Below are 253,168 nucleotides of genomic sequence, written 5' to 3' on the forward strand. Positions count from 1 at the left end.
CAATATACGTTATAAGATCATATAAACGGAGTATAAGAGATTATAATAATTACATTACATTATATTTATTATTATTGTGCTCCATTCCAAAAGGAGTACTACAGAGAAAATACAAGAAAATAAGTAAATACGAAAGGAAACAAAACAATACGTATTTTGCTTTGAAAGAAAAAACTAAATAGAAGAGGGTTTAGAAATTAAAACTTATAAAAAGTTTCTTCCATATTGTTTTATTATAATTGTGGTAACGTTCAAACAGTAACTTCAGATGAGTTTATCATGCTACAAATCCATATAAAAGAAATAGAAGCGCCTATAAAAATATAATTGGCTCAATTGGGAACCAAACATATTTTCTTCTAAAAACTACAAACCAATTCTCAAATGAAGATTGACGTAATTTTTCTTCTCTTTATCTGGAGCTATGTTTCTTTATGTGATCCAACGGGACCATATAATAATAAACATAAAACTTTGTTATTTTGATGTTATTTGATGATGTAAACAAATCAGTCATTCACTTTTCACGTGAAAAATATTTGAAATTAAATATGAGGATTTTACTCTTTTCTAACAAAGAAAAATATTGTATATTGTGTTATAAATAAGCACGTATATATCATAAATATGATTCGTCATTAGTAAGATTAATTCAGAATTAATTTAGCCTTCGAAATTTTCAAACACGTAATATCAGAAGCGATATTCGATCGAGTTGTTTGGCTATAAATCCGCAATACACTATTCTACAATTAAGAAAGAAATCATTCTTCTCTAAAGTTTTAATGGTTTTCTAGTATTGACATAAATCGTGCATGTAGTGTTGCTTTCAAAATTCATACATAGAGAGTTCAAGGTATTTAGAACCCAAAAATTCTACTAAGAATATTGAATTAAAACCGGATTGTGATAAGGTCATTGGATGTTGTTTAAGTTATTTCTTTATAAAAGATAAAATTACAAACATCCTTTAGAACTTTTAAATAGTTTCAGAATAAGAATTTCTTTGTAATGGATTGTTTCGAGCTGGAAAAGGGTCAATAAAATTATAAAACAATTTTTTCAACACTAATGATGATAAAAACTGTTTTAAAACGAAAAAATTTTAATTTCTAAATTCTCAAAAATAAAGGTCAAGCAACCAGTTGCTTAAGTTTCCCGGCCACATTTGATTGGCGCCATCTGTTATCATATTTATTATAAAAACTTTTTATATTTTTAACTATTATAAAATGGCAAAAAAGCTTAATTTTGACGGTAGGGATGGGTTTTATAAGAAATTGTAAATGCTAATAACGAGTAAATGCGTCATTAAGTCCGACCCTACTGAGATAGCACAGACCTCCTTTATCTCTCCTCGAACTTTACTCAGCAAAATTTAATAACATCGATCCCCTAATAAACAAACTTCCCCGCAAAATTTCAAGAAATTTTTGACAAAAAGCACAGGAGTTATTAAGTTTCAAAGAGGGCGAACAAAATCGTGCCTCCCACACAGACTAACACCAATACATACAGAAAAAATCCCAAATTTTTTTTGAATTTCTCGACGTTTCAAGGCACCCTAACTCCAAAAATGTAAATTTTTGGGGGGTCATAACAGCCAAAAAAGTAATTAAATGCAAAAATTTTATGAAAAATATTATATTATGTACTGTTATTAGATAGTGGTAATATAGGTCGTACTTTCAATCTAATTTTTGGTCATGCTATATTATATTCTATATTACATTATATGCTATGTATTATGCTATATTCTGATCATGCTATATACTAGATACTCAGGGCCAGATTTATATAAGGGCATTTGGGGCCGGTGCCCAGGGCTCCCACGAAATAGGGGCCCCACAAAACTATGTTTAAACATTTTTTTTTTTTTCTATTACCGCGACAGCCTAGTGTGGCCTAATCATGAGGGTCACAGGCAGAAAAAACCAAACCCGGGAAAAACGTATGAAACATCGGAAAATTTCGGGAAAAATTTTATATAGGTATTTTTCAATTAAATTAAAATAATTAGTTTTACACAAAATAAAATATATGTATGTTTACAATAACCTTATTTTTAAATGAAATTTACAACTTCCTAGTTGAAATCTAGTTGAAAGTACAATATTTTGTGTAAATTTTCTAAATCATCAAATTTTGCCTACTCTTAAAGGTACCCCACCGTATTTGTGCCTACGGAATTCTGATTGTTAAATCTGACCCTATATATACTATATATAGTTATCCACTAATATTAGGAAATGTTCTTGTGAAAGTTAACCCAACACAAATGGATTTATTTTTGAAAATCTTACAATATAATATATATTTTGTTCATTATTGGCAAACAGCTTTTATTTTAATAATGTATATAGATTTACTTATTGCTAAATGAAATAACCTACTTTACAGGCTACTGTTTCTTTTGTTTATTATTTACTATCCACATATTTAATTCCAATCCTTTGTAAACATTTTTAGACATTTAATTTACATGTAAACAAATAAGAAATAATAAAATTTTAATTAAACTGCGTATAAAATTATTTTCAAATCTAAAAATCGAATATAACTTTTACCTTTGAATTAATATTGTCTGAAGTATATACTGTATCAAGATTTCTAAATGTAATGTACACTTTACCAAATCACATTTGAAATCGCATCCAGTGTTTCTTTTTTTTGGCTTATTATTTTTTAAGAATTATTGATAAAAGAAGAAATGCAATACCATAATTTGAATAAGTATTAACAGTAATTACTTTTAAATTTTTTCTCGTATTTTAATTGGAACTTTGTTGTAATAAATTTTTAGTAGTTATTGGCAAAATTTCTAGAATTTCTAATCTATTAGAATTTTTTCCTTCTATTTAGCAACACGTTTACACGTTACCAAAGAAAACTGGATAATTATCAACAATGTATTTATTAAAATTATTTAAAAATAAACAATTGTAAAAAATAAAACAAAAACTAGTTTATTATGTATGTCTGTCGTAATTAAATACACGTAACTACACTTGCATAATATATTAAAATATCTAGGAATAGAATTACAAAATTAATATGTTTTGTAAGAAAACAATCAACTATTCCCATTTGTGTTTTATTATAAATTTATCTATTTTGATAATAAATTATTTGAAACCTTGAATGATTATAACTATTTGTATTCTACTATGAACATCTTTGAATATGCTGATTACATGGGTGTCCGCAGAAATTTTCCCAAAGCTTGAAGACAAATAATTATGTCAGTACATTTTTATTTAATTTTTTAGGTTTTTTTCACAAGTGTATTATAAAATACAATATTGCATCAATAAAAAAAGACAGACGAAGCGTTTGATGGTCGAGGATGCAAGTTTACCTGTCTCAATCACTTTAGAATTATAATTTCTGGAATATTTTACTCGATTCCAGGGAGGAGCAAGCGGGGGGTACTTTCCCCCATCTGAGGACGCCCACGATTGATTACAAAAATAATATAAGATAATTATTTGCTAAAAATGTAAACAGTAAAGCCTATTTAGCTTAATAATCAGGTTCGGATTTCTTTAATAATTCTATGAATTTCTTGACTATAATAGTTGATAAGGCGTTTTATAAAATAAGATACAAACCATTGAGTAGCTTGTGTTGAATTCTCTAATGTGCTCATAGTCTTAAATCATAAACTTCAAATATAACATTTCTTAAATACAAGAAAGATGGCATTTCTATGACACACAAATTATAAACTTCGATTTAATAGAATATATTAATAGTTGACCACATAATTAGAAAAGTATAAGAAAATTCAACAAAAATGCTATGATGTAAAATCAATTTTTACAATGGTTTTTGAAAGTAAAAAAGTCCTGGAGTAATTTGCTCTATAATCGTTACGGTTTGAGAGAACGAATATAAAAAGATTTACGAGTTACATTTACTTGTTAGACGAGTAAAAGGGGTGTGTGTGTGTGTGTGTGTGTGTGTGTGTGTAAAACTGTGATTCCGTGAGTTAAAAGATTGTACGGTACACGAATAAAAATACTGTTAAAGATATTTATAAACAATGTGACATGAAAATAATGAATGCGATCGATCAGGAGAAGGATGCCAAGAGGCTTGGGAGTAACATTGCTATTCTCGGTATGGGGAAGTTGACAGACTTTATTGAGCAAAAGATAAGATTTGTTAAGCGCAAATTGAATTTTGTCTAAATTAGAGCCTGAAGTTATAGCCCATAACGGAAGACCGTAATCGACGAAAAACTAAATGTTGGCAAAAAAAAAAAAAAAAAAAAAAACAATAAGTATAGAGCTTTCAAGTATGAAATTGAATTGCAACTGCGCCAAAGATTCATCTACTGATTGAGAGATTTTTAAACAGATGATGAATGTGTCTGTTAAAATTGAGTTATGAATCAAATATGATGTCTAAATCATTAAATATATATAAATACCTGTAATGATTACTAATTAATTACTAATGATAAATCACTAATTACATAAAAGAAATAAAAATGTTTATTAAAATTTATAACCCACTAATAATCTTTTAATTCCATATTTACAGTGTTTTCTCTTATAAAGCTGTGTTTAAGCAGAGAAATAGCACCAAGCTGAATGATATGTATATAGATATTTCAGTGTTATATTAAATACTAAAACTAGTAAATTTCTTACTTGTGCATACCGACGTGAAATCTCGTGGTTTAAACGTTGATCGGACGGTAATCTTTGCTATGATTTTGTATTGGTCTGCAGCACCTCTACACCTGATAATGGAGTCATAAATAAATACAGTAAATGTGAACACTATGAAGCACTGTAAACATGAAAATGAAACGATTTTCAAAAAAAAAATGTGTTTATTACTGTTTAAATACATTAACTTTTTCGATATTAGGCGCGCATTACATTCTCAAACTAACTTCTTTTTGGGTATTTACACGTCGAAAATCGGACGCGCATTAGAATGGAGAAAACATGGTATTAAAATAGTTAATTAGTTTTTCGCGGATATAAAATTGTATAATATTAAAGAATATTAATTTCTAGTTTAAAATATGTGGATTAAGATTACAGATATGTCATTATAAGCTTGTGTCAAGTAGTGCTTTAAATATCATGAAAAATTATCAATAAAATTATTTTTTTATATGGACATATACAAAACAACTTACATCATGTAATAAAAACTATTTTTACATTTATAAGATATAAATAGAAAATATATTAAACATAACAAAAATCATTTCAACAATTTAAAAACAACTCGAATACAGGAAATTCGTTTCATAATATGAAAGAATTGATGGGATTAAAATGTTATTGATAAGTTTGTAAATAATTTTTGTCGTTATTAATTCTCATAGAGGTGTGAATTATTCTATTCCAGTAACAGAATTATAAGAACTTTATATATTTGTTGTGTTTAATACATACTTTACGTTATTGTTCCAATGAAGTATAGTGTATTGACAGAAGAAAATCATAACAGAGATAATACGATTATCTTACCTTAATAACCTTACGCTATTTTCCACATAGACTAAATAATAGAATGACTACCGTTTTATTTCATTATAGTAAAACGAAGGCATTTCATAAACTTATAGCGTATTTCGTATACATTAATAAAATACAACTTATCAAGTTATATATTATGCACAGTCCAGATATAAATTAACAAAATGAAAACTTCGTATTAATTAAAACTAAAAATTTAAATAATTTTATTCTAAATAATCGAAAATTTGAAATTTCTGTTTCTAACAAAAAGATAAAATCTATATAGAAAAATAAAAGGAGAAATAAAGTGAAAGCAGTAAGTGATTATTAGAAAAAAGAATAAGAAAAAAATAAAATGTTTAAACGTGAAGAAAAAATTAAGAAAGATAAACTCTTGCAACATATAAACATTATAAAGTAAAATGATAAATAGTCATCAGATAACCTTAGAATTCCACTTAACTCATATCTTTTAATATCTTATTAAAATCATATAAATTAATATTTATGTTAATTTTCCCTTTATTAATACCTTATTATGAATAATCTTGTAATAAAATATAAAAAAAATTTAATTTACTTCCTTCCAAATATTTTAATTGCTGAAAATTCCAATGCTAAAATTTCAATGTCAACTCATTTTGTTGATTTATCTTCATTTGTAATGCAGACAGGTTAATCACATACGTAGACTATAAAGACTTTTCATTAGTAAAACTTATAAATACAGAAAACAAAATAATAATTATATTTTAAAATAAATTCTATTAATTGTAGATTTATATAAAATATAAATAATCATAATAAAATCGATGTTTAAACACGATAAACGAAACATTTATTGATAAGTTTAAGGATCTAAAGTGATTATCACGTCGTAGAACGAATTAAAAATCAAATTGAAATCTTTTCAATAAACCAAATTATATTAAGAAATGTGTAAATTTAACAATCTGTAATTATTATAATGTTCAAAATATTAATAATCAACATATAAGGATCATATGAAATGTATAAAACACTTTGCGTGGAAATAAATTGTATATTTATCTCTTAATAAAACACTGATACAATAATTTACAATTACCGCTATCAATCATTCCAAATATTACATAATGCATCCAATCCCGACACATGAACATGTGACGTCACACATAGAGTGACGTTCCATACCCTTGCATCAAGATGTTTAAATTACTTATGGCGCTACACATCGCAATAACGTGAGGTGAATGGAGTAGAAATGATTACGTGCAACGAACATCATTGAAGGTAAGAGAAATTCTATTAAAAAATACTTAGCAAGTCACACATATAAATTTTCAGAGTCTAGTTGAAAGAAAATTTTTCCTCAATTAAATTATTATAAATTGATTTTTCGCGTCGTAAAACCCGAATTTACTACTCGAAAATATTCTAAATTATTTTAGTTTTAAGTAAAAAATAATTAGTATTTACTTCTAATAATAATTAAGCGCAAATTAGAGTACTTCATCTTGTTTCCGTTATTAAACTTGTAAGCAATTTTGTTATAGCGAACAGCTTTCGATATGGTCAGTATGCTGCTGATGTGTCAACATCATGTGATATCGTAGACTTTGACCCTAATTTTTTAGAAAAAAAGAGGAAAACGAGGAGGGGGAAAATGTTAGCGATGACACTACGCTAGGCGCCAATTCAAGAGTTTCGAGTCTTATGTTGTTTCAACTACGTTTACTAGATTCGTTTGCTATTTTTGTAACCCAAGTATTCGGTAATCTACCACTTAAGATTCTCCCCCTAATGGGGGTTGCTAAATAAATTTATAAGCTTTTAAGGTATTAAAAACAACAACCTGATATCGTTAATCTGGTGTGAATATTCATCTTGAGTTAAATTATTTTTATTTTATAATTTTCCTGTTTATTTTCGCTTCTTTTTATAAGCGTAGACCTTGTCTGTAAGAGGGAAGTTTATCTCTTTTTATTTTATTTGCATAGTTTAGATTAAATAATTATATGTTTATGTTTATATCGGTTTAATATTTGCTTTATTTAAGGTTTTAAAATTAGTTTTATTTCTCCCGTTTTTTATATATATACGAAGATTAGTTTAATTTTTATACCGTTGTCAACACTTTTAGAGAATTTTTATGTTCCTATTTTACAACATGTAAATATAGAAACTAATGAACTACTGTGTTAACTTCTACAGTTTCCATGATAAACACGAGGATAAATTGGAGAAATTTCCAAAGCCTTTTGAAAAATCTTCAGCTGGTCCTTGCGGCGTGTCATATCCAATGGTGAACGGTGTTCTAAACTTAGTTATAATTTATAAATACTTTGTGTTTGTTTTCTAAAAATATTGACCCTTTTTTCCCTAAATTTCTACTCATTCAGAATCCATGTAAGTAATGACTTTCATTACCTACGCTTTTATTTACGTTTTACTCTATTTGTACCTCAATAATATTCAATTCTTTAATTCCTTGCTATGTATATATATAAATTTTATATATAAATATTAAATTAATATGAACAGAAAACTTAAATCAAAGAAAATTTTCAGGAATTCATAAAAGTTTACATTACAAGTAAATTATTTTATTAATAAAATTTGCATACCTGTAAAACACAATTAAAGATACTTAAAAACAGGATTACACTCTGTCTATAATTCTAAACATTGTGATTTTTTATTTATTATTAATATGTTATTGTTTATTTTAAATCTTAGACTCGAAATAAAACGGTATTTTTAAAAATCATCCCGAAATGGCCTCAAGACAAATAGAGATTTTTTTTTTTTTTTTACTTTTTGGAACATCCATCATATGTTTTCACTAATAATATCCGATGTATTTTTTTATATTCTTAAATATTTAACATATTTAGTGATATTTTTTGCTATAACTGAATTGAAATTTAATAAATGTAATATAAATATTTGAAAGATTTTCGTATTTCGAGTTTAATAACGTAATTTTTCATAGAAATTTTATTTGTCTGACGGAGATATTAATTGAAAAACTCACATTTCAGGTAAAATTAAATAAATTTTATATTTTCTACGAAATATTATTCGATTTTTAAGCGAAAACATAAATTTATACATAAGATTTGACGTTGTTCCGTGCGCAAAAAAAGAAAATATTTGATATTAAAACATACGGTATATTTTAATAAATCTTATAGAAATAAGTCTGTGTACTAGCAGTTAATAACAAACAATCTAATATGATATATTTTCTTTTTATATATTCAGCCAAAAATATGAATTTTATATATTAATTTATTTATAATTCAGATATGATATGTATTTTTGAAAGTAAGAAGTTTTCTAACATAGCTTTACGTTTTAACTTTAAAAACTAACTCTGACAATCAAACAAGTTTTTCAAAAGAATTTAGCGGCCGCGCATTAATTTATTTATCAAGAATATACGGCGACATTTTATTTTCAGGTAGTTCTAAGGAAATAAAAAAGAATGAAAAATTTATTAAAATGTTTATCGTCTATGTCAATATTAATGCTTGATTAAGAGCCAAAGTAGCTTAGAGCCAAGACAAAGTATTGATCACAGAGCCGAAAATAGCCTGTTTTTATCCACTTTAAATAAAAAAGGCTCAGACAAGACTTAAAAAAAATTGCGTCGTTAGACAAAATAAGTGATTATCTAATTGTGAAGATGACAACTTCCAAAATAAGATGAAGAATAGCTTAAAACTTTTATATACATTCAACAGTTTATTAAACTATCTCATATTTAAATACCAAATTACATCTTAAAGGCAAACACATGTGCAGTTAGAACTGTTGATCAATACAGTTTAGTTTTTTTTAAGCCCCAGATTTTCCAATGAACGTGTGATTTATCTATATCATAAATAAAATCTGAAGGTAATTGGGTGAATCACTGCCCAACTATCTTTAAAGATATACGAATAGTCAGACGGACCTCGAGATCGCATAACCCAATAAGGAAGTGTCGATTCTAAAAAATTCATTAGAAGTAATTTTATTGGGTTTTGCGACATAATATTGGTGTTAAAAACATTATGGAAATTCAATACGAATAATAATATTCGTACTGGTTATAGTTATGGTCAGCAACTGAAGCTTCGTTGACAGAAGAAGTTACAAAAACCTGATTTGTTTTCATTGAGTGAGTGACAAAAGTCAAATCGGGTCATCGACATGCGATAGCCATCGACTAAAGGTTAACATGGTGAATTTGATTAACAAAATATACATAAAATTTGCCAGAGAAGTTATCTCTAAGAGGATTTTTATTAAAAATTGCTACCGATAAATAATCAGAGCAAATATGAACTATTATTGTTTAAATATAGCTATCAGGTGACAACAAATACTAAATTATTGTTAAGTTAAACAGTTAAGAGCTGATAAATATTTAAGCTTTCAAACATTTATGAAAAATGAATGTAAAAATAATATTATCTTAATTTTTTTTTTCATAGTAATAAGGACAAGAATTATGTTTAAGTAAGACCGAGAGAGACGGATCATAAAATAAAATGTATTTACGATTAACAGATGAAAGTAAAAATATTCCTCAATTAATTTCATTAGAAAAGTTTAATACTAAACAAATAATTTATGTTAAAGGTAACTGAACTGCTTATATAAATAAAAGAAAATTAAATTATAGGTTGAATAAACATTCGAAATTGAGATAAAATATTAATTTATTATAAATAAACAATTAATTGTAGAATAATTGTTACAAAATCAGGAAGATAATCATACATTCTAACAACAGACTAGATAAGAAACAACACTGAAGAAAGGACGAATAATAAGTAATCCATCAATGGGTTATATTTGTTTGGATAAATATTTAGACATTCAAATGTACACGTGCAGAGTTGTATGGCAACCTTCAGTTCATTTAGTGAAGACAAAACTCGGAATTTAATCTCCGTTTTTAAATGGTCAAATAAATCATTCAGTGAGAAAATAAATCAAATGTAAAACTGATAATTTTTTTCTTTGTATATGTACAGTAGAGTACAGTACGCTTTCTTATTTTTCTACTTTGTCTTCTAATTGGTAACATTTAAGTACCACTTTTAGTTAAATCTTTGAAGTTTCATCAGATTGAAATCATGACAAATATTACATTGTCGCCTTATCATGTGCGTAATATGATTTATGATTTTTTTACGATTACCCAGTAGATCCCAAGGATGAATAAATCTACAAAATCCGACACAAAAAAGTAATGTCTGATTAAACAGTTTCTTTATTATCAATCGAAAAATGTTTATCTCGTTAATAAGGTTAATTCATAATTATTAAAGATAATAAAATGTATCTATATTATTTTGTAGGTGTAATATAGTATTCTGAGACTTTTTAATAATCAAATTATTCATTTAAAATTGTAATGAGGCTTTTTAGCGGCGACGCAACTGTCTCTGAAGGCGCCACGCTATATCACCATAAATAACGAAGTTAACTTATGTGTTTACACTTGTACAAATATGGCAGACATAAGAGAAAGATAATTTCAGGCAGTTGATGTTTTTCTTTATCATTTCACCAAAAAATCGGTTAAGGATTCAAGGCGGTCAAGGTTTCCTTATAAATTAGCTGACATACGTGTGGGAGATTCCTTCAAACAAAATCGTTTATATATTTTTAATTTATCGGAAGAAGTACTTATATAAAGACAGTTCCATTGAAACTTTAATTCTATTGAAGTAAATCCTTGATAAGCTTAGAATTTATTTCGTGGACTCTGAGCGAAAGAAGTTTCGTCTGGTTCTCGTCTATTATGCACGTATAGAGTCTAACTAAAAATCTAAGAGGAAAATGTTTTCTTATGTACTAATGATAATTCAGAAACTTAAACGTGTGATAAATGGATGTAGTAATTAATTTTGAAAAAGGAAACTTAATGATGTCAATGTTGGCATAAATCGGTTTCCTATCAGCTGATTTGGTGCCAGCAATGAGTTTAGCAGCTGATTTGATACCACTTGGAAAAATTGGCAGAATATTTTTGGGCAGCAAGCCCAATTTTACGACATATACAAATGAAGCCTTCTTCCATTTTTGTACTATACGAGTGGATATGTATGTGAATTTCATATTGTAAATATAAATATAACCTTTATTACAAATTTAAAGCAGTGTATAAATTATAAACATGTTTTTCAGCTTGCATCACTTTCAATTCAGTTGATCATATTAAGATGATAAACGAAATTGGTGAAGCATAGTGAAAGTGAAATTTTATTTTAACTATTCATTAAAAAATAATTTCAATTATTAACGTTAATAAAGGGGAGAAATATATTGAAATTTTTTCATACTTATTAGAAGCGTACAGTCTTCAAACTACCTGTACGTGAATTTTTAAACGTTCTTGTAAAGAGTTTGTATCTGCATTAATTAATATGAATAAACAACAAACTTTATACAAAACCTTAAACTATTACTAATATAAATATGTCCTTTGTTTTAACTATACAAAGAAAATTGTTTAGAAAATATTGCCAAGTATATTTGACAAGTATGTAAATCATATTAGAAGGCCAATATCAAAACAAAGATAGACTTTTTAGCAATTATTTTCTTATTATCTATCTAAATTTTCTAGTTAATTAGTTTATGTTAGTAGTCCTGTTTATTATTACTGCCACCATAAAAACTTCGGTGTAATTATTATTACATTATATTGTATTTAAACAAAATATAATAATAATTCATGATAATTAATGATAACGCGTCGTGACGTTTTCAAACGTTAAGGGATTTAAGAAATTACTTCGCTTTCGCAACAGGAAAATGTCTTTGAATTCTAGAGATTAAACTTATTTAGGAAAATATTACTATTTTAAGATTTTATGAAATCCTATTCATTTACATTTTATAACTAGCACTTGGATATAAATAGAATTATATGTATATTGATTCGTAATTTGTTTATCTTTAAAAATGAATAATCATCAAAATCCGTATCGGTGGCTTAATGTTTTTGGAAGAGTATCAATGGAAAAAGGAACAAAATTAAAAGAAAACCACGTACAAAAACTTAATAAGACCTTCTAACAAAGAAGTCATACAAATATTTATTGGTAAAGTGTGTTAATTTTTCTCTCATATTACAAAGCAGTAAATTGAAATGTTTCAAAGTTAAGAGCTGTGTGGTTTCCAGTTTCAATTTTTACAATTAGATTTTTATTGAATTTACGCTTTAACCATTGCTTAATCTCAGTAGATATTTACCATAAAGATAAAAATCACTTGAGTAAAGATAGATGAAGTGTTCGACAAACACCCATTTTGTTGACTCAGATATAAGACCTATCTCGAAGATATTGATGTCAGCATTAAACACAGAAAACTCATTTTTTAATGAACGGTTAATTAAAACTTATAAAATTAGTGTTAGAATAACTTAGTATTAACTATTAAGTATAACTATGAGTTATTACAGTTTCAAATTTTTTTAATTTAAAGTATGTATTTTTATATATTAATTATTATTTAAACATTTAAACTTATCTCGTCTACTAGTACTTTATCAATTAACAGGATTATAAGAAACCTTTCTTTATTTCATTCAGGTGATTTAAATAAACAATATTATTTCTGATCTGTAAGACCTAATTGCTGCATCCATAAATCCAGTATAATAAGTCCTGTTAATTGATAAAGTACTAGTAGACGAGATAAGTTTAAATTAAGTTAAGGACACAAAGGCATATTAATTATTATTTAAACAATTTTCAATGTAGAATTTTTATACCTATCACCAAGAAATTAATATGCACATGGTTGTTGTCGTTCTTTCTTTGACAAGTCTCATATCGAGTAAGTGTCTTAATTAATTTATAAAAGAAAAATTATAAATTCGAGTGGTTTAATCGCCAAATAATCTCTAATAGCTCATTGCATACAAAGAAGTGATCTTTGTCAAGATGGGTATTTTCCCTGTAGCGATTCTGATGTTTGTGTTCCAAGAGAAAGTATCTGTGATGGAAAAGAAGACTGTGAAAATGGTTCTGATGAAACCGATTGCAGTAAGTTAAAATAAAAATTAATGTTAGAATTCCTTAAATTTTTAAATAATTAAATTCTTAACATTATTATGTTCCATGTTAAATATGAATTTATTTCTAATTTAAAAGAAGTATATTTATTATAAAATAAAGTTTTATATTATTGTTATTTTAAAGCATGCTATTAACATGATATCAAACAATTTTAATAGTATATTTGGTATATGCTTAATTTAGACTAAGGTCATCTTTGGTAGTTTAAGCAGTGCGCACCACCTAAATTAAGCTCTCTAAAGCAGCGTACCAAAGTTTAAAACTGATAATTCTTCGTGTGTTACTTTATACAAAAATTTAATATAAAAATATTATAATTCGTTAAAATTAAACTATTAAACACACATAAATATCTAATGAGCTAGTCTATGAAAATATTTTTTCGCACATTAGTCACACTTACATAGAGACCTACTAAATACACAAAAATTCTGTAAAATATGTTATGTATACACATAAAACTATAAAAAGAGAAACGAGCGAATAAATTCCTTTAAATATCTTTAGTGTTTACAGAAAAGAAAAACTTCTCTACCAATAATAGATTTAAAGTGACATGTTGGTAATAGGAAACTTGCCATCATATAATTGTTTTTTTCACACCCTCTCATCATCCATTAGGGAAAAGGACCATTTTTATTGCTTAAATCTAAAACCTCTTAAATATATATATAATTATTTCATACATTTAACCGAATTTTATTTATAATTTCATACAGCAGATGAAAATAAAAGAGAATATTTCAATAATTTCTTCAGAAAAAGACCCGATGAAGATCGACATACAAAAATTAAAACCTGTGGTAAATATTTACATTAATTAAAATTAGAAATAATTTTGATGATTTAAAAGTTATTATAAAACATTCTTTAAATTTCTTTATTGTTTTATTAAAGATATGATAATCCGACCAAGTGAATGTCAATGTTCTGAAAAAAGTTTATTTTGCAACTTAAAGAATTTGCATGCTGTGCCTTTAAATCTCTCAGAAGATTTGCAAATGTTGTATGTATTCCATTTCTATTTTATTAATCTTTAAATTAAACTGAAAATTTTGTTATTAAGTTTGTAATAATGTCAAAAATTTGAATATGCAAGAAATTAAGTCATAGTTTTAACTTAAAAATTATTTTTTAATTGTTAAAACATGGATAATTACTCATGTATTCTTTGAACTTTTATTTGTATCTTAAGTTTTGTTTTAATGTTAAATATATTTTCAAGAAAAAATTATTCGTATAGGAAGTAATAACATGTGATTTAAGTACATTTCCGGTCAAGGACTAAAAGTTCGAGTTAGCCAATACTTAAAAAATCTATCTTGACAAGCAATCTAAAGAGTCGAAATATGTTCTTTCCAAATGCTGGAAAAACAAAGTTAACTTATACAAAATTTGAAATACGACTTTAAATAAACAGACTTCAATCAAATGGGATAGTTATTGATATTTTCTTCTTATAAATTTTATAATATTTTAGCCTGGAAGATTTGGATAATGAATTATTATTTTTTTGGATTAAGATTTATATAGAAATTAATCCCGAACAAAAATATTAGTCTACATATTAATATTTATATTTATAAATATAAGTGTTAATTGGAAATGGAAATGGACTTTAACCACTTAATTCCATCCTATAAATCCAAGGTTAAGATTACTTTGGAGTACTTCAAATAAATTATTTAAAAATTATTATAACAAACCCAACTCCTACGGGAAACTATTATAAAACATGAAAAGATAAGAAAAACAACTGGTAAGTTTCAAAGAATCCATTCATTAAGAAATGTTTATATTAAAGACGTTTGGTATATTTACAGGGATCTTGCTGGAAATAAATTGGACTCAATAGACGGAGACCATTTTCCACAATTACCACAACTTCACACATTGTATGTAAATTTATAAAATTATTGTATGTTAACTCTTTAAATAATTTTATAACTTTTAACTGTTTCCTTCCTATGGACAATAACAGTGATACCATGCTTTTAAGAAGAATAAATACACAAGAAAATAAAATAAGAATTAAAATATTTTATATTTAAAAAATGCATATTAAAATTAGACGTTTTCAATCACTAGAATTAAAGAAATTGTTATCTAAGTATTCATCCTTACAATTATTAAAGCATTTTAAAATGTCACAATGAAAAAGGATTAAATATATTCTACTGTTTTAATATAAATTAAGCGAATTATTCAGTAAATTTTAATATTTAATGACAAAATTATAATATTAAAAATACTAATAATTCGATGAATAAATAAATTAATTAATGAAATTCAAAGAAAAGCTTTATGTTACTAAATATTTATTTAATCATCAATATTCTAAATTACATTATTTTATAAAATACTGTTTTTAAAATATCAATCATACTTCCTGTTATAGATTATTAAGCAAATCAGAAATCACTCAATTAAGTGAAGGTGCTTTTAAGAATTTAACTGCATTAGAAAAACTGTAAGTAGAATTTCTTTAAAATCCTTATCTGTTAATGAAAAAAGTATTTTCTGGAGGAGATTTGAAAATCTAGAAATGTACGAAATACGGCATTTTCTTAAATTACAGATATTTGATTGGTAACAATCTGGAAAGCATCCAAAACAACGTGTTTATTACTAATAGAAGATTAAACTATCTGTAAGTACCGAAATTTTGCTTTTACGTTAACGCCTTATTAAAATTAATCAAAGGGTGACAACAAGAATTATGATATACGAAATGTAAATAATTTCAGTCCCTTATATTTTTAGAAAATTTGGGATGTTTCTATTTCCAGCGACCTGTCTCACAATCCATTAGTTTTGCTGAATTCGTTCTCTTTCCAAGGTCTGGAAGCTCTCGCTGAATTGTAAGTTTGAAATAAAATATTGTTTATTAAACAAAATTAATTTATTATTTTTGATGATAATATCATAAAATATATGAACTGTCGACGAAAATTATCGAAATTCTTAAACGGAAACGAGTCGTATAACAATTACTTGGATTATGATTTCAACAACTTAAAATATTTTTCTTATTTAGCAAATTACTCATATTAAGTCTAACTCTACTTATTTTTCCAATGCAAGTAAATAAAAAGCTTTTATGTGAATGTCAAAGTAAGCATTTTAATGCATTATTAAAATTGCAAAGGTCTTAAAATTTAATCAAATTTTACATTCTATTGAAAGCGATAAGGTAATAATTTTTTAAGGATATTTTCGCTTTTCAAAATAATAATAATAAAACGCAAGTTTTATAGATCCTACATCGTAATTATGAAATATAATCCGCATATAAAATCTTATAAATCATCTTGTGAATATCGAAGAAGTATTATTAACCGTTTAGTTTTATCTCCTGCAAAATAGCGATGACAAGAACAAAAAAGAATATTTTCTGAATTATTTCTTTTAGAAATTTAAGACACTGTCTTCTAGAAACGTTACCGGATGGAGTTTTCGATCCTTTAATACGACTGGAACGCTTGTAAGTCTTTTAAAATATATTTTATAAATGAAAAAAATTATTATATAATTTTGGTAATAATAAATTTATTTTTAAAAATATAAACAAACTTTTTTTATGTGTTTTCATGTTTATACAGATGGCTGAATCATAACAAATTTGCAAAGTTTCCATCTTTCGCTTTGAGAAATTTACATGAATTAAACACACTGTAAGATTCTTTTTAAAGAATTTATTAATATTTTATTTGATTTCTATCGATTATTAAAAACAGGTTAATTCAAATATTTAATATCAGATTTAAATTATATTTTAAGCTTTAAAAACATTAATATACTTTTAAAAAAATCACCTTTACTAATTGGTCTTGTAAAGATAAAAACAACTATTCATACTTAATAATTTATTATTAATTGTTTTTGTCCATCTGTAAAATTCAAAAAATAAATTATAATAAAAAAATTTAAATGTGATTTTATATAGAATTTATAACTAAATAAACGTTTTACAGATCACTCTCTAAGAATCAATTATATAGTATAGAAAAGAAAATCTTTCAAAATAATGGACGTTTGAAGCTTCTGTAAGTTTTATTTATGAATTTATATAATTAATTACATCTAATTACTGAAAATCTTAAAATATTTCTTATCATAACAGATCATTAGATGGAAACGAATTGAATTATCTAGACGAAAACAGTTTTGGTACTATTCCATCACTTAAAAAACTGTAAGTAGCGTAAATTAATTTTAATTATTGGATATGTTTTAATATTTTAATTATTTTGGTAATTATAATAATATAATTTTTAAAAATTTTTAGAGAACTGAGAAATAATCGCATTAAAACTATAGCATCTTCTACATTCAATGGCTTATCATCATTAATATCTCTGTAAGTTGTTAACAGATTTTCATTATTACGAGTATAATTGAAATTTGCGTTGTAATATTTAAAAAAAAAAATTTTATTCATTTTAGTGATTTAAGTGAAAATCCCTTTGAAGAATTATCACCGAGTATTTTTGAAAATTTAACTTGTTTAGAATACATGTAAGTTATATTTTTCTTAATATTCATACGAATAAAGATATCTGTTATGATTAAACAATAATAATAAACAAACCGATTTTTCGAAGCTGTTTTTACTTGATTGGACGTTTAAAAATAATATTATGACTTATATGATAATTAAAATTGAGAAGGAAGTTCTTATTATATTTAAGTATAAGTTTCAATGAATAAATTCCAGCTTAATTGAATATCGATTTTCATAACGAATTTCAAAAATGTTTTATATAAAGAAGTTATGCAGAATATTTACCTAAAAATATGAAGAAATATTTAAAAGCGAAATCATTTATAATTTTTCAATTATTAAATAAAGATAATTATTATACGGTAAATTATTTTATATTTAAATATAATAATAATATAATTTTAATGATATTTTCTGTATGCCAGACTATTTTAATAATTAAAAGTTTGTGGAATATTGTTCTTTAGACTTAAAAGTTATTGTTAACTTTTAAATACTTAATATTTGTTCACGTGTAGTATAAATAATCAATTATCACAGCGAATAAAATCCAGCTTAGTTTGTTTTCGTTTGTTATTTTTGAGCGAAAGCAATTTGTCAACATATATTTTTTTTCTTTTCTTAGAATAAAATCACGAGTGCTAAATTCTAAGGAGACGAAGAAAGATTGATAAGACTATTGATTAAATTTATATAACATTTACGGTTTGTTATCTTTATCAATTGTAAAATGAGAAGCAAAAACTTAAAACAATTCGACTCAATGGCTATTTTATTTTTACTTTCGAATAAAATAATTTTTTGTTTTATGACAAAGAATAATGAACTTCGTTACAGCAAGAAAAAAATATCTTTAATAAAAAGTTGGCTTGACGTAGTCATCGTAAAGAAACTTAGCCATAGAATTCTGAATAAACGGAAGTTAATTCAGAAGAATTCTATGATTCATTTCTTAGCTGTATAAAGTCTAATTCTAGTTTAATTTTTCAAATTCGTCTTCTCTTTGAAGCTCTTAACGAATTTTAAACTAAAATATTATTTGTTTATATAGAAATAATTTATTATTTCTGATGAAAAACGAATAAAATATGTGAATTGCTAACTAAAATCCGTTAAGAAATACTTAAACGGATATGATCAATTCTTTCAAAATTCGTATTTGTCTGTTTGTCCGTACATTTTTGTACATAATTTCTCGGTAATTGCAATAATTAGAATATTAAAATTTTCCGAAGTTATGACTTTATAATCTATTTGTGAAATGACATACTATCTAAGCTATGTACTGTACTTTCATACTAAAAATATTAATTTCGTAGAAATTATGAGTTGAACCGATGAATCAGTTACTTTAAATGAAATTTTATTTATCTAAAATTCGTCATCAATTAGTTGCAAAACAATCTAATTATTAAATGTTTAAAAAACAATAAAAAAAATTTAGAATGTTATTCTATAAAGCAGCAAATTAAAAATAATTGAAACTACTAATTTATAATAATTATTGATTAAAACTTTTGAATTACGTGTAGATAAATAATCACAATCAGAAAGAGTAAGTCGAACTAAAAATTAATACAGTAGTTATAAATAAAATATACAGAAAATATTACAGGAGAGTTAAGTCTGGATTTCTTCTTTTACCGCATAACTTAAAAATTTTCCCAGAAATTTAATCGTTATAAAAATAAATTACAGAATCATTACTGTTGATAGCACTGGCAACAGAAGGCCGTTATCAGAATTAACATTTTAGATAAAAATGCTAAGGAGAGGTATATTTATATCTTCCTGATTTTTAATTCGATTTTTATACTTTAAATATGTAATTTTACTTATATTAAAGCATTTATTTCGGCATCTTTTGATAACTTTTAAATGCCAACTATTGATAGTTTTTGTATTATAAAAAAATTGATTTAATGCAAGCGTCGTCATTTGGCAGTGAGCAATGATTTATGTAACCAAATGTGATCGAAGAATTTAGGATGGGTGATTCTAATCGTATCGCATTACAATATACACTCATCTGGATGCAAACAAGAGTAAATATATAATATAAAAGTTTAAGTTTTTCATATGTCAAATTAAAAATTTATTAAAATTCTTAAATTTAAAATTTTTAAATATTGCTGTTGTAAATTCTACTAATAAACAAAAATTGAGATGTTTTCTTTCGAATAATGTCACTGATTATATTTTAAAATATATTAAATTATTGATAGATTAATTGTTGACGTTTTGCAGATCGATAAAACTCTTATTATCTGTTGAATCCGGATTCAAGGATTTCGTATGATCAAGGTTATTAGTTAAGGCAGCCATTTTTTATTTGTTCAAAATTTCATATAAATTTTTTTTTTATAAATTTCTTAAAAATCATTAACTATACTCCATTTTTTTAGCTTTAGTTATTGATTTAATGCTGCGATATTTATAACAATTATGCATTCAGTAAATATGATAAATATAAATTAAGTTATTAGAATTCAATGCTTAATGTTTTTTACTTTAGATCCTACTTAATACACATAAATTATTGACTTATGTGTAAACTTCAAACGACTACGAGACATGAGATACTCGAACTAGATCCAGTCACAAACGTGTAGCTTCACCCCTCTCCGAAAGCCATAAAGTTATATGGAAAAAAAAATCAATAAAATAAATTTAAAAAGATTTTTAATCTTATGCCAAAATTTAATTTATGTTTTTCTTTTTGCTTAAAACACTAAATTTGAGGATCTGTGTTTGGGGATTAGGTCAAATGGCTTTTGTTGGCCGCCCTATTTGAGTCTTATGTTTAGTGTAAAATATTAATTTCGGAAAAAAGTTCGAAAAATAAAATATATTTCGACGAGAATTGTATCTCATTACAAGTAGTTATACTGAGATATCCAGAACTAAATCAATTTTTTTTTTTTTAAATATGAAAAAATTTAATATCGCACAAGTGCAAATTTTACTTTAAAGTAGTTAAATGAATCTTTTCACTAAGGAAATATAAAACTATTTCTCTCAGTTTAATGCAAATTATTATTATTTAATATATAATGTTTCCAAATTATGAGTCCATTACCAAAAGAAGCGTACTATCAATAGGTTGATTCCATAACCAATAAAATAACGAATCGTGCTAAAGTTATGAGTGGAGTAATCTATAAACAAATAATTAAACATAGAACTTATTCAATTTCATCTAGACCTTTGTGATTTGTCTTGAGAAATTTAGGTCGAAATGTCGTTCCGCATCTCTTAACCATAATAGCCTCCCAACTGTGAACCAGGAACACTACTAATGAATAAATTAAGACTGAATATGTAGTTCATGTACACCGATAGCATGCGGTATAAAAACAACCGTAACCAAAGATTTAAAAACATTCGTCGTTATATAATTATATAGTTACTAAATTTTAAATGTAAATAAAAATTTTCAAAAATTGACTATATAAAGTACTGTTTTAGTATAACTACATATCGAACTTTAGAATTTATATTAATATACTAAGGTTGAGATATAATCTGATGAAAAAAAATCGTTAATCTCTGTTGGGAACTTGCTCAAGAGTTCACAAGTAAATTTCTAATTACATCCTTAATATTTAAAAAAAAATATATTGTCTCTCTAATATGGTTGCTTACTTGCTTTCAAATTATAATCATAAGCAATCACAAAGTTGCTGTCTGTTTTATGCACTATTTGGCATTATTTAAAATATATTCCTTCTTCAAACCTTACGATTTCGATTCTTCTTAACCTGTAAAAAAATCCTCCCCAAAAGAATGTAACTAAAAGTGATGCGAAATCTAGTTTTTACATCTTACATACGATATAATTTAAAAAATATAATTACAATATTTTAAATTTTCGGTCTTTTTCTCTAAATTTTAGTTGCAAGAGTAAAATTTCTACTAGCTTTAAACGTAAATGATTCAATTATTTTGAATGATAAATTCGACACGCGAAGTTTATAAGAATGCATCTATTCAGAAAGACTGATTTTCTGGAGTAGTCTACTACAAAACAGAATTACTGTGGAATATCCGGATACGAACCCGATGTAAATTCCTAAAATTTGTCATAGGCCTATGGGTTGAGGCGTTGATTCTTTAACTCTAATCCATGCTGATAGACTCATGCTGATAGATCCGCTCGTAATTAGCGTAAATGGCATAAACGTACTGATTAATATTGATTAGTGAACATGAAGCAATCAGTTCTTTATTTTTTCTGCTTCAAATTTTAATTTTTACTCACCCTGAAACTAAATATATATATATTACATTTTCATAAAGGAATTAAATTTTAAAAAATAACAACTTTTTCCTTACATTTAAAATTTTAAATGCTAGATATAACTGCTTAAAATATTACATTGAATATTCGAGCCAACTTGTTTATACACATTATAAAGCATAATCAGATTCAAATTACTAAAATTTGACTATAAGTTTTCACATAAAATTTACGAGGTATATTATGATTTTTAACTTCTTTTCTGTATTGGATCGAATAATTTATTTTCTAACGCTTAAATTTTTACTATAGTTATTTATTTACATTTATTAATATTTCATATGATATAAAAAGTTTGATATAAAGAGATTTTATAATATTATGCATTAGTTCGGTGTGACATTACACGCAGTCATCAGAAGTCAGTAAGAGTGATTACATAAAAATATATAATAACAGATGTTTCTAAATTAATTAATTAACTGGCATCTGAAAAAGTTAAACTATTAATAATAAGTATTAATTAATTACCGATTTATTTTTTAATTAAAATAATTCTTTCGAAATGTAATAGCTTCATCATATATTTTTTTATCAATGGTGTTTCAACATTAAGTATTTTCTTATCAATATATACAGACCAAAATTTTTGATCTACGAGCACTTCAACTTATTTATCTTTAAATAGATAAAAAGAATGTAAAGTGAAAAATACTATATTTAACGAAAATTTTTCAAGAAATAATTCTTTCCATTAAATTCTTCATAAAAATAATGAATTTGATTAGAGGTAAAGAAACTGCGACCTTCTACGGCTTCCAGTGCAGCCTGACAAAATGTAAAATAGTTTAACACAGAAACAAGTTTATGGTCATCTGTTTTTCTTCACATTTCAGATAAATTAACTTAAATATATTTTATTACTTTTTAAAATAAAAATATCTAATTATTATTATTATTATTATTATATATATATATATATATATATATATAATGTGTGTGTATATTGTTCTTATTTACTGAATATATAAAGTTATGCAACCTTCAATACACGTGGCCTTATCTGGTACTTCTGAAATGGGATGTGGCCTTCCGATTAAAAAGGTTTCCCACCTCTGATCTCGACGAAGTAATATTTTGTAACAACGTAGGCATACTGTACACCACTGTATACTAAATTTAACTAGGCAAGCAATACAAAATTTTTAAGTTACTCGCATCTAAAATTTACTAAATATAATTTTGATAAAATAACAATTAAAAAAATGTATTTACTCTTAAGTATAATGGCTTATTTATAACTGAAATATTATAACTGTTCAAGCGTCAAGTTAAGCAAAGCGATAACAATTTTCGAAAGAATCAATTTACAGTTTTTTTTTTAACATTCACTTCCCTTATGCTTTTTTTTAAATTATTTGTATAGGCTTTTCTTGGCATCAAGGACGACTGCAGGAAATATTTTCGAAAAATCTTGTTAAATTTTCAGTCGATGTAAAGATTTAATTCAAGAATAATAAAGAAATTTGATATGTGCATCTAAAGAAGCGTAATTTCAAAATATAAAATAACATATAAAAAATTTATCTATCGTAATAATTAATGGGTTTTAATATAGGTTTAATATCATGTTCCTATTAATATTTAAGTTTATCGAAATATCAGAAACATGAATGCTTTATAGATATAAACGAATTATGACTTTACATTATTATAACATTTAGATATATGAAATTTTATTATATAGTTATTATTTTAACTTTTTACAACTCAAATTTACCTGACAATAAGAAAAAATATAAAAATTAAATTAACTTCTCTATTTTATGTCTTAATAATATTTATCTAAAACAAATGAATTAAACGAACTTATTCATTGAAAGATTTTTAATGGATAAAAAATTTGAAAGTAAATTGTTAGATTTAGTTATATTTATAAATAGTCAACAGAAAGTGTTTATTCTTAGTTTATCTTTAAAATTTTTTTTATAAACTTTTATACAATTTCGATCCTAATTTGAACAGTTTCATTTTTATAATAAAAAAAAAGCTTATTAAACGCATCTGCTGATGTAAATTTTTCATACATATATTTTAAAAATCCAGCAACGAGTTGCTCAACTTTTCCGGCAACATTTGATAGCGCCATCTGTTATTGTATTTTATTTTTAAACAATTTTTAAATTCTTTACTATTATAAAATGACAAAAAGCTTAATTTTGTTGGGATGGGTTTTATAAAAAAAAAAAAAAAAAAAAAAATTGTAAATGCCAATAACGAGTAAAATTGTAATTAAGTCCGACCATACTGGAGATACACATAACCATCATTATCTCCCCATTCCTCGACCTTTTACTACCAAAATTTAAAGGAAAAGTTACTTAAACCCTGTTACAATGTGCGTATATATTGCAACTAAAACAAACTATATTTTTAATTTTAAATTATTGTAGATCGTGGCTTTTATAAACAGAATAGTCATTTTACTTGTTTCGAAATTATGACTTCTTTCTTGTAATTATTTAAATGTTTTTTTTTTTTTTCTTAGTTTCGAAGATATTTCATTTCGTAACTCAGTTAAAAATTTTAACTTTTAAAAGTTTAACTTAAAATTATTTTTTCGCCTATATTCAGATCTCTCCACATTTTCATAATCCAAAAGACAAAGATAAAAAGGATTTAAATATTATTTTATATATCTCTTATTTCGAAGTGATGTGTTAAGAGAGATGAATTATATCTGAAGTAACAATATTTAATAAACTTATTAATTTCTGTTTACAGATACGTTTAATTTCACTAAAAGTATCTGCTTTTTCTGTATTATCTTAATGCAAGTTGCTTTTGTCATATTATATAATTCCGGATATTTTAAAAGATTTACTTGTATTGTTTTTATTCTTTTCAAACGTTTGGATTCAGTTGTTTGGCAACACAGAGCCAGGTCGTATAATTATAGACGCTATCACAAACAAATGAATAAATAAATAAATAAAGTACGTTTCGTAAGATCATTAAAAAATCCCTCACAGAAGACGTAACAATTACTAATTTTCAAGTGGATAATAATTAAAAATGAATGTTTCATTGTTTGGCAATTTGGCTGATAAAATTTTAATTTGAATTGCGTTTAAATTAATATAGAATAATTTTTACGCATTAAAAATGAATTCTTCTTTTTACTATTTACCTGCTTCTTTCGAATCAATTCATTGAATTCTTTCAATAAAAAAAATAAAGTTACATTCAATTATACTTTTTTTCCCTATATTCTACCATGTTTTATCTTTACATAGGATATTGTTTACGGTTAAAAATCTGAAAATATTTAAATTTATACCACTGTCTTTATTATTATTCTATTTTGTTTTTTTAATAACTTAGGTTTAAAGAAAAATTTTCTTGGAGAATTTTAATAAGTGTTTTTTTCAGTTGTATTTCAATTTTGTTTTTTAATTCAATGAATTGCATTCACTAAATCAAGATTTTAGATTAAGTTTTATTAATTGACTAATTAAATTTTTTAGAATAAATATTAAATATTTATATTTATAGGATTAATAAGTTTATATAACAATCTCATAAAGTAGGAGAAACAAAATTCAGTAAAAATGATAAATTAAGTAGCCTAATAAACAATATTTTGATTAAATATTAAAAAACGAAACGAAATGTTTAAAAAGGAATTAATGGAAATATATTTGAAATCAATAAATAAATCGGTGAAGGAATAAAAATGAAATTACTTTTGTCTATTTTTATTTCTCTAATTAATCATTGTTTTATTTATAGCTATAACTTAGTGTTTTTTGAATTCCTCATTATCCAAATTCCTGCTACAACGAATGATATTCTTTATTACCATCCGCTATCAGGATCGAATGATCCTGGTATTGCAAATTTATTTGAAGCGTCACGTTTTTGTTTCTTTTATTGAAATTGTCTGTGTTCTAAGTTTAGTGATTTTTATCATAAAATTTCATTACAATCTTACGAGCTTATTCTCAAAAATTCTGTAAAATAAGTTAGGTTTACTGTAGGTAGTTTCATTTTTTATAGAAATCAAGCTAATTATTATTATTTTTTTCCAGCTATTTTCAAGATTTTCAATTATGCTCCTATGCGCCTAAAGTACGAATATGCCATCCAAGAAGTGACGGAATAAGTAGTCTTGAACATTTACTTGATAAAGTTATTCTGAGATTTTCGGTGTGGACTATGGCATCGGTAGCATGCATCGGAAATTTCTTTGTGCTGATGAGTCGGGTTCTTTTGAAAGAGCCCAACGAAATCCATTCGTTTTTTATCAAGAATTTATCGCTGGCTGACTTATTAATGAGTATCTACTTATTTATCATTGCAAGTCAGGATGTTATCTTCAGAGGAAAATATATGCTATATCAACCTCAATGGAAAAAAAGTTGGTTGTGTCGATTTTCTGGTTTTCTTAGCACTTTAAGTAGTGAAGCTTCAGTTTTAGTGCTTGCAGTAATCACTCTCGATCGATATGTATCTATATGTTATCCCCTTTCCGTACAAAGAAGAAACTGGACAATAGCTCTGCTTTATATGGTTTTAGTATGGTCTACAGCAGTTCTATTAGCAGCTATACCACTTTCTGAAGTTGCATATTTCGGTGAAAATTTCTATAGTAATAATGGCATGTGCCTACCAATTAATATTCATCGTCCGTATGCCGATGGTTGGGAATATTCCACATTTATATTTTGTGGAATTAACATGATTGCGTTCATAATAATTGTGTATGCTTATATTAGCATGTTCTTCAGCATTTCTCGCTCAAAAAGCGGACTTCGATCGACTCAACAACAACAAGATAGAGCGATTGTGAAAAGATTTGCTTTCATCATAGGAACAGACTTTATTTGTTGGGTTCCTATAATAATCATTAAATTGATTTCATTTACAGGTAAGATTTATTTATTCTATTTTATTTTTAAAGCAAAAATTTAATTTAATGTAATTGGTTTAGAGAAACTATAATATCAGCTGATTAATAATAATAATAATAATAATAATAACAACCTACGCTTTTCATTAATATATGAATAATCGTTACCTTTACAAATTTAACTACATTTAGTTTTTGGCTAAACTATAATCTGTTTTAGAGTCAATTTATAGGCCAATAATTAAGACAACTTTTTTTGTAAAAAGAATTATTTACTAACTTGTATAAATATATTTTTAAGAAAAATGTAAAAAATAAAAATTATTTTGCATAAGAAACATTCTGAATTTTACTATAAATTTTCTATTTCTAGATTGATATTACTCTAAAATCTAAGTTTAAACGACAGCAAAAACATTTTTATTGTATAGACTTTTCATACAAACAATTAAGAAATCATTTTTTAAAAAATAATTATTAAGAAACAGATAATACAGTTGAGATCTTTCATATTCCACGTTTCAAATATAGTAAAATTTATGTTTACAAGAGAATGAAATGTGAAATAAATTTTAATAAATATATATACTTAACGTATTTGAATTATTATTACAAAGATACAGATAGTCTATACCAGGGATCTTCAATCTTCTACAACCTTTGGAACTCTTCTAGTTTATAATATTCTTCAAGGAACCCTACATTTAGATAACAATTTAAGAGTGTTTTCAAACTTTGGTTATATACTCAAGTTCCATTTAAACATTCTTTTATATATCACGAAAAACCGTAGGGATAGACTACCCCCGGAAAAAATGTAGTTGCAGACCATTCTTTGAGAAACACTGAACAATGGTTTTGGGTGGATCTTCAGAGTGTGAGGTAAAAAGTAACTCAGGGGAAATCATCATTTATATTTATTATATAAAAAATTAAAAATAAATTTTTTTAAAAATATTTCATTAAATATAAAAAAATATAAATAAAATATATTATTCTTAGATTTGACCTTCGACCAAACTAAATACTACCCATTTTAAGCAATTGCTAGGCAAATTGTAACTGGGTTTGGAAAGTGAAAAAAACGAAATAAAACTTTACTATATAGGAAACATGTAAATACATTTAAAAAATTATTACACGCAAACACAAGAATAAAATAATACAAAAAATACAAAGTAACACAAATTTGCTTAACCGCGGAGAAAGGCAAGTATGACATGAAGGAAACCTTAAAAACTTTTGCGAAAACCAAGGGTTGCGCGAAACCCAGGTTGAAGAACCTTGATCTATACTAATGTGGTTCACTTATCATACGATATTATGTTTCTTATACTGATCTGTAAAGACGAGGCTAATAATTAAGACGATTTTTTAAAAGAATTATTCAGCAATTTGTATACCGTAAATATATTTTGAAAAAAATATTATATGACAGAAATTCGGGATAGGATAGGAGCTTGAAAGTCGTAAAACGCAAAGATTTTTACGTTGGGCACGGAGCCGTCAAGAGAGGAAAACTGAGGATTTTTTATCGAGTCCGGAGAAAACTTAGTAGAAAGCTCGCGGTCTACGAAATGCTCATCCTAAATTTTTCTGGTTCCTATGCATAGTACCATACGTGTATGTTTAATTCAATTTTAGAATTAGTAGTTTATAAATAAACTATAAAATCTAAGAAAATTAAAAACATGCAATTTTTCTTAAATATTCAAAAATACAGATAGTCTATATGTTGTAAAATAAGTTCGTAGGAATTTACTGAAGTTGTTTAGTCACATTCTCGAGTTTTAGTTAATATAAGACTTAATTTTTATTTAAATTTTAAAATTTTAATTAAAATTTAAAAGATTAATGAAAGTAAATATCCCCTTTATAAAAAATACCCTTCTCTCTTTATAACATAATTTTCTTATGAATAATGTTTAAGTTGTACAGTACATCTAATCTTTCAGCTTGTTAACATTCTGCGAGATCACACTTTTTTAATGTGCAATTTCAAAATGACAGATTAGTTACTTCAATCAATAAAGAAAAAGAACGTAATGTAATAAACTAAGACAAAAGATCTGTTTGTAACCGATATTATTTATCGTTAGATTTCGTTAGTTTTTAGCGCCAGAATGAATGTTTTTGATCAAAAAGTTTAAAGGATTCTATAGCGTTGAAATAATTGTTATATATATATATATATAAAATTACTAAAATATGAAGTTTTATAATTATTATATTATGATGATTAAATAGATTTTTATTTTAAAAAAGCATGGTTTAATTGTTCTTGAAAATTTAGCAACATTTCAGTTATTGTCTGTGTTGCTAAGATAGTTTTTTGTATTGCGTAATTATAAGTATATATTTAATGTAAATGGAGATCTAAATTACATAAAACTGTTCTGCCAACTTGATTCCATTCTTTGAGGTTAGAGCATTAGTTAATACAAAAATTTAACTTGATCAGAATAATTCTTTTAAAATTATAAATATGTTCAATGTAGAAAATTTAACTTAAATTCCTAATTTTAGAAATAAGATAAAAAACTGCAAAACTTTAATTATATAATAAACTAAAAAATGTTTATATGAAAATTTTTCAACTCATCATTTGCTGAGAAAATCAAAAAGGTCTCATTTATACCCGCATTAGTTATGGAATGATAGATGTAAACATTTTATTTGAGTTAGATTTGCATTAAAATTTAGATCAACTTTATGCTTATCGTAAATCTAGTACTTTTAAGTAGTTGCGATTTTGAAGATAAATTTAACTGTAAAATAAGTCGACTAAAATTAACAGAAATATGAAAAAATACATATATTGTATGAATCAATATGCTTAGGTCTATAGAAAAGAACTTTTTCGTCTAGCAATTACTCTACCCGTAAACTGTATTAAATCAAAGACAGTGTTAAACTTGCTAAATATATCTTGCACAATACCTTATACTGCAATTTACGTAGTTCATAAATTTCAAAAAGCTATATTTTATTATAAAATATATTTGAATTCGATTACAAAATTTTTATTTAATTCAGTACTTATTCATCAAAACATGCCAGCAAATATTTTAATTCTTACTTTTAAAAATTATTACTAATTTAATTTGTAATATTAATATTTAACGTTACATATTTTGCAGTATAACTATCAAATCTATATATATAATCGAGACGAGTTGATAATAATAATAATAATCAGCGCAGAGCCCAAACGGTTAGGAGTTGAAAGTTGAAATTTGGTACACAGTTAAGGTACGTCACGAGAACGCACACTAAGAAGGGATTTTTCGAAATTCCTTCCCACGGGGGAGAGGGACAGGATTAAGTCTTAACACTTCCATCAACAATGGAAGTTTTACGTAACAATGGAAGTGTTAAGAGAAAGCGACGTACAAGATTTACGGGCGATGGAAAAAAAAAAAAGATAAAAGAAAAAGAGTAATATGTTGGAACACATTCGATTTTCAAATTTAAACAGATTAGTTCGGTTTTTCTCGACCTTTCTTGTTTAGAACATTCGATGAAAATCGAAGGATATAATTAGAACACGTCGTGAAGATCGAACTATATTAGAACATTCGATTTTCAAATTCGACCTTTCTTTAGAAAAACTTAGTTCGCTGATGAAATTCTCTCTTTTTTGTGACTATAATGTAATAATCTTAATCTTCGCTATCGTTACTTTTGCCCGAGCAACGCCGGGCCTACCTGCTAGTATTTCATAAAATCAAATGGTCTAATTTAAATAGTTTTACTGAAGTACCAGAATTCGAATTCAACGTGGAACCATCGCTTATTATCATTTAATATTGTCAGACCTGTTGACAAGAAAGTCTAGTCGTTAATACTCTTATGAGAAATTAAATCATGGTTATAAATCTACAGGAATATTCAAATTATACTTGTTCAGCAGCCTGAAAATCGAAAGAGTAACTAAAGATTTGTATGATAGAAAACAATACGTCAATATTGTTTACAAATGGGTATGGAAATTAATCATTTTCATTCCACTATTTCTTACACAGAATATCCTATAAAGACAGACAATACATTTACTCACGCGGAAACTTTTTAAAAATTCAACATATTACTTTTAAAATTGAAAAAATGTGTTTTAAATTTATGAAATATGTATGAAAGTAATTAAAATTGATATAAGTATACTATATGTAATATTTTGTTTTAACAAGTTAATAATTAAATTTTATAATCAATTTGTTAAATTAAACTGTTAAATAAATAAATTTTGTTTAAGTTATAAAATAAAAATGTTAATAATTCAAATTTTTAATTAAAAATGTTAAATAATTGAATACTAAAACGATAAAATTAATTTCTTTATTTATTAATGGTATTTATGCATTACCTATCGTTTCAGATGTTCCAATTCCTACAGATCTTTATGCATGGATAGCAGTTTTCTTTTTGCCTGTTAATTCTGCATTGAATCCGATTCTTTATACGTTAACAACAAAATTGTTCAGGCAAAGAATGGCTAAAATGGTTCGAGGATACCGTCCATCAAGCGAATTATCTGGAATTTCCTTATCTTCATTTTTCCATCACAGAAGTTCTAAAAAAACATATATTACTACGATGTCCGATGTAAGGATATTTTATATAAATTTATATTCGAACAATGCTGATTACAATTAACGAATTACAATTCTAATATTGATAATTACAGAACGATCAAAGTTTTACAAGTAAATCATCTCAGTTAAGCAGGAAAACGAGTCCAAAAACTGGAGTCAATGGTATTCCATCTCCTCAAGCAGTTTAATTATTTCAATAGTAAAATAAATTACGCACAATGTACAAAAGATTTAAGGAAAAAGAAAGAGAAAAATCTAAATTTTTATGATAGAAAAGTAGCGATTAGAAAGTTCAAAATTATTATTTTTTAAAATTGTTAATATATAAGAAAAAAAAGGAAAACTGTAAATTTTGAATATAGTTATGTAAATAAAAAATAAAATAATATAATATATTAAAAATATTTATTTTATGTATCTAGATTTTTAAGATAATTCTTATAATAATATCTAGTTTTTAAGATAATTCTTATAATAATAATTTTAAAAATGTCAATATAGTAAATAACAAAGAAGAGCTAAATTTATTTAAGTATATAATTTCAAATTTGTCAGTAAATTCCTGCTTTATATAATTTATGTTTTGAAAAGTCTTTTCTGAGGAAATTAGATTTCAGAATCATTAAAAAAGCTTGCAATTTCATAAATACATATAGGCCTATACGTACGTATATCCTGTATATGATAAATGAACCCAGATCACTCAGAAAATGAATAAATATGAAACTTTTTAAAAGCGTAGGCACTACAGATTAGTGACAGCAAACTTTATTCTGAAGGTGGGTCAAAATTGAATTCGAAATTTAATAATTCCAAATCGTGGGTCAAATATTTCATTTGAGTAAAAAAAAATGACAGAAATGTTTACAAATTTTACTTTATGTGATTTAATCTGTATCAGAAAAATAACAATAAACTCTATATAAGTGGAAAAAATAATAATTTGATTATAACGGAAACAAATATTTCGTTTAGTGGGAAATCTGCTTGTTGTTTATTTAATGTTTTTTTTAATCTGTAGTTCATAATTAGTGGCCTTTAAGATTTTTCACGACAGCTCTCTTTCACACTACATATGCAAAGTTTTATAATATATCAAATATATTTTTTATATTTATAAAAATCTAATACTTTATAAGTAATCATTGCGGGCACCTTAAAATCATTACGCGGATCACATCGTTGCTATAGACTCATGCATTGAAAATCATTGGACTTGGACCGGAGCCAGAGTTGCAATTTTTTGCTGTTGCAGGATCCTGAAGCGTTTCGTCCATAGAGTGAAAAGTAAAAGAAAAAACTAATCAATCTATTCTTACGCATGAATCGAGACTTTAAAATTTTTATTTGTATTAAAGTTAAAATTTCTAATAGAATTTCAATAATTTTATACGAAGTGCATAAAAGTTAAACCCTCAAATATAATTGAAATTTTTATGAAGAAAAAATAAATAAAACAGGACAAAGTTTAGCATAATACAATTTATTTAAACATATTTATGTATTGAGGAATGAAAATATTTATTTGCAAAAACCACAAGTATGTTCATCTGCCTCTGCTCCTGAACATTCTACGTAAGCTCAAATCAGTGCACTGTACTGATGACTACGTTCCATCCAAAACATGCAGACAACATCATTTTTAGTGTGATAACCTTATTAAAGTACTCTTTGATTCCGGAAATACTGTTTTTTTTCCGTATTCCATCTTTTCTCTCTTAGTTTCTATGGCTTTAGTCATGGATTCAGAGGCCACGCTAGTTTCTTATTATTTCTTCTTTTATCATCCATCATTATATTCAATCTAAACACAGAACCCAATTAATTGAACTCAAAATAATGTTCAAAAAGTAGGGATCCTACTTTGGAACGCGTGCATGTACGACTTAAGAAAAGGGGTTGTTTGGAACTACGTACTGTGGCATTGTCAATTACTGTGTCAGGAACGATTAACAAAGCACCTAATCGTTTAATTTTATTTTATTACATGTTAGTCATGAGGAACGAACTCTTACCTGTTTAGAAACCAAGTAATGATGCCACAATGTCGATCAGATGTCGAAGTGATGATGCCACTTTTCACAGACTAGAAACCAGAACTGAATAGTAACGATTCCTCAGGTTGATGACAGAATTGTGAAGTATATGTTCCACTTAACGTCTGCAACACTTCTGTCGCGAAATAAGCCGGGAGTCTTACTTAAGAATAGGGGTCGACTTTGGTGCTTTTCTTCTATATAGGCTAAGTATTGTACTTGATCCATTTAATATCTTCTGTCAAATGCTTTGTCATAAATTATAAAACGGAAATTATTGGATAATCAGTCTTTCTTTAGAAAATATTTTTTCAAACCAGCAAAAATATTTTAATCTCAAGTACATTTTATTTGTTTAGTATGTATTATACGATTATAATTTAGATAAGGATCCTTAAAGTAAATATAAGTTACTGAGGTTTTTCTTTAGTTTTTAACTCATCGTGTCGCGCGACTGAGAGCATTTTCTCCGTACAGTACATGTATTCGATCAGGTCCACTATGGAGATAATCGGATGATGATGGACGGAGCCCACCTATCCTAGTCAGACCGCGCATAAAAGATTTCTCAGATGTCTGATCCGGATTGGACCTGTGTATATATATATATATATATATATGGGATATATACAGTGTACTGTACATATAATATCCTAGAATTAATAAAATTATGATGTTATACAACAGATCAATATTTTGTTCATTCTTGCATAATATGTTAACTATCGTTCGAGTATCCGAGAATGAGGCTGAAATCATGTATTATCATATGGCCAAAAGATGTATTTCTACCGTTTTACATGAATAAATAAACAAAAGTTTAAAATGTCTTTAATAATATATTTCTGTTTTACTTTTAAGATAAATAATATATATATATATATATACATATATATTTAAAACGGATTTAAAAAACGGATAATGATTTTAAAAACTGTACGTTAATTGAAAATTAGCTGAAACTGTAGGCAGAATCAAGATTAATTCTCATTACGACAGAATCCCACGACGGTTTACTGACAAGAGAATTGAATGTGCCATTTCCATTACAACAATACAGGAGTGGGCAAGCAAGAGTTCTGCAATAATGCATTGTTGAATGTTTGTTTTACTGTTTTACTGTGAGTCTTATGGGAAGAATGGACAACTTGCTGGTGTACGTTAGACCTATTTGTAGATTTTATTGTTATTATCGTTCACTTTTATGATATTTTTTAGATTTAGATCTTTTTACATAGAATTTTTTTTAAATAAAACGATCATTTCTTATTAATTCTATTAGCATTTTCTAATCGAAAGAAGATTCTTAAACGTAGCTGCATCGAAAGCCATCTACGTTGAATTTGTTGTTCGACGATGTCAACGTAAATGATGTTTTTGCATTGATTAATACTCACTTTTTCTGACCGTCATCGCGTTTACAGTTTAGCTGGATTCGACCCGTAAACACTTTCCTTTTCCGTCTGTCTGATGTCACACTGGAAATACGTTACGGTTCTGCCACGTAACGCGCGGATTCCGTCGTAGTGAGAATCAGCCTTCAGAACAGAAGCCGGAGCTATAAGATTCATCATGAATAGAGCTGGAGCTATCCAAACACCTGTTGAAAATGTTAGAAATAAAATTTTAATAATTTTCATTAACGTTTTTGAGTCTACGTCTAAAGAAACGAGTTAATATGAAACTTCTTTAAAATGATATACTATAAAAAATTACTATCCTTACTCCAACATAAATATATTGCAGTATTTAGAATAAATCATTTTTTCAACTATGTTTTAATTAAATAAGTCTATCAGGTTATAAACATTAAGTAACTATTACCCAATACGAAGAATATTAAATATAATGAGTGAAAACGAAATATTTTATTAATGAAACTAAAATTAATTATTAAAATTCAGATGTATATATTACATAATTCTGATTTTACAACAGTTTAATTAAGAGAATTTTGAAATTGACTTGTTAGGTAGATAGAGCTAGAATTCAATGAATTCAATCAAATTTTATTAGTTAATGTGCATTAATAGCACTATTACAGACATTTATTTAGGCTTCAATTACAATATATACATATAATTTGACATTACACGTCTAATCATTATTGTAAAATTTATTTTGTATCCCTTAGATATTCAGATGATATTGATCTATATATAAAATCCTCAAATCATCATCTATTTTGAATGTTTCTGTTCACGAACTATCTCTATACTAAATGATTATAGCCAGTCTAGCATCTGTTTCCACTCCCACTTGACTGTCCACTCATTTTTAATATTTTATTCTGTTTTATTCGTTTTTATTCTTCTCTCATTTAAGCAGTCAGAATCTAGCTTCATCCAATTTTCATTTTACCAGTTTCATTACACACATAAGTATCCAAACTATCTTAAATTCGCCTTGTCAACTCGTCTTGTCATCTATGATCGGCATTTCTGTAAAAAAAATAGTGAAGATTTCTCCTCTCTCTTTGTCTTTATCTATTCACCCCAACAATTCCTCTTAAGACATTCTCATGTGACATTCTAAACGTTGTATCTACTATACTTCCCAATTCTTCCATTGCTATATGTCAAAACATAACAAAAAGACAATTTTAGAGAAAGTTTTGTTGTATCACTTACTAAAAGACAAATTTTTGCAGGTGGAATTAAATAATATATCAATTTTATTAGATTTTAAACACAGCGTTATAATAATTCTATTTCTTGTGTTAAATTGAGCTATTAAAGTCTAATCTTCCTTTACATGAATCATGCTTTTGAATTTGTTGAGAAAAATAATTTATGACGTACGTTAGAACTTATTTTATTACGTTTTTTATTATAGCTTAATAATTGGATTATAAAAGAGAACAGTATTATATTTACATCATTTTTCAAAAACTAATATAAATAGTACTTAGCTAAATAAGTTTATTACACTGAATACTAATAATACTGAATAATTTAATTTAATTTATATACCGTAAATAAGGAATGGAACGATACAAAAAAAAATTAAGCTGGAACTTCAAGCTGAATTTAAATCATAATTGAACTTATTAGAGCCATCAATTTTTGCTAGAATCAGTTCTAACAATATTTGCAAATTTTAAATATTTGGCTCAAACCGTGGAACTAGAGATGAAGCCAAATTTTAAAAAATTTAGTTTTAGCTCCAATTTATTTTTAGTTCTTCTTTCGGGAGAAATAGATCAAAATTACACTTTCAGAAAAGATAAAATGAATCTTTCTCCCAAACAAAATGATTTATTCTTCTATCTAAATTTACAAGTTAATTGCTATGATAAACACAAATCCGACATTTCTTGAAAATGCAAATTATTATATATTATATATTTAACAAATATAATCTAAAATAAAAATAAACATTATATATAATATACAATATATATACATTTGCACAAATCAAATTTAAAAGTTATTTAATATTCAAAACATCTGCCAACGAATTTCGTTTTACAAAGAAATAAGAAATATGTTTAAAATAAATAAATGAATTTCTCATGTCAGAGTTTTATAAAAAAACAAATAAAAAATAATAAATGTTTAGTATTATTTTTATTACTATTTTAACTAAATAAATAAAAGTAAAAGCAGTGTAATTATATTAGGATGTTTTTTTCAAGATATTAAAATTAAAATATACATTATGAATTAAATGCTTCAGTAAAATTAAAAGTTACATTCAATAGTTAAAATATATATATTATTAGGGTACTTTCGACATCTCTAACATTCAATGAGTCATCAGTAAACACTACAGTTTACTAATGAAGCATTAAATGTTATAGATGGCGAAAGCACACTAATACATTTTATTTTATTATTGCACCATCGATTTTATCGAGTATTGCTTAAACATTACTTATTTATTTCGATGTGTTTTCATATTTTCCTATATGTCAGATATAAAATCCGATGTAGAAGAAAATATGAATCTATAAAATCTAATTGTAACGCTTCAAATTTAAATTTCTATATTTGTATATAAATTTTTTTTCTTATTTAGTATTAAAATATATTCCTTTCAAAACTGAAAATTTATTTTATTAAAATCTGCAAAACATTTATAATCTATTTGTTAAATTTAAAATTTTGGTAAATTTATATTTAAAAAATTACTTACCGTATTTACCTTAACTTTTAATATTTAAAAATTTCAATATCAATTGTTGAAAACGATAAGAGACGTATGTTTACTTAAAGTGGAAAAATGCTACTATTTTTTAATTCTTATACAAATAATTCCGACTTAAATGTTAACATAGATAAGATTTAAAAACGAACTCTTAATATTATTATAAAAATGCAAACAAAAAACAAAACTATCGAAATTTTGATTAACCTAACTCCCTCGATATATAGAGGCAGAGGTATTGATCAATTTATTTAAATATAATATCTTTAATGCATATCCATAAAATATCTTATTAATTCTAATTTAATTTTCAATAAATAATAAAAACTATAATTATAAACTATTAAATTTCAATATCTTTAACAATAACTGTCAACAATGTTAATTTACTGAATTTTGAATTTATTTTCACGGTTCTTTAATATAGAATTAACAACATACAAGTGTAATCAGAGATAAATATAAAGTGTAGTTTTCACTGCAGTGAATAGAAGGTTTACAGAGAAAACAGAATTAGTTACAATAGAAAAGAAGTCAAATGACTATTAAAAATGGATGACTCGTTAACTAGTGACTTTAACTAAAGGTGTATATATTATATACACATTTAGTTAAAATCACTAATTATATATATATTTCTTTATAGTAGTAAACTTATATAATCAATTAAGATGCAAATGATGACAGAAATTTGATGCAGATTGTAATTTGAAAATAAATATAGAAATTTTGAAATAGAAAATTATTAGAATTTTTTTTAAAAAGACTAATAAATAATATCTATAACTTTCTGAGGCAACGTTTATCTATCATGTCATTATCTCAAGAATTTATTCGTCGCAAAGAAAAAAAAAAAAAAATTGCTATTGACATCATAATGTGAAAATACATATCATATATTCCAAAATATGAAATTAGATGTCATATGTATATAAATAAATTTTTATATGTTGTATTTATATTCTAGATTTACGTTTTTTTTAGAATTTCGAAACAAAACAACAGACATTAATAAAGGGGAATATTTAAGCAATTAAAATTTTACTTTGTTCAATATTTCATAAAAAATTAAGTAAAAAATATTTTATTATATCTTTCGGAGCTTGCAAATATACGATTTCAGTTTCATTACGAAATTATTAGAAAAAAATAAAACTTTCGTACCAACATCTCAATCAACTTTTTAATTTTAACTGTTTAATAAACTCATCGAAAAAATATTAAATACTATGCAGTCACAAAGTGATTTAATAATCAATAAATGGCTTTTTTTCTCATTTAACAAAGCTGAGAGTCGTCTCAAAAAGGCTACAAATTAAGTTGATTTTTAATTGATGAACACTTTAGTATTAATGTTCAGCACTTGTGAAACATTTCTTTGAAAGGATCATTTCATCACAATGTTTATAAATATATACACAAAACAGAGATAAAGTAAAATTTTCAAAAGTTTGTTCTGGAATGTAGTGTTCACCAACAATTAAGATGTAAATAGCAAAACACAATAATAATTTACGTTTAAATAAAGTATAAGTAAAATACTAAGAATTAATTATTCAAATATTTCTTTATAAATTAAATTTAAATTACAATATAGAACTTTTTGTACAATTAAATGTTATTGAGGCATCTAGTAAGCTTTTAAGATTTGACCTTGTTCCTGTTTAATTTATTTTTTACTTTTGAGACCCTTGAAATAATCAAATGGAAGACTGCCATATATATTTTTTTTCGTATTTTAACCACAATTCAAAACCTTTTTTTTAAGTCTAAAGTGACATAGCTCTTTAGCAATCTGTCTCTTTAGGAGACTGCTGGCATTTGATTGATGTCCTTCTCGGCTAACGGAGTTTTCAGCATATATTTTCTACACTTTGGCAAAATTTCAAATATTGAACGACAGTTTGGAAATTTAAGTTGCATTCTATCTATTAAAATACCTCGATTCGAAATTTCAGCGTGTCGTTTATTATATTCGGAAGTTTGCGTGACATTTATAACTTCGTTTTAAACAAGTAGGAGTTGAATTACATAAAAAAGTAGTAATTTATGGTTCCTGAATATAATTTACTGGTTAATCTTTCGTTTAAAAAGTTCGGAGGTCGCAGAAATTATATTTCCTCTGGTGAATGTATATTGTGCTGAAAGAAACGACAGAAATAAAATCTTAGTTACATAAAGTTACCGACTAAATAATTGAATGGAAGGACACTTAATTAGTAGTTAACTCAATTTGTTATTTTTATAAAATATTCTTTGATTTCTTTGACGTAAAACTTCTTTTAAATTTCGCCGAAAGACAGAGAGATTTTTTGTTCTTAATTTATTATTTTTAATACGACAAGAAAAACTTTTATAACTATTACATAATCTCCAAAAATTCCCAATTAAAATATCTGAATGGGAACTTAGTTTCTATTAAATGCTATATTCAATTGCAAACGTTTAATTTTAAATTAAATTCAACGTAAAAATTTAATTGTTGAGCATAATATCTCAAAATATTTTAATTGATATATTTTAATCAGTGCAAGTTTAAAAACATGCTAAACTTTTTTCAAAATGTTTATTTTTTTATTTTTAAAAATTCAAAATTCTCATATACAAATTTTAAAATACAATTATCACTATAAAATTTATGTTTTATAGAAACAGTTAATATGAATGACAAAAATGAACAAATGTTGCTAATTTCCACTTAAAATTATTTAAAAAATAATAAAAGTTAAGTTTAATATTAATAATAATAACATAATAAGATTTTTTAATTTCTATTCCATATGATATTGTTCTGTTAATATTTTAAATTTGGGTTTATTTTCTACGGAATTTATTAATAAAAGTTTCTTCTCTATTCGAGGTAAAATACAGTTTTTGTAACCTCATTTTTTTATTCAGAATGATAATATTGATAACATTTAGATATTATCTTGCGCTCACTACAATACGTGCGTATAAAAATTAATTCGACTTTGCATTATAATAAAAATATTCCCAGATTATTTAGATAGAATTATATTTTTTCTGTTTAATCCTGAAAAAATTCCAATCCAGAATACTCGTCGATATATTCCCAAAATCTTTCAGAGTTTAGAAATACAGCATATCTGATGTTTACAAGTTGTCATCACTAATTTACAAATTCTGATAAAATCGTATCTAATCTCTATTAAAGTATTTAAATTTACGTAAAAAATTATTTCTTATTGAATACTAAAAAACAAAACACAATAGATGTTAATACACGTTCCTAAATCATTGTAGCTAATATAATGCAATTTGTTGTATGAAAGTTTTCATGTTGAAAGTAATTTTGACAAAATGTAACCAGAAAATTATATATTTTTAAAACTATTTTTTAAATCTTTTATTTCCGTAATTATAACACGAGCAAATAAATCTATGAATATAATCTTATAAAAAAAAATTAATATATGACAAATTTTCACTACTTTATTCAAGAAATAAAGTTATAGTCAAGTACTTAAAGAGAATCGAGAACAACGTTATGGTTGTATCACAAAAATTGGGTCAGTACCTCCTCTGTCCCCAATGATGATATTCATAACCATCTGGAGGAAGTTATAATTGGAAAAAGATAAAACACAAGATTATATAACTGTCCGATATTAATTTTATGCAATTAATTTCTATGCGAATGAGATGTAATGTAATAAAATGATAACATATGCAAAATTATCTAAACAAAAAGAAGTTCATATTAAATTTGATATAATTAATTCTTTACCTGTTCGAGAGATTATATATATATATATAATGTTATCCTCTAAGATAGTGAAAATCTTCTGTGGTGTAGTTGTCTGAAATTAAATTTTTAGGACCTTTCATTAGTTTTTAAATATTAAATTACTAAAAATTTCTAGGAAATATTAAAGAAGCCCATAAAAACTTTTAACATCGATTTTCTTTTCTTAAGTATGTTTAATCGTTTAATCAAATTACTCAGTAAAAAATAGTTGTTTAAATATTTTTAGAACAACCTTCTTCATTAACTTAGCTTCTATTTTAAAATACTGGAAAATTTTGAAAGCTATTAACAGATTCTATAATTCTTATCAATTATGGCTAATAATAAATATATGATGTAATTTTAAAAATTAATTAAAGTAATTTAAATATGTTCTACTTTCATTGTACAAAAAGTAAAATCAATTTAACAATAAAAATAAAATATAGTGTAATATTAATCAAGATATGTGTATTAATTATTATAATTTAACTTCGGAATTATAAATTCTGATCCATATCCTTTTTCAACGTTAATAACTTTTGAGTATTTTAATGTACAGTACAAATCTCGGTTTCTTTCAGACAAATAAACAAAAAGTCTTTCAATATTAATAACAAAATAAATTGAGAATTATTAAATATTGAAATAATTTATCTGCGAAAAGATTTTAGTTAAATAACTTTTTCATTCTATCTATGTAGTTAGTTAAATAACAAGTTTAACTATATAGATACTTAGTTAAACTAATATATATGAAACAATTCCTGTCTGTCCCCTATACACTTTTTAATATTTTGTGGACAAAATTTTTCACAGTTTCTTTCTAAAACTCTGCTAACATGAAAACTGAGTATTCCACTTCTTCCTCTGATTTCATTCTTTTGGCACTTTATGATAATTTTAAAAACACTTTAAATAATAAATTAATAATTAAATCCAAATAAAGTTTAAGGCATCGTTATATAAGTAAGCGTTGCGTAACAATTAATGAAAGTGTCACATGGTCTATAAATCATATTCTTATTGATGATTTCAAAGGATGTAGGGCCATCTGAATTTGAGAGCATCGCCGAAATAACGCTGATTCAAATTGGCCTATAATAACCAAAATTTTAACATGATTTTAAATGTTTTTCCATATTACTTTTTCCCGAGAAATGCCTGATATATCTGTTAGTATTATATAGTTTTCAAATGATATGATTTAGAAAATCTACAATTAAAAAAAAAAATTGTTGCTTTATATGTACTGTAAAATTAAATTATATTTAGATGAAAAAGTTATCTACCATAGATTAGTTAATAGAGAAAAAATTGTTGGCTATATTTCAATAATTCATTGTATAATATATTCGAATTTTATCTATTGAATAATCTATCTGGCAGAATTATTTCAAAAATGCTTATATTAAACTCAATCCTTTGATTTAACAGTTGATATATTTATATGAAAATTTGAGTTTTCAGTACCATTAGTGCTCAAAATGAAAAAACTTATTCAGTTTGTAAAATTTACATTAAAATGATACTACAATGAAATTCTTAAATTTAATTTTTAAAAATATTTCAAGTTTTTACACAATAAATTTAAAAGAAAGTTGAAATACCAGTTTATTACTTTAATAAAACTAATGTCAATAATATCGAAAATATTTTTAAATGAGTAAAATCAAATATAAATTTAGAAAAAATTAACATTTAAAGAAATCTCAGATTAATAGACTACAATAAAAATTTTATGTAATTTAATATAATTTGATATATAATTATAAATATTTAAAATTATTATTATAAATAAAATAATAATTTGATTAATAGAATAGAATTTTACAAAAGCCATCTTTGTCTTATATAATTCCAATAATTCATTAAATTTGCTTCAATCTGATTTATTTTTGAACTTATGAAAAATTAAATAAATAAAGTATTTCATAAAACAACTTTCTTGTTTTTATTTCTATAACATAACGATAAAAAGATTAAATTAGTTTGGTATTTATTTGTATTAATGTACTACTGTACTACTCAATAATTAGAGAACACACAGTTTATGAAAATTTAGAACTAAACAGATGGCTTATAAAGGACAAAACTTGTGATCTGATATTAAAATTTGGTATCACTAATAGATGTCAGCGAATAACATTCAGTTCTAATTTTAAGTTTTATCTAAAAATTATAGCAATAATATATTATTTCAATTAAATAAATATATTAATATATTTGAATTTTTGCTTGTGAATAGCGAGATTCACTAAATAAATCCGTAGAAGAATTTGTGTTGCATAAAAATGGCAAAGCATATTGTTTTAAAGAAATAGCAAACATTACGCAAATTCACTTTACTCTAGATTTTATTTATAAAGTTTGTTCTAATAATACTCCCACTGAAAAAGATTTCTTCCAATTCCACGCCGTAAACGGTTATAACAATAACCAAAATGAAAAGAGACTGGGTCAATGACGTCACAGACCCCCGAAGCTAATCGTTCTACTTTTTTCAGAAAACCAGTTAGTAAAAGTTGCAGAGATGGATACGCAACGAGACGAAGATAAAGTTAATAAAGCCCAAAGTGGTAAAAGATATTTTCGTTCTAAATCTGTAGCTTCCAATGATCCCCAAAGTCCATATTATACAAATCCTGGAAAATCTACGGGGATACGAGTGAGATCTCCTAGTGTTGCGTGTGTGCCTTACTATGATGAAGAATGTCGTCTTAAGCATCAGGGCAGTTTGGCAGTGGACGAAACTAAGACATCTACTATCAAACAGCATTATTATCCTGAAGGTGGCTGGGGTTGGGTGGTGTGTGTTTGTGCAGTACTTATACACATGTTATCAACTGGTCTTCATTCCGCTTTTGGATTTTTCTTATTAGAAATACTAAAGAAGTTTAAAAAAGACAGTGATGTGGTTCAAGCAGGTATTGTTTAAAGATTTAAATTTATTCTGTACAAATATCTATAGAATATTCATATTGTGATTTGTTTTTAGTATGTGTGGGTGCTCTTTCGACCACTGTAACGTTATTCCTATCACCCGTAGTTGTAGCATTTTGTAGAAGAAAGAGTACAAGATTAATAGCACTCTTTGGTGGAATAATAACTGCTCTAGGTTGCTTGTTTACATCATTTGCCACTCAATTCCATCAGATGTATGTTAGTTATGGAGTTATTATAGGTTGTGGTGTCAGCTTTTCAAGAACTACTTCAACCGTGATTGTTTGCGAATATTTCAAAAAGAAAAGAGGACTTGTGGAGATATTCATCTGCACATCGACTGGCATAGGATCTATAATTATGCCCGTCTTATTAACGCAATGCATCAGGTGATAATTATCAAATAATCTTTAGCATATTTTGAAGTAGTTTCAATTAATGTGTTCTAAAATTTAATTTATATTTCAGAAAAATTGGTTGGAGATTAGGATTTCAAGTAGTTACTTGTATCTTTGTCATTACTATCCTGCTCTCGGTATTTTATAGACCAGCAGCTCTCTATCATCCACAAAGAAGAGCAATTCTTCATATTAAATGTCTGCAAAAGCGTTCTAAGCAGAAAGAGAAAATGTCAACATTAACAAAACCAAAGCCAAAATATTTCGATTTTAAAGTTTTAAAGTCTCGAACTGTACAAATAATAATAATCAGCAGTGGATTAACAGCAATGGGAATATCATCACCTTATTTACTATTAGTAAATACGTAGATTTTAATATTTTATTAGCCCTATAATTTTTATGATTTATGTTTGCCTCATTAATCGTGAGCGGAATATATTAAATGTTTTATAATACTTGCCTTAAGTGAATGGTTATAGTAAACTTGAATAATAAACTTATCAACGTTGTAAATCTAGGTCAAGTAAAGCTTACAAAATTATAGTTCAAAATTTATATGTTTTAATAAAAATTAATCTATTTTCTTTTGTCTAGATTTACGAAGGAGATAAAGAAGGAATCGATAAACATTCGCTACTTATGCTACAGATATTTCTTGGTTCTGCTTGTGCGGTGGGTAGTGGAGCATTTGGATGGATCGTCGTTCGTAACAGCTTACAATGTCTTATCGCTAAACAATATCTTTGTCAAGCAGCAATGTTTATGTCAAGTGCTACTATATTAGCATTAATCATGTTTCATGAATATCGGAGTTATATAATGTTTGCGTGGATATATGGAATATTTTATGGTGGTTATCATTACTCGTTAAAATTATTCACTTTAGAGAAAGTTCGAGCTAGAAATTTTCTAAGAGCGTGGAGTTATGTGGAATGGTTTCAAGCTATACCTAATTTGATCGGTATGATATTAACAGGTAATATATTAGTCTATAATTCTATAATTTCCAGTCATATTTTATAATTTGATAAATTAAAGTGTTTATAAATAATCTACAATTTTGACAATTCTTTTGGAGAAAGTTTATTTATAGAAATACTTTCAAAATTCGTAAATTTACAAATTGTTTCAGGTCCATAACTAGATAAAGAAATAGCACTGTATTTATAAAATTGTAATGAAATTTACAGATGTATTGTAAATTTATACCCTACATCTAATACACGAATTTTTCACCAAAATATATACCAATATATCACCAAACAATTTTTCTCTAAAGAATAATCTCTAGAGAAAAATTGTTTGGTGATATATCCTAGCTTATTTATAATTTATTGCAATAGTTTATTTAACTATAGATTATATTGAATAATTCCATCTAATCTCTCTTCCATATTACCATTTTTCACCTAATTTTATCTAATCGTTTCTATCATATAATATTTATGTTCATGTTTAAATCTAATAAAATAACAATATTAATATGATAAATATATCCAAAATCAAAAGTGACAGACCATCCAATGATTGGACCAATCAAGCAGTTTTATAGAAATCATTAAAGCTCGTAATTCTTAAATAAGTTTTCGTATTGTTGATTCGATATCTAAAATCTAGAATCATGATTATCCATGATTATCAACGGCTCGTGGAAGTCATACATATTCACTATTCTTAATTCTAACATGTAAATATATTTTTAAAAAATTGTTATTTTTCGAAAATCATATGCTTTTATTAAGTATGATAAAAATATTTAAAAACTGAAACTGTGCTATGAAGATAAATATTTATATTAACTAATCCAGAAAGAACCTTATTTCCATGTCTAACATATTGATTTATTTAAATAGGTTATCTGAATCATAAATACGGCAATAAATCCGGTTTTTACATATCATCTGTTTTCACAATGTTAGGAAGTTTAGCAATGTTTGGTATTAACTTTCATCGTAAAAGAACCCAAAAGAAAAAGGACAATGCTAAGAGAAAAATATCAGAAATGAGTGTGTATAGAGAGAGAGTAGATGCTATAAAACGTCCGGAACTGACTTGTATATCTGAAGAAGCTATAGCAGATTTTGACGAGTTTTTAGACGACTGCATCACCAGTTGCAATAAAGAAGAAAAATTTCTCATGTTGAGTGAATTCGAAAATAATTTAAGCAAAACTCAAGCGTTAATACAGCCTACGAGGCCTATTAGAAAAATGGCAGTTGTAACTCCACCTAACTTCAATCAGTGTTCTAATTGTCGAAACTTGATTATAGACGATACAATTCCCGAAAAAACTCTATGTAAAGAAGAAATTATCCAGTTATCTGGATTGTTATAACTGTAAAAAATAAAATAAAATAAACTTTTTTACGGAATGTATTTTACTAGTTTATTTCATTTACAACCTGCTAATTTTTACATATATTTTCAGATATAAAGTTGAAAATATTTAATTTTAACTGTTAATAACTATTAGCAATAACACCTATAAAACAAATTTATCTTCTTAAACTTATACATGATATTGTTAAGTTTGGACTCGATATTGAAAAACTAGATGCAATATCATAGAAACTAAATGGTTTCAAAAGAATAATTTTAAATATATTACCCTTATGCAAATCCATATTATGAGTCATTATAATAGTACGTAACAGATTCGTAACGTACTTCTGCCAAATATTTATTTGAAAAAATGTAAAGAATAGAAAATTCAAAAGAAAATTTCAAAAACAGTGCATTTTTATATACGCTACTAGGAAACGAATTTAATCAGTTTCTCTATATTAACAATTCTTTAAAATTTCACTGTAAGATTGGTACTAAAACACATGCAACTTTAGGTAATAACATTCATCCATTTTAATAGACTTAAGTAAAAACGGATTATATTAATGTTTATATAAGATCTACATCATGATAAATTTGATATATTTAAAATACTTTAAATACTCTGAAAGTATTTTATATTCAAAGCAATTACTCGAACTTTACTTATTCTCCGTTTGCTAAATATAGTTTGTATTTTATATATATATAATACAAACTATATTCAGCCAATATTATGAGAAAATAATATAACTATACTAAAACCACACTAAAAAAAGCTATAAAACTGTTTATGATTCGTGAGAGTAATCATACATCACATTACAAAACTTAATATCATTTTTTTAGATAAAATAACTGTAGATGTTCTAGAAGCCCAATTTTTTTTTCTGTTTTAGAACCGAAACCCGAAGCCTGCTATCTATACTAAATAATACTTATAATCTTAAAAAACCTGCCTAAAAACCTATTTAATATAAATTACTTTAAAAATTTTTTAAATTTGAAAATTATTTTAAAAAATTCTATTAAAATATTATTGTTAATGATATAGATTTGTCAAAATTAGTTTATTGGTGGAAAGTTGATATTTAAAATCTGATGTATTAAAAATTCGAAAAAGTAAAATTTGATTAATTATAAAAAATAAATATTCCAATTATCATGAGAAAAATATTGTTAGACGAAAACTACAGTTTTTGAGATTTATAAGAAGTTCTGTTCGTTTACACTAACACAATTAGAAAACAATTCTTATAAATTAATTCACAGATAATTAATTACATTAACCATTTGCATATTTCCTTTAATATGTGACTATTTTACAATATTTTAATAGTTTCAAAATAATAATAAAAAGATTAAACTAGAAAAAAGATTAGAAAAGAAATAATGTACAAGTAAAGCAATTTTCCATTAACAAATTCTTTTAGCAGGAATATTAAAAAAATACTAAAAATGAATTTCCTTTTTCGTATTAAATTCTTATTTTTCCTTTTAAATTTAAATAAATTGAAATTTTAAAAAAGATTTTTTCCCCTCTTTTTAATTTATTCCTAAATCGTCAAAATAAATGTAATTTGCTATAACCCTTTAGTTGTATATTGCTATCCGGTTTTTAAATAATTAAAAATAGAATTAGAAAAATTAAACTGTCGTAAATTAGGAAGTAATTAGCCTAGTTAATTTTCTACTTCCACTTAGCGTATTACATCAATAATTGGAGTTTAGACCACTTAACAAATTTTTGTATCAAATTAACTCAATCGAAAATAAATGCCACAATCAAAATAAAATGGATAATTTTAATATAAATCAACAGAATAGAATGACAATATTTAATATTTATTAACTGAAAATTATCAGAAGAGTCAAATATCGTAGAGTACATTTGCCTCAGTTTGTGTCCCAGATCAAAGTTTATAGGATATCAAATAGCGTGACTTTTACAAAATAGTAATAAGAACTTTAATCACTAATTACTTTGATACATATCTATTAGAGTGATTTAAAATAAAGGATATGATAATTTTGAATAGCTAATTATATTAATAAACAGATAACCCTGAAAATGTAAATCATGATATATAAACCGCATGACCATCAAAAATATAAAAAATAAATGAACACTTAGGCAGAAAAATCTAGTTGTCACTAGATGGAACTGAATCTACATACTTCTAGACCTAAAGACCTTTTTCTAACGAGTATGTTTTCCTCCTATTTTTCTAGCTAGATATATGAACTATATTTTAAGAATTACATTTTAATTATTATTGGCATTCAAAGATTAAGTTATATTTATTATATAATGCATTATGTAAACAATATATATATATATATATATATTATATTAAATATAAATGCAAGTTATATTTTACTCAATCCTTAGTCTATCATGCAGATGTTCAGTAAAACTATTTCAAATAATTAAAAATTTTATCTCTGGATTTTATGTGATCAGGCAGGCCTACACTTCAGAAAAAGATCTTTAAAAGAACAAAAAACGTACTCAGTAAAACGTAAAAAATCAGTAATAAACACCTTATTTATTGCTAAGGAGTACAATAACAACAAAACGAACGTTTTCGGTTTATTCAATAAACCATCATATCTTTAAAAGTACGAATACTTAAAAAAATCTGCAAAAGTTTACAAATATTAAATTTTTCTGATGATTTAAGATTCTTTGCATTTCATTCATATAGAAAATTAATTTATACTGCATTTCTGTTTTAGTAATGCACAATTAAAAAGTTTCAGTTTTAGTTCAATATACGAAATGTTCTTTCTTACATTGAAGTAACTTTATACAATTACATAAAATATAATATCAATTGTTTAAAAACATTCTCGCCTATCTATATTACTAGATGACTTATAGTTCATTTCATTTCGAATACATCATTATTCAAATTTGAAATAGATGAACACATACAGGATCTATTTCGAATTTCTATACGATTTTCTGAATCACTTGATCAGTCCTCGACTTAATTATGATTTATTTGTAAGACAACTGAATAAAATACTTCGTTTTATTGAAAAAAATTATCTGAATTTTTAATTGATTCAATGTGGAAATTATATTAAAATAGAAAGTTATGATAATAGTAAGGTACGTTTACGTACAGTACTGTATACTCAAATATTAATACGGAACGTCAAACATTGTTATTTTTTGTTACCATTATCAATTATTCCATAATAAAAATTTTGGTTTTGCCAATTTAATTATTAGGACTATCAGTAAATAAGTGAATTTTTGCTTAATTCTGTGAATGATGCATAACTTTGATATTTTAATGCTTAGTCTTATCATATGATTGAATGATAGTCATACAGTTCTGGAAATAAAAACAGTTAAACTTAAAAATTAACATTGAATACGTTAAATTAAATTAATGTTGAAAATTAAATGAAAATATAAATCATTATGTGTCTCTATCCACAGATATTAACAGAGGATTAGGGAAAATGTGTGGTCCCGGATTACATCCGAATTAATTGATAATCACTGTCTGGGTCCTGTTTTCTGATTAATATTTTGGGTTTTACTGACTATTTTATCTGACTATTATATCAGAAAAAAATTATATTCAAACTACTTTTTTATTTAATAATGATCATTAAGCCATTAATGAAGTAAAGAAAAACTGTTTATTGTGCTATTATAACAGAGGTTAAGCTGTTATAAAATTGAAATCTGTTTTAAGCAAAAAGTGAATCCAGTTATACTTTAAAAACCTTTCGTCAATAGAACAAGCGGAATATCCGTTAAAATTGATATAAAATATAAGAATAAACAAACTAAATCTACTCCGACATTTCAAACCTTAGGATTCTGCATCGATTATTTTACACTAGAACCAGTTTTAATTCCAATTATGGATTTCAAAACTATATTTAGATTATCAGATTTGCATATGCTCTTTCAACTAAAGAATTTTTTTTTAAACAAACTTTTTGATTTAATCTGCGGAGACCTAATTCTAAATTTATCCTTTAGAGACTAAAGAATAAGTGAAACATTACTAAATATTTTAAGATTCGGACTCAACATAATTAGAATTCTGCTGTCCGCATGCAACAAAATTGATCACAATGACAATTTATTTAGAAATAAATGGTTTCGAAAGGTGAAATTATTGTAAACCTGTATAGAACAGAGTGTTTCGTTTTTTACACGTATCAATTAAAATATTTTTTAATTCAGAATCACAAAAAAATTTAGTCCACTGGCAAACACTGGTACCATTTTTTAAAAATCCAGTATACCTATGTGAAGGCATTGATTAACATTACTGTATCACTAATAACAGAAGTTATTAGCAAAATACGTATAGGAAAAATATCTGTCACTAGGTTTAAATTTAAGTATTACTGCCATCTGTTGAGAAAATATTCATCAATTTTTGAATTCTAATTTTTATTTAAATTAAAATTTGTTTACAATTTGATATTAAAATTAAATTTTAAAGCTTAAGTTGCATTTGAAGATTAAATTTAATTCTACATTTTAAAAATAAAAATAAACAAAATAGTTAATATTTTAAATAAAACTTAAGTTTCTGTCTTTATAAATTGTTGCATTTACTATTTAAATATTATTTATGTATTATATTTAGTATATTAATAATTAATTTTACAAAATTAAAATTTTAGAGAACTTGTAAAATTGATTATAGATCAATATATAATTTTAACATATACATTCATACCAATGCATATTGTTTATATTAAAATGAAATTAAAACAAAGTTTTACTGTAATTTCAATAAATAATACATTTGAAACATTTAATCAAAACTCTGATCATATAAAATAATTTTAAAGAATAAAAACTGATGTTTGAAATTATAGGAAATGACCTGAATAAAAATGCCAATTGGAAGAGAAAAAATATGTTTTCTGTAATTTTCGATTTCTGAAATTATATTAATATAATATTAGTATTAATTAATATTATAATGATATAATATATTGTGAATATACATACAATTATATCTCATTTTAAACAAGATTCAATTTTTCATTTATTGTATTTTAAAAATGAGATATGTATATTATTACAATACATTATGAATATACATACTGAATATACATAACATATATACTGAATATTATTTATTATAATACATTTTGAATATTAACTTAAAATTTAACATTGTTAGTTACAGAAAATAATTCCTAAAGTGAAAACTGTTCAAAATGAGAATTTTATATCAAATATATTATAAAGCTAATTACTGTATGTTTGCATACAGTAATTGTACAATTAAAACTTTTTTAAAAATTAAATAAGTATTTTGATTTAGATATTTAATTCTTTCAAAAATAACTGTTCTCAAATTAATTATTTTGCACCAATAATTTCATCTGTAAATTCTCTTCATATAAATAAGAATTGCTATTTATGACTTATAACAGATTTTAAATAAATCAGCTCTTTTTCAGATAATAATACATATTTAATTAAAAGTTACGATTATTTAGAAAACGATTTTATGTATTCTAATAAATAATGTGCATTAAAGAAAATAAAATTATCGTTCTTTATCCAAATAAAAAAGCATAAGACGTAAACATAAAAAATTATCTGTAAATTATTTTCAAATTGCCATTAACAAAAATCTTTCAACATAAACAACTTATGTTGAATGTTTATTAATGGTGAGAATAAACTATTAATTATATAAAACATCAAAAATAACAAAAACTTATGTAACTCATGAATTGAAAACACATTATTAAATTTCATTACTTCGTAATGTAAATGTGATTTATTATCATGATTTACTTGATCTTTATTTTACTTAAAAATGGTTTTTAAAAACTGATTTTAAAATAAGCAATGAAAGATATTTAAAAATTGGGGGAAAAGCACAGAGTATCCCATATTATTTTTGTACAAAGGAGTGGATATACATTTTAAGCTATTTACCCTTCTTCAGTCCTTTTTTATACAATTACAAATTCTTCGTAATAAATTACATTAAACTTAACGTTTATTTATATTACACATGTTCAAAACCTAGAGAAAAAAATTAAGATTACCTGAAACAATATTTACTTGTGACTTATGGACAAATAGTTTAGATTTAAAAATATTTTTTATGAGAAATTGATTCAATTAAATCTTATTTTAATAAATTTTTAATTATTTATATTTTTAAATTAATTAGCCTAATTTTGATCATCTTTAAAATAAAAAGGAGAAACATAAATAATAATTCTTCTTATATTGCCTGTGAATTTTTATAAACAATTAATTATAAATATTTATGCATTTGTATAGGTATGTTTTAACCAATAATTTTTACTGTTTTATTTGAATTTATCTTATTATTAAAAAATATTTAAATGTATATTAGTAAAATAAGTTTTAAAAATGTATAAATATCTTGACTTGATATTAATATTAGAATATTCTGAATGAAGATTTCAATATAAATTCAGGTTAGGTCTTGAATAAATCAATTATTTTCTTAAGATCAATAGCTAAAAAATTAAATTATTAATTATTTGTCCTTCTTGAAACTAAATAACTATTTATCACCATTATTGCAGTATTTTTAAAAACTCTAATGGCTCATTAAAAAGTTTCGAAAATTATAGATTAATGATAATCTATATGTTTCACATTTATATCATTTCTACTTTAAAATTTTACAGTTTTTTTCACAAAATGATAATGTGAATTGTTTTTAATTTTATGTAAATTAGAACAGAGTCGGCAACCTATATCACACATATCAGATTTGGTATGTGGCATGATTTACAATAGCACGTAAATTTTTTTTACTCTTTATAATCTATTTTTTTTAGAAGGGAAAAGTTATATTTCTTAAATTTCACATCTATTGCTAAAATCGAGAAGGCAATCTTCGTGCAATCACGCTTATCAACAGCTAGAATTTTGCGAAATTGTAAGTGAAATAAATTACAATAAATGGTATCACAACTCATTTAAGTATAAAAACTACCACAAAAGGATGAATAGGTAACGCTATAAAAAATGAGTCAGTATGCAATATATGACTTTGGGTAAAATAATTTATATTCCATTTCAAAAATTCTGCCAAATCATAAATTAGATATGAAATTTCAAAATCAAAGCATGCTATGGGCCTTAAGTGATATATTTTTAAAACATTATCTGTTATTAAATAATGTAATCTGTTAACAATAAATGTAATTATTAATTTGTTAGTTTGTTTAATTAATAATTTCATTTATTTATAGTCCATCTTATTGACATTTTTCATTGCAGCACAATAGTTTGTAACGATCTCTAATCATTATCAATCCACAACTACTATATGCAGTTTATAAACTTGTATCGTATCTATAACTGTGTTAAGAAATTATTGCACTGTAATTTGAAAAAAATTGTAGACCTATAAATTCTAACTGTCGTCCGTCCGTCTGTCTGTCTTTCCTTAATCTCAAGAACAGAGTTAGATAGATGAACTCCGAGACCAGGAGTGGAAAGGTTATGGACAGTAGGCCCGATTAACTATACAAAAACATCCGATGCAAACCGAGAGTCACTTTATTTTAATTTAAAAATTTTCTCCTAAAAGGAGTTATATAGATGACCAGCACGACTCTGTTGCTAACAGTAAAGTATGATGTACAGGGGCAAGACCCTACTAATTTGAGATGTAGAGCATATATTTTAAATTAAATAAATTAAAATATGATTAAAAATTGCAGCCCGGCATTGTAAAGTTGTTACAATAATTTTTGCTCGTTATTATTATTATTATTTTGTTTTTTATTGTACAGTATTAACAAATTCACAGTGCCATTCTTTTGGATCAAATAAATTTTCTGTAGATTTTGAAGAAATTAAGGCTTTTCTTAGAAATAAGTATCCACAGACAACTTGTTTTAACGTAGGAAGAATATTTACTTATTTAAAAAATAATTTTTTTGTATTTTTTATTTGTTTTTATTTAAATTTCATCAATTCAATGTTACATGTAAATTTTAATTTTTAATATTAAATGAACTGCAGACCTATTATTCACCGAAAGTCATCTTACTATAGTACAGGGGTAGGCAAGCAAGAGTTCAGTGGAAGCCGAAATGTAGGTTTTGCAAAGTGCATGGAAGCCGCAGTTCTGTATTGTCGTGACGGATAGTATGGCAAGGCACACGGTTTTATTATATAATATAAATATAATATAAAACAAATGTTGAATTTTTTAATAAACATATTTTCACAGAATTATAAAAATAAAATTGTAAAAATAATAATAAAAAACAGAAATTAACACTTTCAGCAAGAGCGCGCATTTGCCCATGTCTGCTATAGTATTTCCTAAAATAAGATTTGAGCCGAAGTGCTGGATTTTCAATGTGTATCACTCCGCTGATGTAACTAAGCAAAGATGCTTCGGCGGCAGTAAGTAATAAAACAGAACAGAGTAAAAATTTCAAAACACACGTCATATGACTTGCCATTTTTTATTTTTTATAAACTCCTATTTTCTGCAAAAATGACGGAAATTTCAGTAGATCATAACAGTTTAAACATAGATTAATATATGTTCTATACATATATTTACATTAATGAATGTTTAAACTGTTATACAACATAATAGGCCTATGTATATACAGTGGTGATATTCGAAATAGTTAACAAAGGGTTCGCTAGCAGAAAATTTTTCCCTGACAATCACCGACAAACGAAATGGAAGTTTTGGCTAGAAATAAATACAATACCTTTTCTTGTGATATATCTAATAATCAGTGGCGTATTTGGAACGTAACGAGCCCTGGACGAAGACCAGGTAACAATAGTATATTAGTGCTGTCGACCTTTTTTTTTTTTTAGGCAGAAATTTTTTACCCCGAATGGCACTGCTGATAATAGACAGATGTCATCATCTCTCGAGATACATTATGCTTTTTATTTCGCTGTCCATAGCCCGACACGTGTTCCACAGCCATCTTGTATTATCTCGCGCGCGTGAGATTGTAGGATCTCTTTTATGACTGGATCTAGTTTCAAGAACTCTCTTGAATCGATCGCGATTAAACCTCGTTTCGGTCGAGATTGAAACGGTCGAGAGAGATCGCACCAAGACATAGTCCCCGACCTTGCTCACAATCTAGATTGAAATGCTCGGTGCGAACGGGGTATAAGGCTCTAGTTTAGTAGTATTACAGAGTATAATACGTATATTTTAATATATTAAAAAAAAAAACGAAACCACTGAGAAATGTTCCGTGTGTTTAACAAGGTTCGGAAAACTGAAAATTTTAAAAACGGGTTCGGGCGAACCTGTGCGAACCTGCTGAATATCACGACTGTGTATATATCTATTATGTTGTATGTTTTAATGAACATGAAACTATTTTTCTTCGCATATGTAGACTAATGAATATCAGCTCTATTGTTATTGGGAAAGACTATAATATTAATAATATTCAACTTTTTATAGATATTTTTTTTTTAAAAAAATGCCTATATTCTGTCTCAACTAAGCTGATAGTGACGCCAACACTAATGTATAACAGCAGTTGTATCTTTAGCCTATTGTGTAATTATTTTTAGATTTAACAGTTTTAAAACAGAGTATTATCACGTTGTTAATAATTACATAGGCTAATGTAAGAACTCCTGTAAATGAATTTTATTATGAAACTATATTGTGTGCAAGTATATTTGAATTCTTCCGTAATTCACTTTTCATCAACGACATATAACTACTAGACCACGAATCAGATAAAAGTTAACGTAGAAACTAGCGCCGCCGTCTGAAGCTAAAAGAAACTATGCACCGCCATGACAATCTAAGGAAAAAGGGCATATGTTGTGGACAGATTGTTATTTGCCGAAATGGTAACTATTTCTGACGTAATTGCAATTTATTTAGACTCGAGCGTGTGGGGATCGTCACAGGAATATAACAGGAATGCCACCGAGTTAACGTTAAGTTAACTGTACAGCAAGGTATAAAAAAAGGATCCGGTATCAGGTTTCACCAGTAAGTTAGATATAGGCCTAGATATAGTTGCTCTGATACTATATCGTCGGTTGGCGATTAAAATCTCGTAACTCCTTCTGAAGAAATATTTCTGGAAAAACATTAAACTTACTTCAGAAGTTCGTTATTACTCTACGTTGATTACGTTTTTGTTTTTGTATTAAACTAGATTTGACTGAGGACCTACGAGAGTTTTACAGATCACGGGAACATGTTTTGTTATCCACTAATGCTGTAATTCAAATTGAGTAAATATTGGAGTTACATGGAAACTAAACAATAGTAGTGTTCTTTGCAGTCGGCACTTTGAACCTAACTGTTTCTAAACACAGAATAGATACACCTATTTGCATGAAACGTCGATTCCTACAAAGTTTGATTTTCTTCAGCATCTACAGAAACAGCCAGTAGTGCCACGAAGACTATTAAAGCCAATAACTTTGGCTAACATAGATGATCATACCCAACGAATTAATGATACCTATGATGAGCGGAGTGGGCAGCAGCAAAATGAAGCTCAAATGCCTGATCAACCACATCAGATAATCAGGCTCGTGGCGTTTCTGTAAGACAAATGTACACCAAACGTGTTCATTTTAAAGGTCAATAAATTACGTTTATTGATGTGTTACTGCATTTGAAAATATTTATGGGGCTGTCCATAAATTATGCTCACATTTTTCTTGAAATTTTTACTCTTCCTCACCATCAACTTTAGCAACTTGATCGTTTCCTTTGAGTTTGCCTAAAACAGCTTTATTACCATCTTCGGTAACATTAGAACCATCGATTTTAACAACTTGATCATTTCCTAAGAGCTTGTCTCAGTTTTTCCAAGTTTCCGTAACTCCTTCCTCTCTTCGGACGTATACTGTACAACAAAACTCGACTCTCCTTAAACCTTATTTTACGAATGATAGATAACATAAGTAAAAACGAAACGTACAAGAGATTTTGAAATAAATATAATAAAATGCATAAAACTGTATAAATTTTAATGAAATATACTAACGTCCACTGAAACTCAACCCCTCCCCTCCCCCTTGTCCGATTTTTGTACAACTTGGCTTAAACTCCTCCTCACTCTCTTCCAGTGTGGGCGTCATTTATGAACAGTCCCTAAGAACGGTTGTATATTATCCAATGCAGACACTCCTCCGTTTACAAAAACACTCGAGGAACCAATCCTGTTCGTAAGTCGAAGAGCGTCTGGTATACGTTTTTTGTATTCCTTAATTTGGCGAAGTCTTCAGCCGATATAAATAATAACTTAACTACTGGTATTTACTATTAACGATTAGTTTAATATTTTTCAGAATTTTTTGACTGTTTCATTTATTTGTTAAGTTGGAAAATTTGTAATAAAAGTAACGTTCTCCCTGTGGTGCGCTAGCGGAACAGGGACGACTCTGATCCCCGAAAGGGGAAATGATGACCATTAAATGAAAAAAAAAAAAATGTTTCATTTATTATTTATCATCTCTGCAAATTACAGTCATGAGAATGGTGTATTTTTGTGATAAACAGTCGTATCTGTATTAGGTATTTCCTGCAGGTATTCAAGGATGGCGGCCCAGTTCGAGGTCTAGTAGTTATATGTCGTTCTTTTCACGGTTGTTTGGACGATATGACGTCATGGTGGTGGTCACAGGGACGTCATATCTTCTACGTCTCTACGTCACTATCAACGTTATCGAGACAATATAATTTCTTCAAAATTTAGGGGAATTTATATGATCCAAGATCAACGGGATTAAGAATTAAAAAAAATTGCCACAATAGATATTGTATAAATTTATAAATTACAAATAAGGTATGCCGAGTGACAGCGATCATGATCAAACACAATATCAAGTCGCAATAAAATATCATTATGACGAAATTTAAATAAACGTAATCTTATATTCTAGTATACGTGTAGTAATTTTAAGCAATTAATTATATTTTTTCGTAAATTACTTATAGGTGAACACTGTATTTGACACGAAAAACATTTTTTTTTTTATTCCAGTAACAATCGTCTGAATTGATTATGCAGATATTCAGTTCAAATGATAATTTATCTTGTAATTACATAAATTAAAACTACACCAGATATTGATGATAAAAATTTTTAAAGCAACAAAAAAATATTTTAAGTTTTAAAAACAAACAAATTTGAATGTAAAAATCAAATTTTAAGAGTTAATATTCTGGTCGCTGTTGTTACTTGTTAGTTATAAAAATAAAAAAATAATAATAAAAACCAGGTTGCTGACCTTTGTTCTAATCTACACATAATTTAAAATAATTTTATTCATGAGATAAAGCTTATCTCATGATTATATTAATTTTATTTAAAAAAAATCTTAAAAGCTAACTTAAATATTGTTAAATAAAAACTTTATCAACACGAAATCTGTCAGATATATTAAACACGTGTTATTTCCATAACGTGTTATTATAAAAACTGTACAGTGTAAATCGAAATTGAACCATAAGTTAAAACAATTTTAATAATTTTCTTGCTGCCCAATTATTAAAATGTAAAAAAAAAAAATAAGCTTTAGGTCATTTCAAAAATCTTCACAAGAGGAAAAATAATGGAACGATTAATTGGACGAAGTGATTAAAATTAATTACTGCCTTATTTGTTACGCAAAATTAACAAAACATTGCAAGCCGATAGAGATTCTTATGTTTTAAGTCGTTCTACAAAAATAATTTTTAAAAATTGTACTTTATGACATTAGTTTTCTACATCGTTTGTTTGTTTGCACTCCCTGCTTGCGGAACCCTTGTTTACAATTTAACTAAAGTAAAAATATATTTATTATATTATTTTTAATTCATGAAACAAAATTATGCTAATTGGTGATAAACACGAAATATATTTTATTTAAATAACAATTAAATTTGTTTAACATATATGATTCAGAAATTTAGAAATCATGTTATGAAGAATTAAAACTATAATTTTCTCATTATTTTCAACATTACTTCAAATTTCATTCAAAATATTCGATTTTGATAATCGAATAACACTTTCAACTTTCAATTTTTCTGACAGTTTAGTGGTTTAAAGCATTAGTAAATTCTTATCTTCCACATTTTGTTCTTTTAAATGATTTTTTAAATCGAAAATAATGTCTTCTTTTTCTCGAAGAGACAAAAATATAGGAAGTTATTATCTTCCACCATTTTGCTCAAAAATTTCTTCAACTACTTATGGTAAGAAATGGTTCCATGATGATCAAATGGATCATGTACCTAAAACTGGATGCTATAATTATACACGGGTAAGTTGTGTGTCTTAAAAATCTTAAGCGAAAGATTTAAAATAATATTAAGATTTGATCATTCCTGTTGTCGATAATATATATATTATAAAGAATTTACAACCGGTATCAAATAGAGAAAATTTATTTATATATTTCAGACGTCCCCGATTTTCGAGGACTGTCCCGGTTTTGCCGGTTTTTAATATTTGATTTTAGAATCGATTTTTAAATAGAGCAATTTTATGAACACTGATATAATAGTACCAATTTATAGGTCAATAAATAAGTAAATTTTAAAAAAATCACCAAAGTTTAATCCGTTTTAGGGTATACTATAGATTACTCCCTATGGAATTTCGTGTGTTTGGGTATATATCTGAACTCAGGGGACCGAGACGAGTTCAACGATACTCTACTTTTGGAAACATATAATATATAATCAAATATATAATCAAAGTCCTGAAATTCCATAGGGAGTAATCTATAGTACACCCCAGTTTTAGACTCCATTTTCACTCATTCTGAAATTAATGTGTCCTTAGTTGGGTTGTAAATGTTACGGTCAGTCTACCTAAGATTCTTTATTATGCAGAATTGTATAATAAAGAAATTTTGGTTATTCGAGGTTTAGTATAAATTAGTATAGCTCCTAAAAAACGTGGAGTATGTTTGACATTTTTATAACTTACAGCAATAGTAAAGATATAAAGTTTAATATAGGGTGTCCCAAAAGTTTCCATACATACTGGTACAAAGGTGAAATGTAACTTTATTCTCAAAACATTAAAATGCCACCAATAAGATTTGTGTCAGTGGATTGACGGAGTAAGGCAACAGAACACATGGGTAATCTGCCAATGGGGTAACTTCTAGCAGGACATCCTATGTAGAAACTGGATTCTGTTTGGTGTTAGCCACATGAAGAAAACCCAGTGTCAAACAATTCCATTGCTTTCCTTTAGATTAGTCTTTTATATTAATTTCTTATTGCTTTTATTATAGTATTTAACACTATATTATTATAGTATTACTAAGTAACACTATATTATTATTATAGTATTTAATTTACTATATTATTATTATAGTATTTATTTAGTTACTATTACTTAGTAACACTATATTATTATTATAGTATTTAACACTATATTAATTCTCTATAAAATGTGTTTTTGGTATGTATTTTGGAGTATCTAGAACGAATTAATTGGATTTACATTGATTCATACGGAAATAATTGCCTCGGTTTTCGTCGGTTTCGGATTTCTCCGATTGTTTTCCTCGGTTTTCGTTCGATAATCCGTACGAAAACAATTCGGCGAAATCCGAAACTGACGAAAACCGAGGGCAATTATTTCCATATGAATCAATTGTAAATCCAATTAATTTCGTTCTAGATACTCCAAAATACATACCAAAAACACATTTTATAGAGAATTAATATAGTGTTCAATACTAAAAGCAATAAGAAATTAATATAAAAGACTAATCTAAAGGAAAGCAATGGAATTGTTTGGCTAGATGCGCTCGGTAATGTCTTGTTTTGTAGAAGCTAATTGGACAATCTGAGCCTATATCGCCCGTGGTAAAGTGTGACGTAATTGTCATGGTAATAGTAGTTGTATGCGTTTATGATGGTCGTATCGTGGGGAATAATGCCTTCCGGGAGGTCCGTTTAAAGGTAACTGGCCCCTATTCAGGCGTTACAGACGTGGGGGAACCCGGAAAACTCCACGTGACCAGCCCGTCCTGGCGAATCTCGAACCCAAGACCGAACACCCAGTGTTCCGGGAACGGAAGCGTTGGCCAATGGTGGGCTGTCACGGGCTAGCACTCACGCAACGAGAAATGACGCCATATTGAGCCGGAAAATGCGTGAGTCGCCCTTTGTTTTTGCAAAATTAGCAGCGAGGTCACGGGCACGCCGACGAAATCCGAGACAAATTTTACGCGAAAAAAATCGACGATAACCGAAACCCACGATAACCGAGGTATTACTGCATCTATTAGTACAATTCATATACATGTGTCTATATGTACAGTACTGTACATATATGCATATGTATACGTATACATGTATATGTCATACAGTTCATGTGTCTGTACGTATGTACAATTCGTATACATTGTTTTTGACTAATGTTTTGAATAAGAAATTCGTAATTATAAATATGTATTGCAATACATAAATGCATTATTAATTAATAATCAAAGAAATTAACTGAAAACATAAAATATTAAAGTAAAAGTTTATTCGGTTGGCTGCCAGATGTTAAATTTCGGTTACTTTTAGATATATTTATTAGTAACTATTAAGCACATTCACTATGAAACATGACTTTTTTGATTCAAAATGGCGGATTATTTATGCTCTATTATATAAAATTTTCCTTGTTTATTATACTATATTCATCTCTGGTAGGATTTATTTTTAAAAACATCTTACCTTATATTAAAACAATCAGTTTGTTTAATTATCTTGAGTTTCTCTTCCTTAAAAAGAGGAAGCCTTTTGAATAAACCGTTTTTTAAAAATAAGGAAAATAGGAAGCAGACGATCTGAATTAATCTTTCCATATTTGCCAGATTCCTCTGTTTTGTGTCTTGCTATTTTTGGCTAATTGCTCCATAAGTATTTTACTTTTACCATTTTAAATTGATTTTATTACATTAAAATTACTTTAAAATATTTTTATAAATTTTAAAAAATAATTCAGCTTTAATTTTTTATAACGACATACAACTTTGCTAATCAAACAAACAGCCGGATTCTTATTGGGCTACATTATGGCGAATTAATTTGTTAGAAGTATTTAATTTTTTAATCTAATATTTAAAAAAATATTCCGACGATTGCTCTGTAAACAATACGTATTTTATAAAAAAAATTAGAACATATAAATTTATTTTACTTTAAATTATAATAACTTATTATTTATCACGTAGGAAACTCCATACAGTAACAAAAGGATATTTGTTGATAACTGGGAAGAAGAATTGAGCGATGTCAGAAACCGCGAATATTGGAAAAAAAAGAATAAGTAATGTATGCTATTGAACGTTTTTATAAAATATCTATAATATTACGGTTTATATTTTATTTAATTTATTTTTTATAATTGATACAGAACGAATATTGTTACTTAACTACTTACGGTTGTAGTTATAACCGGTATGGAGTTATTATCCCTCCTAAATTTAATGGTAAATTCTATCAAAAACTTAATAGATTAGTTTAATAAATTAGGATAATTTTGCTATTTTTATATAATAAAATTATTATTATTTTAATTTTTAGATAAAGAACCCCGCTGCTTACCGTGTCATCAACCTGAGCTGGATCCTTATTACATGAAATCCCCCAAATTTTATCAAAGTATAACTCAAACATCGTATAGCAATCCTCATCCGAAAAAAATACAAAAGTATCTTATTCCAGAAATCCAAAAAACTAAAGAAGCAGCAACTCAGACTTATTCTCAAGAAGAAAGTATTCAAGAATTTCATAATTTTTAATTATTATTTTAATATTAAAAGATCGCGCAACCATTTTGTTACGTTATTAAATAATGCCAGATGTTTTGAGTTACCATAAAAACCATTATTTAAAATTTACATTTTGCCTAAGGGAAAATCATATCCATGTCTAGACTTTTTAATTCTGAGTCCTACTTTTACAGATTTGTTGATAACTAGATTGTTATATTAATTTTTAAATGAAAAAATTAATTTTTTTTTTTGCTCTGTTTAACTTGTTTTTAATTAATATATTTCACAGAAAAAAAACACTTAAACGTTTAAATAAAGTGATGTATCAATTAAACGATACTTCCTGATTAATTATTTAAATTATTTATTTAAAATTCTAAAACTTATATATATATATATAATATATATATCAACTAAAAAATTTAGATTTCAATATATATTAAGTAATAATTATTTTAAAATGTAAGTTTTTCTGAGAATATGATTATGTAAGTTTTAAATATTTCTTCCTGGATTTTATATATATATAATATATATAATATATATATATATAATATTTATTATTTTTTGTTTTATTAAATTTAACACAACATGAACGTTGAACGCTACTTAAAGTCTATTTTTAATCACATGTTTAAAAATAATAATCAAGTTATTCATTTTAATAACAACGTAGATTCATTTTTAAATAAATAATTTATTTAAAAATTATGTATATTCACTATATTATTTTAATAATTTAATGCTTTAAATCTAAATTACCTCATTTAAGTTCACTTAACTTGAAGGTTAAGGATCTTAATATAAGATGAAATAAAAATTTTAAGTAATATTTGTTGTGTTTTTTACAAATATTTAATGTAAATAATTTTGAAATTTCTTTAAAAATTTCATAAAAGTATATGAAATTGTGACAAATTTCTGAAGTGTTCACATGACATGAAGATATCAACCAATCAATGAGCGTTTTTCAAAACCAACAACCTGTTATTGGGTTCTTATAGTGACAGGTAGAAGCAGGTCGCAAATAAATAGATTGTACAATAATCTGACATCCTTAAGATTTCTTTAGAATTTTCGGTACAAGATGGGAAAGCATATAAACTATCTGCTTGGTTTCTTTACTTTTATCTTCATCTTTACATGGATTAATGCCGAATCGCCCACTGCTATACCATGTAAGTTTAATTTTCTGTGTAAGATATAAGAAATTGTAATTAAGAAAAACATTTTCTATTATATATTCTAATAGTATAATGTAATTTTCGTTGTAAATTATACGGAGAAATCAGTTTTATTTCTAAATTTAACCGACCCAAAAACCTAGAAACACATCGGTCATTTCCCTCGGGGATTGTCAAGTACACTTAGTAAAGGAAAAGTTTTAGTGATGTTTTTAATTTATAAATAAGTTTATATCCTAATATAGATTGCAAAATCCGGACTTTTTACATAATTTTGAAGCTCTTCAATTATAATATTAGAGTATATAGGCTATATTACCTTGCGTAATCGTTTAGCATAAGTCACAATACAGGAATTTTTTATTATTATTATTATTCTATATTATGTTTAAACTAGATTTATAATTTTTCGACAATGATTATAGACTATATTTTTAAGGAAAATCACGTAATCATCAACGTGTTTTGCAATCAAATGCAGCCTACAAACTCTGGGTGAAATGCCTTTAAAAAGTGTCACTGTGGCAAAGTAACTAAAAGTAGGTCTTTGACACGTTATTAGATAAAAAGATGTATCATGCTGAGAATTTTTGAATTGTTAATTGAAAGTACTTCAAAAAATGATCTACTTTGTAATTTAATTGCAATTAACGAGGAAATCTTTTATTCTCACTGTCATTTTCCTTTAAGGATTATTAACCTCACTGAAAAGTGAAAGAACAATATAATATAATATCAATTTTTCCTTTTTATTTTTTAAATAAATCAAATAAATCTAAGGAAACTTTTTCTTAAGAAAGGAAACATTGTTAGGAGAAATTATTTGAAAAATCAGATACCTTATAACCCAATTTTCCTTAAGAGAAACTGTTTTTTCATATTTTCTTTTTTTCTAAAAAAAATCTGATTTTTGAGGTTAATGACAAAATTTCTTATTGATGGTATCTAATGTATTTTATTATTATAGGTCGTGGTTCGTCACAAAGTGCACGGAATGTCACAATTGATGTTTCTGGATGTACAAATACAACTAGATGCCCTTTGATCAGAGGATCTTCTCATATAGTGACTGTTAGCTTCAGTAAGTTAAAAATAACAATGTAAATAAGTTTATTAGTCTTGCTTATTTATGTAACTATATCTTTAATTAAAATTAAAACTTATTTATTTATATTTACACATTTCGTTTTCTCAGTTCCTACGAAGAATTCTTCATCGAATGTTAACAGGAGGATTTATGGCGTTTTTCATGGTTTACCAATTCCTTATGGAAGAAGTGAAAAAATATGTGAGAATGCTAGAGACGAATTTAACTCAACGTGTAAAGAAACCAAAGGATTAATTGCAGATCGAAAATATACTTACAATTCAGTCTTTCCAGTCCAGCCGTTTTTTCCTTCGGTATGTTTTATGTAACTTCAAATGCTTTTGTCTATTTAAAAAAATGAACAATTAAACAATTCAGGCGATAAAATAACCAGTTTATAATAAAATTTTTCTAGTTAAATGATCGAAATAGGTGTAAACTTACCTTATTTTTAGCTGTTTAGTAGTTTATAACAAGCTTTAAATTAAGATATATCAGTAATGTTGAATAATGTTGACGCTGTAATTTAAACACAAATAATTACATTTAATTTATATTTAAGTACAGTAAACATTTTAATTTATTTGATTTTGTTTTAAAATATAGTTAGCGCTTAACGTCAGATATCAATTTACCGATGGAAAAAACCCAATAGTGTGTGTGGAGTTACCAGTGCAGATAGTGTAAGTATTATTTATTATTATAATTATTTTATTCTTGCAATAAATTTTCTCAGAAATAATTTTTTTAAAAATTCATTTTTATTTATAGATCTCGTCATTGATACTGTAATATATCATTTTTATGAATGGTTTCTCTTTTTTTTTTTTGATGGAGTTCCTTTCAGAAACAGCTAGTCTTTACTTTAACATCAACCAAATAATTCGTCCATAAAAAAAAATTGTAAACCATCATTTATTTTTCTTTCCTGTTTTTTCATTTGTACGAAAGTATTTCATTAATTACAAAACTAATTTTTTAACTTTTGTAATAAAAAAAATCATGTAATATTCACTTTTTAGCTAGAATTTTATATACGATTTGTAATTTTTATGTTTTAATAAATGTCAGTTTATCAATTTTTCTGAATAGTAAATTCTTTGTCTATTTAAATTATATGCTTTTTTTATTATTAAATCGAATAAAATCTCTTAATTTTTGATTATTTCTTGCATATTTAAGGATATAAAAACATATGTAAATAAGAAAATAGAAGAGAGCTAAAACAAAATTCATTCCTTCATAAATGTCAAGATTATAGTTTCAAATAACAGAACAGAAGTGTATTTTTTTACTTTTATTTTTTAATTTTGAATCGTCTGATCCCGAGCAAGACATCATTTGAGAGGCCTGAAGAAAGGGACTTCAAAATTATGACCTAAGATTTATCAAAGTATGCCTGAGGAATATCGCATACTTGTTAAATTTATATAGTTAAAATCTGGACTAAAGTCTTAGATTACATCCTTAAAAATTGCATGTGAATTATTGATTATATTAAATTATTAAATAACATAAATAGATACATCTAAACATATATATTATAATAAATATCTGGGTTAATGTTACTCTAATTTTCTATTAATGATCTATTATATTATCATTAGAATTTCAAAACAAAAGTAACAAGCCATTAAGTATCTTCTAACTTATTTTCCTATAATCGTTCTAGTAGTATCTGATATATCATTAATTTAGTAAATAAAAATCATCATTTTAAAGATATTTTTAAAATAGAAACCTAACTGTCTTGATTTTTTTCTGTCTCAATTTATTTATTTCTACATTTATTAATATAACTTAGTACTTCCGCTTGAGCTAAATATTATAAATTTTGCAAAGAAATAACTCTTAATACCAAATTAACAGGATAAACCTAAAAGTTCAATATGATATACATTATATTTTTAAAATATTATTTATTTTTTCAGTTGATACATTAAGAACTAGAAAATTAATAAAATCGAACGATAAATATATTTGATACTGTGCCCAATTTATATGGGCTTATGCCATTCTTTCTGATTATTTAAATTTTTAATGTAAAATGTTAATTAAATATTAAAAAATAATATCAGCAGATATGGTAACCAGACCCAGAGCCGTACATACAATTCTCGGTTTCAAAGCGCTAATCTCTTGAGGACACTCTTTAAAAATAGTCAGAAAAAATATTAATAATTAAATTAAAGGAAAAAAAACAGTTTTTTACTGTTGTGTTGTAATAATACGAAATATGAGGAATAATACTAAACTAAACTATGACTTCTGTGTGGCAGTAACCCATGATTCACCAGCCATAAGTCTTTGGCCCTTAATCTGGGGATCTAATCGGTAAAGCACAAAACATTTAATATTTTTCATTAGAAATAATAATATAATTTTCTTATTTGTCGTCACAGAAATATAGAAACTTGCATAGAATAGGATAAAAGAAAATATTAGGCCTGGCCCTGTCTTCCGATTTTGCCGCAGTTTAATATTTTCTTGCTTCAAATAAGTAAGGAGACTATTATTATTATTTTCTTCCTTGCACTGGAATCCCAACTCTCTGCATAATTCTGAAATTTATTATTGTAATTTTTATTTAATTTTTATGTAAAAATTATGTAAAAATTAACTTTACTGGAGGTTCTTATATGTGCGAATTCCCAGAACTGCACCTCATGTGCTTGTGCTAACTAGCTTCTGCCCAGACTCAGTAAGAGGAACCATTTGATTAAGCTCAAAAAACAAACCGGCTCTAAAATCTAGTCTTTTAAGTACAAAAAATAAAAAAATAATAATAGTCTGAAAATAATATAAATTAAAATTTATTGTGATAAATGAAGAATTTTTATTTTTATTGGTATTTTTCAAATTTTATTCATATATTTTTGGTCACGTAATAAAGTGGATCGCATATATGTGATTAGCCTAGGCTACATCTCACATTTCTTAGCTCCCGATGAGAGCTATTTACTTCTTAATATTTTAATTGTCAAATTTTGTACGAAATGCTTGAAGTCTGCAGATAAATTTCAATGCCAGTCGATAATTTAATTTTTGACATAGACTAATAGATACATAACCAAAATGCATTCTCGCATTAAAAGATAATTTAATTACAACGTAATTATTCCTAATTATTATTCAAATATAAAAGAATTAATTTAATTAATTAAAAAATTGTAGGCCTATATATTAGAAAATAAATTTAAGGGTTTAATTCTTTTTCTAATGAATCATAATTATAAATATTATTTTTTTAATTAAAGAAATCGGTTATTTCCTTTAAAAATTTAAATAAACTCTGCATATTAAGTTTAATTGACTTGTTTCAAAACTTCATTTTTAATTAAGTAGTCAAGTGCCGTAACTAGCCATTCCTGTGCCCTGTGCAAGAATTTGCATTTAGGCCCCTTAACTAATTAGGTTTGGAAAATTAATAAAACAAATAGATGCATTTTGGGCCCCCCTTCCAAGTGGGCCCTGTGCGGGTGCACCTGTTGCACCTGCCTAGTTACGTCACTGAAGTAGTCTAATTTTTTATTGGGTTGAAATAATTTCAGATTTTGATTATGCATATATTTTTACCAACATTATCTTAAGAGTCCTTTCCGTCGTTATTTTCATTGTTCATACGTTGATTATAGCCTTATAGGACTATTATCAAATAAGAATAGTCTTATTCTCTGTAAAAGTCCTACAACTAAAGCTAAAGGTCTTCAGTTCTTCAGTTTCAAAAATGTTAAGAATGTTATGCTCAACATTCTTAACATCTTCGAAAACATCCGAAAAACGAACGAAGATCTCAGAGTTGTCATGCACATTAAGAGTAAACAGGAACTTAATAAAATGAATAAAGTTAAGAAGCATAGAGATATTTTATCCCAGGTCTAAATTCCTTCATGCCTGCATGAAGGGATCTTTACGCTTGGGTTTCTTTACAATAAAACACTATAACGATACATTTTTAAACTAATTAGTTTCGGCTATTGCCTTATGTGTTGCAAATTTATTTTTAAGCGGAGTAGTGATTAGCTGAACTGCTGTAGTAGCGAAAACTGAACTGAGACTGAATCATATAGTTTATTAATTTCCGTATCAATTTCTGTTGTTAAGCCTAGACTTCAGGACTACACCATAAAAGTCGCCATCAACCGCTCGCAACTATCGATTCTATAATAACTGATTTATATAAACAGATCGAATTAAAAATAAAATGTTATTTGTACACAAATCAATCAGTCCCTAAACCAGGAAAAAAATCGTTCTTGACAATAAATTATATTATCTGAAAGTTCGAATCAACTTTTTGCACATTTTTATATTGATAATTTCTGAAATAGATTTGCAATTAATATATATACTGTATATACTATATATTAATTAATTAAGAACCTTCTGAACTAAATCAAATTGTATAAAATTCGTTGAAAAATTAAAACTGTCGTATAGTTAAAAGAAACCATTGTGCTTCTCAAATCTGAAGATGATTTTCCTGATATTTTCGTAATCTTTCTAGATAACGCCGAAATAACTAGATTTATGATTTAAGAAGATATCTCCTTATTTAAAAATATTCATTGCCTATGAAAAATTCCATAGATTTTAGTTCATTAAAAAATGTTTAAATCCATAGAAAACTTTTTCAATTCTCGAATGCAATCCTCCAAGTAGAAGTTGCCACAAAGACGAAGAAAAATGTTTTAATTTTACAAATCAGTCGAACTCGTGGCAACAAATTGGAAAAGCATTTTTAATATTTTAACAAAATGAGAACATTGTCGTAAATAGCGCTTATTTTTATACTGTAAATAGCCTTATACAGTGATTTTTGTTGTATAGAAAATCGAAACACACAAAGAAATAAAAGTTGAAAAATAATTCAATAAAAAAAAAATAATTATCTATGAATTCTGTTAAAAAAAATATATGCTACATTTTAAATTATTTCATTCTGAACGAAAATTTTCTCCATTATAAAATATGGTACTATTAATATTTTATATCAAACAACTAGATATTAAAATAATTAATTGTCATATATAAATTGAATTTCATTCATTTTTACTAAGATATAATTTATATAAAATTTAAGTTTGTTTAGAAATGTCATGATCATTGTACAAATTATAGGCTACCTATTATGACGACGTGCATATTTCCCATTCAAGGCCAATTTAAGCAAGTTTAATATAAATTGAATGAAATATTCTAACAAATTTACAAATTTGTTTTTCCTTTTCATATTATTTTTATCTTTCCAAATAATTTATAATTTCCTTATGAGAAATGTATCAGTTTTTCCAAGTTATTGAACTTATAGACAGCAGTGTCTTAGTAGTAGTGGGAGTTGATAAATTCTAAATATAACTGTTTGTATAATGAATCTTAAATACCATTGAACCAACTGTACAGGAACTGTCCATGTGCAGTTAGTTCAGTTAGTTCAGTTAGATATTATATCAAACAGAAATCTAAAAGCAATTGGCTAAAATTACATTATTTATTACTATTTTTTTTTTATAATTCTAATTTCGAAGTTAATAATATAAAACAATTATTTAAAAATTGTACTGTTTATATACCAATTTCAGTTCATTTTAAACAAAAATTCAACACGATAAGAGTTTTCCTGCTTAAAATTAACTGAAGAAAGAGAATTTTTAAGAAATAATTTGAGAATAGAATAAAAAATTTAATTTTAGAATAAATATTCTTTTTTAACGCTATTTGATATATTTTTTAAATAATAAATCAGATTTATATCACAGAAAAGTTTTTCATTCAAGTTTCCTAGAAATTATATATTAAATTATGCATTCACTTATGATGTTAAATTGCAGAAATTTACTTTTTACATTTAAATTGAATTAATAATTTCTCATTAAATTTAACAAAATATTAAATAATAAAATATTTTTTAAACCGTTGAATTTTATTTTATATTTTATATAATATATAAAATATATTTATAAATATTAATTTAATGGGAATAAATTACTATACTGATATTCAAAAGTATCATTAGTAAATTATATATCTGTCAATAAAGGAATGTAAATAATAGCCATCAGTTCCAGATTAAATTAAATCATTTGAAATTGTTCCACTTTTAAACCTCATAGTCATTGTTTTAAATCATTTAAAATTATTTTAAACTGTTTAAAATCAACTATCTATTCTTATAATTAATTTAAAAAATTTTATACATTATTATTTATATACTGAATTATATACAGAGAACAATTATGTATCTAGAAAAATAGAAATTTGTGCGTACTATTAATACAAAATGAATTGCAAATAATCCAACAAGGTGATGCATCGACAAATTCTCATGCAAATAATCCGAAAAAAATGGACAATAAGTCAGATTTTTTTTTGTTTCTACACTATTAATAAGTACAAACAATGAATATTCTATACTATTATAAATATGTCCTAATTTTGACAGGACAATCTCGATTTTTTGAGTCCATATCCTGCTTTTTCAAGTATTGTAATTGACTAAGTGGCTAAACGTCCTGATTTTATAAATGCGAATTATGTAATTAAAGATTAAAAAACGTATTAAGAAAGAAGGATTATCAAGTTCTTAAATTCTAAAATTGCTTGATAATATCTGTCATTTCTCTTATGATTCATTGATGTTTAATTCGATGAATAATATAGTACTTATGCGTTTGATTTCAGGAAAACACAGCATCAAATTAGTTGAAAGCGGAATAAACTGAGGAAAAATTGACAGGGAACTTCCAAATAGGAAAATGTTATCTAATTTAATAATAGAATCATAATTCATATACGTGCACTTATGAATCTGTTTGAAAGAAATCCCATTACGATGACTTATAACACCGGAACACACGTCTTGCCATATAGTGCCTTAGATTGTACGACATATCGTATAAATATATGCCGATCTATTTAATAGATAATTCGTTTGTAAAATTTAATTGTTAGATGAAATCCACATAACGATATCACTATTTCCGTAAAGTCTAATTAAAGAAATTGCTGTATAGACCTATACCAAATTCTTCAAATTTATTGACATAATAATTACTCCATATGATGTGATCTTAGACCGCTAAGTGAAATTTGAAGTACAGATTAACATATTGTGTTACATTAAAATTTTTTAATATGATTCTTCGTTAAATGAAGCTGAATTTATTATCGTACGTGCAACGTATACATATACTGTATACGTAGTAAGCGAGTAAAGATGCCACGTTAGGCCTTAGTTTTGAAAAGACCTCATTTTTTCAATGACTACTGTTTATCGATTTGAATGGATATAGATATTTATTTATATTAATGTGAGTATGTATTTATTAATTTGTTTACGAATATTATTTCAATTTCAATGTAATTATTAAATAAAAACATATTTAAGAAAAATTAGCAATTTATTACGCATAATAAATACCGGTATGTTTGTACTAATTGTAATCCTATATTAATAAATATAATAAATTAAATAACGTATTTTTATCGTCAAAATTCTCATGGAAAGAAGGATTCATTTTCATTTTTCCACTTTACGCCCGAAAATAGATAAGGCGCTGATCACGTGTTTTCAATTTTTCGCGACACAGCCTAATTTCGATATATTGGATGTTGTGAGAGAGGAATCACCCAGCACCGAGGCCTGAAAAGCTCGTTGTATCGAATCTTTGATAAAATATATCATCGAATCTTTTTGATGAAATATGCCATATTTCATCAAAAAGATTCTATGGCATATTTCTCTGCAAGTTCATGAAGCTATTGAAATCTCAAAGTTATTTCTTGGATCATCTGTCTAGCGAATAAAACATTTATCTTCTCAAATCATTTTTGTTTTGCAGTTTAGTTTATTATTATCTAGTGATCCTTCACAAACCATTTATTTATTTTTTTTCTGTTTTGATACTGGCGCTCCGTGACTATTCATAGATCCATAAATTCCTTTGCATAGATTACTACTTTTTTCACTAGCTTGTTCTTGTTTTCATCTAGAAATACATGCTTTAAAGCACTGGGTTTTATAACATGTTGCATGTTCAATCTTTTGGTTTAGTGGTAAACATGTGCCTCCTTAATTTCAAGAAGAACGAATCTCACAGGATAAGAAAACACAGATGGAAAACAATTGCGACGCATCAAGCAGCACGCCAGATATCTGATCTAATATCTGTATTTTCTTCTTCGCCAACTAATTGCTCTAAAACAAGAATTTTGAGAATTGTCTTTTACTTCATCACATCTTTTTCTCTCTTTACATTCTACCGAGTTTCTTACAATGAGCTTGACATTTCGACCAGTCATCAGATCGTCAGAAAGTCTCAACGACGGATTGATGAAGAAAACCACGTGGCAATCATTCCAGTTTCAAAAAGGTAACAAAATTCACAGCAACAGAAGTTGCATGTACACCTATCAAATTCAGCATGTGATTTGTAAAAGCGATAAATTCTGATTTTCGGTTAATTTCCTTGATACTGTACATCTCTAAACGTTATTACAGCACTATATGCTGTCTTTGTAAAGGACAAGCATATAGTGTTGTAATAACGTTGTAAAGTTGTAAATTGTAAAAGACAAGCATATAGTCCTTTACAAGGACTATATGCTTGTCTTTTACAAGGACTATATGCTTGTCCTTTACAATTTATAAACTATATTTAACTATTTATTTGTAAAAGACTATATTTAAAATTAAATTTAAACTATTTATTTGTAAAGGACTATATTTAAAATTGTAAAGGACAAGCATATAGTCCTTGTAAAAGACTATATGCTTGTCCTTTACAATTTTAAATATCAGTTCTGTCATTTTCTATTTTTATAAATATACTTAGGCCTATCTACATATTATTTAATGTGGGATACAGTGGCGTAGCGTGGGTGTCAGCCGCCCGGGGCGGAGGAAAATTTCGCCGCTCCCTTATTTAGGTATCTCAATTCAAAAGACTAAAATATACAGTAATTCTAAAGAACTTTTCGGCAAAGAACAATCATCATTATTGTGTATTGTATAGGTGTATTGTGTATTGTGTATTTATTGTGAAATTCTGCCGCCCCCTAAAAGTGCCGCCCGGGGCGGGCCACCCCTGCCGCCCCACTACGCTACACCACTGGTGGGATATTCTCAGGAAGAAAGGAGTTGATGGGAATTATATAAATTTAGACAAATTCAGCAATATTAGTCGGCTTAATCGGTTATTTATTTAACCACCAAGAAACAGGAAGAATGTTAGAAAAGAAGGATAAAAGAACACGATGAGTCAATCAGACTAAAAAATGTGTTTACTGCAACTACAATAACTGTAAAATTAATAAAAACGACATCAAAATCCTATTTAGGGAAAACGATATATACACTGGACGACAAAAAAAAAAAAAAATAACGCACCATGAAGGACTTGTTGGATTTGAATAAAAATTGGTATGTTGCATCATCATAGCTATATATGTAAATGATTAGCTTTTGGGATCAGGTTCTTGTGTTGTATCGCCACCAGAAGGTAGAAAAGTGCTTCCTCTGTCTGGTATAAAGGTGTACGCTGTGACGACTTGTGCATATGTCCTGCGCTTGTGTTGATGGTTGTGACTTCGTTGAGTGACAGACATGCCTCTATGACACATTCGACGGCCTTACACTCAGTTAAGTGAGTTTGAGAGAGGTCGCATCATTGGATTGAGAGAAGGAGAATGGTCATATCGCCGGATTGGCTGCCATCTGAACCGTTCTGATGGAATTGTTAGGATGTGTTATGAGCAGTGGGTATGTAGGGGAACGCATGAACGGCAAACAGGCTCCGGACGCTATCGACAGACCACCAGGCGGGAAGATCATCTCATTGTACGTCAAGCACGGATAGCGCCTACAGCTTCGTCGTCTACCATTCATGCAGCAGTGGCACCTGCGTTACGAAACCGTGTATCCAGCCGCACCATTTCCAGGCGCTTAGTAGAAGGCGGATTGGTCTCCCGACGCCCGGTATGTGTTCTACCATTCACAGCCACTCACCAACGCCTCCGTCTGCAGTGGTGTCTTGCACGACAATCATGAACAGCTACTGACTGGCAGCGTATTGTCTTCAGCGACGAATCCCACTTTTGTTTGGGGGCTCACGATGGCTGTGTGAGGGTATGGTGGCCCGCTGGTCAAGGCTTCAATCCAGCCTATACTGTGGAGCGGCACACGGGCCAAACCCCTGGTGTTATGGTGTGGGGAGCCGTAACATATGACAGTAGGACACCTCTAGTTGTCATGCGTACTACCCTCACAGCCCAACGATATGTGCAATACATCCTCCGGCCACATGTGTTGCCCCTCATGGCAGGGCTTCCGACAGGCATATTCCAGCAGAATAATGCCCAGCCACACACTGCAGCGGTCTCCCAAGCATGCCTACATAACATTACCACACTTCCTTGGCCTGCATGGTCTCCAGATTTATCGTTAATTGAACATGTGTGGGACTACCTGAGACGCCAGCTGCGACAGCCGCGGGATCTGACCAGTGGCGTAGCGTGAATGTCAGCCGCCCGGGGCGGAAGAAAATTTCGCCGCCCCTTATTTAGGTACAGTAGAGCATCGATTATCCGACTCAATTGGGGACTGGGGTTGGTCGGATAACAAAAAACGGATAACCGAAAAGTATGAAAAAATACATTATTAGTATATCCCATATAATTAGTATATTAGTACAAATATAATTAAATATAATTTAACTCTTTCCGCCCTGTGGGCACTAAGAGGGCCTCTTTTAGTAAGCCCATTATGGGTTCGGCCAGGCCCACAATGGGGCGACCGGGTGGTGAGGGACGGGGGCCGACATATCCGAACGGACCACCCCCGAAAAATTCCTGGGGATTATTCGCCCCGTTCGGATTAGATCCCGGGTCCCCCAGAGCGGTAGGCTGCCACCTTGACCGCTCGGCCATCCGGCCGTCCGTATATTAGTACAGTGATGCCTCATATAACGTACTTAATCCGTTCCAGGTGCACGTCCGTTAAGTGAAACGTCCGTTTACGAAACGCATTTTCCCGTAGAAATACATGTTAAAACATCTAACTCGTTCCACAGCATAAAAAAATGAACATGGGGTGCGTTCTTTTATTCCTCCGCGTAACTCTGCGCGAGCGACATCCGTTTAAAAATTCCTGCGGAACGCGTTCCTAAATTCCGATGGGAGTGCGCGCCGTCGAATGGCAAAAACGGCCGCTTGTAGCAGTAGTTTACGGTGGAAAGCAATATGGCGTCCTCCATGGCTAAGATAGTTTCGTTTCCGGGTCCATTATGTGATTTTATAAATGAGAATTTAGAAATTGTGAAAGCGCGAGTTAGCGCACGCGGTGATGTAAGCGTCTTTACGAATTTTTTTTCGAGGCTATTTTGAATGCTTTTTCAACAAATAATTCATTTTATGGTTACATTTTACAATTGGGACCCTTCTTTTGCCTTTTAAAGCTCATATTTTAGAATTATAGATTCCTCCATAACAATACTATCGATAGCGCGGACGCCGCCATCTTTCTTTCACCGTCGTTCCTAAATGCCTACAAACAGCAGCGCACTCCCGTAGTAGCGGAGACGCAGAGCGACCGGTATTAAAGAACGCACCCATGGAGCAGTCACCAATTTGCCGGAAAGTCCGTTGTTCGCAGCCAGTCCGTTGCTCGAGTCACGTAACGGCCAAACAGAAAGTCCGTTGTTCGCAGCGTCCGTTATTCGAGGCGTACGTTATACGAGGCACCACTGTATATCGCTGTTAACCTACTTCGCGTTGAATTTTCATCGATGTTAAGCCCAACAATTTTTTTTTTAAATACTGTACTAATCGTCGCTATTGTGTCGTTAAAAATTATTTCTTTATTTTGCACAAAATAAATACTGTACTGTACTGTATATTGAAAAATATACAGTAAAACAAAAAATATATATTCGGGTTACATATTTTACATAAAGTAGACCTATACATTAGAAAAAGAAGTCCAAAATTTTCTTTTGCTTCACAGCTGACACTCCCTTTCATGGTTCAGTCAATGTTGCCAACTAAAACACGCAAAAATTTAACAAAAATAATATTATTGTAGCCAAGACATAGTCAAATATTGTAGCGCCACATCACTAGCGGACATTTGAATTTGCCGACTAGAACGCGGTCGGTTAACCGATGTGACGGTTGATCGGGTGTCGGATAATCGATGCTCTACTGTATTTCAATTTAAAACACTAAAATATACAGTAATTCTAAAGAATTTTTCAACAAGAACAATCATCATTATTGTGTATTGTACAGGTTCAAATTTTTACAAGATATTATTATTTACCGTGAAATTTTGCCGCCCCTTAAAAGTGCCGCCCGGAGCGGGCCGCCCCTGCCGCCCCCACTACGCTACCCACTGGATCTGACGCATCTTGAGTCTCAGTTGCATCATGCGTGGACAGATATGTCACAGAACATTATATGGAACCTTTATGCCTCCATGCCGAGGCGTATCACAGCTTATATCCGCACTAGAGCGGCCCAATGGGATATTAGTGCCTGCACTGTATTGAACATTATTGCACAATAAAGTATGATTTTGTTTTATGGTTGCAATCATATACCTGTCTAGCTATGACAATGTCACATACCAATTTATATTCAAATCCAACAAGTCCTTCCTGGTGCGTTATTTTTTTTTGTCGTCCAGTGTATTTAAGAAGATTTAAAGAACACATAGCAATTAAAAATGATAACAACTTAATTAATTTAAATAGCGGGATGAATGTTGATGATGTGTGGAATGACGTCATACAAAAAGATAAAAAGATGTTACGCGATGCGGGATGATTGTTTCGCGTAGAATTTTAGAGTGGTTTTTAGATGGTTGTGAATACTTGGCGTGGTCTTTGTTGTAGACAGTGCCTATTATAAAATATTTGTGTAAACATTGTAAGTCTTTTATTTATATTTAATTTTTTTTTAATTTTTAATTGCAAATTTACAATAAAATTTATACTCTGTAGACTGAGGAGGGATCGACGAAAAAGTATGAAAATTCCGAAAAAGCCGAAATGCATTTAAATAAAACATATGGAAATTAAAATTGCTTCTGGGTAATTCTTGAACTCTTGTGAACAGTTGTTTAGAATAACAATTGTTATTTATTATTCCACAAACCCCTTTTAGATGGCTAGATAAATAACATATAAATTTAATTATAGAAATGTTTAGAAATGCCAAAATAAGTGTTAGGACGGGACAGTGTTACAAATTTATAGATATATAATTTACTGTATTTGCAAAACTTTATGGGTTTTAAAAAAATAAAGGCATTTGTAGCATGTTATTAAATAAGCGCTTAAATGGGTATGATAGTCAATAAGGGGGACACGACCTTATCATTGTCGGAAATTTCCAACAATAAGCAGTGTTTTCGTGGAAAAATAAAATTGTATCTTACATCTTGTAACCGTCTAACTTACTATTCTGACCGAAAAACAAAAAAAAAAAAAACTTGTTGCAGTATGCCAAAAGTGCCGTTTCAGACGAACCGTCCTCTCCATCCCTCTAACTTCGTTATTTCATGAATAGTTATGTCTGAAGAATATGAACAGTTACCAATAGATCCACTAATGGAAATACAGAAAAATCTTACAAAATTAATGAAGAAATATAAACAGGAAATTTCAAGTCACCGGGTAAAAAATATACTAGACTTTAATAATATACGATACCCAAAGTTAGGGGAACTTGCTTAATTCGTATTTGCGCCTAATTCGTACTTCGCTTATATCTCGACTCCGGTAATAGCTATTAGTGCCTTTAGTGACAAAAAAAGTAAATAACAGTCAGCCATATTACCATCTGACAGACAACACGCTGTTACGCTGCTTCCGACAAAAATATTGAAAAGGTAAGTTTTTTCAACTTTTTCTGTAATATTTTTGCACATTTCGTAAGAACGTTCTTCAAATTGGATCGTGTATAAGTTTTTTAACTATCTGTGACATATTAATGCGTATTTTTGTGATTTCACCTGATGTGATGATATATGAGTATTTGTTGTCAAATTTCTTGGAGGCAAATGTAAAACTTGTTCGACTCTTGCGCCTATTTCGTACTCCAGGCAAGTTCTTAAAACGTACTGGTTCGATTTAGGAAAACCATTTTAGATGGAATGTCACAATAAGCTATTATCGATTCGTAAACTGTTATTTTTTTACTAAGTTACTGATTTCAAAAATAACCGCAAAAGTATGATCAAATGCACACGATGTGAGATATGGGTATATGAACTTTGCGCAGGAACCAATAAAAAGCAACGGATTACAACTGCGATGACTGCCAAGAATTGGCGAAGACCATCAGCCGAATCTACACACGTATTAATACATTATTGATTAAGATTTTGATTCTTAAGATGCAAACCAATGATAGAATCTCAAAGTACGATTTAAGATGAATGGTTCTAAATCGTACTTTTTTAGTGTTTTTTTAAATTGTTTATTTCTCAGAAGTTTATAAGATTTATGCTAAATTTGATTATGGTAGTAATAAAATATTTCTCAAATAAAAGTTACTTAAAATGAAAAATAATTTTTGTTTATTAATTTCGATAATATGATGGTTTTTCCTTAAGGGGTACGAATTAGGCAAGTTTACCCTAAATTTAAGAATTAAGAGCCATAAACCAGGTAATATATGTCGACCATTGGTGGATTTTAGAAAAACAGTTTTATATAATCTTGAATGTTATTTGAATACTTATTTGCAGAAAATTGATAAATCACCCTACAGTATAAAAAATACAGACGAATTAATTAATGGATTACTAAAAGGTAAAATTAAAGTCATTGCCTCATGAGTCTTGATGTTAAATCCATGTATCCGTCTATAACATTAGAAATGATAAAAGAAACTATAAATAAATGTAATATACCTGAGTATATATTAAGTTTTATTGAATTTATATTTAAAAATAATTATTTTAAAATTCACACAGATTTTTATCGTCAAAAAAATGGAATTTCTAAGGGATCGGTCGTTGGACCAAAACTGGCTGATATCTGCATGAGACCAATTGATGAAAACATATCACAAGCTCCAGGTAAAGAGTATTACGCACGTTATGTAGATGACATATTAATTATATATAACTCACGAATAACTACATCCCAAGATATTGAAGGTTATGCAAACAGCTTGAATAATAATTTAAAGTTCACCAGTGAAGAACAACAAAATCGACGGCCGGATGGCCGAGCGGTAAAGGTGGCAGCCTACCGCTCTGGGAGACCCGGGATCGAATCCGAACGGGTCGAATAATCCCCAGGAATTTTTCGGGGATGGTCCGTTCGGATATGTCGGGCCCCGTCCCTCACCACCCGGTCGCCCCATTGTGGGCCTGGCCGAACCCATAATGGGCCTACTAAAAAGAGGCCCTCTTAGTGCCCACAGGGCGGAAAGAATAAAAAAAAAAAAAAAAAGAACAACAAAATCAGGAACTAAATTACTTGGATGTTACCAGGGCCGGATTTACCAATCCAGGGGCCCTGGGCACAAATTCGGTGGGGTCCCCCCTTTAAGAGTAGGCAAATTTGATGATTTAGAAAATTTACACAAAATACTGTACTTTCAATTAGATTTGAACTAGGAAGTTGTAAATTTCATTTAAAAATAAGGTTATTGTAAACATACATATATTTTATTGTGTAAAACTAATTATTTTAATTCAACTGAAAAATACCTATGTGAAATTTTTTCCCGAAATTTTCCGATGTTTCATAGGTTTTTTCCCGGGTTTGGTTTTCTCTGCCTGTTGCCCTCATGATTAGGCCACACTAGGCTGTCGCGGTAATAGAAAAAAATTATGTTTAAACATAATTTTTTTTAGTTTTGTGGGCCCCTATTTTGTGGGGGCCCTGGGCACAGGCCCCAAATGCCCTTATGTAAATCCGGCCCTGGATGTTACCATAAAAAGAAAGGAAACTCGATTGCTGTTTCGTAAGTATGAAAAATTGTGTAATACGAAAAAGACAGTTAACTATAAATCATATTGTCCCGCAGAAACAAAGAAAAATGTCTTTATTATGGATCTTAGAAAAATAGTGAACAGAACATCTTTACAAGAAGACATAGACAAAGAAACAAAACAGCTTTTTAAAAAATATTTATTGAATGATTATCCAAAGAATTTATTATGTAAGTGGTATAATTGTTTTATAAATTACAGATATAATGTTAAAAATCATATAGGTAGTACTCTATATGTTGAATTTCCGTATGTAAATAAACTTTATGAAAGATATAAATCGATTTTTAAACAGTACTCTATATGTATCGTGGCAAAACAAAAGAACAAATTGTTAAATGTGGTTAATGTTATAAACAAAGATGATACAAATATGTTAAACAAACTTGATGTTGCAGGTGTAATTTATAAATTGTCTTGTACTTGTCCACAAACAGAGTCTTACGTTGGAGAAACCGGAAGGAAGCTGGAGAAACGCTTGAAAGAGCACGAGGCTGCAATACGATTAAAAAGAGAAGAGTCACCGTGGTATCTACATTGTAAAAATAATCACTGTAAAATAGACAAGAATAATGTAAAAATACTTTATAAAGAAGAAAATTGTTTAAAAAGAAGAATAATAGAACATTTCTGTATAATAGAATATGTAAATCTGATAAATCAAAATGACGGTATGCAAATAGATGCATGCTGGGAAAAAGTTACCCGGTATAAAAGGAACGGGAGTTGCCGAGGTTCAATTACCACTGATGAGGCTTTTGCGAAATGCATTTGGGATGTTAATAAATAAGAAGTTTCTTGAAGTATAGCACCTTTCGTTGTTTATTTGTTTGCACGCTAGTTAATTCACTCTAAATCGGATATAAGAGAGTAGTTTTTTACTTGAATTTTAACCTAAAGGTTTTTTGAAAATTCGTTAGAGTTTTAGAGAGATTTTTAGAGTTTTAAATTAAAAAGAATTCGTTACTTCAGTCTACGCTGTAGTAATTTATCGCGATTTTAAAAAACTAATTTATATTTAATTTCGTTACAAAATAACTTTTTATGTAATTTTAAGAGATCCAATTCTTTTCATTTTTGAACATTTCAGCATTTACTACACATAGGACGCGTTTGGAAATTCGGTAACACCGCGGTAGTGGTGACTGAGGTCATCGGTCATAGCTGGTTATTCGGGCGATTAGAACATTATTAACACGCTGGTTATTTTGTAGTGTTCAACATGACAGAAAGTCGAGAGGAGGCGATATCATTAATTCTATCATTTCTCTCGAATATCTATTCAGAATCATGTGACGATGAAGATTCGACGAGTTCACGAAAAGATAAAAATGAACTTGCAGAATTTTTTTGACAAGTATCAAAGAAAAATTTATCTTCGTTTAGTTCATGCTTCGAAATTATTGATTCCTCGAGTATTTGCTTGCCATTTTCCATGTTGTCTTGCCACATCTGAAATTTAGGACGACATGGCTTTCTGATTCTTTGTGTCGCGGAAACAAAATTTTTTAAATCACGGCTACATTCGTCACACGATACAATGTGTTTTCCATCTTCCAATTCAGTAAAACCGCTATAACCGCTTTGTTACTGTGGTTACTTCGTTAAGTACAGCAGAACAACCTGTGACGTTAAGCGGCCGGATGCCGAGCGGTCAAAGTTAGTAGCCTGCCTCCCTGGGGACCCGGGATCGAATCCGGACGGGTCGAAAAATCCCCAGGAATTTTTTCGGAGGGTGGTTGTATCCGGATATGTCGGTCCCCGTCCCTCACCACCCGGCCGCCCCATTGTGGTCCTGGCCGAATTCATAATGAGGCTTGCTATAAGAGGCCCTCTTAGTGCCCACAGGGCGGAAAGAGTTACAAAAAAAAGAACAAAAACCTGTGACGTTTAAAAAACCACGATTTTTTAAACGCGGTTGGTTTTTTTTTTTTTTTTAACTCTTTCCGCCCTGTGGGCACTAAGAGGGCCTCTTTTAGTAGGCCCATTATGGGTTCGGCCAGGCCCACAATGGGGCGACCGGGTGGTGAGGGACGGGGCCCGACATATCCGAACGGACCACCCCCCGAAAAATTCCTGGGGATTATTCGACCCGTCCGGATTCGATCCCGGGTCCCCCAGAGCGGTAGGCTGCCACCTTTACCGCTCGGCCATCCGGCCGTCATCGCGGTTGGTTATTCAGGTTACATTTTCTAAACGCTCCGGTAATTGTCAGCAGTTATCGGTGACACCATTTAGAATTTCCAAACGCGCCCATAATAATATAACATAATTTAATCCAATTTTGAAAATTAATCCGTTTAAAATTCACGAATTAATATCAGCAGATAACAAGATAGCCTATAGAAAAAAAATGTCGCGCAGTTCGAAATATCTTTAATATTTTAAGTTCAGTTTTGACAGATTTTAAAAACCGTATAGACATAAACAAATCAGATGAAATAAATATTTTCCTCAATAAATAAATTTGAGAACGTTTTTTTTTATAATTTTGTAGTATCTGGCAACAGTTTAACTCAAATAGCGGGCGCCATCTGGCCTTTACTTTTTAAACGGAACTGTTGTTTTCTTAGTATTGGATATTAGTGATTATTGTTTATACTAAGTATTTGAATACTTACTTTTCTGGATATTTTATGTAATGGAGAACAAAAAGGAATATCTTAAAAAGTATTTAAATGAAGAACCGAAAAAGAAAAAGAAGAAAATTAAAGTAAAGAAGCCGGCTGTGGTCAATCCGAGGTTTGTATCGTTTAAATTGTATCGTTTAGAAAGTTCAATATAATTTTTATACCATTATTATTATAGAAAATGAATGTAATAAATATATCGTGGAGTACAGAACCATAAGCGGCTAACTGTAAATTTTGCAGTTTTTCAATGGAGTATTTCTATTATATTCCACAGGTTTTATTTGGGACCATAAGCAGATAAGTTTCAGTCACAAAAAAGGCTCAACTCGAGCTCTGAGCGAGATAGTTAGGACTTTAACAGAGCTGTAGACCATATCTGTAGGAGAAAAAAGTCATAGGAACCGTACCTCTACGTGTGACCCTTTGCAAGGTATAGCCTTTCAGAATTGGCCTACTTTTGAGGTGTGATCAGGAGTTATGCTGTGTGTGCCACTAAGAATGTCATCTAACTATCTAGCCCATGTGACTATGCTGGCTTTGAGTAGCCCATTTGACTGTTTGTGGAGTAGAACTGGTTTGAGGTAAAAACGGTTTTCGGTCAGAAGTTAATGCATTTATTTGTGATAGGCACTGGTCAAATAGCAAACGTGATGTCTGCAACAAGATTGTGACCAGAATTGCCACCATTAGAGTTTAACAGTTGGAAGCAAATATGTTGAGAAGGGTTGCAAGTTGGACTTTTCTTTATTCTTTATTGATAAATGTAATTAGAATGACTATTGCATATTTGACAGATAGCTGACCTTTATGCTTGGCTATCTGTTAAACATGCAATAGGCTTAGTGGAGTGGGCAGCATAATTCCCAATTGCATCCAGAAGAAAGCTACTTTCAGGGGGCTAAATCTTACAAAGGGTTGCATGTAGAAGTATGGTTCCTTTGAGTTTTTTGCTCCTAAGGGCATGGTTTACAACCCTGTTAAGGTCCCAGGTTAAGATTGGTTCAATCTTACCAAATATCCAATAAAAAGTATTACAAATTCTCAAAAAAGTTACTATTGGTCAATTGTTTACATATGTGTATGTATAAAAGTTATTTCAGTTCTAACAAAATAAATATCTTTGTGTCTAAAACTGTCTTTCAGTGTTAAAACACATTTTAATTGACACAACATATAAAAGCAAACATTTTTGATTGTGCATTACCATCTTTCTCAGGAAAATTAGTCAAACCTTGGTTTTTGAACTTAATTTGTTCCTAAAAGTTGTTCGTAAACCGATTTTGTTCTCAAACCAAAATAAATTTTCCCATAAGGAACAATATAAAATGGATTAATTTCTTTCCGATCTCCAAAACAAAGCCTTAAAAAAATAAGGCTTACTTTTTTTAGCTGTATTTCACGCATAAAAATGTCTACACATGCAATATAATATAATATTATGTTTCAATCAATTTGATTTTAATTTTAATTAATTTTGATTTTATTTTTAATTATAGTTTTGACGTAAAGGCCAGTTTTAATTATTATTTAATTATTTAATTATTTAATTATTATTTTTACTTTTAATTAGCTGGCTACCTAGTATTAATAAATATTAATATTATAATACATAAACAGTAAGACTCCACTTAACACTGCCTCGTGTAATGCTGATTTGATATAATGTGGTTTGCTCGAAGCCTAAAACAGCTCAAAATTTACACTGATTCAAATTACCATGGCATTTCATCGATTCATATATAATACAATTATTTATGAACACAAACCAATCAGAAAATGGTGGCAATTTATCGTAGCGCTGAACTTCCCTTAAATCTATGTTTGTTTTGTGCAATTTTGGAAAAAATATAACATCATGGATGCCATAGGCAATATTTTTGTCACTTGGCAAGAACTAACTGATAAATGCATGTGTGTAGAAGTTATAGCTGAAAATATCCAAGAATTCTCAACGAGAAGAGCCTATTGATACAGCAGGATTAGGAGATGCAGACGAGCAGGATATTGAGGAGTTACTGCATGTTTTTGGTGAGAGCCTTACCAATGATGACCTTCAAGAACTGGCAGAACAAGGAATTCATATAGAACTGGAAATAAGTGATTCTGAAAATGAAGAACCCAGAGAATTTCCCTACAGATTTCCCTAACAAAAGTTTGGTAACGATAACTGAAATGATTGATCAAATTGTAGCGAATGATCCAGATTTTGAAAGGAGTGCAAAAGCAAAATGAGGCATTTTGGATGCGATCTTCTGCTACTGACATTTGCTTAAGGCAGTGATTCTCAACCTTCTTACCTCCTCGACCCCAAATAGTAAATATAAATAAAGTTAATATTTTGTGACCCCCCCTCCCCAAGGAGCTAAAAACTCAGTTGATGGAGTATCCTGGAGGATAAAAATGATTTCTCGAAGAGATGGGTACTGAATCCGTTTAGTGAAAATGTTGTTGCCGCTGCTAAGTTATCTGTTGGGATTCATGATCAGCTCATTGAAATGCTACAATTGCAATTTACATCTGAAGATTTAAATACGTTTTGGCTTGCTCATCAACATGAATATGGAAATTTAGTCACAGAAGCATTGAAAATATTAATCCTTTTTGCCATGTCTTATCTCTGTGAAAAGGGTTTTTCGTCTATGGTTGCGCTAAAAACTAAATACAGGAATCGTTTTTTATCACTCGAAAACAATTTGCTTTTGTGGTTTCTAACGTAGATCCACGTATGGAGAAAATTTTAAATGAAAAACAAATGCAACCATCACATTAATTTCTTTTCTTTACATGTGTATTTATTGTAAGTAAAATGTTTATAAGTTTATAATAAATGATTTTTTCTCATAAAATGATTTTATTATTGTTTTGTGACCCTCCCCCCCTTCCTTTAATATCACCGCAACCCCCAGGTTGAGAAATGCTGCTCTAATCTGTGGCCAGTTGCTAGTAGCTTGTTTGACAACTGGGGGCAAATATAGGTGTTCAAAATTTTGCTTGTAAACTGAATTATTCATAAACACGGGCATTAGTAACCCGAGGTTTGACTATTCTCAGGTTTGTAACCTGAGGAATGTTGAAGATTAGAATATCGAACAAGAAGTTAAAGAAGAAAACATAATTTAAAATGTTTTAATGTAGATAAATTTATTAATATTATCAATTAAAACATGCCAAGACAGAATTCATACTTTAAATATTAAAATTCACAGAAGCAATCACAAAACCTTGTGTCTTCTTTTAACGTCCTTTTCGCACTCGGGAAACAACTGTCTTTACGGCGGAGTCGACCTTCTTTTGTAGGCTACTCTTCCGCCTCAATATGTAAAACACGGTTAAAAATATCCCCAAGGCTTTCGGCACAATCATTAAATTTAATTTACAAAAAATATATAATTATAATTAAAATTATAATTAAAACATGCCAGGACAGAATTCATACTTTAAATATTAAAATTCACAGAAGCAATCACAAAACCTTGTGCTCTTTGTAATTCTTTTGAACCGTGTTTTACATATTGAGGCGGAAGAGTAGCCTACAAAAGAAGGTCGACTCCGCCGTAAAGACAGTTGTTTCCTGAGTGCGAAAAGGACGTTAAAAGAAGACACAAGGTTTTGTGATTGCTTCTGTGAATTTTAATATTTAAAGATATAATTTAAAATGTTTTAATGTAGATAAATTTTTAATATTTTGCAATTCTATAACAGACTGAATGCAAAAGAACACAAATTGATATAAAGCAAGTTTTTAAAATCAGAATAAATTTCTTTAAAAATAAATTAAAACTATAAATTAGAAATTGTTGTGTCAACAACATTAAAAACCAGCCACTGAGGAAGCAAACCATTAGGTGCCAGCCTGGGTAAATGGTGAGGGTTGGTGTCAGGAAAAGTATTTGCCTGTAAAATTTATATCCCAAAAACAAATGGAATAGTGGATAATAGCAATGCTAGGACTTACCCTGCAGGCAATATTCGGTCATATCACCAAAAGCTGTGGAAATGAGCTTGGACTACCAAATTGGATAAAGAAGTTAGTCCAACAAAAGGAAAAGAGGATGTTTAAAGTAAGAATAGGAACATTAAACAGTAGGTTAATAATTGGAAAGAGCAGAGAAATATAGGACTTGTGCAATGAAGAAGGGTGAGGATCATATGCTTGCAAAAAACAAGGTGGAAAGGAGGTGAAGCAAGAGAGCTGGGTGATGACTATAGACTGTTCTCTAGTGAAATGGATGAGAGGAGGAATAGAATTGGTACTGTGGTTGACAAGGTAGACATAGTGTTTGTGAAGTAACTAGAAGTGACAGGATTATGAACAGCAAGCTAGAGATAGGAAGAAGTTTAGTCACAATAGTATGTGTTTATGCACTGAAATAGGATGCAGAGAAGAAAAGAATAACTTCTGGACTGGATTGGATAAAGTGGTAATGGAAATACTGGAGAGCAAGAGTTTGATCATGGAGGTGAAATGGACAAGTGAAAAGTTGTAAAAGAGGGAAAAGAAGAGTGTATGGAGTATAGGCAAGAGAAATGGAGATAGGATAGTAGAATGCATAGTAGCATTTGACCTGGCAATAGTCAGTACTCACTTCAAAAAAAAAAAAAAATAGGTGAAAATTAGCTTATAACATACAAGAGTAGAGACAGGATAAGTCAGCTTGACTATTTGATATGTTGCAGGAAATATTTTAAGAAAATGATGAATAGCAAGTGCAGCTGTACAACACAATAAATGAAGAAAGTTTTAGCTGTACAACACAGATTGGTAGTAGTTGATTGTGTGATAAAAACTGACAAAATCTAAAGATATCCAAAGTAGAAAGGACAAAGGATAAAGTGATGGAGATTGAAAGAGGGAGACCTGAGGTTGGAGATTAGAATAAAATGCTTAGAGGAATAAAGCTACTAGAAGATGTGCATGAATAGTGGGAGTTTAATAGTTGCATTATAAGGAAAGTTGGAAAAGAGGTGCTGGGGAAAGCATCAAGAAAAGGGCTGCCTTACGGAAAGGAGACATGATGATGAAATGAGGTGTAAATGCAATAAAAAAAAAAGAAAGCAAAGAAAAAATGGGAAAGGACATATAACACAGAAGATAAAGAAGCATATAAGCAAGCAAAAAGGCAAAAAGTGCTGTGGCAACGACAAAGGTAGTAGAAAAGAACTAGGAAGGACTATTAGGAACTAGAAAGAAAAAATGAAGATAAGACAGTTAATGAGAATTTCAAAAATGAGAGACAAGGCAACAAAGGATTTCATATTGGTAAAAGATGGGAAAGGAGAAATGTTACAAGATCAAAAGATAAAGGAAAGATGAAAAACTTAGGGAACTACTCAATGGATGGAGAGTCAAATGAAGGAGTGGTAGGAGATATAAGCAAGAAGGAAGGGCACAGAAAAATGAAGACTGGGAAAGCAGTATGAGCTGATCAAATCTCAGTAGAAGTATTGAGATATTTAGGCAAAGAGATGCTGGTATTGTATGGGATTTTATGAAAAAGCTATGGCAGCAGGAGAGAATACTGGATGAATGGAGGAAAAGTATTCTTGTGCTAATTTTTAAAGGAAAAGTAGATGAACAGGAATGTGGGAATTACAGAGGAATTAAATTGAAGTTGTACTCAATGGTTTTAGAAGTTACATAGCACAATATGAACTGTGACATGATTTTCAATGCTTATTCTGTTCATTTTTTAAACTCATTGATAATGTACACAATATATACTGTAGTATGTGTATAAATGGTTATGTAGTAATATGGTATGTAATATAAAAAGAAAACCAAAATAGATTGATGATTTCTCAGTGAATGCATATTTTTTTTGAAAAAATTTCCTTATTTTTTATTTTAAAAAAGAAAAGTTTTTGATTTCATTAGAGATCTTTTTAGATTGTGCCATCTTATATTCAGGGTTCCCTCTCACCTGGGAAGTCAGGGATTTTCATTAGTGTTCAGAAAAAGTCATGGAATGTTAGAGAATTTGTTAAAAATTGTCAAAAAGTTAGGAAAAATCAGGGAATTTGCTTTCTTAATTTTGATTGTGTAACAAAAAGCTTTCTGATTTTTCTTCTGATTTATTAATATTTTATAAAGTTTAGGATATTTATTAATAAATATATACTTTTGTACATGGATTATATAGAATTTGTTCATGAATAATAAAAATTGTTTTTTTTCAAAACCATTTAGCTTTATGGTTATGGATTAATAACAGAATTTTAATAATTTAACAATTATAAGAAAAATATTAATACTCTGTTGGCATTACTATTTTTTACTTGAAATAATAATAAAATTGAATAATTTCCATATTCTAGATAATGAATGATGAATTCTTTCAGTACCCAGAATTTTTATGCATCTTTAAATAACAGAGATGCAGATTCATTATTTTTAATGTAGAAATTTTTATTTAAGTGCTAATTTGCATTTAGTTGTTTGTTTATTTTTTAATATTGTGCATTTTAAAACATGCCTAGAAAAAGGAAATCTTCAATTTTTTATTTTTTAAGAAAACAAAATAATTTTTCAGGTAACATAATATTTTTAATTATATACATTGAAATTTAGTAATGTTGTTATATATTTAAAATAATCATTTAAATATTTCAATTGCTTCATATAAAATTTTAAAAATCTGTTGATAGGATTAAAATTATTGATGATGATATTAATGTAAAATCATTGGCCCATGATTCAGAAGAGGAAGAAATTGGAGAAGAAGCACCTCAGATTGTAGCAATTATTGATGAAACAAGAAAAGCAAGATGGAAAACATTGGGAGATTCTACAGGTAATTAATTATTTTTACTATACTTTTATATTTAATCTTAACATTATTTCATAAAATTTTTTTTATTTCAGAGAATTGTGTGTGAAGAATTTATTAAGAATCATGATATTTTTAAAAGCAAAAATCCTGTGTAAATATTTTCATTTTAAATATTTGGCAAGATGTATGAAGATAAACTCTCTCTGTATATGGAGAATTATCAACAACTTTAATATTAAAGTCCAAAGCAGCTTTATCTAAGTATCTTATTTACTGATAATTTACTCAATGAATTATTTTGTTTCAAATAATTCATTGATATATTTTTGCTTTTACCAGTGTTCTTATTTACTTAAGTAGTTTGAATCAGTATGTATGAATTATAAAGATGCAACATTTATATAAAGTTACAGTGGGGTAGCTAAAATGAACATAATTGGTTCTAGAATCTCATTTATTTTAGCATACATTGAAATATATGTATTTAGGTCTAATCCATTTCAAGTCCATGGCTTAGAGCAAAGTTACCATCTAATGTAACCATTTAAACAAGAAAAATATATTACAAAATCCAAGTGTAAAAATAATGTAAAATTAATTTAACTTTTACACACTATACATGTGATTTCCATCTGTTCCATGATATTACAATGTGAACTGCTTAATCTAGAGATTCCCTTCATAACCATTTATTCCGTGTTTCTTAAAATTGTATTGATTTAGCTGTACCATATTCAGCACTCGTGTCTCCTACACTTCTTCCACTTTCTTCACTTGCAATTTATTTCTTTCTTAATGTCCTAAGTTAATTAGTTTTCTCATTTTATTTTGCTGGCTCATTGTTAAAATTATATAGCTGAATAATTTTAAAAATATAATATATTTTGAGACAATGAAGTGTTGATACCAGACACTAGAGTTTTTCACATTCACTTTATTTTCTTATGTACTTTACAGCATATATGCAAATTACTTAATGTGGAAGTACAGTTTGTACTTCTGGTTTGCAGGGTGCTAAACTTGTGTTAAGCAATATATGGCTGCTGTCCAATGTTATGTGAAATATTTAGAGTTGATCATAAAGTAAGTAGATTTATTTTTTGTTGGCAACACTGCATATAAAAAAGCTGCGGTGCATGTTGAACCATAATCGGAGTGCAACGCTTCATTACAGGTTTTGGTTTGAGCCACAGGTGATCAAACTGACAACATAGACTTCTCCAGATGTACCCAGTGAGCCATAATACAGTTTTTGGCAGCAGAAGGTGAAAAACTAGCCACCATTTTTCAGAGAATGAAAGAGGTTTATGAAGCAGACAGCTTTTCATGAGCCACAATTTTCAACTGGTGTAGGAAGTTTGCAGGTGGCCATCAGTCGATGAAGGATAACCCTTGCTCCAGTCTGCCTTCAGCAGTGACTGGGAATTTTGGAATTGTTTAAATGGTTGATGATCTCATTGAACAGAATTGACTCATACAGCCCCAACCTCAGCCTCTGTGATTGTAATGTTTTTTATCCATTAAAGAGAGGTTTGAAGGGGCACCAGTTTCAGACAGATGATGAGGTGAAGAATGCAGTGGAGAACTGGCTGTCATAGCAGCTCACCAGCTTCTTCAAATGCAGCATTAACTGCCTGGTGGAAAGATGGGACAAATGCCTTAACAACTGTGGCACTTACTTTGATTAAAGTTGATTTTGTCAACCTGCAGTTTTTGTTGTTTACTCATTTTATGATCTACTGTAATATTGTAGGTACTGTATCCAAGGTAGAAAATGAAACTCTGCAAGTAGTTATTTAGATAAAAATTATATAGAGTTTTAGGAATTTTTAACTGGTTTACAGTACACAGTGGTGTTTTGGTTTTATGTACAGTAACAATACAATAAAAATCATTGTGGAGAATGTGTATCAACCAACAGATGAGGGAAACCAACCTGAAATGCATATTGACACTTGGAACAATTAGTTTAAAGACTATAAAGTACATAAGAAAATAAAGTGGATGTGAAAAAGTTTAGTGTCAACACTTCATAGTGTCTTAAAATATAATATAAAGGAGGGCACGGTTTCAACACAAAGAATTAAAAAATATATTTTTATGGGTAAAGACACAAATAAACAGATATTTCAACTTTACAAACTATAATAAAGACAGTGACTAATACTGTAATGAAAGTGGGAAAATCTTGACATGGTATGAACATGTGCATGCTATGTCAGCCACATTTATTGTAACATTTTGATTTTTTAGATAAAAAATGCTCATTTATTCCAACATAGCCTACTGTATAAGAATTTGTTCAAGAACATTTTTCAAAGGAATTAAATAGTTTAAATTTACTAATTGAGAAAATATATGAAAAGGATTTATTGATTTTATTATGTCAAACGGCAAAGTTTTGTAAATACAAGTAATAAATCTGCTATAATTATAAGATTGAAAATGCACAAGAATGCTAGATAGATATAGTATAATGTGAAAATAATTACAGGACTAAATAATTTCAACATGTTACATATTTTGAATGGGATATTTTTAATGGGAATTATTGTACATTATCATAGGTTAAATCTTTACTATTGCATTATTTGCATTATATTTTAGTTGAATTCAAATAAAAGAAAACTAATTTTTAAAGGATTTAGAATTTTGTTTTAGTATTGAAAATTACTAAAATTCCCATAACTCAAATCTGAAAACATTAAAAATTGTTGCTGAAAAAAAGCTGTAAAATTTTGATAATTGCTCCTTGTCCATAATTATTTATAAATTATGGACAAGAAGCTTTTGTCCACTTTGGATATTTTTGAATTTTGCTTGAATTTATTTAATTGTATAGTTTAGTTGTAATAGTTTATAACATTATAAACTATTACAATTAAACTACACAACTAAATAAATTCAAGCAAAATTCAAAAATTTGAATTAAACTTTATCTGATTATATTTTTTAAATATTTGAACAGCACAATGAAATTTTTTATTCCATTGTGCAGCAATGAGGTTTCATGCATTTCTTGTAAAAAAGAATAATTTTCTGAGATTTCAGTTATATGATTAGAATTGGTATTTAGATGTTTAAACAATAAATCAATAACAACAAATCAAATAACAATAAATCTGAAATTATATCCAATAAGATAGTTGAATTTAAATGTTATAATATAATATAGTATGTTACTTAGCCAAATGATCATCTTAAATACTTGGGCTATAAATCTGCTATTTTTAATAATTAATACTAAGTAATTTGCTACTAGATGTAGATGTTAGGTACCATTTCTTTTTTATCTAAATGAATAATTATAATTTAAATAATTTATTAAATAATTTAGAATCATCTAGAAGAAAAGAACTGGCCCTGGTTGGGCTTGAACCTGCAACCTCTGCTTGCCAATTGTGCCACCTGGAACCCAAGCAGGCCTTTGCTAAACCATGGCATAGGAGTCATCCCAGCTAGTGCTGTGATGATTCCTATGCCCATGGTTTAAATACATTTCTACACAATGGCACTCAGCTAGCTAATGTTTTACCCAATGAGGTGTATATGTATACACACACACACACACACACACACACACACCTTACTGGGTAAAAGTTGTTTCCAGCTGGCACTGTGATTAATTAAATGCATAAAGTTATATCTAAATTTAAATACATCCGGAAGTGAAGGCTTGCTCAAGTTCCAGTGGTGCAACTAGCAAGTGCATGCATGGCAAGTGGAGATTGTGGGTTCAAGCCCCACCCAGGTCTAGTTCTTTTCTTCCAGATGATTCTAAATTATTTAATAAATTATTTAAATTATAATTATTAATTTAGATAAAATATGGTACCTAATGTCTTATAGTATGTTACTGTAATGTAATATACATTATATTTCATTTCAAAATTTTTATTTGTAAATTTTCATTTTCATAAATATTTCATTATTAATATTATTTATTTTAATGTAGAAAATGTGCCACGTAAACGATTAGATTCAGATAGTGACTTATCTCCTCCAAGACCTACAGAAATTCAACAAAATTCTGAAAATTTGCAAAGAAAACAAAGATTTGATACAGATAGTGACCAGAGCCCGCCTCGTCCAAATCAAAACAAAACGAAAACAAACTATTCAGATGATGATTTATCACCTTTAAGGAGTAAAAGTAAGTTAAAAATAAGAACAAACTTCTTTGCAATATTTAATATAATTAGAATTGGTTTTTATTAACCCTGCGTGAGTCTCTAGGAATCGTTCTCTTACTTAGGTCGCGTGGGTCTGTCAGACCCGTCATTTTTATTTTGAAATTAATAAATTTTTTCTATCGCGTAGAAGAACTACAATTTTTCCGTTAAATTCTACGCTTTGTTTTCTATCTAGTAGTATAAATTACTTCTGTATTGACGAAATTGTCTTTTCAATATTTATTTTTACGTAATTTGATGAAAAAAAAAAACAAAATAATAAACGTATCAAATTTCAACTCGCTGTAAGTTATCTAACGTTTCACCGATAATCATCGGGTTTGTTTGCAAATGGGGAAGAAAGATCACTTATTCATGTGAAGTCAGTAGAAATTCAGTACTACTGCTAAAAATTTTTTTAATAGACCTCGCGTTACCCCCTACTGTGAGAGTCAATAAACATTAATTTTTTTATGGCTCTATTAAAAAATGCTTTTTTCTGGGTTTTAAATCGACTAATTGACAACTGTTTTATTTTGTTTTACTCATCAGAATGTCATCTTTAAGATTTAACAGATAGTTTTGTTAGATTTTTAAACATTAATTTTATTTTTAATTTTTAATGTGATATAGTCGTGTGTCGTGGCTTAACTCGATCACCTAATACAAAAATTGGCATCGGTCAAAATATTATTCAATCCATCAAAGTTCTTTGTTGATAGTTTAGATATAAATGTTTTCTCTGCACGAAATGAATCAATCGAAAAAATAATGAGAGGACCATCAAAAATTCGGCAATTTATGACATGTTGTCGATTCTGTAATTTGTTTTTTTTATAATATAAAATATTCACATAATAAAACTTTAAAAAAGCATCCATATCAATATCTGAATGTTATCAAAATGCAATGATCAAAAATTTTATAATTTTCACAATTTGTATTAGCATAATTTAGTTTTGAGTTTTTTTGTCGCGCTTTGTGTATCGCGCGACAAAACAGTCACTACGCGATCAAACGCAGTGATTTCATTCATAATTACTTGTTATGTAGATCGGGCTAATTTTTTAGGTTTGTTTCGTTGTGCCGCGATGGAAAATGAATAAATAATAAAAGCAGATTATAATTAAAAGTTTTTTTATCAGATTAATCTGGATTATTAGATTATAAAATAATTATAGCTATGCGATATGATTGTCGCGTAGTTGTAATTATTTTCCTTATATCTAATTCCTTAATATTTACTCATCTGAACACTGTCAAACATTTAATTAGCAATTTATAGATCATAACACGATTAAAACAAAACAATTTATAGCGATTGTGTAAATTCGATTACCAAGATCATTTCCGAGGGGCAGGATATTTCCCGGAATTTTATAGCTAGAATGTTTTCACAAGTTTCTGATTACTTAGTAAAAGTGAAAAAAGCCAACTTGCATCGCCTAATATACGAGGAATAATCATAAATTAATTATAAAAGTGATAAATAAAAATTATATGATAAAAATAAAAAATAATTAAAATAATTAAAAAGTAATTAGACATTACCTTTAAAAACAATATTATAACAAAAAAAACAAAAATATAAATATACAAATAAATAACGATATGATAGGATTTAATAAACACCGCGCGACAACTTAAACGCAATAAAGTTATTGCGACACTCGCTATCGGCAACGGCGACAAATTAAACGGTCTTTTTTTACCCCCATCATGAGTCGCATGGGTCTGACAGACCCAAAGTATTTTTTTTCTCAAAAATGAGCGTTGCTATTCAAAAAAATTTAACAGCATGTTAATCGGGTTAGAAAGTTAGAAGAATATTAATTTTTTCAGATTTTTTGGAAAATATTCAATATTAAAAAATTTTAACTAAAGTTCGCGCCGGGTCTGTCAGACCCGTTCGACTCACGTAGGGTTAAATTAAAAGGTATAATTTTATATAGGAAGGAATTCTGAAACAGAGAGTGATCAGTCTCTTCCAAGAAGTCGTTCAAGTAAAAAGCATTCAAATAAGTCACGAAAGAAACAGTTTGAAAGATCAGATTCAGACAGTGATCTGTCTCTTTCGAGAAATCGGTCAAGTAAAAAGCATTCAGAGAAGTCACGAAGAAAACAGTACGAAAAATCAGATTCAGACCATGATGTGTCTCTTATAAGAAATCGTTCGAGTAAAAAGCATTCAGAAAAATCACGAAAGAAACAGTTTGAAAGATCAGATTCAGACAGTGATCTGTCTCTTCCAAGAAGTCGTTCAAGTAAAAAGCACTCAGAGAAGTTACAGAAGAGACAGTCTGAAAGATCAGATTCAGACATCAGTAGTTCTCAGAAAAGACATAAAAAGAAACACAAAAAACATTCCAGAAAAAGTTCATCACCAGAAGTAGCATATAGTAAGTTGTTTGAATTTAATTTTTTAAAAGATTTTACAAGCTTAAAAAATTTTTAATGATATTATTTTTTTAAATATTTTATCTAATTTTTCAAATTCAACAAATATTACTTTATTAAGTTTCACTATTAAAATAAATTCATAGGTTAAGGAAATTTTAATGTTGATATAATTTACAGTATTCTTATTTAACTGAATTTCTTCAAAGTTTAAGAAAAATAGAATGCAATTGGTATTTTTTAAAAATAAAATTTATTTTCTTCACCTGATAAGGAAAGCATACAGTTCAAACAGCGCACATAATTTTGACAGAGATATGTTTTTACAGATTGTAAAGTCACGAGTAACATTCTAAGAGAATAGAATTTTATAGAACAAATAGAAATTTTAATAACCTAAGTTAGTTAGAAAAGCATGTATACTTAGTTAAGAAATTAGATATTGGCAGTAATATTTTGAAAAATACTTAGAGAGATGGATGGATAGATGGAAGTAACAGATAAGATTAACAGCATATTTAATAGTTCAGTAATTGATGTAGAATTGTTTAAAAAAGATGGAGTCAATGATGCTTCTGAGTAGTTGCTTAAAAAAAATTCAAAAGTGTTATCTCTATCTCAAAATATTCTTTTCTGAGATAGAGAACATACCTTAATATGGTTGTATAAGGTGAGTAGCATCTAGTTGTCCATATTGGATGTAACGAAATCGAGTCTACAGACAAAACGCAAGTTGTAAAAAGAATATATGCTCATCTCTGGGAGACAAGAGAATCCTCAAGAGAAAAGTTGTCCAAGATTGCATTTGGAGAGATGCGATAATCTTTTGATGTAAACAAATGATTAGCCAATGAGTGACTAGCTTGTGACATAGACATTGTCTCTCGAAGATGAGAGACAATTCCAGAGAAGAGAGGTTTCAAGGTCGCATGTCACATAATAAAAAACACATTTGCTTTGCCCCTTTGCCATTTTTGTGGTAGCTTTTGCTTGCTTAGCTTGCATGTGGTCTGTTGTTTGATGCCTTTTTTAGTTTAAACATACAAAAATACTGCAGTTCTATTATCATGGATAAAGTTACAAAAGATTTTTTTTTGGTGGGCTATTCTAGTAGTCTAACAGGACAAGATGTAGCTCTATATGAAGAGAAAATTTTGTTATGCCAAGACGATCATACGAAGCCAGTTTATCAGACTTCGTTGTAGATCAAGAGTTGTGTTTGAAAGTAGAATTTGGTGACATTTCTTTTTCTAATTAATAAATACAGTGAATCATTCATAATATACAGTAATAATAATAATAATAATAATAATAATGTGGTGAAGTTATAAACACATTTTTTCAAAAACAGCTGTGTAGACTCTTCATCGCTGTTAAACTTTGGTCTACAAAAAAATAGACTTTGATTTCAAGAACAAATAGTAGTCACTTGAGACCAAGTCAGAACTGTCCAGTGGTTGAAGTTTGATGGAACTTCTCTTTTATGGTATCCTGGAATTTTACCATCAGGTTGGCATAGTATTTGACATTCATTGTAGAATTTCTCTCTCTGAAGTTGCTCAATAAAATACCATTATTTTAGAAATCATTGCCAAAACCTTCTTTGTTGACTGCAACGTTTTGTCTTCTTTGGGGAGATTCCCATGTACAGCACAATTCTGTTGATTCATTTTTGGACAGAGGATCATCAGTCTCATCCCCAATGACGATGGACTGCAGAACTACTACGATGTTCTCTTCTCAGAGTTCCAAAAACTGTTGAATGCAGTTAGCCCGCTATTGCTTCTGAATTGTTGAAAGAATTTTAGGCAGCCAGTGTGCACTGACCTTGTTTATTAAAAAATGTTTAAGAAGAATTTGAAGAACTGTTGTTTTTGAAAGTTCAAATATCACAGAAATTTCTTTCATCTTCAGACTTTGATCATCTTTGGCAAGTGCAATGTTTCATTCACTGTAGCTGGCATCTACTGTGTGAGTCACCATGAGAGATTCTCTTCCAAGTTTAAAAAGTTTTGTCTGTTGTTTTATCATCAGATACGAAGAAGTATCACTGTACACAGGAAATGAGTCAGCTAGTAAACAATTCTTTAATTATGAATAATAATAAATGCTATTTATTTATGTTTAGTCTGAATTTACATATTTATTAAAATTTTTCAGCATATAAAAATAAAATTTACAATAGTTATATTAATGTTCAATATTAAGACATTAGCAAGAAATAAATGTGTCATTTTAGTAAATAAAAAATTAATTAGACTTTAAGTTGTAACCATAATAAAGGATATAAACTGTTTTCTTTTATAATAGTGAAAATATTGTCTAATAAATATATTTTTGAACATGTTTAATAATAAGGTTGCTCCAGATCTCTGAGAGATTAAGGTATATTTGATTGAGTAATTTACAACATAAGCATTAAACCAGGTTTATCATGGGATGATGTAATTTAATTTAACAATATTTTCTTCATATTTTCCTATTTAAATAATAATAATTTATGTAATGTTTTAATTTTATCTTTTAAGGAAAAGGAAAAGGTAATGAAAAAATAGACAATGAAAAAATGGATAAGAAACTGAAAAATGTAAGTTTTAAATGTTTGTAATTTGTGCTAATTAGATAGAGCAATTATTTCATTAGTTAAGCATTATTTCAAAATAAATGCTTTGAATTTATTAGAATTTAACAACAATTAAACAAAAATTAATAGGCTAGAATATAATGAAAATTTGGTTTAAGGTTATTCATTATTATTTGATTAATAAATCAAACTTTTGAGAAACATAAAATTTAAAATGCCACTTACAAAATTTGATTTGTTCATCTTTTTACTAATTGAAAACTCTATTTCTAAATATCAAAATTTTGGGGGGCATGTCTTGATTGCTGAGTGACTTTTTTCTGCACTTTAACGACATGCAAGAAATTTGTGAACTTGTAATTTTTAATTATCCTAAATTGTAAAAAAGTGAATAGAACTTAATATAACTTATTGTCCTTTGGAGAAAAATCTAATTCTGTCTAAAATGCAACATTCACTGGTAAAGCGTGGAAGACCACCACCAAACTGCACTAAACTGGGCATCAGAAAAGACCAATCAATTACAACTAATAACAAACTCATAACAGATTTTAATTTGCATGTGGATAAAGGCTCACAGGAGTCATCCTTAGCTGTTACTGATCCTCATATGGACATAGTATCACAGTCCACAGAAATTCCCAGATGAGTCAAACATATTATGGTCTATTTCACTAACCAACCCAAGCAATTCATCAGACACTTAAATAACAGTTTTATCGAACAGAATCTCAGATTTAATAAATATCTCCAATGAAAGACTATCTAATCAAATGATTTCCATAAAAGATGGTCTTGATCTGATTCATAATAGCATTTGTGAAACTAAAGAACAGTATCAAAAAATGGAAGGACGAATCAATAGTCTGAAACAACAAATTGATGACTTAAAAATGGAAAAAGGACAATGCAATTCAAAATAGATGCTTTAGTTCATCATAATATAATATTGCACAACTATCCTACTTCAAAAATCATCTCAAAACTAGAAATTTATAATTTTATAAAATTAATACTGGACTTACAATTTGTGTCACAGGAAGACATTTTAGATATAATTCAATTAACCCAGTTATGAGATTAACACTTAAAAATAATTAGATCTGGGATCAAGTTATTACTACCTTTATAAAAAAGAAACAACAAAATTTGCTTGAAGATTGGCAGAACATGCAGATTTTATCAGACCTTACAAAGGCTTTAAGAGAAAGACGAAAACATTCATCCCCAACATATAATGAAATAAAAAACAAAATGAACAAATAAAACTACTTAATGAGTTTTTCTTAATAGGCTGAGATAGACTAACATATAGTATTGGCACAGGAAAATTAGTTTATGTGGATAACTTTTTACCATTTTCTTTGCCAATGAAATTGACAAGCTGATGTATAACAAACCAAAAAAAATCTCATGAAGAAAAAGTTACTATAAAGAACCAATTGCTTTCTATAATGAACTGGAATAGCCAAGGTTTAAAAATAAAATATTATTGTTTAATTCCCTTTAACTAAAATTCAAATCAGACATTATTGGCATAACTGAAACATGAATAACCTCCCTTTGAATTGTTCTACAAATCAAATTTCTTTAAAGTTTTATAATAGAAATAGTACCAGCACATTAACCATTAGGCTCAGGTCATCCAAGTGGCAGTCTATGTATTGTAATAAAAAAGCATCTTTGTAAAATACTTTAAATCAAAGAAATGGATAACTTCATATTATTACTAATTTCAATGAATAAACCCATACTTGATAACGTAAACAATAATTTTATGATAGTGATTGTTGCTTATATTCCTCCTGATTGCTTAGAAAAATTAAAAAAAATTTTCAAAATAATATGGTAACATATTACACCATATACCCTCCTATTGGGGGACTTCAATTCACAAATTGCTGATATGATGGACTCCTGGTATAGTGGTCCTAATATCTTAATTCAAACTATCTGACAATCAAAAGACAAACATGTCAATAGACTGGGCGTAAACTTAATAGAGATAATAATTTACCATAAAATGTATATCCTAAATGGATGTATGAAGTATGAAGTCTGATTATCCTGCTGAATATACCTGTATAGAACAATGGAAAATCCACAATTGACTTTACCATATGTTCAGAATTTCTGTTGGACCATTGTATGGAATTTATTACAACAATCTTTGATGCATCTGATCACTTTCCTATGGTGGCAAAACTCTTATTGTTTTTGTAGAAAAAAATAAATAAACTGTATAACAAATACCAAAGGATAAAACTTCAATATTTCAAGATACTCAGCTGAAGTTGAAAAATGATTCAATAATATTCCGGAAGTAACTGATTCTAATAGTGAAGAAATTTACAAACTCATGGTACACACAATGAATGACTATATACAAATAGAAAGTGATGTAATTAAGACTAAAAATAGATTTTTAAAATCTTGGTATAACTTTGACTGTTACAATATGAAAGTGGTATAGCAACACAATTTAAAACTATTTAAGAAAGATTCAAATAATTTAAACTTTACTAAATAGAGGAAGACTAAACAGATCTACAATAACTTGCTCAAATCTAAAGAAAAATACTATGAAAATTTAGAATCAACTTTAATTAATAATAGCAAGGCTAGTAAATTGTTTTGGTCTACAATATGAAAATTCTGCTTCAACAGAAATCTCAGTGATAATCTCCCAGTAATAAATTTAGACACATGGAAAAATTTTTATCAGCACTTTCCAGATATTCAATCAATCCTGTCACTTATATCTAGTACTGCCACCTGCAATGAACACTTTTACTCAAAATTTATAATCAAAGAATTAGAAGATTCTATGAACAGGGCTTAAAGTAACTCAACCCTGGGCAGTGACCATGCCCAAAATTTTTCTTCTGTCCATTCCTTCTCCTAAGGGAGGTTGGCAGCCAGCAAATACCACTGTTCTCTTTTGTGACTTTTATGAATAATTTTTTCTGTATCCAGTGTCGTCCATTCCTTGAGGTCATTCATCCAACCCTGTCTTCTTCCCCTTGATCTTTTCCCATCAATTTTGCCTTCTAATGTGAGTTTGGAGATTTCATATTTTTCCCCCTCAATATGTATCCACAGTATGCTAGTTTTCTCTTCTTACTTATATTTATTAATTCTCTTTTTGTATCTGCTATCTGTAAAACTGTTTCGTTAGTGGTCCACTTGATCTTCATCGTTCTTCTGATTGCCCACATCTCAAAGGCCTCAATTTTCTTCTCCATATTTTTCCATAGTGTCTTGCATCCATAAAGCAAAATGGGCCAAATGTAGCATTTTAGCATTTTTGTCTTAATTGAAGCTTCAGTTTCTTTTCACGCAGAATGTTTTTCAACTGGTTAAACTTGTCTTTAGCCTGTCAAATTCTGCTTCTAATTTCCTTTGTTAAATTATTGTTTGAATAAAATCTTTTTCTTAAGTAGCAGAAGCTATCTTACTTGTTCTAGGTTCTCCTCTTTGTATTTCAGCTTTATTGTGTGCCTATCTTTACTTATGCACATTGTCTTAGTCTTCTTTGTATTTATTGTGAGTCCCATTTCTAAATTCTTAAAATTACTGAATCTATAATGTACACTCATTGGCCAATGAATAGTAACACTGCAGTTCAATATTTTATTGGTCTACCTTTCGCTCAGGTTACATCATTTACTCGATTTGGATAGATTCTACAAGGTACAGAAGTGCCAATGCACACCAGGAATTCACTAGACTTTTCTTTAGTTCACATAGATTAGATGAAAGTGGACTTTGCTGGCAGATCTGTCATTCTAACATGTCCCATACATTCTTGATGGGGGTTAAGATCTGGGCTTCTGGTGGCCAGTGTGGGTGACAAGAGTCGTCTTCATGCTCACTGAACCACTGCTGAACAATTCTTTCATGATGGACTCTTGTGTTGTCATCAAAGAAAGAGCTGTCACATGCAGGAAAAAAATGCAACATTGCAGGATTAACTTGATCAGCAACAATGTTCAGGTACTCATTGTTTGTCACCCGACCTTTCAGGAATATCAGCAGACCAGTTCTGTCCAACAGAACATGCCCCATACCATAACACCCCCACCAGAACCTTGAGTTGTGTTAACCATTCTGGATTTCTTTGGTATATTGTGTTTTCCAAATCAATGCACTCATTTAAAATAACGGCGTGGTCTAATGATCCGTTCAAATATAAGATGGCAGCGTTTAAAGCGCTTATTAAAAGGGCGTACGTATATTGCACAGATGTACGAGATCAAATTAAGGAGATTGACAGAATTAAAAAAGTGGCAAAGCAGTTAGGTTATAAAGTGAACGTAATAGAAGGATTGCTTAAGAGTTACAAACAGCATAGACACAGAGGATTTAATAGAGAGGATCGGATCAGCAAGTTCACGTACGACAAAAAAATGGAAGGAGTGATAGAAGAGTTATGTAGATATAAAGGCACAAAAATGATTTATAAAAGAGCACCAAGCATATACAGATTACTTAGAAATGATAAGGACGCAATGAGAATGCAGGATAAGGCGGGAGTTTATAAGATTCCATTTGAGAATGAGCAATTAGCGTTAACAAAAGAATATATTGGAGTAACTAGACGTAATTTGGCAACACGTATAAAAGAATACAAATATGATGTAAAAAAAGGGCACAATAACACCATTTTGGCCATCATGGGACAAGAGGAAGGAGCGAACGTAAAATGGGATGAAGCGAGAATAGTAAAGGCAGTCCATTCCCCGATGATTGCGTTAGGGATGGAAAAAGTAGAAATATATAAGAGTAAGGTGGAAAACAAATGTTTAAATGCAAAAGGCGCAAATAATCTTCCAACAGCATGGAAATACGTAATAGAAAAAGAAATGGGATTAAAAAACCTGTAGAAAGGACAGGGCAGCTTTAACTAGTTTAATCTACTTTTGATACAATATTTATTTATTTATTTATTTATTTTATGTTTGTTAATTGGTAATGTTTTTAATGTGTTTGTAGTTGGTTTAATCTGTTATTATTTAAACCGTTTAAATTTTTGAAAATTCGAAACGTTTTAATATCGCGAGCATTCGAAGGCTATATATTCGAATGTGAAAATGGAATAAATGTTTTTCCTGAGGATGACCTATAAAAAATTAGGTTGAAAACGTTTGAAAATAAAGATATCAGTAAGCTCAGCAAGTAATTAGGTGTTTGTGTATTATTGTTGGTAATTCTGCTGAGGAAGTAAGGATTGTTTCTAATTCATTGGCCAGTGAGTATATAATGTAGTCTCATACCCAGACTCATGGAACTTTGTCTTACTTACTAAGCTTGTCACCCTTTTTATGTATCAATCTCCAAACAACTACAGACTATGCTACAAACAGTAAAGGAAGTTAATTTTTTGGGTGTCACATTCAATTGGAATATCACTTTTAAAGCACATATTTCCAAGTTAAATAGTAAGGTGAAGCAAACTATTCATAATCTGTTGTTCTTATGCTCAACTTTAAAAACATTGAATCTGTACATACACATGAAACTATATAATTCAATAATTAATCCAATTATTTATTATGCAAGCCCAGTTTGGGAACTGGACTATTTATATAAATTAGTAAGTAATAAATTTACTAATTTATAATAAAATAAAAATAATAAATTTGCCATGAAATCAATTGTATCTGGTTTTTTTTTTTTTTCTGAAATGTATAATTGAATTTTATTATTGGCTAAAATTCAGCAGTAACAACAATATAATCTTTTTACACCAGGAAACAATCAAACAAAGTAAAAAGACGAAAACCAAACAGCTTTGGAAACCAAGTTTAATAAAATTTTGAATTCATTTGGAGAGTCAGATTTGTTGTTTAAAAACAAAATACAAGATTGAAAATATGGCTACACACTGTTGTTAGATCTGCAATTTTACAATCCATAAATAAAGACCAAGACAATCTAAGTCAAAGTAACTTATTATCCTTGGTACTTAAATATATTAAATACACCATCATCATAACCATATATAACTAAATCAGTAAACATTAATGTGAAAAGATTAATAGCCCAACTATGACTCAATAAATATTCACTATTTATTGGTAACTCATATATTAATTTTTAAAACACTGAATGCTTTTGGTGTAAATCTAAGAATTTTTCAATGCTTCACTTGTTGCAGAATTGCAAAGGACTTGCAAGTCATGATATTTTGCAAATATTTCATTGTAGCTCATCTCTCAATTTTAGAAATATTTTAAACAACCTTAACAAAAAAGATCTTTATAAATTGTATAATTACTTTATTAAAATTATGGAAATGCAAAGAAATTTAAGATAATAAAACCCAATGTGTAATAACATTGTATGAAATGTAGTAGTTCCTGTAAGGATACTTTAGTTAAAACTGTATTTATTGTATATGTTTAGGGTGGGTCTATACGATTTTTACTGTAAAAATAATTGTACAAGTTAGAACAATTTTTTGTAAATTATTTAAAACTTTTGTGAATTTCTCGTCTAATTTATGTATTATATTACCCTCTGCAACAGGGAATTATTCCTTTTTGCTAATAAAGATTTGATTGATTGATTGATTGATTGAATATCAAAAGTTTGCAGTTGTTTTTAGTCTGCTAAATTAGAACTGATTAATCGATATGTGGAATGTCTTGAAGATTTGTATTTTCTTGCATAAGAACATAGCAGAAATTAATATTAAAATACAGTAAAACCTGCATAAACCAGAATATCATGGCACTGATTTATTATTTTTTCATTTTGGTAGGTTTCTGTTTTGAATAAGTTTTAGTACTTGTTTATTTTTAATCTTTAAACTATTCAGATAAATGACACAAAATTACATTCCATTTTTATAATAAAATGTAAAAAAATAAATAAATTGCAAGGTTCCAATCTTCCAACATCAAAAATACTGCTTTATGTTTATTTCTTCGTTTGATTCCAAATGAATTTTTGTATATTACAAGAAATACAAATGATCAGATACAAATTCAACATTATAAAGTATATTTTATAATTACATAAAATATAACCACAATAGAAATTTATAATAGAGTTAGTTAAAAAACGCCAATATTTAATAATTTGAAGCACTGAATCAGTGCACTTTAGATAAATAATGATCTCATTTTTTTTTTATTTGCCACTGGCCACTGACCACTGAGTAAACAAGAGTTTTTACATTCAAAAAGATGTTTTATTATCCATTGTTTTAGCTGTTTTTATTTTTGGCTGAAGTGCATTTTGTAAAAAAGTTAAAACAATGGATAATGGAACATCTGCATGAAAAAATTCTTGTTTACTCAGTGGTCAGTGGCAAATAAGAAAAAAATGAGAACATTATTTATCATCTCAACTGCACTAATTCAGTGATTCAAATAGATAATATTTTTAATTTATCAAATTATTCATAATGATACTAATTATATTAGTAGTAATAGTAATATTTAAATAATCAAAATGAATTATTCTACTATGTTTAGGATATTCAGAAAACATCTAAAAAGGAATTAAAACAAATATCAAACATAGAATTAGAAGCAGTTCAGAAAGAAGCAGAGAATGAAGAGGATAATGGAAAAGATGTTGCTAAAACAAAGTAATATTTTTATTAACAATTCAAATAATTGATAGAATTTTGATAATGTTTAAATCTGTATGAAATGACTAGTTTTAAGACTGAGCAAAATGAGTTAGGTTATATATTGTAATAAAAAATTTATCTCAAGAAAAAGTTTCAGTATGACATCAAAGAGTAAAAGTACCAATTTTTTCTGATGGTTGCTGTGTTGGGTTTTTAGTGTTGATTCTATGGGGGTGTGCAGAATGTTTTTCCAACTATCCCAATCTTACATAGTTGAGGTTCCTGACTGACAAGAATGCCAGATGTTTGGGTCTCTGATTTGAATGAAAGTTGGTGAACATGCAACTCTAAACATGAACAATGTCTTACTCAAATGATAGGACCCACTTCTCAAGCATTTTCAAAAAAAAGAGGGTCCTCTGAAAATTGAGTGTTTAGCTTTGGAAGTTGTGTTTCTTGCAACGGCCATAGCCAAGTTGATAAGATGATAGACACTGGTGCTACACAATGTAGGTTTAACCCTTTGCAATTTTAGTTTGCTTTCCTTTAACAAAATTATTGTTATTTTATCATATCATTATTATTAGAATTATTATTTCTTAAGTTCAAATCTTATAAAACAAGAGATTAAAAAAGGTGACATTATTTCTTTTGTTGTCTTTGAAACCATGTTTGATGAATTTGTTGGACTATGAACTTAAAGCCAAGTGTTTACTTTAAAACTCAATCTTATTTCCATCTCCATTTAGTTGATATTTTCTGGATGGAGTTTGCCGTTTGTCATCTGGATGGAGATGGAAATAAAGCCAAGTGTTTACTTTAAAACTCAATCTTGAGTTTGTAGTCCAACATTATTTCTTGTTTAGCAAAAACAAAGTCTCTGTAGGTTTAACTGTTGAAAATGAATATGAAGAAATAAAAATTTTATTTAATGACATACACAACATACAAGAGTTAAATGACATAAAAGACAGACATCAGCTCATTTGAATGAAAACTATTCATCCCAAACTTTTACATCTTTTTCCATTAAAGCATGTTCTTGTTTTTTTGCTTGAGCAGTTTTTTAATAAACAAGTTATATTCCTTATACACTTGCACTTTGTGCAAATTCAAATTTAATGTCATACAAGTATGTTTTACATGAATATATATCTGCATACCACACTGGGATAACGATAAAATAAGACACTACAACCAATAAATATGTGAAATACTGATGTACTGGAAATGGTGTACATTGGGTCTACTAAACATTCAATGTGTGTCAGAATACGTGAGTGTAAATTAGATATACTACATAGTAGTAGTACCACGGCACTCTCCAGACCCTGATATTACAGCAGACTTTCCTAGAGCCCAAATCATCATTACTACCCTACACACAGAACACCTTGAGGTTAGAGGCTGTCTAGATTTTTAAGGCTTAATGCAAGTCCATGTGCATTAATTTTAGGGAAGAGATGTGTGTGGCATACTTTACTTGACAGCGATATTTAGTGTTTGATCTTATTTAAAGATGTCACAGGGAAAGCGTGCGCATAAATTCCCATTATTCGAACTCTTCATCTTACTGTTTGATTTTATGTTCAAATTTTATATTCTTGAATGATTTTGAAGATCCATCTTATTTAGAATTAAGAAAACCCGAGGAAGAACCCAGAAGAGGTTATGAAAACATTTGCTATTTATTGCTTAGCCATACTTCGCACCAGTTATTTATTGCTTAACCATACTCTACAACCAATTATTGGTTGTAGAGAGTCTTAATTTATCGTCTTACATGAAATTGCTGAATTTTGTGCTCTTTTAAATGAATTATATTGCAGCTTAGTAAAATTTATATTAGCTCAGAAATGAGCTATTCACAATGTGCATTTTTCCAAATATTACTGTTTTCAAATTAGTCTGCAACTAAGGAATCTAGACCAATCAATATCACATTACAAAAAAAATATCATTTAGGTAGGTCCTGCCATCATTTTTTCAATTTCATCACTGTGGCACCAATGATTTTTTTTTTAAATGATAGGGTAGAGAAAAAATCATTGTAAATAAGGTAAATGTTTTAAAAATTTTCTGGTTTTTTTATTAAGCAAATAAACACTTATAACTTTGCGACCATTAAATGAGAGAGTTTCAATAAATATTCATTGTGTAAAGCTTTTCAAGGTAGCCAGAGTGGCATACATTGTAACCAATCATTGGTTGCTGTGCTTCAATACCCAATGTAGAAGATGTAATCAATAAATTATTTAGGTAAATATAAAATATAACACATGGCCGACGGTAATACATTGTATAAGTATATAAAAACAACGTTTAACAAATTACTTTGCTTTTCGTTTATTCTTCCGTCGTTCGCTACCAGTTGACCAGTCGTCTTCTGGAGCTATCGCCACTTTCCGTAAAAATTACAATTTAGGTAAATATAAAATATAACACATGGCCGACGGTAATACATTGTATAAGTATATAAAAAAACAACGTTTAACAAATTACTTTGCTTTTCGTTTATTTCGTCAATAAATTATATTTTTACAAAAAATGAAAAGTGCAAGTGGATAGATGTTGCATTCCAGTGATAGTCTAGCCATTAGTGTGTTTGCATATCAGATGTTATCTTAGTGGTTTGTGTGTGGTGGCAGAGAGACAGGAAGAAGAGAGACCATCTTTAGTGCCAGTGTTGCACTCCAAAATGTTGGACCTACAGGTGCAATATGTTGCAATGAACTTTTTTGTGAGGAAAATGGTCAGAAAAGGCCACAAACTGCTGAAGGCATCCACAAAAATGGCAGTTCAAGTCATCATTTCTTTAATACAATGTGTCATGTCACAAGACACTGACTGTGAACCAGTATTTGGCTGAACACAATGTCCTATAAAGCTAGTGGAACTGAGTTGAGGGCCACCTGTATGCAGGCAAAGAAAACTGCTTTGGGAAAACACATTTGTCTTTGGGTTGGATACATAGTGAAATGCAGTGCTTGTTTTCTTCTTGTGATAATGAACCACAGCTTTCTGCCACACAAAACTTTAAAAAAATAACTGTTGTGTGGTCGATTGTAGTGTTATCTATATTACTGTGTTGCCAGGTACAAAGTTAACCATGTGCAATAGTATTTTTTTTTAAATTGATATTAATATCGATAATACGACATATGTGTAGAATCAATACATTAAGGCAAAATGATCTACAGTCACTTCTCAAGTTATGACCACCTTGACTTATGACCATTTGCACTTACGATGAAAAAATTTCATAAAAAAATATTTTAAAATGTATCAATTTTTTATAGTTTTCATCATATATCATACATATATATCTTGCATGCTTCTGGTGATTGATTGTGTCATCTTTAGTTTTGTTCTGCAGTTAGTTACCCTTCACGTGTGCTTGTGTAAGATGGCTAACTGTTTTGTTGTTAAGTACAGTCATTTCTCGACTTACGACCATTTCGACTTACATCTGAAGTTGCGAAACTGAACCTCGTCATAAGTCATTAAGTGACTGTATTGACTAATGCAGGCATTACTTTGACTGTAAACTGCTGAATGTATGTACATATTATATATTATATAAATATATACTTATAAATAATATATAAATTTATCAGGTCAGTCCATAAGTCCTTGCGCATTTTTATGACCTTGAGAAAAATCTTGTTTTGCTGTTAAAAATGTCAGTCTGATGTGATAATTTTTACACCGAAGTGTTAAATTGGATCTCATTCCTATAATACTGTTCAGAATTGTGAACGTTTCAGTTGTTTATTTTCGTTAAAATGGAAGTAACCGACGAATATAAAAGACACGTTTTATACTTTTTATTTGGTGAGAATGCTACAAATGCAGCCAAAAAAATAAATACTGTACATAATCAAATCGTAATTAGTTCAAGGACTGCGCAGAAGTGGTTTGAAAGATTTAGAAACAACGATTTTAGTGTGGAGGATAAGGCTCGTACGGGAAGATCCGTCGACTTCGACGACAATGCTCTCTCTGCACTAGTCTGCACTGAAAAAAGGCTATTTCTGAATATTTTGATTCAAAACTGAAATCATTTTACGAAGACGGGATTAAAAAGCTACCATCGAGATGGCAAAAAATTGTACAAAATAATGGTGAATACATTATAGATTGAAATAAAATTTAATTAAAATCTTTTGCTGCTTTTTTTGTAGATAAAAATACGCACGAACTTATGGACTGACCTGATATAATTTATCAAATTTCTATTTATTAAATATATATAGTGTTACATGTAACATACAAAATTCATACAGGATAAATTCATATATTGCAAGAATGCTATTATTTCTCAACAACAATCAAATGAACAAAATGTTGAAACAAAAGTAATGAATATGAAGTACTAAACTTTAAAATTATCACATTGAAAAATCACTTGTAAGATCATCATCATCAGAATCTTCCTCACTAGAATGTTTTTGTATGGTTGAAGCAGATGATGGTTTCCAAGTGTAACATTTTATCATCATTGCTTTTAAATAGCTCCTTTGCTAATAACAGTGCTTCACTGGAATCAGTAAGAACTCGATTTTGTAGTTTAGTTTTTATTAACTTTAATTTAAAAAAAATACATTCAACTGCTGCACTTGAATGAGGAAGCAATAAAAACATCTATTTACTGCCAAAGTAAAGTAAAATAATATAGAAATATAGAATAAAAATGAATGTTTTTGAAAGGTACTAAATTGAAAGTGTGAGATCCCGGGGAGGTAAGAAGGTGTCGTACCACTTTTTCCGGCTACTCACTTGTCCAGGATGGCTGTTACGTCGACGGCGCGTTACGCGTGACGCGAGTGGAGGAGAGGAAGAATGGGGTCGATGATAAGGCGAAGCCGACAGTCAAGAAAGACACCATTTTATAACAAAACAAGATTTATTAAAAGCGAAACGAACAAAACTACAATTTTACCCTCGTATACAAAAAGGGGTCCGGAGAGAGAGAGTTTACAATTATTTTTCATACCTCTTAACAAGTCCGTAATAGACGAATATTCTCTCAGAAATGACGATGATTTTCGGGATGACGGAGAATCAGTTAATGGGACGATGGCACGTAGAACCTTAGAATTCGTAGACTGGACAATGGCACTTAAAACTTAAGAAACTTAGAAACTTTCAGGTTCGGTCGACGACGCAGTGCACTTCGTAATGGAGAGACGATCGGAGAGCTCTTTAGGGGGAGAAGGAAGTGTCTTTTATGAGTTTTTTTGATGGGAAAACCTGTCACGTGATCGATAACGGATCGCAATTTGGGCCATAGGTGTTCCCGGGCTTTAAATAAACGACTAGTTCGGACGCTAACTATAAACCATTGTGCAAGATGATCTACCTGCTCCGAAGGAATAACGGCTTGTTGACAGTTAGGGGACGATCGTTGCCAGTCAAGGGTCAACAATTTCCCGGGTATGGAATGTTGTTGATTAAGTCGTTTATAACTGGAGTGAAATAATTCAGAAATTTTTAGTTCTTAATTTCTAGATTTCACAAAAGGAAAGATATTAGGATTTCATGAATAGTACTAGGAAAATGGTATTGGATATCTTGGTACTGGAACAGATAAAAAAGTACTAGATTAATACAAAAGTACTAGGTGGAACAACACTGGTGCTGCCTTTGTAGCCCGATTCTGTTACCTGGCATCACCCCTCGATCTAGTTTCACCGTTCTTTCCACTAGCTCTATTGGTCGAACATCCTCTGCATTTACCATGCTTGACTTCCTCTTATTTGTTCTTTTTTTCTCGAATTGAAAACTGTGTTGAAGGAAAAAGGTTTCAAAGACATTGGAAGTCATAGAAAAAAATGTGATAAGAACTATAAAAGCCAATTTCAAAATCCAAGTTCCAGAACTATTTCTGGCAGCTCTAGCCCCATTAATCAAACCCCTCGCTTAATGGAGGATTTGATTATTGCACAAAATTAATTGCGGCAATCCATTTATATATGTGGCAGAAGTTTTAATTAATGGCTTTACCAGTGCTGTCTTTACTTCATATAATCGTGTTAATCACATATGGTATCTTTGATATACACAAGACCATTGAGGGATTAATTAACCATGTTAATCAAGGGATACCTGTGTATTGAAGATCTATCTTAAGTGGCAATAAGTGTTTTCATTTAGTTTTTAAAAAAATACTTCTTGAAACTATGGAACACACCTTGTATATAAAAAGGATGTCATGAAACATTTTAGGGTCCAGCTCAATAGCCACCATTAAAGATAAAACTTTGAAACTGCTAAAACTTGATAGAGCATTTCAATGAATATGTGATTGATTTTTCAGAAAGTTACAATTGTAAGTTAGAAGTTAAGAAGCATTTTTCTGTTGGATAGAAGTTTGTTAAATTGTTTTGCTTTTGCTCTCTAAAATAATTTATTTTGTTTGGAACCAAGTAAAAATTTTATTTGCATTTAATGTTCTATCACTCTATATGTTACTGTTAATTAAACGTTAAAGGAAAATTGCTAATTATAAACTGTTGTAAATTTTGTGTCATAATTATTGTATTTCATTGTTAACAAATACATTTTGTTAAATTTTGAACTTTAACTGTCTAAAATTAGATATAGTGCTGAGATTTGTGATCTTATCTCATCATAAAATTATGTTTGGACCAAGTTTTTAACATGATTGCATAAGTTTGAGTAAAGGACACTAAACTGTCACAAAAATTTTTAAAAGAATTTGATTTGTTCAATAAATATGCAAATATCTCTAGCACTACTGAAGAGAATCAACATCTGAGGAATGACATTTGATTTAGCTTCTTGCACATCTTTTGAGACCAATCTCATCAACAGTGGTTTGGACAGTGATAGTGACATTTTGCCTTTTTTTTTTTAAATGCATGTTACATGTAAATTAAGGAGTTATGTTACACGCAAGTAAGTTTTTATCACTAGAGTTGTGTAGATGTTGGAAAGGTGATTCTAACAAAAGGTACTAGAAGTCAACAAACCCTAGAAGTGAAAGTTTGACTTCTAGGGTTTGAATAATTTGGATTGGAAATTTTTGTTAGTGTGCTAAGTAAAGATTAATCATATTAAGGTGCAATGTTACTGTACTACCCTTGATAATTTTTAAAGAAATGAACAATTTTTGAACCATTATTTTTATTATAGCATTGATGAAGATAATGCAGAACCAGAGGTTAAAGGAACAGCTCTTGCACGGTACAAAGACGATCCTGAACTTGAAGATCATCTGAAAAGCATATTAAGGGAAGGTGATCCAATGTTGGCCTACATCAGGAAAAAACAATTAAAGAATCAAGATGAAACTACTGGTATGATTCATATTATTTAATCAATGAATGCTTAGTTTTCTGTTATGTTAACATGGTAACTGCCACCATTGAAAAAATGTTCATGTTCTCTGGGCCATTCTCTTTGTTCTATAGAATTATGTTCTTTTCGTTTCAGAAAATTCAAATTTGCTTATTGAGTTGATTTTTTTTTTGTTTTTAAATATGTTTGCTAATTTTGAAAGTTATATTCAAGGTACACTATACATGCCTCAAGACTTAGATGAATGAATTTATATGTACAGGCAATATACATATATACATTGCATAAACATAAAAAAATTAAAAAATCATATGCTAAAAACAGTGATGTAACGAACATAACTGGCACCCAGGGCATGACACTTTATTGGCGCCCCCCTCCAGAAATACATATAGTAATATAATATATAGAATTTACTCATAATAAGAATATAATACAAATAATAATAGAATGTAGTACCTACTTTAAAATATCTATAATATATTACGAATAGTTACTATTACCTTCATGCCCCCCCCTCATTACGCTACTGGCTAAAAATAAACTTTGGTTTGCTAGGCTAAAGAAAAGTTAAAGTATATTAAACTCCCAATTATCTGGGTATGCATGGAAAACACGGATAATTTGAAATGTCCCTCTAAACTATTAACACGTTGACTGCTACGTGACTTTTCGGGATTCTGTTGTAAAACGCCAACTTAATTTAATTATATTATATTATTAAAAACTCTAATCAGAGTACATAGTAATAATCAAAAAGCATATAGAATGTGTTTTTCTTAAAATAAAGGTATTACGAATTATCTCATAGTTGGCTTATGTAACAGAAAGCTCTTCGCTAAAGCCAAACTACGAGTTAATTAGTGCACAGACATGATTCGTCCTGTCACTTTGCTACAGCCAATCAGAGATGTGCGTCTAAATTCATTAGTAATAAATCGGATATAGAGGTGAGCACATCACATTTACGTCTTTTTTGAGTGTTATTTTTTATTTATTTTTGTAATCAAATTATAAATATCCCAATATGGATAAGAAAAGACCACTGACTAAAAAACAACTTGATTACTACACTAATCTAAGTGATTCAAAATCCGACAACATTTTTGGTGAGGATGGTAACGACAGTAGCGATTATGTACCATCTGAGGATTCAAGTGAGGACAGTGATAATGACGTCGTCTCCGAACCCGAAGATGAGACTATTCCCGAACCTGAAGGCAATGACGATGCGTCTCAAGAAACCACATCAAATCCAAACGATAATTTGTGGACAGAAACTCAACAAAATCCTGAACTATTTATTTTCCAAGAAAATGTTGGTTTGAAATTGGATACAACAAATCTTACAGTGCAAATGCTGGTAGACTTATTTTTTTCGGAAGAATTTCTTGCATTACTGGTTGAACAAACCAATTTGTATGCTGCACAAGAAATTGCAAAACAAAGAAATAAAAAAATCTAAAAGGGGTATCACAGTGGAAAGACGTCAGCACTGCAGAAATGAAAGTTTTTATTGGACTTGTATTACAAATGGGCCCTTGTTCTTTTCTTTCAATAGAACATTACTGGAGCACAAACAAATTGTATAATATAATGTTTTGGCTACCACATATGAGTCGAAATAAATTCCAATTGTTACTGCGTTATTTTCATTTAGTTGATAGCTCAATACCATCTTCTGACAGATTATATAAGGTAAGACCTATACTAACTCATTTCAATAATATTATGCACCAAAACTATGTGCCTGATAAAAATATGTGTATCGATGAATCAATGATGTTGTGGCATGGAAGATTGCATTTTTGCCAGTACATAAAAAATAAAAAACACAAATACAGTGTCAAACTGTATGAACTATGTGAATCCGATGGTATTGTTATGAAAATATCAATTTACAGCGGAAAATCTGAAGGAATTGACAGTAATTTAGGCCACACTACTGATGTCTTACACTTACTTGAAGACTATCTTGATAAGGGATATACCGTATACATGGATAATTTTTATAATTCTGTTGCTCTTGGAAATTACTGACTACACGAAAAACTTGTGTGTGTTGAACTCTGCGAAATAACAGAAAGGGGAATCCCAGAGATGTGGTAAATCGAAAACTGAAAAAGGGGGAGATTATTTGGCAACGAAATGGTCCTGTTACTGTATGTAAATGGAAAGACAAACGAGAAGTCCTTACCATTTCAAACATGCACGTTGTTGAAATGGTAGAGGTGTTCAATCGCAATGGAAAATGTTCGATGAAACCGAATATAATTCGAGATTATAATCATGGAATGTCTGGCATTGACCGATCAGATCAAATGCTATCGTACTACACAGCTCTAAGAAAGACTATTAGATGGCCCAAAAAGGTTGCATTACATATTATAGAAATATATATACATAATGCGCACAAACTGTTTCAAAAAGCAACTTCTTCTAAAATAAAACTTATAAAGTTTAGAGAAGCATTCGTCAAAGCATTGATTGGAGAAGAGATTCAACCAGTTTCAAAAAAAAATTAGATTGCAAGAGCTTCACTATTTACAGAGTATCCCACCTACTCAGAAAAAACAACATCCGACAAAGCCATGTCGAATTTGTACCAAAGCTAAAAAACGCCAAGAAACACGTTATTTCTGTCCAATCTGTCCAGAGAACCAGCCCTTTGCATAGAAGATTGTTTTAAAAATTATCACAAACAATAAAAATATCATTTTGCTTTCGATTTTGAATAAACTTTTTATGATTATATTTTTCTGTTCATTTATTAATAAATGTTCTGTTCATGTAAGCCAAACTTGATTTTTTGTTCTTGCCCCTGAAGCTATCTATTCATATTTACACTGATATACTACGAATTATGTCGTAGCTGCACAAATATGGCAAGGAAACAAACTACGATATAACTTGTAGGTGGCGTCCTAGGCAGGAACGGTAACTACAAGTCATCTCGTAGTTGGCAGTCAACATGTTAAGCTGAAATGCATATTTAGTCAATAAACATAAAATGTAGATTTCTTCTGTTTTCAAAAATGTCATGTGGAAATTTAAATTTTACATTTCTATGTATAATTGTTACATATTTTAAAATTATTGTTTTAATTTTAGGGCTAGTGGGATATATTTTTTGAAATTACTGTTTATAGCTTAAACTTTGCCTACTGCAAAATAGTATTCCACGGCTAATGACTTACCTCACTTCTGTCCTTTAGAATTGACAGTTGAGGGATGAAAGAAAAGCCGGACATTGCTTATGATACATTGTGATTTTACAGTAATTCTAATATTTTGACAATGCAGATAGAAATCTGCACATGGATAATCAGAAGTTTTGTGTACTATACATTTATAGAAATGTTTTGAGGTAATATTGGTAGTCCACAGAGTATATTGTGTAATCAGTTGTTAAGGCACATACCTTATATCTTGAAGCACCAGAGGAAACTTCTGTTGAATCATACGTGGTACCTTGTGGTGGTTAATGTGTTAAACATATTTCTTAAAAAAATGTTACATAAACTAATATATTCTGAAAGTAGTTTTTATTAAAATAATGTGTAGTTAATGATATTGGATGTTTAATGAACCAGACATATTTATAAAAATTTCGTAAATGCCTATTTAAAATTATGCATGAAGACCAAAAAATATTATTATTATATTGATAAATTTAATAGGAATGAAAAAAATTTCTTTTGACATTATTGTCTTAAGTACATTTACAACAGTAACAATAATCATTTCGAATTAATATATACAGCAAATTCTTAATTCATTATTGAATTATTAATCATTTTTCTTTGTACTGTAAATAACTTCAATAATGACAGAATGAAAAAGTTTTATATTATTTAATAACAAGTTTTTTAATACAATAACAACTTTTAAAATAGAATTATTTTATTTTTTTAATTGTATAAAATCATGTGTTAGTTTTTACAATTATTTATATAATTCTATTTGGATTCTTTTTATGGTACAGGATTATATTTTTTTACAGTTTCCATTACATAAGAAAACCGCTATTTGGTATGGATTATTTCATATCGATATATGAATGTTTTCATTATTCATTCCTGCTTCGTTAACTATGAACTAATGCAATTTCAGCCAAAATTTAGACAAAGTCATGTAGTTTGATAATTCATTTGGGATATTTGCCGTATTTTAGTAATTTGGATAGGAACATATTGAAAGTTGTGCATATTTACAATATTTGTAATATGTTACCAGTACTTAACTTATCCTGAGTATTGTTCATCTTGCAGTCTTATTCACAATTGAGGATTTATTTATTTATTAATTAAAAAAGAGTAGAGAGATTATCTGTTTAGAAACTGACTTTACCTCTATGGAAATAGTAGTTGCGAAGTGGAAGTAAGAAGAGGAAGAGATAGTGCTTAGGGAGGGAAAGTAGATAGGGAAAGATTGAAGATGAGTATGGGAACCATGGGAGCCTGCTTTGCCTAATTAATAAATGTAAAAAGAAACATTGAAAATACAGTATACAATGGTAAAAACTATGTATAGTTGTACAGTAGTAGTGACACTGCAGTACATGAATAAATGTAGGGTATTACCCACAGATGAAACACACTAAAGGTACAATACTGATAAGTGATTACATAAAATTGAACAGGTACAGAATAGCTTATATGATAGTATTACAAATTCATCGCATGCTGCAAAGCATTGCAGTGGATATGTACAAGAGAGGACAAAAGATAACAAAATACCAATTAAAGTATAGACAAAATATGATCATGGTAATATGTACAATAAAAACTTGAACCAGTAACAAATTACAGACAGCAACCAAAGCCAATATAAATACACAATTGATAGGGAAACAGTTGTGCCATATGTAGCCCAATTACATGCAGCTGCACTGTTGGTTATGTCGTATTCATATCTTGCTGGCTGGTACCGATCATTGCTTCAGTTTTTTCATTTTGTGAATGAAGTCTGTGAGTTTACTCAATAAGTGTTTATTTTTAATTAAGTCAACAGGGTTGGGGGGTCAGTTTAGCCTAGCCCAAAGACATTCTTGGAAAAGTTTGTTGTGTTGGTCTTCAAATTTGTTGCAGGTGAACATGAAGTGCATGGCATCATCTTCACTTTCCCTGTCTAAGTCACACTTGTCTTCGATTTCTTTGCTGAAATGGTGTTAATAAGAAGCAAAGTTTCCGTGCCCAGTGAGGCACTGGGTAACCTTGGTGTCCAGACTGAAGTACTTAATACTTTTAAGATAACTAATAGAAGGAATGAAGCTATGGCAGAGTCTCCCAGTATCTGCTTCATCCCACTACTTTTGCTACTGTTCAGTAGCTATTTGATTAAGTTGTTGTTTTAATGTGGAGAGCCTTGCAGAGAGCCTTGAATAAGTATGATTTGAAAGCAATTTACAAGCCAACATGGCAAGTTTGTCAGATAACTCATTGCCCTTATGAGCTGGGATCCAGTTGAACTGTAGATTAAAGCTTTTACATAGTCTTAATCACTTCTGCAGCTAGGATGAGGGGTTCCTTTGGCGATTTAGAATGTTAAGAGCAACCTTACTGTCTGTGAATATACTAATGTTTCCTTTGTAGTAGTTACTGTTGCTTTGGATATGATGAAGAGCTCTGTGAATGGCCCATAGTTCAGCCTGTACCACCATACAGTGGGCCACCAATCTGAGGTGGGCTTGGTAGGTTTTCTGTTCTCTCCTGTTTTATATAACAACCCTGATTCTGTACTGATGTCACTCTTGGAGGCATTGGTGTAAGCAAACCAGTTTAAATATGTGTTAGAAGTTGCACTAAAGTCAGTGTTTCCCTTGTAATTATTTATTTTTGATGGGTGGTGTTGAAATTCGTTGTTCATTAAGTTTCTGTCCATTCCAAAGGTCTTGATTTTGTTGATCAGTTCCTGACAGCCTTCAGGAAGGCCATTGATGGTGATTGAATTCTTAATATTTTTGTCTGTCCAGTTGCTGAAGTCTCTTTTGATTAGGGACCAGCACCAAGCCATATTCTTGCCAGGGATGTGAACAGAGTCATTTTTGCCATCACAAAGAGTGCATTTGTTGCTGCTGTTACAAATTTTGATAGCAAAACTCCTCTGGAGTGAGAGGAGTTAAGTGCATTGTGCCAAACCAGTATTGCATACAGGATGGCTGGTTCAATTGCTGCCTTGTAAATAAGATGGTAATTTTTGGGGTTTATACCCCACTGCTTACCAGTGATCCATGTTAAAATGTTACTCTTTTCTTTAATGTTCTTTTGGAGCATATCCACATGATGATACCAGTTTAGACACTCGTCGAAGAGTAATCCTAAATATTTCAGTTCCTGGTCCATCTTTATTTTGTTATTATTGATGAAAATGCCTGGCGTGTGCTGAAGATGACTTCATTTATTTTTCCTAGTGAGCACCAGTGCTCTGCATTTCTCGTAATTAATAGGAAGTTTGTAGATCCTGCTCCACTTGCTGATTTAGTTTAGAGTGTCATTTGTAATATCTGTCAAATGGTTGCAGTTTTTATGGATGACCAAAAGCAGGAGGTCATCTGCATATACTTGTATCCTTATATCTTCATTGCATGGGAAGGAGTATAGTTAGTCGTCAAAAGCCAGGTTCCAAAGGCCCGGCCCACAGCGGGATTCTTGTGGGCATCCCCTGCTTATTGGCCTGCTGTCTGTAAGGTCACAACTGAGGATTAAGAGTTAGAGGATCACTTTACTTTTAAAACATGATTACTTATTTTTACTCTAAATTGGTGGTTCTCAACCTTTCTGAAACCATGGAACACCATATGCTTTATTACAAGGATATGGAGTTTTATTAGAAGAATCATTAGCATCAATATATTTGAAACTCGATAGGCAATTCCATGTTTACTATTCTCATGAAAAAATGAAGCAATAAACTAATTAACTCTATTGTATTGAATAAAATAGAACAGCGTTCGATTCTTTTCGCATTCCATGATCAACGAACCTGACGAAGACTGCTGTCTGTGAGGTCACAACTGAGGATTAAGAGTTAAGGATCACTTTACTTTTAAAACATGATTACTTATTTTTACTCTAAATTGGTGGTTCTCAACCTTTCTGAAACCATGGAACACCATATGCTTTATTACAAGGATATGGAGTTTTATTAGAAGAATCATTAGCATCAATATATTTGAAACTCGATAGGCAATTCCATGTTTACTATTCTCATGAAAAAATGAAGCAATAAACTAATTAACTCTATTGTATTGAATAAAATAGAACAATGAAAGTGTCTATGAATAAAGTAATATGTTGTATATTAGAATAAATTTTGCATAAAACATTAAAAAAATTTTTCATGGAACACCAGAGGCAAGTCTGTAGAACACCAGTTAAGAATCACTGCTGTAGATCCTTGACTATGAATATGGATAAAATTGATTTGTTTAATAAATTAAAAGTAACAAAAAAAAATTTGTATTTCATAATTTCTGTATAAATAATCTATATTAGTGGGTTTAATCCTATACTAAAATATCAGTTGTAAAATGATAATTTAACTTACAAAAGACTATATCATAAATAAATCAACAAATTATAATTTCATAAGCTGCATGTATTATTATTTATGGCTCCTTATGTGTAATTTTGAGGTCTGTTCAATGATACTGGAACTAATGTTTTCAATATTTAATCAGTATAGTTTCATCTTAGCATTATTCCAAAAAAATTAAATTGAATGCTATTTTAAATTAGATTTAAAATCCTATAAAGGTTTTTTAATTGAAAAATATTAAAAATGAAGATCTTATCTATATTTTAAAATTACATTCTAGATATATGCCTATCCTTGCTGAGGGTTGGTCAGACCAACAATGAGAATGACTGGGTGGTGAGGAAGGAATCTTTCTCAAAAAATTCTTGGAGTTTTTTACTGCCTAGATTTGATTCAGAGTCTTCCGGAGTGCCTTAACCACCTTGGCCATTTGGTTGTCTGAGAATATATGTTAAAAAAGACTATGGCTGTAATGGAATGAGTAACATCAAAAAGCAATGGAAACTTAACAGATGTAAACAGAATTCTAACTTTCAAAATATATGAATTATGTAATTAGTAATATATTCATGTAGTTTTATATTCTTGTTTGAAGATCATTCTATATTTAATTATTACATTTTAAATTTTATTAAACAATTAATAAAACTAATATTGAACACATCTACTTATAATAATAAATTAAGACTAAATTTATGAATTTAACTAATTGATTATTTGGTGCAATACTATGAACAGATTATATTAGAAGTCTGATATACTTTTAAATTTTTTCATATTTTCATGGTAATTTTCAAAATATTTACAATTGCATGTATAGAGATCAGTTTCCTTTGTAAAATTTAACAAAATCAAAAAATACATTTTAAAAATTTGAAAGAATTGCTTGGTAAAATGATGATTATTTTATTTGTTTTTCAGAAAATGTTCAAGCTTATAAAGGTCCACCCGCACCACCTAACAGATTCAATATTAATCCCGGTCACAGATGGGATGGCGTAGATCGATCAAACGGTTTCGAGAAGAAATATTTCGATAATATTGCACAGAGAAAGGCTTTCGAAGAACTTGCCTATAAATGGAGTGTTGAAGATATGTAAAATTTAAAAAAAATAATAATAATAAAAGAAATTTCTTCATAATATAAAAGAAAGATTTGATGTAAATTTGTACAAAGCAAAACATTTTGTATCATCATCTGTGTCATCAGTTGAAAATGTTCATTTCTTTTCTTTTAAAGTTCTTTGCCATTTGTATGACAAAGATTTGAACATCATAAAATAAAAGCACTGTTTTATGTAAACAAATGTACATTGAATTGTGCAATGTATATATCTAACAGCATTTTTGAAAGATATATATTTTAATAAAATGTTTTAAATTTTATAATTGTGAATTTTATCACAATGTCACCACCTCATGCACAAATTCTAATAAATGAGATCATCCAACAGATAAGCATGTAAACAATTACTCACTATTGTCTTATGTGTTAAGGGAAAATAATTTAGATGTGTAATTTATAAACTTTTCTAATTTGTATATAGTTTTTGCATAATGTAAAAATATTTCTTCATATAGGCCTATATTTTTTTTTACTTTACAACAAATACACTTCAAAACAAAATTAAAACTAGTTTAATAAATTTTCATTTCTTGTAAATATTTTAATCAATTATTGTTTTCGAATCTCTCTTAAAAATGAAATCGTGATTAATTTTTAAAATTTTACAGGCCAATTCAAATAATATTTCGATCATTTACAACAACTTTCCATAAATATACTTTTAAAATTTAAGACAGATCATTTTATATATAAAAATTAACTATGAAATGTTTCAATTATATAAACATTATAAGTTACTCTTAAAATTACTGTGCCGCTGGAAAACATAACAATCAAATTTTATAGGGAAATTTGATTGTTATCTGAATAACACAATGTTTAAAGATGCAAGAACTATAAATTTTAATTATGAAAAACAGACATTAAATAAATTTATATAATCTTTACTATATTTTGTGGATAAAACCATTCAGAAAGTTAAACCAAAAATTATCATTTGTAAGACATGACAAAGGATATTTTGGAAACACTAAATTAAGACAATTTTCAGGTAACCATTAATGTCGACATCATTGAAAAAAAATCAAATTATATTGCAGATAAATTAAATATTGCCCGATAAAGCTTTGTATTAAAAGATAATAGCAATTTCCACTTTATTGCACTATGGCTAAATTAAAATTTGGATATACTGAAGACAAAACTTAAATAATTTATATGGCTACACAAAAATGGGAAATTTGTAATGTTTTCCAGTCAAAAATTTACAAATCATTAGATGCTTTATAATAATTTACTCAGAAATTAGTAATAATATAAACTTATTTACAAATAAAGCAATAATAGTTTTCTTTCTAAAGTGAAAATTGCTTAAAGCAACCTACAGCAGCTTTATCAGGCAACAAATAAGCATATTAACAAAAAAATTGGAAGCATTCTCTAACTTCATTCACAAACTATTTTATTTATCTATTATTTTATATTCAATATGAAAACTATTTAAAAATATTTGGAAGAGAACAAATATATATATTTTTTCTTTTATATTTTCATATTCTACATCAGTTCCATTTGATTTTTACATATTTAGAATATAAATCTAATAATTTAAAATAGGTTTATCTATCAATGTGCCATTCAATATAAAATTTTAACATAAAAAATTTACAACTACCGTATTTACTCGCATGTATGACGAAGTGTGACTTTAAATATCAAAATAAAGAAAATTAGATTTATTAATACAGTTCTAATTTTATTTTGTTTAATCACAAGTAGAATATCAAATGAATGCAAATGCACACATTGTCCCACAAAAATTACTGGCATTTTAAACTTTAAGAAAAAATCTTGTAAAATCGACAACATAATTTGTTCACGTAAAGCTGGACTATCGAGAACTTTTTTTTTGCCAATTCTTAACAGTCGATTACACTTATGAGTTTCTCTGAATTCTGATTTCCGAATAATCATTGTTTTCATGTAGGAATGAATTAAAACTTATATTGTGCTCTCCCGTGATTTTGGAATTTCAATCTGAAATTCTATTCAAAAGCTTTGCTTTTCCTATTGCTATTCACCTTTACTCCTGACAATATACAATAACAATTCAATTGGCCCAGATAAAATACTCATGCTTTTAAATACAAGAGGGTAAGCATCCGATAAAAAATGCAAATAATCTTTCCTTCGCGCATACAGGACAACCTAGGAATTTGAGGCTGTGATAAATGAATAAAAACCTCGTCTTATATGAGAGTAAATACGGTAATTTGGAATACGTGCAAGTTTTAATTATCATCGCCGTCATCTCTCTCTTTGCATACATCTTTTCGAATTGTTTGCCGGTGTAAATTTTCAAAGCATATATTCACAATATTACTATAACAATATCAATTAATAGACATTTTAAAAAGATTAAATTTTTCAAAAAATGCATTAATTGAGTTAGAAGAACGTGCATACGTTTATGCAAATAACTTTGCATAAGCCTTTTTTTCTTTGGCTTTATAAGCTTGTATTTCACCTTTAACTGCAGTAATTTCTGCAATAATAGCTTTATTGTTAGGAGTCAACCGTAGCGCTTCGTGCAGATCCGCCAGACTTCGTTCGTAATCCCTCCTGCCGTGATACGCCTGACCGCGTCGAAAGAGGGCTTTGGAACTCTGCGATTCTATGTCTAGGGCCTCGTTGCAATCTTCGATGGCCGCATCGTACCGTTTTAGTTTAATTTTACAGGCCGCACTATTCAGTATACACGGTAACACTATCGAAGACAATTTTTTCTCTTCTTCCTTTTTCAAATCGTTAACTTCGTGTAATCTGTTGAGATACCTGAGCGCCTTTTTATATTTCAAATTGGCGACAACAAAATCTTCCTTATTGAAGTATATATTACCAGAAGATTTGATGGCATTGGCGATCTGCACAATGGCGTCCAGCTGCGTGAAGTCCAGGTCGGAATCGTCTGGAAAAGGAGGATACACGTCTTCGGTGCCGTCGCACTCGCACAGGCCGAAATCCGAGACGCCGGGAGCGAACTGGCCGCAGTCTTCTATCATGCAATGCTCTGTCGGAGTGTCGTTCTGGCCCGTGCCGACCTGTTCCAGCGCCTTGACCACGCTCATCCCTTTATAGACGCAACCGAAGATGACGTGCTTTCCATCCAGATGGGGAGTCGGAACGGTCGTGATGAAAAACTGAGAACCATTAGTATTGGGTCCAGCATTAGCCATGCTTAAAAGTCCCGGCTTATCATGCTTTAGTTGGAAGTTTTCATCTTCGAATTTCTCACCATAGATACTTTCTCCACCAGTTCCATCGCCATTGGTAAAATCTCCTCCTTGTATCATAAACTGCCTGATTATTCTATGAAAGCGGCAACCTTTATAATGAAGTGGTTTTCCTTTGCTTCCAGTTCCTTTTTCTCCCGTGCACAAAGCTCTGAAGTTCTCTGCTGTTTTTGGTACTATATCGGTGAATAATTCGAAAACAATTCTTCCGATCTTCTCTTCTCCGATTTTAATGTCGAAGTAAACTTTAGGATGAGCATTGCATTCACTAGAAGTGGTTTCCATTTCGGTTTTAAAACTGAAAAAAACCAGAAACGAAGCTTTAACAGCTCAATGCACTAATCAAAATGAAATCCGTTAAGTGTTGCCGGACTGAGAGATCAAACTAAAAATTTTTTCACTTTAAATTAATTTGTCGATATTTTAAAATTAAATATCATTATAATTTAAGTATTAATTTTAAAAATATTTTATTTATAATCGAATTCTTCATAAAGCGAATTAATAATTAGGCTTTTTAACAATCCCGTTATGGATTCGACCAAGTTACAATGAAGTAGCCAGGTGAGGAACCATAGGCGTAGCTAGGGTGGGGCGGTGGGGGCAGTCCGCCCTGGGTGTCATCCGTGTAGGGGTGACACCCGGTAGGCCTGTACCTAAAAAAAAAAAAAAAGAAAGAAAAAAAAAAAGAGGGTTAACGGCTCGCCTCCCATGACAGTTTCTTCGCTACGAGGAGACGCCACGAGGGCTCGCACCAGCTAAAAATCTTACTATGATTTATTCTATAAATCTAAACTTATACGTCGCAACATCGCATATTCAATATAGCGTTCAAGTTGCTCGAGTGCGAAGATATTACAATTCAACAGTGCTTTATAAAAGAGTTAAAAAGGGGCGCGGCCGGATGACCGAGCGGTCAAGGTTAGCAGCCTGCCGCCCTGGGGGACCCGAGATCGAATCCGGACGGGTCGAAAAATCCCCAGGAATTTTTCGGGGGGTGGTTCGTCCGGATATGTCGGTCCCCGTCCCTCACCACCCGGCCGCCCCATTGTGGGCCTGGCCGAACCCATAATGGGCTTGCTATAAGAGACCCTCTTAGTGCCCACTGGGCGGAAAGAGTTACAAAAAAAAAAGAGTTAAAAAGGGTGTCACCACGATATCCGCACCGGGTGTCACCCATGCTAGCTACGCCACTGTGAGGAACACACTCGATCAGACTACGAAGCTAAGTTTTAAGGGTTTTTTTTATCCGTTCGGATTCGATCCCGTGTTTCTCAGAGCGGTAGGTTACTGTCTTCGCCGCTCTGCCATCCGGCCGTCTAATAATTAGGATATCGTGCAACTTTGTCGTATCGCGATAGAATTGAGGCGGAGCCGGAAAGAAAGAAGCGATCCTTGCACTTGTTAGGCACAGAAGAGGGTATCCTGAGATTTGATCGAAAGTTAACAACAAAGTCGAGTGTATGCGACCATTATTTTAATGGCAGGCACATTTGAAAACATTTAAGCACACAATACACGGTAATGTTGAGATTCCTCGTGGGAAGTGGGATTTAACATTTGATCTATTTCCACTAAATTTCATAATGTGCCTTACTTATGTAAAAAGTTACCTACTAAAAACTTCATTATCAAAACGAGAAATAGTAATCAAATCTAAATCATTACAACACAAGCCAGTTAAATTACCACATATTGATACAAAAGGTAAACTTTCCCATGACATTTATAAAACAGAATTTATATAGTCGATTAATTTTGTTTCTTTTTTAGTAACTGAATCATCACATGGAAATACATGCGGAATGCAATTAATTTCTTGTCTGGACAGATGCGAGAGCAGTTCATCAGCAGGAAATTCTCAAACTACAACCTCTAATGAGTATGTTTATCGAGAAGTATATTATTTGAGGCATAAAACACAGAAAAAGAACGAAAAAATTAATTCCTAATAGCGCTCCTGTTACTCTAATATGAGCTATTGCTTTTAGGAGTAATAGGAAAAACCTATACCAGAGTCGTTTTATCCTAAATATCAAGACCCTGTCCATACTGTTTTAAGCCTGAAGAAAGGCAAGCAGATATGCGGTTGCCGAACTGTGAACAAAGTCAGGACGGAAGAGAGGTGTAGATTCGTATGTGGGTGTGAAGAATACCGAGACAGACTCGACAGTTAAAAAATATTCGTCCGAATTTATTGATATTATTGATTATTATTCCCCGGTTTTTCAAAATTTTATCAGTTCTACGAACATCAGAGTCAAGGTTCAATGCCCAGTTCCAACACGTGTTCGATTCTTCCTCCAGACTTATCTCGTTTATTATCATCGCGACAAGTTTTACTCAACAAATTCCTTTCTATAATAAACGTTCTTAAGCTCGTTTAGTGAATGATTTGGAACATGTGGTGAGCCTCACATTGCTACCATTCACTAGCTCCGTGTTTCTCAACCCAAAACTCATCGCGGACCGGAAAATATCTGCTTTTTTTACGCGGATCGGTGACGATATTATTTTTAATTTAAAAAATTCTCTGTTGTAAAAAAAACTGCAAACTACATTGAGCAATAAATATTTCTTATTTATTTACCAGTACATTAGTATACAAATCAATGTGATCGCTGCTTTTCTTTTTTGCTAGTAAGATCATTCAAATCATAGATTTAAGGTGGTGACTGCAAGGCGTAAGGCGGAACTAACACAAACGATTTCGTTGTTTCAATTTTATCATTGCCATTGCTGAAAACATTGATTCACATAAGTACGTTGTTGAAAAAGGTAGTAACATCCTAACTGCTTTTTCATGTAAAACTGGATATTCAGTTTTAACTTTAATCCAAAACTATGTTATGGGCATTGATTTAAGCAATGTTTTTAATCCCAAGACTGAACTTAATTCGATTAGTTTTTTTCTGTTCAAAGTCGTTCAATCTATTAGTTTGCTGATCAACAAACGGATTAATAATCCACGTATTTCCTATTCGTCGATCTTCTTCAGGTGGATAATGTTCGTTGAATGCACAAAAAAGTGCTTGCAGATGTTCACAGACCATATGATTTATGTATTTTATATCCAGATCTCCTGAATTGATAAAATCTGATAAAGAATGGAACATATAGTTGTTTTCTTGTATTCCTTTATTGAACAGTATTAACTTCTTTTTAAAGGCATCAATTTTATTGTATAAGTTAAAAACAGTACTATTATTTCCCCGAAGGCTTAAATTTAATTCATTAATAAGGAAAAATATATCTGATAAGTATGACAGTTTTGCAATCCAATTATTGTCGCAGATAAATTTGGATAATTCAGAGTTTTTTGATATAGAAAAGATTGAACTTCCTCTCTTAATTCAAACAAGCATTTCAAAACTCTACTTTGTGATAACCACCGCACTTCTGCATGAAGTAACAAATGTTCATGCTCGGATTCCATTTTTTTACATAAAATTGAAAACAATCTCGAATTCAATGCGTTACACCTAATGTTTACAATTCTTACACACTGGGAAAGTACGTCATTTAGTTGGGTAAACATTTTTTCTGCTGCCAAATGCTCCCGATGTACAAAACAGTGAGTAAATATCATCCCATCTGTGGCTACTGCTTTTATTTTTGTTATAATTTCAGAATGTTTACCTGTCATACATGCTGCTCCATCGGTACATACACCAACACAATTTTTCCAGAAAAGGAAATTATTTTCGATGTAGTTATTAACAGCTTTGTATATTTCAGTACAAATTGTATGACTTTCTAATTTCAGGCAACAAAGTAATTTTTTTACATTCGTTGACTTCATAATCAACGTAACGGATATAGCATAAAAGAACGACATTATTTGACACATCAGTTGATTCGTCCCTTTGAATTGCAAACAATATTCTTTTAATATTTTAATTAGTTGACATCAGCCGATAAATCGGAAATTCTGCGTTGAATTTTGTCATTAGTTAGAAAAAAAGTTTTTATTTTATCACCAGCTACAGGGTTTAGCAATTCTGAACACACATCGATTGAGCATGGCTTTACTAAATCCTCGGTAATTAAGACCTTTTGCATTTTGCAACTCGTAAAGCTACTAAATATGAACCTTTCACAATTGATTTTTCAACAGAAAAGCATTTTTTAAAAGAAGATATTTGTTGTTTTAATTCGACTTTTTCGTTCAAAAAAACTTATTGGCATGTTTTCCAGTTGTGGATGTTTAGATTTTAAATGACGTAAATGTTTAGCATTCATTTGACAGAACGTCTTTACAAACAACACACTGTGGTTTTTGCACATTTTCTACAGAATCTGGCAAAATTTTAAATAATTCACATTATAGTAATTTCGTTGCACACTTTCGTTTTGTTGTCAGGTGAACGTGTTTCTTGATTGTTAATATTACTTTTGCTAGTACTAGCATCTGCACTTGATTTTTTAAAAAATTCAATCAGAGTTTTTGGCACTTTCTTCTAACTCATTATTATTCAAGGGCGGAAAAAATGGCATTTTGACAATTATTGTTATTGATATTTTAATTAAATTTTACCGTTTAGATGTAGCAGATAACAATACAAATACACGTTCAGTATCAGAGAAAAACAAAGCAAGAATGCATACGTATACGAAGTTCACTGAAACGCATTCAAAGCGTCAGTGATAATATTCTGTGTGAACCACACAGAATAACACCACTGACCAACGCCGGATTAAGCCTCTAGCGGGCCCTAGACAAAATTTAAATTGGGGCCCCATTTAAATAAGTTGCTTCTAAACAAATTTTATATAATGTGACATTAGCGTAGCTAGCATGGGTGACACCCGGTACGGATATCGTGGTGTCACCCCAAGTCACACCGTAGCGTCACCCTTTTTAACTCTTTTATAAAACAGAATTGAATTGTAATATCTTCGCACTCGAGCAACTTGAACGCTACATCGAATATGCGATGTCGCGACGTATAAGTTTAGATTTAGAAAATAAATCATAACCATACATCAGTACTACGACGAGAGGCGGCCCTAGGAATATTTCTAGATGGTGCGAGAGATCTCGTGGCGCACGGGTGGCTTTGACCTTTTTTTTTTTATTAGATAATGGCTAGTCGAGCGGAGCTTAGTAGGAATTGTTAAATACAGCCTTTTCTGTCCTATCTAATTTCTTAAATAATTTTTAACTCGTTTTGAAACAGAGAAATCTTCTGCACTGAAGCGGGGCCCCTCCGAACTACGGGCCCTAGACATTTGTCTACTTTGCCTATTCGATAATCCGGCCCTGCCACTGACACTTAAAAATTCAGCGCTTATCAATACGTAATATGAAAATTATAAGTAAACATGTGTTGGTGCGGCTTCTATTGAATTAAAAATTTATCTAAATATATATAACTCATTCTTTTTCAACATAGATATCTACTAGAACTGGATAAGCACCAATCTATCCCTGTATCATACCAATCACACACACACGTGCAGTTTTCCTTTCTCCCGACTTATTTAAATATATATTTTTAAGGGGCCGTCCATAAATTACGTAAGGGCGATTTCGGCCATTCTAGACCCACCCACCCTGTGTAAGAACAGTAATATTTTCTTTGATTTTCTTCCCCATCTTACGTAATATTTAGGCACGATTTTATAGAAAGACTTTAACAAAAAAATTCTTTTTACGAAACCCTAAAAACCTTAGGTCCAAAATATATAATTATTAATTAGTTAATTAATATGTACTATTATTTATAAAAGGCTATGTGAACAAATTTAAAAATATATAAATTTAATAAAAATTCGAATAAACAATTTATTTTAAGAACTTTATTTTTTAATTATTAACAATCTTTTTAGTATTATTATCATTAATCAACGTCATAATATTCATTTTTATATTAATTTTAATTTTCACAAAAGAACGCAAAAAACTTTGACAGATCGACTAGCTAGTGTACGTGTAAACAGAAACCTCACACGAAATAAAACAAGAGAGACTAGAGAGAAACCACATTCCGTTTCCATACTGATTACATCTTAGCTAAGGCCAAGAAAATAAACTACATGCTGATAAATTGTGCTAGGTGCACCCGAGGACTAAATCGTAAAGTTTGTAAAACTCTATATAATAGGGCAATACAGCCAATGCTGCTTTACGCGGCCTCTAGCTGGGTCACGTAACTAGTAAAAATTCAGTAGCAGTAATTACTCTCTTCAAAGACAGTTTGAATAAGAATTTTCAAAGAACTGTTTCTACTAATGTTTCTCTGATTCTAGCAGAGTCTAGAGAGATGACGACCAATACGCTACGCCACTGCCCATCACGCATCACGAGTCGTATCTCGCGCAGCAGACTACCGATCAAGTGAAGCTCTAGACCAGGGTTGTCTAACCTCTTTTCCTATTGGACCGAATTAGAAATTTACGTATATTCAGTGGGCCGAAAAGGTATCTTATATAAATATATATTTTTTAAAAAGTTCTAAATGCGAATATCAAATTTTAATAACAAATATACGTATACAATTAGAAAAAATACTGTATTATTTACTGACAGTAAAAAAAAATTATACTCACACTAAATAAAAATAAACACACTAAAAATAAAAAATTTTTAGTTAAAAAACAAGTAAAAATTATACTCTTTCCATTTCCAAATTCAATGCGATTTTTTACGTCGCATTCTTTTTATAATATTGTCAATATCTGTTTTTATAATAATTATAAAAATGTTAGTTAAATGCGAATCTCTCAACCTATTTCTTTCAGCAGTTTTGATGTTTTTCATGCACGAAAAGAATTGTTCACAAAAGTATGTACTACCCCACATGTGTGAGGCTCTGGATAGGTCCGAACCTCACTGAAATTTGCGTTAAAATAATTTCTTTTTAGAAAAAGATTATTTTTTTTAGAGGAAAAAAAATAGAAGGTAGAAATAGTGTTTCTTAAAGAAAACGACGCGAACTTTTAAACAATAGAACAATGGGGAAACGTAGATCGTCTATCTCCGAGTGGGAATCGAATTAAACTTCGATTTTGACCTCTCCCGCGCCCCCGAAAGGTTTCGAATTGTCACCAGGTGACGAGAAGAGACCAATCGGAAAGCGGAATCGAAGGAAAACAGATAAAACCTGTGAATTCAAGGACGCGAGGGCTTCTTCTCCCGAAAGTTCCAAGTGACGGATCTATTGTTGTGTGTGTGTCTGGTGCCCATCTTCGTCTCCGTCTCCCGACCTCGGATCGACATCTTTCCATCAACGGAAGTCGACCGCATCATCCTGGAGTCGCGGAGTCGTCGAGGGAACTGGCCATTCGCGACCAGGGACACTCCTTCAAAATGAGACTATATTCGAAAGGAGAGGAAGACCCAGAGGCTGCTGCCGACCTAGAACTTCCAAGATCGCGGAAATCTTGTAAGCTTCTTTCGTGTCAAATAAACGGTTTCTTGTAACCGTAGAGTCTGTCTCAGTACCGATCGCCCACATACGACCCTTCGCGACCGCTCGACCCTCTTGAAAAGAATTGTTCACAAAAGTATGTACTACCCCACATGTATAACAGTCTTCTGGCACCAGTAGAATAATTTTTACAACATACTTTACCAAAATAAATGAAAATGTACGTAAAAAATGTAGAGTGCAGCGAGCCACAAAAATATTAAGTGAGCCGCAGTGCGGCCCGCAGGCTGCGGGTTGGATATCCCTGGTCTAGGCAGACGTCTTAGAGTGGTTCGTTAATATCAGTCGCTTCGCCTTTACGAGTGTGCAATTGTAGGCGTTTCGGAAAGACGTGGAAAGACAGGAAAAGAAAACCCTATCCGTAGTATCGTAACGGCGGGATCTGATTTCAAAATATGCATGTTTTGAGACAAATTTTAGAAGAGGGGTTCCAATTGTAAAACTCAACCGCCAAATGAACTGTCTCGCTGACAGAGCATTCAATGTAGCCAAGAAAATATTAGAATGGTGGCTAGCATTGGAAAAATGATACTTACCTATGTTACATAATAATAAACATGCGCTTTCACAACTTGTAAACTTTTATTCCTCAAACGGTATAACGACAATACGCGAGCCGTGGAAAGCGCTATGTTGCTTTCCACCGTAAACAACCCGATTTTACCTGTGACAGCGCACACTACAGCCGAAATATAAGAAGATATTTCGCAGGGATATTAAAACTGATTTCGCAAGTTCCCAGTTCACCGGCAACAATTAAAACACGCAGCTGTCGCTGCAGTCGAACATTTAACACTTCGCAGGCGATTTGAAGAATAGGAAAAGCTACCATACGAGACGCCCCTGTGGCCTAATGGATAAGGCATCGGTCTCCTAAACCGGCGATTGCGGGTTCGAGTCCCGCCAGGGGTACGATTTTTGCAATTGGCACCAACTGAAATTTTACACCCTCTGGTGGTTGTTATTTCTCATTCCGAAGCTGAAATGCCGACAGAATTTTAGTTGTTCGCTCCCGCACAGGGCGTTATCTAATCTTCGGGCTGGTTTCGTTTGCAATGCGCAACGCAATAAAGCACGGACAGAACGGAACACGCTGTAACGCGTTCTCGGGCGTCACTTTCGCATCGGTTTCACGTGCGCGGAAACAAACTTCCACCTGTTCTTTCTTCTTAGTTGATCGTACGTGCCTACCTGAACACAGGTGTGTCAATAATACGTAATTTCGTTTCAAATATTTAATATTCTCTTCAGGCATTTTTAAGCGATGTATCTCGGGGTGCTGTCAGTTCCTTCACGCCTTGAAATCTTCGGATTTATGTCGCGAGTCGAACGAATGCTTTCATGAAAACAATCATAGCTCGCAAAAGTACAACTGCTCGTTACAGCTTTTCTTCAAATAGCATACGAAATGGAGAACTGTCGCCGTAACTGTAGCCTTCGATCTCGACGTCTGCAATGAGAAAAATGAAATAAAATGATGTATGAAATCTCGCCAAGCGGGTTTGTCCAACCTCGTGTTCTCCAAACAAGAGTTTCGTCGAATCGTGAAGTTGGAAATTAATTCTCATAAGTTTTGACGCCGAACGTGAAAAAAAAATCGCGTCCGTCGAGGCGGATTTGAACCACCGACCTATGGATAACTATGCCACTACAGTCCACCGCTCTACCAGCTGAGCTATCGACGGAACGAATATAACGCCTCCGAATTTACGTCAAGTGCTTTGTTTCTGCCAACTCGTTTCTTCCACAATGTTGTTGCAGATTAGGGCTTGCAGTTCAGCGATTTTTCTGCTTACAGAACTAACCGGCGCGATTTCAGCTGGTTCGTAGCGGATACGCTGGCATTCATCCAGTAAGGTAGAAAGCCATATCACTATAGTCAAGCCCGAGTCGAAATCAAGTTTTCAGTGTTCGGGAGACGAAATACTTACCCTGTGAGATAGTTATTGTTTATTCCGTGTTATTGACAATGCCATCACTCAATCACTCGCCACACTACCTCAGCCAATATTCCGAGTGCAACTGTTGTTGCCAAGCGTTGAGTGGTTGGCGAAAATGCATGAATCGAAAGATAGGGGTACACTTTCGGACCAGGTGGCCGAGCGGTTAAGGCGATGGACTGCTAATCCATTGGGTTGTACCCGCGTGGGTTCGAATTCCACCCTCGTCGTGAGTGTGTCTTTTAGCCGCTGTATTTTAGCATGCGTTTAGTTCGGCCGTGTTAAACGCACGCGAAGAAATCGTACTGTAATTTTCCTATTCTTACTTCATAACCTTTTTCAAATTCGATCGCGAATATTTTCGCATTTGTTAACAATGACACAGGTTGAACATTTATTAATTTGTAATTGCAAATTTACACAATATTACAAAACAAACTATAATGAAAAAGAAAGTATATCATTAAACTCAAAGCTACTCAATAAAAGTTTCTCAACTCTTTTTGGATGCAATGCACATCGTTTCCTTGTAATAATATTTCCAACTTTTGCAAAAAGACGTTCTCCAGGTACTGAGGTTGCTGGAATACGTAAACATGTAACAGCCAGTTTCGCAAGGTGATAATTGAAATGGGCAAACGTTGACTGCCATATAACAAGAGGATCAACATTGTGTGGCCGTGCGCCTTATTTTGTATATTTTTGTATATATTACTCTTAGTATTTAGTCCATTTTCTTTCTCTTCGTTAGTTCTTTTGTCCATCTTTTTCTAGAAACTTCTGTCTTCCCTAACCCTTCCCTGTTCAAATGGGGGTGACCTAATTAGAATACAAAGAAGAGGTGGTAGCCTGGGGGATAAGTGGAGGAGGAGAGGTCACTTTTTGACTGAGACGTCGAAGGGACAGGACGTATTGTGAAGACCTCCAGGTTGTTCTAGCATCAACTGGAGGACAAAGGACGGTAAGCCTAAGCCAACGTTCGTGAGAAATCCGAAGTATATTCTGATATAGGAACTTCGAAAAACTTTATTGGGAGGATTGGAGAGACGTCCAAAATCAACAACACTGAAAATTATCAATCTAGTATTCGCAACCATCACCCCAAGATCGTCGACACTTTGGGTACCCATTCTTTTCTATCATACTTCCAACTATCCTATTGTCTATCTTTTCTTCCCTATCTTTTTTAGTCATATAAGTAGTTTTAAGTAATTAGTCTTAGTCCTTATATTTTGTAACGCGCTGAATATTCTTTTGTCGCGAGGTCGCATAACGATCCTATCCGAGCATCTGCCGGAATTATATGTGGAAAGGGTTATTATTGTAAAAACGAGGAGTGTCGGAAGTGTAAAGGAATCCTGCAAAGTAAATAAACACGGGTGACGAGAACATAATTTTGTGTTATATTCCATTGTGAATCACTCACCACGTGCATATCCTACAATTGTGTGGTATAGTTGAAGTTTCTAAGTAAGTTTTAAATGTAGTACAAAAACGTTCTTTAGACTTTATGGGATCTCTGATTTCCCTATGTAGACCATAGACTATTCTCATCTGCGCTTTTAATGGTTTCACTTAAGTTTTCCACACGAATCTACTTCATATTTAATCTGTCGGGATAGATGAAAAAATTGATGAAAGATTGACGAAAGAAATTGCATTTGCAACACATATTTTGCTTTAGAAATCTGCATTTTTAAATCTGGAATCTAACACTGTAGAGACACTGTTTAACATATTTTTTTTTCTATGCTACAAAATCGTTTGTCGATATTATAAAAACAGGCTTTTTTAGATTTTTTTCAATTTTTGTGATGGGGTTTGTTGCCTCCAAAGCTTTTGCAATGAAGCTAACAACACGAATAATTTTACTAACTGTTGTGTACTTCTTTACTTATCAGTTCAACGATTGCCAAGTAATATGGCTTCAAAACTTTAAAGCACTCTTCTAAGATTTGCATCTCACTTTTAACAAGCATATCGGCAGCATCTTTTAGTTTCTGTAACACAATGGCAACTACATTTTTAATTTTCAAAAATCGATCCAGCATATCATATACTGAGTTCCATCTGGTGAGACCACTGATTTTCTGTTTCAAAAGCCTGTTTCAATAATATCGACAAACGATTTTGTAGCATAGAAAAGAATATGTTATACAGTGTTTCTACAGTGTTAGATCCCAGATTTAAGAATGCAGATTTCTAAAGCAAAATAGGTTCTGCAAATGCAATTTCTTTCATCAATAACTGTCTATTCCGGCAAATTAAATATGAAGTAGACTCGTGTGGAAAACTTAAGTGAAACCATTAAAAGCGCAGATGAGAATTGTCTATGGTCCAGTGGCGTGCCGTGACATTTGATAATAGGGAAGCTGTGTTTCTGTAAGAAGCCGACTTCCTAGGGGCAATCAGTTAATTGCGCGTTAGTGATAGTCTAGGGTCCATTCGTATGTGCGTGGTAGCGGAAGAGACGTATCTGACAAAAACCGACAAAAAAGAAACATAAAATAAACATATATTATGTACAAAATAGTTTGTTTTAGGACAATCAGCCGTTCGGACATCCTGGGCGTCGATGTGGTTCTTTGATGGTCGATCGAAGGTGGCCCCGGGACAGTGGCGTTGACAAGTCTGTAGGGCACGAAGAGACTTCCTCTGTTGGCATCGGGGACACGGTCTAAGTTCGACGTGGCACGGGTTACAGGTTGGCACAATAGACGAGAAACTGTTTTTTTTTTCTTTGCGCGCGTTGATACACGCGTTTTGGTTATTCGGAACGTTAACCGAATGCCAGGTGTCCTTGATTGTCGGAGATTATATCAATCTCAGTTCTTTCTTTCATCCATTTTGATTGGTCGTTCTCCCTCAATCACGCTTCCCGAGTGGTTGATCCCTGGTTACTAAACGTAACGAGACTCTTACCCGGAGCGCCAGAAAAGTCAAAATCGAAGACGAATTCGATCTTCCACCGATCATAGGACGATTTCCTTCCGCGATTTATGGTTTCTGCCTGGCAGTTTGATATAAACAATGGGTGTCCGACTACAAACGACTTTTACCTATGTTTTCTTAAACTAATAAATTTTTCTTTAAATTAACCGGTTTTTTTTTCGAGTCTTTCGTGACGGGTCAGACCTGTCCGGTACATGACATTTCCATAAAAGTTTTAAACAAATACTGGAAATGACAAAAATAAACAATTTATGTATTTTAGTTTTAAAATACCAATAATACATACATAATACAAATTGATATGATAGAAACAATGATAGAAAAACTTGTTTTTTTTTAATTTTTTATAAACTAACTCTGTTCGGCGATTTTTTCCGCAAAGTCGTTAATTACTTTATCATAGAAGTCGCTGGTCGTCGACTCCATTAATGTATTTAAAAGCTCTTTTTCTATGGAAAGCAACGCTAGCGATTACAATTTTTCCTCCCATCGAGTGTTCCTGGCCAATGTATGAATTTGCTTCGTGGTCGAAAAATTGCGCTCAGCAGATCCACCGGTAGATGGTACCGTAAATATTAATGATATTAAATCATATAATTATTTTAGTACGTCTTTGTTCGGATCGACATTAATTATAATATGTTTTATGTTTAAGAGTTACTTGTCGATATAGTCCGGACACGAATATAAATATTGCGATTCACTATGTAATTTAGATAAATCAAAAAAATTCCTATATAATTTACTTACTTTAAAGAATTAAAACACGCTTGGAAAAATTGTTTTTCATAATATTAAAATTATTAACATCTAAAAGTGATAAAAATTCTTAAGATTTTGTCTGAAAATCTGTCAATATAATTACAGTATAATTAAAAGAAAAGTATAATCAAATATAACTTTGCAAAAAAACGTACATAAGAATAACATTGAATACTCTTTACTTTTTAAATCTTAAACAATTCACTTAGTCAGTAGGTCCCTACCCAGTGGCTAAGGGATAGAATCGTTGGAAGCGTTACAAGTGTGTAGCTTCCACCAGCTAAACCGGGTGAGGTTGGTGCTCTGTGAAGCGCATGCGCCAATGCCCTCTGGCTGCTTTACACCATTCAGTTATTCTCGCCGTGGAAGCTTCTCGTAAGCGCTTCCATTCCGCTCTGATATTCGAATATACAATAGCAATCTTATCGTTTTTTTCACATGTAGTACAGAAATTTGTAATAAGATACATAATGCAGTTATAATAAAATATTAATTTTAATTAATTCAAAGTACGTTAAAATATGAAAATTTATATTTTAGAAACTATTGATACAACGGAAAGTCATTGGAAGGTGGAAGCGGCGCTTCCACCGCTTCCAATGACGGCACGCCACTCCTATGGTCACATAGGGAAATCAGAGATCCCATAAAGTCTAAAGAACGTTTTTGTACTACATTTAAAACTTACTTAGAAACTTCAACTATACCACACAATTGTAGGATATGCACGTGGTGAGTGATTCACAATGGAATATAACACAAAATTATGTTCTCGTCACCCGTGTTTATTTACTTTGCAGGATTCCTTTACACTTCCGACACTCCTCGTTTTTACAATAATAACCCTTTCCACATATAATTCCGGCAGATGCTCGGATAGGATCGTTATGCGACCTCGCGACAAAAGAATATTCAGCGCGTTACAAAATATAAGGACTAAGACTAATTACTTAAAACTACTTATATGACTAAAAAAGATAGGGAAGAAAAGATAGACAATAGGATAGTTGGAAGTATGATAGAAAAGAATGGGTACCCAAAGTGTCGACGATCTTGGGGTGATGGTTGCGAATACTAGATTGATAATTTTCAGTGTTGTTGATTTTGGACGTCTCTCCAATCCTCCCAATAAAGTTTTTCGAAGTTCCTATATCAGAATATACTTCGGATTTCTCACGAACGTTGGCTTAGGCTTACCGTCCTTTGTCCTCCAGTTGATGCTAGAACAACCTGGAGGTCTTCACAATACGTCCTGTCCCTTCGACGTCTCAGTCAAAAAGTGACCTCTCCTCCTCCACTTATCCCCCAGGCTACCACCTCTTCTTTGTATTCTAATTAGGTCACCCCCATTTGAACAGGGAAGGGTTAGGGAAGACAGAAGTTTCTAGAAAAAGATGGACAAAAGAACTAACGAAGAGAAAGAAAATGGACTAAATACTAAGAGTAATATATACAAAAATATACAAAATAAGGCGCACGGCCACACAATGTTGATCCTCTTGTTATATGGCAGTCAACGTTTGCCCATTTCAATTATCACCTTGCGAAACTGGCTGTTACATGTTTACGTATTCCAGCAACCTCAGTACCTGGAGAACGTCTTTTTGCAAAAGTTGGAAATATTATTACAAGGAAACGATGTGCATTGCATCCAAAAAGAGTTGAGAAACTTTTATTGAGTAGCTTTGAGTTTAATGATATACTTTCTTTTTCATTATAGTTTGTTTTGTAATATTGTGTAAATTTGCAATTACAAATTAATAAATGTTCAACCTGTGTCATTGTTAACAAATGCGAAAATATTCGCGATCGAATTTGAAAAAGGTTATGAAGTAAGAATAGGAAAATTACAGTACGATTTCTTCGCGTGCGTTTAACACGGCCGAACTAAACGCATGCTAAAATACAGCGGCTAAAAGACACACTCACGACGAGGGTGGAATTCGAACCCACGCGGGTACAACCCAATGGATTAGCAGTCCATCGCCTTAACCGCTCGGCCACCTGGTCCGAAAGTGTACCCCTATCTTTCGATTCATGCATTTTCGCCAACCACTCAACGCTTGGCAACAACAGTTGCACTCGGAATATTGGCTGAGGTAGTGTGGCGAGTGATTGAGTGATGGCATTGTCAATAACACGGAATAAACAATAACTATCTCACAGGGTAAGTATTTCGTCTCCCGAACACTGAAAACTTGATTTCGACTCGGGCTTGACTATAGTGATATGGCTTTCTACCTTACTGGATGAATGCCAGCGTATCCGCTACGAACCAGCTGAAATCGCGCCGGTTAGTTCTGTAAGCAGAAAAATCGCTGAACTGCAAGCCCTAATCTGCAACAACATTGTGGAAGAAACGAGTTGGCAGAAACAAAGCACTTGACGTAAATTCGGAGGCGTTATATTCGTTCCGTCGATAGCTCAGCTGGTAGAGCGGTGGACTGTAGTGGCATAGTTATCCATAGGTCGGTGGTTCAAATCCGCCTCGACGGACGCGATTTTTTTTTCACGTTCGGCGTCAAAACTTATGAGAATTAATTTCCAACTTCACGATTCGACGAAACTCTTGTTTGGAGAACACGAGGTTGGACAAACCCGCTTGGCGAGATTTCATACATCATTTTATTTCATTTTTCTCATTGCAGACGTCGAGATCGAAGGCTACAGTTACGGCGACAGTTCTCCATTTCGTATGCTATTTGAAGAAAAGCTGTAACGAGCAGTTGTACTTTTGCGAGCTATGATTGTTTTCATGAAAGCATTCGTTCGACTCGCGACATAAATCCGAAGATTTCAAGGCGTGAAGGAACTGACAGCACCCCGAGATACATCGCTTAAAAATGCCTGAAGAGAATATTAAATATTTGAAACGAAATTACGTATTATTGACACACCTGTGTTCAGGTAGGCACGTACGATCAACTAAGAAGAAAGAACAGGTGGAAGTTTGTTTCCGCGCACGTGAAACCGATGCGAAAGTGACGCCCGAGAACGCGTTACAGCGTGTTCCGTTCTGTCCGTGCTTTATTGCGTTGCGCATTGCAAACGAAACCAGCCCGAAGATTAGATAACGCCCTGTGCGGGAGCGAACAACTAAAATTCTGTCGGCATTTCAGCTTCGGAATGAGAAATAACAACCACCAGAGGGTGTAAAATTTCAGTTGGTGCCAATTGCAAAAATCGTACCCCTGGCGGGACTCGAACCCGCAATCGCCGGTTTAGGAGACCGATGCCTTATCCATTAGGCCACAGGGGCGTCTCGTATGGTAGCTTTTCCTATTCTTCAAATCGCCTGCGAAGTGTTAAATGTTCGACTGCAGCGACAGCTGCGTGTTTTAATTGTTGCCGGTGAACTGGGAACTTGCGAAATCAGTTTTAATATCCCTGCGAAATATCTTCTTATATTTCGGCTGTAGTGTGCGCTGTCACAGGTAAAATCGGGTTGTTTACGGTGGAAAGCAACATAGCGCTTTCCACGGCTCGCGTATTGTCGTTATACCGTTTGAGGAATAAAAGTTTACAAGTTGTGAAAGCGCATGTTTATTATTATGTAACATAGGTAAGTATCATTTTTCCAATGCTAGCCACCATTCTAATATTTTCTTGGCTACATTGAATGCTCTGTCAGCGAGACAGTTCATTTGGCGGTTGAGTTTTACAATTGGAACCCCTCTTCTAAAATTTGTCTCAAAACATGCATATTTTGAAATCAGATCCCGCCGTTACGATACTACGGATAGGGTTTTCTTTTCCTGTCTTTCCACGTCTTTCCGAAACGCCTACAATTGCACACTCGTAAAGGCGAAGCGACTGATATTAACGAACCACTCTAAGACGTCTGCCTAGACCAGGGATATCCAACCCGCAGCCTGCGGGCCGCACTGCGGCTCACTTAATATTTTTGTGGCTCGCTGCACTCTACATTTTTTACGTACATTTTCATTTATTTTGGTAAAGTATGTTGTAAAAATTATTCTACTGGTGCCAGAAGACTGTTATACATGTGGGGTAGTACATACTTTTGTGAACAATTCTTTTCAAGAGGGTCGAGCGGTCGCGAAGGGTCGTATGTGGGCGATCGGTACTGAGACAGACTCTACGGTTACAAGAAACCGTTTATTTGACACGAAAGAAGCTTACAAGATTTCCGCGATCTTGGAAGTTCTAGGTCGGCAGCAGCCTCTGGGTCTTCCTCTCCTTTCGAATATAGTCTCATTTTGAAGGAGTGTCCCTGGTCGCGAATGGCCAGTTCCCTCGACGACTCCGCGACTCCAGGACGATGCGGTCGACTTCCGTTGATGGAAAGATGTCGATCCGAGGTCGGGAGACGGAGACGAAGATGGGCACCAGACACACACACAACAATAGATCCGTCACTTGGAACTTTCGGGAGAAGAAGCCCTCGCGTCCTTGAATTCACAGGTTTTATCTGTTTTCCTTCGATTCCGCTTTCCGATTGGTCTCTTCTCGTCACCTGGTGACAATTCGAAACCTTTCGGGGGCGCGGGAGAGGTCAAAATCGAAGTTTAATTCGATTCCCACTCGGAGATAGACGATCTACGTTTCCCCATTGTTCTATTGTTTAAAAGTTCGCGTCGTTTTCTTTAAGAAACACTATTTCTACCTTCTATTTTTTTTCCTCTAAAAAAAATAATCTTTTTCTAAAAAGAAATTATTTTAACGCAAATTTCAGTGAGGTTCGGACCTATCCAGAGCCTCACACATGTGGGGTAGTACATACTTTTGTGAACAATTCTTTTCGTGCATGAAAAACATCAAAACTGCTGAAAGAAATAGGTTGAGAGATTCGCATTTAACTAACATTTTTATAATTATTATAAAAACAGATATTGACAATATTATAAAAAGAATGCGACGTAAAAAATCGCATTGAATTTGGAAATGGAAAGAGTATAATTTTTACTTGTTTTTTAACTAAAAATTTTTTATTTTTAGTGTGTTTATTTTTATTTAGTGTGAGTATAATTTTTTTTTACTGTCAGTAAATAATACAGTATTTTTTCTAATTGTATACGTATATTTGTTATTAAAATTTGATATTCGCATTTAGAACTTTTTAAAAAATATATATTTATATAAGATACCTTTTCGGCCCACTGAATATACGTAAATTTCTAATTCGGTCCAATAGGAAAAGAGGTTAGACAACCCTGGTCTAGAGCTTCACTTGATCGGTAGTCTGCTGCGCGAGATTCGACTCGTGATGCGTGATGGGCAGTGGCGTAGCGTATTGGGGGCGGCAGGGGAGGCCCGCTCCGGGCGGCACTTCTAGGGGGCGGCATTTTTTTACAATAAATAATAATAATATCTTGTAAAAATTTGAATTATTTCATTTCATCTTTTTGTCGCACTTACGATTCGGACCGACTGAAGTGAGCACGGAATTTTTCATTACTTATTTTGTGACGTAAATGGAGAATCTCCCTTCTTTCAATGAATGTATAATAATGACATCTTGCTCATTGTAGCGACTGACAACACCGTCTGTACTGACTTGTAGGGATTCCCTGTATTTTATTTAAGGGGGCGAAATTTTCCTCCGCTCCGGGTGGCTGACACCCACGCTACGCCACTGTAACGTTGCATTACACGACTAAAAAACATACATTTGAAATAGTTACAAAAAGTTGACAATTTCCTATGGGATGAGAGGAAGGAGTCTGAAAAATGCTTTCCAATAAGTTCAAGATTCCTCAAATGCATTGATAATAGTTTTGTCAACTTGGTGTTTTACCGTTCGCATTAGCACATGTTTTTAATGCCTAAAACATAAAAGTAGTAAATAGTTGTTTAAAAATTTTTAACTTAAGCCGATCCAATCTGGAGCAGGGTCAGTAGCTCGCATTCAGGATCTGCCTCAGACAAGATCCCGGTTCGATATTTTTCGCTATGCTCACTCCCTCTAGAAAAACCGAACCTCCCGAGCGAAAGACAAAATTGCTATGCTTCAGCCAACACTAGGCCTGCACGACACTAGTGCACGTGAATAATCCCCAGCAATTTTTCGAGTGTAGTCTGTCCAGATATGTCCGACCCCCGTCCCTCGCCACCCAGCCTCCTCATTGTTGGCCTGGCCGAACTCATAATGCGTTTGCTAAAAGTGGCCTTCAGGGCGGAAAGAGTTTTAAAAAAACATAGAAACATTGTTATAGGTAGTGTTAACATATTTTCGGAAAATTCCTAAAATATATTAAAAATTGCTAAATTCCTTTTCTGCTAATTTCCCAATTAAGCGAAAAGTTATCCCAATTAACCGTATACATTATATAATAGTTTATTAGTTTGGTTTCTGTTCTTTGAGATTTGACCCAAAAAAGCGGCTGCCCCAAATAACCAGTGGCCCAATTAAACGGAATCGACCGTACTTTAGTATAAAAATTAAATCAAAAGGTCCGCAGTGTTCCAGAAGCTTCTTGTTATTAGAGCTATGCAATTGAAAAACTAGGTAACGTGATGCCATCTAGTGGGGATGAGGGAAGTAAATTTGTTCCTTTTTCTTAGAACTCAGATAAGTTTTCTGTAATTCAACCGAAATTCACTAAACTCTGGGAAAATATCAAGCAACTGTGTGGTTTTATATTCTAAAAAAGCAGCACACAGAAATGTGGAAATGCTTTTTTGTTATTAACCGTCAAAGAAGAGAAAGTAGACACTAGTTTTATAAATATATATTTTCTTCGAGTTAATTATATTTTTCAAAATGTAATTTATACATACGTCAGGGTTTCACTGATTATCTTGACACCAAAATCACGAAAATCTAACGTAAATATATATATATATATATTTTTTTTTAAACTCGGGGAAAAGTGAAAACGTTACCCCAGTAGCATAAGCTACGCCCAGGCAATTATTTACGTATACATTATGAGTATAGAGGTTGCAAAAATGTCATCACATGCTGCATTTTGTGATACTGAAGACAGTAAGCATGCTGCATAAAACCACCGTGAATCGTTGTTAATAAAAATAAAGACAATTTCTACACTTCTTATCCGTGAACAGAACATATTTATTTAATTGACTAGATTCGAATAAACAGCTCCTAACGAAACTTGTGCAAAGAAAAAGACAGATTACTGCTGTAGCTATCATTAACAAAAGGAGACATTAATAACAAATATCAATCAAAAGGGAAAATGTGTGTGGCCATAACATATGCTGGCACTAATAGGTATTTGGGCCTTTCAATGTCCTTGATCACTTCGCGGCGCTTTTGTACCACCGAAAAGACGATGCAATCACTCCCGTGTAAAACACAATTTTACCGATAGTTGATGCAACTTTATCAGATTATTGCGCAATTTTATCAGATTTTCCAAAAATGTTAAGATGATGCATATTTTTTTTGCACATTTCTGTAATTTGCATATTTCTGTTTCAAGTTATGATTGTTCAGTTTTTACAAATAAACTGGATAAGCTTTCTAATGGCACAATTCTTTTCATTTAAAACGAATTATTCCATTGGTTTTCTTATCAGGCAATATTAAAACAGCATTACCAAGCAACGCACCCAATGTAGTACGAAATGAGCAATTATAAACGAAGTAATCGTTCTTGCAGGCAAGTGACAAGAGGACTTTAAACGTTTAAGTTCGAAACATTTTATAAACCTCAAATATTACAGTTTGAATTATTAGTTTTAATATTCACGTAATGATGCATATGAACTAAGTTAGTACAATCGTATTACAATCTTTACGAGAATAAATAAAATTATTCTATTGGACTGGCCATAAATTTCATAACGCAAATATTGGCGAGTGAATTTGAAGGTAATCGTTACCACTCAAGGGATGTTAAGGTAGGACTTGTTATATACATAGGAATTAAGCTACCACTAATTTTTCGCTAAATGGAACAACTTCTCAGATTTGGCTATAATTTTGTCTGTTTGATGCACCAGAATACGAACAAGACCGTAAAATCCATTTAATTTAAAACAATTACATTTGTACTTTTATAATAACAAAACAAATTAATAATTAAAATTTGAAATTTAAATTTAGATTCAATTATTTGTATATTATATATGTATTTAATGAAGCAATATAACGTTCAGTACCCAGTTCCGCATGTTATTCTTCAGTAGGCTACAGTTAAGTAGATTGATCAAAATTAGCCATTTTTTTACTTTGGAAGCGGGTATGGGCAACAGAATACAAAGCGTTACAAGAGATGATATTTTGAAAACTACAGTATAAAAATGGCTTTACGTATTTTACGATTCTTTTTGAAATGTTGTCGCGATAGAGCAAGTGGCTTGTTCCTCCCTAATGCCCACAACGTAAATGGGCAAAACACTAAAAACTAAATAAATAAGTTAACAGTCTACAAACAATATGTTTTATTAATGTTTGATCTGTTTTAAAAGTAAATAACAGCTTCAAAATAAAAATTCTGACTGTTTTGTTCTTTGTTCTTGTCGCTTGCAGTTTTATTGGCTTCTTCGGAAAGAACAAAATAATGACTGTTCTTTATCACTCGTATTTCGTTTTCTGGATTAATATGATTTTTTAAAATCCGAGCAGTAAATTGATATAACTTATTATTGTATATATAGATACAGAACGAGCATTTTGCACGTCCTTCGGAATCACAAAAAAACATTTGATTACATGAGTATCCAGCAGAAACATTAACTACATCCGCAACAACTGGAATAGTTCTGTCTCTGACATGTCTTATTGGAAGAATAATTTCAGTAACGAAGCAATCGTGTTTTGTAATTATTTCACACATAAATCGGGTATTACTAGTAACAAGAAGGTCTTCATCAGTTTTCATAGAACTTCGATTCATATAACGAAACAAGTTTTTGTAATGTGTATTTCTTCTCTCTTTTCTACTTCTGCAAATAAAAGCAGGGAGATTAGATGTAGATGTGGATGACGATGATTTTCTTATTTCTTTAATTTCTTCCTCTGGTTAATACTTTTTTCAGAAGTGGCAAAACATAACGTTGAAAGCATTCCGGTCGTATTGCTAGAAATCTGATTTTCGGTAGATATGGTTCCATAATTGTTCGTAGATTGGTTGATTCGTTTACTTTCGTCTCAGCCCAATAATAAACAGTACGGAACACGTCTGCTTCATTTATCCATTTATATATGGGACGAGATACGAGAGTGCTTATTGTACGTTCATTACAGTTCCTACAGTTTGATTTTTTAAAGACTTCGTCACATTCTTCGTCGAACCATTTCCAACATTCGTATCTAATGTTGTTAGAGCCTACCTCGCATGCAAAATCGTAAATATTAAATATATTCTCTTTATTAATTACCGATATAATATATCTATCGGAATGACTTCTCAATAGTGACATTTTATGCTTTATACTGAAATAATGCACCTGTTCTGCATTTTCTAGTGATGAAAATTCTGTTCTTCCTTCTTCTATAAACCTAATAGAAGTGATAGAAAGAATGCACTTAAAAGTATTACCAAATCTCCATGAAAAATTCATAACAAGTAAAGACGACCAGACGCAGTTACGTCCTTATCCGACAACTCTGTCACCCACTATCGAATCATAACAATAAAAAACATCACAGGACTTTTTGGGTGGTAGTCAGTCTAGACCGTATATTAAGCACCGTCTTACACTACGCTACGTCCACCATTGTGTCCTTGCCCGAACTTAAGTGAGTGTAGAAAAGAAAGGCCATCTTAGTTCCCCACAGAACCGACACAACCAAAAATGAAAAACTTTAATAAAACATTTATACTTTTGAATGTATAAACTTACGTTACCACTTGACGAATTATTTCAACTGAGTCAGGAAAATAAATAGTAGCAATCATTGTCTGTGGGTAATTTATCATCACCGATTTAAATATTTTACTGGAGTTAATAAAAGGTATATGCGAAACAATGACTTCTCCGTCGGAACCCACCAGTTTAATTTGACTCATTGTTAAATTTTGTAGGATGTTAAAACAAATGAGAGAAAACCATTATTAAGTTTTATGATATTGTTTTTTAATTGTTAAAGTTATTTAAAATTATATCTAAAAATATTCTTTAATAATTTTATGTTTTATATTTTCGTTTTGTTCTAAAATTTTAAATAATTTTGTGTTCTTTAAATATCAGTGACATAAATAAAGTGAAATTTTAATAGTTTAGAAAAATATATTTAGAGTGTTGCCGAATTTAGTGGTCGAGTTTAGTGGTTCCAGTTTTCTTCGCGTTTGTAACACCTAGGAGTCAGTTTCTCATTATAGCCCTTCTGGGAGGCGACCCTGGGTAGATCGCTCATGTGTCGCGTTGCCGTAATAAAATAAACATTAATTTATAATTGTTATGGCTTATTACAGTAATTAAACTATCGCTATCAAAACTTGGTGTCTATATTTATTAATATTTTTATTTTAATTATATTACTAATATTTCGTTGTTTTTATTCTATGAGCACGAAGAGGGCGTTTTCATAAATTCAATCGGCAGGACCACAATAGCTGTCAGGCGGTGAGTTACGACGATATTCGTACAATTCAAAATAACTGCAAAACCATTGTATTGGCCTAGCCGGCTAATATGTCAGCTTCTTAGCACTCGGCAGGTGTTAGCCCAGTGGTTACTTCAATACGAGAATTTTCTCTGCATGGAATAGATGTATACCACGACCATTGGTGCAATCCTGCTTTTTAAAAGGGCCCACCAGTGGCCATCTTTCCGTTAAGAAGACCTCCCGGATGGCATTTCCCCTAGGCAGATTGCCCAAGGTTGCGTTGCCATCATATGTTTAGATTCATGGAGTAAGCCAGCGCAACACGTAGCTAATCTGCTAAGAAAGTATGCTATCCAGTAGAACTCTTTATGGGAAATTGGCCTCTATTCAGAAGTTATATTATTGGATCTCTGGTTTCTTAATTACCTTGTCTGTTGTGCTATTGAATACCGGGGCTAACAAAATATTAAATGGTTTAAGTATCTTCTGGGCTGTCTCAAATACTGTTGGATATATTCTAATTTGCAATAAATTTGGTTTTTTGGTACTTCTTCTTGTTTCGATTTATGTTCATTTAGCCATTTATTAATTATTTGAAATAGTTATTTAATAAAAGTGTCTGACATATATTTTTTTATTTTTTTATGTTGGTTTTCTATTCTTATTGTTCTCAGAAGTTTAAATTTTATTTATATACATATCAAATATATTCTTTTCGTGTAAATTGAGATACAAGAATCACATGATTTGGCGTATTTCTTAAAACCGTGGTGTTTGTGTAATATCAATGGCAATATCTAAAAAATTCAGCATTTTATTTTCTTTTTTTTCAAAGCATTTTATTATTATATTTTACTATATAATTAAATTTGTTCAAGTTAATTTTATTAGTTTTATACAGTTATTATCATTTTTTTTCAAAATTGTTTCGTATACTTAACGTTGTGTTTTCATCCAATTTACACAGGGGCGGACTGGCCTTAAAATTTTTGTGTGGAAAAAATTATTACCGGCCCAGCCCATAAATAATAAACAAATGTCTTTTTTTCTATTCATTTTTGATGTTTAGAATATATGTACGAAGTGGGCTCTTGATATTTAGTATGATTACAAACGGCTAGATGTCAATATTTAAAATTTTTATTTTATATAGCGTTATATTGTTTTGTAATATTTTGTGCAACGCCGCAAGTTGCCATCTACAAACAACGCCACCGTGGGTGAATGGCAAATTAAAGATTAGTTAGCTGAACCTAAAAAATAGATTATTTTCAATTAAATCGTTTGGAATATAAAGAAATTATTATTGAATAAAATTTTTACTTACCTAAAATAAAGGAAATGATATAATTGGCCATTAAATCTGTTATGACTACAGTCAGCGTTTTGGTGGCTGGGTGGAAAACTAATAACTCGTGTTTTCAAAGTTTAGCATTAAGATTTATAGGGGTGGTGAATAGTTTCTAGCAACGTAAACAAATGATCAATTTTGTCTGTTTTGATTATTTTTTTTCTAGAATGCTTTGCGTTTGGGCCGAGTCGGGCCAATGTAGTATGATTAGGCTCGGGTCGGCCGGACTAATTTAACTTCGGACTCGGGTAGCGCCGGAAAACGATAAAGGCCTACACATATATCTATATTACACCTAAAAATTGAAATTTATCTTACTTAACGAAAAAAAATAAATGAAATTTTGTAAAAATAAAACCGAATAAAACGATATATTATGTACATACTGTATTTAGAAGAACGGCCCAAATTGTATACGGCCCATGTGGAATTTTTCACATTTACCACATGGCCAGTCCGCCCCTAAATTTACAACATTGAATTGTTAAGATTAAGTCTGATTTATCATTTTGACATTTTTCTTTAACTATTAAAACTGTTTGTTTCGATGTATTAGCATGAACAAATATTTATTAGCGCTTTACTTAATATATGTTTTAAATTAACAATTTTATATCATAACAATTAACTTTGGCTGGACCATTAGAATTCATTCCATTAATTAGTACATCGCAAATATACTGAGGTATAATACAATTTGTTTAATTTAATATCAAATTCCCCTCAATTTATTCGTTCTTAAATAGTTCGATATTTCAACTTTTTAACTATATATTTATATTTCTTTTAAGTATATCGGTATATAACTGAATTTATACAGTATATATATAATCTTTTACATATTTAAATTTAACACTTAAGTATTTTAATTTTAGTTTCTCGGCTATTATATATAACAGAGGGAAAGTATGACGATCGTCCCGAACCTCAACCAAAATCTGTTTAAAAAAAAGTTGTTTCAAATAAAATGCTCTTGGTAAATAAAATATCGTGAGAAAGCATGTCGGGAATTCGATCATTTTCTCTAACGATTGCGAAAACGGAAAAATAGAATCAGTGGTGTAGCGTAGTGGAGGCGGCAGGGGCGGTCCGCCTCGGGCGGCACTTTTAGGGGGCGGCAAAATTTCACAATAAATAATAATATCTTGTAAAAATACCTAAATAAGGGAGCGGCGAAATTTTCCTCCGCCCCGGGCGGCTGACACCCACGCTACGCCACTGGTGATGGGATAGGTATGTTGTCATCTCTCTACGACTCTTCACTGTAGCTAAGCCTGCTGTGTGACTTACTGAGTATCACGTGATTATCCGTTACATCGACTCATCTATGTAGTATGAACAACTTGCTTGTCACTCGCTAACTTAATCGCCAGTCTTTCTAGACAATTTCTTTTTCATGAATGCTTTTTGTTTCACATTACCTTTCAAATCATTTTATGTTTATCATAAATTAAATCATTTGGTTGTAGACTGTTGATAGACATGTTATTTCATTTGATATAAACACTTACTTTTTATATAACTTTTTAATTTTAATTAAATATGCTTACGAAAGAAGCGATTAAGCCCATTACAACAGAATTTTTTTTGATTCGCATAGTTTTTTCGAGTTCAGTATTAATCTTACAATTGTAATATTAATCTATCATCCCCAAATATATGTGATCCTACTTGTCATGATCACATCATTATTTATTATATGTAAAACTTGCTGTAAAGGCTAAAAACTTGATGACAAAATATAAAATTTAAAAAATGTTATTTTATGTTTTGTTTGTTTAGAAATGAATAAATTTTTATTGTATCCCAAATGTACCCTGGGGATAACCTTGTTTACAGGATACACGTCTATATGATTGTCAATGTTTAAGAGTAAAAATATTTTTTTATACTTGGGTTCTGGATTAGTTCGTACGGGATATTCCATTTGAAATCGTTTTTTTTAAGTCTCTCACTCCCGATGGTGATGTCGTTATTGTGTATCAGTTTTCATTTTAATGCGTGATATTTGATTTCGAGATCCTTGGGGACTTTACTTGCGATTATCAGGAAGCTGTTAGTAGGAGTCATTCTGTAACCTTTGGTGAGAATCAGTAGTGCTTTCCTTTGGGCTGATATTGGTTTCCTATTATTATGTATTTTGTGAGTGGCTTTTTTCCAAACTGGGCAGTCGTAGGTAATTATTGGAATAAATATCTTGTTATAAATTGTGTTCTTAGCATGAGAGTCAAGCTCCCAGTCGCTATCAGCGACCTTAGAGAAAGACTGAAAGATTAACCTTGTTTTCTTACAAATGTTCTCAATATGTGTGGTCCAAAGAAGCTTAAATATTTAGGGATTAACTTGACTCTAATGTTTTTCTTTATTTTTATACTTTCTGACTTCATCCGAATCATCGGTACTCTCTTCTACAAGTTTGGAGCGCCTGGCTTGTTCCAGACGATTCCTGTCGTTGTTCCTGGATTGAAGATCAACTTGTTTTTCCTTCCACATTCGCTTATTTTTGACATAGCCTGCTTTCCTTTCTTTTCGAGTTCTGCTCTAGAGTTACCCGTCAATAAAGAGATTGAGGCGCACGTATTCAGCCCAAAACGTGAACGGCGAACGAGCGCCGCCATCTGGCAATTCTTTACGTTCGATAATGACGTTCGTTACGTCTAGAATGGCGAGTTTCTACTCACCATTCTAGACGTAGCGGTGGATCAGTTAAACTTCTGAAAAACCCTGCGTTAAGCGCACTGGGTGCACCTGCACCCCAAATAAGTTTGAACGCGTGTATTTTTAATGTAATTTATGGTTAAAAATGATGCTTTCAGTACCTTCCTTCAAAGTACTGAAGATCGCACTGAAAAAGTTTCAAATTCGTGCAAAAAAAAATTTTTTCATCGGAAGCCACGCCAAAATGCATGGGGGTGCATATGCACCCGCGACCACTGGAGAGGGTGGAGCCGAGTTAGTGTACTGAAAAAACGGTCATTACCTGATATTGAATCAGTCATAATAAAAATGACGAATGAGAGCATAGAAGACGTATAAACAAGATTTTAAAGGCCAATTAACGGAAAGGTGGAGTTTTCTGGGAATATTTATTGCTAAATTGTCTTGAAAACATGTTTATTTGTTCAAACAACTTCTCGTTAGCAAATTAGAAGTGAAAAAAACGATTAAAACAGGCGATTTTATAGCAATTTTATAGCAACTGTTTACATAAGTCGGAAGTGTTAGTCTGCGGGGGCGTGCATTTGGCGGGAATTTTTCCGACAATTGTTTTTACTGGTGGATCTGATAACAGAAAAAGAAAGTAACCAATTACAGTGTAAAAGAAGTTTACTATCGATGTTATCTGCCAATAATCTGCCTTTTTATCTCTAGTTGCTGTAGAGTTTTAGTGGATGTATTTTTAGAAATACTGAAATATTTTTGGCCCAGGGTTTGTGACAAAGCATTTAATGGTTGGAACACTTAAAAAACACATACGGGAAGACGATTCAACGATTAGATAACAGCAGACTTGTTTATAGTTTGTAAAAACCGCTTCTAAAGTTGAAGATTTTTTCCCCGAAAAATTTCTGAAACGTAATACTTTTTTGTTTTCATTATAAATAAATAAAAATGATATAATCAACAAAACTACTCAAATATTATTTTGAGTAGTTTTGTTGATTGATACATCAAAAACACATTCCCACAAGTGTCCAAAATGTAAAAACCACGAAAAAATTATGATTTTTACAAAATTGATTTTTGAAAATTGGGGTGAGATTGAGCCCCGCACGCCCAATCTCACCCCAGGATGCGTGAAACCCTCGCGCGCCTGACACAGGGTCACTTAAACATAAACTATATTTAAATATTTTTAAAACTATCCTTTCTATAATTCTTTTTATGGTTCTCTCTCATGTGTTTTGTTAAACTTTATTTTATTTATATTATAAGTAACATATAGGGCATTCTATTTTAACCAAGACTGAACAAAGACAAGGCCGACGTGTAACCACCACCCGAAACTGACAAATCCAGTTCCCGCGACTGGCGCTGTTCGTTGTAGCGACATAATTTAGAGCTAAGATTTACCAGGGCTCCAGACGTTTGTCAGAGTGGAGCACCTGGACGGATCAAGTAATGTTCTAGAATCTAGACAGACGTCTTACAGTGCGTTCGTTAATATCAGTTGCTTCATCTTTACGAGCGTGCAATTTGTGAAGTCCCGGACAAGTCCGAACCGTCACGAAATCCGCGAAAATCGGTCAATTTAGTGAAAAATTTAATTCTTTAATTAAAAAGGCAAAGAACAAAAATGTTTGTAGTCCGACACCTTTTGTTTATATCAAACTGCGACGGAGAAAACATAAGTCGTAGAAGGAATGTCGTCTTATGATCGGTGAAAGATCGAATTCAGCTTTGATTGTGACCTTTCTCGTGACTCTTCTTGCAGACAGAGCATTCAACATAGCCACAAAAATATTAGAATGGTGGCTAGCATTGGAAAAATGATACTTACTATGTTACATAATAATAAACATGCACTTTCACAACTTGTAAACTTTTATTCCTCGAACGGTATAACGGACAATATGCAAGCCGTGGAAAACGCTATGTTGCTTTCCACCGTAAACAACCCGATTTTATCTGTGACGGCGCACACTACAGCCGAAATATAAGAAGACATTCAGCAGATTTTAAAACTGATTTCGCGATTTCCCGGTTTACGGGCAACAATTAAAACATGCTACTGTCGCTGCAGTCGAACATTTAACACTTCGCAGGCGATTTGAAGAATAGGAAAAGCTACCGTACGAGACAACCCTGTGACCTAATGGATAAGGCATCGGTCTTCTAAATCGGCGATTGCGGGTTCGAGTCCCGCCAGGGGTACGATTTTTGCAATTGGCACCAACTGAAATTTTACACCCTCTGGTGGTTGTTATTTCTCATTCCGAAGCTGAAATGCCGACAGAATTTTAGTTGTTCGCTCCCGCACAGGGCGTTATCTAATCTTCGGACTGGTTTCGTTTGCAATGCGCAACGCAATAAAGCACGGATAGAACGGAACACGCTGTAACGCGTTCTCGGGCGTAACTTTCGCATCGGTTTCACATGCGCGGAAACAAACTTCCACCTGTTCTTTCTTCTTAGTTGATCGTACGTGCATATCCGAACACAAGTGTTCGGATCAAGTGAGTGAAGTGAGTCGAAAGCAAGTGTCCGTCTTAGGCTATTTCAGTTCAAATATTTAATCTTCTCTTCAGGCGTTTCCAGGCGACGCATCTCGATGGGCTGTCAGTTCTTTCACGCCTTAAAATGTTCGAATTTATTTCGGCCGAGTCAAACAAGTGCTTTGGTGAAAACAATCATAGCACGCAAAAGTACAACTGCTCGTTACAGCTTTTCTTCAAACTGCGCACGAAATGGCGGACTGCCGCCGTAACTGTAGCCTTCGATCTCGACGTCTGCAATGAGAAAAATGAGATAAAATAATGTATGAAATCTCACGAGGTTGGACAAACCCGCTTGGGTTTGTCCAACCTCGTGTTCTCCAAACAAGTCGAATCGCGAAGTTGGAAATTGTTTCTTATATATTTTGACGCCAGACATGAGAAAAAAAAAACAATCACGTCCGTCAAGGCGGATTTGAACGACCGACCTACGGATAGCTATGCCACTACAGTCCACCGCTCTACCAGCTGGAACTATCGACAGAACGAACATAACATCAGTGAATTTACGTCAAGTGCTTTGCTTCCGCGTAACTCGATTCTTCCACAATGTTGCTGCAGATTACGGCTTGCAGTTCAGAGATTTGTCTGCTTACAGAACTAACCGGCGCGATTTCAGCTGGTTCGTAGCGTTACTGTGGCATTCATCCTGTGAGGAAAAAGCCATATCATTACCAAGAAGTCGAGAAGACGCCACATCGTCTGAGTCGAAAGCAAGTTTTCGGTGTTCGGGAGACTAAATACTCACGTAGTGAGACAGTGTCCCGTGTTATCGACAATGCCATCACCCGATCACTCGCAGTCAATATTCCAAGTGCAACTGTTCTTACCAAGCGTTGAGTGGTTGGCGAAAATGCAAGTATCGAAAGATAGGAATGCGCTTCGGGACGAGGTGGCCGATGCGGTTAAGGCGATGGACTACTAATCCATTGGGTTTTACCCGCATGGGTTCAAATCCCACCCTCGTCGGGAACGTACTTTTTGGCCGCGTCTTTTTTTAGATTGCGTTTAGCTGCTCGGAACGATTTTGCGGGGTCAAACGCACGCGAAGAAATCGCATTGTAATATTTCTCTTTAGCCTTGTAATTGTTCTATTCTTACTTAAAACTTTTTGCCAAGGTCGATGGCAAATATTTACGCATTCGTTAACGACCAGCCGTATTTATACGAGTTTTAACATCTTGCATTTACCGGCGTCGCACTTCATCCTTTGTCCATGCAGGGGTTCTGGTTTGCTGTGTGAGAAGTTGTCCAACGACATTTGGTGACGTCACTGTCGACTCGAATCACTATCGTAACTTACAGGCGAACAGCAATTAGTTCGCAAATCCTCTGGTGACAGGATGGTTACGAGTGTATAAAGTTGACGGTTCCATGCTGAACGACTTGTGCATTTGTTTAAGCACGATACAAACCGAAAAAGTTTCAAGTGCAGTTGTTTAGTCATATGGAAGCTCGAACTAACGATTAATTTTTCGGATGAACGTAAAAATATATCTCGAAAATTTCGTATCTCATCTACAGCAAAAGTTAGATGAAATTTTGGAGGACTTCAATATTTTACTGAACGCAGGTGGCATTGGACCTCTAAAACCGCACATAAATAGAAAAAAGTAAATTTGGCTATATTTGTTAGTTTTAAATAATAATTAAATAATGTCAGAGGCAGGTTTCGTATGTTTATTATAAGAAAATTGTACAATATTTTATATTAGGTCTATAGTGAATTAAATTTAGTTATAGTATATATTTGTTTGTGTGCATTGTATATCGAGCTCATTGCAACGTTATATTGCTGGTTAAAATTAAACTAATGAGTCATCAACGTTCCTATTACATAAATATACAGGATAGAATTTCAAACATTGAAATATGTAAAAGTAAAAACAGAAACATCGAGAGATGTATTTGAAAAAGTTCCCAGAGGTATAACTGTATTTTAAGTGTATCGATTAAAATCATAACTGAGACGCATACAAATGTATGTAATATTCTTATGATCAATCAAATAACACTGAAATATATAAGAACTTGTATAAAATATTATTAGATTATAAAAACTAAATGTTGAAACGAATTCAATTCTATGACAAAAAAAAAGAAGAAAGTAAAATCTACGGAGTATGATCTAAAAGGGATTAAGTTTACTTCAACAATATATATCTGTACTTTTACTTTCCAGGCTCTATTATATATGAGTGAAAGTATGCCGAATGGTCAAAATTTGACCCGCCAAAATTTTTTAAATATTTTTCGTGTCATGGAACATTGTAACGACGAATTATGCAAAAAATTCGTGTATTTTTCTGTATATGAGTGGGAGAGGACGATTTTGTTCATTCACTTTAAAGCAGGGATGGGCAACCTGCGGCACGCATTCATATATTTTGCGGCCCGAGACGCATAAAATATGAATAAATATATCAATTTCTCAGCCTAAGGAAGTATGCAGCAAAAATTCAAACGTTATTTTTACAACTTATGTATGTGAATAGTTTTTCCCGCAATGAATTTAGTAAAAATTAAAACAAGAAACCGGCTAACAGACACATCGAAACTAATTTAAAACTAGCAGTGACGAATATTTAACCAAATATTTCCAATATATTACGTTTACATAAGTTCCAGAAGCTAAATTAAGTATACCTAATCTAATTTATAATTATATATGAATAAATAATTCTGATTTACCAACATTTTTTTTCTCTTCCTTTTGTATGCGGCCCGCATCAGTTCAAAAGTCTTAAAATGCGGCCGTTACATAGAAAAAAGTTGCCCATCCCGGCTTTAAAGCATAAAATGTCCTGTACCTTTTGTTCAAAATTTGTGAAATTTGGCAGAGAGGTTTGTGTATTAGGTGAATTAATGTCGTTAAATTTTTGTGGTTAAAGGTCGAGGAGTGGGAAGATAGTGTGGTGTTGTTCGTCGTATTTCGAGTGGAATCCGGCTTAATAAAAGTTTTACTCGTTATTAGCATTTATCGTTTTTTGGTGAAACATTTGTCTAACTTCGAAATTAAGCTTTCTCCCATTTTATAATAATTGAAAGTATTAAAAGATTTTTAAAAAAGTATCGTAACATATTTAAAACAAATGTATTTTATATTATTACAATGAAAGGGTTATCACACATACGAAAACAATTAATGTTTTATATAGCTTCTAAAATGCATTTCGACACCGGTGTTAATGGTCCTCGTCAGTTAAGTGAGCATCTGTTAAATATAAGGCAAAAAATTGTCCGAAAGAATTTATTACAACACTCGGGCCCACCAGTGGCCAAGCGGTTCCGTTCCCTGAACAGTGGGAGTTCGGTCGTGAGTCGGCAGGACGGGCTGGCCACGTGGAATTTTCTGGGTTTTTTCCACCTCTGTAACGCCTATATGGGGCCAGTTACCCTTAAAAAGACCTCCCAAAAGGCATCTCCCTAGGCAGATCGCCAAGTGTTGCGTTGCCGTGACTTAACAAGCAAACAAACATATTACAAAACGATAAAATGCTAAAACTATTAATCATCAAGTGTTTAACAAACCGTACATTTGGCTGTCGACAACTTTACAATTGCGCTGAGAACATCTTGACAATATATTGCGCCACACAGTGGTTTATATAAAAGATATATTGTTATTGTTTCTCAGGTGTTGCTGTCAATGCCGAATTGGTAATGAAAAACATAGACGAAAAAATACAAGATATTCCTGGTGTAAAGAGTGTGATATGTAGATGACTATTTATTAATTTATAATAATAAAATAACAAATGATAAAACAATATTAAATATAATAAATAATATAGATGAAAATATAAAATTTGATATTGAATTAGAAAAACAGAACCAAATAAATTTCTTAGACATTTGTGAGGTTGCCGAATTCGAGATTTCCAAATGTCAGGACTTATCGTATGTGGGGTGAAGGAAAGTGAGGCAAATAGCTGCAGTGACAAACAAACCCGTTTATTTACACTGTCTTACAATCTAGTGTGTCTTGCGTGTCTTGTCTTCTGGTGGCTCTTGATGGTTCGGTTGTTGGCCCCGGGGCAGACAGTTGATGCTCGACCGTGGGAGGTTGTGACGAATGGTGAAAGCCCGAAGTTCAATCGGATGGTGTCCACTTGTAGAGGCAGGGAAAAGTCTGGACAGTTGATTATAGTTGTTAGCTGGGGAAAGTCTGAACAGTGGTTGACACGGACAGAAGCTGGGAGAAGTCTTCACAAGGGAAGGCAGAGAAAAGTCTGCTTTGCCCTTGAAATCCAGGTTTTTATAAGATCTTTCTCCCCTGGATCTCCAGCTCCTGATTGGTCGGTTTCCTGTCTCTAGGCAGACGACCGACCTTTTCGAGCTATGAAAGGTTTAAATTCGACACTGTGTTTTATTCCGATCAAGGGAATTTAATCGCAACTTGAAACCTCTGCTCGTATTCAATTGTTTCGAATTCTTATAAGTCTGATACATAATATCAGCGCTGCATCTCCTTTTAAGGTTAAAAAAAGAACATTTTTCTCTCGATTAATAGCTTTAATATTTCCCGATTTAAAGTATCCTTCCAATTTCTACGAGATCAGAATCAAAAGCTTGTTCCCTTGATTTGACATTTTTATGATATCAAAAACACATGAGCTCGAGTATCGCTCGGGCTTCACACATTACAATAACTAATGAAGTTGACAAATTCTCATTTAAAACGTATAAAAAAAAATATGTAACGTAAATAAAACCATCAACTATTACTCTAGCATTCCAGACACTATTAAAAAGTATACGTACTGTACATGATGGCTTTTAAAAAATATATATACAAGATCTACTAATAATACAGAACAAAAAATGGAATTAAAAGAATTAGATAATAAGTTTATATTGAATGATTACCCAATGAATAATCTAAAACTTTGGCACAAACAGTGTTATAAAAACAGATTTAATACTAAATATAAAAAAGACAAAAAATATAAAGCATTTCCCTATATTAATAACATTTTTAAAGACTGCAGCAAGATTCTAAAAAAAGAAAATATAATTTTGGCCCCATCTTTGACCAATAAAATTTCACATAGCGTTTACAGAGGGGACAGGAAAAACTACAAAACGAATGTTGATAAATTTAAAAAAGCAGGTGTTGTTTATAAAATTAATTGTAACTGTCAAAACCCCAAAAAATATATCGGTGAAACTAGTAAGATGTCAGAATTAAAGAACACGAAGCAGCTATAAGATTAAAAAAATATGTCATCGTGATTCAGCCACATCAAAAATAGTAATTGCCAGATTGACAGAAAAAATATAAAAATACTCCATTCCGAAAAAGATAAGTACAAACGTAAATTTAAAGAACATATTGAAATCATAAATCTAATAGTGAAAATTTAGTTAATATTTCAAACGGTATGCAAATTGATCAACAGTGGTATAATATGGTAGAGGGCGCGACGGTAAAAGAGTAACTTCAGAGTAATAAACTGTAATGTATTGCAAATGAATGAAAGGAAATATATTGTAAAAGTATGTATTTTTTCTTAATTTGTTAAACAATTCTCGTTATCATTGTAAATAGCGTATAAAATAGTATAATTACAGTTATTACAAACTTTTATTTTAGGATAAGAAAAACACCTTGGAGAAGTTTTAAATAATGTATTTACGGAAATTTCTATTATATGTTATAAAAATAACAAAGGAGGTATGTATTCTATGTATTATATGTTGTAAAAAATTAGTCTTTATTATTATTAATAACGGATATATTATAATTACGGTCACTTTGTTGTTATTTTTTAAAAAGGTGAAAACCTTTGTGAATTTGATTGTCGTATTTAAGAAAATCTTTTTAATATTATCCGATATATGGCCATGGTTTGTGAAAACAAAACCAGAATTATCATATGAATGGGATGAAAAAATTTTTATATAAAAAAAGCGGTGAGCCCCTTGTTAGGGCCTTAGGTATAAATAAGATATTTTAATGTCAAATATAATCTACACGCGTCAAAATTGTTAAATGAGTAATTATAGTTTAATGTTAGTAGAATTACACCGAAGAAGGGCTTAGAAATTAAATAAACCCGAAATGCATATGGAAATATAATAAAAGAAGTACGTAACCTGATGGCTGTGTGATAGTCTACCGAAATTATTTTTATTCGGATTAAAAAGAGACATTTAAAGAAAAACAAGAGCTTTATGGATTTTTTACTTCTCATACACCAACGAACCCTAACTACAGAATCGTATACAGACTCCCTACCGCATCTTGATCTTTCCCCATTTCGAGTAGTGTACTGAACTTTAATACATGCACGAACGTGCACAACATACTTCAGTATCACCATTTTAGTCGCTCCATGCGCATGTCTTTCCGCTATCGTATTCTTATAGATTATTACCATGTCAAATTCGCTTATACTGTAACCCCATGAACTGCACTGACCACCTGTACTAAGTTGCTTGATTGGTTATCTATAAAAAAGATTAATGGCTTATTGTTAAATGGTAAAAGTATCATGACAGTTGGCGTCACACTGGGTTTTAAATGTAGTTAATGCAACTCGTTGCCGGATTTTTAGAAAGTTCATTGGTTTTATGTGTAACAATATTCAAACTGAAGAAAGAACTAAAGTTCAGAAATGCACTTCAGTTAATCGTAATAATTCTATTATATAAATTATAGCGTTTTTGCGATATCTAAAAAACTTATTAAGCTGTAGTTATTTGCTTCCTAGTGTATGATCAGGCCTGACATATTGTTTAAGACTCTTTTGTTGTTGTGAAAACAAATATGTTAAATAATATTAGAATTATTTTATGTGAATCTATAACAAGGCAAAGTTCGTTTTCTATCCGACCACGAACAAAGAATTAAGTCGAACAGTTAACAAATTAATATCATTCCTTTCCAGGATCATCAACGACCATCATTTGTCGCTACGGCTGCAGTGACGTAGTCTCAGGCATAAAAATATAAATAAAACAGAAAATATTGCGCGCTCGTTCTAGACAACTGGATTCATTGTAAATTTGAACCTTCCTGTATCTCGAAAACGACCTCAAGGAAGTCAATTTCATTTAATTTTTTACTTCCTTCATGAAAGAAGAAAAGTTTAAACTTTATTTTATATATCACGAGAGGAGTGTAAAATGAAAAAAGTTTAACAAAATCGACCTATAAAATTTGCAGGACGAATCAACCGTGTAATCCTCATAAGAGTCTTCTGTAACGTTCCGGCTGAATTAACGGATTGCCAAAGAATTGTTTTATTGTGAGAAAGACTAGTCATCGCCGACTCGTGTCGCGACAGGATTGGTCGAATCTGGACCAATAGCGGATATTGTACAAACCGTTGAGTTTAAACGAGCACTGGACCTACTAAAAAACATTATTCAACGGTCATAAAAATTATATTTTTATTAATGATATCTCCAAAGTTAAGTTAGTCAAACCTGTTTTTATTTGTGCTGTATAGTTGGCGACTAGTCTCATGCCTTTTGTCATGTCTCACGTTGACTTATTCTAGCATAAATGAACTTATTATAGTATTATTATTGCATGAATATGCAAAAAATGAAATAATTTATTTTTTAAGTCAACAAAACACCACCTGGACAAAAATATGTAAAACAGACGATAGACAAGACGATGCAGTCAAGTGCTGACAGCTGTAGTCAATAAATTCTACGTCTGATTTAATTACGTTAATTAAACCTTCAAAGTGCTTTCACATTCCTGGACCATTAAGACAAGATTCATTTCAAAGCGTAAATTGAAGGTAAATGTACTGTATTATTTTTTCTATTAAAATAAAAATCCTAAAATTTTATATCTGATGTTTAGACATAATCCCTGAAAATGAATGAGAGCAAAAAACAAAGCAAAGAGGAAGGTAATTTCCTTAGAAACTAAGACTACGATTTTAAAACAAGTTATTTTCTATGTGAGACTTTTTTTATGCGGTGCACACTCGGTAAGTAATCCTACAATTTTTTGTTTATAGCATAAATTACTATTTTTAGTATCTTGGGAAACCGACACGAACTGCGGTAAAACTTCTGTTAACCTAACGGGTACTTTACGCGGATTCGAGATTAGTTTGCCAGCCCTGGGCTTTTACGTGTGCACCAAAAAATTAGTAAGAATACGACAATATCAAGTCAAAGCAAAAGTTTCAAAAATATTTAATTAGTAAATCGAATTTAACCATGTACAATTGTCTATAATCCAAAACAAAATTTATTAACGAAAATCAACAAGTCAACCCGACAATAAAAATCAGCTACAGCTTAACTTAACCCTTTCGTCCCTGAATATAAATTATGATCCAAAATCAAAGATACAATAAAGGTGAGTTACTTTAAAGTCAAATTGAAGATTTTTTGTGAAAGAAATTAAATTTAATTAATTGGGTGGTCAAGGGGGGATGGTACATATTTGTACCAATAGGGTTTTTACATGGTACATATATGTACCAGCAGGTAAAAAATTACAACATATGCTTCAGAATCACTTTATTGCAAATAATACATTTAAAAAAAATATATATTATTTGGTATGGTACAACATGAAACAGTCTTTACACAAAGGAATTTGACATTCTTGACAAACCGTTTTTGTTCTTTTTTGTTTTTTTTCCTCTGCACATCGAGCACATCTTCTTCTTGTTTGACCTTCTACAGGAAGATGCAATGCTGTTCCAAAAAGTTTCTTTTTTTTTGAAGAAGGCCCTCTTTTTGGTAATGGTAAATTGCTGTTTTTCTTTTCTTCAGCAATCAAATTTTCAGAAAGATCTACCAAAAATGTTAGATAAGAAACTTTCTTTGCATTCCTTCTCAAGTCATTGTACATAATCCATGCATTTGTTACACACATACTTAGACAAGTGTAAAATACTTTTTTCCACCATTTGGTGGATTTTCTCTCTTGATTATACAGACTTATATATTGATCAGCTCGATCAACTCCACCCATTTTCTGTCGATATAGAGCTATGGCTTGTGGACAGTCTATTGTTACTTGTTCACCTGTCTTAGTTTTTTTAGTAATTTTTGTCAAATCAGGTTTGTGGCAATTACTCATTACTAAAACTTCCTTTGTGTCTTGCCATTTTACACACAATATTCCTGTGTCAGTACATCTGAATGTAAATTCTCCTCGTTTGAGTTTGTCTGGCATGCCAGGTACATTTTTGCGGTTAGCCATAATAGTACCTATTGCAGGAAAGTTAATAGTTTCCAATAGATTTACACCAGTAAAAAAGCGATCAAAACACAGGACTACATCAGGTACTTTTATTGTTGCTGCAAGCGATTTGACAACACGTTCTCCAAGAGTTACTGATTTATCTGCTACTGGTGAATCTTTACCAGAGTATACATTTATATCATATGTGTATCCAGAATCAGAGTCGCAACGAAGCCATAATTTGATGCCCCGTTTTATCGGTTTTAGGGGCATATACTGTTTCAACGAAGATCGTCCTTTGAATTTAGTCATTGATTCATCTATACTCTGAAACTGACTATCTTCCCGACATTTACTAAAGGTGTATTTCAAGCAAGAAATTAATTCATCGACATAATATGTTTTTGTAGCATTTGCAGGCTTTTCTGGGGGAGCAAAGTAAAGTTTAGAAATTACAAGCATAAATCGATCACGAGAAATAGTATTTTGAATAGATCGATTTCCCATTGACTCTTTTTGACTCCAATAGTTTTTTAGGCTAGGAAGATGGTTATATGACATTATGAGCATACACCCTAGCATTTTCTGGATTTCACCTTTATCAGTTAGTTTTTCTTTTTTTTTCTTAGCTTTGTTTAGCTTCAGAAGACGCTGATTAGTACAATTTACTATATGTAAATATAGAGAATGAGGGAAAACTTTATGAAATATTTTCAATGGACTTGATTGCTTTGTGATGTCCACAAGCAGTTTACAACTTCTTTCAGGAGGGATGATTTTAGCAGGCTCAAATAAATCATCTGGAACTGTCCAATGAATAAGACGATTGAGAGAACTCTGATTAGAAATATTAATATTTTGTTGTTGCTCACAATCACTAGAGAAACTAGTTTCTGAATCCTCCACATATACTTGACAGTTTTTAGACGTTGAAGGTTTTCCAAGATCATCTTGGCTATAGCTGTATTCACCTTCTGACCCATCATCAGTCGGTTCATATTCATTGGAAGATGAAACAGAAATGTCAGAAATATAGTCATCCATACAATCGAAAGTCTTCTGGGATAATATTGATCTTTTCATTTTAATACTGAAATAAAAATGTGTTCATCAAAAGACCTGTTGGTACATATGTGTACCATTAAAAAATCCGGCTGGTACTTATGTGTACCATGTGAAAAAATAGCAAAATAAAAACGAAACTATAAGTTAAATCTATTTACCTGAATATTGACAAGGATTATACATATAAATCTTCTAAAATATATAAAATTTTACTGATATAGACAACGAAAACTAAGAATTTTTTAACAAAGATACTCAAAAAATCTAATCTTTCGTCGATACACGTGTAGTATACGTTAAGCGAATGACTAAATCGCCCTCTACAGTTGCCAGTTCCTTAGCGATAAAGCAAAATCCCGATATGGTACAAAATTCCTTTGTCTGTAATGCATTTTCTAAATTTCAGGTATTTTAAAATTTTTGTGGTACCTATGTGTACCACTAGGGACGAGCTTAACTTAAGATTAATTTCCCTTTGGAAATTCGACAAATCAAATACTTAGGAACTAAACGTCTATCCGTCACCTCACTATACTAGGAACCTGTTTCCTCAATCCTTTATCGTCAAATCGAATTCCTCTTTAATTAAACACCCTGGATCGCCTAATTCTCAATCTGGACGTAGCTCGAATTTTTCATTTAGTAGTACACCTCGACCGTCTTTCTTTCTGCACTTCTCCTCCGGTTTATATGGAGATTCTGGCCTTGATTCGCCTTTTCTCCGATAGACGGCGCCACCTCCCTACGAGAAGCGGCCTGTCCGTATTATGTACAGTACATCTCAAGGCTTGCTAAGTGAGCTTTTGGATTGTTGGCCGCGTTCGGCCAGTAAAGCGGGGCCAATGACATGCTCCGGCCCAAATCCCGGCGGGCCGCCGCGTACTTCGGGCAATGCAACCAGTAGTGCGCCGTAGTCTCCTCGTCCCCGCAATGCGGGCACCCGTTAGTGAAGTGTAGCCCCCTCGAATACAAAAACCCGTGGAGGGACCTCGATCGTCTTCGGTTAGCGTGCTGGTTTTATGCTGTGAGGTGACGTCACAATTCAGCTAGGTTACTCCCCTTATTTACATACTTACTTGTTAGTTTTTCTAACATCAAATTTCTTTCTGGCAGCTTCAATTCTCCGACAAAATCTTATAAACCGTTTACAAAGCATTTAGCACAATTTTCTGGGATGTTTTATGACGGTTTAGTAAGTATTTCTTTTCTAGTGAGAGTGGGGATCCCCCTCCATTTTTTTTCTGCGGACTGTTTATTTCCGCTGGGCAGCACAAGTGCGCTTGATTTTTCCTACGGCGCTCGTTCTTTTGTGAGTTGGTTTATTATCTTCTTTTTTGGTTACTAATAAGAGAGTGGTGGGCGTCTTAAGGTCCCTTCGTCCTAACTAAACATAAGCCCCAAACAAAATATAATAAAACGAAAAACAATAATAAAATAAAAATAACGCTCGGACTCCGTTCCTTACAATAGTTTATATGGATTATTGCCAAAAAATTATAGTGATTTGTAAATGTTGAATCAAATTAGTCTAGAATCGATTAATTTTATGGAAGAAAACCTTTCAAACAGCCGTAGCCCCTAAACTGCACACATGCCGGGTTGTGATTGGCTCATGTATTTGACTCGTACAACACTGATTCATATAACGCGGAACGTATCTACCGTGTTATAGGGGGCTTCTCTATATTATTATTAGATGTGTTTTTTTTTGCGTTTTTGACAGCGTTTTAGTAGGATACACCATGAGAAATTCGGTATATTATAATTTTTATTTGTAATAGGAATTTATTATTTATACCAAGGAATGACATCGCTGCTGCTAGAACGCCCACTAGGGGGCGTCCCGGGCTACTAGTTTTTAAAATGAATGAAAATAGTCTTGGTTCACGGGCGTATGCAAAGAAAGCAAATGAGGCAATTTTCTTCCGAAATCGAACAAACAATTCCACAAATTTATTTTCACGTCATTAGTACAGATCAAGATTTATGAACAAAAACGGGGGGCACACTTTTGCACACGGCACCGAGAGGCTTCCGCTCGAGCCCCTACGGTAACTTTTCGACACTAGGTGGCGTTTTTTGTCTATTAATGGAGTGACGTTTGTCAGACGTTAGTAAGTTGAGAGTGAGAATCTACGGAGTTGTCTTTGTTAGTTGTCTATGGTTGAAGAAGTTCATTAAAATTTCTTTTAATCTGTTACTTGGAAGCTAAATATGGATAGAAAGATGGCACGTTCGGGTCTATGGGCAGAAGACCGGGAGAAAAGTCTATCGCACAAGGTAATTGGTTAAACCAAATCAAAATGCTTCGTGTATGAACTGTATTTTAAAGAAGTCCAAACAGATTTATAGAACTTTGAGAAAAATTGAACCAAATCCTTCTTTAATTTTAAAAATGAAGAGATGAGAGTTTAAATACCTTTTTAATTAAGTTGTTTTATTTTTATGATAATTACTGAATGAAACACGTGGGTTTGTTTTCAATTTATTTGACAGCTTACCACGTGCTTCTTTACGATTTATTTCTGACTAATTAGACTACTATTTTATCATTAGATCTACACTTTAAATCGCATTTATTGTTTATTGCAAATTTGTTCGTTCTATAAAAAAACTTAAAAAATAAATAAATTAATTTCTTTAAATAAATTAGTAAGATTGACAGAAAGTTAGCAACAATGTTATACTTTTTAATTATATTTTACAGATTGAAAGTATAAAGATCAAATCTGCAAATGACTTGGTACCAACGGTAAACGTTGCAGCAAAAATTTTTACTGAAAATTCTGTTGTTAACGGCGAACTCAATGAACCTGGTACGATGAATTTTATTGTTATCGCTTAAAAATTGGCAATAAACTGGTTTAAATCCATTAAATTTCTTTGTTTTTTTCTAAATTTATTGCAATTTTTCAGATATTAATGCTAAAGTGATTAACCGTATTATACGAATATTATTTTATTAAAGAAATTGAATATGTCTTGACTTATTTTCCTTATGTTTTTAGAAATTTCCCTTGGGGAGGCATCGTTAATGAGAAAATTTTTACATACAAAACTTATTCGTACTTCTGAAAATCTGGAAGTTGAGAAAAAGAATCCAAATTCTCCTTTATTTTCCGTCAAATCTTTCGAAGAATTAAACTTGTAAGTGTAATTTTTAACATTTTAAAATAAATATTATGTTCGATCCCATATTTAAGTGAAAAGTGTTATTCGTTATAGTATTAATTGACATGGCTATATATTTATGTTTAAAACAGTATAATTTTAGATGAGTTTTTAAATTCTTTATTGGATATTTCTGTAAATAAATATAACACGCGAAGAAAATGACTTTAAAACGTAAACAGAATATAGTAAACAATTAGAAATTTCAACGTATTTTGACTATAAATTGAATATAATATCTCATCAATTGTTATTTTTACAATTATTTTGTTATATTTTAGTAACATAATAAAACAAGTTACACATTTCTATTCATATGTGCAGGCGTCCAGAACTTCTGAGAGGTGTTTACGAAATGGGATTCAATGCGCCATCTAAAATACAAGAAACAACAGTTCCAACGTTACTTGCGGATCCGTAAGTACATTTACTTTCCTACTTTATTTATAAATGTGCAGTTTGCAACTATAAAGTATGTAATTGCGATAATTTTTGTCATAAAACAGAGCTCAAAACCTGATCGCTCAGTCTCAGAGTGGAACGGGAAAAACTGCCGCTTTTTTGCTGGCCGGTTTGAACAGAGTGGATCCACATAAGAGATTTCCACAGGTAATCTTTTATGTTAATTTTATTTAATATAAGAAACTTGTCAAAACATTGAATTTAGGAAGCAAATAGAAACTTTACGAGTGAAAAAGGTTTCTAAATTGAATTCATTTTATTGCGAATTCAGTTATTAATTCTGTCGCCAACCTATGAGTTAGCAGAACAGACCGGATGTGTTGCAAAGCAAATGACAAAATTCTCTTCGAGAATTGGAATTTGTCTTGCGGTGAAAGGAGAGACACGTAAGTCTTGTTTTAAAATACAATCGTCTTCTGTCTGACTTACTCACCAATATTCCTGCTTCACAGATGAGGAGTGATCAAAATCGGTCTAGAAGCGCCAGTTGAAACTTTTCATCTATGAAGTTTAAAATTTAGAAAAGTAATCATGAAATAATTGCTTATTTTTTTGCTTTAGTAGGCAGAAGTGAAAAGATATCGGAGCAAGTTATTATTGGAACCCCTGGAAAAATGTTAGATTGGAGCAGGAGATTCAAATTGTTCGATCTTAAGAAAATTAAGGTGTTTGTACTGGATGAAGCCGATATCATGATCGCCACCCAAGGCCATCACGATCAATCAATCCGAATTCACAAGTAAGTTAAAGCGTATCTTGACCTTTTTTAATGAAATCCTGTGTAAAATTTAAAAAAAAGACATATATCTATAATTATAATCTATGAAGTTATTTTTAGCTTTTTTAATGTGTCCTGCGAGTGGTTGATGAGAGAATTAACGGCTTATGTCTTTAACAGTCAACTTTCACCCGAGTGCCAGATGATGATGTTTTCTGCCACTTACACTGAAGAAATTATGGCTTTTGCCAAATTGATTGTACCTAATGCAGTTGTTATACGGCTGAAGAAAGAAGACGAGAGCCTGAACAACATCAAACAGTATTACGTGTTTTGCCGGAATATTGAGGAGAAATTTAATGCAATATCGAATATATACGGAGTTTTATCCATTGGCCAGGCAATTATATTTTGCCAGGTAAGTTTTGTTTATTTATGTATATTGTAAACTATACAATATACATAAATAAATAAATAATTGCGAATTAATTAAAATGATTAATTATGAAAAATTAGACTGAAATTAAGCTTCTTATTTAAAATGTTTTTGTAAGAAATTAGTAACATTGTTAATACGCCATTGAATATCATTTATAATTAAGGCAAAAATTTGCGTAACAGCAGAGAAATGAGAAAATACTCATTAAATATTTCATTTCTTATAATAAAAACTTGAAATATTTTAAATGAATATTGCAGACAAGACGTGCTGCTGCTTGGCTGTCCGAAAAGATGAGAAAAGAGGGACACGCAGTTGCCCTTTTATCTGGTGATTTGTCCAACGAGCAACGAATTGCTGTTATCAAGATGTTTAGAGATGCAAAAATGAAGGTCCTCATTACAACCAACGTTTGTGCGAGAGGTATGCGAGTTCTTATTATTGGTAAATTAATAGAAATTGCATTCATTTCGACATAATAAGATGCAATTTTTTTTTCATAGGTATCGATATCGAACAAGTTACTTTAGTGGTAAACTTTGATTTGCCCGTCGATCAGAATGGTAACGTGGATTGCCAGACCTATCTTCATAGAATTGGGCGTACAGGGAGGTTCGGAAAATCTGGAATTGCCATAAACATGATAGATGGAAAAAGAACAATGGACATGTTGGAAAAAATTGAAGATTGCTTCAGTAAGTGAAATGTGATAATTATACTGGTTTTTCTGTTTTCTTTAACACGTAAATGTGTGCAGAAAAACAAATATTTTAATTGTTATACTGCACACTCAAAAATATTTTTTATTTTTAGACTTTTGTTAAATTAATTTAAACAAATTCATTTAAAATAAGTGTAATGTAGAAAGTAATTGCAAGTGCAATTCTTTGGCCGAAGCTTTAGCAAATTCATAGCAAATTTTTGAATTTTTAATTTAGTAATTAGATGACTTAAGTTTGAACACGGATGGAAATTTTAAACGTGACGAATTTTCTGTTTCAGAGCTCAAGATCACTCGATTGGATGCCGAGGACGTAGACCAAATCGAAACACTCGAACAGAATTGAGTCCTAGGATACGATTTGTGCCGTAAAATTTTGCATTATATTTCTATGTTTGATATGACGAAAGCATACCGAGTTTTAATTTGTATGTGATTATCAGTAAACAGATAATCTAAAATAATCAATGTTATTATTTTAATACACTTTCCCGTGAGAAGGTCGCCTTACAGATGCTGTATAGTGTTTTTTAATGGCAAAGATTTTTAGTTGTAAATAATTTTATTTACTTTAATGATAATTGTGGCTTAAGTTTTCTTTGATATTTATTTATTACAAAACAGAATGGGGCGAAACATCTTAACATAAGCATCTAAATCAGCAATGTGGGTTTATTAAGCAGTTGGAGATTGTCTTCTTTTCCATTCTAACTTTTAAAGTTAAAAGATCCAACTTCTTTTCCATTCTAATTCTTGCAAGATCTTTTAATTCTAAGAAGAAATTTAAAGTTGGATCTTTAAATTCTTGCAGATTTTATTATATCATCTAAAGATCGAAAACTTTATCATTGATGAGGATTATTGATTGGTCAGATATTGTGCTCCGTTTCATTCTAACTTTAAAAATCTACATCCACATTTAGTTGTTATTTATGTGTGTGCAAATTTCTTTCTGAAATCTAAAAATCTGCATCTTCATTCTCATCTGCATTCTTCATTGATGTGGATACAGATTTCTACATGCTATGATAACATTAATTAAATATTAATTATGTATATTGAAAGAATCTATGTTTTTTGACGTACAGTACCTAGCAATCAATTTTTGACTTTGTTCTAAAGTTTTTTTTGCCACGGAAGCGATTTCGGGTTGTTCGTAGTGGTACGCTGGCATTTATCCAGTAAGGTAAAAAGCCGTATCACTACAGAGAAGACGTCACATCGTCCGAGTCTAAATCAAGTTTCTAGTGTTCGGGAGACGAAATACGCCGTGAGACAATGTCCCGTGTTATCGACAATGCCGTTACTCGATCACTAGCCACGCTACTGCAACCAATATTCTGAGTGCAACTGTAGTTGCCAAGCGTTGGCGAAAATGCAAATATAAGAAGATAGTAACGCCCCTCCGACTCCCGTCAGGGGCAACCGTCTTCAACTGACTTTCAGACAGAATTTCAGACAGAATTTCAGTTATGCTAAATGTTCGCCTCCGCACAGGACGTTATCTACGATCTTCGGACTAGTTTCGTTTGGACTGCGCAGCGCCAATAAAGCACGGATGAAACGGAACACTTTGTAACACATATTTCGGATGTCACTTCCGCATCGGCTTGACATGCGCGGAAACAAACTTCCACCTGTTCTTTCTTCTTAGTTGATCGTACGTGCATACCCGAACACAAGTGTCAGTATTACGCTATTTCGGTTCAAATATTGAATACAGTAAGACCTCGCTTAACACGGAGATGCGTTCCTAGACGACAAAGCGCTAAACAAAACAGCGTTAAACGAGATCATTTTAACAGAGTAAATAGGGAAAGGAGAACACGCAACCAAATATAAACAGATTTTACTTTAATTTTAACTTGTTTTTATATTAATTTGCTTAATAATACAGTAGAGTATCGATTATCCGACTCCCGATCAACCGTTACATCGCTTAACCGACCGCGTTCTAGTCGGCAAATTCAAATGTTCGCTAGTGATGTGGCGCTACAATATTTGGCTATTTCTTGGCTACTTTAATATTATTTTTGTTAAATTTTTGCGTGTTTTAGCTGGAAACACTGACTCGACCATGAAAGGGAAGCCAGTATTTAAACCAGGCTTAATTTTCTATTATTTATTTATTTCTGTATTTATTTTGTGCAAAATAAAGAAATAATTTAACGATGATTATTATTTTGTTAAAAAATTTTGTTAGGCTTAACATCGATGAAAATTTAACGCGAAGTAGGTTAATAGCGATATACTAATATGCTTATTACATGGGATATACTAATATACTAATACACTATACTAATAATGTATTTTTTCATACTTTTCGGTTATCCGTTTTTTCACTTATCCGACCAACCTCAGTCCCCAATTGAGTCGGATAATCGATGCTCTACTGCAGAGCTTCTTAAACTTTTTTTATTCACGACCCCATTTATGATTGTGATTTTTTCGCGTCCCCCCAAAATATATATAAAATAAAGATATATAAATATTTTGCAATATACATATGAAATACAATGAAAATACACATATATATTGAAGATGTATACAAATTTGCAAAAACAATAATGGTTCACTCTTGTGTTACAATGGAACAGAGACAACTAAATACACTGAAAAGCAACAACACTACACTAGTTCACACTACAGTCAGTGTTGCTGAATCGTCTCGCTGCACCAGAAGTGACACAAAGTTCAATTCACGAAACCTACGACACAAAGCATGCCATTTTCAAACACTCACAAATTATTTTCAATATTTTGCATTAAAATCTCGTGACCCCAAGATTTCGCTAAGCGACCCCAAATGGCGTCGCGACCCATAGTTTAAGAAGCCCTGCTCTACTGTATATGTTAAATAACACAAACAGAAAATCGCATCCAAAACGCCTCGTTTTGCTTTTGCACTCCTTTAAAAATTTGGATCATTCGCTACGATTTGATCGACGATTTCGGTTATCGTTACCAAACCCTTACTCAGGAAATCTGTAGTACGTTCTTTGGGTTCTTCGTTTACAGAATCACTATTTTCCAGTTTTATATGAATTCCAGTTCCTCCAGTTCTTAAAGGTCGGCTTTGGCAAGACTCTCACCAGAAACTTGCAGTAACTCCTCAATATCCTGCTCGTCTACATCTAGTCCTGCTGGATCGATTAGGTTGAGTTTGATTAACCTAACGCTAGGCTCTTCTCGATGAGAATTCTTGGATACCTTCAGCCATAACTTCTTCCACACTCCGTTCATGCATTTATCAGTTAATTCTTGCTAAGCGAAGTCGATATTGCCTATGACATCCATGATGTTATATTTTTTCCGAAATTGCACCAAACAAACATAGTGCTGTACTTTTCTTAAATCTATGACGAATTGCAACCTTTTGCTAACTGGTTAGTGTTCATAAATAATCGCATTATACACTAATCAATGAAATACCGCGATAATTTGAATCAGCGTAAATTTTGAGCTATTTTTAAGGCTTCGAGCAGACCGCGTTATATCGAATCAGTGTTAAGCAGCTGTGAGTTCTTTCACGCCTTCATATGTTCGAATTTATGTCGGTCGAGTCGAATGAATGCTTTGGTGAAAACAATCACAGCGCCAAAAGTACAACTGCTCGTTACAGCTTTTCTCTTAATTTTGCGCAAAATCGCGGACTGTCGCCTTCGATCGCGACATCTGCAATGAAAAATGAAATAAAAAAATAACAAAACTCTCGCTGGGCGAGTTTTTAGGCATACACGTGCTCTCGAAACGACATGTATCGCATAGATTGTGAATTGATTCTCATAAGTTTTGACGCCAAACGTGAGAAAAAAGCAATCAAATCCGTCAAGGCGGATTTGAACCACCGACCTACAGATAGCTATGCCGCTACAGTCCACCGCTTTACAGCTGAGCTATCGACGGAACGAACCAAATGTCTGCGAATTTACGTGAAGTGCTTCGCTTCCGCGTAACTCGTTTCTTCCACAATGTTGTTGCAGATTAGGGCTTGCAGTTCAGCGATTTGTCTGCCTGCAGAACTAACCTGAGCGATTTCAGGATGTTCATAGTGGTACGCTAGCATTCATCCAGTAAAGTAAAAAGCCATCTCACTACAGTCATACATACATACATACATACATTCTTTATTTAGGTACAAAAGTACATTTCTCGGCCCCGCGTATGCATTACCGAGAGGTTTGTAAAATATTAAATAGAGTAACATTGAGTAAATATATATATACATTAGTACAGTTAAAGTAATTAAAGAATAAATAGAATAAGTACATATGTATATGTAAGAACAATATAGTATTTGTAATAATAATTCATAGTGTTTAAATGAATAAATTAAATGAACAAAAAACAAAACAAAACAAAAAAAAAAAAAAGATTATAGTTATTATAGGTAATTATAGTTGCTGAAAACTGTAGGCACATCCGTGGTAGTCATAGTTTTATTCAGCAATTAAAATGTCGAAATGTTTGCCTGTAGGAAAAGCAGAGATCCAAAATGGAGAATGCCTGATGAGTGGTCTACAGGTGATCCAGTATGTCTATAGTTTAAGACACTTTGCCTTTAACAAGGCGCAACTCTCAGACGATGTAGAGTTCACGCACTAAGGGACGACCTAAAAGCAGCACCTCTCAATGCACAACTGAAGCAAACATAAACACATTGGTTTCCACAAAAAACTGAAATTTCGTACTACAGTTAAAAACACGTCGTATACATCAGGGCACGTTGATTACTTGAAACACGCTGAACACTAAGATATCGAGGCACACAGAGAAAACCCATTGCACAGATTTAGGAGCTTGCCGAAACTTATTCGAAGCACACTTGACCCATTGAAAACACCACAATGATATGTTGAGACACACTCAAGCACATTGAATTGATTTAAACATTGAAACACACTAAGCACTAAGCCTATTAGGCACACTAATGCATACGAAGCACATTAAAACACTTATGAACATACTGAAGACACATTGGAGGACGTTGAGGCACTTAAGTGGTAAATTAAGAAAGCTAAACTAAAAGTCTAGAATTCGTTGAAAGATATTATAGACATGTTGATCTCACTAAACCTGCCAAGCGCGTTGAAGGAAATTAATGAACACCACTGTAAAAAAAAAAAAAAAAAAAAAAAAGGTCGGTCGGTTTGCTCCCGACGAGACCATTGAAGATTACAGTAGTTCACCACACCTATAAGTTCAATATCAAAGGAGCACTTCTCCATCGAAACGTTTTATTAATAACGTAGGTTGTTCGTTAAGCATCTCACCCGTAAGGGTTGACACTGACATAGTAATTTCTCTGTTCCATCATAAGCTGTTAAAAGTACATTTCTAGCTGGTGAGTATTACACTTCTTAGAGTGTGCTTTATCAGTACACAGATTGCCGTTCTTAGTGTGTGCTCTGTTAGTACTCAAATTAATAAAACAGGCTGCGGTACAAGCTGGTAGTTAGAACTCGCCAGTACAAATGTATTCTGTCAGTACATATAGTTAATACAGTACTTCCTTTCGTAGGGCAATCACTAAGATAGTTAATGTTTAGTTGATTAGGAGAAAGCACCTGGTCATCGCTTCACTCAAAGTATAGACACTTTTATTAAAGAGAAATTGAGTATAGAATATCAATGATGGATGTAGTATGTAAATGGAATTGAATATAAGCAATGATACACCAAGTTATTTTATACTAAAGATATACTAATTATATATGAGTTGATTTGCAATTTTAACAGTTTGTTTGGCAAGTTTTATAAAAGCATTGTAAACATTTTTGTTTATCCAAATATCTGATAAGTTGCATGGCCATCTCACACCAAGCTCCTCCATCAGTACCCTTAGTTCTTGTCTTTCTCTCTCAGTCATTACACAATTATAGAAGTAGTGTTTCGAGCCATCTATGATATGGCAAGTAGGGCATTCATTCGATGTCCTATTAGTGAATCTGGCCAGATAGCTGGCGAACTTCCCATGGCCAGTAAAGAATTGAGTGGTATAATAATTCGGGGTAAACCATTTTAATTTATAAAATTGTTGTATATCCGGTATGTAATCATAAGTTATATGACTTCTGTTTTCGTTCCATCTATCTTGCCAATTGTACATTGTGTCTTCCCATAACATTCGTCGTAAGGTACGCTGACTGAGTTTATTATAGTTTATTATCAAAGAGGTATTCTCTGCAGCCTGCTTGGCCAAGGTGTCAGCTCTTTCATTTCCAGTTGTTCCCTGGTGGGCTCTAACCCAGGTAACAGTATAATTACAGTTAGATAAGCGTATTAATTGTCTAATCTCCTCAGCAATTGGATGCAATTTAGTACTGTTTATAATATTAAGTGCTGACAGGGAATCCGTATATATATGTATATGAGCATTGTCATATGAATCCTTAGTCCAATTTATTGCCAATTTAATAGCGAGCATTTCTGCTTGAAAAACCGTGCAGCAAGTGTCTAATCTAATTGTCTGATTATAAATTTCATCATTATTAATATACGCAACAAAGCTGCATCCAACCAGCTTTGTTGCGTATCACTACAGTCAAGAAGACGCCACATCGCTCGAGTCAAAATTGAGTTTTCAGTGTTCGGCAGACGAAATACGCTGTGAGACAGTGTTCCGTGTTATCGCCAATGCCATCACCCGATCACTCGTCATGCTACATCAGCCAATATTTCGAGTCAGTACCGTAACTAGGCGGGTGCAACTGGTGCACTTGGAAGGGTGCCCAAAATACATGTGTTTGTTTTATTATTTTTCGAAACCTAATTAATTAAGGGGCCTAAATTCAAATTCTTGCACAGGGCACATGGAATGGCTAGTTACGGCACTGATCCTAGTGCAACTGTTATTGCCAAGCGTTGAGTGGTTGGCGAAAATGCAAGTATCGAAAGATAGGAATAAGCTTCGTGACGAGGTGGCCGAGGGGTTAAAGCGATGGACTGCTAATCCATTGGGTTTTACTCGCGTGGGTTCAAATCCCACCCTCGTCGGGAACGTACTTTTTGGCCGCGTCTTTTTTTAGCTTGCGTTTAGTTCGGAGCGATCTTGCGGGGTCAAACGCACGCGAAGAAATCGCATTGTAATATTTCTCTTTAGCCTTGTAATCTTTCTATTTTTACATAAAACTTTTTCCAAAGTCAATGGCGAATATTTATGCATTCGTTAACGACCAGCCGTATTTATACGAGTTTTAACATCCTGCATTTACTGGCGTCACACTTCATCTTTTGTCCACGCAGGGGTTCTAGTTTGCTGTGTGAGAAGTTGTCCAACGACATTTGGTGACGTCACAGTCGACTCGAATCACTATCTTAACTTACAGGCGAACATCAATTAGTTCGCAAATCCTCTGGTGACATGATGGTTACGAGTGTATAAAGTTGACGGTTCCAGGCTAAACGACTTGTGCATTTATTTAAGCACGACACAAGCTGAAGAAGTTTCAAGTGCGGTTGTTTAGTAATATGACACTTCGAACTAACGATTCATTTTTCGGATGAACGTAAAAATATATCTCGAAAATTTCGTATCTCATCTACAGCAAAAGTTAGGTGAAATTTTGGAGGACTTCAATATTTTACTGAACGCCGGTGGCATTGGTCCTCTAGCACCGCACATAAATAGAGATAAGTAAATTTGGCTATATTTGTTAGTTTAAATAATAACTAAATAATGTCAGAGGCAGGTTTCGTATGTTTATTATAAGAAAATTTGTACAATATTTTATATTAGGTCTATAGTGAATTAAATTTAGTTATAGTATATATTTGTTTGTGTGCATTGTATATCGAGCTCATTGCAACGTTATATTGCTGGTTAAAATTAAACTAATGAGTCATCAACGTTCCTATTACATAAATATACAGGATAGAATTTCAAACATTGAAATATGTAAAAGTAAAAACAGAAACATCGAGAGATGTATTTGAAAAAGTTCCCAGAGGTATAACTGTATTTTAAGTGTATCGATTAAAATCATAACTGAGACGCATACAAATGTATGTAATATTCTTATGATCAATCAAATAACACTGAAATATATAAGAACTTGTATAAAATATTGTAAGATTATAAAAACTAAATGTTAAACGAACGTTTTCTATGACAAAAAATAGAGAGCAAAATCTACCGAGTGTGATCTAAAAAAGACGCGGACGCAAGCTTGATGGCAGTTTCTGTACCTGTAATGTTTACAGGTATGTTTTCGGAGATTTATTATTGTTTAAAATTCAGAATTTATATTTTTCTTTTTATGTAGTAATGTAGTTTTCATTTTATAAATAATATATTACGATAGTGTCCATAAAATTAAAATATTGTCACAATTACGAAATGGCAGTCATTACTTTGTCAGAACAATATAATGCCAAAAACAATGCAAATGTTTCTAACTCATATAATCTTCTAATACTTTGCAATATATTCAGTTTCCGATCGATTAATACAGAACGTTTGTAAAATAATCATTATATTTTATTACTCTCTCGGAATGAGTATTAAATTAAATTATAATATAAATTTTTGTATATGAATATTGTAAATTATAATTTTATTGAAACAACAAAAATTGTTAGATAGTTAATTAATTTTGAATAATATATATATAATAATTAAAAGATTCAACTTTATCGGGGATCTGATTATTGCAGACCAAAAAATGAACCTGGATTGTTTCTATTAAGATAAATAGAAGAACGGATTAAAGTTTCGTCTTCATAAGTTGATAAAATCTTTCTTCTGGAATAATAAAACATATTAAAAATAAAACACAATTACCATTTAAATATAAGGCGTGATTGAGGTAATATTTCAGGTCCATTGCGAGGTACAGAATGGACTAAGAATGGGCATCTTTCATTTGATGATCCATAAAATTCTGGATTATCTGTAATTTATAGATTATTATTAAGTTTTATAACAGTTTTATACATAAAAAGTATATATAATTATTTGCTTTTTGTCCAATATTGTAATTAATTTTCTGAACATCTATATGTTATTTGCTATAAATTTTAAGGACTTGTCAAACCAAAAATAAGTCCTTGATAAGTTCTTAAAATTTATAGCAAATAACATATAGATGTTCAGAAAATTTATAAAAAGTATATTTTAAACATTTATAATTATTTTAGATGACACAATTGTTTACCTATCAGTTTTTCAGGATAAGAACAGGGAGGAATGGGATTGAGATGGCTGCCAACCATAGCGACATGACTTTGTATTCTTTGTCTTGTTTGATAAGTTTGAAGAAATCTTTCATAGTTGATATTTACATAACTTTGTTCGTTAAGTAACCTATTTTGATTTCCGAAATGACAACCATTCGATCTGACATAATGCAAATAATTACGATGTTCAACAGAATCCAATCCGACAAAACTTGAACTTGGACATTGTGGATAACAACATAATTGGCCTCCAGAACAACAGTTTGGCAACGAAATGTCGCATAAGTTTTGCACAATGTACATTTCATTTTTTACAATACTTTTATTATTACTATCACAAAATTGTTTTACTGATGCTTGATTCTTTTCTGGATGATCAGATTCCTTAATATAATCTCTTGTAGTAGAATATTTCTCAAGTTTCACATTCTGCAAATCATTTTCTTCTTTTATAGTCATGTTGAAGTCGCTATCTCTTGTTTCCTGCTCAGAAGAAGAAGAAAGTTTTGACTTTTTAGGCTCTTGAATAATATATTTATTATAAAAATCTTCAGTGAAATACTGAATTTCGGAAGTAGAATCTTGTAAATTGTAATTTTCGCGTTTTCTTTTCACCGAAGTATATTCGGGATAAGAACTGAACAATGTATTTTCTGGATTGCGCATATCAATAGGTTCAGAAAGTTTGGATATCTCTTTTGCTCGTACTTGTTTTTGTGCAACTGTTTATAAAATAGAAATTATATTAATTGCAAATAGTTAAACATATCTAAATAATACAATTAAATCATACATAATTCTTTTTCATTAAATTCTGCTGGTGGATTGTTTCCAGATTCATTATTTGATGCAACTGAAGTAGGTGTATGCAGCGTATTGCATGAAAAAACATTCTTGTTCAGTATTGCTCGCTTGATTTTCTTATTCTTCCTAGCCACAAATGAATTATATTCATAGTCTGAGGAAAAATATATAATGTTTTAGTATCCTATCTATGTTTGGACAGCCAGATAACAGAACGGTTAAGGTGGAAACCTACGGGATTGAATCCGGATGGAATTCGGGAGGCGGTCTATTTGGATATAAAGGGATCCCCCGTCACCACACAGCCGCTCCATTGTGAGTCAGGCCGAACCCACAATGAGCTTACCAAAAAGTCTCTCTTATTGCAGAAAGATTTTTAAAAAGTATCCTAAGTTTTATAATATAAATAATTTAAGACAAAATACAAAATTCAAAAAAATGAATTCATTAGAAGCGAGGGACAGAATAAAGAACGTAATTTTCTCTGTAAATTTTAAAATTATACTTAACGAATAAACTGTGCCGCTTTCTTCTGTTATAAGTTATTCTTTAACTTTAAAATTTTACTCAATATTTGTACTATGGGATAATTTCTCCGAAGAGAAAATATCTAATAAATTCCACCATTTACAGAATTTTTACATTTTATCCAAATCTGGCAATTCGGTTCCCTTCGAGAAAACTTGGAGATTCAATATTGTTTACAATGCAAAATCGAATAAATAAATATGTAAACTAGATAATCTGGTGTGTAAGTCATTAATATCATCAAAAGAAGACGATTTTTTTATGCGATTTTTTAATTTGTGCGGTATAGTTGGCGACTAGTCTCGTGCGATTCGTCATGTCTCACGTTGACTTATTATAGCTAAATAAACTTATTATAGCATAAATGCACTTATTATAGTAATATTATTGCATGAATATGCGAAAAATGAAATAATTTACTTTTTAAGTCAACAAAACACCACCTGGACAAAAATATGTAAAACAGACGATAAACCAGACGATGCAGTCAAGTGCTGACATCTGTTGTCAATAAATTCTATTTCGTACGGTTTTGAGTTATGTGAGACTTTTTTTATGCGGTCCCTATCCCCCGCATAAAAACAGTTTGACTGTAAATAAATATGTAAACTAGATAATCTGGTGTGTAAGTCATTAATATCATCAAAAGAAGACATGTGTGAGAATTTTATTGGAATAAAATTTTAATTTTGTTAGCTGATAATTTTGCGTTTTATTTCGTCTAGTAAGGATTTCAATTTTTTTTTTTTTATGAAATAAACTTAATAAGTAGTAAATAATTAGACAAATGCTAGAATTCGTTTTTAGTTTTTCACGGATTGTTTAAAACGGATATGCAGAGCGTTACCTTCAGCAAATGCATTGGCTCAACAAGGATATTCAGCTGAAATGACCCGACTGGCGACACGGCGTGCCTCTTCAACGCTTGCCCCACGTCGCTAATTTGACCAGAAATGCTATTCTACAGCTCTGTTTTCTCTAGAATAGCATTTTTGATCAAATCGGTTGCTCTTCAACAATATGCGAGGCTTTCATTCAACAATGACTGAAAACGTAGCTCCATGAACAGAAGATTTGTTGATTTCTACCTTCAAGGTATTGAAAAGTTAGTGCAACATTGGAAAGAAGTCGTGAACAATAAAGGAGAATATATTATTGGCTGATTTGTTAATACTGTTGATGAAAAATAAATTTTAAACGAGCAATTATTTATTGTAGCACCGTCACAATGCCGGGCTGCAATGTTTAATCATATTTTTTATATATTTAATTTAAATTATATGCTTTCCACCTCAAATTAGTAGTGCCTTGCCCTGTACATCAAACTTTTCCAGTTAACAATAGAATCATGCCTGTTATCTATCTAACTCCTTTCAGGGAAAAATTTTTGAATTAAAATAACGCGATTTCCGGTTTATATCGAAGGTTCATATAACTAATCGGGGCCTCCTGTCCGAACGGTTTCCATATCTGATCTTGACTTTTATTTATCTAACTCTATTCTTGAGATTAAGTTAGGACAGACAGCCAAACAGATGAACAACAGTGGAAATTTATAGGTTTACAATTTTTAGAATATTAGACTTATATTATACTTTTTAGAATATTATCAATCGGCTTTTTTCGTTCTTGACAAGTTCATACACTCGTGATTAATCTAATGTCGTGGTTCCTGATATAAGATTTTATCATTTTTTGTCATTCGTTGACCTGTTATTGGAATATTTCTCATTTGTTATTTCTATTTTATTAAAATACAAAATAACGACTTAATAAAATACTCAAACGTTATAAAATTATACTGTTAATAAAGTCAAATATTCGAAACAAGCTAATTGTTTAATTTAATTTATATGATCAGGTGATTGCAAGTCTGATTGTCTTGCAACATGGTATCACTGTAGATTGTTTAAAATTTATGAGAACAGAAATAGAATCCGAACTTACATCGTTCATTCGGAACGACGTGGGTTTGAATTATATTTCTGTTCTCATGAATTTTTATGAACACCTCAATCTGAGTCGTTGAATCCATATTATCCAACTTTATTGTGGGTAAAATCCGTCTTAATAACAAAGTATGTCAGAGTAGTAAAGGCGCTAATCTGCAGCTCTGAAGAATCTGGGTTTGAGTTCAGGTGAATCTAGAAATTTTTCAGGAATGCCGTGACCCGGATACGTCGGGCCTTATCCTTTACCACGACACCACTCAATCACACTCAACTCGGTCCTAATTTAATACTGAGTGTAGCCGAGTTCCGACAATCGAAAATAGACCCGTTAAAAAAGCGCGAAAAGATAGAAAAAGTAGGGAAAGGATGAGTTTGATAATGTAGTCTTACATGCTGTTGCTACGGGCTAGAAAGCCACCAATCCTGAATAGTTTCACTGAAATCCAAGAATATTACCTGGATATTTACGTCGATGTCTCCATTTGGCAAATTTTGCTTTCTTGTAATATTCATCCTTAATACCTTTACTTAAGCTTTTCCATAGTTTTCCAAGACGAATATTTATCATTGTATTATTCTCCTTGATATATTGTAGTGTCACTTGCTTCCTGTATTCTTGTGAAAATATCATAAAGGCATTAAGAGGACTAGGAATTTTCTGAGGATGAGATGGAGGATAAGAGTTATCATTTCTATTGACAGATCTAGATAGTAGATCACTTTCTATAATGAAGAAAAAGTTCATTAATATTTTCCACGATATTAAGAATAATTGACGATTCACACAATTATTAAGACGTGAAAAATAAAATTTGCAGTAAGCTAAAACTTCATGTCAAGACAGACTTGATGCTTAATTACGAAAATTCTAATTTAAATTAGTATTTCACCATTAATCTCAACATAGAAGGACACTACATATTTTATGTTAAAAAATGCAAGAAGCATGTAATATTCTTACCAAATTCTGCTTCCATATTAATGTTTTGAAGTTTGGATTTATTTCTATCTAATACAAATTCAAAATGAAATTCTACCAGTTACTTTGAATTTAAGTTCTAAGATTATAAAAGTAGAACTTCGAACGACAAAATCGAAAGCATTTAAAATTATTTGCTAATATTGTTCGAACTTATTTAAGTGGCAAAAAACTTAATTTTGAAGGTAGAGATGGGTTTATAAACAAAATTGTAAATGCTAATAACGAAAAAAATCGTCAATTCTGACCCTACTGGAAACACACGAAACCTAACCCTACGACACACGAATCCCTTTATCTCTCCACCCCCATCTTTAATCACCAAAAGCTAATAGCATCAATTTAATCCTCCTAAAAAATCAAATTCCCCTGCAAAGTTTCAAAAATTTTCGACAAAAAGCACAGGAATTATTAAGCTTCAAACAGAGTAAACGAAATTGCGACCCTCCCACAGACTAACATTCATACATACAGAAAAAAATCTCGGAATATTTTACATTTCTCGACGTTTCAAACTCCCGAGTACAAAAATTCGAGGTCATTTTTGATCGATCGCCGTACTTCCCTTCTGTTATATATAAAAGCCGAGAAAATAATTATTGTAAAATTTTGATGCCTTTTAATTTAGTTTGTAATTCATATTAATTTTTAATTTAAGCTTATAAATCGAATCAAAAGACAATCTAAATAAAAAGAATTATAAACCTGGATTCAGTCTCAGTTCCGTGGTTCTATTGCAACACAGGCGAAAGAAATCAGGTCTTAACTACTTTCGATAATACCAAGGTTTCGTATCTAATAGCAGAGGCGTTTCATATTCAAAGTCATACCATGGGTGAATTTATTGGATGTTAATCTCTTAGGACTTAGGCTATTACGTGCGGTTTGATGTTCGAATACGCAACGTAAGTAATCTGTTATTATTGGATAATATACCTTTGGTATTATCGAAAGTAATTTAGACTTGGACCCAGGCCTGTTATTTTTTAAAGAAAAAGTAAGTGACTAACCACATAAACCATTTAATTATGAAGAAATCGATTAATCCGAACAGCAGCTTATTGGCAAACTTGTAAAGTTTTTTCTTTTCTTTACAGATTCACAAGTACATTCCGGAAATACATCGTTAAAAAGTAGGCCTATTTCTATCAGTTGTCAAATATATACTTGGGCCGTATTTGGCTCTGGGGTTGTAGTTTGGGCAACTTTGATTTAATTTGTAAAATTTATAAACTAACTTTTAAACTTTCTTTTAGATTTTTTATGGATTTATTATTATTGTTATTTGTTGTAATGAACATTAGTAACAAGAAAAGATCTAAACAAATTGAGATTTAATCAAAGAAAATAACTTTAAGTCGATTAAAATTTTAATGATTGATTGACTAATTAATCGTTACTATACACTGTCCTAAAATAAATCAAATGCAAGATACTTTAAAAGAGAAATTATTTTTGAATAAAATGTTACACAAATCATAGATTTCAGTTTTGTATTGCAGCCACGTGGCGGAAACTACATCGGTGCAAAGTCTATAAACACAAGGTCTGGAAACGATACCGTGATACATCGCAGCAGTCGTTCAATTGGGTCCATTGAGGTTGTGTGGACGGTGTTTTTAGAGCGAATTTGGTTATTTATTTTTTTCAATCTCAATTAGTTGAATTTCTTGTTATCTACTTTTTAGAAACGGTATGGTATTCAGCACCCAATTGTAAAATTTCGTCGCAAAAGGTGTAAAATTGTTCTGTTTTCCCGCTGAGAGTGATGATTTAAGAGTTAAGTTGTGAAGTAGGCTATACAAATTATGCAAAATCTATCACAGATTTTTCGCAGATTTTATTTCCAGTGGCTTGGGTGAGTTCTCTAAATTGTAAAAGCGTCGATAAGCTACTCCAAATAGAACTGACCATCTGCAAGAACAAAAAAGAATAAGTTAAAATAATAAAACTATTAAAATTTGTATTAATTTAAATATGATGCATTACGTGGGTGAAATATATAGTTTCGACCCACTTACAACATAGTTTTAAGACATTTATCTTGTAAAACAATCTTACTTTTATTAATGTGATTTTGCTATTTTATCGTTTTAATATGTTTATACTTCAAGTCACAAATCAGATTTTGTCACATTTATACATTTGATTCTAATGGAATTTTTAGTTAAAAAATTTAGTTACAAATCTTAGTTACAAAATTTCGGTAAAGTTCTTAAAATTAAATAATACATAAAAGTGTCTTCTAACTTTTGTCTCTTTCTTTGCACCCAAATGAGGAAATTAACAGTTACACCGCGGAGTCGACCTTTCTTTTGAGGCTACTCATTAAATATTACCTTTAAACAACGTTAAAATTTGCATAAATATATATATATATATATATATATATTAAAATTGTGAACAGATAATTGTTAACTAGATCAAACAAAAACAATTAAAAATATCGATATGCAATGATTGCCAAAAAAGGTATGAAAATGAAATAAGGCAACGTAACGCTTGCGTGATCTGCCAAGAAAGTGCCTTCGAGACGCCTTTCTGTGGAAAAATGGCTCCTATTTAGGTATTACGCACATAAAGAAACCCCGGAAAACTCTACGCCGGTCAACCCGTTGAAGAAGAGCGAACCCGCAACCAACTATTAGTGATAGTGGTTGTTTCCACTCCACCACAAATGGGCAAGACTTATTTTAATGTGATATTGAAAACTTTCAGTGCAGTTTCTATTTTAGTTCATATTAATAAATAAAATTAATGCCAATTTTTACAGTTTATAAATTTCTTATTATATCTTATACGGTATAAAATTTTAAAACTACAAATTTCTATTTCAAATATTGTTTTAAGAGATAATATAAAAATTTCGATAATTATTAACCTCAATTGTGAATTCTTTGCTGATTGGAACTGTTCCAAAATAGTGAAATCCGACATATTCTCCGTTTATTCTTTTCATAAACGTAATTATCTTAAAAGAATTGAAAACGTGAAAGTAGAATTTATATATGATAAATTGCTTACTTAATTGTAAAATGAATAAGCGATTTAATTAGCATGTGATGTATATTGTTCTTACCTTCATTAAGTCATTTATATCCAGATGATTCGTATTAAATACGTATAATTCGTAAATTGGCTGTAATGACTGAAAATTTTGTAATTTAAACATATTTTATTTTAAATATAAGAATACACAATTGAATTTATAACAACATAGTAATAATAATTTATTTACCTCTCTAATTATTTCTCCAACAGCCAGACTTACACTAATTAAAATTAAAATCAAAGAGATGCCGACAATGAGAAAAAATGCGCGCTCCATATATTCATCAAAATTAATGACATAATAGAAACTGCATGCCGTAGAATGTATAAAACACAAATCAACTAATGTAAAGTATGTTCCAAATGCATTATCATTCATTTCAATAACCTCGCACAATTCTGCGTATTTATTCTCTTCTGTGTAAATAATTACTTTAATTGAATGTTGTCTCTGTCTGCAGTTTTTTAATTGCATAGTTATATCTTTGAATCTGCTCGTAAAGACAAAGAATACTAACATTATGCAAGCAGCAATGTTAAGTATCACTCCCATGACAACCCAGTATATTAACTGATAAATAATCAGACATACTTTAAAATTAGTTTCATCTTTTGGCATTGGTAGTGAATTAGTAGCTAATGTCATGCCAATACTATAGGTAATACTGCCAGAAATCATACCAATATATACCATTGAATGCAATTTTAATTTTAAATTATGTAAAGTTGTCTCTTCTTCCTCATAATTTAGTTGTTGGAATCGAAATGAAAACTTTTTGCAGACAAACGTCATAGTGAAGCACATTGTAATTATAAATACTAAGCCAATAAAAAATATTTTACTGACTAAAATACTGGCATCGCTATCTGTTATGTTGTATACAAAACCTGCGCAATTCTCAATGCAAGTATCTTTATCGGTCCAAACCAAATAAATTGATATAAAAGCAATTATCCAAAAGCTTAAAGTTATCGCTAAGCGATAAAAATAATATAATTTGCTTTGTGTCTTATGTGTATTGCATGATTTGACAATGTCAACGCCAAAGCATTTTAGCGCAAACGTGAATGGTTTAAAGTAACAGTTGAGACAGAGTCCGACTTCTTCCATTTATAAACCTGTAAATATTAAATATATATATATATATATATATATATTTATTTATTTAATAAGAGGAGAAGTAATTTATTAATTTAAGTAATTAACTTTCTTATTACGAATAATGGAAGATGGTAAATTAAGTCATGCAACGGCGGATTTAGGGGAATGTACAGGACGCGACTGCTCTCTTATTCTAGATGTTTTTTCCGAGCAATAACGAATACCTAAGGTAGTAAAAAAATTATGAAATATATTGTTTCCTTTCTACACCTCCATCTAGAACCGCCATTGTAGTCAAGATTACAATTAATATTGACAAAAAAATCGGGAAGGGATGCTTCTAGTCATGTAGATGACGTGCGTCAATGGCTTGTTCCCTCTGAAAATCACGTAATACAGACATTCATTAAATTTTTATGATAATCTAACCAGTTCTTTAAACCCGTTTAGTGTACATTTTTTATATTAGAAAAAATATTTTTAGTAAATTTATGTAATATGAAGTAAACGAATGTTATTTATAATGAATTATATGAATTTAATTAATTTATTAAAAACTAAATTTTTTGTCTACATTTGTGACAAATGACACTCACTCAAATCCTCAAAGAGTACCTCCAATATGAAAACTTTATAGTTAAGCTAACAAAAACTTTATTTAATACATGAACAAAAATGTCAATAATTTACAGTAAAATCTGTCCTGTTAAATCGGCATAAATAACGTTCCGATTGTATGAGTATATTCTATAAGAATTCTTTTAAAGTTTTTTCAAAAATTTTAACCGATTCGGAGATTTAAAAACGCTGCTGAAATGAAAGAATATAATAATTTTAAATTGCATTTAAATTTGAATTTAAAAATTCGATTGTCATAGAACGGTATCGTTTCTTTAAATATCGTTCGAAGTACCGAATTCCATCATTCTGCTTCTGCTCCGAAGAAGAAATCAATTGCCATAAACGATCGTCGGTAAAGAAACGAAGAAACTCGAGATACTGAGTTGAAGAAGATGACTCTTTCCAATCAAGAAACGCTTCGGACCTTAAAGCACATCTTCGGTGACGCCAGCAGAAAGATACAAAAAGATATCCTAAGAAAACGTAGAGGAAGCAGGATAATTCAAACACAGAGAAGATCTAAGAAGAGCTCGAATACCAGCAAGACCAAGAGAAGACGATCCAAATTAAAAAGAACGGAAGGAGTAAGAAAAGAGAGAGAAAGGGAAGCAGAGAAAGATCTCATAGTGGCAGCAGAAAGAAAACAGGGCTTCGATAGAACGGCGATCTTCAACGAGAACTGGAAACGGAATTGCTAGATTCCTGAATCTAGCAAACAAACGGCTCTTCTCAGAACTATGTTTTTATTGGTGAAGAGTAGTCAAATTGATTTTAATAAACAACGCTTAATGCATTATATTTCGTAGATTCGGTTTTATTTTAAATTCTGAAGCGTTTCGAATATAGAATTTCGAATATATATCTATATAATATTTAATTATCTATAACAATTTTAATTATATATATATATATATACACTTCTTATATAATATCTTTTTTATTAAACAAAAGATTTCGTATGTTTATATATACACACAAATATATATATATATATATCAGGCATGGGCAAATGCGGCTCTTTTTGAGTTACATGCAGCTCTTGCTGAAAGCCTTCAATTCTAGCTCAATTTAATCATGATCTTAATCAGTGGATATCTTCATCTATTATTGCTATTCCTAAAAAGGATAAAAACTTATCGCCCAATTTTCATTTGCCATATTCCCTGCCAAGTTAAAAATTTTCGAAATCTGCACCTACCGTAATATATATTCCCCATTTTCTTCAAAAGTTTTGACAATCCAGCACTATCACAAATTTATTTGGTATCATCGGCGTAACTGCACTTCCGGAACAATTTGTGACAGTGCTGGGAACCTATTCTGAGCTCTTCCGATAACTCAACGAGAGCGATTCACGGGACATTCAATAAGTCCCCTTAGCAAAAGGCAGTTAAACAGAAATTTTAATAATAGAAATAAAGAGATACTCTATGATAAATATAATATAATAATATTTGTTACACATATACAGGATTCTATAAGATTGGCAATGAAAGCCTCGATACAGAGAAGTAGTGATAATAAAAAATATGTTATTAGATGGTGGTGTAAGGAATTAATACAGCTTAGACAATCCCGTTATCAAATTAGATAATAATAAGATTGGATATGTTATATTAGGGTATATATTATGGAGAATGCCTAAATATTATTCCACATGTTGAATACGTGTGTAATAAAGCTCTTTGCTGTTTTTATAAATTGAGAACGATTGCAGGAAAAAAATGAGGAACGAGTTACAAGATTATTGAAGTTATTTATAGAGGATTAATGATACCAATATTGATATATGGTATAAACGTATGGTGAAACTCTATTAAAAAATATCATGTAGATAAGTTTATGAAGACCCAAAGAGTTGCATTAATAATAATGATGTCAAAAGGATATAGAAAAATTTCTACTGCTGCTCTCGAAATATTGACTAATGTTTACCAATTGATATAGAAATTATAAAATGGTATTATTTTAGTAAAATAAGGAAAAAACAAAGTTTTGTATTTAAATATTATACAGTGGGTAATCGGTTAACGAACATAATCCGTTTCAAAGACTTTGTTCGTTATCCGAATTGTTCGTTAACCGATTATCGATTTACCATAGGTTTTTATGGGAATTTGATTAATTCGTTCTGGAGACTCAAAAAATAAAAAAAAATAAAAATAAACGTAGTAAGAAAGTATATATGTAATAATAAAAATACATATATACACAGTCTGCATTTTTATTAGATGTTTTTTCCGTTTGTGGGGGTTAAAGAATCTGTCCAATGTCGATTGCTTTTCTCTCTTCCGGATTTTTCAGAAGTAATTAATAGCACTGTAATTGTAGAGATCTCCAAGCCTATTAACCTCATTCTGGTTTGGATGCCATTTGAATGCCGTTGTTCTGACATCCTCCCACTTCCTCAAAAGATCTTTAATTGCTTGAGACTTCTTGATATATCTTTCATAGCTAAGATTGTGTTTACTGTAGACCTGTTCAAACCATACTGCGTAGCAACATCAGACATCTTCTGCCCACTCTCTACCTTGGCTATTATCATTTTACTTGGTTTCTACAGTGAGCATAGTTCTTGACACTCCACTCTCTTTTTATGCTCCATAATATTATCAGTTTCTTTTTTAAATAATAAGTTCAGAAAAGCACTTAGAAAGATTCAGAGAACAGAAATCAACTAGCGCACAAAAATTTATTTAAATGCAAGGCCCGGATGAAATTTGACATTTGGTATTAAAACGTTAGCGAATGGACGAACGTTATCCGATGGGACAGTTAAACTCTCGACTTTCGCAAATAAAAACCGACGCAAAACTTAACGAGCACCCACCCGACAGTCTCGAGAAGACTATAAAAAATTATTTGTTAGAAAAGTAAACAAAAAGCTGCGAATTACAAGGGAGAGTTTCAATCGCCAGAACTCCAAAAAGTTTCGAATTGCCACTTGGAGGCAAAAGAAGACCAATCGATATTCACTATTTTATGTCGCTTCTTTATCTGTATGTTCTGTGAAGTGTTCGTTGCCCGAACATAAAAATCTTTCGCGAAAGTGTTCGTTATCCGAACTGTTCGTTAACTATTCATCCAGTGTACTTATATGTATGATGGAAACACCATGCATTGTATATATTGCGCTTCAGATGTGTTTGAAAGGCTTTATTTTAAATTAAAGATTTCCCGCATTATTGGAATTTTGATACTTTTAATTTCATTAACTTTTTTCATTGAAAAGTAAACCAGCAACGAGTTGGTCAATTTCTCGGCTACATTAAAAAGTTTAGTGGCGCCATCTATTATCATATTTTATTAAAATATTTGTTATATTTTTAAATATTATAAAATGGCAGAAAGCTTAATTTTGGACATACAGACGAGTTTTATAAAAAAAATAAAAAAATTGTAAATGCTAATACGAGTAAAATTGTCACTAAGTCTGATCCTACCGGAGATTCACACGACCCCTCTATCTTTAACCACCAAAATTTAATATCATCGATTACCCTAATAAATCAAACCACACTGCAAAATTTCAGAAATTTTGTTCACCCGCTTTGAAGCTTAAGCACCTTTTGTCGAAAATTTCTGAAATTTGTGAATTCTGGAAGCATTATCTGGGGTGCACAGGGACACAATCATTACAAATTCCTTTTTGGATTTTCAAAAATACAGATAATATTACTTAGAAATGTCAAATCATTCATTTATTTTAATCATTTTATTTACAGTATTAGAAAATAAGCATTATTTAAACTTAAAAAACTGAAAGTGATCCTGTTTCTAATGAATATCATTTTAATAAAATGATCTTTTCTAAAATATTTCAAACCGATTAATGTTTTTACGTAACACGTGACGAAAAATATGACGGGATCGTAATATGTCACGCGTTCTAAACAATACATTCTAACAATATGTAACGAATTGTCAGAATGTATTGTCTTTTTCTATTGTAGGTAATTATTGTTAAGCGAACTTTCGTAAATTTGTTCGAAAGTTCCGCGTTTCTTTGAGATTTTGCAAAAAAATTGCGATTAAGTAAACTTCAGTAATGTACGGGGGACGCAGAAAGGGCTCTCTATGTCGCCTTTCTCTTAGGCCCGCTCGAATAAAGAGATGGAATCTCCCGTCGCCATTTTACTCGAGTTACTTTTTACTCAAGCTAACTCTTTGTGTCCTGCATCTTTAAGGCCCGCTCGGACGAAGACGACAGATTTGACCGGAGGCTGAGAGGCTCCCTTTGTTCCGCATCTTTAAGGCCCGCTCGGACGAAAACAGGAGGTTTGACCAAAGGCAGACAAGGCTTCCTGTGTTCCGCATCTTTTAAGGCCCGCTCGGACGAAGACAGGAGATCTGACCAAAGGCGGAGAAGGCTCCCTGTGTCCCGTATCTTTAAGGTCCACTTGGACGAGAACAGTTGTCCGAGCGGGCCTTAAAGATGTGGGACACAGGGAGCCTCTCCGCTTCCGGTCAAATCACCTGTCTTCCTTCGAGCGGGCCTTAAAGTTGCAGGACACGGCTTTAAGGCCCGCTCGGACGAAGACAGAAGAGGCGGAGGAGGTTTCCTGTGTCCCGTATCTTTAAGGCCCGCTCGGACGAAGACAACAGATTTGACCGGAGGCGGAGAGGCTCCCTTTGTTCTGCATCTTTAAGGCCCGCTCGGTACGAAGACAACAGATTTGACCGGAGGCGGAGAGGCTCCTTGTGTTTCCGTAATCTTTAAGCCCGCTGGGGTGAAGACAAAAGACGGTGAGGCTTAGAATGTTCTTTTTTTAAGGCCCGCTCGAGTGAAGAGGCCGATGGGAGATGGAGAGGGCTTTCTGTGTCCCGCTTTATTAATCCCGCGCAGGGCGAATTTTTTTTTTTTTTTTTTTTTTTTTTGTTTATTGTTAATGAAGTTCCGGTATGAGATAGAACTAAATTTTGTGGCCCTAAAGTGCATTTTATTACGACCAGGTGTATTTATAGATTTCTGTCTTTCTTTATTACTAGTTGTAATATTGCATCCCTTAGTTTAGATAGTAATAATACGGTGAGTTTCGAATAGCTGAATTTGAAATATTCAGAGGTATTATGAATATTTTCATCGTGCGAGTTAGGAAGAACTCGACTCGACAAGTGATGTTGAGTCACTTGTGGAGTAGGATTCTTGCCAACTCTTGGTGGAACTCTGAAGCAGCCACCTCCACGTGGTGAGTTCTGGGTTGTCGTTCGTCTGGAAATGACGAACGGCAGGCAAAGAGCTGCTTGTTCCATTTTTGTCCATTCGGCCGCTGCTGCATTTCTTATGCCGTTTGACGTTGAAAACCCAAAGTGCTATTGGTGTTTCATTGAAAAAGTCGAGTACAAAATCAAATTTAAATTTATTATAAACTGCTGATAAATAATTTACGATTTGTCCCTCCTGTGATTTATTAATTCTAAAACTGAAATATTTTGTTAAATACATTCTATTATAATAACTCCGGCTTTCTTGACGGGGTCATTATTGACCCTTCAGGGGTAGATAAAAGTTTGCGGGGATAGCTGAGACATTGAAAATATTTAAAATTTTACACATTTTTCTTGCTCTTAAATAAATGTCTTTTAATAATTATATAAGAGGTTATATTATATATAATATATATAGTACATAACATTGAATGGGTCACAGAAAAATACTTTTTTAAAAGAGGACAATACACGAAAAAAATTAGGAATCCTAGTATTAATTGGTTTAACTTTTCATTTTTATTGGTTTGTAGGCAACTTGAACCAATCTTCCAACTTACTTTGTCGGTTTCTTGTGTGTATAACACGGTAAAGTATTGGAATCGTATCAACTTTGACCTTCCGAGATTTTTGCCAATTTCGACGATTTCAACCCAGAAAAGACGAAAGAAATTCCTACAATGAGTTGCGTGTGTTATGCGATGTTATTTTTTAAAATAACATTCGTGTCTCGTGCCATCTTTTATGAGATTTTCTTATGAAAAATGTTTTTATATTATTAATTATTGTAAGATGACAAAAACCTTAATTTTGAGAGTAGTAATTGCTTTTATAAAAAAAAAAAAAAAAAAAAAAAAAAATGTAAATGCTAATAACCAGTAATCGTCGTTAAGTCAGATCTCTCTCGAGATTGCCTACTATTTCCCCACTTCCTCGATCTTTATCATCATCAATGTCCCTCATAATTAAGTTACCGTGCCAAATTTCGTGTTATCATCTTTAATTTATCCTGAGATATTAAATGAAATAGACGCCAATATCCGCACTCGCATGCCACAGGCATCCACAGATATCTTTCCCGTTAATAGCATTTTCAATTTGTTTCTTTTATAAAACTCATCCCTACTTTCAAAATTAAGGTTGTTGTAATAACAGAAGTATAAAACAAAATTTAAAAAGCTAGGAACAAAGAATTACTGCATAGCAATGTTTTTTAACCTATTTGGTCATGTGACACTTATAAAATATGGAAGCATTCAAAACACTTTGCTGGGAAAATTAAAGGCTTACCTATATTATGAAATAATATACATTTGCTATAATACAATTTTAATGACTACGTGAACGTTTATTTGAGAACAATCTTCCATTTATACTTATACAATACTTATACTATTTATACAACACGATTTAAAAATTGCACGAAACCTCTCTAAGCAATACTGTGGTTGAAAAACATTACTGTATAGGTTAGTGCAATTTAATCTCCAAACATTTTTGATGGCATACCCCTAAGACGAAAGTAATTATAAGTTTTACCCTGTATAATACTTAATCAAAATGATTTATATTGTAACAAAATAAAAACATTGTGTTTTCACCTGTGCCGCATACCTGTTATTACATGTTTAAAAATCTATTGTTTTTAGGTACTCGAATATTTGTTAGGACAAGGAATTGGAAGGAATGTCGAGTCTAAATGAATCTCACTCGTCTGCAATAAAACTTTTCAAATAAATTACAAAAATGTACAGTACATATAATATCTATGTTTATGAAATAAACTACTGAGAAAAAGTTGCGAAATTTTCACTATAAATACATAATTCCTGCTAAATTTCCTGCTACCCGCAATTTGAATTTTTTCCCTGAATGATCGAAAATGATCGTGAGCCTACTTCTTCGGGAGGATGACTGAGGGATTAGACAGATGCGTTGCTAGTTACTCTATTTGGACCTCCAGTCCGATCTCCTCTTCCAGCATATATAAGTTAACGATATAACCATCGGCGGTTATTACAATGCCGGCTGGAGACACATCCCGTGCCCACGTCCTCTAAGTCACTCAACCGGCCATCACAAGCCCCAACAAGGTGTAATATATATAAACATCATCTCTAAATTCGATATATTAAGCTAAACACCAACCAAATACCAGATGGAAGCGTAACTGCCTACATCTAGTCAAATTAATTAATTTCTAATATGTAATTATAGTCTTTACGTAGCCCAAGAATTTGGCATATCGTTTGGTGTATTTATTATATAACGGGCTATGGTTGTTGATGTTTATACGTAATATGTGTGAACGCAAGTTTGGAAAAATGTGTGATCACAAGCGACACTAAGATGCTAGCTAAACGAGTGCTAAACACGGCTGGAGCATGCGCACATCCGGGACTTCTGGCCACTCGTTATGCGAAACGTCGCTCGTTAAGCGAAACATTTACCACAATTTGTTTTGCTCGTTATGCGAAACACTCGTTGTGCGAGGTTCCACTGTAATGTGATGTCCGGTTTACATGGGAAGTTCGTAACCAGGATCTCCTTTTGCCTCTAAGGTTTCCACATCTGATCTCGTCTTTCATTTATCTCACTATTTTCTCGAAATTAAAGAAAGACAGATGGACGACAGTGGGAATTTATTGGTCTAATATTTTTTAAATTGCAGCCAAAGCAATACACCCAAAATGCGTTTCGGACTTTTCGGAGTCCCTCTTCTGTTGTGGTTTGATAAATTCCAGGTGGTTATTAAATAAGTCTTTCTATTTGGAGCTGTCGATTGCTTGAAGGAATAACCCAAATGAAATCAAAATCGACACACTTATTATTTAAGAAGGGGGAGAAGAATGGAACAAGAAAAACATTGCCGATAGCGAGCCCTGTAAAGTTTGAAATGTAATGTGTAACACAAGAAGAAAGAATTAAAGTGCAAAAAGTGATGGCATATCGTTATTTATTGGAAAATGTCACAGTAAACGTGGTTACGCTATCGCATGGCGTTGAGGTTCAGGTTCCACAATACCGGTACATTTCTATTGTGCTGGACTGAAGTATAGTACATATCGGTATTCCAGGCGGTGCACCGTGTGCAGGAATTTTTCGGGGATGGTCCGTTCGGATATGTCGGGCCCCGTCCCTCACCACCCGGTCGCCCCATTGTGGGCCTGGCAGAACCCATAATGGGCTTACTAAAAGAGGCCCTCTTAGTGCCCACAGGGCGAAAAGAGTTAAAAAAACAATCATTAACTATAGCAACAACTATCAATGTACAGTACGGTACATTAATTTACATATTTATATTCCGTTTTTTACGTAATCTATTACCTTGGGGATATTATAGATTGCTATCTATGGAATTTCGGGACTTTGAGTATATATCTAAACTCAGGGGACCGAGACGAGTTCAACTATACCCTATTTTCGGACCGGAGACGAAAAATAAGAAAGTTATCATACTTTTTTAATGCTTTCATACAGACGGCGCCATAGTTGCTAGTGCTGCCATCTCGCGGTAAAGTCTGCAAACAAATTTAAAAAAAACACGCTGAAAGGCAAGAAATTGCACGAACAGTCGAACGCCACTTCCTTTTTTTTCTTTTGTTCAAGAACTACCGTGAATCAATAACTAGTGACGTTAAACAATCGGCGGCCTGCCGGCGGCTCCCTTTCCGGGGGAGTCCGTCGGGAGCACGAACAGTCCAACGCCAGTTCCTTTTTTTCTTTTTGTTCAAAGCATCGCGACTCCCGATCGCGATAGCGCGATAGCGGCTCGTAGTACTAGCCGACTCGAGCGATAGCGAGGCTGAGGGGCCGTAGCCCCCGAGGTCGAGGAGCGCGAGGATGTGCGAAAAGGATTTAACTCGAACTGCAGACGATCTGTGTGCTCGTGGATCAACATATGCCTCTATTGAAGGTATATATGGCCGACTTGCCGACTGCCTGTTAAACACGCAATAGGCTTAGCGGAGAGAGCGACGTGACTCCCGGTCATCGCGCGATCGCCGAAAAAAGTATGATAACTTTCTTATTTTTTGCCTCCGGCCCAAAATTAAGGTACCGTTGAACTCGTCTCGGCCCCCTCAGTTCAGATATATACTCAAAGTCCCGAAATTACATAGCTAGTAATCTGTAGTACACCCATTACTTTCCCGGTTGTTATATATAACAGAGGAAAAATATGGCAATCGGTCAAAAATGACTCCAAAATTTTTAAATTTTTAGATTCCGGACCTTGAAACATCGAGAAATGCAAAAAAGTTCGAGGGTTTTTTCTGTATGTTCTAGATGTTTGTGTGTGAGGGAGCTGCAATTTCGTTCACCCTCTTTAAAGCTTAAAACTCTTGTGCTTTTTGTCGAAAATTTCTGAAATTTTGCAGGGAAGTTTGTTTATCAGAGGGATTGATGCTATTAAATTTTAATGGTTAAAGCTTGAGAGGCGGGGAGATAAGGGGGTCCTATGCATTTCTCGTAGGGTCGGACTTAATGACGATGTTACTCGTTTTTAGCATTTACAATTTTTTTATAAAACCTATCCCTGGGCAGGGAGCCCTATTGTGTTGTTTGTGCTACTCAAAAGCTATTTTGTCATGCGTTTATTCAGGCGTTTATTTTGCCTTGCGACTTGTGCTTGTGATTTTGCACTGTAACAGCTCCACAGGGAAGCGGTCACTGAACCTTCTTGTGGTCCCGCCCGTCAGTAACCCCATTGGGGTGAAGTTAATCAGTGTACTGCGACTAGTTGAACACGATATCAGTCTTTTAAGGACTATGGCCAAAAGGCCTCACGTTTCCGACTTGGACGACGAGCGGTCGTCCCAGTTGATGGATGTCACTCTCCAAGGTGACAGAGTGGCTATTGCGGAGAGTCTCCGCGATGACATAGTTGACTATATGCTGGAAAACAGCAACTGCAAGTTGGGCACGAAAGAGCACGTGACCTTCGTGGGAGACACGATCAATAAGATCATTGATCTACTAAGAGACAGTGAAAACTCAACACTGCAAACTACAATCGATGAAATAAACGAGAAGCTAGATAGAGTGCTTACCAAGACAAGTGCACCTGTCCAGAGTTATGCCGCAGTGACGGCCAAGAAGACACGGCCACCAAAAGAAATACTGTTGGTCGAACCTGCCAAGGAAGGCGGGGATGCAGAAGAAACGAAGAGTGAGCTTAAGAAAAGTATTAACCCCCGAGCGATTGGGGTAGGCATCCAAGCTGTGCGAAAGCTGAGACGCGGGGGAGTGGCAGTAGAGGTTGCGACGCCAGAAGAGAAACAAAGACTACAAAAAGCAATCGAAGAAAAGACTGGTTTACGTACGCGTGAGCCAGTGAAGAGGAAACCTAGAGTGGTAATATATGGAGTTGCTGCTGACACCTCGAAAGAAGAAGTACTTAACAGCCTATACGAACAAAATGAAGTTTTACATAGTAATTTAAATCCCAATGAATATCAGACAGAAGTAAACCTAAAGTTTAAATACGGAAACAGAGAACGACAGATAGTGAACTGGGTGGCAGAGGTCAGCCCGAGAGTGAGAAGATTGATTTTACCCAAGAAGAAGATCCATCTGGGATGGACTCGATGCGGAGTCGAGGAATACATAAATGTACTACAATGCTTTGTGTTGCAAAATTGGCCATATGGCTAAAGATTGTACGGAGAAACAGCCTGTCGGTAGCCACTGCGGACAAGGCCATAAATACAGAGAGTGCCCTAAGCGTGGACAACCTGAATGTTGCAATTGCAAACGAGAGAAGCTGGGAAACCTAGGACACAATGCGTGTGACAAGAGATGCCCCATGATACAAAGGACTCGGAAAATCATTATTGCCAAAATAGACTATGGCGACAACTGAATTGCAGGATATACTTAATTCGATCAAAATTTTACAGGGTATTCTTGAAACCGTGTTTTCTTATATGTTGAGCATCAAACACAAGACCGTGTTATTTATTAAACACTTGGCACTTTTCCACTTCTATTAGTTGAGACGAGATTTTATTTCACTCGTTTCGGGCATTTCGCCCCTCTTCAGTCAACTAATAAAACAATATACAACATTTCAAGTAATATAACACACACTAACAGATACCACAAAAATTAATTTAAAACGTACCGTTAGTTCCTCGAACTCAAGGGTGCGCGTGCATAGCACAATTTGGACCTCAAAGTTACAGCAACAAATGTAAATGTTCTCAACTAATCAACTAGGATTCGAAATGATTATCGCCAAAATAGACTATGGCAACCACTGAATTGCAGGATATACTTAATTCGATCAAAATTTTACAGATTAATGTACAGAAGTCGATAGGGGCTACCTCGGCTCTTTGCAAAACCATGGAACACATGGACATAGCCTTGGTACAAGCAGCGCCGGATTAAGCCTCTAGCGGGCCCTAGACAAAATTTTAATTGGGGCCCCATTTAAATAAGTTGCTTCTAAACAAATCTTATATAATGTGACATTAGCGTAGCTAGCATGGGTGACACCCGGTGCGGATATCGTGGTGTCACCCAGGAATATTTCTAGATGGTGCGAGAGATCTCGTGGCGGAGATTACTTCTGACGCACGGATGGCTGTTGGACCTTTTATTTTTTTTTTTTTTAGGTAATGGCTAACTGAAGCCGGAGCCCGCTACAGATTAATGTACAGAAGTCGATAGGGGCTACCTCGGCTCTTTGCAAAACCATGGAACACATGGACATAGCCTTGGTACAAGAACCGTACTGTAGACGCGGCAACCCTGGTTGCCTAAGGGAATCCTATAGAACTCTTTACGCCTCTGTGGATGGTCCCAGAACCATGATCATTGTCAATAACCACACGTTACCAGTGCTTTTCTATGCTAACTGGAGCAATAAGTATATGACATGTGTGGAAATAAGAGCTGGAAACCAGAATGTAGTAATGGCAAGCGTATACTGCCCAATAACGGACGCACTCGGTCCGCTTTTTGAAACACTCGATAACTTGATTAATACCTTTAGAGACAAGAATATTTTAATTGCAGGAGACTTGAACGCCCATTCTGAACTATGGGGCGATCCTGGAAATGATGATAGGGCAGAGGAATTGATGGAATTTGTGAGCTCCAACGGGTTACACATCTTAAATGACCCGGAGTCATTGCCCACATTTGATGCCCCAATGGGGAAGAGCTGGATCGATGTTACAATAAGTAACGGAAAGGCCTTAAATCTTTTCAATAACTGGGAAGTGGCACCAGTCAGTAGCTTAAGCGATCATAGCTACATTACATTTAGCTTAAATCAGAGTGAGCAAATAGATGATGCTGAACCCACACAATATGCAGTCAAACGGGCCAATTGGCCTCTCTTTGACCGAAAATTGACAAATCTAATGATAAAGGCAGAACTCAGCACCATCAAAACCAAAGCGGAAGCAGAAGAACGGATTAACGAGTTTCATAACTCTCTTATAACTATATGTAATGAAACAATACCAAGAAAAAAGAGAGGCCGGAAAAGAATTCCTTGGTGGACAGAGGAACTGAGTAGCCTGAGGCGAGAAAGCAATCGGTTACGCCGAAGATACCAGAGAGCGAAAACGGCGGAGAATAGAAGACAGAAGAAAAGTGAATACCAAGAACATTGCAGGGTGTACAAGAATAAAATCAGACAATGTAAAATAAAATCATGGAAGCAGTTCTGCACGGACAGTGCGGGTAAGCCTTGGGGATACCTATATAAGGCCTGTGCAGGAAAATTAAAAAGACCACAGTACCTTACCGCACTAAGAGAGTATGATAACTACACGGAGGGCATTAGTAATACAGTCGAAAGGCTCATGGATGTGTTTTTCCCACAAGATGAGATGGATGCTGATTCCCCAACGCAACGGGACTTAAGACAGGAATTGATTAGCACCTATGAAGCACCAACACAACCGCTTTTCACTGAACTTGAAGTGGGCGCAGCTATCCGTCGGCTAAGACCGGGGAAGGCCCCAGGAAATGATGGCATAGTGGCGGAGATTGTCCACAGGATGTGGGACTTAAATCCAAGTTATATAACAGATATTTACAATACCTGTCTGGCCATGGGTATCTTTCCAAGGAAATGGAAGGAGGCCAAGCTGGTTATTATCCCGAAAGGCAATACTGTTGATAAAAGCCTAGCGAAAAGCTATAGGCCATTAAGCTTGTTACCTACCCTAGGGAAGGTATTAGACAGTCTAATCAGCGAAAGAATAACACACCATCTGGAGGAGAAACAATTTCTCTGTCCAAAGCAGTTCGGGTTCCTGCCGAACCGATCCACAGACGATGTCATAAAAACGGTGGTTGAGACGATCAACACTACCTTAAATAACTATAAGTATTGTTGCGCAGTCAGCCTTGATATTCAGGGGGCTTTCGACCATGCGTGGTGGCCCCTGATTTTAGCTACTCTAAGAAGGGCTGAATGTCCTAAAAACATTTATCAGGTAGTAGAACACTACTTGCATGATCGACAAGTCACATACAGAACAGGAAACCTGACTATCACCAGACCCTTGAATAGAGGTTGCCCGCAGGGCTCCAACTCGGGGCCTCTGTTCTGGAATGTTGTGTATGACAACTATTTGAAAGAGGATAAGGGAGATGGTGTGCACTAGTTCGCCTACGCAGACGATACAATAATACTGTTTGGCGCTAATTCGAGAAGACAAATCGAAAGCAAAGGAACCGATGTGCTTGGATTAATTTCTAAAAGGGGACAAGACTTGAAGCTGTACTTCAACCCTAAAAAGACGAAGGCAATTGTTTTCACGAAAGGTACTACATGTGACCTTTACAAACGAACGCCGACCATCAAGATGGAAGGCCACAGCATAAGTGTTGAAAAAGAACTTACTTACTTAGGCGTCGTTCTTGATCATCGCCTGACGTGGCTTCCTCACGTGAAGGCAATAAGAACTGCAGGTACTATCATTTTCAGTGCCTTGGCCAGAGTTGCACCCTCAAACTGGGGCCTGAACTCCGAAGCGTTACGACTGATCTATCAGGGTGTCTTTATACCGAAGATGACTTATGCGGCGGCAGCTTGGTACACTGTGGCAACTAAAAGAGCCATAATCCGCAACCTACTGAGTGCACAACGGGTAGCGTTGCTTAGAATAGCTAAAGCGTTCCGCACTACGTCAACGGAAGCGCTATTGGTAATAGCGGGAGTGCCGCCAATAGACCTTCTCATCAGAGAAAGTGCAGTTAAGTACATGAACAGAAGAGGATTGCCCATTAACATAGGGAGAACGAGCTGGATAGGAACGGAATACGAGTTGAAACCAAAAGCGAGTGAAATGCCAAGACCTTATGAAAGACAGGCTATAAGGATAGCAGAAGAGAATGAACGGGCTATGATCGATATATACTCAGATGGCTTCCAAGATTGATGGTAGAGTGGGAGCAGCATATACGGTCCTAGAAAGAGGACATGAAATTTCTTACGGTCAATACAGACTAGAAGACTACTGCACTGTGTATCAGGCAGAGCTGTTTGCCATTCTTATGGCGGTAAGGTGGAGCATTACCACCCAAAGTGCTCATGAGATAATTATCCATACGGATAGTCAAGCTGCCATACAAACGTTGCAGCAATACAAAGATAGCAATAAACTGGCCATGGAAGTGAAGAAACTGCTGAAGCTAAGTAATATCATAGTGAAAGTGAAATGGGTCAAAGCCCACGTGGGTGTAGCGGACAATGATGCGTTGGCGAAAGAAGCCGCTAACCTGCCCGAAGTAACATACAATAAGATTCCATCCACGCACATCAAAGGGCTACTACGACAATACACGATAGAAGAGTGGCAAGATAGATGGACCTATAGCAATAAAGGGAGATACACATACTGGCTACTCCCGAACGTAGAAGAAAGAATAAAAGAATTGAGCTGGTTACCAATTGAATACGTCAGAACTCAACTGTACTCAAATCACTGTAATACGAAAGAGTACTTACAACGAATCGGTCAAGACCGAGACACACAATGTGACTGTGGCGAGACGACAGAAAGCCTGGAACATCTAGTCGACTCATGTATTAAACACGAGAGAGAGCGTATGCAACTGCATGCTGCTGCTAACCAGGCAAGAGACCAACAAAGTACGGACTTATATATGTTGATCCGGAACAAAGATATTGTTCACGAGCTTCGAAACTTCGCAAGAAGTATCCTTTTGTAAGGGCGTTGGGGCGAGTGGCTCCTACGCTCAGGTGGCAAGTAGCCACAGGTCGGTTAGGCAAGTGTCCTAAGATTGTTTGTTTTTTTAAAACTTTGATGTATGGTTTTCTGTAAACACAAGTATAAAGTCTAATGAATAAAGATAAAGTTTCCCTTGTAGTGCTTACAGCGGAACAAGGGTGACTCTGATCCCCGAAAGGGGAAATGATGACCATCCAATGAAAAAAAACATCCAATGAAAAAAAAAAAAAAAAAACCTATCCCTATTCTCAAAATTAAGCTTTTTGTCATTTTATAATAGTTGAAAATATAAAAATTTTTAACAATAAAGTATGATAACAGATGGCACCACCAAAATTATAAATGTTGCCGGGGAAGTTGAGCATCTCGTGGCTGGTTTATTTTCTTCAGCGTTATTTATTTCTTCGTTTATTTCTAAAATCGAGCGCACAAAGATTATCGCACAGATCTTTCAATGACACGATGATGTCATGTTTTAAAATGTCATTATATGTATTTAAAATTTTTATTAATATTAATTTTAAGCTAACGCATAAAAATTTAATAGGCAAAAAATTCGTTTTAGACTATAGCAGTGAATCGAGTTACATAGAAGCAGGTTCACGTGATTTTTTGATTATAGTTCATTTCAAAGTTAAAAATCCAACAACGAGTTGCTTAACTTTCACGGCAACATTTAAAACTGCGTGTTTGGCGTCATTTATTTTAAAAATATTTTATATTTTTAATTATTCTAAAATAACAAGGAGCTTAATTTTGAGAGTAGGAATGGGTTTTATAAAAAAAATTGTAAATGCCAATAAGAGTAAAATCGTTATTAAACCCGACTCTACTCGAGATATGACACATGACCCCTTTTATCTTCTCACGCTGTCGAGCTTTAATTACTAAAATTTAATAGCATCAATCCACCTAATACACATACATTCCTGCAAGATTTCAAAAAATTTTGACAAAAAGCAGAGCAGTTATCAAGCTTCAAAAAAATTTTAAAAAATCGCGTTCCCCACACACAGACAGAAATTCATACATACAGAAATAACCCCCAAGTTTTTTGCATTTCTCAACATTTTAAGGTCTCTCGAGTCCAAAAATGTAAAAAATCTTGGGAGTCATTTGTCCGATTGCCACATTTTTCTCGTGTTATATGCAACAGAGACGGAAAGTAAAAATCATAACTTCTTAAATGGATTTTTAACTTACTTTTCTAACAAAATTTTATTTATGTAAAAATAGAATTTTGGCAGATGCGTGCCCAATTTTGATATTATTTGCAAAAAAATAGGAAAAAATGATTCTAGACTATAACCCATCGCGGGCACGAGGTGGAATCCAGGAAAGCTACTGTAAAATCTTTCATGGAGATCGGTTCCAAATATTTCGGGCTCTGACCCTCACCACCTGACGCCCTCATTGCACGCCTGGCCAAACCCACGACTGCTTGAAAAAAACGTACTCTTGGTTCCCGAAGGTTGGAAAGAGTAAAATACTAATAAAATTCTACACTATAAATTATAAGAGAAATACTTGATTTAAAATTAATCTCTTAGGCTAAAACATAATACAGTATAGAAAAATTAAGTCGTAAAGTAATTGAAGCCTAAATGAATCCCAGCTACAGACTATAAAACAAATTTCATTAAAGTCTTAGCGTAAATTAGTTCATCAAAGTTAATTGAAAAGTTACGAAATAGAAGGAAAATATATCATTAATCGCTTATTAATTCATGTAGTTATACTCATTATATATATATATATATATATATATATATTGTGTATTAAAATCGTACTTATGACTATTACATAATTATATTCTTTAAAATGTAAATATTTATATTAAGACCTATACATTAGTAAAAAGTCTGTATTAATTATTTAAATCAATCAAATTTCTCATACCTCTGCTTCATTTAATCGCTCTTCGTGTTGATTGATTCGTAGAGAAACCAGAAAGTTGTGTAATAAGAATTATAAAGGAAATCAATAAAATCGAACATTGAAAATTTCATTTTAAAAATTTATTTCATTGATTTTATTTCAAATCTTAACAAAATTTAATATTTATGTAGTTTACTTTTCAAATACTTATTGAAAAGTTAGTATTTCTTGCGGATAATTTGCGGGTTATCTGTTATAACGTTAATTTGAAATTATGTGTATTATGTGATGGGACGGTTATCCGCAATGAAATTAAACATGTATGCATCTGGTTTCCACAAAAGCTTTCTCCACGTGACATCAGATGGTGAACATTCCAGTTGACAGTGTTATGTAACAAAAACAGATGAGCTACTAGAGTTAATATGGTATTTATCAATGTTTGGTATAGAAAGAAAAATGGTATAAAACAGTCTATGGGTGGGATAATAATTCCCACAAAACAAAATATGTTATTTTTGTTCTACAAATAAAGAAATATATGTCAAATGGATTGAAGTATTAGTAAAAGATTGAATACAATATTTTTATTAATACATTTCATTCTGAATTTTATTTAGTCCAGGTACGTTGACGAAAAGGGTTGATTTAATATACACAAACGATAAGTTTACCTTGAAATATCACTATGTACTTTATTAAGTTACTTAAGTGCTTAACCACGCGACCGTTTGTTAGTTAACTAGAAATTACGTTACAGTTTTGATGTTTTTATTTCAATTAAAGAAGCTTTATTAACACGGAATCCGTTACGAAATATTTTAGTTTTTTTATTTTTTGGACATTAACAAAATTATTCGCGTGAGATCCATGACGATTCGTTTCCTGATCTCCATGAGCAGTAGCCGCTCAGTCATCTGACCGTCAAACCTTTTTTATTGTCAGAATTAAGAAAAATATATTATTATAATATATATATATTATACGCGTATAATATTAAACACTGTATAAAAAACAAACCAGCGACGAGTTGCTTAACTTTCCCTGCAACATTTAAAATTTTGGTTGCGCCATCTGTTACCATATTTTATTAAGAAATTTTTTATATTTTTAACTATTTTAAAATGGCAAAATCTTAAATTTGAGGGTAGTGTGGGTTGTATAAGAAATTTGTGAATATTAATATGAGTAAAATAGTCATTAAATCAGATCCTAGTCGAGAAATGACATGTTCCCCTTTATCTCCTCACTCCGTTGACCTATAATCACCAATATTTAATACCTCTCCTTCTCACCTATTTTAAAAAATGTACTATTAATAAATTATATAGGCTTAAAACATTTAAATTATAAATGATATGTCAAACACACAAAGAAAAATACACTTACATTGGTAGGAAACGAACCGAGGCCATTCATATAGTAGAAGTAGACTGCCACGTTACGACTAAACAACCGCTGCGTGGATCTACAGTGTTTCAATTTATTCTTTTCTAATATCGTCGAACTGTTTTCCAGTTCTTTTTTCCTGTATAGAAAATAAAGCGATCGTTTGGCTTCCTGCAATGCAGAGATGTAACCACATGAGGCGCCAATTCCCACACTTATGATTTTCTGCTCGTGATACTGTTCTATATTTCAAAATCGGATAGTCACTAGGTAGGCAGTTAATTAAAACTCAAAAAATAATTAAATTTAAAAATAATTATAAAATCTCTCATCTTTACACCGAAATCGAAACGACAACTAAAATTCAAATAAAATTAAAATCAAATCAATTGAAATATATTATTGTTTGAATTCGTTATATTTCATTCGGGCAGTGTTCAGTCAATTTAATATTTAAAAATTAGTTTTCAAACAGCCTTCAATCCACACTTTTTTTATTTAAATAAATGTACTGTTTCCGTGAACACCGATGTCGCTTGCGTTGCTTTCTTCTTTGCTCTTCTTTCACTTATATTTGTATGCTAACGAAATGTCTTGTGTGATTGGGCTACAATTTGAAAAAATTGCACACCTATAAATTCCCATTGTCGTCATCTGTCTGGAAAGTCTTTCATTAATCTCGAAAACGGAATTAGATAGATGAAAGACGAGACCAGATACGGAAATCTTTAGGAGTAGGAGGCACCGATTAACTATATAAGACCTTCCGATGCAAACCGAAAGTCACGTTATATCAATTCAAAAAATTTTCCCTGGAAGGCGTTACATAGATAACTGTATTGTTAAAGTAAAAGTAAGATATACAGGAACAAGCCACTACTAATTGGATATAGAGAGCATATAAGTTAAATTAAATAAATTTAAAATATAATTAAAAATTGCAGACGATGTCACAATAGCGTTGTAGGGAACCCGCGACTATGTGCGAATGGATCGAAAAAACTGAATGAATTTTTTAACGATGATCCTTCCGGATATGTTGAGCCCCGTCCATTACCACCCGACTGCCCCATTGTCGACCTGGCCGAACTCATATTGGGATTGCGCTAAAAACCCTCCGAGTGACCGCAGGGTCGAAAAGGCTAAAAATTCGGACCAAAACTGTAATCATTTGCATACCTGTCTGAGACATTCTGTAGATGTATGCTGAGTCAATCAGCGATAGGACAATTCTATTTGAATGCGTAACATTTTTTGTCAATGAATAATTATAAAGTTGTTTGCTGTCAAAAAAAAAAAAAAAAAAAAATTGTTGAAAACTGAAAATGACAATAAAATAGCAATCAAACAAAGGATAACTGCTAAACTAAACTTAAAACTATAGCACGAGTTGCTTAACTTTCCCGGCAGCATTTTAAACTACAAATGTAGCGCCATCTGTTATGATATTGTATTTAATAAAGTTTTTATGTTTTTAATTATTATAAAATAGCAAAACGCTTAATTTTCAGGGTATGGATTGGTTTTATTTAAAAATAAAAATTGTAAATGCTAATAACGAGGAAAATTGTCATTAAATCAGATCCCACGCGAGATAAGTCTCGTGACCACCCTCTATCTCTCCACCTCTCGACCTTACACAACTTAAATTTAATAGCATAAACGCCCGTTAAAACACAAGTCACCATACCAAATTTCGTTTTTTAGTCTTTCATATTCTGAGATATTAAACGAAATAGACGGCAACATACACGGAATTTTTTGCCATATTGTTTTCTATTTTGGTTCAGAGTGTCTAAAAACGTGGAGATTTGAAAAAAAACTCAGAGGGTTAAAAATTAAATTCTTAGATTTTTCCATAGATATTATAGAGTAATTAAAATTTTATATCCGCTGTTTTTGCGGTTAGTCGGCAATTGTCTGCGTTTATTCGACACAAATATTAATTTTAGAATTTTACATTAATTATACAATAACAACAATAACAACAACAAATAGCAACAATTTATTTCAAAAAAGCAAATTATTTTTATTACAAACAGATATTTCTAATAGTAATCATATTCAAATTTGTGTAAGGATTAGGAAATAATACATAATGTAAGATTAAGGTAAATACAAAAACAACGATAAGAAAAGGGCCATTCTAGAATTGAGAATTGTATTTGTTTGTCAGTGCACATAACTACAAGAAAGACAAGACCACAAACTACAGATAATGCTAATATTACTAAGAGACTTTTCATCACCTTCAATTTAAATTTAATGAAGTTAGCGTTACAGGGGGGAGGAAATTTGATTTGTAGAATAAGGTAACGTAACATTGTCCATCTACTAATAGGCTGGATCCGGTTGCTAGTTGGATTTATGCAATCTACGATGATTTTAATTAAGTTGTGAAGTATACAAATTATGCAAAATCTATCACAGATTTTTTGCAGATTTTATTTCCAGAGGCTTGGGTGAGTTCTCTAAATTGTAAAAGCATCGATAAGCTACTCCAAATAGAACTGACCATCTGCAAGAAAAAAAAGAATAAGTTAACATAATAAAACTATTAAGATTTGTATTCTTTCCATTAAATAATTTGCACTAATTTGAATACGATGCATTACGTAGATAAAATGTATAGTTTCGACAAGTTACAATCTTACTTTTGTTAAACGTGATTTTGCTATTTGGTTATTTGGTTGAATAATCATTTTCCTTTGAAAGGAGAAATTCTAATTTTTGAAAAAAATAACATCGACATGAAAATAAAACTACAGTATTTCACTTGGAATAGCCAATTTCAAAAATATGCTTAATTTTTTTGTACACATAATGTTTATTTTAAACTTATAAATTAGTGCTTATGTTTATAAATTAGCATTAATAGTAAGATAAAATTAGACAGTTTAAGATAGCTTTGATAAATAATAGCAGATAACTTTTATAGATCGAAACCACACTTAGCAGAAAGAATAATTACTAAAATTATTACTTAACACCTCTCTCTGGCTTTTGAGACACATTTGTTTTGTTTTATTGGAAATATATTTTACGTTTAAATTTAAATATTTAAAAGTTAATATTCTATGGTTAAAAATGACCCCAAGATTTTTCTATTTTTGGACATCCATACATACAGGAAAAACCCCCGAATTTTTTGCATTACTCGGCGTTTCAAAATCCAATGAGTCCAAAAATGTAAAAATCTGGAAAGGGTCATTTTTTGACCGATCGCATTACTTTTCCTCTATTATGTAATAACCAGGAAAGTAAAATGATTCCAAATAGACAAGTTATACTCAACGTATCCGAGATTTGTTTCATAAGCAAGTAAAATATCAGTTTCTGGTTAAAATACCAAAATTGTGAGAATTTTCATCGATTTCTGAACTTTAAAGCTTTCTAAAAATTTACATTTTGTTAAACAATCGTAGTAATAAATCATTTCTGCAATAAACTTGCAAAATATAGTAATGCAGAAACAGCGTTTTCTGGTTAATAGAATGAGAATGGAAACATATATATTAGTTGCAGACATTATAGATGAAAATGTAATAAACATGGAAATGATTATGGTAAAAATTGCGCATGCGTAAAACATTGTATATTATAATTGTAATATACAGAATATAGTAGTGCAGTTAACCGAATTAAACACGAAACATATGCATATATGTCTCTTTAATCCGAAAAGTACAAAAACTTCTGTAGACTATCTTACAGCCTTTAGGTCAGGAACGTCCTTTATTGAAGATACAGATTACATATGCATTTCGAGCTTATTTAATCTTTAAGCCCCTCTTCAGTGCTATACTAAAAAAATTGATAAATCAGTTGGTCAGGAGCTTCCGCAACCATCTGCCAACTTAGAATAATTTTATCCACTCAGTGACTAATGCAAATTGATTTACAGGACTACACCCATTTTAATATAATATTGAAGAAACTACAGTAGAATTTCTATTTTTAATTCATATTAATAAATAAAATTAATGCTAATTTTTAGAATTTATAAATTCCTAATTATACCTTAAATAAAATTTTAGAACCATTAGATAGTTTCTATTTCAAATTTTCTAGTTAAAAAGATAACAAAATTGTTTTGATAATTATTAACCTCAATTGTGAATTCTTTGCTGATTGGAATTGTTCCAAAATAATGAAAACCAACATATTCTCCATTTATTCTTTTCATAAACGTAGTTATCTATAAGAAAATTAAAAATATGAAGATACAATACATATAGAATTTCCTTATAATAAAGCGCACGCTAATTACATTTTTGGTTAATGTTACCTTAGGATCCAAAACGGCGGCAAGGGAAAATTTTCCCTACGTAGGAGACTGCGACGGGAAAAATTTTTTTCCCTAGAATCGCGACGTCGACGACGTAGGGAATTTTTCCCCGTTCGGTTTCTACCCTGCGTTCGACGTTGCCGAGTATTCTGTAACCTCGAAACGGAGACGGTAGTGTGTAAATTTGTGACGGTAGAGAGAGCCTTTTCGTGACGTCGTGCAAGAGTAAAATCGGCGGGAAATTCGTAGGTGTGTTACGAACGAATATGCAAATGCATGATCTGTGACGTGATTTCTGTTCATTTCTGGGCAATTTTATGCAAATCGACTAGTTTCCAGTTGGAATCGTTTACTGCTGTGTTGCGACAAATTGCCGTATTGGATTAATTGCTGTGTTTGTTTTTTCGTAACGATATTTCATTTGCACACAAAATTGCTATCGTTGAATATTTATTATTATTATTTCCTCCAGTATTAGTAAGTACTGTTATTTCTTTTATAACAATTTAATCGTAAAAGTTAGAGAACCAAGTAATCAGAAATTAAGGAAAAAGCGTGTTTTTTCCCTATCCTTACCTCCCCTCGTTTAGTTTATTGCCAATTGTTCGATAATGACTAGTTTTGCCGATTTGAGTTGCAACGACGAATTTTGGTCGAGATGCACTTTCCGTGATTTCTACAAGTTGATGGAAGACGACTTTTCGGAGCTAGGTTCGCCTCCCCGTATCGATAACGCATCGAATTTTGCTGTAAAATTAGGCATACAGCTTACCGAGTCCATTTGCATTCATTGCGATGAAGATAAGAATTGCTTCATATGTCAGGTGAACGACAGATCAGAAAACACTGTGAATTGGATCGTTTATAAATACGTGAATTCCGGCAGTACTATAATAACGGATGAATGGAAAGGAGGCAAGATTCTAGGTCCGAATGAGGAGGTTGGGACCTTGACAGGGCGTTAGAGCATATTAATAGGAACAAAAAATGTCTAATAAACTATGGGTGTACGGGCGACCCTTCGCGAGATATAGCCCTCGAAAGATGCGCCTACGTCAGTTCCGGCCTCGCTATCGCGATCGGGAGTCGCGTCGCTTGCCGTTAAAATTGCCTTTAGAAGACGTTTCCCCCTTTTTTTACTTCGTTCAAGAACTACCGTGAATCGATCACTAGTTTAGCACATGGCGGCGTGTGGTGGCGCCCGTACGAGAGGTCAGTCGGGCCGCCATGTTCGCTGCCATAAGTAACATTGATTTTTCGTCTCCGGTCCAAAAATAGGGTACCGTTGAACTCGTCTCGGTCCCCTGAGTTCAAATATATAATCAAAGTCCTGAAATTCTATAAGGAGTAATCTATAGTACACCCAATAGGGCTTGCTGCCTGTTAAACGCGCGATAGGCTTAGCGGAGAAAGCGGCGTCAGTTCCGACATCGATAGTCATTTTGGGGGCCTATATCTCACGAAGGGTCGCCCGTACACCCATGGTTTATTAGACTTTTTTTGTTTCTATCAGTATGCTCTACAGGTCTATTAAAGTCCCAACCTCCTCATTCGGACCGAGAATTTTACCTCGTCGGCCCCCAGAGATCATACTCAAACAATCGAAAAAAACAATCGAGTAAAAAACTCCTCTTTTTGTTGTTTTTTTATTGTTTATTTCGGTGAAAAAATCCGCTGAGTCTGCAGAGAAATTCAAGATGGCGGCCGGAACCGCGGCCATCTTGAATGGAGGGAAAAATTTTTTCCCCGTCGCAGTCTCCTACGTAGGGAAAATTTTCCCTTGACGCCATTTTGGATCCTAAGGTAACATTAACCACATTTTTTGTTTAATTGTAAAATAAATGAGAAATTTAATTACCACGTGATGTACAGTACCATACATTATTCTTACCTTCATTAAGTCATTTATATCCAAGTGATTCATATTAAATACGTACAAATTCGTGAATTGGCTGTAATGACTGAAAATTATATTTTAATCAAAAATTAATAAAATAACACTTTCAATGGAATTTTTTGTAATTCAAACTGGTTTTGTTTTAAATATGAAAATACGCATTTGAATTAAAAACAATATATTAATAATAATTTAATTACCTCTCTAATTATCTGTGCTACTGAGAGACATGAACCAATTAAAAATAAAATCAAACAAGTGCCCACGATGAGAAAAAATGTGCGCTCCATATATTCATCAAAATTAATGACATAATAGAAACTGCAGGCTGCACAATTGATAAAACACAAAGCAAATAATGTAAAATATGCTCCAAATGAATTATCATTCATTTCAATAACCTCACACAATTCTGCGTATTTATTCTCTTCTGTATAAATAACTGCTTTAATTGAATGCTGTCTCTGTCTGCAATTTTTTAATTGCATAGTTATATCTTTGAATCTGCTCGTAAAGACAAAGAATACTAACATTATGGCAAGCAGCAATGTTAAGTATCGCTCCCATAATAAGCCAGCATATTATGTTATAAATAATTAGACATATTACAAAATTAGTTTCATTTTTTGGCATTGGTAGTGTAATAGTAGAAAACACCAAGATTATATAGAAAATACTACCAAAAATCATACCAATATATACTAGTAAATGCAATTTTAATTTTAAATTATGTAAAGTTGTCTCTTCTCCCTCATAATTTAGTTGTCGGAATCGAAATGAAAACTTTTTGCAGATAAACGTCATAGTGAAGCATGTTGTGAATGTAAATACTAATCCAATGAAAAGTATTTTACTGACTAAAATACTGGCATCGCTATCTGTTATGTTGTATACTAAACCTACGCAATTATTAATGCAAGTGTCTTTATCGATCCGAACCAAATAAATTGATATAAAAGTAATGATCCAAAAGCTTAAAGTTATCGCTACGCGATAAAAGTAATATAATTTGCTTTGTATCTTATCTGCATGGCATGGTTCCATAAAGTCAAGGCCAAAACATTTTACTGCAAACGTGAAAGGTTTAAAGTAACAGTTCAAACAAAGTCCGACTTCTTCCATTTAGAATCCTGTAAAAATTTAAAAATATATATTTAATGACAAGAGAAATAATTTATTAATTTAAATAATGCATTTTTTTATTACGAATACCGAGGGATGGTAAATTATAGTCATGCAACAGCGGATTTAAGGGGAATGCGAATGACTCATTCCCTCTAAATTCACCGTTTTTCCCGAGCCAAGTAGGATACCGCAGATAATATACCTTAGAACATTTTGTACTATTTCCTCGCCGTTACGTCTCTAAAGATTTCTGGATCAGCCATTGTAGTCAAGTAGAGAGACGACAAATGTTAACATGAAAATCGGGAAGAAATGTTTTCTGTCATGTATTTGACGTGTGATTAGCTTGCAATTTTTTCTGAATACGTTTCTTAATGTTTTTGCAGGGTTTTTAATTAATCTTAACGTAGTATATTCGTGCACTGAATCATCTTCACACTGATTAAATAGTCTGTATAAACACGTTGGAAGCATAAAGCAGCGTCCTCTGATACAAAATGTACAGCAATTTCTTTAACATTAGGATCTAATATATCTTATTGAATTTTGCGAAAATACAAAAATGTTAAAAATATAACCTGCTACGATTGTGATCCCGCATATAACGGATTAAGTCCGACCTTACTCGAGATAAGACACACGACCTCCTTTATCTCCCACCCCGTCGACGGTTAATCACCGAAATTTAATAGCATCAATCTCTTTAATATACAAATTCCCTGCAAAATTTCAAAAATTTTTGGCAAAAAGCAGAGGAATTATTAAGTTTGAAGTTCATGACGTTACTGTATATCCGTTAATGTACAGTAGTGTTTCGTACTGGGTCTGGGTCTGTCCAGGATATGTCTGGCTCGTCCCTCTCCCCCTGACGCCCTTCATTGTAAGTTGGGCCAAACCCATGACTGCTTCATAACATGCCCTGTTGGTACCCACAGAGAAGAAAGAGTAAAAATAAAAATAATAAAAATAATAATACTGTTTAATATAAATTACAAGAGGAAATATCTGCTTAAAAATTATTCTCGTAACCAACGTAGGCTAAAGCATGGCATACTAATAGAAAAATTAAGAATTAAAGTAATTGTAGCCTAAATACATCGCAACTACAATTTACATAACAACATTAAAACAAAAATTTCGATGAAATTTTAGCATTAATTAGATCAACTGAATTGAAAATTCAAAAAATAAAAGTATAATTTGTTATTATTAATTCATCTATAGTTAATTATTTTACGTATAAATATTTATACTTTGCGCATTAAAACCGTAATTACGACTATTGTATTACACAATTATATTCTTCAAAATATAATATATTTATGTTAAAGCTTACATGTAACAGTTTATATTAATTATTTAGATCAATCTAATTTCTCATACCTCTGTTTCATTCAATCGCTGTTTATAATGATTGATTCGCTGCAACCAGAAACTTGTTGTGTAACAAGAAACATAAAGGAAATCAATTAAATCGAACATTGAAAATGGCCGAAGTTAAAAGTTTCATCTCACAGACTTTATTTATAAGTTTAACAATACGAAATATTTCTATGATTTACTTTTGAGTGTTTTGCGAAAATTTAATTTTTATAATTTTTTCTCTGTCACAAAAAAGCCATTAACTTACTTAATATGGAGTATAACAGAATATATTTGATAGTTTAACTTAGCTTTTTGTGCGGGTTAACTGTAAAAACAGTAGTTTGAAATTAAGTGTATTATGCGATGGGACAATTATCCGTAATGAAATTAAACAGGCGCTCTTGTCTAATTACCAAAAAATTAATTTTGTGCTCATGACATCTAATGCATGAACACTACAGTTGACAGTCTAATGTAACGAAAACAGCAATGCTATTAGCGTTAATATTTTATCATTGTGTGGATACGCCCGGGAGGCGTACGGAGTCGCACCTCCTTGTTCTCGGCTAACAGGTCCGTGAGACCTGCCCACGTCAAGATTGCGGCTCGGTTTTGTTACGCGTCACGCGTTACGCGAGTGGAGGAAGTTGATGGGTCCGACGATAGAGCGGCGGTGGCGATACTCGAATAAATGACATTAACAAGGAATAAAACAACAACAATTTATTAAGACTAAAACGACGGTTACAATAGGGCGAGCTACTGTCGCCTAAGGTTTAGCCACGCGGAGGGAGAGTTTTCACAACTTTGGGGAGACATACCTCGTGGTCCGAATCGGTCTTGTTACCGTATCGTCTTGTTGAGATATCTTCGGGTATCCTTTTGTTAGCGTCGGGACGCGCACACACACTATCCAAGGGACACTACGTAACCGACCGACCCCCTTTCCCTCTCTCATCGCCCTTTTATTTTCTCGGTCACGTTCCTCTCCTCCACCAACTATTCGGATTTTGTTCCTCATGACTCAATTTTTTCTCCGTGGGAACCAAACAATAAAAAATTTTATTGTTAGCGTTTGGTTCCGGCGGGTTCGAATTTTCACAATTGTTTAGTATAGGGACAAAAATGGTATAATATGCACAGTCTATGGGCTCGATAATAATTTCCAGAATACAAAATATGTCATTTTCGTTTTCTACAAATAAAGAAAGGTGTGACAGATTGATTGTAACAGACTGAATACTATACTTTAAATTGAGTTGATATAATATAAAAAGAAAAGTTTACCTTTAAATTTTGCTATATGTCTATTTTGGTAAGCAATAAGTTCGGTAAGTATTTAGTCATTACGTTTATTTAAAATTTATGTTATAGTTTTGCTGTTTTTATTTCAATTAAATAAACGTCATTATTAATTAACGCAATTTGCTTTATTCTGTAAATTAGTAAAGTCAGAGCACCGAAAGTGTAACGTAATTTTTAGCTGTCTTATTAAAACTCTTTTCGCCCCGAAGTCGTTAATTAAGAGAGCTTTTTTCAAGCATATAAAGGGGAAGGTAATGAAGAGCGGGGTCCGACCTTTCTGCGTGGACTTCCCGAAGAATGTTACAATTAAAAAACGGTGTGAGTCCAATGCGATTCTCAATAGGTATGCAATTTGAAAAAATTGTAGACCCATAAATTACGCTGTCGTTTGTCCGTCAGTCCATCCAGCATTCTTTAATCTCAAGAATGGAGTTAGATATATGAAAGAGGAGACAGACCAGATATGGAAACCTTAGGGGCAGGAGGCCTCGATTAACTATATAGGAATGATACCGTCCCGAATTTGTCGCTTCCTAGGGGAATAAGAGTTCTAACGGACTGTTCCTGGTAGTGAATGCGAAGAACAGTTGTTAGTGCCCTGTTCCAGCCGGAGAATCTCTTCGTCTTAGGAAATCCCATTCGGTTTTTTGTGGGAATATTTCTGTTAGCCTAGTGAGGCGAAGAATGACTCTGTTATCATAGTGAGGCAAAAAACTGACTTTTTTTGTCTTTGAATTCGGGACTCCTAAAGGTTTCGCATCTCTGATCGGACGCTCCCCTCTCCGATTAATGGCTTCCTGGAAGTAAGATTGTGTCTGTGCAAACTCATTACCACGGACTTGTGGACTACCATCGCGTCCAGTACGTCAACCCGGTTCGTTCAATATACTTTTTGTTTCAATATCTTAATTAGGGGGAGTAGATTAATTTCTAAGTCCTTGGTTTTCGATCGTTTCTAAGTTGTGGGGAAGATTTTTTTTTGGAGGTGGCACCGGAGGTTTTTTCTCGGCTATGCTTTCTTTAGTAGCCCCTAAGGTTGGGTTAGGATAGATTAATTATATATCGAGTTACGGCGATTTTTAGATTTTTATATAAGCTTTTATGGGAAATTTTCAAATCTAAAACGATCGTTAGAGCCGTTTAACGTTCTTTCTAACGGTCCGCTTTAAATCTTAACGATTTTCTAACGTTTTTATTCTCATTGCCGTATTTATCTTTCGTTCGATTTTTCTTTCTTTCTTTTTTTTTTTATATTTATATAGTTAAGTTAAGCTAGTTTTGCACTTAAGAGTACATTTTTGTAATTTATTAGTTAAGTTTTCATTTGTGTTGTCGTGTTTTCGTTGCAAGACTACAGTCTGATCGGAATCAGGGTAGCTTGCGTTGCTTAGTACTTTTGTGAGTGTTTGATGGCGACGGGCAGCTCATCGAAATTTCTTGACGAGGCGCTCAAGCTCCTCGATGAGCTTAAGGGTTATCTTGCTAGAAATAGAAATAGGAAGTTGGGCTCAGGAGCCCATTCGCGGTTTATAACTGTTCAGTTCCAGCGATTGATTGATCTAGCGAGTTCCACAGTGTCAACTTGTTCTGTTCTTGATTCCATTGACACTCGGTTGGATTCGCTTATCACCAAGGGTGATCTCGATGGCGCGTTTACTGCACATGCTGAGAGGACTGGGGCGGTTTTCTCTGAGGTCTTAGAGGCCGTTCGTGGATTGCAGCGGGTTGTTCCAGCGTCGGGGTCGGCGGTTGGTGATCTCACTGATGCATTTGCTGCACATGCAGAGAGAACGGACGCAGTTATCTCTGAGGTGTTGGAAACCGTTCGTGGAGTGCAGCAGGTTGTGCCGGCTTCAGGGCCGGTGGTATCCAGGGCACCCGGGCTTTATAGTGACGCTGTTAAGCTTCCTGCTCTACCCTTGGATTCAGTTTCGGTGCCTTCCAAATCTTGTCACACTGTACTGGTGTACAGTAACCCTGAGTCTAACGACTCTGAGCTTACCAGAAAGGTCCTAACTTCTGGAATCAATCCGCATAGCTTAAAAATAGGTGTTCAGAGAATACGCCGTATTCAAAAAGGCGGGATTGCTGTTGATTTGGGATGTAGAGCAGATGTGGGAATTTTATGTAATGCTGTTTCTGAGGTTTCCGGTTTACGTTCAGTTATTCCGAAAAAGAGACGCCCACTGATCAAGATTATCTCGGTACCTAAATCTATTGAGAGGGACCAGCTCTTAGATGCCATTTATGAGCAGAACAGCCGGGTTGCCGTGTTATATTCCAAAGAAACATTTCTGGAGAAAATTAGGGTGCGTTTTCCAATTGGACAGCATAGTACCACTCTCGTTTCTTGGATTGCAGAGGTCTCACCGGACCTCAGGTGTTTCCTCCTAAAAGAGGAGAAGGTGAACTTGCAGTGGACTAGGTGTAGTGTCGTAGACTTTCTCCCATCGAATCAATGTTTCAAATGCCTTAAATTTGGGCATTTCGCCAAGAATTGCGATGCAGAAGATCGTACATGCAGTCAGTGTGGAGGCAATCATGCCTTCAAAGATTGCGATACAGGAAAACAGAAACTCCAAATGTATGAACTGCATTAGAGAGAATAAGAAGAAAATAGACCATAATGCGCTCGATAAAGTCTGTCCTGCCTTTATTCGATCAAGAACACAGCTCCTTGCCAGAATAGACTATGGGTGCGTTTACTTTTAGCTCCGATCTCGCTCCTAGCGCGCTCAGCCTGTATACTTTTTGTTAGCTACCAATGAGCACAGCGTATACTTTTCGCACCCATGACGTCATTGCTAGCATTCCTAGCGCGCTCGGCGTGCTCGGAGAATTTACAACGAGCTTGGCGTTTGTTCAAAGATGGCGGCGTCCATGTACGATGTTACGGTTACTCTACCGGACGGAAAAGAAGTGAAATTACGTGTTAACGAAGACGTTTGTCGTCAGATGATGGAAGGTAAGTAAAAAGGAATTCCTAAAAGTGTATAATTTTATATCATAAATCCTATTTCGATAACAGAGGACTTCATTACAGATGTAAATTATGCCAGAGAATTGGCTTTGAAAACCATTTCAACTGCTTCAGTTGAACCGAGTATCCCTACTGGTAAGTCAAATTTTGATTCTGAATAAAATTGTTGAAAGAATAAACTAAGATCACAATATAATTAGCGCCGATTGTTAAAAAAAAATTATAATTTTTAATCTGTTATAATAAGGGCTCCATATCTAAATATTTTCTATCTTTTATTATAGAGGAGTCCTGTGGCTTCCAGTGGCCCAAAGCCAGGACCATTGAATTAATTTCGTTATACAACGAACACAGAGAGAAATTCGAATTACCTCAATATACAAATATTCAGGTTGTACTGCTTGCCAAATTAACATTGTACGTATGAACCTTTCATAAATAATTTCTAACAACCTTCTTTAATATTATAGATATGGAGGATAATTGCAAATAAATTAAATGAAGAGGGGTTTTCGGTGACTCCAGCCCAGGTTGACACCAAATGGCGCGGGCTGAAAAAAACTTTTAAAAAAATAAAACTTCACAATTCCCAATCTGGTAACAACCGGAAACATTGGGAATTTTATTCCTTAATGGATGATGCCATTGGGAAACGGCCAGAAATATCCCCTGTTGCTACTTGTAGCAACACAGATGGAGTGAGAGTGAATCCTCACTCAAGTTCCACTCCCACTCCGTCATCCCCGTCTCCCGTGGCGTGCACATCATCCCAGTCTCCTGTGGCGTGCACATCATCCCCATCAACCCAATCTCCTGTGCCCTCTTCATCTAATACCAATTCTCGTAAGAGAAAAAGAGACAGCAGCGAGTTGCTCAACGTCTTACATGATATTAGAAGAGAAATACAGGAGAGGAGAGAGGAAAGAAAGAAAGAACGCGAAAAACTCCACAAAATATTAGATAAAATTTTAGAAAAATTATAAATAAAGTTCATTTTTATTGAAAACAAAAAGTTTTTAAAGTTTTTATTTCATATAAAGTAAACAAAAACTCGTTTTTAATATTTTTGATGTAATCTTTATTTCATAAACTTAATTACTTAATATATGATATATATACAGACAATATGTTACATTACAGAAAGTTATATAATATATACACATACAAAAAGTTATATAATACATATACATTTCTTTTTTATGTCATTAATGCTGTATTCGCCTTGCAAAAAGAATGTTTGCCAAATCACTACGCTTATTTTGTGCATCTCTTCTTGCTTGGACGTTTTCAATTCACTTCTGGCACTCCAACTAACCTTTCCTCTTCAATATTGGTTTCATCTCCTTCTAAGATAGAAAAGTTGTGGAGAATGCATCCTGCCATAATTAGCATCACCATTAAGTCCAATCGATGCATATCAAGAAGTTTGAAGCGTCTAAACCGACCAACAAACAACCCAAATGCTCTTTCAATTGAGCTTCTACATTTCGAAAGCTTGGTGTTGAAATATGATTGAATTTCAGTTAAATGGCCATTGTCTCGGTATGGTGTTAATAAATATTTATTTAAAGGATAGGCTGCATCACCGAGGAGGTGAGTGTCTACCGGAAATCCTACACCTTCATCAATTCGCTTAGCTAATGTGGATCGACGATAGACACAGGCATCATGAACTGATCCCGCCTCTCCTACATAACAGTCCGTGAATAGCAACTTCTCGTTGCATACAGCCTGGAGAATAATTGAATAAAATTGTTTCCTATTATAATAGGATGAATGGTCATTCCTGGGGGCTTTAATAGCCATATGCTTACCATCTACAACTCCAATCACTCCAGGAAAACCAAACTTTTTTGTGTAATATTGGCTTGTTTTAAATGCCTGTTCTTGGTTTGGCCAAGAAAGTATACCCTCTCTTTTATTCAAGTCCAAAAGTGCTGAGGAAAATTCATGTAGTATTTTCCAAGCTGTTCGTCTGCATATGTTAAAACGATCCGCAGCTAACCTGAAAATGAAAATGCACGTTAAGTTGCTACATAGTATTGTATATACATAAATATTAATAATTTGTATATAATGCAATACACTAACAGCATTATATAGTCTGTTAATTAATTATAGCCACACTTGGGTTAGGTTAGGAATTCAAGAGATGATTTCATTTGTCTATGCAAATTATTTTACACTGATTTTTGAAAATTCAAAATTAATCATTATATTAATAATTTAACAACAAAAATATATTTTTTGGCTCCCAAAAGTATAGATGATAAAACAAAATTGCAAAATTTGAAGCATAAGAAACTTATGTGATGTCATTTATTTTTTATAATTATAACACTTTTACTTTGTTGTCAAGTAGTAATTTAAATACTGAATCAAAACTTTCCAAAATTTTACATGGAAAAGAGTTTAGTATGGAAGAAATTACATGAATATGGAAATTAAAAGCAGGAGGCTGTAGTGTCAAGGAACTTGCAAGTTTTAATGAGCAGATCTTCTACTGAAATTTATAAAATTTTGGAAAAATCATCACTAATACCTTCTAAACATTGATTAAGGAAGGCCCAAAATCATATGTCAAAGTGGTAGTGATAGAACTGTGCATCTTGCATCACAACAGAATAAATTAGCTTGTCAAATTTTGTGTGAAAGTGGATTAAAAACATCAAAAAGCAAGCACTGTTAGTCAAAGAATTTCAGCAGCTCCACATGTGAAATTTTATGCCTTGATAAAAAATCATCAGTAACAAAATTGGCAAGAATGCAGTAGACTAAAGGTCACATGCTGTGGAATGACCAATAGCTTAGTCCTTTACAGTAATGAAAAAAAATTTAATTTGTATGGCCTAATTACTGGTATGGTATTAGGAAAGACAAGTGCAGTTTTTCAACAGTCAACAAGGTGGTGGTTCTGTTATGGTGTGGGGCTGCTTTGGATTTAATGGTTTATCAAATTTAGGGATTTTAACTGACAAACATCTAAAAATTATCAAGAAGTCCTAAAAAAGTCATTTATTACCTATTGGAGAAGAAATTAAGAGGGACAAACTGTAATTTTATGCAAACAGGAGTATTTAATGTTAGTTGTACTATTTTTAGCTTCTATATGTATTACCTTTAAAATATAAAAATTTGGTGTAGTTATATTTAATTGACACAAAAAGATCAAGAATTTACAAAATTTGTGATGATGTTAAAAGTTGTTAACTTATTTATACTGTAAAACAGAATTTATGTTTAAAGTTTCAAAGTACCAAAGTTTCATTTAAAAATTCTTTATAGTTTTCTTTTAATTCAAAAATATATATACATTTTGTTAATTTTAACCACAATTCATATTATTCACATGAATCTCAATTAACGATATAGATCTGTACTTTACCTGAACGGAGCTTGATTCGATAACAAGTAGAGACTGCACAATACTTTTTTCTCCGCCGTCAATGGACATCGTCCTCTTGAATTCTGATTTTTATTAAACAAGGGTGCTAATTTTGACATTAAAGTGTCCGCAGTTGTCCTGTTTAATCGAAAATGTTCTTGAAAATCCTTCGATCGGTATCTTGGCACGGTGTACTCAACATACCCTTTCACTTTCTCAACTGACTTGCTGTTCTCACCACTAGACGAATTCGCCTCAGCTTCTACTGCAGATATTGCACATTCTAGCAACAGATCATCGTCTTCAGACTCCGAATCTAGAGACTGTAGCTGTGAAATTATCGCTACAGCCGCTGACACTAATCCGGAAGCCGCCATTACTGTGTGTATACTTTTACGAGCGTGCTAGTATGACGTCAGGCTGAGCTAGGTGTCAGCTCGGCGAGCTTGGAAGCTAGCAAAAAGTAAGACGCACCCTATGGCGTCTAACAGAGATACGGATTTTTGCCATAGAAACTCTCAACTACGCATTGTACAGAGTAATCTGGAACGAGTGATCTCTGCAGGCTCTCAGAAACTCAAGCAATCTCCAAAACAGACTATGGACTGTGATAATCCTTGTGATGCTAGTTACCGGACCTCAAAAGTAAAATTCGTGCAGATAAACTTAAGGAGAATGATTGCTGCCAATTCGCAGCTCTGCTATGAACTTAAAAACTTTGATATAGGCCTAATGCAGGAGCCCTATTGTGTTAACAATAGGGTGGCCTGCTTCCAAACTACGGACAATATCATACAACATAATGAGGGGCAACCTTGGGCAGCAAACATTGTGGCAAATCAGCATCTTGCCTTTACACCACATCCAAGATACTCCTCTAACAACTTGATTTGCATAAAGATTGCTCTGCCACAGCTTCAAGTTATTATCTTTAACGTGTACTCTTCAAGCGATACCAGTATCACCGATGTCCTTCATCCTCTCTCAGAGGCAATGGGACGCTTCAGAAATGCACAATTCTTAATAGCTGGGGACTTCAACGCGCACTCCCCTACATGGGGTGGTGAGCGTAGTGACAGAAGAGGAGAGGCTCTGGAAAACTTTGTGGCAGTGCATGATTTACTAATCCTTAATGATCCTAGCTCGCAGCCTACCTTTACAAGTGAGAATGGAGTTTCCTGGATTGACATTACTATCTGCTCAGGAGGACTTCATCCTTTCATAAAGGACTGGAAGGTTGGCACCATAGATAGTCTCTCGGATCACGAATATGTAACATTTGATCTCTTTTATACTGACCCTCGCTCAGTACAGGAGCTGACCACTTCCCGCCCATTTAACATAAGGTCTGCGGATTGGAGTCTGTTTAGAGATATCCTCGAGGAATGTCATCTCTCTTCCAATCATGACTACACAAAGGAACGGGCAGAGCAGTACATCGAAACCATTATTGAAAACATTGCTTATGCATGCAATATTGCCATTCCCAGAAAGAAAACCAGGGCAAGAGCCAATCCCTGGTGGAATGTAAAACTGGCCACAATGCGCAGGACCAACAACCAACTGAGAAAGAAATACCAGCGTTGTCATGGCATACAAAGGGAGGAACTCCGCAGGCGATATCTTCAATTCCAGCAGGAATACAAGGAAGAGATTAAGAAAGCAAAAATAGAGTCCTGGCGTGCTTTCTGTTCTGGGGCATGTGGCAACCCCTGGAGCTTTGTATACAAGCTCAGTGTCAACAAACTTAAGACATTGAATCCAATTAGCAGTGAAGACTCTGGGTCTGCCGCTGATGATCTCCAGGCCACTGTTGGCAGGCTCTTTGAAGCCTTCTGCCCCAGCGATTCCTGTGAAGAAGACACTCCAGAACAATCCAATATTAGGGATTACAACCATACCAAGAACCTCTCAGGTGATGATCCACCTTTTTCATTTCTAGAAGTAGATGACATCATTGCCAAGATGCCAAAGAAGAAGGCTGTTGGTATAGATCAGTTAAGCGCTGATATTGTTCAAGAGATCTGGAAAGTACGACCAGATCTGCTCTTGGAGATCTTCAATATCTGCTTGCAAAAGGGCATCTTTCCTCGTCCGTGGAAGTGCGCACGAGTTATCATCATTCCCAAAAAACGCGGGGAACCATTGACACTGAATAACATGCGCAACATTTCTTTGTTGTCCTCTTTGGGCAAAGTTCTTGATAAGCTCTTATCTAACAGAATTTACTGGTTCTGGGAGTCAAGAAGGCTCTTTCACTGTGCCCAATACGGGTTCAGACGGCAGAGAGGAACCATCGATGCCATCATGGATTTAAAGAACCACATTAAACAACTACTTGCAGAGAATGCTTATGTGTTTGGGATAAGTTTAGATCTGAAGAATGCTTTTAATTCAGCATGGTGGCCACAGATCTTACGCAGACTCAGCGATAATGGCTGTCCCAGAAATCTGTTTTACATAGTGAAAGATTACCTCAAAGACAGGCAGGCCACGATCACAGTGGGTCAACACCTCTTTTCCAAAGATCTGCAACGAGGGTGCCCTCAGGGCTCTGTCTGTGGCCCCCTGTTTTGGATAATTCTTTTTGACACTTTTCTCCGTTTGGACTTTGGGCATCAGTGTCGAGTTTTTGCTTATGCCGACGATGCTTTTCTCATTTTTCCGGCCAGATCCAGGCGCATGATTGAGACTATCGCCAATGACATTCTTATAAAAGTAAATGAGTGGGGAGTTAACAACAAACTAATCTTTAACACTGCCAAAACGAAGGGTATTGTTTTTTCAGCCCTTAGATCAACGAGTTTATACCGGCGGGTTCCCTGTGTTCACTTTGGAAACACCTCGATTAAGATAGTGGATCATCTTGCTTTTCTTGGAGTGGTCTTCGATAACAAGCTCACATGGAAACAGCACATTGCGTATATTACTAAGCGGACAAATCTTATCTTCAACAATCTTCTTCGTGTCGCCAGAAACAGTTGGGGACTGGGATACGAGGCTGTCAATGCAATTTATGACTGTGTATTCGTTCCTATTATCTGCTATGCTTCGGCTGTCTGGGGCGAGGCGGCCTTTCATTCACACAACCACCGCCGACTCAGATCAGCTCAGCGCCTTGCGCTCTTGCGCTTGACACGGTGTTACCGTACAGTCTCCAATGTCGCCTTACCTATTCTTGCCGGAAAGCCACCTATCCTTCAACAAATCCAATACTGCACGGGAAGGTTTCTTCTCTCCCGTGGTAAGTGCATTAACATTTCAGATACCACATTTGATGCGTCCTGCTATGAGACAAACAGTTCTTTTGCGGACTTGCCCCATCCTGCTCTCAGAAGAGGCCTTGGATCCCGGGACTGTTCGACTACAATTGAAGTCTATACTGACGGGTCTAAGACCAATCAGGGTACCGCTTGTGCATTTGTGGTTTATGTATGTAACAATGAAATTCACCATGACACCTTCCTCTTACACCCAGAGTGCTCAGTGTTCCAAGCCGAAGTGTTTGCTGTTTACAAAGCCATCGAATTCTGTAACACAAAGTTTAATAATTGTAATATCTCTATTCTTTCGGATAGCAAGGCTACTGTCCAAGTTCTAACTAATAAGGATACCACTCATCCCATTGCAAGAGAGACTTTGTCTTCTGCCAACCAGTCTAGTAACAAATTTTACATCAAATGGATTAAAGGGCACTGTGGCACTCCGGGCAACGAACGTGCAGACATGCTTGCTCGTACAACAACCATGCTCACGGACATCATTCCGGCATACAATCAACTCCCGGTTTCAAGACTAAAAGAACTCCTGTGGCATCAGACTGTTGCCAGATGGCAAGAGGAATGGGAGCGAACTCCGGAATCGCATATCACTCGACAATTTTTCCCAGACGTCGAAAGACGGCTCAAGTGGAAGTGGCTTCACCCTGAACACCGCAGTTCGCAACTGCTTACAGAGCACGGAAAATTTAACGCCTACCTGTATAGGTTTCGGCATAGTGACACTGACTGTTGCCCTATCTGTGGGGTGCGTGACGGGGTTAAACATTATCTGTTATCGTGCCCGATATTGGAAGATATAAGACGCGAACTCAAGATCTACATAGAAGAAGACAACCTGAGTTGGCCATGTAAGCCAGAACACCTTGTGTCAAGCAAAAAGTACTTTTTTCTTTTTCAAAGAATGGTTAAACTTTATTTCATCAGAACATTAATACACTAATTATTGTTTTACTGTTTTAGCTTTATTGTATTGCCAAAGACCTTTCATGATCTTCTACTAGCCTACTATGCTCTTTTGTGTTGGTTGCTGCACAAATCTGCGCTGTGCCTTCATCCTGGCCTACGTTCTACGGGCGATTTCATCTGTTTTATCTGAGCTCTCTTGACGAGCTCCTATGTACTTACTGTGTGTAAGTTGTTGCATAAGATCTGTTCAGTTTTTGTCACCTGGTCCTCTGTTTATACGCGGATTCTGTTTAGGCTGTTTTACGGTCATTATAATTGTCAAAGACATTGACTCATTTTACTGACATGTTTTCTAGTTAATGTATATTTTCGCGTTTTTGTTTTTTTTTTGTTTTTTTTTATTTTTTTTTATTTCATTATCATACACATTGCCGGTTCTATTGCTCAGAATGTAACACCACTGTACTCCATGTCTTTCTACCCCGACTGTGCCTAGCGGTGTCGGGAAAAATAAAGTTTATTTTGTCTGTTGTCTGTCTGTCTGATCGGACGCTCCGGTTGGTCGCGATTTTCATCTTCTACCCTCCCGATTAAAACATGGGATCTAATCCGAACGGGTCAAAAATTTCGGATATATCGGGCTCCATCCATCACCATTCGGCCGCCCCATTATGACCCTGGCCGAACCTATAGTGGGATTGCTAAAAGAGGTCCTCTTAGTGCCCACAGGGCGGAAAAAGTTAAAACAAAAATCCCTTCCGATTGGTTCCTAGTTTGTTGCCAGGGCCAGTCAAGACAGAATTCGGAGATCGGACACCTGCCGATTAATTTTTTGTTTTTAATTTTGTCGCGAATCCGCCCGTAATTCAGAGTCAAGCGATTTTACTCCTGTTGTAAATATCAATATTACTAGCTGCAATCGTGTAATATTTGGTTTTATTATACATTCTATCTTTCTGTTTTCGCGATCGTTAGAGAAAATGATCGAATTCCCGACATGCTCTCTCACGATATTTTATTTACCAAGAGCATTTTATTTGAAACAACTATTTTTTTAAACAGATTTTGGTTGAGGTTTCGGGACGATCGTCATACTTTCCCTCTGTTATATATAATAGCGGAGAAACTAAAATTAAAATACTTAGGTGTAAAATTTAAATATGTAAAATATTATATATATACTGTATAAATTCAGTTATATACCGATATCCTTAAAAGAAATATAAATATATAGTTAAAAAGTTGAAATATCGAACTATTCAAGAACGAATAAATTGAGGGGAATTTGATATTAAATTAAACAAATTGTATTATACCTCAGTATATTTGCGATGTACTAATTAATGGAATGAATTCTAATGGTCCAGCTAAAGTTAATTGTTATGATACAATTGTTAATTTAAAACATATATTAAGTAAAGCGCTAATAAATATTTGTTCATGCTAATACATCGAAACAAACAGTTTTAATAGTTAAAGAAAAATGTCAAAATGATAAATCGGACTTAATTTTAATAATTCAATGTTGTAAATTGGATGAAAACCCAACGTTAAGTATACCAAACAATTTTGAAAAAAAAATGATAACTGTATAAAAGTAATAAAATTAACTTGAACAAATTTAATTATATAGCAGAATATAATAATAAAATGCTTTGAAAAAGAAGAAAATAAAATGCTAAATTTTTTAGATATTACCATTGATATAACACAAACTCCACGGTTTTAAGAAATACGCCAAATCATGTGATGTAAGGAAGAATAGTGAATTGTTATTCTTGTATCTCAATGTACACGAAAGGAATATATTTGATATGTACATAAATAAAATTAAAACTTCTGAGAACAATAAGTATAGATAACCAACATAAAGAAAAAAAAATATATGTCAGACACTTTTATTAAATAACTATTTGAAATAATTAATAAATGGCTAAATGAACATAAATCGAAACAAGAAGAAATACCAAAGAACCAAATTTATTGCAAATTAGAATATATCCAACAGTATTTGAGACAGTCCAGAAGATACTTAAGCCATTTAATATTTTGTTAGTCCTGGTATTCAATAGCACAACAGACAAGGTAATTAAGAAACCAGAGATCCAATAATATAACTTCTGAATAGAGGCCAATTTCCCATAAAGAGTTCTACTGGATGGCATACTTTCTTAGCAGATTAGCTACGTGTTGCGCTGGCTTACTCCATGAATCTAAACATATCATTCTTACTTCTCTTTAAATATTCTTTACAAAATTATTTATTGTCCTCGATATTAAAGATTGTAGCCATTCACGTAACTATCAAGCAATGTCGTATCACATAGAGAATCAAATCTAATAACAATAGACGGCTGAATATTTCACTTATAAAAAGATAAGTCAGGATTGATGGCTGACTAGCCGTTGGTTGAAATTATGTATTTTACATAATTGGTTAGCCTCTTGTTGTCTACGTGAATAATTCTTCAAAAATGGTGTGATGAGTCCTTAAATTTTATCCATTGTAGATACTAAAAAAAGCCAGCAGCGAGATGCTAACTTTCATGGCAACATTTGGTGGCACAATCTGTTACTACATTTCATTAAAAAGAACTTTTTATATAATTAATTATTATAAAATGACAAAAAGTTTAATTTTGAAGTTAGAGATAGGTTTTATAAAAAATTATTAATGCTAATAACGAGTAAAGTCGTCATTAATTAAATCAGAGCCTACTCGAGATACGACACGTCCCCCTTTATCTTCTCACTATGTAGACATTTAACCACCAAAATTTAATAGAATCAATCACTTTAATACACAAACCTCCTTGCAAACTTCAGAAATTTTTGAGAAACAGCATGGGAGTTATTAAGTTTCAAAGAGGGTGAACAAAATCATGCCCCAATACACACATACACACTAACATCCATACATACAACAAAACCCCACGAATTTCTTTGTTTTTTTTTCATTTCTTGGCATTTCAAAGTCCGCTGAGTCCAAAAAATGTAAAAATCTGGAGTCATTTTTTGACCGATCGCAATATTTTCTCTCTGTTATATATAACAGAGCCAGGAAAATAATAATAATGATGATAATAATAAATAAATAAATAAATAAAAATAAATAATAAGGATAAGAAGGAATATATATATAAATTTTAAATAATTTTAACAATTCATAAAACAATATCGTAAGACATAACAATTGTTACTTTTTATTTGTTTTAACTTCGTACAAAATTAAACAATGAATCAAATTAAACTGCAGGGTTTAGATGGAGAAGTAATGATTCCATCTGCGTATTTTATTACTTCCAGCAAATTGTTTGAATCGATGGTGAGAAATTACTCGCAGACAGTGGTTATTACTATTTATTTTCCTGATACAGTTGAAATAATTCATCAAGTGGTAAAGTAAGTTTTTGCATTAGAAACTATAAATATTTTATTTGTATTTTTTTGTATTTTCCATTTTTGGCTGTTTTCTTTTTATGGAGCACTAAGAGGACCTTTGTTTTACACACTCATATGGGTCGCTGAAGCTCACAATGGGAACGATCGCGTTGTGGAAGACGGCAATTGACATTAAAATGACAGCCCTGAAAAATTCCTGTAGTGTTTTTGACAGCAGGAATTTGATTCTGTGTCACTCCGCGCGGTAGTCTAAAATTGTAATTTTAACTAGGGCATTGTCAGTCTTTATTGGGCTGCAATTTGAAAAAAATTGTATACCTATAAATCTTCACTGGCTGTCTGACTGTCCTTCCTTAGCTTCAAGAGCGAAATTACATATATGAAAATCGACACCAGATATGGAAGGCGTACGGGCTTTGATTAACTACTATATAGTTAATCAAGGCAAGTTTTTATATAGTTATATACTATAACTGCATAAAAATTTTTAAATTGAAATCAGGTGGCATTCGATCTGGACAGGTCACACGATTTCAGTTAAAAAATTTTTCCCTGAACAGAGTTATATAGATGACCGGCATGACTCCGTTGTTACCAGGGAAAGTATGATGTATCAATACAAGACACTACTAATTTCAGGTCGAGAATATATATATTAAATAAATTAAGAATATAATTAAAAATTACAGTCCGGCATTGTGACGGTGTCACAATCAATTTTGCTCCTTTGTATTTAATTTTGTATAAAGTTGATTTGCAATTTATGAAATTTTTATTTTTATGTCTATTTTAATGTATTTATTTTTATGAAGTTATTTTTCAATTCAGTGTTGTAATGTGGCTTTCTTTTTATCACATCGATTAGGTTCATGGAAGAAGGAAAAACAGAATTGACATCTTTAGATAATGCAAAAGAAGTGTATTATTTCAGTAATAGTTATAAAATAGATTCATTGAGAAATTTTTGTAATAAATACATCTTATCGGTAATTAATAACCAAAATATATTCAATATTTACGAGTTTGCATGCAACGTTGGCAATAATTATATTAGATACGAATGTTGGAAATGGTTCGACGAGGAATGTGACGAAATCTTTAAAAAATCAAATTGTAGTAATTGTAATAAACATACAATAAACACTCTCGTATCTCGTCCCATATATAAATGGATAAATGAAGCAGACGTGTTCCGTACTGTTTATTATTGGGCTGAGACGAAAGTAAACGAATCAACCGATCTGCGAACAATTATGGAACCATATCTACCGAAAATCAGATTTCTAGCAATACGACCGGAATGCTTTCAACGTTATGTTTTGCCACTTCTAAAAAAGTATTGACAGAGGAAGAAATTAAAGAAATAAGAAAATCATCGTCATCCACGTCTACATCTAATCTTCCTGATATTATTTGCAGAAGTAGAGAAGAGAGAAGAAATACACATTACGAAAACTTGTTTTGTTATATGAATCGAAGTTCTAGGACAACTGATGAAGATATTCTTGTTACTAGTAATACCCGATTTACATGTAAAATATTTGCAAAACACAGTTGCTTTCTTGCCGACATTCTTCTTCCCATAAGACATTCCAGAGAAGAAAAAGTTGCTGTTATCGCATATGCTACTGTTTCAAATACAGAAAAATCATTTATTAAAACATTTTTCTGTGATGGCGAGGGACAAGCAAGCTGCTCAGTACCTATATATTTAATTAAATATATTTCTTATAAATTTAAAGCTCGTATTGATAAGTATATTCTTCCACAAACCAATATACGAGTAAAGAAAGACAGCCATTATTATCATTCTCCAGAAGAACAGGATAAAACCAAAAATGACAAAAATGTAAATGAAAAGAACAATCAAAACTTTTATTTTGAAGCAATTCTTTACTTTTAATACAGGAAATAGATAATAAAATATATTATTCGTAAACCGTTATCTTATTCTTTGATATTTTATTCTTTCTGCCCTGGACCTTTTTAATCATATCTATGAGAGGTGCAAAATCTAGTTCTGTTGGAACTGTTCTTCAGAGCTGCTTATTCTGTTGGACTAGACAGTTTCTCAAAACCGTTATGTTCTTTCGACAGTTACGTTCACTTACTTCTAGTTTAGATAATGTCGTATATCCCACTCCAAATTATCGACTTGATTTCTATAAATCAACTAGCAGATGAGCCTGCGTTGATCGGGCAAAAATAACAACAAACTTTAAGATTATTAGATTCATTCGTACTTCTAACTCTTCTATTATATTATGATATAATATTTGATTTATATAATTACGAATGTTATCTTACGTAAGAGTTTAGAACAACAAGTGCAACGCATTTAAAAAATTCTTTAACCGCTCTGCCACCTCGTCCCGAGGAGCATTCCTGTCTCTTGATACTTGCATTTACGCCAACCACTCAACGCTTGGCAACAACAGTTGCATTTAGAATGTTGGCTGCGGTAGAGTGGCGAGTGATCGGGTGATGGAGTTGTCGATAACACGGGAGACTGTTTCATGGCGTGAGTATTTCGTCTCCTGAACACCGAAAACCTGATTTCGACTCGGGCGATGTGGCGTCTTCTTGTCTGTAATATGGCATTTTATCTTACTGGATGAATGGCAACGTGCCCGCTACGAACCAATTGATATCGCGCCGGTTAGTTCTGCGGGCAGACAAATCGCTGAACTGAAAGCCCTAATCTGCAACAACATTGTGGAAGAAACGAGTTTCCCTAGGTCGGTGGTCAGAGCGGTCAAGGTTAGCAGCCTGCCGCCCTGGGGGACCCGGGATCGAATCCGGACGGGTCGAAAAATCCCCAGGAATTTTTCGGGGGGGTGGTCCGTCCGGATATGTCGGTCCCCGTCCCTCACCACCCGGCCTCCCATTGTGGGCCTGGCCGAACCCATTAATGGGCTTGCTATAAGAGGCCCTCTTAGTGCCCACTGGGCGGAAAGAGTTACAAAAAAAAAAAAAAAAAAAAAAAAATCTGCAACAACATTGTGGAAGAAACGAGTTTCCCTAGGTCGGTGGTTCAAATCCGTCTCGACGGGTGTAATTGTCTTTTTCTTACGTCCGGAGTCAAAACTTATAAGAACCAATTCGCAACTTTGCGATATATGTCGTTCGAGAACACTCTTCCTGCGAGAGAGTTCAGTTGTCATTTTATTTCATTTTTCATTGCAGACGTTGCGATCGAACGCTACATTTACAGAAGAACCAGCTTTCAAAATTAACTATTATCTTCATATTTAGGACGATATTTCTTAATTTTTGTCCCCAAAATCCGTAGAATTATTTGATTATATTAACTTCTTATTTAACAGGTTGTACTATTTTTATTTCCTTTGTTTTTAAAAGGTTTATATATATATACGTATATAAACTATATATTATTTTACTGCCACAATATTTGAGTAATAGTCCCCCTCGATTTAGTATTTCTAAAGTTAGTAAGACATGCCTTAATCTTTTAGCCTTAATAGGAAATCTTTCTTTCTCGATATTAGCTAGGTACGGATTGTACAGTGTCTAGTGTCTTATCCACCCCGATATCAAAATTACAGAAAAAAAGCGAAACTTTTCAAGACACTCAATTATCAGAAGCCCGTTTTTCATAAACGCTTGAGAAGTGGGTCGTATTATTTGGACAAGGAACTATTTGATTTTAGGACTACTTGCTCTCGAAATTTCGTTCGACTCTCCGATTCGAACGGAAACTTGGTTCCGAACGTCTGGCAGGTTCTCCTTTAAGTAATGAACTGGACGGTTAGAATCTCGTTTGGGGCTCATCATGGAATAAACGTAAGATATAAACAGAGATTGGCACTGCAGAATTGACAAAACTAATTTACATAATAAAAAACGTATACAGGCTGACATTCAGAAATCTGGCAACCTCCGAACCTGAGGAGTGTCGGATTTTTTATGGTGATATTTAACAGAAAATAACTACCTCTATAATCCTTTAAAGAAAAAAAAATTAAACACTAAATGAAAAGCAAATGAAATTTTAATGTTCATCAATTAAATAAAACAGTTCTACAGAATTTTAGTTAAACGCCTGCAAAAAACAGTGGCGCATCAACGCGGTAAATTTAAAAATGCGCTCCGAAATCCATGCCATAAATCTGAAAGTACCGAATTTTTGAATGTCAACCCATACTGTCATTTTTATTGCTGTAAAATACAGGCGTTTATTTTACTAATACATATTTTTATATTGCAGATTTTAAGAAATTAATATAGTTCAGTTTGAAAATAAAAGTAATTCTTAATTCTACGTTTTTGTCTAACTGGACGATGTAAGTTGTTTAAACGATTATAATTGGCCAAGACCCCTTATAATATTTCGACCGGTGTTCTACTAGTAAAACATTTCACCACAGAATAATGCACTACGGAAGGAAACCATTTCCACGTTGATCTTTAACCAAACACACCTTACAGTCGATATGTGTTCAGACCAAAATTATAATTACTTCAACAATTAAATTTGTATACGAAATTTTCACGACTGTATATAAATTTTTATATTTAATAAATCTTATTACATTTCATATTAACCGTTTAGAGATTCGATATATATTAAAGTTGAGCATTTTTAGATTAATTTATAATTAATAATAATTATAGTTATGACGGATGACAAAAAAAATAAAAAAATGTACACGATTCATAACGAAACAAAAATATTCAAATTTAATGAGCAAAATATAATTTTAAAAAGTTGGAAGTTCGTAGCAAAACGATCGCACGAAAAATGAAATCACATTAAACCGAAGTCTGCCAGCACATTTTAAAAATACGTTTATAACATTAGTGGAAAAATCCTCAAAAAATACAATTACAAAAAGCAATTTGTACGTAAAAATACTGCGCCTATTCGTGTTAATTAACAAATGAATCAGTAATTAACGATGTGAAAAAAGTAAAATTTCTGGGATTAGTCGAAATTTATCTCGTGGAAGAAATGGCATATTCATAGCTAATGAACGAAATTATAATTTACTCAATTATTAATCGAGGATTCGAATCGTTTTGTTGTTTGTATTAACTTTAATGGTAATTAATAAATTAATGAACGAAAAAAGATAAATTTTACTACAGAAAAGCAAACTAAAAGCAACAGTTATTTTTGCCTGTACGCCAAGTGGACCCTATGAGGGGTTTTTTTTTTTTTTTTTTTTTTGTTCCTATTGTAAGGTCGAACAGGCTCATAACAAGGGACCGGGTGTTGAGGGACAAACCACATGAGATGCTCGTCTGTACTCGATCTCAGTTCCCTTAAAGCGCTAAGTTTGTTTGTTTAGTTATGCGTCATTCCAATTTTCAACGCGAGTGTTGAGTGTTGAAGTCAACAATTTGACGTCATCAACGACGATCCAACTCGAGTACGAAGTGCTTAATTCCCATAATTCCATTCTCAGCAAGATGGATTCCATTCAAATATCGCACCAATTACCCACAATTCATTGAAAAGTAGCGGTCAACATATCTGTTGAGTGCTGAGTGTATTGAGTCAGCGCTGACAACAGCGCCACTTCAACGCTTTAAAAAGGAACGACTTTTAGCGAAAGTTGAGATCAGCGCTGAGTCAGCGTTGAAAATTGGAATGTCCCGATGGCAACGCAACCTTGGGCATCCTGCCTAGAAGGAATGCCTTCCGGGAGGTCTTCTTAACGGAAAGATGGCCACTGGTGGGCCCTTTTAAAAAGCAGGATTGCACCAATGGTCGTGGTATACATCTATTCCATGCAGAGAAAATTCTGGTATTGAAGTAACCACTGAGCTAACACCTGCCGAGTGCTAAGAAGCTGACATATTAGCCGGCTAGGCCAATACAATGGTTTTGCAGTTATTTTGAATTGTACGAATATCGTCGTAACTCACCGCCTGACAGCTATTGTGGTCCTGCCGATTGAATTTATGAAAACGCCCTCTTCGTGCTCATAGAATAAAAACAACGAAATATTAGTAATATAATTAAAATAAAAATATTAATAAATATAGACACCAAGTTTTGATAGCGATAGTTTAATTACTGTAATAAGCCATAACATTTATAAATGAATGTTTATTTAATTACGGCAACGCGACACGAGCGATTTACCCAGGGGTCGCCTCCCAGAAGGACTATAATGAGAAACTGACTCCTAGGTGTTACAAACGCGAAGAAAACTGGAACCACTAAACTCGACCACTAAATTCGGCAACACTCTAAATATATTTTTCTAAACTATTAAAATTTCACTTTATTTATGTCACTGATATTTAAAGAACGCAAAATTATTTAAAATTTTAGAACAAAACGAAAACATAAAACATAAAATTATTAAAGAATATTTTTAGATATAATTTTAAATAACTTTAACAATTACAAAACAATATCATAAAACTTAATAATGGTTTTCTCTCATTTGTTTTAAACATCCTACAAAATTTAACAATGAGTCAAATTAAACTGGTGGGTTCCGACGGAGAAGTCATCGTTTCGCATATACCTTTTATTATGTCCAGTAAAATATTTAAATCGGTGATGATAAATTACCCACAGACAATGATTGCTACTATTTATTTTCCTGACCCAGTTGAAATAATTCGTCAAGTGGTAACGTAAGTTTATACATTCAAAAGTATAAATGTTTTATTAAAGTTTTTCATTTTTGGTTGTGTCGGTTCTGTGGGGAACTAAGATGGCCTTTCTTTTCTACACTCACTTAAGTTCGGGCAAGGACACAATGGTGGACGTAGCGTAGTGTAAGACGGTGCTTAATATACGGTCTAGACTGACTACCACCCAAAAAGTCCTGTGATGTTTTTTATTGTTATGATTCGATAGTGGGTGACAGAGTTGTCGGATAAGGACGTAACTGCGTCTGGTCGTCTTTACTTGTTATGAATTTTTCATGGAGATTTGGTAATACTTTTAAGTGCATTCTTTCTATCACTTCTATTAGGTTTATAGAAGAAGGAAGAACAGAATTTTCATCACTAGAAAATGCAGAACAGGTGCATTATTTCAGTATAAAGCATAAAATGTCACTATTGAGAAGTCATTCCGATAGATATATTATATCGGTAATTAATAAAGAGAATATATTTAATATTTACGATTTTGCATGCGAGGTAGGCTCTAACAACATTAGATACGAATGTTGGAAATGGTTCGACGAAGAATGTGACGAAGTCTTTAAAAAATCAAACTGTAGGAACTGTAATGAACATACAATAAGCACTCTCGTATCTCGTCCCATATATAAATGGATAAATGAAGCAGACGTGTTCCGTACTGTTTATTATTGGGCCGAGACGAAAGTAAACGAATCAACCAATCTACGAACAATTATGGAACCATATCTACCGAAAATCAGATTTCTAGCAATACGACCGGAATGCTTTCAACGTTATGTTTTGCCACTTCTAAAAAAGTATTGACAGAGGAAGAAATTAAAGAAATAAGAAAATCATCGTCATCCACATCTACATCTAATCTCCCTGCTTTTATTTGCAGAAGTAGAAAAGAGAGAAGAAATACACATTACAAAAACTTGTTTCGTTATATGAATCAAAGTTCTATGAAAACTGATGAAGACCTTCTTGTTACTAGTAATACCCGATTTATGTGTGAAATAATTACAAAACACGATTGCTTCGTTACTGAAATTATTCTTCCAATAAGACATGTCAGAGACAGAACTATTCCAGTTGTTGCGGATGTAGTTAATGTTTCTGCTGGATACTCATGTAATCAAATGTTTTTTTGTGATTCCGAAGGACGTGCAAAATGCTCGTTCTGTATCTATATATACAATAATATGTTATATCAATTTACTGCTCGGATTTTAAAAAATCATATTAATCCAGAAAACGAAATACGAGTGATAAAGAACAGTCATTATTTTGTTCTTTCCGAAGAAGCCAATAAAACTGCAAGCGACAAGAACAAAGAACAAAACAGTCAGAATTTTTATTTTGAAGCTGTTATTTACTTTTAAAACAGATCAAACATTAATAAAACATATTGTTTGTAGACTGTTAACTTATTTATTTAGTTTTTAGTGTTTTGCCCATTTACGTTGTGGGCATTAGGGAGGAACAAGCCACTTGCTCTATCGCGACAACATTTCAAAAAGAATCGTAAAATACGTAAAGCCATTTTTATACTGTAGTTTTCAAAATATCATCTCTTGTAACGCTTTGTATTCTGTTGCCCATACCCGCTTCCAAAGTAAAAAAATGGCTAATTTTGATCAATCTACTTAACTGTAGCCTACTGAAGAATAACATGCGGAACTGGGTACTGAACGTTATATTGCTTCATTAAATACATATATAATATACAAATAATTGAATCTAAATTTAAATTTCAAATTTTAATTATTAATTTGTTTTGTTATTATAAAAGTACAAATGTAATTGTTTTAAATTAAATGGATTTTACGGTCTTGTTCGTATTCTGGTGCATCACACAGACAAAATTATAGCCAAATCTGAGAAGTTGTTGCCATTTAGCGAAAAATTAGTGGTAGCTTAATTCCTATGTATATAACAAGTCCTACCTTAACATCCCTTGAGTGGTAACGATTACCTTCAAATTCACTCGCCAATATTTGCGTTATGAAATTTATGGCCAGTCCAATAGAATAATTTTATTTATTCTCGTAAAGATTGTAATACGATTGTACTAACTTAGTTCATATGCATCATTACGTGAATATTAAAACTAATAATTCAAACTGTAATATTTGAGGTTTATAAAATGTTTCGAACTTAAACGTTTAAAGTCCTCTTGTCACTTGCCTGCAAGAACGATTACTTCGTTTATAATTGCTCATTTCGTACTACATTGGGTGCGTTGCTTGGTAATGCTGTTTTAATATTGCCTGATAAGAAAACCAATGGAATAATTCGTTTTAAATGAAAAGAATTGTGCCATTAGAAAGCTTATCCAGTTTATTTATAAAAACTGAACAATCATAACTTGAAACAGAAATATGCAAATTACAGAGATGTGCAAAAAAATATGCATCACCTTAATATTTTTGGAAAATCTGATAAAATTGCGCAATAATCTGATAAAGTCGCATCAACTATCGGTAAAATTGTGTTTTACACGGGAGTGATTGCATCGTCTTTTCGGTGGTACAAAAGCGCCGCGGAGTGATCAAGGACATTGAAAGGCCCAAATACCTATTAGTGCCAGCATATGTTATGGCAGCATACATTTTCCCTTTTGATTGATATTTGTTATTAATGTCTCCTTTTGTTAACGATAGATACAGCAGTCAATCTGTCTTTTTCTTTGCACAAGTTTCGTTAGGAGCTGTTTATTCGAATTTAGTCAATTAAATAAATATGTTCTGTTCACGGATAAGAAGTGTACAAATTTTCTTTATTTTTATTAACAACGATTCACGGTGGTTTTATGCAGCATGCTTACTGTCCTCAGTATCTAACACAAAATGCAGCATGTGATGACATTTTTGCAACCTCTATACTCATAATGTATACGTAAATAATTGCCTGGGCGTAGCTTATGCTACTGGGGTAACGTTTTCACTTTTTCCCGAGTTTAAAATATATATATATATTTATATTTTTACGTTAGATTTTCGTGATTTTGGTGTCAAGATACTCAGTGAAACCCTGACGTATGTGTAAATTACTTTTTGAAAAATATAATTAACTCGAAGAAAATATATATTTATAAAAGTAGTGTCGACTTTCTTCTCTTTGACGGTTAATAACAAAAAAGCATTTCCACATTTCTGTGTGCTGCTTTTTCAGAATATAAAGCCACACAGTTGCTTGATATTCTTCCAGAGTTTAGTGAATTTCGATTGAATTACAGAAAACTTATCTGAGTTCTAAGAAAAAGGAACAAATTTACTTCCCTCATCCCCACTAGATGGCATCACGTTACCTAGTTCTTCAATTGCATAGCTCTAATAACGAGAGGCTTCTGGAACACTGCGGACCTTTTGATTTAATTTTTATACTAAAGTACGATCGATTCCGTTTAACTGGGCCACTGGTTATTTGGGGCAACCGCTTTTTTGGGTCAAATCTCAAAGAACAAAAACCAAACTAATAAACTATTATATAATGTATACGGTTAATTGGGACAACTTTTCGCTTAATTGGGAAATTAGCAGAAAAGGAATTTAGCAATTTTTAATATATTAAAAAAACTAATTACAAATAAACAACTCCGTTTGAGGCCTCAGCCTACTTCGCTGAATGACTCAAGATAGTCCTTGATAGTCAAAAGCAGTACAATAAATTTACGCAGGAGGCAATAAATCTAGATGCAGGTATCTAGAAGCCCTTTCTTTTATTGCTCCGCTTCAGTTCTGGGTTTGGCCGAATTAAACTCTCTTTATTCCCCAGAGAACGAAAGTAGCCAAAAGTAAAAAATGCGTTTATAGTTTTGAATATAAAAAGTTACGTCACCACATGACGAATTACTTCAACTGGAACAGGAAAATAAATGATTGGAGTTACTGTTTGTGGATAATTTATTATCAGATTTAAACAATCTATTGGAAGTAATAAAACATCGATACGAAACTATTACTTTCCCATCCGAACCCTGTAGTTTAATTAGATTCATTATTCAATTTTGTAGGATGTTAAAACAAACGAAAGCGAACAATTGTTATGTTTTGCGATATTGTTTGCAAATTGTTGAAATTAAAAAATGTTTTGCGATATTGTTTGTAAATTGTTGAAATTATTTAAAATAAATTTTAAAATATTGTATAGTATGTGTTTTATTCTTGGAAAATTATTAAATACATTCAAATGTGATAGACACAAAATTATTTACAAAACAGACAGTATAAAATGTACCCATTCTGTTGCTGAAACATTTCTATTTATAAATGTTACTCCTTATTGAAGTGACTAATATTTTGCTATGAAGACCTAATATGTTTATTACATTGTATATACTCTTTATATTCTGTGAACACTAAAAAAGCCTTTTTATTATTGTCATAGTGGGTTCGGTCTAAACCACAATGCAGCGGCCGTTGGTAAGGGGACGAGGACAGATATATTCTGCACAGACCACTAGCAAAAAATTTTTGATATCATACAATTCGATTCAATGTCACCCAGACCAGTAAACTGATGCCTTACCTCTTTCAGGCATTTGAGATTCATTATCGATATTCCTACTATATTTCGAATATAATATGATCATATACTGTATTGGATATTTTTTGAGAAAATGAAAGTAGGTTTGTTGTTTCGGCTTGACACGGAAACATAATGTGGTGAGATATTTCAAACGTTTGTTCTATGTTCTAAACTGCTTTAGACCAGTTTAAAACTCGCAGATTCGAAGAGAAAAGTGCTTGTCCAACGTCATAACTGACAAAAACGTCAAGAAACGTTTAAAACATCCACATGTGCGGTTTATCAATTCCAGCAACCGTACATGTGCAGTCGTACAACATACATGTGCGTGTTTTAAAAAATAGATTTCGTCACGACATCGTGCATGTTGAATGCCCGTCGTACAGATCAAAATAAAAATTTGCCGTGATCAATGCAAATTGAAAGCAATCGTAAACTCGATTGACAAGTATCGCGATCAGCTTACAACCGCAATCGGTTCATAGACTTTACATGGCAAATTTGACCTCGATTATTTCAACCTACAGCTGATTATTTCAACCTATAGAATTTCGGCTTCGTCACGAGATTAGCATTGACGAGTTATACTTATACAGCCGATTGCAGAAACAGAGTTTGCATTAAACGACGTTTAACAACAGAACGGCCTATAGACGTTGGCTGGCTGAACCGCGGTTTAAAATACGTTGCAAAGACGACGAGCGTCTATTTCTAAACGCCCTCTACACTAAGTTCGGCAAAACACTAGCTCTTACTTTCTTGGTCATTACTCCCCTGTTTTAGGAGTCGTTCGGCCAATCGGGTTATTCATTTGTGACGTCAGAAAAGGTCGCCAGCTATATTCCGAAAGCTTCCGGAAATAAAATCTTAAGGCCATCAACAACCATTATTCGGCAGTTAATGACGACCATTTTCCATTTCGATATTTAATTTCGTCGCCAATACGGTTTAAAATACGAACAAATTCATATTTAGAAAATTTATACCGAATTTGAAATTCGTCTTTAAAATAGATTTTTAACGAATTATTTCGACATCGTATTACTGTCACCCTTCGTAACTGTAGAAATAAATAATTTTAAATATTTCATTATTACTATTATATATATTTTTTTATTTCTATAAAAAGATTTCGGTAATTATTAAAATTATCTCGTTTGTTTAATAGAACGTTCTGTAACTACAATGACCCCGAAATGCCTCGGCCTCTATCGTTTTATAACTGACACGATACTCGAATTGTAGATAATTGCATCTAATTTAAATTAATTGTAGTTTTAAGTCCTCTCCCATTTGAATATCGAAATTTGAACATTTAAAACAAGTTTAAAGTACAGTCAAACCTGTTTTTATGCGCTCTTTTTATGTGCGATTTTTATTTGTGCGATTTTTTTGTGCGATTTTTTTAATGCGAATTTTTAATTTATGCGGTTTTTTTTGTGCGATTTTTTATTTGTGCGGTATAGTTGGCGACTAGCCTCGTGCGATTCGTCATGTCTCACGTTGACTTATTATAGCTAAATAAACTTATTATAGCATAAATGCACTTATAGTAATATTATTGCATGAATATGCGAAAAATGAAATAATTTACTTTTTAAGTCAACAAAACACCACCTGGACAAAAATATGTAAAACAGACGATAGACCAGACGATGCAGTCAAGTGCTAACATCTGTTGTCAATAAATTCTATTTCGTACGGTTTTGAGTTATTTTTTATGTGAGACTTTTTTATGCGGTCCCTGTTGACCGCATAAAAAATATTTTTTTAATTGTGTTGCGAAAACTATTTTTTACAGCCATTCGTGAAGTTTCGTGCGATTTTTTTTTAATGCGGTCCCTATCCCCCGCATAAAAACAGGTTTGACTGTATTTAATTTTGTTATTTTTGCTCCAAGCAATTAATTAATGAATAATTTTGTCGATTCGTACCGTTTAGAACATTTATCAAAGAAACGATATCCATTTTTTATCTAAACTTTTCCACCAACAAAACTACAAAAAGCCTTCTAAACCTGCTGTCGAGTATAGGAAGTAGGTCAAATAACGTGTTTTTAATCGCTGTCTACATTGTGGCAAGCTCGAAACACTGGGTGCGTTTACTTTTTGCTAGCTTCCAAGCTCGCCGAGCTGACACCTAGCTCACCCTGACGTCATACTAGCACGCTCGTAAAAGTATACACAGTAATGGCGGCTTCTGGATTAGTGTCAGTGGCTGTAGCGATAATTTCACAACTACAGTCTCTAGATTCGGAGTCTGAAGACGATGATCTGGCATAATTTACATCTGTAATGAAGTCCTCTGTTATCGAAATAGGATTTATGATATAAAATTATACACTTTTAGGAATCCTACCGGAATCCATTTTTACTTACCTTCCACCATCTGACGACAAACGTCTTCATTAACCCGTAGATTAACTTCTTTTCCATCCGGTAAAGTAACCGTAACATCGTACATGGACGCCGCTATCTTTGAACAAACGCCAAGCTCGTTATAAATTCTCCGAGCACGCCGAGCGCGCTAGGAATGCTAGCAATGACGTCACAGGTGCGAAAAGTATACGCCGTGCTCATTGGTAGCTAACGAAAAGTATACAGGCTGAGCGCGCTAGGAGCGAGATCGGAGCTAAAAGTATACGCACCCACTGTCTCTGCAATGAAATTTTTCTAAACCGCGGTCTACCCGATCTGTAAACCGCCATCGGCCTCTAAACGTTGTCTCTGCAATCGGCTGCTAGAGTCTGCTCCGAAATGATAGAGCTCTGTGAAATAATGACTTTAAGATAGAAATAATAAGCACATTTCGAAACAATAAAAGTAAATTGACTATTGGTTTATTATGATATCATCTATATACCGTATTTACTCGAATATAAGACGACCTCGCATATAACACAAGGTGTGACTTCTAATTTTCTTTAGAATTGTATTAATAAATTAAAAATCAAAATAATTTTATTTCGTTTAATAACAAATAAAATATCAAATGCACGTAAGTGCACGCATTGTCCCGGAACAATTACTGGCATTTTAAACTTCAAGGAAAAATCTTGTAAAATTGACAACATAATTTGTTCACATAAAGCTGGACAATCCGTAACCTTCTTTGTCTATTCTTATCAGTCGAATCCACTCTTCGTCGATTACACTTATGAGTTTCTTCGAATTCTGATTTCCAAATAATCATCTGTTTTCACTTGGGAATGAATTAAAACTTATATCGGGCTCCCATGTAATTTTGGAATTCAATTCAAAAGCTTTGCTTTTCCTATTGCTATTCATCTTTACTCTTGACAATACACAAGAACGATTCAAACGACTCAGATAAAATACTTTTGTTTTTAATCACCAAAAGGCGAGAATCCGGTAAAAATGCGAATACACAGTTTACAATAATTATAGAAAAACGAAAAAAATCATTCGCTCGCGAGTATAGGACGACCTAGGTTTTTGAAGCAGTGAAAAATGGATAAAAACATCGTCTTATATGCGAGTAAATACGGTATATATAAATGAGGACGTTTGTTTGTTTGTTATGCTTTACACGCTTATGCCGTTCGACCAATTGCTATAAATCTTGTCAGTTACCCTCAAATTCTTCCAACGTAAGTAATGTTCATCTCACCCCAAATTATCGATTGGACTTCCATATATAGAGTAATTTTAACCTACATTTGATTGCTGTATTTACCTATAGCGCCATCTATTGAAAAAATTAAACAACATAATTAACTAGATATTTCTTACAAAAAAATATAATTTTTAAAAATATATGTTATATTTACTGAATTACTGCGACAATGATATAGGGTAAAATAGGCACGCCATCATCTGATAAAGTCGCATCAGCTATCGGTAAAATTGTGTTTTGCACCACCTGCTACACAGGAGTGATTGCATCGTCCTTCGGTGGTACAAAAGCGCCACGGAGTGATCAAGGACATTGGAAAACCCAATACATATTAGTGCCAGCAGATGTTATGGCAGCATACATTTTCCTTTTTGGTAGATATTTGTTTTAATGCCTCTTTTTGTTTACGATAGATACAGCAGTCAATCTGTCTTTTTCTTTGCACAAGTTTCGTTAGGAGCTGTTTTATTCGAATTCAGTCCATTAAATAAATATATTCTGTTCACGGATAAAAAGTGTGGAAAAATTATTAATTTAAATTACTAATTTAGATGTCAATTATTTGTATATTATACACGTATATAGTAAAGTAATATAACGTTCAGTATCCATTTCTGCATGTTATTCCTTAGTAATCTGCAGTTACGTGGATTGATTGAAAATAGTCATTACTTCACTTTGGGAGTGGGTATGTGCAACAGAATACAGATCGTTACAAGGGATGGTATTTTGAAAACTTTAGTATAAAAATAGCTTTACGTATTTTCGGTAAGTACGGTTTCAAAATTGATCGCAGATTTCTTGATATTTTTACTTTCGTCATAACCAAATAATAAACAGTATGGAACACATCTACTTCATTCAATTATTTATATATGAGACGAGGTACGAGTGTTTATTATACGTTCAGTACAGTTCCTACAGTTGATTTTTCAAACACTTCCATACATTCCTTGTCGAACCACTTCCAACATTCGTATCTAATTTTGTTATCGACAACCTCGCATGCAAAATCGTAAATATTAAATATATTTTCTTTATTAATTACCGATAAAATATATTTAACGGAATGACCTGTCAATCGTGACATTTTATGTCTTTTGCTGAAATAATGCACCTGTTCTGCATTTCTAGCAATGAAAATTCTGTTCTTCCTTCTATAAACCTAATAGAAGTGTTAGAATGAATGCCAAATTACAACACTTAAAACTTTAACCAAAACTCCATAAAAATACTTTTAACAAACTAGCGGATAAGCTCGGCGTTGCTCGGCAAAAAGTAACGATAGCGAAGATTAAGATGATTACATTATAGCCAATCTTACCCGTTTTCACAGAATGCAAAAATTAGGTCTCCCTGTTTCCAGACTAATTAGAGAATTTTTAGATGGGTCTAAAAATATGTTCGATTTCCCGCAAAACGCAAAAAAAAACCGCATCTGTGCCTGTAAATCTTGCAGGCCGCTTTCTCTTAACATTTCCATTGTTACTCAACACTTCCATTGCTAACACTTTTATTGTTAACACTTCCATTCTTAACATTTCCATTGTTAACAGCCTCTCCCCCGCGGGAGTAATTTCGAAAAATACCTTCTTAGTGTGCGTTCTCGTGACGTACCCTAACTCTGTACCAAATTTCAACTTTCAACCGTTTGGGCTCTGCGCTGATTATTATTATGTTGGGTTAAGTGAGATATACTCGGTTAACACCGGTGGCTGTGTACTATGCCGGACCAAAGTCAAGTCATAGTAACCAAAACAGAAATTAAAGAAGTGTATCAGTGTGTGTATCTGTATTCAGGAATTTTCTCACAGTGTGACATGTATTCAATATAGTGGCCTTCTGTAGTGTGATGTATGTGTTTCTATTCAATTGTAATGTGCCCAGGCTTTTGTGTAGTGTGTGTGGTATGACACCTGTAGAGGAGAGAACAACAGGTACAATAAGCACCCTATCCATCCTCCACAGATGTCTTATTTCCTGGGCAAGTTCTGTGTACTTGCTAATTTTTTCAGTGCATGCGTTTTGTATATTGTGAGTGTTTGGAATGGATATGTCGATAATGTATGCGATTTTATTGTGTTTGTCAATGAGTGTGATGTCTGGTCTGTTGTGGTAAATTGTTTTATCTGTGATTATGGCTCTGTCGTAGTACATTTTGTGCGTGTTGTTTTCCAATACTGTCTGTGGAATGTATTTGTAGTATAGGTTCGTGGATGTCTACTAATTTGTGTTTCTTTGCAAGCTGTTGGTGTATTATATTTGCTACTTGATTATGTCTGTGTAAATAATCTGTTTGTGCCAAGAGCTTGCAACCAGAGGTGATGTGTTGTATAGTTTCTGGCATGATGTGACATTTTCTGCATGTGTCATTTGTGAGTGTTGCATCTTTGAGTATGTGTTTTCTGTAGTTTTTTGTATTTATGACCTGATCCTGTATGGCGATCATGAATCCTTCCGTCTCCCCAAAGAGGCATCCCCGAGCTAACCAGCTGTTTGACGCAGTTTTGTCAACAAAATCCTGGGCCAGATCATAAGGATGCCTGCCATGGAGTGCTTTTCGAACTCACGATTGCTTAATGGTGTCTATGCTTTTTATATGTTGTGTTTTGTCCATATGATGTGAGTGTAAGTTTAATGGTGTGTTATTTGAGTCTGCTAGAGTTACTGCTTTATGTAATTGTGATGTTTCTTGTTTTTTGTAGAAAAACTCTCACAGTGACTGTATTTGTTTGCAGTGAAGGTTAACTATGTCAATCAGGCCACGTCCGCCATCTTTACGTGGAAGGGTTAATCTTTCTGTGGCAGATTTAGAATGATGTTGTTTATGCTTAGTAAGTGTTGTTCTTGTTTTCCTTTGAAGTTGCTCAAGATCTGTGTGAGTCCAATGTATAACTCCGAAAGAATATGTGAGTACTGGGATGACATATGTGTTTATTGCTTTAACTGTGTGTTTTGCATTTAACTGTGTTCTGAGAATAGCATTTAACCTACTTTGGTATTCTTTAATTAATCTTTGCTTTATTTGTGCATGTTCTGTTAGTATGGCCTGTTGGAATCCTAAATACTTGTAGAACTCGCCCTCTTCTATGGATTCAATAACGTCTCCATATCCAAGTGCAAAATCTTCTTTCTTCGGGATTCCTTTTTCTATGTAAAGTGTTTTGCATTTACCTAGGCCAAATTCCATTTGTTTGTCCTTGGTGTATGAATGTGTGATTTGTAGGAGTTGATGAAGTTGTTTTTGTGTGGATGCATAAAGTTTTATGTCATCCATGTACATGAGATGTGACAGTGTATAGTGTGTTGTTTTTTCATGCCTGATATTGTAGCCATATTGTGTGTTGTTTAACATGTTGTTATTATTATTATTATTATTATTATTATCAACTCGTCTTGATTATAAATATAGATAAGCACGACCAGACGCAGTTACGGCGTCATCCTACAACTCTAAGTCACCCGGCATCAAATCGTAGCAATAAAAAGTATCCCAGGACTTTTTGGGTGGTGGTCAGTCTAGATATCGTATATTGAGCCCTGTCTTACACTACGCGACCTCCATCATCGTGTCCTTGCTCGAACTTACGTGAGTGTGGAAAAGAGAGACCGTCTTAGTTCTCCACAGAACCGGCACAACCAAAAATGAAAAAACCTTTATTAAATATAAACATTTTAATAAAGGTTTTTTCATTTTTGGTTGTGCCGGTTCTGTGGAGAACTAAGACGGTCTCTCTTTTCCACACTCACGTAAGTTCGAGCAAGGACACGATGATGGAGGTCGCGTAGTGTAAGACAGGGCTCAATATACGATATCGTTTTGAATGTATAAACTTACGTCACAACTTGAATTATTTCGACTGGGTTA

At 32.0% G+C, this 253,168-nt stretch overlaps 8 protein-coding genes and 8 non-coding genes across 17 annotated transcripts; 10 read left to right on the forward strand and 6 right to left on the reverse strand.

Annotated features, from left to right (window-relative positions):
• Window positions 1-6,621: 6,621 nt before the first annotated feature.
• LOC136976797 (relaxin receptor 2-like) lies at window positions 6,622-32,235 on the forward strand. 2 transcript variants are annotated; one of them, XM_067272165.1, is made up of 18 exons: window positions 6,622-6,758; window positions 13,238-13,313; window positions 13,388-13,522; window positions 14,275-14,358; window positions 14,453-14,561; window positions 15,379-15,450; window positions 15,954-16,025; window positions 16,134-16,205; window positions 16,345-16,416; window positions 16,968-17,039; window positions 17,158-17,229; window positions 17,530-17,601; window positions 17,679-17,750; window positions 17,844-17,915; window positions 18,002-18,073; window positions 26,391-27,229; window positions 31,590-31,816; window positions 31,899-32,235. In XM_067272165.1, the coding sequence occupies exons 2-18, from the start codon at window positions 13,268-13,270 to the stop codon at window positions 31,992-31,994; spliced, it is 2,256 nt and encodes a 751-aa protein (XP_067128266.1). In that variant the 5' UTR covers window positions 6,622-6,758; window positions 13,238-13,267; the 3' UTR covers window positions 31,995-32,235. The 2 variants fall into 2 exon arrangements, with proteins under 2 accessions (XP_067128266.1, XP_067128267.1); XM_067272166.1 differs by lacking the exon at window positions 6,622-6,758 and adding an exon at window positions 7,563-7,874.
• Window positions 32,236-60,475: 28,240 nt separating this feature from the next.
• Window positions 60,476-64,485, forward strand: LOC136976821 (uncharacterized). Its single transcript, XM_067272209.1, has 4 exons — window positions 60,476-60,687; window positions 63,613-63,712; window positions 63,795-63,870; window positions 63,965-64,485. Exons 2-4 carry the CDS (start codon window positions 63,671-63,673, stop codon window positions 64,180-64,182), a joined length of 336 nt encoding a protein of 111 aa, XP_067128310.1. The 5' UTR covers window positions 60,476-60,687; window positions 63,613-63,670; the 3' UTR covers window positions 64,183-64,485.
• A 696-nt stretch (window positions 64,486-65,181) lies between these two features.
• Window positions 65,182-67,342, forward strand: Npc2e (Niemann-Pick type C-2e). The gene is made up of 5 exons (XM_067272210.1): window positions 65,182-65,333; window positions 66,307-66,420; window positions 66,535-66,740; window positions 67,033-67,109; window positions 67,198-67,342. The coding sequence occupies exons 1-5, from the start codon at window positions 65,243-65,245 to the stop codon at window positions 67,208-67,210; spliced, it is 501 nt and encodes a 166-aa protein (XP_067128311.1). The 5' UTR covers window positions 65,182-65,242; the 3' UTR covers window positions 67,211-67,342.
• A 17,614-nt stretch (window positions 67,343-84,956) lies between these two features.
• Window positions 84,957-124,815, forward strand: LOC136976798 (BUD13 homolog). Its single transcript, XM_067272168.1, has 8 exons — window positions 84,957-85,174; window positions 91,711-91,856; window positions 95,791-95,988; window positions 97,960-98,406; window positions 100,933-100,991; window positions 108,473-108,588; window positions 115,732-115,895; window positions 124,357-124,815. Exons 1-8 carry the CDS (start codon window positions 85,074-85,076, stop codon window positions 124,533-124,535), a joined length of 1,410 nt encoding a protein of 469 aa, XP_067128269.1. The 5' UTR covers window positions 84,957-85,073; the 3' UTR covers window positions 124,536-124,815.
• Window positions 124,816-126,255: 1,440 nt separating this feature from the next.
• LOC136976799 (peptidyl-prolyl cis-trans isomerase D-like) lies at window positions 126,256-128,146 on the reverse strand. The gene has a single exon (XM_067272169.1). The coding sequence runs from the start codon at window positions 128,077-128,079 to the stop codon at window positions 126,970-126,972; it is 1,110 nt and encodes a 369-aa protein (XP_067128270.1). The 5' UTR covers window positions 128,080-128,146; the 3' UTR covers window positions 126,256-126,969.
• Window positions 128,147-136,066: 7,920 nt separating this feature from the next.
• TRNAR-CCU (transfer RNA arginine (anticodon CCU)) lies at window positions 136,067-136,139 on the forward strand. The gene has a single exon. It is a non-coding gene; the product is annotated as a tRNA-Arg (tRNA).
• Window positions 136,140-136,829: 690 nt separating this feature from the next.
• On the reverse strand, window positions 136,830-136,912 carry TRNAY-GUA (transfer RNA tyrosine (anticodon GUA)). The gene is given in 2 exon segments: window positions 136,830-136,865; window positions 136,876-136,912. It is a non-coding gene; the product is annotated as a tRNA-Tyr (tRNA).
• Window positions 136,913-137,315: 403 nt separating this feature from the next.
• Window positions 137,316-137,397, forward strand: TRNAS-GCU (transfer RNA serine (anticodon GCU)). Its single transcript has one exon. It is a non-coding gene; the product is annotated as a tRNA-Ser (tRNA).
• Window positions 137,398-142,809: 5,412 nt separating this feature from the next.
• TRNAS-GCU (transfer RNA serine (anticodon GCU)) lies at window positions 142,810-142,891 on the reverse strand. Its single transcript has one exon. It is a non-coding gene; the product is annotated as a tRNA-Ser (tRNA).
• A 403-nt stretch (window positions 142,892-143,294) lies between these two features.
• Window positions 143,295-143,377, forward strand: TRNAY-GUA (transfer RNA tyrosine (anticodon GUA)). The gene is given in 2 exon segments: window positions 143,295-143,331; window positions 143,342-143,377. It is a non-coding gene; the product is annotated as a tRNA-Tyr (tRNA).
• Window positions 143,378-144,067: 690 nt separating this feature from the next.
• TRNAR-CCU (transfer RNA arginine (anticodon CCU)) lies at window positions 144,068-144,140 on the reverse strand. Its single transcript has one exon. It is a non-coding gene; the product is annotated as a tRNA-Arg (tRNA).
• A 14,677-nt stretch (window positions 144,141-158,817) lies between these two features.
• On the forward strand, window positions 158,818-158,900 carry TRNAS-ACU (transfer RNA serine (anticodon ACU)). The gene has a single exon. It is a non-coding gene; the product is annotated as a tRNA-Ser (tRNA).
• A 7,561-nt stretch (window positions 158,901-166,461) lies between these two features.
• Window positions 166,462-168,183, reverse strand: LOC136976843 (piggyBac transposable element-derived protein 4-like). Its single transcript, XM_067272231.1, has one exon. It carries the CDS (start codon window positions 168,181-168,183, stop codon window positions 166,462-166,464), a length of 1,722 nt encoding a protein of 573 aa, XP_067128332.1.
• Window positions 168,184-171,181: 2,998 nt separating this feature from the next.
• Window positions 171,182-174,022, forward strand: LOC136976823 (ATP-dependent RNA helicase DDX19A-like). Its single transcript, XM_067272211.1, has 9 exons — window positions 171,182-171,312; window positions 171,661-171,753; window positions 171,843-171,945; window positions 172,070-172,184; window positions 172,360-172,537; window positions 172,697-172,934; window positions 173,216-173,378; window positions 173,459-173,650; window positions 173,958-174,022. The coding sequence occupies exons 1-9, from the start codon at window positions 171,200-171,202 to the stop codon at window positions 174,020-174,022; spliced, it is 1,260 nt and encodes a 419-aa protein (XP_067128312.1). The 5' UTR covers window positions 171,182-171,199.
• A 6,568-nt stretch (window positions 174,023-180,590) lies between these two features.
• Window positions 180,591-180,672, forward strand: TRNAS-GCU (transfer RNA serine (anticodon GCU)). Its single transcript has one exon. It is a non-coding gene; the product is annotated as a tRNA-Ser (tRNA).
• A 1,782-nt stretch (window positions 180,673-182,454) lies between these two features.
• LOC136976817 (uncharacterized) lies at window positions 182,455-187,114 on the reverse strand. Its single transcript, XM_067272199.1, has 5 exons — window positions 187,099-187,114; window positions 186,594-186,860; window positions 183,647-183,811; window positions 182,832-183,575; window positions 182,455-182,567 (listed from the first exon to the last, which is right to left on the reverse strand). The coding sequence occupies exons 1-5, from the start codon at window positions 187,112-187,114 to the stop codon at window positions 182,455-182,457; spliced, it is 1,305 nt and encodes a 434-aa protein (XP_067128300.1).
• Window positions 187,115-253,168: the final 66,054 nt, after the last annotated feature.

Source organism: Centruroides vittatus, unplaced genomic scaffold, assembly GCF_030686945.1.
Source record: "Centruroides vittatus isolate TY-2023 unplaced genomic scaffold, ASM3068694v2 contig_425, whole genome shotgun sequence".
In the NCBI taxonomy this organism is placed as follows: Eukaryota; Metazoa; Arthropoda; class Arachnida; order Scorpiones; family Buthidae; genus Centruroides; species Centruroides vittatus.

What these genes read in the sequence shown, in the direction of transcription:
- LOC136976797 (XM_067272165.1), top strand. Translation starts at nt 13,268, where the DNA reads ATGCACATGGTTGTTGTCGTTCTTTCTTTGACAAGTCTCATATCGA. An exon ending in TCAGAAGATTTGCAAATGTT is followed by an intron (nt 14,562 to 15,378) that starts GTATGTATTCCA and finishes GTATATTTACAG; the next exon opens with GGATCTTGCTGGAAATAAAT. An exon ending in TTAACTTGTTTAGAATACAT is followed by an intron (nt 18,074 to 26,390) that starts GTAAGTTATATT and finishes ATTTTTTTCCAG; the next exon opens with CTATTTTCAAGATTTTCAAT.
- LOC136976799 (XM_067272169.1), bottom strand. Translation starts at nt 128,079, where the DNA reads ATGGAAACCACTTCTAGTGAATGCAATGCTCATCCTAAAGTTTACTTC.
- LOC136976821 (XM_067272209.1), top strand. Translation starts at nt 63,671, where the DNA reads ATGTCAGAAACCGCGAATATTGGAAAAAAAAGAATAAGTAAT. An exon ending in GAAAAAAAAGAATAAGTAAT is followed by an intron (nt 63,713 to 63,794) that starts GTATGCTATTGA and finishes TAATTGATACAG; the next exon opens with AACGAATATTGTTACTTAAC. An exon ending in TATCCCTCCTAAATTTAATG is followed by an intron (nt 63,871 to 63,964) that starts GTAAATTCTATC and finishes TTTAATTTTTAG; the next exon opens with ATAAAGAACCCCGCTGCTTA.
- LOC136976798 (XM_067272168.1), top strand. Translation starts at nt 85,074, where the DNA reads ATGGAGAACAAAAAGGAATATCTTAAAAAGTATTTAAATGAAGAACCG. An exon ending in ATCACCTTTAAGGAGTAAAA is followed by an intron (nt 95,989 to 97,959) that starts GTAAGTTAAAAA and finishes AATTTTATATAG; the next exon opens with GAAGGAATTCTGAAACAGAG. An exon ending in TGGATAAGAAACTGAAAAAT is followed by an intron (nt 100,992 to 108,472) that starts GTAAGTTTTAAA and finishes TACTATGTTTAG; the next exon opens with GATATTCAGAAAACATCTAA.
- LOC136976843 (XM_067272231.1), bottom strand. Translation starts at nt 168,183, where the DNA reads ATGAAAAGATCAATATTATCCCAGAAGACTTTCGATTGTATGGATGAC.
- LOC136976823 (XM_067272211.1), top strand. Translation starts at nt 171,200, where the DNA reads ATGAGAAAATTTTTACATACAAAACTTATTCGTACTTCTGAAAATCTG. An exon ending in TGCGGTGAAAGGAGAGACAC is followed by an intron (nt 172,185 to 172,359) that starts GTAAGTCTTGTT and finishes TTTTTGCTTTAG; the next exon opens with TAGGCAGAAGTGAAAAGATA. An exon ending in CAATCAATCCGAATTCACAA is followed by an intron (nt 172,538 to 172,696) that starts GTAAGTTAAAGC and finishes TGTCTTTAACAG; the next exon opens with TCAACTTTCACCCGAGTGCC.
- LOC136976817 (XM_067272199.1), bottom strand. An exon ending in ACATCGACGTAAATATCCAG is followed by an intron (nt 183,812 to 186,593) that starts GTAATATTCTTG and finishes ATTTTTCCTCAG; the next exon opens with ACTATGAATATAATTCATTT. An exon ending in ATTTAATGAAAAAGAATTAT is followed by an intron (nt 183,576 to 183,646) that starts GTATGATTTAAT and finishes TTTTATAAACAG; the next exon opens with TTGCACAAAAACAAGTACGA.
- Npc2e (XM_067272210.1), top strand. Translation starts at nt 65,243, where the DNA reads ATGGGAAAGCATATAAACTATCTGCTTGGTTTCTTTACTTTTATCTTC. An exon ending in ATCGCCCACTGCTATACCAT is followed by an intron (nt 65,334 to 66,306) that starts GTAAGTTTAATT and finishes TTATTATTATAG; the next exon opens with GTCGTGGTTCGTCACAAAGT. An exon ending in TATAGTGACTGTTAGCTTCA is followed by an intron (nt 66,421 to 66,534) that starts GTAAGTTAAAAA and finishes TCGTTTTCTCAG; the next exon opens with TTCCTACGAAGAATTCTTCA.